The sequence below is a fragment of the Loxodonta africana genome, chromosome 26 (assembly GCF_030014295.1).
Source record: "Loxodonta africana isolate mLoxAfr1 chromosome 26, mLoxAfr1.hap2, whole genome shotgun sequence".
Taxonomy (NCBI): Eukaryota; Metazoa; Chordata; class Mammalia; order Proboscidea; family Elephantidae; genus Loxodonta; species Loxodonta africana.
The window spans coordinates 19,730,883-20,019,240 of record NC_087367.1 but is presented as its reverse complement, the minus strand read 5'-3'; the positions used below and the strand labels follow the sequence as shown (position 1 = coordinate 20,019,240).

Sequence of the window (288,358 nt, the reverse complement as noted above, 5' to 3'; positions counted from 1 at the left end):
AAAAAGAACACCCAAGAGGAAATCACCAAATCAATGCCATTTATAGTGGCCCCCAAGAAGATAAAATATTTAGGAATAAATCTTACCAGAGATGTAAAAGACCTATACATAGAAAACTACAAGAGACTACTGCAAGAAATCCAAAGAGACCTGCGTAAGTGGAAAAACATACCTTGCTCATGGATAGGAAGACTTAACATTGAAAAAATGTCTGTTCTACCAAAAACGATCTATAGATACAATGCAATTCCCATCCAAATTCCAACGACATCTTTTAATGAGGTGGAGAAACAAATCACAAACTTCATATGGAAGGGAAGGAAGTCCCAGATAAGTAAAGCATTACCGAAAAAGCAGAATAAAGTGGGGGGCCTCAGTCTACCTAATTTTAGAACCTTTTATACTGCCACAGTAGTCAAAACAGCCTGGTACTGGTACAATAGATACATGGACCAACAGAACGGAATTGAGAATCCAGAAATAAATCCATCCACATATGAGCAGCTGATATTTGACAAAGGCCCAAAGTCAGTTAAATGGGGAAGACAGTCTATTTAACAAATTGTGCTGCCATAACTGGATATCCATCTGCAAAAAAATGAAACAAGACCCATACCTCGCACTATGCACAAAAATGAACTCGAAATGGATCAAAGACCTAAATATAAAGTCTAAAATGATAAAGATCATGGAAGAAAAAATAGGGACAATGGTAGGAGCCCTAATACATGGCATAAACAGTATACAAATGCAGAACAATGCAGAAGAGAAATCAGATAACTGGGAGCTCCTAAAAATCAAACACATATGCTCATCCAAAGACTTCACCAAAAGAGTAAAAAGATTACCTACAGACTAGGAAAAAGTTTTTAGCTATGACATTTCCCATCAATGTTTGATCTCTAAAATCTAAGTGCTACTGCAAAAACTGAACCACAAAAAGACAAGTAACCCAATTAAAAAATGGGCAAAGGATATGAACAGACACTTCATTAAAGAAGACATTCAGACAGTTAACAGATACATGAGGAAATGCTCACGATCATTAGCCATTAAAAAAAAAAACAAACCCAAAAATGAGGTTCCATCTCATATCAACAAGGCTAACATTAATCCAAAAAACACAAAATAATAAATGTTGGATAGGTTGTGGAGAGATTGGAACACTTCTACACTGCTGGTGGGAATGTAAAATGGTACAACCACTTTGGAAATTCATTTGGCCCTTCCTTAAAAAACTAGAGATAGAACTACCATGCGATCCAGCAATCCCACTCCTTGGAATATATCCTAGAGAAATAAGAGCCTTTACACGAACGGATATATGCACACCCATGTTCATTGGAGCACTGTTTACAATAGCAAAAAGATGGAAGCAACCAATGTGCCCATCAACGGATGAATGGATAAATAAATTATGGTATATTCACACAACAGAAGACTACCCATCGATAAAGAACAGTGATGGATCTGTGAAACATTTCATAACATGGAGAAACGTGGAAGGCATTATGCTGAGTGAAATTAGTCAGTTGCAAAAGGACAAACGTTGTATAAAACAACTATTATACGAACTGGAGAAATAGTTTAAACAGAGAAGAGAATATTCTTTGATGGTTACGAGAAGGGGGAGGGAGGGAGAGGGTTTTCACTAATTAGATAGTAGATAAGGACTATTTTAGGTGAAGCGAAAGACAACACACAACACAGGAGAGATCAGCACAACTGGACGAAACCAAAAAGCAGTTTCCTAAATAAACTGAATGCTTCGAAGGCCAGTGTAGCGGGGGCAGGGGTTTGGGGACCAAGGTTTCAGGGAACATCTAAGTCAATTGGTATCATAAAATCTATTAAGAAAACATTCTGCATCCTCACTTTGGAGGCACCTGGGATCTTAAATGCTAGCAAGCAGCCATCTAAGATGCATCAGTTGGTCTCAACCCACCTGGAGCAAAGGAGAATGAAGAACACCAAAGACACAAGGTAATTACAAGCCCAAGAGGCAGAAATGGCCACATAAACTAGAGACTACATTAGCCTGAGAGCAGAAGAACTAGATGGTGTCTGGCTACAACCGATGACTGCCCTGACAGGGAACACAACAGAGAATCCCTGAGGGAGCAGGAGATCCGTGGGATGCAAACCCCAAATTCTCGTAAAAAGACCAGACTTAATGGTCTGACTGAGACTAGAAGGGCCCCAGAGGTCATGGTCCCCAGACCTTCTGTTAGCCCAAGATAGGAAACATTCCCAAAGCCAACTCTTCAGACAGGGATTGGACTGGACTATGGGATAGCAAATGACACTGGTGAAGAATGAGCTTCTTGGATCAAGTAGACACATGAGACTATGTTGGGATCTCCTGTGTGAAGGGGAGATGAAAGGGTTGACGGGGTAAGAAGCTGGCCGAATTGACCCGAAAATAGAGAGTGGAGGGAAGGAGCATGCTGTCTCATTACGGGAACAGCAATTAGAAGTATATAAACCCAAACCCAGTTCCATCGAGTCAATTCCGACTCATAGCGACCCTATAGGACAGAGTAGAACTGCCCCATAGAGTTTCCAAGGAGCGCCTGGTGGATTCGAACTGCCGACCCTTTGGTTAGCAGCTATAGCACTTAACCACTACGCCACCAGGGTTTTCAGAAGTATATAGCAAGGTGTTTATAAATTTTTGTATGAGAGTCCGACTTGATTTGTAAACTTTCACATAAAGCACAATAAAAAAAATTTTTTTAATGGTGTATGAGAGAGAAATCAACTTTGTCCTGGAAACGATTGAATTTTGTAATGCTCTTTGGAATGGTAGCTTAGAAACACCCATTCCTCCAACAGGAATACAATCACCTCTCCAGAAACAGAGACACTGTGTTGTCATGACCTGAAATGGACATCCTAGGGTACAGCATGTTCACTCAGGGAATGCTGACTTTAGCAAAGGTGACCATGGTTCTAGAATGGAAATGCCTTAAACCATCAAAGACACAAAACAGGTCCTGGATTTTGCAAGCTATTACCCAAGTCTGAGTTCTCTCTCACCAGCACTGCTACTTCGGTTGGCCTCCCGAGAAAAAGCATCATGTTCACCTGGAGTGGTTACAACCATCATTTTGGGAAGTTTAAGACCCTCTTCATCTGTGTCTATCTTCACGTACTATGATTCAAGACTTATGTACATATTAGAGATAAAAGCCAACAAAACCAAACCCATTACCAAGGTCAATTCTGACTCATGGCGACTCCGTGTATGTTAAAGTAGAACTGTGCCTCATAGGGTTTTCAGTGGATGTAATCTTACAGAAGTAGATCACCAGGCCTTTCTTTTGCAGCACTACTGGGTGGATTTGAACCACCAACCTTTTGGTTCATAGCTGCTGTGTGATGGATCACTTCTGTGTGGCTTTTCTAGACATGGTCTTGTAACTCCCACCCAGGTGATCGGGCACTACTGTGTGATAGGGTAATTGTGCCCCACCAAAGAGATTAGTCAGTTTTGCCATTCCACTGGGCTTGAAATGAGCCACCCCAGAGGTGGGAAAGAGAGGATTCTACTACCATCAAGGAAAAACAACCAGGAGCCACATGTTCTCAGGACCTGTGATCCCCGCCCTGAGAAGCTCCTGGAACCAGGAGACAGAGAGAGAACTGTAACACTGAAGGCAGTGAGACGCAGCAGCAGAGACATGACATCAGAGACCTGGCAGCAGGAGACGACATGGTGGGCTTCCCAACCCAAGGAGAAAGAAAGCTGAGTGCATTTGGGCAGAGGCCAAGGGCCAGGGAGAGGCACGCCTGTGAGCACTACCGGGAAAAGGCCGTCCTGATGGAAGAACTGCATCCTGAGTATTCCTGAGCCGGAATTATAACTGTTACTTCCCTAATAAACCCCATAATCATGAGTATTGTCTGTGAGCTCTGTGCAGCCATTGCAATGAATTATTGAACCCAGCAGAGACATAGAGGGTGCCATGAGAGGGACGGTTCGTGTCAGAACTGGTAAAGATGGCGGAGAGAGGAGACATGCCTGACCTCCGCCTTATGGGAATCAGCCTTGGGTTGCTGATCTTGATTCTCCTTCCCCCTTGTTAAGTTAGAGGTGGTCAGACACCACCCCGTGCCGTTTTTATAGTAGCCGAGCACAAATCATTTGGGCCACCCAGGGACCTATATAGAGATACGTGCCTCCAATTTTGCTGTCTTAGTTAACTAGTATTGCTGTAACAGAAATACCACAAGTGGGTGGCTTTAAGAAACAGAAATTTATTTTCTCACAGTTTTGGAGGCTAAAAGTCCTAATTCAGGGTGCCAGCTCTAGGGGAAGGCTAGGGGAACACTTGGGGTACTGCCAGTTTTTCTCAAAATCTGAAAGCGCTAAGGCCCTAAAACCTTGGTGGAACAGAAAAAAAAAAAAAAATCTGGTATCAAAAAAAAAAAAAAAAAAAGTTGTTTACAGCAAGGTTACCTGAGGGACTCAACCTGGCAGGGACCCAATAGCCCATGGCCATCCAAGTGAATTCCCAAAGCCTGAAGCACTTGTGAGTCTCCAGAGGATTGAGTCCTGTTATTTCAACTATTCAATTTCAACATCTCCTTCACCTCAGAGAAATGACGACCATGCCAGTGTTTTCCTAGCAAGCCAGAGTACCTAGGGACACCAAATACCACCTGACAACCCCACTCAGACCTAGAAATCATTACCCAGAATCAACGGTGCTATGGCTTGAACTGTGTCCCCCCCAAATTACGCATTGTAAATCCTAACCTTATTGCCTAGGTTTATAGTCCCATTTAGGAATGGGTTGTCTTTGTTATGCAACAGGATTAGTGTAGGGTATATCTTGAGTTAATCTCTTTTGAGATATAAAAAAAAATTAAAGGCCACAGGGAGATCTCCAAGGAACCAGGAAGCAGAAGCTAAAGAGACAAGGACCTTCTTCCAGAGCTGAGAAATAGAAAATCTTCCCCTCAAGCTGGGACTCCAAATTTGGACTTCTAGGCTCCTAAACTGTGAGAAAATAAACTTCTGTTTTTTTAAAGCCATCCACTTGTGGTATTTCTGTTATAGCAGCACTAGATAACTAAGACAGACTGTAACCCCATAATTATACCCAGGAACTCCACCACCCAGACACAGCTCCAGAGAAAGACAGGTGCAGAGGTGGCTGCCCTCACCCACAGCTGGTTGTCTGCTTTTCTAGGTGAGGCCAAGATTCATGGCCTTCCTGTGTCCCTACACTTCTCTGGAGGCCTCCAGGGACATGCCAAGATGATTAACGTGACTGTTGGAACTTCTCTAGTGGCTTTGCCAACACTCAATGTTCTCTGCCATGTGAGCCCAGACAAATGACAGGCACCCTGAGAGCAGCTGCACTCAACCCCATCCCTGGGCCCCTGGGAGAGGGCCTATGCTAGAATATGTTTCTATGCACCCGTTGTCTTAGCCTGGGTTCTCTAGAAGGCTGAAACCAGTGAAGCGTATATAAATATATGTTGTTGTCAGGTGCTGTCGAGTCGATTTGGACTCATAGCAACTCTAAGTACATAAGAACAAAACACTGCCCTGTCCTGTGCCATCCTCACAATCATTGCTATATTTGAGCCCATTGTTGCAGTCACCATGTCAGTCCCTCTTGTTGAGTCTTTCTCTGTTTTGCTGACCCTCTACCATACCAAGCATGATGTCCTTCTCCAGGGACTGGTCCCTCCCAATAACATGTCCGAACTACTTGAGACTAAGCATCACCATCATTGCTTCTGAGGAACACTCTTCAGTATTGGACATTCTTTAATTCTTCAGAAGAACATTCTGTATTCCAAAACAGATATTCTGTTCTTCTGGCAGTCCATGGTATATTCAATATTCTTTGCCAATGCCATAATTCAAAGGCATCAATTTTCTTTCAGTCTTCCTCATTCGTTGTCCAGCTTTCGCATGCATATGAAGCAATTGAAAACACAATGGCTTGGGTCAGATATACCTTAGTCCTCAACGTGACATCTTTGCTTTTCAACACTTTAAAAAGGTCTTTTTCAGCCTATTTGCCCAATGCAATATGTTGTTTGATTTCTTGACTGCTGCTTCCATGGGTGTTGATTGTGGATTCAAGTAAAATGAAATCCTTGAAAACTTCAATATTTTCTCCATTTAACATGCTGTTGCTTATTGGTCCATTTGTGAAGATTTTTGTTTTCCTTATATTGACGTGCAATCCATACTGAAGGCTGTGGTTTTTGATCTTCATCAGTAAGTGCTTCAAGTTCTCTTTGCTTTCTGCAAACAAGGTTGTGTTATCTGCATATTGCAGGGTGTTAGTGGGTCTTCCTCCAATCCTGATGCCCCATTCTTCTTCACATAGGCCAGCTTCTCAGATTATTTGCACAGCATACAGATTGCATAAATATCGTGAAAAGATACAACCCTGATGCACACCTTTCCTGACTTTAAACCATGTGGTATCCTCTCGTTTTGTTCAAACTGCTGCCTCTTGTTCTATGTACAGGTTCCTCATGAGTACAATTAAGTGTTCCGGAATTCCCATTCTTCGCAATGTTATTCATAATTTGTTAGGATCCACACAGTCTCTATAAATATATAGAGAGACAAGTTTAAGGAAATGGCTTATACTCTTATGAGGAAATGGCTCACACAGTTGTGGGGGCTGGCAAGTCCCAAATCTGAGGGTCAGGCAACAGTCTAAAGATCTCTGCTGCCTCACGTGTTTGCAGGGACTGATGAACCCAACAGTCTGTAGGTCAGGAGGCAGGCTGGAGGCCTCTGTTGGCTCACAGGGTTGTAGGGGTTGGCAAATCCAAAATCTGTAGGTCAAATGTCAGGCCAGAGATTTGTGCAGGCTTATGTCCCAAGAACCAAAGGTCAGGAAATCAGAAGAGTACAGGATTGAGGAAAAAAAGTACGTTTTGCTAGAACATCTGTTTATATATTGGAGGTAGGCCATACCCGCAAGAAAACTCTCCTTTCAACTCTTGGCTGCTCCCATCAAACCACAAAATGGAAGGTGATTCCATAGTGTTGGCCAAACCACTGACAGTCATAGCCTAGCCAAGTTGACACATAACATTAACCATCATTGTCCACCCATTGTCCACTTAGCACCTATATACATCTTCCAAAATTCAATGCCACTGAGTCAATTCCAACTCAGACAGACCCTATGGGACAGAGTAGAACTGCCCCATGTGGTTTCCAGGCTATAAATCTTTACAGAAGCCCTAAATCTTCCAGAAGCTGTAAATCTTCACAGAAGCGGACTGCCACATCTTCCTACATAGCAGCTGGTGGGATCAAATCACAGACCTTTCAGGTGGCAGCCCAGTGCTTAACCACTGCACCACCAGGGTTCTTCACACATCTCCTTAAACCACACATAAACCACACATACATAAGCAGTTATAAAGTCATAGTTGTGCTTAACATGTGTATAACTGAAAACACGCTAGTCCCTTTTACATCTTGTATCTTACAGTAATAGGATAAAAGAGGGAAGAAAGTAATTTGCTATATACAAGTAGTCCTCAGCTTATGACATATTTGAGTTACAACGAGTCGCACTTATGACCATCCTTTTTTTTATCTTATCGCTACCCACTAAACTCACTGCTGTTGAGTCGATTCCGACTCATAGCGACCCTATAGGACAGAGTAGAACTGCCCCTTAGAGTTTCCAAGGAGCGCCTGGCAGATTTGAACTGCCAACCCTTTGCTTAGCAGCCGTATCACTTAACCACTACGTCACCAGGGTTTCATTCTTATCGTTAGTAATATCTATGTATTAAAATGTATCTATGAGTTTACATGTAACGTTTTCAATCCCAAAGCCAAATAAAGAGCAGGTTTATAAAGATATTCATAATAAAAGGTAATAATAATAAAAACAGAACTGACATGACGGAGTTGTCAGAATGTAACCCTATCGTAATTTAGGGACTATTTGTATATATATGTGTGTGTGTATTATATATATATATATATATATATATATATATATATATATATATATATATATACACACACGTATGAAAAAAACAAGGAAGATATGCTTATAACAATTACAGTCCTTGTTTCTGCAACTGATCACGTAGCTGGTATTTAGAACTACCTTCTTCCACTACCCATTTCGTACTCCCTTTGCCCTCAACAAGCAGCTCAGCTGGTTGTGGTTCTCTTTGCCTGGCGGGGTGACCCAAACCTACATTCGTGAAGTGTCTGGGCCATTGGTAGTCATGTCAGAATTCGATTGCTGTAGTTTTCCATTGACTTTAATTACAGGGCATGGTAGTACTAAGAGATGCCCTAAGGGATCTTCTGTATTCCAGACATACTCTTCTTTACCTCCATGGCGCCATGTGGCAAGAGAAAAATGTAAAATATCACCACCATTGGCTCAAATATTTGTGAGAGACAAAGCTCTGGATGATAGTATATTTGATACCTTTCGATATGTTTGTCAAACCGAAAAGTATAAGGAAGCTGGTTGGTTGGTCCTACTTTCCCTAGACAAAATGGAGAAAGGAAAGAATAAGTTCAGGGTTTCAGAGTTTCAGCTCAACCACTGCATAAAAGACCTGAAATTTGTTATTTGTGCCCTAAAAGAAAGCTTTATTTCTTCTAGTATCAGAGCTGATACTGCCAAAAGCCATACCTAGACTTTTATCCTAAGAGTGGTTGAATAACAATGCCAATTGAATTCCCAGCCTCGAATGGTGTCTGAAGTTAAAATGAGGGTGTTGGTTGGGAAGAAATGGGATCCTGAAATTTGGGCATATGGGCAGATAATCTTGAAGCTGAGGACACTGAGCTGCTAAATTCTGTTGACTCACCCCTGCCAGAAGAACCAGCCCTTTTACTCTCCTCTGAAGAGATTTAACCCAGCTTTGTTAACCCAGTTTCCCCAGTAAAACCATTAGCCCCTCCATCCCCATCTGATGAGATTTACCTGGCTGTGTCTGAAGAGCCTTTGTTGGAGTCATCACCTGGGGAGGTGTCTGAGTCATTGTCTGGGGCATTGCCTGAGGCAGATGCTTTGCAAGACATTGCTGAGTGTCCCTAGGACCCACCCCTGCCACCAATTTTTGCTTCTAAACCTATAACTAGACTTAAGTCCCAGCAAGCCGCAAGAGGTGAAGTACAAAGTATGACCCATGAGGAGGCCTCTGCATTAAGCAAGACCTCAAGAAGGAAAGGAGTAAGGCATGAGGACAGGAGGAGGGCAAAGGCCCTGAGGCAGTGACATGCTTAGTGTGTCAGAAGAATACTGAGGAGGCTTGCTTGGTTGGAGTGGAAGGACAATGGGCAGTGGGAGAGTCCCAGGAGAGAGGACTAGAGAGGTAGCCAGGGACAGATCACGTAGGGCTTTTTGTTGGGTGCACTAGCTTCTGTTAGTCCTCTCCTTCCTCCGTTCTCCCTTCTCTCCCTCCTCCCTTTTTTCCTTCCTTTAGAGAGAAAATGTGTTTTGATATTCATTTTGGAAGGAAGAAGGCTGGGTGTGGTCCTGGGACTGTCTTGCAGGTTCAAGCACTTACAGGTGTAAATCTTGTTGAGGATAGATAACACAGATGTGAAGAGTCCAGGGAAGGTATTTTGATTCAGTCTTTGCACGTATTTTGAATGATTTTTCCTTTTCATAAAACTGTGTTGTTTCTCGATAAAATAAAAATGTCAAAATTTTTTGGCGGTCTCCCAAGACTTCCTCTCATTTGTTTGGGCCACACTCCCAGGGTGAGTTCCTTATGCCCAGATACTGCCACTATGGGTGAAGGATTTGTCCTTCCAGGAGATAGCATGGGATCTCTCCTTGATCCTGGCTTTCTATGCACCACATGTCTTTGCAGAGTGTCAAAGAAAGTTTCTATTTCCTTTGTGAAAGAAACAGCTTTAGAAGACAGACCTGGTCATTTGAATTCCGGCTTTATCACTGACTAGCTGTGTGAAGTTAGGAAAACCACCTCCCTTCTCTGATCATCAGTTTCTTCATCTTTTCAGGTGCTTACAGTCTTTGCTTTTGTTCTTTTAAGCGGTGGAATGATTTTTAAAATGAAATTGTCTGTAGAACATTAATATATAAAATAGGTAATAGAGGTTCTGCTTGGGTAGAGGCGGAGCTTGGAGAGCAGAGTTCCACCCACTAAGTCTCCCCTTTGCTCTCCTGCATCCTTTCCCAGGCAGCCCCCAGAGTCTCTCCACAGCTGAACTGCACAGGGCCCAGTGCCAGAGGAACTGGCCCAGCTGTACCACCCCCTGCTCTTGATCACTCATGTTCTGGGTCTTCCTCTGTCCTTAGGTGACAGGGGGCATTTGGAAACCCCCAGCCTTAAAGCAACTGAGAGCCAAGAGAAAGGCCTTCTGCAGCTCACCATGTCATCTACCCCAGTTTTATGTCCAATCTGAGGACTTACCAGTTGCCCAAGTGATTGACACCAAAAAAAAGCCTTACTCTGCAGGTGCTTCTTGCTCCCACTCTTTCTGTTTCCTTTGCAAGATCTTGACCCTTGGCATCTGGGAGGCAGTGGTGTGAGGCAGCCAATGCAACAGCAGAGGTATATTTCAGGAGCACCTGAGGACCTTCACCCATCTGAACTTCCCTCCAGACAACTAGGGTGTTAAGACAGGCACAGAATGGAGTAGGGCTGGTCCATGCCTACCTACATGGGCTAGGAGGCAAAGAAAATCTAAAAGATCTAACAGCATCCAAAAAATGCATCAATCCAAAGGAGTCAGGCAGAGAGGGAAAAACTTCACAATGAGATTACAACCAGGGACAGGAAGATGGAACTGGCCACAGCGGTAGCCATTAGCCACATGTGAAGTCCTCTAGGTGACACAAATGGTTTGCATTTGACTACTAACCTTAAGGTTGTTAGTTCAACTCAACCAAGGGTACCGCAGAAGAAAGTCCTGAGATTGCTTCCATAGAGATTGTTGTTGTATGCTGTCAAGTTGATTCTGATTCATAGTGACTCTATAGGACAGACTGGAACTGCCCCATAGGGTTTCCTAAGCTGTAATCTTTACAGGAGCAGATCACCCGGTGTTTTTTCTCCCACCAAGTGGCTAGTGGGTTTGAACTACTGACCTTTTGGTAAGCAGCTGAGCACTTAACCATTGCACCACCAGAGTTCCTGTCCGTAAAGATTACATCCAAAAAATAATTCTATTATGAAAACATTCTGCATCCCACTTTGAAATGTGGCGTCTGGGGTCTTAAATGCTAACAAGCGGCCAACTAAGATGCATCAATTGGTCTCAACCCACCTGGATCAAAGGAGAATGAAGAACACCAAGGTCACAGGATAACTATGAGCCCAAGAGACAGAAAGGGCCACATGAACCAGAGACTAAATCATCCTGAGACCAGAAGAACTAGTTGGTGCCCGGCCACAACCGATGACTGCCCTGACAGGAAGCACAACAGAGAACCCCTGAGGGAGCAGGCGTTCATTGGGTTGCAGACCCCAAATTCTCATAAAAAGACCGTACTTAATGGTCTGACTGAGACTAGAGGAATCCCAGCGGTCATGGTCCCCAAACCTTCTGTTGGCACAGGACAGGAACCATTCCCAAGACAACTCATCGGACATGGAAGGGACTGGACAATGGGTAGGAGAGAGATGCTGATGAAGAGTGAGCTACTTGTATCAGGTGGACACTTGAGACTGTGTTGGTATCTCCTGTCTGGAGGGGAGATAGGAGGGTAGAGAGGGTTGGAAGCTGGCAAAATTGTCACAAAAGGAGAGACTGGAAGGGCTGACTCATTAGGGGGAGAGTAAGTGGGAGTATGGAGTAATGTGTATATAAGCTTATATGTGACAGACTGACTTGATTTGTAAACGTTCACTTAAAGCTCAATAAAAATTATTAAAAAAAAAAAAAATTACAGCCAAGAAAATCGTATGGAACACAGTTCTACTCTGTAACACATGGGGTTGCCATGAGTCAGAAATTACTCGATGGCAACAGTTGGCCACATGTGACATATGCTATAAATTAAAACATCCACTGCATTTCAAAGATTTGGTACAAAAAAAAAAAGTAAAATATCTCATTAATAATTTTTAGATGGATTGCATGTGAAAATAATAATATTTTGTATATACAGTATTGGGTTAAATAAACTATATTATTCAAATTATCTTTTCCCTTTTTTTGTGTGGTTACCAAAAAAAAAAAAAAAGAAACCAGTTGCCATCAAGTCAATTCTGACTCATGGTGACCCCATGTGTATGAGAGTAAAACTAAGAGCCATAGGATTTTCAATGGCTGATATTTTTGGAAATAGATTGCTAAGCCTTTCTTCTGAGGTGCCTCTGGGTAGAATCAACCCTCCAACTTTCTGGTTAGCAGCTGAGCATGTTAACCGTTTGTACTGCTCAGGGACTCATATGTGGACACTAGAATTTTAAATTGCACGTGTAGCTCATATTATTGGGCAGTGCCAGTCTAGAGTCCATGCCTAGAGAATCCCACTGAGGCAGGAAACAGAGAAGCAGAGATCTTTCCCTGGGGCACCTGAAGCCTTGTCCTTGAATAAAGAGGCAAATATAAGAGCAACACCACTCTCAACCTTCTTCTTCTCAGATGGCGTTTCTCTACCCAGTTTGCTTGGTGGAAGACACCAACAACTTTGGGAGGATTCTGAAGGTGGGGACATATTCCCATGAGTCAGTACCCTCCACTCACAGTGGGCCTGAAACTGACCCTGTCATTTCCTCCAATATACTCCAGTACCCACCCTAGGTTACTGGATGAATGATTAAGTTCAGTTGCATATGATAGGCAAAGCCCGGGATAACAGTTGCATAAGGAACTTAAGGAAAAGAAGTTCTGAGAGAAATAAAATTCTGACTTATTTATATTATGTTATTTTAGGCTTTATCTATTATTTGAAACTGAACCTAAGTAGATGTAATGCATGGAGTTCAAACAGCCAACTTGAACCAGGAGACCATGAGCTAATGTAGGCAGAGCAGCAAGGTAGAAGAAGCCCTGGTCCTGGATGACAATGGAGCCATCTTTGGCTTATTGTGTCATGATGCATGATGGCTGTTAGAACTTCACGTTCAAAGAAAAGGTGAAAAGGAAGGAAGAAGACTCTCTCCTTCCTTTTAAAGAGACTCGCCAGAAGGACCACATAACATTTCTTCCATTTCATTTGGCAGAATTTGGTCACATGGTACACCTAGCTGCAAGGGAGTCTGAGAATAGACATTTAACTAGATGAATTGGTGCTGTGAGTAAACGCAAGGTTCTGCCACTGAGAAGCATCAGGAAAATAAATGTTGCAGTAAGGAACACATTTGTAACCCTTGGGTAGGCATTTGTGGCATCCCTCCCTTACTCTGAAAGGACACAAGATGACCCATAGAGCATTCACCCTCCAATGAGCTCCCCCTGAGCCTTATGCAGGTGGAGGGGGCGTAGATAAAATCAGATCCATGCACAGAGGCAGGTTGAAGACCATATCCAAGGCAATCCTGCCTTAGTGGAGATTGGGTGATTAGGAGTATCTTGCAGTCCCCTGTGCCCTCACACAAGTGTCCCATTTGGTACCTTAGTGTCAGATCACCTGGGTATAAGGAAAATATTCTCTCTAAACGGGGTCACAAAACCCCAAAACCAAACCCACTGCCGTTGAGTAGATTCCGACTCATAGCAACCCTAGAGTAGAACTGCCCCATAGTTTCCAAGGAGCACCTGGCAGTTTCGAACTGCCGACCTCTTGGTTAGCAGCCATAGCACTTGACCACTATGCCACCAGGGTTTCTGAGAGAAGGGGTCACAGGTGGAGTCCAAAGTCCCTGTTGAGTAGATTTAAGGTCTCCAACATACTGTAGCATGTAGCTAGGGCATTATCATGGTGACATGTTCCTAACCCTTGAGTGTAAGCCCTAGGCTATCTCCTGTCCCTTCTGCAGTAGGCCTTCTCCATGTTCTATACCTGCCCAGGCTCTCACCCCAGAGTGACCAGGCACATATGCATATGCTTGTTTCCAGATGTCATTGCTGTCTATGGCTCTGTCTGCTCCAGGTGGCACTGAATGACCAGAAAAATCTGGGGGTAGCAATCTCCCTACATGGGTCTGAATGAGGCACAGGTGATGCTACCAGCCTGGCAATTTGGGATGCCCTTTATTTTTGAACCCTGACTAATATCTGGACTGCTAACCTCATGAGAGACCCTGAGCCGGAATCATCCAGCTAAGGTGCGCACAGACTCCTGACCCCCAGAAACTGTGTGAGGTAATATTTATTGTTACTTTAAGCTGCTAAGTTTTGAGGTAGTTTGTACATATTACCTCATATTCTTTTCACATATGAGTGTCAATACTTGCATAATAATCCACTAATTGAAAGTGTATTCACATCCCTGTTGTTGAATATCTAGGTCACTTTTTTGGGGGGGGGCTCTTATTTAAAAAAAAAAAAAGTCACTGAGAGCATAAAGATGAATAATGACAGGAAGGGACTGTGGCACACGAATGAAAAAGGGAACCCATGAGTCCTTACTAATACTGTTGTTGTTACTGTTGTTAGTGGCCATCAAGTCGACTCTGACTCATGGTGGCCCCATGTATGCACAGTAGAACTGCTCCATAGGGTTTTCAAGGTTTTGGCCTTTTGGAAGCAGTTCACCAGGCCTTACTTCCGAGGTGCCTCTGAGTGGATTTGAACTGCCAGCCTTTCAGATAGTTGTCCTGTGCTTAACCATTTGTGCCACCCAGAGGCTCCTTTTATTGATACAAAAAAATAAGAAGGAGAGCAGGGAGAAGGGGACTCCTTGGGTATGGAAGGAATAATGTCGCCATGTTTCAAGTCACTATTTTTCAAGTATGTATAGTGGTGATTGATTCAGGCAGGTGTTACCAGTGGATATTGGGTCCATTGGCTAAAGCACTGTCGCAAACAGTGGATGTTCATGACTTCTCAGGGTCTCACCCTCACAAGTTACCTTTTGGTTGCAGAGGGGGAAAAGTATTCTTGCAATGGAGGAGTGCTAGGCACCATCTTAACCAGGTCCTCAAACTTAACATCATCTTCAACCATGGGAAAGAGGTGTCTTATGTCACCTGGTATTCTGTACTGTGGGTATATCACCTCTGTGCTGTTCTGCCAAAGGTGTGTGGCCTGAATCTGGTGATGGCAGACAATCAGACAAGTTCAGACTGGGGCAGGAGTGGCCTGGACTCTTCAGGAGTGTCAATGCCATGACATAGAGGGTCGGCTAGGGAGACATGACAACTAAATGCATTGCATAGTCCTTCCTTGATTATAGTTTAAAAAGAAGAAGCCATAGGGAACATTGTTGGGACAATCTTAGTTACCTAGTGCTGCTTAACACAAATATAACAAGTGAGTAGCTTTAAATAAGAGAAATTTATTTTTTCACAGTTCAGAAGGTGGTTGTTGCTGTTGAGTTGATCCCAACCTATAGCGACCCTATAGGACAGAGTAGAACTGCCCCATAGGGCTTCCTAGGGTGAAAATCTTTACAGGAGCATATTACCAGGTCTTTTCTCCCATGTAGCCTCTGGTGAGTTCGAATTTCCAACCTTTCTGTTAGCAACCAAGGGCTTAACCATTGCTCCACCGGGGTTCCTTTCAGAAAGCTAGAAGTCCAAATTGAGGATGTGGCTCTTGGGGAGGAGGGGGGTCCTCCTTTGTCTATTTTGGCTTCTAGTTGCCTACGTTCCTTGGAATTTCTGGGCTTGTAGATTCATCTGCCTCCATCATCAGATACCATCTGTCTCCCTCCCCCTCCCCGTGCCTATATGTGTCTCTGTGTCTAATCTGCTCTTTTTACAACAGGATTACATTCACAAGTGTCATGGGTTGAATCGTATGCCCCCAAAATTTCTAATTTCTGTCAATTTAGCTGGGCCATGATCCTCAGTATTGTATGATTGTCTGCCATCTTATGTGATTGTCCACCATTTTGTGAGATTTTCCTATATGTTGTTAATCCTATCACTATGATGTAATAAAATGGATTAGTGGCAATTATATTGATGAGGTCTACAAGATTAGGTAGTGTCTTAAGCCAATCTCTTTTTAGATATAAAAGACAGAAGCAAGCACAGAGGCGGGGAACCTCACACCACTAAGAAAGCAGCGTTGGAAGAAGAGTATATCCTTTGGACCTGAGGTTCCTACACTGAGATGCTCCCAGACCAAGGGAAGACTGATGACAAGGACCTTCCTCCAGACCTGACAGAGACAGAAAGCCTTCCCCTGGAGCTGGCACTCTGAATTTGGACTTGTAGCCTACTAGACAGCAAAGGAATAAATTTCTCTTTGTGAAAGCCAACCACTGTGCCACTGGTTTCCTCAAAATGCTTCGGGCCTCCCCCACCCCCACCCAGTGCAGTTTCAGCAGATGTAACCCATGTGCCCATCAGTATCCTTGTTTGCTAATGATCCAACCTGAACTACCAACCTGAACTAGCTCAGGCAAAAAGGAGACATTCTTGGACCATGTCAACAAGCTGCAGGAAGGGCAGGGACAGCTGGCCTAAGGCACACGAATGCTGCCTTTCTCCACACTGTCTGTGTCTTCCCTTCCTGCAGAATGGCTTCACTGCTTAGCCAAGAACAGAGCTGCTGAACTGACGGCAGAACCTCACATCTACCACCAATAAGGAACTGCGCCTTCCTCCACGTCTGGCTCCTGGAATTTTAAAATGCCAGGGGAGGCTCTGATTGGCTCGGTGTGCATCAGGTGTCCTGTCCAGACACCTGGACAGGACAAATCCTGCTGTGGATGAACAAAGTAATAGCTGAGCATTACAGCCAATAGTGGGCTTTAACTTTTAGAAATGCTTGCTAAAATGAGAGGTGAAAATGATATAGGTAGAAAAAGTAATTGCCGTTTGTCATGAATATTTTTCCTCCGATTTTTGGTTTGCCTTTTAATTCTAGCCATTCAATAAACACTTGAAAGCATCCATTTTGTACTAGGCTCCTTTGCCTTTCAGTGTTCCTTCTTCAGTCACAGTAACAGTTGATTAGGTTACGGTTTCACTAAATCCACTTCAGTCCTAAGGGTATACTTCAGCCTCTTGATAGGATTTAGGTATTTCCCGAGTCTTCTCAGTAATACCTATTCAAGCTACTTCTCCTGCGGAGGCTCTTACTCAGCAGGCTGAGGTCAATTAGTGAGGGCGCCTAGATTATAAATATCAGAAGTCTGCTCAGGCCAGCTTAAGCAAAAAGGAAAATGCATTACAAAGATACAGAACCCACGGGTCCAAAAAACAGGCCTCAGGAGGGAGGGAATGAAATCTGGAAATGGAAGGCTGTGAGGAATCAAGGCAGCCATTTTCTCAGGTTTTCAGTGTGCTCTGTGCTCTCTCTCTGAGGCTACACCAATTCTCCCCTCTTTGGCTCTGCTGTCTGCTTTCTCTGTGCTCTTGGGGAACATGTTTATGTACCCTTAGTTCAAGTAAGGCGTCCCTGGGTGGTGCAAATGGTTAACACACTCGGCTGCTAACCGAAAGGTTGGTGGTTCTTGTCTACCCAGAGACATCTCAGAAGAAAGGCCTGGCAATCTACTTCCAAGAAATCAGCCACTGAAAACCCTATGGAGCACAGTTCTACTCTCGTAACACATGGGGTTGCCATGAGTCAGAATTGACTTGACAGCAACGGATAGTTCAAGTGCAGAGACTCGCTAGTGTCTGTCCTAAACCTAAATTATTGAGTTAGAGTCTATTAGCTATGGCCAGGGAAGCAGGATCCCAAATCATAAACATGGCCCCTGTACCCACCTCTGCATGGAGTGGGAGTGTGGGTAGGTTCTCAGAGAATGCAGGGCATGGGGCCTTATGCTATGTTACAATCTTCTTGAGAACTTCCTGTTGGAGGACTCTGAATGCAAAGAAGGTGGTACTAGACACCAAAGATGACTGTCCATTCCTTTTTCTTTAAATTTTATTGTGCTTTAGGTGAAAGTTTACAGTGCAGATTAGTTTCTCATTCAAAAATTTATACGCAGATTGCTTTGTGACATTGGTTGCAATCCCTGCAATGTGTCAGCACTCTCCCCCTTTTCCTTTCCACCCTGGGTTCTCCATGTCCATTTATCCAGCTTTCCTGTCCCTTCCTGCCCTCTCGTCTTTGCTTTTGGGCAGGTGTTGCTCATTTGGTCTCATATACTTGATTGAACTAACAAGCAGATTCCTCACTTGTGTTACCGTTTATTTTATAGGTCTGTCTAATCTTTGGCTTAAAGGTGGACTTTGGGAGTGGCTTCAGTTCCGAGTTAACAGGGTGTGTCCATTTCTTGTGCGGCAACTTATCAACAACTGGTAGATGTCAACCAAGTAAATATATCTGCCCTTGAAGTGCCCATTCTTTTAACAACGTGATAGTTTGTTTACATCTTACGGAGAGTGGTAGCCTCCAGGTGACAATAGCAGAAAACAGCTTGGTCATGAGACTACCACGTTTTCCAATCCTAAAGAATACTGTCCTGAACATGCATTTGTGAATTCTGAAGTGGATTAATTCATGGTACTTAATTTATGGAGTTGTGACATTATATTGGTTCGTGTCTCCCTCTACATTTTTTTCCCTCGTCATCCTTTCCTCTCCTATGGCTTTATCATGTCTATAGACAAGATTCATAATCTATACCTTTCCCTCTTCTCTATACTCTGCCAAAACCCAAAAAACCCAACCCATTACCATTGAGTCAATTTCCACTCATAGCAACCCTATAGGACAGAGTAGAACTGCCCTACAGGGTTTCCAAGGCTGTAAATCTTTACAGAAGCCAACTGCCACATCTTTCTCCCTCAGAGTGCCTGGTGAGTTCGAACTGCCCACCTCTCGGTTAGCAGCCGAGTGCTTAATCACTGAACCACCAGGGCTCCTTCCATACTCAGCAATAGATATACATTTCCAACCACACTGGATATTGCTATAAATACTTTAAATTCATTATAACCAGAACAAAACTCGCCATCTTCCCCCACAAACTTGCTCTTACCACACTGAGAAGCCCTCAGTGGTTCTTCTCCCTAAACACTGCAAGCCATAAGCCTCCAGGCATCCTTCCATCCTTCTCTCCATCTGTTCCCTTTCTTCAACACAGCCGCCCCCTTGGGCAAAGCACTCTTATCTCTTGCCTGGACTATTGCAATATTTTCCTCACTAACTTCGCTCCATTCTGTGTCCTCCAATCCATTTTCCACACTGCGGCCAGAACTATCTCATGAAAAACAGAAACCTAGTGTTGCTCCCCTGCATCAGAACAACCCAGTCACCTACGGAATAAAACCTAAAACTGCTTAGCAATCAAGGCTCTTAGGATTTCTGGTTTTTGCTTGTCTAGCTCCATCTCCCATTATGTGCCAGGGAGCACGCCTCACCTCCTCCTTACACTCTATTAATATAGTCAATTTCTCACCCTTCCCTAAACAAGCATTTCTCCACATAGGTGCCAGAACTTATATTCTAGGCAAGGAACAGAAATGTAAAGTGCTGTAATGGAGCCTAAGTGCTAGGCGAGCCCAGAGAAGTGGCCGCTGTCAGCCTACATGGATGGAGAAGAGATACAGTGACCTCTAAACCCCTCGTAGGAATTTCCAGGTTAGTAAAGGGGGAGAGGATCAGCAGGCACAAAGGCTAGGGGATGGAAAGAAAGTACGGGCCGCTTTCAGACCCTTCTGAGCTTGTACTGGGGTGGGGGGAGGCTAGGGACAGGTGGTGGCTCCCTCCAGCTAAATCATAGAGGATGAAATGGAGCATATTAGGTGAGTGGCTTCAAGAGATTTAGAGGACAAAAAGATCTCTCTGGAGTGTAGAAAGAATCTAAGAACATGCAAACCTTTGTCAGTAAGTCAAGAGAGAAACCCTCTGGGGGATGTCTAGGGCAGTTGAAGTCAGTGCTCCAGACACTGAGGGGAGAAATGGGAGGCTCCCAGATAAAATCAATGAGTTGGAGTGGATCAGAAATATAAGGCAATGGGAGGGGATCAAGGAGCAATCTAGTTTCCTTTATGAGAAAAATAATGGTATAACACCCACGCTCCTTCACTAGGTCAAATGTGTAAACCTTCTAGCCTAGTGCTTCGTGCAGGGCTGGTTTTATTATGAGGGTTTAAAGTCTACACATCCTTTCCAATAGATTGCATGATAGAGTCCTCACAAGAAGTTTGGGAAACCAGAGGGCAGACAGCTTAAGGATGTGAAAATTTGAGACTCAGGGGTTTCACCTCACAAAGTCAGCTGGAAGGGGGTTGAGATTCCAGACTAGGCCTTCTGACTTGTGATCTCCACGCATACCTTCCTCTGTGCCATGCTGCAGGTGGAACTGGAAATTCTGGTTATTTGAAATTCTTTTAATCTTGGTACCCTGAGTGGCACAACAGTTAAGCACTGGACTAGCTGAAAAGGTGTCAATTCCCAAACCTACCCAGAGGGGCCTCAGAATACAGGCCTGGCGTTCTGCTTCTGAAAGGTCGTAGCCTTGAAAACCCTACGAGGCAGTTATACTGTGCACACATGGGGTCACCATGAGTCAGAATCAACTCGACAGCAGCTGACAACAGCAAGGACAAAAAAAAAAAAAAAACAGTGACCATATAGGACACAGTAGAACTGCTCCATATGGTTTCCAAGGAGCACCTGGTGGATTCCAACTGCTGACATTTTTGGTTAGAAGCCTTACTTAACTCTTAACCACTACTCAGACCAGTTTCCCTAACAACAACAGGTATCTTGAATTTACCTTCCCAGAAAGATTCCAAGAAATGTCATACAGGCTCTGCACAACACTCAAGGAGCCCTGGTGGCGAAGTGGTTACGCGGTTGATTGCTAGCAGATAAGTCCGCCGTTCAAGTCCACCTGCTGCTTCTCCTGGACAAAGATGTGGCAGTCGGCTTCCATTTACAGCCTTGGAAACCCCATGGGGCAGTTCTACTCTGTCCTATAGGGTTGCAGTGAGTCAGAATACACTTTGAGACAACCGGTGTTCTGCTGTTTTGTTTTTTTTTTTTTTTGTACGAGAATAATCACAATGATAATGTCACTGCTTAAGAGGTGCATTCCTGCGCCACTCCTGAAGGGGGATTGGCTGATCCCAGAATTCATTCTGTAGATAACCTGGCTAGGGAGGAGGGAGGCAGGGAGGATGTTAGAGTTTTAACAAAAAACCATTAACTTCAGCTAATAGTAATTACAATGGAGGCGCCTGGTGGTTGCAGGCACTTAAATTGTAAATGGAAAACAGGAGGGCACCTTGGATTTCTCCATTGTTACATGCTGATGAGGTGGCTCCACTCAAACAAAGAGTGCAGGGGAGATTAGCCACAGGTGTAGCCTGGCCCCACGCTGGGCGAGAAGTCTGTGTGGGATGCTGGCAAACCCGGCCCAGAATTAGGACGCTTTCTTTTCTACTTGGCTTCGTGATCTGGAGCAGTATCTGCTCGTCCCTGGACCTCTGAGTTCCTATTAGTAAAACGTGGATTATCAAATCTAGAGGTGGCCATCACCTACAGTCCAACCTGGCAACAAGATAATTGTTTTTTTTTTTTTCTTGTCAAACCATGGCTGCTAACCAGAAGGTCAGCTGCTAACCAGAAGGTCAGCTGCTAACCAGAAGGTCGGCTGCTGACCAGAAGGTCGGCTGCTGACCAGAAGGTCGGCTGCTGACCAGAAGGTCAGCTGCTAACCAGAAAGATTGGCAGTTCAAATCCACCAGCTGCTCCTTGGAAACCCTATGAGGCCATTCTGCTATAGGGTTACCATGAGTGGAATCAACTGGACAGCAATGGTTTTCAGTCAAACCAAAAAGAACTGAGAAAAATTACTTACAGTTTCCTACCAAACAAACCAAAAACCCAAACCCCTTGCCTTTGAGTTGATATTGACTTATAGTGACCCTATAGGACAGAGTAGGATTGTGGCAGACAGAAGGCAGCATGTGATCAGTGTGGAAGGTAGACAGGTACAAGGTTCCCAATGGTCACACAGATCCTATAAGCAAGAGCTATGCAGAGGGAAACAAAGTGCCCAGGGAGCCAGCTGGGATCAGTATAGGTTGTTTCTTAATGACATGGTCTTTAACCTGCAGAGGTCCCATGCCTAACTGATGAAGACCATCCATCAAAGAAGGAGCTTTGTAAAAATACAGATACCCCAGCCCTTCCCCTAGAAACCATTTTGTAGAAATAGGGTGGAGTCTAAGGAACCACGGTGGTGCAATGGTTAAGCAATGGGCTGCTAAACAAAAGGCCTGCGGTTTGAACCAACCAGTGTCTCCGTGGGAGAAAAGACCTGCTGTGGGCTCCCATAAAGACTGAACCAAAAAACCAGGCCCATTGCCATTGGGTACATTCTGACTCATAGCGACCCTATAGGACAGAGCAGAACTGCCCCATAGGGTTTCCAAGGAGTGGCTGGTGGATTTGAACTGCCAACCTTTTGGTTAGCAGCCTGAGCTCTTAACCACTGCACCCTCAAGGCTTCCCCCATGAAGATTATAGCCTAGGAAATCTACCCTGTCCTATAGGGCAGCTATGAGTTGGATTCAACTCTGAGGGCACACAACAGGATAGAGTCCAGTAGTAAGAAAACTAACCCACATAAAAAACAAAACTCTCATGATTCCTATGATCAGCCGGATTTGGAGCCTACTGGTCCAGTGGAGGGACAAGCCCAAATAGCTGTGGTACTGTTGTACAGTGCTGTGTTGGAAGTGTATAGTACTCTGGGGAGGAGGTTTTGTACAAGCTGAGGCATTTGCCCAGTGAAGTTAGCCAGGCTAATAGGGTGGGTGTAGTGACCTTGGCCACGGAAAGCCCATGAAGTGATTAGGGGTGGCTTGGAGTTGGTGGAGTGCATGGGGAGGACAGCAGACTGGGACAGGGAAGTTGGGAGCAGATTGTAAAGGGCTACTCTTGAATACCTTGCTGAGTCTTGTGGATTTGATTGTGAAGGTACTGGAGAACCAGTCATGGTTTTTTAAGCAGGCGATGTCTTGATAGAATAGTGAATGAGATAGACTTTCTCCCCAAAATAGCATTCAGGCATTGTTCACTCATTCAGGCAATGACTATTTCTTCAGTACCTTCTATCTGCCAGGTGCTATTTTGGACCTTGAGGAGACAGCAGGAAATAAAGCTGACTTACCTGTGCTCACAGAGCTTACATTTCAGTGGGAGGAACAGATGCTAAAATCAATAAGTGAGATATGTGGTATGGCAGGTGGTGATACATGTTATGTAAAAAAAATAAAGCAGGGAAGGGCAATAAGGAGTGCTGGGAAAGGGAGGAGAAGTTATCATTTTAAATAGGATGAGCAGGGAAAGCCTTACTGAAAAGCTGGTAGTTGAGCTCAGATGTTAAGGAAGGGAGAGAGGGAACTTTGGAGCTATGCCGAATTGCAAAGGCCCTGAGGCTGGTGTGTGTCTGGTGGTGGTGTTCTGTGCCATAGAGTCAATTTTGACTCATAGCAAACCTATAGGACAGAGTAGAACTGCTCCACAGGATTTCCTAGGCTGTGATCTTTCCAGGGAAAACTTGCTCCTCGGAAACTGTATGGAGCAGTTCCAATCTGTCCTACAGGATCACTGAGTCTGAATCTACTGAATCTTTACAGCAGCAGATCACCAGGTCTTTCTCCTGTGATGTTGCTGGTGGGTTCGAACTGGTGATCTATCAGTTAGCAGCTAAGCACTTAACCATTCTGCCACCACAGCTCCCTGTATCTGGAATGTCCAGGTAACAAACAGGAAACCAGTGTGGCTTAAACTGGAGGAAAAGAGGTCAAAGACCATAGCAGAGAAGTAAGGGTAAATGTATAGGTCAGATATGCAAGGTCTTAGAGCCATTGGTTAGTCTTTCTTTTTCTCTCATGGTTAAATTAATGAATAATTCAGAATATAACCATCTATCTGTTGGTTTGCCATTACTGTGGTGGCTTGCATGTTACTATGGTGCTGGATACCATGCCACCAGTGTTTCAAATACCAGCAAGGTCATCCATGGTGGACAGGTTTCAGCAGAGCTTCCAGGCTAAGACAGACTAGAAAGAAAGGCTGGTGATCTACTTCTGAAAATTAGCCAATAAAATAATTTTATCCTTGTCTTTCATATGTTTTTTAAAGACAAGGATAAAATTATGCTACAGGGCAAATGAAATATAAACACATAGTGATATCAACAACAAAAGGAGGAGGAGAGGAATGGTATAGGTATAGAGTTTCTTGTATGTTACTGAAGTTAAGTTGGTTCCAACTTACCCTAGAATGTTGTAAATACAAGCTCTTAAATGGTAACCACTAAGAAAATATACAAAAAACATACACAAAAGGAAAGGAGAAGGGAAACAAAAAGGCTCACTACAATAAACCAACAAAACACAAAAGCAAGCAGTACCAAAGGTCAAAGAAAAAGAAGTCTTAATAAAGAAAATGTTCTACATCTACTGTGGTGAAAAGCTTGTGAGTAGCCATCGAAGATATGTCTACTGGCCCCATACTGCCTGGAGCAAAGGAGGATGAAGAAAACCAAAGACACTGGGAAAGATTAGTCTAAAGGAATGATTGACCAAAACTACCACAGCTTCCACCAGGCAGAGGCCAGCACGACTAGATGGTGCCCAGCTACCACCACCAACTGCTCTGACATGGATCACAATAGAGGGTCCTGGACATAGTATGTAAGAGCTTGGCTGCTAACCAAAAGGTCGGCAGTTCAAATCCACCAGCCACTTCTCTGGGGCAGTTCTATTCTGTACAATAGGGTCACTATGAGTCAGAATCAACTCAACAGCAATGGGTTTGGGTTTTTTGTTTTGTTTTGTTTTGGTATGAAACAAGCACTAACACATGTAGTTAAACCACGTATATGAGACTAAATGGGAATACCAGCCCAGGGGGAAGGATGAAAAAGGAGGGGACGGGAAAGCTGGACAAATGGAAATGGGGAACACAGGATTGACAAGGGGAGAGTGTTTATTGACATGTTGCGGGGTTGGCAACCAATGTCACAAAGTAATAAGTGTATTGGTTGTTTAATGAGAAACTAATTCACTTTGTAAACTTCCACAATAAAAAAAAAAGAAGGCTTAAGACGCACAAAAAACATGTAACAAAGTGGCAGAAATAAGTCATTTCCTATCAGTAATTACAGTAAATATAAATGGAACAAATGCTCCAATCAAAAGGCAGAACGTATTAGAAAAGAAAAAAAAAGATCCAACTATAAGCTGTTTACAAGAGACACACTAAACCTAAGGACACAAATTGGTTAAAAGTGAAAGGATGGAAAAAAATATTCCATGCACATAATAACCAAAAGAGAACAGGGATGGCAATCTTAATATCAGACAAAGTAGACTTTAAGACAAAATCTGTCAGAAGAGATACAAATGGACATTATATAGTGATAAAAGGGACATTTAATCAAGAAGATTTAAGGGTCATATATGCATCCAACACCAAGCATCTAAATACATAAAGTAAACAGTGATAGAATTGAAGAAAGAAATAGATAATACTACAGTAATAATTACAGACTTCAATGCACCACTTTGAATATTAGGCAGAACATCTAGAAAGATTAACTGGGAAAAAGAAGACTTGAATGATACTATAAAGCAACTGGACTTCACAAACATATAGAACACTCTACCCAAAAAGAGTACAATATACATTTTACTCCAGGACGCATGGATCATGCTCTAGGATAGACCATATTTTAGGTCACAAAGCAAGTCTTGATAAATTTAAAAAGACTGAAATCATACAAAGTATTTTTTCTGACCACAACAGAGTATAAAACCAACCAAACCAGTTGCCATCGAGTCGGTATCAACTCATAACGACCCTGTAGAACTGAGTATAACTGCCCCATAAGTTTCCAAGGAGCATCTGGTGGATTCAAACTGCCAGCCTTTTGGTTAGCAGCCATAGCACTTAACCACTACACCACTAGGATTTCCCAACAGAGTGTGGCTAGACATCAATAACAACAAAAAAAAACCTAGAAAATTCTAAAACATATGGAAGCCAAACAACACAATATTAATTTACCAGTGGGTCAAGGAAGAAGTCAAAAGAGAAATCACAAATTTCTTAAAGTCAAACGAAAATGAAACCACAACATACTAAGACTTATGGGATGCAACAAAGCCCATTATCAAAGGGAAACTTATAGCAATAAATGCCTACATAAGAAAGAAGAAATATCTCACATTAACAGCCTAACTTGACAACTCAAGGAACTAGAAAGAGAAGAGCAAACTAAGCATAAACCTACCAGAAGAAAGGATACAACAAAGATTGGAACAGAAATAAATAAAATTGAAAACAGGAGAACAATATACAGCCCAACAACTACTTCACTGCAAATACCTTTTTTTGGTAACTTAAATGGTGACTATACACGTGGACCTGGCCAGATGGAATACACAGGACTCAAATCGACTATATTTGTGGAAGGAGACGATGGAAAAGCTCAATATCATCAGCGAGAGCAAGGACAGGGGCTGAGTATGGGGCAGACCATCAATTGCTCATATGCAAGTTCAAATTGAAGCTGAAGAAAATTAGAACAAGTCCACGAGAGCCAAAATACGACCTTGAGTATATGCTACCTGAATTCAGAGGACATTTCAAGAATAGATTTGACACATCGAACACTAATGACCAAACACCAGACAATTTGTGAGATGACATCGAGAACATCATACATGAAGAAAGCAAAAGGTAATTAAAAAGACAGGAAAAAAAGAGAAGACCAAAATGGATGTCAGAAGAGGCTTTGATTTTGTTCTTCAACATCGCATAGCTAAAGTGAAAGGAAGAAATGATGAAGTAAAAGTGCCGGACAGAAGATTTCAAAAGGCAGCTTAAGACAAATTATTATAATAAAATGTGTAAAGACCTGGAGTTGAGAAACCAAAAGGGAAGAACACGCTCAGCATTTCTCATGCTGAAAGAACTGAAGAAAAAATTCAAGCCTTGAGTTGCAATACCAAAAGGAATTGGTTGACATTCAAATATTGCGGGTGGTAGCATATGATCAAGAACCAATGGTACTGAAGAAAGAAGCCTAAGCTGCACTGAAAGAAATGGGGAAAAACAAGGCTCCAGGAATTGATGGAATACTAATCGAGATGTTTCAACAAACAGATGCAATGGTAGAGGTGCTCACTAGCCTATGTCAAGATATTTGAAAGACAGCTTCCTGGCCAATCAACTGGAATAGATCCATATTTGTGCCCATTCCAAAGAAAGGTGATCCAACAGAATGCAGGAATTATCGAATAATATCATTAATATTACACACAAGTAAAATTTTGCTCAAAATCATTCAAAAGTGATTGCAGCAGTACATTGGCAGGTAACTGCCAGAAGTTCAAGCTGGATTCCGAAGAGGATGTGGAATGAGGGATATCATTGCTGATGTCAGATGGATCATGGCTGAAAGCAGAGAATCCAAAAAGATGTTTATCTCTGATTTATTGCCTATGCAAAGGCATTGGACTGTGCGGACTGTGACAAATCATAGATGACATTGCAAAGAATGGGAATTCCAGAGCATTTAATTGTGCTCATGCAAAACCTGTACATAGATTAAGAGGCAGTTATTCAAACAAAACAAGCATATACTGCTTGGTTTAATGTCAAGAAAAGTGTACATCAGGGTTGTATTCTTTCACCATACTTAATCAGTCTGTATGCAGAGCAAATAACCAACAAAGCTGTACTATATGAAGAAGAATTTGTCATTAGGATTGGGGGGAGATTCATTAACAGCCTGTGATATGCAGGTGACACGACCTTGCTTGCAGAAAGCAAAGAGGACTTGAAGCACTTACTGATGAAGATCAAAGACTCTAGCCTTCAATATGGATTGCACCTCAACATAAAACAAAAATCCTCACAACTGGACCAATAAGAAACATCATGATAAATGGAGACAAGATAGATGTTAAGAATTTCATTTTACCTAAATTCACAATCAGTGCCCATGGAAGCAGCAGTCAGGAAATCAAATATGAAAGCTTGACAATGAATAAGGAAGACAGAAGAAGAATTGGCACCATTGAATTACAGTGTCAGTGAAGAATATTGAATATATCATGGATTGCCGGAAGAACAAACAAATCTGTCTTGGAAGAAATATAGCCAGAATGCTCATTAGAAGCAAGAATGATGAGAGTATGTTTCACAAACTTTGGTCAAGTTATCAGGAGGGATCAGTCCCTGGAGAAGGACATCATGCTTGGTAAAGTAGGGGGTCAGAGAGAAAGAGGAAGACCCTCAACAAAATGGATTGACACAGTGGCTACAACAACGGGCTGAAGCATAACGATGATTGTGAGGATGGCACAGGACCGGGCAGTGTTTTGTTCTGTTATACATAGGATCACTATGAGTTGGAACTGACTCTATGGTACCTAACAAGAACAGCCAGAATGCTCCTTAGAAAAAACGATGGCAAAACTTTGTCTCATGTACTTTGGACATGTTACGAGAAGAGACCAGTCCCTGTAGAAGGACATCATGCTTGGTATAGTAGAGATTCAGCGAAGAAGAGGAAGACCTTCAATGAGATGGATTGACACAGTGGCTGTAACAATGGGCTGAAGCATGACGATTGTGAGGATGGAGCAGGTCTGGGCAGCATTTCCTTCTGTTGTACGTAGGGTCACTATGATTCAGAACTGACTCAACAGCACCTAACAACAACCATAACATGACAGAATAATATGAATGACTGTATGGCAATAAACTGCGTCATCTAGAAGAAATGGACAAATTCTTAGAAGCACACAAGCTACTCAAACTGACTCAGAGGAAATAGTTTCCACAGACCCACAACAAGTGAAGAGATCGAGTAAGTGATCAAAAGCCTCCCACAAAAAATAGTCCTGGACCAGATGGCTTCCCTGGGTAATTCTACCAAAAATTTAAAGAATTCACACCAATACTGTTTAAACTCTTTCAAAATATGGAGAAGGAAGGAATACTCCCTAATTCATTTTATGAAGCAAGCATAACCCTGATATCCAAACCAGACAAAGATATCACACACAAAAAAAGAAAACTACATGCCAATATCTCTTATGAATATAGATACAAATATCCTCAACAAAATACTAGCAAACAGAATCCAAAATCTTATTAAAAGAGTCATATACCATGGCTGTTATTGATTGAATTGTAGTCCGCAAAATATGTGTCAACTTGCCTAGCTCATAATTCCCAGTATTATGTAGTTGTCCTCCACTTTGTGACCTGATGTAATATCCTATATGTCATAAATCCTAACCTCTATGATGTTAATGAGGCAGGATTAGAGGCAGTTGTGTCAGTAAGGCAAGACAGTAATCTATAGGATTAGATTGTATCTTGAATCAATTCCTTTTGATATATAAAAAAGAGAATCAAGCAGAGAGGATGGGGCCTCCTGCCACCAAGAAAGATGAACTGGGAATAGAGTGCATTCTTTGGACCCAGAGTCTCGGCACCGAGAAGCTTCTAGACCAGGGGAAGATTGATGATATGGACCTTCTCCCACTGCTGACAGAGAGAGAAAGCCATCCTTGGAGATGGTGTCCCATTTTAGTCATCTAGTGCTGCTATATACAGAAATACCACAAGTGGATGGCTTTAACAAAGAGAAAGTCAATCTCTCACAATTTAGGAGGCTAAAGTCTGAATTCAGGGTGCCTGATGGGGAAGCCTTTCTCTCTCTGTCAGCTCTGGAGGAAGGTCCTCATCATTAATCTTCCCTGGTCGAGGAGCTTCTCAGCACAGGGACCCCTGGACCAAAAGATGTGCTATTGTCCTGGCTCTTGTTTCTGGGTGTTACGAGGTTCCTCTGTCTCTGTGCTCACTTCTCTCTTTTATATCTCATAAGAGATTGATTTAAGACATAACCTAATCTTGTAGATTAAATCCTGCCTCATTAACATATCTGCCGCTAGTCCCACCTTATTAACACCATAGAGGTAGGATTACAACATAGGAAAAATCACATCAGATCACAAAATGATAGACAATCACACAATGCTGGGAATCATCGCCTAGCCAAGTTGGCACAGATTTTGGGGGGAAACAGTTCAATCCATAACATGTCCTGAATTCATACTTCCAGACTCCCAAATTGTAAGGGAATAAATTTCTGCTTGTGAAAGCCATCTACCTGTGGTATTTCTCTTATAGTGGAGCTAGATAACTAAGAGAATAAGCAAGTGGGATTTTTTTCCGGGGATGCAGGAATGATTCAACATTAGACAACCAATGTAATACACCTCATCAATAGAGCAAAGGAAAAGAACCACGTGATCACCTCTACAGATGAAGGAAGAGCATTTGATAAAATCCAACACCCTTTCTTGATGAAAATCCTAAAGAAGATTGGAATAGAAGAGAAGTTCTTCATTATGATTCATGGCACATATGAAAAGCCAACAGCCAATGTTATACTTAGTGGGTAAAGACTGACAGCTTTCCCCTTGAAATCAAGAGCAAGACAAGAGTGCCCACTCTGACCACTTCTATTTAATATTGTGTTAGGAGTCCTAGCCTGAGCAACAAGAGAAGGAAAAAAAAAAAAGGTATCCAGATTGGAAAAGAAGAAGTAAAATTTTCTGTACTCTTGGATGATATGATCCTGTATATAGAAAAATCCCAAGGAGTCCACAAGAAAACTTCGAGAACTAATAGAGGAATTGGCAAAGTTGCAAGGTACAAGGTCAACAAACAAAAATCCGTTGGGTTTCAATGACCAGCAATTAGAAATCTGCAAGGGAAATTAGGGAAACAATTCCATTTACAGTAGCATCTAAGTGACTAAGTGAATAAAATACCTAGGAATAAATCTAACCAGGAGTGTGAAGGACTTATACAATGAAAACCATAAAACACTGCTGAAAGAGATTAAGGAAGACTTAAATAATTGGAAAGATGTTCCATATTCGTGGATTAGAAGACTTAATATGTTTAAGATGCTAATACTACCCAAAGCCATCTGTAGATTCAATGCAATCCTGATCAAAATTCCAACAGCCTTCTTTACAGAAATAGGAAAACCAATCCTTAACTTTATGTAGAAAGACAAGAGACCCCAAATAGCTAAAGCAATGCTGAAAGAGAAGAAAGTAGGAGGACTCATCCTTCCTGATTTTAAAACATAAAATACAGCTGGGGAACCCTGGTGGTGCGGTGGTTAAGAGCTCAGCTGCTAACTAGAAGGTCAGCAGTTCGAATCTACCAGCTGCTCCTTGGAAACCCTATGGGGCAGTTCTACTCTGTCCTATAGAATTGCTATGAGTTGGGATCGATTCGAGGGCAATTTTTGGGTGTGTGGGGGGGAGGTTTATACAGCTACAGCAGTCTAAATGACACTGGTATAAAAACAGACACGTAGATCAATGGAATAGAATTGAGAGTCCATAAATAAACCCACACATCTGTGGTTACCTGATTTTTTAGAAGCTTGCTGAGTCCATTTGATTGGGAAAGAAGAGTCTCTTCAGTTAATGGTGCTGAGAAAATTAGATTTCTGCATACAGAAAAATGAAACAGTGTCCTTGCCTCACTCCATACACAAAAACAAATTCAAAATGGATTAAGGACCTACATGTGCAAAGTAGAACTATAAAATTCTTAGAAGAAAAACCAGGGACAATGCTGTCAGGCCTAGCTTTCAAGAATGGGTTATCTAATATAACAAAAGCATATACAGCAAAAAACAAAATAAACACGTGGGACCTCATAAAAGCTTTTGTTTATCAAAAGACTTTAACCAAAGATGCGAAAAGACAAGCTACCGACTGGGAGAATATGTTTGGAAACCATATATTCGACAAGAATCTAATATCTAAAATATATGTAAAACTTTAACAACGAAAAGACAAATAACCCAATCATAAAATGGGTAAAAGGCTTGAATAGACATTTCACCAAAGAAGACATTCAAATGGCCACCAAACACATGAAAAGATGCTCGGTGTCATTAACCATCAGAGAGATGCAAATCAAAACAATAATGAGGTACCATTATACTCCCAGTAGGATGGCAAAGATTAAAAAGAAAACAACAAATGTTGGCAAGGATGTGGAGAAATTGGAAGTGTGTGCATTGCTGATGGGAATGCAAAATCACAGAGCCACTGTGGCAAACAGTGTGGTGATTCCTGAAAAATTAAAAAATAAAACTACCGTAAAAAACCCATTGCCATCTAGTCAATTTGACTCATAGCGACCCTATTGGACAGAGTAGAACTGCCCCATAGGGTTTCCAAGGAGCAGCTGGTGGATTCGAACTGCTGACCTTTTGTTTAGCAGCCAAGCTGTTGAACACTCTACCACCAGGGATCCAGAACTACCACATGACCCAGCAATTCTACTCCTAAGTATGTATTCAAAAGACGTGAAAGCAGAATCTCAAAAAGAGACTTGTACACCAGTGTTCATTTTAGCATTATTCATGATACCCCAAATGTGGGAACAGCATAAATACCCCCCAACAAATAAATGGATAAACAAAATGTGGTATATGCAAACCACGGAACGCTACACAGCCAGTAGCAGAAATTAAGTCTTGACATGGTACAGTATGGATGGAACGTGAAGACATTATGCTGACTGAAATAAGCCAATCACAAAAGGACAATATTGTATGACCTCACTTAGATGAAAAGACATGGAAAGTCAAATGTATAGAAACCAAAGTTTATTAGTGGTTACCAGGAACAGGAGGAAGAGAGATGAGTGGGGTTAACAGTGATGGAAAAATCACATTGGTTAAGGGTAGGGTTGCACAGCTGATTATTGTAAGTACCCTGGTGGTGTAGTGGTTAAGTGCTACGGCTGCTAACCAAGAGGTCAGCAGTTCAAATCCGCCAGGTGCTCCTTGGAAACTCTATGGTGCAGTTCTACTCTGTTCTATAGGGTCACTATTAGTTGAAATCGACTCAACGGCAGTGGGTTTGGTTTTTTTTTTTTTTTTTGTCAATAAGTTGTACACCTGTAGAAAGTTGAATTGGTGAAAGTTGTATCATAGATATATTTATAACAATGACCAAAAAAAAATAGGTGTTTAGGCTGTTATGTACAACCAAGCACCTCATGGGATTTGGTTCCATGGTTTGGAAGTTTAGGGTCATGATTTCAAAGACCCCAGTTAATTGGCCTAGTAATGTGTTTAGTGTTTCCGTTCTACCTCCTAGTTCCTTGTGTAGTGCCTGGGGTCTTAAAAGCTTGCAAGTTGCCATCCAAGACACAACAATTGGTCTCTATTCACCTGGAACATCACAGAAAGAAGTACGGTCAGGAATATGTGGAATGTGTGGCTCATTGCCTCCATGAACAAGTGTTTCCTTTGCCATGAGTCCAGAACTGGATCGTGCCTGGCTATCATCACTGAACATTTTGATCAAAAATTCGATAGAAGAATCTTGATCAAAAGGGAGAAAATGCAGAATAGAATTTTAAATTCTCATAGACTCTAGACTTTCTGGAGCCATGGAGGGTGGATTAACCCCTGAAACTATTGCCCTGAAATAATCTTTAAACCAAAAATAGCCTCTGAAGTCTTCTTAAAACTGAACAATTGTTTAGCTAACTAGTAAAAAAAGGTCTGCCTTGAGCATTATGCTTTTTTAAAGAACTATAAACATGGGACCAACTGACAACAGCAGCTCAAAAGACTGGTTGTGAAACTTAGGGGCCAGTAAGTTTATTTTAATGAGGGAGGAGAAATTCAGAGAAGGAGGGTGAGAATGGTTATACAATTTGAAGAATGTAATCAATGTCACTAAATTGTACATGTAGAAACTGTTGGGTTGGTGTATGTCTGTTCTGCTGTGTATATTCTCAACAAAAACAACAAAATAAATGAAATTTGAAGGAAAACCCAAAACCCTATGGATCACAACAGAATATTGTCTGATATAGTGTTAGAAGATGAGCCCATAGGTTGGAAGGCACTCAAAATACACATTGGCCTCAACAGTGAACTCAAGAATACCAGCGATTGTACAGATGGAGTAGGACCAGGCAACATTTTGTTCTGTTGTATATGTGGTCACCTTGAGTTGAAGTGAACTTGACATGAACTAACAACACCAACAGTATACAAGTGCATCTAAGCTAACCAGTGAGTTTTGAGCAGAATATAAAGAAGCCTGGGCACTAGAAAGTCATAATACTGTCTCTAACTTGGACTATTAAAAAAGCATTTCTAACTGGACTCCTCATGTCAGCATTGTTCTCAGATTTGTCCTCCTTGGATCTTCTGAGAGACATTTCTGAAATGCTTGTCACATCCTTGCTTAATCCCTTCGTTGCTCCCTGTGGTCTCCACACAATAGAGTTGCATCTTCCAGCGGCCTACATAGGCATTTGTGATCTTCCATCTTCTTAGTGTATTAGTTAGGACTTTTTGGTTTACATAGGCTTACTAGAGTTAACTTAAGGAAATTTGTTAAAAAAAGTGTGTGGGGGGTGGCGTGTGTAGGGCAGTTCAGGCCAGATACCTGAGAGAGTGGCAAATTCTGGACAGAGGAACTTGGCATCAGAAAGTTCTACTCTGTAATTTTGGGTGTATGTCTTTGGCTTTTTTTCCTTTCACTTAATTAAAAAAAAAAAGTTTTTGATAGAAAAAGTAATATACTGTCACTGTAAAAAAAAAAAAAAACCACACCTACACACTTCAAACACTATGGAAGTACACAGAGGAAAATGAGTTCTTTTTCATACATTTCTCCATCCTTACCCACAGAGGTAACCACTGTTGGGAATGGATCTTTCTGGCCAATCTTTATGCATTATGTGTCTATATATGTACACTACAAATATCTAACTTTTGTTTTCTTCCTAAATACAAATGTAGTATATGCATTTTACTCTTGCTTGCTTTTTTCGTTTAGTAGTATGTACATTTTGTAGTTTTGTTGTTTGTTTATTTCGTTTTTGTCAGTATGTTCGTAAATTTCTCAAAGTTCCTTTTGAAAATGTCCATCCTTGTCTTTGTGAATAAATGAATTTTAAATGTGTGTTTCCATAGTTGATTCTATCCGGAGGCAGAAACCTATCCATCTTCAGTGCCCAGAGAGAGCCGACTGAGAGCAGGAACACAGGACAATACCCTCGGTACTTTATAATTTTGGTCAATGCTTACCCCAGCATTTCTTCTCAAACTGCTGGATGTTTATGGATTGATTATTGACTAATTGTTCCATTGAGTCTTTAGCGTCCTGGGATAAGTACTAAATATTGAGTATATGAAAGCTGAGAAAACTAGCTGCAATTTTACCTTTCTTCTCTTATTAGGGTTTGCCAGCTGTTACAACCTCAGTTAATTTGCCAAAGACCTGGGCGACCTCGACCTTCAGATTTCTCAAGTTTGGAGGATCCCAGATTCCTAAAACTGTACATTGCCATCATCTGGAAGCCTCACAAGCCTGAATAACTACCTCTCCCAAGTTCTTAAGCCTAAATAATCACTTCTCTTGGAAGCCCTAAAATCTTCATCTGCCCTCCCCTAACAAGAATTCTCTGGGGCTGAGTGGCCTCATCCTCCAGGATCCATCAGGTATCAGACAGCTAGGATTTCAGACGTACCACACCTTCTGGTGGAAGCCAACACACAGGAGGGAGTCCTCAGATAATAACACCACTTCGGAAACCCAGCTTGGATTCTCAGTAAATGTACCCCAGGAGCAGCCACCACCTATCTGTTAGTGGAGTCTTGGGTGTTGCTGTGATGCTGAGCAGGTTTCAGCAAATCTTCCAGACTAAGATGAACTAGGAAGAAATGCCTGGTGTTCTACTTCTAAAATTCAGCCCATGAAAACCCTGTGGATCTCAATGGCCCTGTCCACAACTGATCATGGGTTTTGTGCAGGACCAGACAACCTTTCGTTCTGTCATATATGAGGTTGCTGTGAGTTGGAGCCTACTCAACAGCAACTAAGAACAACTGTTGTATAAACCAAAATGCCAGTTTACTAAATTTTAGCCATTACTATACTTTTCTTAATTACAAATAAAATCACGTTGGCTCCCCATTGCCTATAGGCCCAATAGGATTAGGTAAAAACTCCTTAGCCTGGCACTCAAGACCTTTGCAGTCTGGCCTAGAAGTACCTTTTCCCTTGGTTCTCATATATCAGGCACACATTTCCTGATATATTCTGTTCCCTGTGGTCTCCACACAATAGAGTGGGGACTGTCCTTACCTGACCCTTTATCAGGTCAAGTCTTTTTCTTAATTGGAGGTTTATATCAAACATTACCTTCTCTCAAAGCTTTCTCTGATCAGCTCTCCCATTACAACAGCCACGTTAGCGGTTTCCAATTCTAGTCTAGTGTGGTCCTTATCTTACTAGATTATAACTACTCATATATTCATGCCTGTCACCTCCATAAAAAAAAAAAGTCACCTCCATGGGATGGTGAAATCCTTGAGGATCAGAAATCTGTTTTATCCATGAAGATAACCCAGAAGGTAGCACAATGACTAAAAAAGTGTCTTTGTTATGTTAATAAGACAGGATTAGTGAATGGTGTATCTTGAGTCAATCTCTTTTGGGATATTAAGGAGATTAAACAAGCAAAGGACCCAGCAGAGATGGATGAGATAGATGTCAAGACAGAAGGAGATCCCCAAGGGACCAGGAAACAGAAGCTGAAGAGACAGGGACCTTCCTCCAGAGCCTACAGCGAAAGGAGCCTTCCCATAGAATTGACACCCTGAATTTGGACTTTTAGCCTCCTGAACTATAAGAAAATAAAGTTGTTTGTTAAAGCCGTCTACTTGTGGTATTTCTGTTATAGCAGCATTAGATAATTAAGAATTTGGTACTGAGACGTGGAGGTGCTATTGTAACAGATACCTAAAATGTGGAAGGGGTTTTAAAATTGGGCAATGGGTAGATTCTGGAAGAGTTTTAAGGTTTTTTAAGAGTAAAACCTAAATAGTAAAAGCTCTGGTGGCACAGTGGTTAAGAGCTTGGCTGCTAACCTAAAGTCGGCAGTTGGGATCCACCAGACGCTCCTTGGAAACCGCATTGGATAGTTCTACTCTGTCCTATAGGGTTACTATGAGCTGGAATCAACTCAACGGCAATGGGTTAATAGTAAGAGCCTAGGCTGACTTGAAGAGACTATTGGTAGAACTATGGATATCAAAGATGATTCTGATGAGGGCTCCGAAGTAAAAGAGAAGGGTTGTAGAGAAAGTCTCTATCCTCTTAGAGAATATATATGGCACCAGCAGCAGAATGTTGCTAGAAATGTGAACGTTAAATGTGCTTCCAGTGAAGCTTTAAAAGAAAATGATGAACATGTAATTGGACAATGGAAGAAAGGTGACGATTTTTATGCAGCTGGCAGAGAACTTGTCTGAATTACGTTCAAATGTTTGGTAGAAGGTAGAACTTGTTAAGTGATGAACTCGAATATCTGGCTGAGGAGATTTCTAAGCAAGATGGTTTCTCCTTTTCACTTGTTATAGACTGAATTGTGTCCTTCAAAAGTGTGTGTCAACTTGGCTAGGCCATGATTCCCAGTGTTGTGCGGTTGTCCACCATTTTATGATCTGATGCTTTATCCTATGTGTTGTAAGTCCTAACCTCTGTGATGTTAACGAGGCACGACTCAATCTATAGGATTAGTTTGAAACTTGAGTCAATCTCTTTTGAGATATAAAGTAGAGAAGCGAGCAGAGAGGAGAGGGACTTCATACCACCAACAAAGAAGCACTGGGAGCAGAGCATATCCTTTGGACCTGGGGTCCCTGTGCTGAGAAGCTTCCAGACCATGGGAACGTTGATGACAAGGACCTTCCCTCTGAATCGACAGAGGCCTAAAGCCTTCCCCTGGAGCTGGCGCCCTTAATTTGGACTTCTAGCCTCCTAGACTGGGACACAACAAATTTCTGTTTGCTAAAGCCATCCACTTGTGGTATTTCTGTTATAGCTGCACAAGGTAACTAAGACATCACTTATAGTAAAACACGAGAGGGAAGCAGTGGACTTAAAAATAAACTGTGCAAAATGAAAACAAAACTTAAAGATTTGGAAAATTCTGTTGTACAAACTAAGGACATGTATCCTAAAATACCCACCAAGGACTTGGCTACACAATCTTTTGTTAAAGAGATTAAGCCTGTAAATGATGGCTCTGACTATCACAGCAGAAAACCCATCAGCTTTGACTGAAAGGAACAGAGAAAGAACAAAAGGAAAGAATGTTGTCTGTCTCTTGGAATTCTACAGGCAGGAAACAGGCCAAAGAAGCTACATTTGTTTTCCTACAAGAAAAGGACCATCCCTGAATCACCTCAGAGATCAGCAGAACTGCTGGTTGGAGCACAGGAAGCAGGGTCTTCTCATTTTCATAGGGTGGGGCCATCGTCTCCTTGATCTCGAAGGGTGAGATCACAACCTCCTAGGTTTCAAAGAATTGGACCTCCCACCAACTCATTTCCAGAGTGTGGGGCTGCTGTTAAGGTGTGCCAGGGGTATAGGGCCACCACCCAATGCTGAGGGGCTGGGGCTGCCACACCCAAGGGGCAGAAGAAGGGGCTAGGGTCACCACTTAGATGGACTGGGAAAATGGGGTGACCCAAAGCTGAGGGAGCAGAGTTGCCATCCCAGTGGGCCTGTAAGGCAGAGGTGAAGCCTAGGGCCTCCACCCAGAATCCAGAGGGAGTGGCTATCACCCAGTCTGAAGGGCAGGGCCATTGCCCAGATGGTCCAGAGAAGAGAGGATTATTTTCAAGCCTAGAGAGCTAATATAATTTGTTCTGCCGGGTTTTGGACTTGCTTGGTGCCTGTTATCCCTTCTTTCCCTCCAATTTTTCCCATTTATAATGGAAATGGCTACCTTGTGCCTGTTGCACCCTTGTACTTTGGAAAAAGATAACTTGTATTCTAGATTTCACAGGTTCACAGATGAAGTGGGATTTTGCCCCAGGATGGAATATGCCTACAGTCTCACCCGTATTTCATTTAGATGATTTAGAAGATGAGATTTTGGACTTGGAGTTGATTTAAGACTTTTAGGATGATGTGATGGGGTGAATGTGTTTTGCATGTGGGAAGGACATGAATTTTGGGGGGCCAAAGGGAGGAATATTATGGATTGAATTTGTCTCTCAAAAATATGTGTTGCAAATCCCAACCTCTATGTGTGTGGTTATAATCTTATTTGGGATTTTGTTGTTTTTGTTATGTTAATGAGACAGAATTGGTATAGGGTATGTCTTAAGTCAATCTCTTTTGAGATATAAAAGAGATTAAACAAGCAAGGGAGTGAACAGAGATGGGGTAAGTTAGACGTCAAGGCACATGGAGTTCTCCAGGGAACCAGGAGGCAGAAGCTGAAGAGACAAGGATCTTCCTCCCGAGTCAACAAAGAGAGAGTGCTTTCTCGTCGAGTCAGCACCCTGAATTTGGACTTTTAGCCTCCTAAACTGTGAGAAAATTAACTTCTGTTTGTCAAAGCCACCCACTTGACACAGAGAAACCACAATATATGTTGCACTGAATTGGACTTAGGCATTTGTATTTTCTGCACTTATTTCTTTTTATTTTCTCAGTTTTTATAAAAGTTAATTTTGAAAATGTCACCATTTCAGCTGTCGTTGGAGGAAAAGGCACATGTTCATCGGGGCTGAGAAAAAGCACATTCTGGCAGGACAGAGATAGTGACTGCTGTAGAAATAACTGTGAAGGACTTGTAAGATCACAGGGGGAAAAGTCAGACCAAATGACAACTGTTTCTTTCTACCTGGAAATTTCTTTTTAAGATCTCTTCTTTCCTCAAATTTGGGGGATATTTTAAATGGAAGCACTGCTCGTAGCCTTTCTGTGTGTGGGGTCTCCGCTGTGTTTGGGGCCTGTCTCCGGGGGAGAAGAATCATGAGAAGAGGGCTGGTCCATGGATGCCAGTTATCCCACCTCCGCCTTCCACCCAATCAAAAGGTAAATATGAAGGCGGACCACAAAGGGCAAAGAAACTTCTAGGGGTGATGCAGTGCTTTGTATCTTGATTGTGGTGATGGTGTTACAGGTGTGCTCATATATCAAAACTCAGTGAATTGTACTCTTTGCTGTCTAGTTGATTCCAACTGATGGTCACCCCATGCATGCAGAGTAGAGCTGTGCCCCCCTCCCAAAAAAAAGAAAAAGTAAATCTGTTAACGTGGGCAAATGCAGTTGGACAGATATTGCAAGGCAACTAGAGGCATGAATTCAGCCTGACTTTGTTCTGGTGTCTTCCAGCCTCATTCGCACAGCAGCATTCCAACGATTTCCCTGCTTCTCCATCTCCCCTGCCCTTTCCCTACTCGTCAGTTCACTGCACACCCTTTAGACCTGCTCCGGGAGGGCATTGAGGGCAGACTATGGAGGGGAACCATAGAGCAAGGGCCCCCAGCCTTTCCTTCTGATTTGGGTGGTGTTTACTGAGTCCCTAGCCTTTAAGTCATTTGTTGTGTTCTCTGCCTTGCTGAAGAAAAATGAATTTTGCCTGAATTCCAATTTCTGTTTAAATATTTAGTTTAATCAGCACAGGCCCAAGTGCCTTTTTCATTTCCCTTGGTGCCTGGGAGCCACACTGACACCAGGGTCATAAATAATGCATCGGATCCCAGCAATATGTCGCTAGCCGGGAGTCACGTCATCCTTCAAGACTCCAGGCCTGCCTTCTGCCACAGATGCTTCAGGTGAAGCTGGGCTATGATGGAGAAGTCAGTCCTCAGCTCTGAAGGCTTAGGCCTCAAAGCTGCTCTGAAGGCTTAGGCCTCAAAGCTACTCTGAACAGAGACATTGTGACAGGCATGTAGTCCCCACCTCAGCCCAGATCTGAAGGGCATTTGCAGGGGTGGATGGACGTTCCGGGGTATGTGTGTGTTGGTTGGGGAGTGCGAGAAAGTAGGAACATCAAGACTACAGACTGTTCAAATTCTGCTCTTGGGGCTTTCGGTCTGGTGGGAAGGCTTCAGCTCTGCCTAGAAATGGTTTGACTTCCCCTCTGTGTGTGTGTGGCACAGAGGACAGGGGCATCAGATAGCAGGAGACCACTGAGTTCAAGGGCAGAGGGACAAGGAGACTCTAGGAACACTGGAACCTTCTCTGGTTGGAAATTCTGGCTCCTGATATGGGCAACACCCTTTGTTCCAAGAACACAGTCCAGATCTCACTCCATTATCCCAGACGCCTCGGGGGCAAGGCCTGGGCCCCTCAGAGGGTGAGCACTTTGTCTCCTTTAACAGAAAGGAACTAGTATCAGGATTTGGCTGGACAGGTCCTAGGCGTCCTTTGGCAAAACCTCAAAGGGTGAAACTGCCTCCAGGTGTCCTCTCTTTGGAGCCAGCTCCTCAGTGCTCAGATCTGTGCAATTAAACATGAAACATTGTGTTAGTTGTCACTAATGATATGGTGCTGGCCTGGCTTTGTAAAAGAAGCTCCTTGGGGCAGGATCTGTAATACTCATGCTATTTTTTCCTGAAACTTTTTGCAGATAAAAGGAGACATAAACAAAGATTTATTTATTTAGGAGTTCGAAGTATAGCTGAACAATTTCAGTCCTTTTTGAAATGAAGAGTGCATATAAACTTCCCTCAGTCTCTTATAGAAAGGACAGCTGCTACAAACCTACAGATAAAGATAAAAGGAACTGATGAAAGGAGCCAATTCTAGTTCCCAGCCCTCAGTCTGGGGGCTTCGTGAGCCTCCCTCCCTGGCCTTGGAGTCATTTTGTTGTTGTTGTTGGGTGCCATGGAGTCCATTCTGACTCATAGGGACCTCGTGCGAGAGAGTACAACTGCCCCATAGGGTTTTCTAGGCTGTAATCTTTTTCCTTTTTTTTTTTAATCTTTATGGGAGCAGATCACCAGGTCTTTATCCCACATAGCCACTGGATGGGTTTGAACTGCCAACCTTTAGATTAACAGCTGAGTGCTAAACCTGGGGTCATTTACACCATAGACTATCTAGGACCAGAATCCCACAAATTTATTTAGAACTGGTCAGGGCCTGCAAAGTTAAGAACCACTGTGGGAAAGATGGCAGGGCATTGGTCTCCGAAGACTGCTACCTTGCTAAATCCAGTGGTTGATTGGTTGCCCTGGTTTGACACAGTTGGACCCCCTTCTTTTCACTCAGCTCCTGCGACCTATACGCCTCTGGCTTCTTCAGATCTCCCTTGTGGTTCCCTCACTCAGTCCTCCTTTTGTGGCTCTTCTTCCTCTTCCTGATCACCAGATGAGTAACTCTCAATCTTGACTGCACATGAGAATCATCTGAGGATTGGTTTTTGTTTTTTATAACTGAAAACCAGTGTCTACTCCAAACTAATTAAATCTGAATCTCTGAGGGTGGCACTCAGCACTGGTACATAATAGCACTGGTGCAGCAGGGCAGGGAACCAACCTCTGCCCTCAGTGTTGGCTTGCCCCAGGGCTCAGTCCTCAGCCTCTTCTCCACCTACATTCCCTGCCCAGGTGACTCATCCAGTCCTCAGTGATGACTTCCAGATTTGCATCTCCAGCCTGGGCCTCCTGCTGAGTTCCACAGCCCAGGTCCTGGTGTCTGTTAACACCTTCGAATGGATGTTGATAACAGGGCTTTTTCATTCTGGGTCAAACCCCTGTTGAGAATTTCCTTTTCAGATATACTGAATCGGAATCTACATTTTAGCAAGATACGTAAGAATCACCCAGGGATCTTGTTAAACTTTAACAAGGTCTTGTTACATGTTGTTAAAATGAAAACTCAGGCTCAGTATACCTGGGGTGAAAATGCAAATTCTCAGCAGGAGTTCGAACTAGAATTAATGGGTTCAAAGCCCTGGCTTATAAGCATATGGCAGTACTAATGTCCATTTGTTTTGCCCTCTCTCTCATCTCTCACATCCAACCCTTCAGCAAGAGCTGTTGACTCTACCTTAAATGTGTATTTTCATTGGCCATGACCACTATCCTATTCCTTGGTCACCTCTCTCTTTCTTGAGCTGTTTAGCTTCCTAACTGTTCTCTTTGCTCCCATTCCCACTCCCCACAGTCCATCCTCTGCCCAAGTGACCTTTTAAAAACATAAATCAGATCTTCGTCACTGCTGTGTTTAAAACCCTCCAAAGGCTTGACATTATCCTTAGAATAAAATCCAAACTCTTTCCCATGGCCTACAAGGTCGTATATAGGGGCAGGGGTGGTTTAGTGGTAGAATTCTTGTCTTCCATGTGGGAGACCTGGGTCTAGTTTTCAGCCAGTACACCTCACGCACAGCTACCACCCATCTGTTGGTGGAGGCTTGAGTATTGGTATGATGCTGAACAAGGTTCAATGGAGCTTCCAGACTTAGATAGACTAGGAAGAAAGGCCTGGTGATCTACCTCAAAAAATCAGCCAATGAAAACCCCATGGATCACAACAGTCTGATCCCCAACCCATCATTGGGATGGCACACAACTGGGAAGTGTTTTGTTCTGTTGTGCATTGGCTCATCATGAGTCGGGGCCGATTCTACAGCAGGTAACAACAACGACACAAGGCCCTACACAATCCAGCCTCTACCTACCTCCCTGACCTCACCTTCTGCCCACACTTGCCTTTCCATGGCATGATCACATTAGGGTACTCCTTGATTTGGGGAATTTGCATTTACTGTTCCCTCTGGGGAAATGGTGGTGGTGTAGTGGTTAAGCGCTATGGCTACTAACCAAAAGGTTGGCAGTTCGAATCCGCCAGGTGCTCCTTGGAAACGCTGTTGGGCAATTCTACTCTCTCCTATAGAGTCTCTATGAGGCAGAATCGACTCAGCGACAACAGGTTTGGTTTTTTTTTTTTTTTGGTTCGCTGTGGTTGGAAAGTGCAACCCAGATGTTTCAGTGGTTCACTCCATGCCATCGCTTAGATCTCTGCTCAGTTCTTACCATGTCCAAGAAGCCTTACTTGGCCACTTCCATCACCTTCTGTTGCCTTACCCTGGTTAACTTTCTCTATAATACTTATTCTATACTAGTCTGTCTGTCTGTCGGTCTAACCATCCATCCATCCATCCATCCGTCCATCTATCTATCTACACATTGTATGCCTTCCCTACTATAATATAAACTCTAGGAGGGCAGAGATTTTGTCTTTCTTCTTCATTGGTATATCCTTAATGCCTTGAAAATTACTCAATACGTATTTGTTGAAAGAAAAGGGGCATTTTTGTAGATGGGGGTCTTATATTCTTGGCAGCCTCCACCGTCACCGTAGAACACTGAGATCTGAAGAGCCAGAGTGCTTTCGGACAAAGGAAGCCAATTAGGGGGTTAATTGGTGCATTGCCACATTGGTGATCCACTACAGCTCTTGGGAATGTGTGGTATCCCTCAGGTGTACTGGGGAAGAAAAATGTTGGGATGTTTCCATTGTCCCTTAGCTGATGGACATAGTGTCCAGGTGTTCTTTTCTCTTAGCACTAAGCCACCCGTTGTTAGTGAAGAGGAAAGACAAACCAAGGAAGGATAAACAAATTGAGCTCTCAAGGGGGTTGAGTGGGGCTTATAAGGAGTTGCATTGGGCCCTTCCTATCTCTTTTACTCACTTATTCTGTTTCTATGTCTCCTAGTCTCTGTGTATTTAGTTTTCTCTCTGAATTTAAGTTTCACTAAAATTGTGTGGCAGATACCGTCAGTATTAGTTTTCTAGGGTTGTAACAAAGTACTGCAAGCTGGGTAGCTTAAAAACGACATAAATTTGTTCTCTCACTGTTATGGAGGCCAGAAGTCTGAAGTCAAGGTGTTGCAGGGTTGGATCCTTCTGGAGGCTCTGAAGAGGAATGTGTTCCATGCCTTTCTCCTAGCTCTGGTGGCTTCCAGCAGTCCTTGGTATTTCTTGGACTGTAGCTGCGTAACTCCAGTCTCTGTTTCTATCTTCACATGACCTTTTCCTCAGTGTGTCTTCTCTCCTTCTCTTCTAAGAACACATGCCATTGAATTTAGGGTCCACACCAATCCAGATGACCTCATCTTGAGATCCTTACCTTAATTACATCTGCCAAGACCCTTTTCCCAAATAAAATCACCTTTGCAGTTTCCCATTAGGCTTATCTTTTGGGAGGGGCAACAATGACCCACTACACCATTTGGAGGCAAGAAGGTGAGGTAGGAAGTAGTCAGATTTGCTTTTTCAGGCTGTATCCCTTTCATTTCCCTCCTCTTCTCTCCTTCTTCCCAACCCTTCTCCACCTCAGCTGTTTTCCAGAGCTGGGAGGAAGGATTGAGGGCTGAAACAGAACTATCCATGTCCCAGATGAGAATTTTGTTCCCAGGCCCCTGTGAAATGGTCATCCCTGGGCATCACCCCTTGTCTTTGTCATTCTCCTTGGTCAGTGATTTGTGGCCCTCTGCCCATGCCCTGCCTACTTGCACATTTGGACCTGGACTCTGATCTCCTGAACACGACCTGCTAAACCTGTTTTCACCCAAGCTGGAGGACTTGGGGAACCTGCTTTTTCCCCTGGGGCCAGGGTTTGGCTTATTCCTTAGACTAGACAGGCCTATGTTCTGGGCTGATGGTGCCACAGAAAAGAATATTTCCAGCTCAGATCTGTCTCCTAAGCTCCAGGCCTGCTCATCCAACTGTTTCCTAAAGAGGAAACATCAACCTGGATGTTTCCAAAGACACCTTGAACACAACAGGTCCAACACTGAACCCATCAACTATCCCCTATCTCCCTACCTGCCTCTCCTCCTTGTTGTCTCTATTCATTGAATCCCACCTCTCTCCACCCAGTTACTCATAAGCTTTTGTACCACTCTGTCACTCCATGTCTCCCAAAATCACCAGATCCTGTAGCTCCTACCTCCTAAATCTCTCTCAAGCCCAGCTACCTTTCTCACACCCTACTGCCTCCACCCTAGGCCAGGCATCATCCTTTCTCACCAACCTCCCACCTGATTTCCTGCCTGGACTCTCTGCCCTTTCTCTGCGCTGCAGTCTGAGTCATCTCTACAAATACTCTTGATTACATTCCTTCGACACTTCCCATTGCTCCTTTTCTTTTTTCTGACCACACACACTATATTGCCCAGCTATCACTCACTGAAATCCACAGCACTATGTAGGCTATGGAAACCCTGATGACATAGTGCTTAAGAGCTACGGCTGCTAACTAAAAGGTCGGCAGTTCGAATCCACCAGCTGCTCCTTGGAAACCCTATGGGGCAGTTCTGCTCTGTCCTTTAGGGTTGCTGTGAGTTGAAATCAACTAGGCAGCAATGTGTTTGGGGTTTTTTTTGGTATGTAGACTAAGGAGCCTTGGTGGCAAAATGGTTAAGCACTTGCTCAGCTGCTAACTGAAGGGTCAGAGGTTCAAACCCACCAGCTGCTCCACAGGAGAAAGATGTGGCAGTCTGCTTCTGTAAAGACTGCTGCCTTGGAAACCCTGTGGGACAGTTCTATTCTGTCCTATACAATCATTATAAGTTGGAATCACCTCCATGACAATGGGTGGTAGTGGATGTAGGCTTAAAAAGGCATGCACAAGGTCAATTAGGTAAACCATCTGGGGGCTCAGCCCTCTTCCCATTGTGATTTCCAGACCCTTTTCCACTACGTTGCAATGTTGTCACTAAGAGAAGGAACTTCCTTTTGGATGCAACCAAATGACTGAACTTTTTGAGGGCATGAGGGTAGGACATACGCTCCCCAAAACCAGGACCTTCCGGGCTTGGTACTGGGTTTCATGTTGTTAACACAGGGGATTAATGGAAGGAGAAGCTTTTGAAGAAGCCACAAAATTCTCAAGTCTATTTTCCTTTTCCTAGAGGCTCCCTTGCTTTGGTTCTTGCTGTTACATGCATACCTTTCTCCCGGGATACATTTGTCCTCTTTTAAACCCTCCTTGGAATAGCTGAGATGGCTGGACTTTCCAAAGGAATTTTACTAAACAATAGAATAAATAGTTAAAAAAAAAAAAAAAAGGAAATATATCATAGAAAATATAGGCAACAAGGTTCAGTCCCTTACCCAAAGCTTGGTCTCCGGTTTCAGATTAATTGCATTCTAGACCCCCAGGCTGGGCTGACTCTTTGTGACTGGCTCCAACTTATTTATTTTTCATGCATAAAAGCAACATCCCTAAGTTGTGACAAGAGCCAACTCTTCATCCCATTTATACATTACTTGCAGCGTCTATTTCTCTTCAGCTAAATGGTGGAAACCTGGAGATTGGCACATGGAACATCTTTACTCTTCAGGCAGTCCCTTACACATGATTTCTTAATCCCAACAGCCATGCAAAGGAAATTTTACCTATGGGAGGGCTGGATTTGCTTTGAGATTTCTGGAACAATCTGAGACACCTTCTTGAGGTGAGGATGGGCCAAAGAGAGAGAAGGGAACTAATAAGCGTGAAGCTCTTTACATCTGCCAAACACTTTATATTTTAATTTTTACCGTAAGCCTCCGAGGCACAAGCTTGAGGTACAAAGGGGTTAAGTAACATGTTCAAGGTCTTCTAGCCAACCCAGGAGTGAAGTTTAGACTGGTTGATGACAAGCATGTGATCTAGACTATGAAGCCTAAGAAGGGAAAGGTGTCTTTGCTTTCTTTGAAGTGCAGCCTTTTCCACCCTTCTTTGACAGTTTAGAGGGTTTCTTTCAGCTTACAAACATTTGCTGCACTCCAAACACTGCAAACTTCTATTACTTCTATTTGGTATTAGGGTACATAATAGTTCCATAGACAAGGTCCTTGCATTCAACACTGTACTTGGTTGTCTAACTCTCCTGAGCCTCACCACTCATTGGCGTATATTCTTTTCATTATTGAGCACCTAACTACAGAGAAGACATTTTGGCAGGTGCTGGAGGGGAAGAGATTAAGTACAGAGAATCTAGAGGAAGGAAAGGGTGCCGAGTCCTACCACCACTGTTACTCTTTATTCTTCTCCACTAAGTCTCTGAGGTCTTTCCTGGGGGGCATGGTGTGGGGGGGGGGCTTCTGCATGAGGCTGTTTCTGAGGGGAGGAGACCTGATCACCGGTATGGCACAGGGCCAGACAGCATTTCCTTCCATGACTTGTGGTGTCCCCATGAGCCCTGGGCAAGTGGACAACATCTAACAGCAACAAGGGGAGGAGGTGTGAGTTGATGTGGAGTTTTCTTGGCACCTTTCACACGTTTACTGTGGTTAATACAGTCATCACAAACACCTGGTAAGGAGCACCAAGCTGAGGAAATGAAACAGGCAGACAAGGAACTAACAAAAATACACACATATTTTGAAGGGGGAGAAATTCCTCATTTATTTAAAAAACAATGGTAAGACACCTTAAAGCTAAGTGGGGGTTGTGATCCAGCTCTCCCCTCTCACCCCCACTCCCCAGTTTATAGTTTCCAGCTGGCCTCTTCGTTTGGCGAAAGATTTGGTGGTTCAGAGAATTCTGGGCCAGAGGAAAGGGCTGAGTTATAATCCCAACACTGCTACCAGTTTAGTATATGACTCCAGGCAAAGTATTCAACCTGTTTATGTGTCAGCTCAGAAATGGAGAGAGCGATGTAATATTCCCAATACGTTTTGGGTAGGATTTCCAGTAAAAGAATTATGATAAACAGTTAAGTGATGTACATAACTGAACACTTTTGCTTTCTTCTCTGGGTCAGAAGAACTGACAGTCTCAGTTTGACACATGGCATAAAACCCTTGGGAATCTGAGACTTTCTGGGGTTAATAAAGAAATGCAACCCACACCTGTTATTTGCATAGTGCTCCTTTTCAGATACCATCAGAGCTGATCCTTACAGCACTCTGCCAAGTGGAACTAGAGTCCCCATTTTATAGATGACAAAACTTAGGTCACCCAATCATGACATTCAGGCAAAGGTGCATTTGTTTTTTTTTTTTTTTAACTGCCTCAGCTATCCAGAAAATAATTTTGTTCACCTCAGTAATTTGTAATGAGTGGCCATCACAAATGCCATCACCAACGCCAGACAAACAAAACACAACCTTCTTTTCTTAGGGACACCTCCTACCATTGCACAGACTTCAAACCCAGAGTCAGCAACACATAGCTATCTATTGCCAGAAGCTCCAAACAACCCACAACAACAGTAAGGGATCATCTACATGTTTGTTTTACAACAATGTCTGGGAATCCTTTGGAATGGATTGCCTTCTCCAAAGAAAGTTGTTTGTGTTGGTTTGGGGGACAGCCAGCTAAGATTCAACTCTATTTGTTTTTTTTTTGTTGTTGTTGTTCCTGTGAAGGTAGGAAGACTGAAAACATGGGTTGTTTAGAAAATCAGCATGGGAAAATAATAACCATTTTAAAGCTGTAGGCACATAACCGGTTACTGTCCATTAACAACAAGCTGACTGACACTATCTCCTGCTCTTGGGGGTGGGGGCAGAGGTAATGGTGAACTGTAGGGTTGTGTTTCCCTATGGACAAAGCCAGCCCCTTCCGCCAAAGGTCTCTTCTCCCAGCAAGGCACACACAGTATCTGGGGCCTCTCTAAGAGGCAGGGCCCCAGGTGCAGGGTAGTGGGTTCGGTTCAGCCCAATTTTGGGGGGTTTGAAGGAATGCTGATAGACTTATCAATGCAATTTGGAAGGATTTGGAATGTAGCTAGTTTTTCCAGCCCCATCTAGTCACAGCTTGGTACCTGTGACTGGGCTAGCTGGAAGCATCTGGGGTCCTCCCGGCCCCAAGGCCTGTGCGGCTCCAGGCCTTGCCACTTATCACCACCACGTGGAAGGCACCCTGCTGGTGCACTTATTTGCATCCAAGTGTTTGCACCTAGACAGGCGTTCACGTGCCTGAGCCACACTCGCAACTGGGCACACATACTGGGACTCCCCAGGGCCAGGAACAGGGAAGGGGGTACCTTTCCGGGGTAGGTGGCAGAGTACCCTGGGTGGAGCTGGGGGCATCGCTGCCTCCAAGCCAATTCCCTAATAGCCCTGGTCCTGGATTTTGAACCCAGGCCTCTGCTCCGGCCAGGACCCTCGCTCTGGGACCCCCGACCTCCCCGCAGCGCTCAGACCTCCCCAGGCCTCCCCCAGCCCGGCCCACTCGGCGTCGCGAGCCCGGCGCTGGGGGCGGCACCTGCCCCCACCCCTCGACGTCCCCTCCCCTTCACTTCCCCCTTCCCTCCTTCTCTCTCTCCCCTCCCTCCTTCCCCTCCCCCCGTGGCGAGGCGGCGGCGGTGGCGGCGGCGGCCGAGGTTGAGGCGGCGGCGGCAGCAGCGGCGGCGGCGGGCGGGGCTCGGCTCGGCTCGGGCTCCGCGGGCGGGCGGGCGGACATGGCGGCCAACATGTACCGGGTCGGAGGTAGGAAGGCTCAGCCCGACCCGGCCCGTCTGGGAGCGGGTTCCGGGAGTGGGGGGTCGGGGCAAGTTCACCCTAATGCCGGGAGTCACCGGCGCCTGGGCTGAGGGCGCAGGGGGCGGGGGGCGCCGGGGTCCGCAGAGGGGGCCGGGGCTCCCCACCCCCACCCTCCCCCCCCGTGGCCTGCTGGGGGCCAGGGCCCACCAACATCCTCACCCCCTCCCCAGTCTTTTGGGGCCTGGAGGCCTCTACTTGGGAGTATGAATTATCAGGCCCCCTCCCGCCATGAAACCCCCATGGAGGTAGGGGCCATCGAGCCCCATAACAGGGTGGCCTCTTCCTCGCGTGGCTTCAAGGCAGTGGGGTTGGAGAGGATGAGGGAGGACATGCCCCGTGTACTCCTCTTCAGTGGGAATGTGGGGTGGGGGTGGGGGGCGATGGGGGCTCAGCCAGAGGCACAGCTGGACAGGCCTGTCCGCAGGGACAGGGCCATGCACCTCCCTTTCCTCACCCCCCCCCTTCTCTTTCTCCTTCAGCCCCCCAAGATTGGGGCTTGGTGGGGCCAGGGAACCGCAGCCAGAGGTGGGGAGTTGATCTCTGGCTGGACGTTTGCTCTGCTGTCTGCCTCCTACCCAGTCTTCTACAGAAGAGAGAAATAAGGTCAAACAAACTTTCTCCCTACTCACGACGCCCTCCTCCCTCTTTCCTGGTAAAATAATAATTCAGATAAGTGGCGTGTTTGTGTATGAGACCTGCTCTTCCTTTTCTGCTCATTAGCGGAGTTCCTGATGGATGGTAGTGAGAATGGCCTGGCTAAATGAGGCCACTTTGCAGAAGAGAGATGAGAGAGAGAGCGACTAAGATAGACAATAACAATGCAGTCCAGCCTCACAGATAAACACACAGTGGGAAATTTCCAGTGAGCCTATTAGAGGAAAAGCCACAATGAAAAAATTTCGATCTTTTCTGTTGAAAGCCTGCAATGATTTCTTTGATACAAGACCTTAAATGGGTCTGGATTGAATATGGTAAAAGGGTAAAAAAGATTCTTATGTCACATCCTGAGTGCTCTGCCTCTCAGAAAGTGACACCTCCCCCCCCTTTTTTCCATCTTCCCAGGTGCAGCGGTGGGAAAGTTTGTCACTGTGTTTCCTCTTAGACCTCCTCTGCCCATCTGATTGGTTTTTTTCGAAGTTGGTGATTGAAATGGAGGTTGGGCTGCTAAGCCTTTCACAACGTTCTGAATTTGTCTTAGGTCAAGAGTTTTATGTGAGAAGCATGCTCCAGGGCAGATTTGACTGGGGGGAAGAGATGTGGAAGCAGTTATAGGACCGGAGACACTTGTTTAGTGATAAGCCGTGTCTCTGTTTATTATTAAAGAAATGAAAAGTGGGACAAAAGTCTAGGAAAACTCAAGAAAACATCAATTGAAAGGAAAACGCCAGGAAAATAAGAGTCTGTAAATAGTAGACACATGAGTGAATATAACACATTTGCCTTACTGTTTGCTTTTACCAGTGAAAGAATTAGATGCCTAATTTTGCACATGAATTGCCTGAGAAAGGAAGTTGTAGATTGACAGATGTGATCTTTCTATTGAAAAGATTAAGCTCTTTATTTCCTTTAATTACAGATTATGTCTACTTTGAGAATTCCTCCAGTAACCCATATCTGATCAGAAGGATAGAAGAACTCAACAAGGTATATATACTGAGTGTTCTTGATTCTAATATTAAAAAATAATTTGATTTCCATTGAAGGGTAATTGGGTAAGGAGCACAAGAGGTGATTTTACTTCTAGCCCCAGACTCTTTGAAAGTAGAAGTTTGAGATTGGAGAGTTATACAGTCTTCCCAGTATTATTTTGCTTTTCTTAACTACCATTTTTCTCTTTAATATTAAATAGAAATGATGTTACTGAGTATGTATTTAAAGTCTGCAGGCTGAGAGCTTCTCAGAAACGCCTGTAACTCCTGTAACTTATATTTAGAGCCATAATTTGTATTTCTCCATTTTTGTGAAATAATTTTTTCCCCCTTCCAGCTTTAGATGGTGGATGCTAGGAAACAATATTCTATTGAAGCGAACTTGTAAAATTCTGGACTAGGCCAACTAATGGAAATAGAATTTTGGTATAATATATGATGACTTCACATTAGGCCCAAAACTTTTACATTGAGTTTTGTCCTTGATTGTGGGATCCCAGGACATCAGAAGTATTGTGACTATTTGCAAAAATGAGCTTTTACAATGGAGGCATTCAAAAGAAGTCATAAACTACCTGGACCATAGATTTTTAATGAAGCTCTGGTTCCTCCAGGCCACTTTGAGGGTCATTCTGTGGCTTGTGAGAATTCATAGTGTTAAAAAATGTTTGAGGCTGTCTAGCTAATATCTCCTCCCATAATGGACCAGTGTGGTCCGTTTCTGAGTCCCAGGAACCAAGGCCTAACCTAACTCTTGCCTGGTTTAAGAGCCTAGAGGTCTTGGTTTGCTTCTGGGGATACCCTGGGGACTTTGCATTTTAAAAAATTCACTGGTATTTGAGGCCACCACTGAATGCATAGAATGGCCTCAATTTAGATAAGTCGGTGGATGGGAACTCTTGGGGTATAATTCTAATCTGCTTCTCATTTATGTTTTTGACACACGGCCTAAGATTTTATGCCTTATCATAACAATTTATTTAGAAAGTTAATTAGGATTCAAATAGAAACGTTGGCCTATGAGACTCTGTACTCCCTGGCTGTGCCCTGCCCTTCACTGACCTCCATTCTTGCTACTCTTTGTGTTGCTCATTCTGTTCCAGACACAGTACACACTTGACTGTTTCTCACATACACTCACCTTAAAGCAGTTGCTGCATGGTTGATCCCGACTCATGGCACCCCTACGTGTTACAGAGTGGACAGAGTAAAACTGCTCCGTAGGGGTTTCTTGGCTGGAATCTTCACAGAAGCCACTCTCTTATGGCATTGCTGGGTGGGTTTGAACTGCCAACCTTTAGATTAGTACCTGAGAACAAAACATTTGTGTCACCCACGGACCTTCTGTGCCCGCCTTAATTGTTACCAGTCCTCTATGCCTTGCTCTTTTTTCCGTGTCACTTTTGAATATATTTATTGTGCTTATTTTCATTGCCTGTTTTTGTGCACTAGAACGTAACTGTGTAGTGATCTTTTCTGTTTTGTTCGTTGTTGTATCCTAAGTGCTTGAGGATAGTGGATACCACATAGTTAAAAAACATACCAGTTGCCATTGAGTTGATCCCGACTCCTGGCAGTGACCCCATGTGTGTCAGAGTAAAACCGAGCTCCGTAGGGTTTTTAATGGCTGCTTTTTCAGAAGTAGATCCCCAGGTTTCTTCCAAGGTGCCTCTGTATAGACTCAAACCTCCAACCTTTTGGTTAGCTTTGCACCATCCAGGGACTCCTGGCCTATCGTTAAGAGTTCAGTGTATATTTGTTAAATGAATGAATTTCACAAACATCTGAAGTTAATACTTGTACATAGCTTTGTTGTTTACAGAGTACTTTGATTCGTTCATTTTACAAATATTTCTTGAAGACCCACTACTTGCCAGATACTTTCAGACACACTGAAGATGCAAGGGTGAGCAAAAACTGTTGTAGTAGAGAAGACAGATATCAGTCAAATAATGCCACACATAAATGTAAAATTGCAGTTTGAAGTTTAAAAGCATCACCGGTGTGGTGCTATGAGAGCATATAATTTGGGGATTCACATTTGTTATCTTTTGAGTCTCGTGGTAATCTTAAACCTTGAAGGTAGATAAATCATGAATCGTTGTCATGAGGCACACAGTGCTTAAATGACTAAGTTACCCTTCTTACTTGAACCCAGTTCATTTCACACTCCTTTTCCACGCAATGGTTAAGGGTTTGGCTGCTAACGAAAAGGTCGGCAGTTTGAATCCACCAGCGGCTCCCACGATGTAGTGATCTACTTCCGTAAAGATTACAGCCTTGTAAACCCTAGAGGGCAGTTCTGCTCTGTCCTATAGGGTCCCTCTGAGTTGGAATCAACTCGACTGCAGCAAGTTTTTTTTTTCCCATTATATTACCATTCATTTACAAAGGTTTCCCCTACACCCTGTCCTCACTCCCCCCCTGCCTGCTTTCAGCAGTCATTACTCTAATAGCAGTCCTTTGAGGGCCTGGGATAAGTGAACTGTTAAGAGATGGGATTATCTGTAGTTTTATAGAATGTCAGTTTGAATGGATGGTGTATTAAGTACGTAAGAACTGAGATTGACTTGTTAAATACCAAACACTTACATAGGGTCTTTATTTCTGAAGGGGTGTGAAAAAGACATCTCATTTTCAAGGAATTAAATATTTATTGAGCACCTGTTGTATACCAGGTACTGTGCTAGGCTCAGAGATATGACAGGGAACAAGATGGCCATGGTGTCTGCTCACAAAGGGTCTATATTCCCATGAGGTAGACACATGAAAAGACAATCTAACAGGCATAAAGAAAATGCTAATAAATGTGTTAATTTCTAAGAAGGAAATAAGCAATAGACTTGACATAGTGAATATCAGACCTTACTTCACTTTAGATAAAGCAGAAGGGAGGCACTTTAAGGACATTGAAGTTGAGGCCTAAAGGGTGAGAAAGAGGTGGCCATGGGAGGACAGGCTGCAAGATCTGAGAAGATCAAGTGAGGCTGGCTAAGTGGGAAAGTTAGTTAACATGATTGGAGAATCCATATAGTTTAAGCCATTTAAGTAAAATATAACTGATGCAACACGTTCTAATTGATGAGCTAGGGGAAGAAGGGATGTTAACCTATTTTTTTTAACTAGCTTCTAAATAGAATGGTTTGTTTTCAACAAAATTCTTGGGCTAAGGTGCAGTCATCATTTTTAGAGAAAATTCACTTATCAGATGGTCTTCTGCTTTAAAAAAATTCTGTTTGAAATGCTACATGCTCACCTTTAGCAGGACTATATATTTTATTTATTTTACAGTAATAGATTTATGTCTCAATTTCTTCTCAAAGTTTTGGGAACTTGTAGATGCAAAACTAAGTATCTGTTGATGAACACAGCTTAGCATTGTTTATCTTATACTCCCTCTCTCCCTCTGTCCTAGTTTGTACTCAGATAAAGTGAAGATGATCTTTGAGAGGAAGAATACAAGGTTAAAATAGAAAATAACTTTCTGGTAAATTTTATCTAGTCATTCTAGGTTGGGTGTTACACTTGCTTCTAAAGATTGAGTCTATATAGGTTGAAAGAAAGCTTTGGGCACATAATAATGAGATTTCCTTAAAATATATAGTCTTAGGAAATATGGAATATATGCTTGTGGGTAAATTAGCATGTAATTTGTTACCGGTTGTGCCTACTAGATGGCGTGTGTGTAAAAGTGTTGTATAATTTACACATATCTTTTTTTTTTTCATGTATATTATCCAAGTCTGTGTGTTTTATTGCTAGCCATCTAACTTGCTGTGAGATTCACTTTTATATTTAGTATCTTATTTTGGCGGGGGGAGCAGGGGACCCTCTGACTTTGAGCATCTGATGAAACCATACATCCTCCCCACACTACAAGCCATCTTTGTACTTACAAGATTCTGCACCTGTTTTCAGGGGAGTGCCTCAGACCCTTTAATGGAACTCAAGTTAAGACTCTTGCTGCCATTTGGGATCTGTTGGGAATATGGACAGAAATTAGGAAAGCAAAGTCCGTCTTCCACTAGTTTTTTAGTCTGGGCAAAGCATGGACTTTCTGAAATGGAAAGTGATTTTTTAAAAATAAAAAACCAAAAACCCATTGCCGTTGAGTTGATTCTGACTCAAAGCGACCCTACGGGATGGAGTAGAACTGCTCCATAGGGTTTCCAAGGAGCACCTGGTGGATTTAAACTGCCAGTGTTTTGGTTAGCAGCGGAGCTCTTAACCAATACGCCATCAGAACTCCTTTTTAAATAAAGTACTTCCTAAGTCTGGAATAGAAACTGAGTTGAGTATAAAGTTGACTGAAATGATCTTAGAGCTTTAAAAAGGCTCCTTGTTGAAAAAGTTTTTGGCTCCGACATATCTGATCAGCGTCTGATCTCTAAAATCTACATGATACTGCAAAAACTCAACTACAAAAAGACAAATAACCCAATTAAAAAATGGGCAAAGGATATGAACAGGCATATCACCAAAGAAGACATTCAGGTGGCTCACAGATATATGAGGAAATGCTCACGATCATTAGCCGTTAGAAAAATGCAGATCAAAACTACAGTGAGATACCATCTCACCCCAACAAGGCTGGCATTAATTCAATTCAAAAAACACAAGATAATAAATGTTGGAGAGTTTGTGGAGAGACTGGGACACTTATACACTGCTGATGGGAATCCACTTTGGAAATCGATTTGATGGTTCCTTAAAAAGCTAGAAATAGATGTATCATACGATCCGGCAATCCTACCCCTTGGAATATATCCTAGAGAAAGCTCACATGAACATATATATATATATATATATATATATACACACCCATGTTTATTGCCATACTGTTTAGAATAGCAAAAAGATGGAAGCAACCAAGGTGCCCATCAAGGGATGAATGGATAAATAAATTATGGTATAGTCACATAATGGAATACTACACAATGATTAAGAACAGTGATGAATCCGGAAACGTCTCATAACATGGAGGAATCTGGAAGGCATTATGCTGAGAGAAATTAGTTGCAAAAGCACAAATATTGTATGAGACCACCATTATAAGAACGCAATAAAAAGTTTAAAACATAGAAGAAAATATTCTCTGATGGTTCCGAGGGTGGGGAGGGAGGGGAAGGTGTATTCACTAATTAGATAGGAGACAAGAACTATTTTAGATGAAGGGAAAGTCAACACACAACACAGGGGAGGTCAGCACAACTGGACTAAACCAAAAGCAAAGAAATTTCCTGAATACAACCAAATGCCTCGAAGGCCAGAGTAGCAGGGATGGGGGTCTGGGGACCATGGTTTCAGGGGACACCTAGTTCAGTTGGCATAAGAGAATATATTAAGAAAACATTCTGCGTCCCAGTTTGGTGAGGGGCGTCTGGGGTCTTAAACACTAGCAAGTGGCTGGCTAAGATGCATCAATTGGTCTCAGCCCACCTGGAGCAAAGGAGAGTGAAGAAGACCAAAGACACAAGGTAAATATGAGCCTAAGAGACAGAAACGGCCACATAAACCAGAGACCATCAGCCTGAGACCAGCAGAACTAGATGGAGCCTGGATACCACCGATGACCGCTGTGACAGGGAACACAACAGAGAATCCTGATGGAGCAGGAGAACAGTGGGATGTAGACCTCAAATTCTTGTAAAAAGACCAGACTTAATGGTCTGGCTGAGTCTAGAGGGACCCCAGAGGTCATGGTCCCCAGGTCCTCTGTTGACCCAAGACTGGAACCATTCCGGAAGCCAACTCTTCAAACGGATTGGACTGGACTATAAGAAAATGATACTGGCGAGGAGTGAGCTTCTTGGCTCAAGTAGACACATGAGACTACGTGGGCAGCTCCCATCTGGAGGGGAGATGAGAAGGCAGATGGTGACAGGAGCCAGTTGAATGGTCACGGGGAATATAGGGTGGAGAGGAGGAGTATACTGTCTCATTAGGGAGAGAGCAGCTAGGAGTGCATAGCAAGGTGTGTATAAGTTTTTATATGACAGACTGACTTGATTTGTAAACTTTCACTTAAAGCACATTAAAAAAAATCCCCTTGTTGCTAGAGGATATTTTAGTAAATGTGTTTGGCACAATAGAGATTTAAGAGGCTACAACCTAAATGGAGAATCCCAGGAAAGAAATTGATGTTCATTAAGGGTTCTTTACACATGTCCCTACTTTTCCTGTCTGTGGGTCTTTGCATATGACCCTCCTTTTTCTTAGAATGCTTTGTCCCCAAGGCTTTTCTTGAAATCCTTGCCTTTTTTCCCACCCTACTACTAGGGACCCTTCAGCTTATTTCCCTCTCCATGAAGCTTTTTTTTTTTTTTTTATCTTTCTCCCAGCAGGCTATACTTTCTCTCTGCTTCCTTGAGTGAGAAATAGAGTCTGGAGGGTAAGAGAAGGAGTAGAGGAAAGTAAGGCTGGAAATACTGTAGGAAGTCAGGACTGCTTGAGTTTTACCTTTAGTTGGGGGGAACTGTTGAAGATTTTTAATCAGGTGACGGACACAATTACAGCTGGGTTCGGTAAGGCAGGCGAGGAGGTGACATGTGAACAGGTACCCCTGGTGGAGGGGAAGCTCCCCAAGGGCACATACTAGTCATCCTCGGTGCATAGCACAGTGCTTGACACATACTAAGGCTCCAAAGAAATGTGCTGAGTTGAAAGAATATCCGGATTTTTATATATACCAAATGTTTAACCTAGGTCTTTAGAACATCGCTTCTCAAACTACGTTGTAGTGAATTTTTAAAAAAATTGTCTATCTGTGAGACTGTTACTTTTGTAAAATACCAAAAAAAAAAAAAAAAAAGCCTCAGAAAAATGAAATTGAAAAATGACTTATAAAACTATAAGCCCCATTTTTTTTAAAATTAGATTCAGTAGATATAAACTTAACTCTGTCAATTACTATAATATGTTTACTCTCAGTCTCTACTTACTTCATTACATACCACTAACAGTTGTGGCTTGGTACTGGGCTTGGGGCCGCGATTTGAGTAGCTGAGCTTTAGGGGAATGCCTGGGGTGGGGGGGAGGCGGGCGGTGTGTGTGTGTGTATTCTAGACAGAAAGAGGCATACTGTAGTTGTAAACTACGTAATAGTCAATAGGTGGACATGTGCATGGCCCAGAAGAGAATATTTGTTTGAATTAAGCCCCCACCCCTACTATAAGCACATTTAAACAAGATTTTAATTAGCTTTGTAGAGCATCCCTATTGGAGGACATCATTGGTGAGGTAGAAAAAATATGCTCTGAAACTCTTACTTTGGATTTTTGACATGCTTTTAACTCAAAAAGACAAAAATAATAAAGAGCTTGTAGCTGAAGCCATTGATAGGTTTTATTTATGTGGAAATATTGGCCTGCTCATTTAGCAGATTGCTGGATCATTACTTCTGGAGGATGTATTTGTTCATAATATTATGAAATATAGAAGCATTTTGGTTAGGATTTAATACGATTTCAGTTTTATGGGGTAATATTTCTGCACAACTATTCATCACCCTAAAATACTGCTGCTGAACTTCATAAAATTGACAAATTTACGGCACCATACGTATATATTCTTACTTCTTTATATTTGAAGATATCTGTGAGCTCAGAGAAATTCTGGAAATTTGTTCTTGAATTTGTTTGAAAATGGAAATAACAATAGCATTTTATTGTGATCTATGTGCTTTTACAAGGAATTTTGTAATGAATGATTGGCCTTCTTGAAAGCTCTCAGAATTCATAGAGATTTGGAAATGAGGAGCCCTGGCCCCAGCTGCAGTAAATTACAACCTAACCGAATATTGATTGCGTTCTAGACTGTAGTCAGAAGGAAGAGCTTCAGTATTCATAGCTCAAAGCCCTTAATACTTTCATCTGTGAAGATAAACTAAATGCTACCAGGAATATCGACTGTTATGGATTCGTAGACTTCCTTGGGCAGGAAGCAAGTCCTCTGATCTCTTCTGCACTATGGTTGCTCCACTCCTACTGGGAAAGTTTCACCATCGGGGATGTGCGGAAGGATGGGGAATCTTACCCTTAGCCTGTGCCTCTGGGAATGGGTGTGGAGGAGATGCGACTGAATAGCTTAAAGAAGTTTTAGTGTGCCTTTACAATTTTTGGGATTAAAGCTAATCAGAGTTAACTGTGGCTGACTTTAGCCATTAAAGCAGTCTAATTGCTTTCATTTAATTGATGCCAGTGAGTTACGTTTGACATTCCAGCTTTATTTGACTTGACCATCCTTATTTGTATTATTTACTTAGCTCTATAAATCAAGGAGCAGTCTTTTAATTGGGCTGTATCTACTTTTGTTTTATAAACTATTTGAATCTAATATTCAGTACAGATGACATGTATTTTTTTTATTTCTTAGACTGCAAGTGGCAACGTGGAAGCAAAAGTAGTGTGCTTTTATAGACGACGAGATATTTCCAACACGCTTATAATGCTTGCAGACAAGCATGCTAGTAAGTTAATTGTCTTTTTCTCAGAATTTAAAAAAATGTGTAAGTCTTTAAAAATGTTTTCCATGAGTTGAGGAAAAATAATTGCTGTTACCTCTAGCTTTTTGCATTCTCATTTGTCTTCCTCATAGTTTAAATGGGAGTAATTTTTTTGGTGCATGATTTTAGCATATATTTTTTTAGGTTGTATCATATTTATTAATTAGTCAAAATGTTGAAATAGAAATATTTGCAAGTAAGCTTTAACAGACAAGCAGGGCAGTGTCTTGCCATTCTCCATTTTTGATGGTGGTTTGTAAAGGGTACAGATTTTGAGGAAATTTGTACTATTTCTTTTAAAAAAACTGGTTAGTATTTAGATTCTTTTCTTCCAACTCTTTATTATGATATGCTTTTTCTATTAGTGTTATATTAGGTATGTGTGAAAGTAAAAGTTTGCCAGAAAAGGAAATGAAAAGTGGTATCTAGATATGGAAAATTTCTGAAGTGCTTTTCTTTCCTTTAATTGCTATTGTGTGGCTTTTTTTTTTTTCCCCCCAGTCAACAGCTTTGACATATTTTTTAACACCTTTGATTTTTGAAATCGACAACAAAGTCATACCGGGAAAAAAAAAAAAAGATTTAGACTTTGAGAAAGAAGGCATACGTGGAATATAAATATTTTATTTGAAATCCATTTTCTTCCTGCAAACCACGTAATGAACAGATACAGGAGCACAAATCTGTGTATTTTTCCGTGATCTGTAGTACTGTGATCTCGAGAATCTTGATACTTACAGAATGTTTTGGTAGTGGAGCAAGGGCATCTACTGTGTGCAGAGGTGTGGTGGTCCGAGCTTGCTTGAGTGTCATTTTTTATCATGTGACCAGTTTAGCCAGGCAAATCAGTTGTCTGTTCTATAAATTGATTTCCTACTGTATTTTTTTCTGTAGTTTGTGGTGTTTTCACTTTTCTGTTTTTGTCTAGAAAGCGATCATTATGATATGGATTGTATAATATTTATAAATTATGTGTTGACAAATTCAGGGCATTAATATTTGCCCTTCATGTATGAGGCCAAAATACTGCTTTTTAAAATGACATAACTAACCAGTCATTTTAGCCATAGCCAAATCTGTAAATTTAATGTGGTGTTAAAATGTTTATGCAAAATTGTTTGGGTTTTATTCACTATTTACAACACAAGCTTAAGAAAGGGAAAATTGCCTCATTTGTATTCATACTCTTTTGATTTAATGTAGCTTCTAACCTGGCTTTTAAAGTTGTTGCTGCAAAGGTAATGAGGTGTAAGGATTACTAGGGGGCCTGCTGATTGTGGAGGCCTTCAGTGTGACAGTATCTTAGTGCTGCTTTAGGCTCATATATATAGAAAATTAGTTTTTTTTAGAATTAATTAGGCTCTTGGTATAGAAAACAAACTTTTTAAGAGACTTAAGCATAAGTCAGATGATTTAGTGGTAATATGTGCTTTTAGAGAAAGATCTGGGTTCAAATTCTGGTCTGCCATTCACTGCTTGACTTGCGAAAATGTCTTAACTTCTCCTAGGTCTTCATTTTCCTCTTGGGAAAAATGGAGATTCTAAAAATTACCTCAGTGTTGAGGTGAGGATTAAATGATATGAGGAACAGCTCATAATGAGTGTGTAATAATACAGGCATTTATAGACCATCTCTTTGAGAGGATTACCCCTATCTACATTTGTCTGTTTTCATCCACTGTCTTGTTACAGGTAACTGTATGTCCACGTATGGTGGGGTAGAGGTGCCTTATTTTATTTCTGTTGGTATTCACTAACACTTTAGGCAGGGGGAACTCAGAATAAAATGCCGGAATGGTACACGCTTTATGAAGAGATTCTAAGGGACGATTAATGGAGAGAAAGTGGTATGTTGGAAAAGTTAAAAACTGCAGCTCTGGGTGTAGGCTGCTTAATCTTCCGGAGCCATTAAAAAAAAGACTCTTTTCATTATGGAGTCTTTTAAAACTTTTTATTACACAAATTTTCAGACATAGCAAAAGTGGAGAGAATAATACAGCAAATTGTATGTCCCAACACTCAGCTTCTATAGTTGTCAATACACAACCAAAGTGATTCATCTATCCTCCTACTCACTTGCCCCGTTATCTTGAAGCACGTCAGAGAAATCTTAAACATTTCATCTGTAAATACTTCAGTATGTATTTCTAAAAGAAATGTTTCATTCAAACTTATAGAAAAGTGGCAAGAATACACAGAGAACTCCCATGTACCATTACCTAGATTAAGCGATAATTAAGATTTTGCCCTGTTGGCTTTATCATTATACATACCTACCGAGTAACATGCATACATACATATATATACACACACATACGTATATAAAATGATATATATACGTATCATTATATTGTTGCTGTTAGGTGCTGTTGAGTTGGCTCCGACTCATAGTGACTCTAGACTCTATGTACAACAGAACAAAACTCTGCCCAGTCCTGAGTCATCCTCACAGTCATTATGCTTGAGCCCATTGTTGCAGCTACTGTGTCAGCCTGTCCTTGTTGGGGGTCTTCCTCTTTTGCACTGACCCTCTACTGTACCAAGGATGATGTCCGTCTCCAGGGATTGGTCCCCCCTAACAACATGTCCAAAGTGTATGAGACAAAGCCTCGCCATCCTCGCCTCTAGTGAGCGTTCTGGCTGTACTTCTTCCAAGATATATTTTTTTGTTCTTCTGGCATCCCATAATACCTTCAATAGTCTTCGCCAGCACCATAATTCAAAGGCCTCAGTTCTTCTTTGGTTTTCCTTATTCCTTGTCCAGCTTTCACATGCGTATGAGGCAGTAGAAAACACCATGGCTTGGGTCAGGTGCATCTTAGTCCTCAAAGTGACATCATTGCTCTTTAACACTTTAAAGAGATGTTTTGCAGCAGGTTTGCCCAGTGCAATGCATCCTTTGATTTCTTGCCTGCTGCTTCAGTGGACGTTGATTGTGGATCCATGTAAAATGAAATCCTTGGCAACTTCAGTCTTTTCTCCATTTATCACGATGTTGCTTATTGGTCCATTTTCTTTATATATATATATGCTTTTTTTTTTTATATATATATTTGGAAACCCTGGTGGCATAGTGGTTAAGTGCTACGGCTGCTAACCAAAGGGTCAGCAGTTCAAATCCACCAGGCGCTCCTTGGAAACTCTATGGGGCAGTTCTACTCTGTTTGGGTTTTATATATATATTTAATATATATATTTATATATATGTCATATATTTGTATATATTAATACATTATATATAAAAAGAACCCATTGCCTTTCAGTCAATTCCAATTCATAGTGATCCTATAGGACAGAGTAGAACTGCCCCATAGAGTTTCCGAGGAGCGGCTGGTGGATTTGAGCTGCCAGCCGTAGCCCACCGTAGCTCTTAACCACTGCGCTACTAGGGCTTCATATTATGTGTAGCTGTATATTATATTTACCGTTATATGTGCTATACATACGTACATCTATATTCATGTTTTTATAAACTTATGCGTTTCTTTTCTCAACTGTTGGAGAATAAATTATAGACTTCAATGTGTTTTTTGTAAGTACAAGGAGATTCTTTTCTATAACTACAATACAGTTAACAAATCAGGAAATCTGGTATTGACACAAAACTATTATCTCGTTCACAGTGCGTATTCAGATTTCTTCAATTGCCCCATCAATGTTCTTTATAGCTATTATGTTTTTTCCTTGGTCTAGCTAGGCTCAAATCCAGGTTCAAGCATTGCATCTAATCGTCGTGTCTCTCTTAATGTTGAACACTTCCTCAGTATTTTTGTGTGTGTGTGTGTGTGTGATTTTGGCCTTGACATTTTTGAAGATTACAGGCCAGTTCTTTAGTAGAATGTCTCTCAATTTGAGTTTGCTATTCTCTCATGATAAGGTTCAGGTCATGGACTTGTGTTAGGAATGTCACAGAAGTGATGTGTTCTCTGTGCCTCAGAGCAGAGGGCACGTGGTGTGGGTTGGTCCTAATGTTTGGTTTGATGGCTTGGTTAAGGTGGCGTCCCTTTGCTTTCAGTGAGTTATTTTGGAAGAGATACTTGGCAGCTATGTAAATACCTTGTCTTTGGTCAAACCACTAGTTTTAACGTTCAGTGATCGTTTAAAAACAGTTGCTGTTGAACCGATTCTGGCTCATGGCAGCCCGGCCTGCGTCAGCATAGAAGGGTGCTCCACGGAATTTTCCAGGGTTGGTTTTTGGGGAGTAGATCTCCACGCCTTTCTTCAGAGGCACCTCTATGTGGACTTGAACCTCCAGTGTTTTGGTTAGCAGCTGAGTGCATTACCTGTTTGCGGCATCTAAGGGAACTCTCGCTGATCCTTTAGGACTCTTTAAACATAGCTACCATATCATTATTATCTCATAAAAAATTAATTTCTTAGTATCATCAAATATCCAGTTAATTTTCACATTTGTCCTATTATTGTACAATATTTGTTCCTTTTTATAATTTCTTTATTTAAATTGGATCCAATCATAGATTGTGATTAGTTGATAAGAGCCTTTTTTGGTCTGTGTTTCTGTTTTAATGAAGATATAATTCGCATAGCATGAAATTCGGCCTTTTAAGGTGTCCAATTTAATGGTTTTTAGTATGTTTACAGAATTGTGTAGCCACCGCCACTAGTTAAGGACTGTTTCATCACCCAAAAAGAAACCCTGTGCGCCTTAGCAGTGACTACCTACTGCCCCTCCCTGCCACTGGCAAGGACTAATGCACTTTCTATCTCTGTGGATTTGCCTGTTCTGGACATTTTATATACATGGAATCATACAATATGTGGCTTTTTGTGCCTGGTTTTCCCTTAGCATGTTTTCAAGGTTCATCAGTGTTGTAGCTCGGGTTAGTACTTCATTACTTTTTTTTTATTGTGATAATACACAGGTAACAAATTGTTTGCCATTTCAGCATCCGTGTACAATTCAGTGACGTTAGTTCTTAGTTATGTTTATCATGTTGCTCAACCATTACCATTATCCATTTACAAATTTCCCCGTTACCCTTACCAGAAGCTCAGTGTCTTCTAAGCATTGAGTTCCTCTTTCCCTTCCCTCCCGCTCCTCCCCCACCATGACCACTAATATGCTTTGGTCTCTATATATTTGCCTGTCCTAGATACTTCATGTCAGTGGGATCATATAGTATTTATCCTTTTGGAACTGCCTTATTTCGCTTACCATAATGTCTTCAAGGTTTATCAATATTTTTGATTGTGTTTTTTTTTTTTTTTTAAATATTGTGTTTTTGGTGAAAGTTTACACAAATTAAGTTCTTATGTAACAGCTTCCATACTTATTGTTCAGTGACATTGGTTACACTTTTCACAATGCGTCAGCATTCTCATTATTTTCATTCTGGCTGTTTGGTTTCCATTAATTCAGCTTCCTTGTCTCCCCTAGGAAACCCTGGTGGCGTAGTGGTTAAGTACTCCGGCTGCTAACAGAGAGGTTGGCAGTTCGAATCTGCCAGGTGCTCCTTGGAAATGCTTTGGGGCAGTTCTGCTCTGTCCTGTAGGGTTGCTATGAGTCAGAATTGATTCGACGGCAGTGGGTGTTTTTTTTTTGGGTCTCCCCTTACCTTCTCATCTTTGGTCTAGGGTAAATATTAACCATTAGGTCTCGTTTATGTGATTGTTTAGAGGAGCACAGTACTCAACGGGTGATATTATTTATTTTATGAACCACTCTTTCATTTGGCTGAAGTTGACTTCTGGGAATGGTTTGGGTTCCAAGTTTAAGGAATATTCCAGAGTGATAGTCTCGGGGATTCCTGTAGTCTTTACTGGTCCAGTATGTCAGGCCTTATTTTAGGAATTTAAGTTTTGTTCTAAAATTTTCTCCTGTTTTGTCTGCAATCATTGTTGTGTCCCTGGTCAGAACCATCAGTAGTGATTGCTGGGCACCATCTATTTCTTCTGGTCTCAAGGTACGTGGGGCCATGTTTCATATAGACTATTAGTCTTACAGACTAGTTTCTTTTTTGAGTCTTTGGTATCCTTTCTCTTTTGCTCCAGATGATTAGATTAGAGACCAATAGCTGTATCTTAGATGACTGCTTGCAAGCTTTTACAACTGCAGATGCTACTCACCAAACTAGGATGTAGAACATTGCCTTTATGAATTATATTGTGCCAGTTGAGTGAGTTGCCCCACGAGACTATGGTCGTAAGCTCTCAAACCCAATAAACCAGTCCCGTGAAGTGTTTGGTTATGTCTGAACCATGGCCCCTGTGTGCTTTATTTTCTGTATGGATATGTATGCGTGTGTATATGTATACCTGCAGATAACAGCTGCACATGCACTCCCATATGTTCATATGCGCCTTCTTGCATACATATTTATCTGTGTAACCACACATCTGTTTTTTAGTAGTTATTACTGTAAGGTTTATCATTGTTGTAGTATAAATCAGCACTTCATTACTTTTTTTATTGTGAAAATATATACAAAACATGTCAATTCAACAATTTCTGTATGTACAATTCAGTGACATTGATTATTATCTTATGCAGTCGTTCTCACTATCCTTTTTCAAATTATTTCAAATTATTCCACCGCCATTAACACAAACTCAGTGCCCCCTAAGCAAAAACGCCTCCCTTGTCCCTCCCTCCCACCCCTGGCAATCACTAATAATCTTTGGTTTCTATAAATTTGCATATTTCATATAAATGAGATCATATAATATTTGTCCATTTGTGACTGACTGATTGCACTCAGTATAATGTTTTCCGGGTTGATCCACGTAGTGGCATGCATCAGGACTTCATTTCTCTTTATGGCTGAGCAATAGTCCGCCATATGTATATACCATGTTTTGTTTATCCCTTCACCTGTTGATAGGAGTTTTGGTTGTTTCCACCTTTGGCTGTTGTGAAAAGTGCTGCAGTGAACATTGGTGTGCAGGTTTCTGTTTGCATTCTTGTACTTCATTACCTTTTATGACTGAATAATTTTCCATCGTATGGATATAACACATTTTATCCATTCATCTGTTGTTAGACATACGTGTTGTTGCTACTTTTTGGCTGTTATGAATCATGGTGCTGTGGAGGTTTAAGTACAAGTTTTGTGTAGACATTCTTAAGTCTGTGAGTCTGTGTATCTACACATACATGTTGTCTCACAATATTTTGTTGAAGACACCAAGTCATTTGTCCTATAGGGTTTCCTTCAGTAAGAATTTTATTGATTGCATCTCTGTGGTCTTCTTTACTGTGGTTTTTTATAGCTTGGTAGTTAAATCCAGATTCTAGAGGCTTTATTAGATTCAGGGTTGTGTGTGGGTGGGTAGGTGGGTGGGTGGGTGGAGGGAGGGAACGGACATAATGTTTTGTTGTTCTTTTTTCAACATTTTGTTTTGAAATAACTTTAGATTTACAGAAGTTACTGAAAATATTCCAAAGAGTTCCCATATACTCTTTACTAAGATTCCCTAGTGTTTATTGTATTTACTCTATTATTCTCTCTACATATTTTCATATTATTACAATTATTTCTTAAACCAATCGAGAGTAAGTTGTAGATGTATTTCCACTAACACCTGCATACTTTAATTTGTATCTCTTGAAAACAAGGACATTCTTATACCTAACCTCATTATGATTATTAAAATCAGAAAATTAATATTGTTGCAGTTTTAATACCTAATCTGTACACTTTTCAGATTAAAAAATTGTTTTTGCTGTCTTTTTGTAATGTTATCAGCATTACTTGATTGATCATTGCCTTAATTGGTTCATTCATTAAAGTTGTAAAAATTGTATTTTTAATTCTATTATTCTTCGTTTATTAGCTGGAATATTTCTGTAAAGAGAATATTCTGTCACATACTTGGTTACCTTCAGGTTCAGATCTCATTAGAAAGACAGGTTAAATGCATCATGTTTTTCTATGGCACTGCTCCCCCCCTTAGTTACTAGTTTTCAAAAATAATGAGTTGGTTTTGTTTGGGGGACACTGAGTTCATGTTTACGGTGGTGGAATGTTTTGGATGAGGGTAGCGGTAAAGGTGACACGACGTGAAAACCGTAGTCCATGTTACTGAGTTGTAAATGTGGAAGTTGTTGTGTTGGCCAATATTTTGGTGTTTATGTTTTCACCACAGTAAAAGAAAGAGAAAAAATAATGAGTTGGTTGCCTGGCATCCTTCAGAGGTCACGGATTCATCTCTTTTTTAGTTTCATTATGAAGTCATAGGTTTAGACATTTTATATGTATTATCGATTATTATTCTATCAATATTCAAATCGTCCTGTCTTCAGTCAGTGTGGCTTAAATTCACGTTGGTTCCCGAGTCATTTTGAAACGACACCAGTTGTTTTTGATGTCCTTCTTGCTTTCTGACACAGCAATATGTTCTAGGCTCCTCTTTTTTGTTTCTTTTCCTGGGAAATGGCCTATGGAGACCGTAGCCTGGGAGCTAGGGGATGTACTCTCTTTTGAGAGAGGAGTGATGCTATACCTAGATCATGGAGCACAGTTAACAGATGGGACTATTTTGTGGTGTATTTTTAAGAATTAAAAAAAGAAATCTGAGTTGAGTACTTGTTACCTATTCTTTTATTCTAAAGTAATTTCTTTGATGTCTTAGGCTGAGTTCTGTAGAGGAGAAGAACCAGTGACGCGGATATGTATCCATAGAGAGAGTTATTTCAGGAAAATAGCTCATGCGGTTGTGGAGGCTGGCAAGTCCCAAATCCGTCAGTCAGGCCTCAGACTGGAGGCTTCTCCTGACTCACGTGGCTGCAGGGGCTGATGAACCCAAAATCGGCAGGTCAGACGGCAGGCTGCTGGCTCTTGTCCCAAGAACCGGCAGTCAGAAGACGATGAGTTGGATGCAGGATCGAGACAGTGTGAGCTTTGCCAGAGCATTCATTTATATTCGATGCAGGCCACACTCCCAAGGAAACTCCCCTTTAAACTAATTGCTCACATCACATCACAAAATGGAGGATGATTACTGTATTTTGACAAATAACATGCCCATGCAAATAATGTGCACGCACATGTAACACACATAGCGTGCATAGGAAAATAATGTGTGAGGAGTTGCGCAGTTGGCAAAAAGAGAAAGTATGACGTACATGTAATTTGTGTAAAAATATAGTACATAATACCTGCCAAACTACAGTGAATCATGGCCTAGCCAAGTGACACATAACTTTAACCATCGCAGTCCACCCCTTGTCAACTTGGCAACTCTGCACATCTCCTTAAACCATACATAATCTCTAATTAAAGAGAATTATAAAGTTACACTTGGGCCTAACATGTATAACCTAGAACGCACTTGGACTGTTTATATCTTATATTTAATAAAAAGTAACTGAATAAAGGAGGAAGTAAAGATGTTTGCTGTATATATGTATGTATAGATATGTGTGTGTTTGTGTGTGTATATATATATATATACACACATATATATATACTAGTCATGTGGTCATAACCTGGTATTTAGAACTACCTTCTTCTACCACCCATTCCATATTCTCTTTGTTCTCAGCAAGCATCCTCAGCTAGTCATGGTTCTTTGTCTGGTGGGGTGACTCAGACCTTCAGTCCTGAAGGGTCTGGGCCATTAGTAGGCATGTCGGACTTGAGTTACTGTAGTTTTCCATTGACTTTAATCACAGGGCATGGTTGTACCAAGATACGTCCTAATGGATTTCGTATATTCCAGACATACTCTTCTTTACCTCCATTATGTAATACCCTGTTTATCTTTAGTAATCAGGATCAATCACACCAGCCAATATGGTAGCTCCCTTCTTTGTTCCTCCAGAGGCTTGAAGAACCCAAAGTAGCCTGGTTGCATTCTTAGCTTCCAGTCCAGTGGACTCAGTGATGTGTCTCTTGGTGGAAGCATTCCTCCCTTTGGAATTAAGACCTCTAGACCTGCAGAGCATAGGGTCATGGGGACAGGAAGCAAAAATGTTGCAAGTGGGCCGCTAGGGGTAATAGGGAGTGGTGTCACTCCCTTTTCTACCCCTTAATTCCTGGACCCATGCATGAATCTTGGCTTTGGGAGAAGTAGCACCATATATTGGACGCTAACATAAAGCATATACAGCTTTCTAGAGAATGTTGCCCCAACCCTGCAAGGTATTGCCACGTAGCTGGTGCTGTAATTGTGTCTTTAGAAGGCCATTCCATTGTTCTGCCGAGCTAGCTGCTTCAGGATGATGGGGAGCGTTGTCGTTATTGTGAGATGCCGTTGAGTCAGTTCTAACTTATAGGAACCTATGTACATAGTAAGACCACTGAATTCCATGAGCATGGGCCCATTGCCGCACTTCAATTGCTGTGAAATTGATCCGAGGCAATGCTGTGTGGGATACCATAAGGCATTCTGCAAATCCTTGGATGGTAGTTTTGGCAGAAGCATTGCATGCAAGGAGGGCAAATACATATCCAGATTAAGTCCGTTGCAGTAAGAGCAAAACGCTGCTCCTTCCACAATGACAGTGGTTCAGTATAATCAACCTGCCACCAGATTGCTGGCTGATCTCCCCTAGGAGTAGTACCATATTGGGGGCTCAGTGTTGGTCTCTTCTGCTGGCAGATTGAGCACTCGGTAGTAGCTGTAGCCTTGTCGGTCTTGGTGAGCGGGAGTCCATGTTGCTGAGCCCATGTATAACCCTCACCCCTCATCCCTGCCACCATGTTCACTGTGTTCATGAGCCCGTCGGGCAATACAGGAGTGGCTGGGGAATGAGGCTGATTGGTATCCACAGAATGTGTCATCCTATCCACTTGGTTTTTAAAAGCCTCCTCTGAGGTCACGTTTTGGTGACCATTCACATGTGATGCAAATATCTTCACTTCTTTGGCCCATGCAGAGAGGTCTGTCCACATTCCTCATCCCCATACCTCCTTTTCACCAATTTTCCAATCATGTTCTTTTCAAGTTTCCTCCAGCCTAACCACTGGCCACAGCCCATGAATCAGTATGCATTCACACGTCTGGCCATCTCTCCTTTCAAGAAAATGAACAACCAAGTGCACTGCTCAACTTTCTGCCCATTAGGAGGATTTCCCTTTACTGTGGCCCTTCAGGGAGGTCCCAGAAAAGGGCTGCAATGCTGCCCCTGTCCACTTCCAAGTGGTGTCTGCATATCGTACAGAAGCATCTGTAAACCAGGCATGCATTTTCTCTTCCTCAGTCAACTGATTGTAAGGAACTCCGCATGAGGCCATAGGTGCAGACTGGGAGAAGGAAGATAATGGGACAGGAGTAGGGAGGACGTTTGGACCACTTCCTCATGTAATTGTGCCTTCAAGTCCTGCTTGAGCCCAGTGTCATAGATACCACTTCCATTTAATGATGGAGTGGTGCTGTACACGTCCGACTTTATGACTCAGTGGGTCAGACAACAAACTCCCAGTTCATAATGGGTAGCTGAGGCCGCATTGTGACTTTGCAGCCCTTGGTTAAGTGTTCAGTCTTTGCTAAGGCCCAGTAACAAGCCAAAAGCTGTTTCTCAAAAGGAGAGTAGTTATCTGCAGAGGATGGCAGAGCTTTGCTTCAAAATCCTAAGGGTCTGCACTGTGATTCACCAATAGGGACCTGCTAAAGGCTCCAGACAGCATCTCTATCTGCCCCTGCCACTTCAGGATCCATTGGATCAGCTGGACCATATGGCCCAAGTTGCAGAGTGGCTTGCATGGCAGCCTGAACCTGTTGCAGAGCCTTCTCTTGTTGTGGGCCCCACTCAAAACCAGCAGCTTTTCAAGTTACTTGATAAGTAGGCTGGAGTAGCACAATCAAATAAAGGATATGTTGCATCCAAAATCCAAAGAGGCCCCCCAGGCATTGTTTATCCTTTTTAGCTGTAGGATGGGCCAGATATAACAGCTTATCTTTCAGTTTAGAAGGAATATCTTGACGTGCCCCACACCACTCGACCCCTAGAAATTTCACTGAGGAGAAAGGTGCCTGAAGTTTTGTCGGATTAATTTCCCACCCTCTAGCATGCAGATGTCTTACCAATAAGTGTAGAGTCATTGATACTTCTTCCTTACTAGGTCTGATCAACATGTTATTAATGTAGTGGACCAGTGTAGCATCTTGTGGAAGGGAAAGTCTCCTTTGTACTAAATTATGCCATAGGACTGGAGTTGGTAAACTTCTTAGATAGGACAGTGAAGGCGTATTGTTGGCCTTGCCAGCTGAAGGCATACGACCTCTGGTGTTCCTTTGACACCAGAACCAAGAAAAAGGCTTTGGCCAGATCAGTAGCTGCGTATAGGTAACAAAAACAAAAAACCCCCGAACTCGTTGCTGTCGAGTCATCTCTGACTCATAGCCACCCTACCAGGTACCAGGAGGTGTATTAATTTGCTCAAGCAATGAAATCACATCTGGAACAGCCACTGCATTTAGAGTCGTCACCTAGTTAAGTTTTCTGTAATCCTCTGTTGTTCTCCAAGATCCGTTTTTTTGCATATTTAAATAGGCAACTTAAATGGGGATATGGTGGAAATCATCACCCCTGCACTCTTCAGGTCCTTGATAGTAGCATTAGTCTCTGCAGTCCCTCCAGGAATGCAGTATTGCTTTTGGTTAATTATTTTCATAGGTAGGGGCAGTTCTAATGGCTTCCACCTGTCTTCCTACCATAATAGCCCTTACTGCACATGTCAGTGATTCATTGTGGGGGTTTTGCCATTGCCGAGTATGTGTATTCCAATTATGCATCCTGGAACTGGGAATGGATTTGGGGACACACTGAACCTACTGTGAGATGGACATGAACTAAGACTCTATTAATAACCTGACCTCCATATGCTCCTATTCTGACAGGTGGGCCACAGTGACATTTTGGGTCTCCTGGAAGTAGTGTCAGTTCAGAGCCAGTGTCCAGTAATCATCAAAAAGTCTGAGATTATTTCCTATTCCCCAGTGAACCGTTACACTCTTAAAAGGCTATAGATCCCCTTAGGGGAAGGCTGGGAGACGATTAGCCGTATAAATTTTCCCAGTGTAGTGGGGTCTTTCTTCGAGGGGACCTGGGCTCCCCTTTATTCAAGGGGTTGTAGATCTGTAAACTGGCTCAAGTCTGGGACTTGATTGAGGGGCTGTGACTCTCTGTTCTGGCAATTCAAGTTAGACTGCCATTCACTTGATCTAGAATTCTCCTGCTTGTACAGATCAAGTAAATATTTAATAGATTTCCCATCTATTTCATACCTGGGGACACCATGCTTAAGTAGCTAATGCTGTAAGCCCATACAGGTCAGACTGTTCTGATTACTCCTTTCACTCTGCTGTCCATTATGGTAACCGCTCCCACCTTGTCTTTGCTGATTAAGTGTCGCCACTTGGCATCTACCATTACTGGGTCCAGTTAGCCCTGTTAGGTGTTTCAATTGAGTTTGGGCCATTCCCACTGTCAAATCTGACATATAAAATAGTAATCACAACAGTCTTCAAGGATGCTGGGGCTCCCTTCACGAATTTATTCCCCACCTTTGTGGTAAAAGGTGTGTCCTCTGGTCACCCTGTGGGTGGGTCTGTGGGTCCAACTGATAAACCTACTCTAACATACCAGTTTCCCTAATTCTTTGAACACCTTTGACAGCATACCAAAGCAGGTCTGGCATTTCAGCTTGATTTAGTGTAGGCTACCGTTTAATCCATGCTTCGGTGAACCAACCAAATAAACTGTTAGGTCCTTCTCTAACACCTTGAGCTGAAACACTGAATGAAGGATCTATGCTTAGTGGGCCCATATCAATAAACCCAGACTGATTCACTTTTATGTTCTCACACCCTTAATAGCCATTCCCACACTTATTTTCCAGGTTTTTGTTTGTATGTATTAGAAAAATCAAGCAGTTCTATTAAAATGCAGCATACCTCCTCCTGGGTCATACTTTGTACTTCTTGGGGCTCACTGGGCCTTAAGTGTAGTTTATAGGTCTAGAAGCAAAAATGGGTGTTGGGGTTGGGCCCTGTGGACATTCAGCAATGTCTTGTAAGGCATCTGCCTCAGGTGATGCCCAGGCAGCACCCCAGGCGCCACCCCAGGGGATATCTCAGACAAAGATTCTTCAGGCATAGCTGGGTTAATCCCATCAGATGGAGGTGGAAGGGATAATGGTTTAACTGGGGAGGGTGACTTAGCAGACAAAGATGGAGTAATCTCTTCAGATGGTAGTGAGAGGGCTGGTTCCATGGCTGGAGTGAGGGCTGAGTGTCCCTAGCTTCCTGATTATCGGCCTGTATGTCCCCACCCCAAGTTTCAGGATCTCATTTCTTCCCAATCAATGCCCTCACTTTAAATTCAGACTATTCGAGGTTGGAAATTCAGTTGGCATTGCAGTTCAGCCACTATTTCAATAAGACTGTGGATTTGGTTTTTGGCAGTATCGACTCTGTTACTACAAGAAATAAGGTTTTCTGTCAGGGCACAGGTGGGCAACTTTAAGGTCTTTTAGGTTGTGCCTGAGCTGTGACTCTGAAGCTTTGAGCTCATCCCTTTATTTCACCACTTGTCTAGCGAAAGTAGGACTGACCAGCCAGCTTTCTTATACTTTCTATTCTGACAAAATTGTAGAAAAGTATCAAATATGCAATCACCCAGAGCCTTGTCTTTCACAAATATTTGATCCATTGGTGGTGATATTTTGTGTATTTCTGTTGCTGCCTCATGCGATGGATTAGCAGTGCCCTCTTTACTATTGGAGGCAGAGTCATCAGTGCCTTTATGACTAGACAGACTTGAGAACTAATTCAGAAAACTCATCCTTACGATTTTGTTCCTGTAGAACCACTCTCAGTACCAAATGTCTTACTCCAGGTTCTCTACCCACTATACCCACTGCTGTTGAGTCGATTTCGACTCATAGCGACCCTATAGGACAGAGTAGAACTGCCTCATAGAGTTTCCAAGGAGCACCCGGTGGATTCGAACTGCTGACCTTTTGGTTAGCATCCATAGCACTTAACCACTATACCACCAGGGTTTCCCCGGGTTCTCTAGAGGAGCAAAACCAGTATAGTGTATATAAATAAATATATATGCAGAGAGATTATTTCAAGCAATTGGCTCATGCAGTTGTGGAGACTGGCAGGTCCCGAATCTGTGGGTCAGGCGTCAGGCTGGAGGCTTCCCCTAACTCACGTGGTTGCAGGAGCTGTTGAGCCCAAAGTTGGCAGGTCAGACAACAGGCTGATAGCTCACATACTAAGAACCAGAGGTCAAGAGATGACACGTCAGAAGCAGGATTGAGAGAAAGCAAGCTTTGCCAGAATATCCATATACACCTACTCCTCACTTATCAGCTGTGCCATTGTCTGACATTTTGTATTTACAACAATAGTAAAAAATCTACTACCCAACTATTTTGTGCATTAATGACGTGTGTCTGGCAGTAACAAAGGCTTAAGTGTGAGGCGAGACTAATGCTGGCTAATGACGTCAGTAGGGTTGGTGTTACCAGTGCAGGGACTCATGGTGTCACCCCCACCTCCCATGGACCTCCTCCCATACCAGCGCCAGCCCACCCAGAGGAAGTACCCTGGGTTCCTGGGACTCATTTCCCAGTGGTGGGTGCCAGTGCCCAACTCCCGACTTAGGGTGGCGTGGAGCAGTGGGGGTGAGCCAGGAGGGCTAGCAGTTTGTCTGGGAATTGGGGGGCAGTGCGGAAATGGCCCTGGGCCTGGCTTGGTGCTCCTGTGCAGTCCTGACCTGGGCGTGAGCCTGATGCACTTGAGTCCCTCCAGCTTGACTGATCCGCCGGGCTGTGTGGAGCTGTGCTCTGGCACTAGCCCCTGTGCTCCAACTAGTCTCTGACCTGGTGCGCTGCAGAGCGAAAGGAGGAGGAGACCTAGTGCGTAGAAGGAAGGAGGGAGAGGTGGCAGGGGAGGAGTTGGGAGCCAGGGGAGAGAAGGAGGGGAATGGGAGTGAAAAGGAGGAGGGGGTTGAAGTGGACCCGCTGCAGTGGGCGCATCACCCGCCAACCCTGAGGAAGAGTATGAGGGGGCGCTTTGCTTCCTTACCTTCCCTGTCATCCTCCATTTTCTCATAACGCTGATTTTCACCCAGTGACCTCGTCTTTGGAACCTAACCATGTCACTGAGTGAGGACTGGGTGTATATTGGATGCAGGCCACACCCCCAAGGAAATTCCCTTTTCAGCTAATTGACTCCTCACATCAGATCACAAAATGGAGGATGATTACACAACATCTACCAAACCACTGAGTGTCATGGCCTAGCCAAGTTGACATAACTTTAGCCGTCACATCTGATAACCAGAGTACATTGTGTTTTAAAAACAATCTTATTTCTCCTGATCTATTAGGAAATGAATTTTAGATTGAAGAAATGATACCAGTTAAAGATGCACTTAGGGTTCTCAGTGCTGATGGTATCTTCTAAAATGAGGAATTTCTTTGCTACTCTTCACGGCCTACCTTTTACATCCTGTAGATATTTTCAGCATACCATATGTACTTTTAGATCATGATTTTTAAATGTAAAGCTTTAGAAAATTAAATTTTGTGTTGCCTTCATCTTTAACCTACCTGATAAAAGGTAGGAGTTTTTACTTTACTTACAACTCCCTTCCTTCCCTGGAGTTTTCTTCCTACCTTTTTGATAGTTGTGTCACTTACTCTTGGCTGAAATTGGGACTTAAGAGAGAAACAGAATGAATGAGAAGAGTTTTTTTTTTTTTTTTAACTACTATTGTCCGTTCTTTTTTCTCCTGTCTCTCATCCCAACACTCACACATATATTTAGAGCTTCATGGAAGGTGGGAAGATTTATTTATACCTATTCAGAATTACAGAACCAGTATTAGCTGTAACAGAGAATTCGGTAGAAACTGATTCTGCCTGCCTTAAGTCCTGTTTGCATAGTTTACCAGTTCATTGATGATTCCAGCATCTCGTGTTATTATTCTAAGTAGAATCAGAAAGTGATACTGACACCGTGTTTCTAAAATTTTAAATAATGAGACATTTCAAGGTGTGGTAATATGATTAAGCAATCAGGTTACGATTTGTTTTAGGTTAAAGATGAGGTGACTTCTATACACAGTTTTTATCATCTTGGTCAGAGTCATTACGCCCTTATAAAATGGCATTTCTATTAAAGTTTTGGTGTCTGAGTTCATATTGGGAACTTTATGTTTTACAATTCAAGCAGAATAATAGTAAGAATTGTTGAGATGACAAAGAATTATCTAAAGAATGTTTAATACACCTTATAGGGTCTTTGGACTCAAAGGGATAGTATAAAATAATTACAACTTCTTTTAAAAAGATTGTTGTTGTTGTTGTTGTTAGGTGCCGTCGAGTCGTGTCCGACTCATAGTGACCCTGTGTACAACAGAACGAAACACTGCACCATCCTTTGCCATCTTCATGGTCATTGTTATGCTTGAGCCCATTGTTGCAGCCACTGTGTCAATCCATCTTGTTGAAGGTCTTCCTCTTTTTTGATGACCCTCTACTTTCTGAAGCATGATGTCCTTCTCCAGGGACTAGTTCGTCCTGATAACATGTCCAAAGTATTTGAGAAAAAGTCTCATCATCCTCCCTTCTAAGGAGCATTCTGGTTGTACTTCTTCCAAGACAGACTTGTTCACTCTTCTCACAGTCCATGGTATGTATTTACAGTATTCTTCACCAGCACCTTAATGTGAAGGCCTCGATTCTTTGGTCTTCCTTATTCATTGCCCAGCTTTTACATGCGTATAAGGCGATTGAAAATAGCGTGGCTTGGCTTAGGGGAACCTTAGTTCTTAAAGTGATATCTTTGCTTTTTAAAACTTTAAAGAGATCCTTTGTTGTAGATATGTCCATTGCAGTGTGTCTTTCAATTTCTTGACTGCTGCTTCCATGGGTGTTGTTTGTGGATCCAAGTAAAATGAAATCCTTGATAACTTCAATATTTGTTCCATTTATCATAATGTTGGTTATAGGTCCAGTTGGGAAAATTTTTGTTTCCTTTATGTTGAGGTGTAACCCATACTGAAGGCTGTGGTCTTTGATCTTCATTAGTAAGTGCTTCAAGTCCTCTTCACTTTCAGCAAGCAAGATTTATCATCTGCATATCGCAGGTTGTTAATGAGTCTTCCTCCAGTCTTCTTCATAATAGTCCAGCTTCTCAGCCCTTGTTCCTTGCTTCGTTGGTGGTCTTTATGTGGTATTGTATCCTGACCATACAAATGCCAGCAAATCTCCATTAGTCCGTAAACGAGCCCAAGCCAGATTTGGCCTGCTCTGTATGTGGGCCAGCTGTGACCACTGTAACGAGCCCAAGCCAGATTTGGCCTGCTCTGTATGTGGGCCAGCTGTGACCACTGTTTGACCTCAACAGAGGACACAACAAGAGGAGGAACGAATCAGAAGGAAAATCATCACCCGGACCCTATTCTGAAGTGAGAGACCCTACAAGAACCACGTCATCTCCTGTTCCCTGGCTGTCTTCTAGAATTTACCCTCCCCAGTACACCAGGTCCACTGCCATCTTGCTGCCTAAATCACATATAAACCTTGCTTCCCTGTAGCTCAGGGAGGTGGATCTGAGGAACTTCCTCCAGGCTCCTTGCTCTGTTCATTGTAGTAAATTTACTTTCTCTTTCGCAAAGGTTGGTGTCCAGATAATTGGTAAGTCTTAACAAGCCAGACAGGGTCCCACCTTCTAGGGTTTGATAACACTGTGTCCTCTATCTTCCCACAGAGCTGTAACACAAGAGATTTGATCTCTGAAAACAAAGAGATTAAGCAAATTTGCTCCCTTGGTTGTTTAATCTCTTTTATATCTCAAAAGAGATTGATTTAAGACATACCTTACACATTTGGGGGAGAGCAGTTGGGAGTATATAGCAAGGTGTATATAAGTTTTTGTGTGAGAGACTGACTTGATTTATAAACTTTCACTTAAAGCACAATAAAAATTAAAAAAAAAAAAAAACTTAAGGAAAAAAAGACACACCCTACATAAATTCTGTCTCATTAACATAACAAAGAAAACCCATTCTCAAATGGAATTATAACCACAGACTTAGAGGTTAGGAATTACAGTACATATTTTTCGGGGGGGGGATACAGTTCAATCCATAACGTTCTTCCCGTTGGCTCGCCAGAATCCATATCCTTCCCACATGCAGAACACATTCACCCCATGACATCATCCCAAAAGTCTTAAATCAACTCCAAGCCCCAAATCTCATCTTCTGAATCATCTAAATCAAATATGGGTGAGACTTAAGGCATATTCCATCTTGGGGCAAAATCCCTCTTCATCTGTGAATCTGTGAAGTCTAGAAATTCAGGTTGTTTCCAAAGTACAGTGGTAGGACAGGCACATTATTAATGGGAGAAATTGATGGGAAAGGAGGGATATCTGGCACCATCAAGTCCTAAACTCAGCAGAGTGATTTACATTAGTACTCAAGTCTTGAACATAATCCTCTCTTCTTTCAGACCATCCAGGCAGTAGCCTTGTCCCTCAGACTCTGGGTGTTTGTTGGTCATCCCAGGCGGAGGCCCCTCAACTTTGGGCTTCAGCCCTGTCTTCTAGGCCCACTATGTTCCTTGGGCTTTGGGCAGCCCCATTCTCCTAGTCCATCTTAGTATGAACCCCACCCCCTAGACCCTGGCCGGTCTTTTGCCCCTCGGGCTTGGGAGCCCCACCCCTTCACCTTTGGGTGTTAACCCCACTCTCTTGGCCATAATGAATGGCAACCCCAAGCCCTGGAACCCAGTTGGTGAAGATCTGACTCTTTGAAACCTAGGAGGTTGTGGCTCCACCCTTTGAAATCCAGCAGTCTGTGGCTCTACCATTTAAAATGTAGGAAATGTGACTCCACTCTCTGAAGTCAAGAGAGCCCTGCTTCCTTGCTCCTTTGAACACTTCTGTTGGTTTCCAAGCTTCTCCAGACATAGTTCTTTACTTTTCTTAGAGGATAGTAAATATAGCTCCTTTGGCCTGTTTTGTGCCTACACAATTCCAAGAGGCAAACAGCTCTCTTTCCTTTCATCCTATCTCTGTCCTCTTCAGTCTAAGATGATAGGTTTTCTGCCCGGTAGTTGGTTAAAACACATTGCCATCAAGTCAGTGCCAACTCTTAGCAACCCTATAGGACAGGGTAGAACTGCCCCATAAGGTTTCCAAGGAGCACCTGGTGGATTCCAACTGCCAATCTTTTGTTTAGCAGCCGTAGCTGTTAACCACTATGACACCAGCGTTTCCAGTAGTTGGTTACATCTTAACAAATGATTGAGCCACCAACTCCTTGGTGAGAGTTTTAGGGCACGTGTCCTTAGTTGTACAGTAGAATTTTCCAAATCCTCAAGTTCTTTTTGCATTTACACAGTTCATTTCCCCCACCCCCTCCCCCTGGCCATCCGATTTATTTACTTAATGTGATTTAGGTGACAGTTTACAGAGCAAATTAGTTTCTTATTAAACAGTTAATACACAAATTATTTTGTGACATCGGCTGCCAACACTGTGATGTGTCAACACTGTCCGCTTCTCCACCCCAGGCTTCCTGTTTCCATTCATCCAGTTTTCCTGTCCCTTCTGCCTTCCTGTCTTTGCTTTTGGGCTGGTGTGCCCATTAGTCTGTATACATGCTTGAACTGTGAAGCATGTCCTTCACATGTGTTATCGTTGGCCCTATAAACCTGTCTAATCTCTGGCTGAAGGGTGAACCTCAGGAGTAACTTCAGTACTGAGTTAAAAGTGTGTCCGGGGGCCACGCTCTTAGGGTTTCCCCAGCAAGCATGGTCTTTCTGTGTGTGTATGAATTTGAATTTTGTTGTACTTTCTTCTCTCTTACTGTGATTTGTTGTTATCCCTGCCAGAGCAGTTGGTGGTGGTAACCGGCACTATCCTGTTGTTCTGGGCTTAGTCTGGTGGAGGTTGTGGTAGTTGTGGTCCATTAGTCCTTTGGACTAACCCTTCCCTTGTGTTTTTGGTCTTCTTCCTTTTCCTTTGCTCCAGTCAGGATGGGACCAGTAGATGTATCTTAGATGGCTGCTGGTAGGCTTTTAAGACCCCAGTTGGTACTCACCACAATCAGATGTAGAACATTTTCTTTGTAGCATATGTTATGTCAGTTGAGCTAGATGTCCCCCAAGATGACAGTTCGTTTTTAAGTCCATCTCTTTCCTGTCTTATTTTGCTATAAGCAGTAAGGAGAAACCATACAGCCCCTTTAAGATCTTGCTTAGAAATTTCCTCAGCGAAATATCCAGGTCCTCCAAACTTGCCACCAAACACTTGAGCATATTTCAGACAAGTTCTTTGACACTGCATAAAAAGCATCACCTTCCCACCAGTGTCCAGTCACATGGTCATCATTTCCTTTTAAGGTCTCACAGGAGCACATTTAACGTCCGCATTTCTAGCAACATTCTGTTCACGATAGAAGCTCTTATCACAGCTCCCAAATCTTCCTGAGCCCTCATCAGAATCATCTTTGACGTCCATAATTATATCAACAGTCTCTCAAGGCAATGTAGGATTTTACTATTAAAACCCACTGCTTTCGAGTTGATCCCGACTCTGTTAGGCACGTTAAATCTCTTCCGGTCTCCACCCACTACCCATTTCCCAAACCACTTCCACGTTGTAGGTATTTGTTAGAGCAGCGCCCCTACTTTTCAGCACCAAATTCTCTCTTAGTATCTAGTGTTGTTTTAACAGAAATAGCACAAATGAGTGGCTTTCACAAACAGTTTTATTCTCTATCAGTTTATGAGGCTAGAAGTCCGAATTCAGGGTGCCTGCTCTAAGGGGAAGTTTTGTCTCTCTCTTGACTCTGGGGGAAGATCCTTGTTCCTTTGCAATCATCATATGGTGTGTCATCTGTATTCTGCATGTTTGCTTGCTTGTTTACTTGCTTGCTTACATAATCCCTCTTATATCTAAAAAGAAATTGACAGAAGACACAACTTACACTGATACTGTCTTGTTAATATAAAAAAGAAACCTATCCCCAGATGGGGTTATAAGCAGTACAGGGCATTTTGGGGGAACACAATTCAGTCCATAACAGACATGGACTCCCATGTCATTGCTGTTGACTAATGCTAGACAAGAAAAAGAAGTGAAGTATAAATGCCGTAAAAGACAAGGTAAAATACACATGATATGATATCCAAGAGAATTAACTCATAAAACCTGAAAAGAATTTTTAGTAAGTTGGCAGAATACTAACTACATCAACATGGAAATCAGGTGGTCCTATGATCAAATTTGAAAATGTGTCAGAAAAAAGATATGTCCCATTCTAGAATCCTTATTATAGTGCATTTAACAAGAAATATATAATACCCATATGAAGAACGGGAAACCCTGGTGGCATAGAGGGTAAGTGCTACGTCTGCTAACCAAAAGGTCGGCAGTCAGATCCATGAGGTGCTGCTTGGAAACTCTATGGGGCAGTTCTACTCTGTCCCGTAGGGTCGCTGTGAGTGGGAATCAACTTGATGGCATCAGGTTTCGTTTTTTTTTGTTGTTGTTATATGAAGAATGTCCAAAACTTAAAGAAGGGTATGCAACAAGGCCTGAATAAGAATGGAGAGCTATGATGTGTTCTTATTCTATATTTTAAATGTTTATATTCATATTGTAAATGTTTGTGTTCTCCCCAAATTAACTTACAAATTTGATGAAGTCCCAATCAAAATCCTAATAGGACTTCCTATGGAACTTAGCAAGGTGATTCTATCATTCACTGCAAGAAAAAGGCAAAAAAAGAAAATTCAGGTTGGTTTATTTTCTTTTTTGTTTAAGGGTAAATGCTTTTAAGATTATGCATAGTTTATCTGAGAACTTGTGGTCACCTTCCTTTATTTTTGCTGTGTAATGCTTTGTCCTTCACTTCTGAACAGTTCAGACCAGCATGATGAACTCCCATATGACCTGGCTTCAGTTATTACCAGCACGAGGCCAATCTTATTTCATCTACACTTTGCTGTTTCCTTTACTCCACACCTCAGCTCACATCTCAGTCAGCACGTACTTTCATCTGTAAATACAGCTTTCTTTTTTAACCTAGTGCTTTTTCTTTTGTTGTCTGTCTTGAGCATTACCCTGTTTTTACACAAATAACTCGTGCCTTCTAGTGCCTTCTACATTTCTTTGCCGACCACTCCCCCCCGCAAACGAGGAATTTTTAAAGTATGCTTTGGTAATTTTTTTTACAGCTACATGTAAAAAATTAGCATAGTGGCACTTATGAAAACTCTTGGGTGGGAGATAAGGGACTGGTTGGCAAACAAACGTAAAAGGTTCGCATTATTTGTGTAAAAACACAGTGTAGTGATTTTTATATTTATTTTTGAATTTCTTTTAATAATTTTTAAAACTTTTACTCCTTATACATTTTAAAGTTGACATCTAAATTTTTTCATCAAAAATTTAAATAGTTTCAAAAAATGTATTATCTAATGTGTTGTAAATAGCGACATTTTAAAATTAATCATTCTATCACACTTTAAGTCTGTCTGGCAGAAAAGAAATATTGTAGCAGCTAGCCCACCGTGACAGGTTTAAAAATGCATGAATAAGCGCTGCTTTAACGGTTTTGAAGTTTTACATGGTCCCGTTTTCTTCTTGAACTCATTTCCATTTTGCCTTCTCCAGAAAATTTTATCGTAATGTATTTTATGCTTGAAAGTTTTATTCATTATCCTATCATTCTCTGCAACAAAAATCTATATTATAAATTAAAATGGAAAAAAGTTTGTATTTCCTGAGTCCATAAAGCTGAGCATCTTAAACATTTCATTTGGGTTTAGTTATTATAATTATAGTACAAGTATTGGACAAATTTTGATAATTCCGAAACAAACACATTTTTACTGAAAATCACCTGACTATGAGATTGGTGGGGTTTCCTCTTACCCCCAATTAGTTCATGAATCGTTGGATTAGTATAATGCATTGCTACAGTGAGACAAGGTTAGGCACTGATTCTGTTCCTGATTTTTGTGTTTATAGATGCAAGTACTGACAAAGTGTTTTCATATAAGTAACTAGAAAACCCTGGTGGCTAGTGGCTAAGAGCTGTGGCTGCTAACCAAAAGGTCGGCAGTTCACATCCACCATACGCTCCTTGTAAACTCCATAGGGCTGTTCTGCTCTGTTCTGGAGGGTCGCTATGAGTTGGAATCTACTCGACGGCAGCGGGTTTGGGCTTTTGAAGTAACTAGATGGGAACGGAGGTGTTTTGTCCACTTATTTCTCAAATATATATCGAGCTCCTACTAAGTACCAGGTTCTATTCTAAACACTGGTTATAAGCAGTGAACAAAGGAGCAGAAAATCCCTGCCCTCAGAATTTATAAGGGTCTCAGTTCTTTCGTCTTCTGAGTTGTATGTGAAAAATAATACAGCCATCATTCATCAAAAATGATTTTTAATGATTTAGCAGCTGAGAATTCAATTAGATCTTCCTTCAGTTCTGCTGAAAGCAGAGAATTTGAAACCAGCAGAGTTAGAAGCTTGTTAACTGGTCGTTAAAATCATTCACTTTTTCATTTTTATTAAAACTTAACCAATGACTGTTAATTATATTTCTTACTCTTTCACCTATGGGGACGATCAGGGTTCTACCAGAGAAACGGAACCAAAAGTGTGTGTGTGTTTTGTTTGATTGTTTTTCCTCAACGAATTGGCTTACATCACGTTTGGAGGCTGGCTAGGCAGGTCTTCAATTTCTATGGCACACAGGTCAGCAGGCAGAATTTCTTGTTCCTTGGAGAAACCTAAGTTCCTATTTTAAGGCCTTTCAGCTGATTGAATGAGGCCCACGCAGATAATGGAGGATAACCACATTTACAAAATACTGTCACAGCAATACCTAGATTAATGTTTGATTATCTAGGTTTTTTTTTTATAGCCTTTTTTTATAGCCTAGCTAAGTTGACATGTAAAACTAATCATTAAAAAAAAAAAATTTTTTTTTTTTCTTTTTTACAGGGACCTTATTTGAACCATTATACTCATGAGGGTTTGGAAATTTTGAGATAATGTTAATTTAAATATACCTTTGCACTTTAAGTAGCCCTGGTGGTGCAGTGGTTAAAGCTCTCATCTGTGAACCAGAAGTTCAGCAGTTTGAACCCACCAGCCACTCTGCCAAAGAAAGATGTGGCAGTCTGCTTCCTAAAGATTTACAGTCTTGGGAACCTATGAGGCAGTTCTTCTCTGTCCTATATTTTCATCAGATTGTTGGAACTGCACATTTTGTTATGGAAAATGGCCACCAGTAACTTAAATGGCAAAGCCAGTTCTCGGTGACACACCAGGCAGCTAAATCACATTGACTTTGTCAGAAAGTGACTCCTTTTTTCCATTTTTAATGAATGAGTATTATTCACCCCCAAGGGGTGAATTCTAAGCCTAAGATTAAAAAAAACCCAAACCTGTTGCTGTTGAGTCCATTCCAACTCATAGAGACCCTATAGGACGGAGTAGGACTACCCCATGGGGCATCCAAGGAGCAGCTGGTGGATTTGAACTGGCAACCTTTTGCTTAGCACCTGTAACTCTTAACCACTACGCCACCAGGGTCCTAGTCTAAGATAAACAAAAAAAAAAGTCTAAGATAGACCCTGCATAATGTGCAGAGCCCTGCTGTGATAGACTAAAAAGCCTTTTGCAGCTGAGTTGATTCCTACTGACGGTGACCTCATGTGTTGCATAGTAGAACCATTCCATAGGATTTCCTTTTTTTTTTTTAATTAATTAATTTATTGTGCTTTAGGTGAAAGTTTACAAATCAAGTCAGTCTCTTGTATGAAAAGTTATGCACACCTTGCTTTGTACTCCTAGCTGCTCTCCTCCTAATGAGATAGCGCATTTCTCCCCTCCACCCTGTATTCCCTGTGTCCGTTCAGCCAGCTTCTGTCCCCCCTTCCTCATCTTGCCACCAGACAGGAGTTGCCCACATAGTCTCATGTGTCTTCTTGAGCCAAGAAGCTCACTCCTCGCCAGTATCATTGTCTATCTTATAGTCCAGTCCAATCTCCATAGGGTTTTCTTGACTGTAATCTTTACATAAGTAGATTGTCAAGTCTTTCTTCCACGGTGTCACTGGGTGAGGTCAAACTGCCAACCTTTAGTTAATAAACCCAACCCACCCCTCCCCCCCCCATAAAACCAAAGCAAAACCTGTTGCCATCGAATTGATTCTGACTCATAATGACAGTTAGTAGTTGATCATAAACTGTTTGTGTCAGCCAGGGACCTCTCCAATGGACTAAAGTCTTCATTAGTCTTTATAGACTCTTTTTTTTTTAAACGTATATTCTTGGGACTGTTTTTCTCAGGAGCTATGTACTTTTTGACCAGTATTCAAGGGTTGGAAAAGGTGAGGTTTATACAGGTAGTCTCCAACTTAAAGCGTGTTTGAGTTACAGCGTACCGCAATTATGACCGTCCCTTTTTTTTTTGTACATTTTATTGTTAGTAATATGTGCTACATACAATGTCATATCACTTAATTTGCTGATGTTATCCCTCTCAGGTGTTCACTCAGAGATGTTCAGTGTTATGATTTAATGATGAAAACATTGCCGTCCAGCAGCTTGCGGATTGGTCTACGATGAAGTCTGTGTTAGTGTCAGTGTAAGGAGTCAGATGGAAAGTTGGGCGTTGTTCAGCTCTAATGACATATGATGATTGAACTGCACATGTGCCTGACAGCCACTATGACTTTGACTTCATCGTTTTGACACTGATGCCGACAAATAAAGGTTGGGGTTATAAAAATACTACTAATAAAAGGCAAAAATAATGAAAACTGAAAAAGAAAAAAGAAAAAAACAGGTATTCGACTCACTTCAGAATCGACTTACATTAGAACGGATGACATGGTCATCATATGGAACCTCGTTATAAGTTGGGGACTACTTCATCTAATTATCTATCTGAAGTCCCTCGGTGAGGCAAATGGCTAAGCATTCTACGACTAGCTGAAAGGTTGGGGGTTTGAGGTGCCTCGGGAGATAGGCCTGGTTATCAGCTTCTGAACGGTCATAGCCTGGAAAACCCTATGGAGCATTTCTGCTCTGCACACATGGGGTTGCCATGAGTCTGAATTGACTTGAAGGCAACTAATAACAACCAAAAAAACATCTGTCACCCTGATTCTGAGACCATAATTCTCTGTAACTGAAGTTTGTCTAAGACACAAAACCCTACTGTGGGTTTCTGACCTCAAGGGAGACTTCTAGGACACCTATACTGTGTCACTGTTTTTGTCACTGATGTTCCCTTTGGTACCATGGAGGTTTTTACTCCTCAGGGCCATGTTCCACGCTAAGATTTAGGTTGATTAAGAGGTATGGCTCTAAGAAAAGTGAAAAGTGGAGATGGGAAAAGAAGGATCAGCCCCTTGCCTTGTGTTACACCTCAGGCAAACCACTGGGAACTCTAGTACATGCATAAGCTGAGAATCTGAAAATTGATGTCTTTAACACTGTGTTTCTGTGTACCCCTTAGAACGTCTTCACGGACCCCCAACGGAGTGCAGGTTCACTGTTTGAAGAATTCTGGTATTCTCTGCCACTTCCCGGGGCCTGGCTTTTTTTCATGTTTATCTTGGAGATCCTTCCATATCAGTACTTTCTTTAATGGCTACGTTGTATTCCATAGTTGGATGCACAACACCGTAATCTGACTGCTTCCTACGGGTGGTGCATTAGGTGGGTTGTTTTTGTTTTTGAAGCATACAATTCAGTGGCATTACCGACCTTCACAGTCTTGTGTAAACATCACCACCATCTATTTCCAAAACTTTTTCATCATCCCAAACAGAAACTCTGTACCCATTAAGCAGCAACTTCTCTTTCTCCTTTTTCCTCCAGCCTCTGGTAACCTCTGGCTCTCTGAATGTGCCTATTCTAGATGATTTCATGGAAGTAGAATCACACAATATTGTTCTTTTTGTCTCGTTTATTTCATTTAGCATAATGTTTTCCAGGTTCATCCATGTTATGAAATGTATTGGAACTACATTGCTGTTTATGATTCAGTGATGTCCCACTGTGTGTATACAGCTCATTTGGAGTATTCATTTTTCTGTCGATAGGCATTTAGGTTGCTCCACCTTTTGACTGTCGTGAATAATGCTGTAGTGAACATTGGTGTACAAGTGTCTGAGTTCCTGCTTTCAAGACTTGGTTGTATCCATAGCAGTGAAATTGCTGGGCCATGTGGTAATTCTGTGTCCAACTTTTTGAGGTACAGCCAGACTTTTCCATGGTGGCTGCAGCATTTTACATTCCCAACTTAGCAGTGCAAGAGGGTTCCAGTTTCTCCACGTCCTCCCCAATACTTTTGTTATTTTCCAATTGTTTTTCATAGCAGTCATCCTAGTGGGTGTGAACGCTAGTGGCTCAGTGGTTAAGGTGCTCAGCAGCTAACCAAAAGGTCCGTGGTTCAAACCTGCCAGCTGCATTGCTGGAGAAAGACGTGGCAGTCTGCTTTTGTAAACATTTATGACCTTGGAAACCCTCTGGGGCCTTTCTGCTCTCATAGGGTCACAGTGAGTTAGAATCAACTCAGTGGCAGTGGGTCTGGTTTTTTGGGTCAGTGGGTGTGAGGTGATATCTCGTGTGGTTTTGATTTGCATTTTCTTAATGTTGAGCATCATTTCATTTGTTTATTGTCACTTGTGTTTCTTCTTTGGAGAAATGTCTGTGCAAGTCCTTATCTGTTTTTGATTGTTTTTTTTGTCTTTTTATTGTTGATTTGTAGGAGTTCCTTATATGTATTCCAGATAATAAGCTTTTACCAGCTACTTAAGAAGGCCTGGTGGCACAGTAGTTAAGCGCACAGCTGCTAACCAGAAGGCTGGTGGTTTGAACCCACCAGGCGTTCTGCTGGAGGAAGATGTGGCAGCCTGCTTCTGTAAAGATTTACAGCCTTAGAAACCCTGTAGGGGCAGTTCTACTCTGTCCTGTAGGCTCACCATGGATCAGAATTGACTCAAAAGCAGTGGGAGTTTGATTTTACCAGATACATGATTTGCAAATGTTTTCTCCCCTTTTGAAGGTTGTCTTTTCGTGTTGATAATGTTCTTTGACACACAGAAGTTTTTAATTTTGGTGAAGTCCAGTGTGTCTTTTTTTTTCTTCTTCTGGTTATTTGGACTTTTGTTGTCACACCCAACAATTCTTTGCCAAATACAAAGTCTTGAAGATTTACCCCTGTGTTTTCTTATAAGAGTCTTAGGGTTTTAGCTGTTACATTTATACTGTTAATCCACTTTGAGTTAAATTTTTTCTTTTTGTAATTATTTTGTTCTTGTTATTTTTGAGCTATACGTTGCAAAATATACAAATATACATAGCAAAACATGCACCAATTCAACAGTTTCTATGTGTACAGTTCACTGACATTATATTCAAGTTGTGCAACCGTTCTCACCCTCCTTTTCTGCGTTGTTCCACCCCCATTAATAAAAACTCACTGTCTGCTAAGGTTCTTATTAATTTTTTCAGTTGCTGTTGTCAATTTGATTCCATATAGATGGTTCTTAAAAGAACATAACGTTCAAGGCAGACATTGGTCGCTAATTAAGCTAAACTACTGTTTGGTTTTAAGACTTCAGAGGATATTTTGGGTTAAAGATTAAAAGATTAACTCAGGGTAGCAGTTTCATGGGTTCATACAGCCTTCATGACTCCAGAAAGTCTAGCCTTTCTACTCTGTCCTATACGGTCACGATGAGTTAGAATCAGTTCGGCAGCAGTGGGTCTTGTAGCTCCCAGGCTATGAGAATTTGAAATTCTATTTTGTGCTTTCCTTTTCTTGATTAGGATTCTTCTATAGAATCTTGACATTTTGAGTTAATTTTTGTATGTGCTGAGAGCTAGGGTTCCAGCTTTATTCTCTTACATGTGGAAACACAGTTGTTCCAGCAGCGTTTGTTAAAGACACTATTCTTTCACCATTGAATGGACTTGACATCCTTGTTAAAAACTCGGCAAAGATGTAAGTTTGTATTTCTGGACTCTGAATTTCACTCCATTGGCCTATACGTCTTCCCTTATACCATTACCACAGTGTTCTGATAAGTATAGCTTTGGTAGTATATTTTTAAATTGGGAAGTATGAGTCCTCTTACTTTGTTCTTTTTCAAGATTATTTTGGCGATCTAGGGCGTGTTGTAATTCTACATGAATTTGAGGATTGGCTTTTCCATTTCTTCAAAAAAGGCTGTTGACTTTTTTCTTTTATTGGACTTTAGATGAAGGTGTACAGAACAAACTGCTTCTCATTGAACAGTTAGTACACATACTTGTTTTATGACATTGGTTAACAACCACATGACATGTCAACACTCTCCCTTCTCAACCTTGGATCCCTATTACCAGTTTTCCTGTCCCCGCCCCCCCCCCGCCCACCCGCCACCTTCTCGTCCTTGCCCCTGGATGGTGTGCCCCATTAGTCTCATTTTGTTTTATGGGCCTGTCTACTCTTTGGCTGAAGGATGAACCTCAGGAATGACTTCAGTACTGAGCTAAAAGGGTGTCCAGGGACCATACTCTTGGGGTTTCTCCAGTCTCTGTCAGACCAGTAAGTCTGGTCTTTTTGTGGTGAGTTAGACTTTTGTTCTACATTTTTCTCCAGCTCGGTCTGGGATCCTCTATCGTGATCCCTGTCAGAGCAGGCAGTGGTGGCAGCTGGGCACCATCTAGTTGTACTGGACTCAGTCTGGTGGAGGCCATGGTAGATGTGGTCCATTAGTTCTTTGCACTAACCTTTCTCTTGTATCTTTAGTTTTCTTCACCCTCCCTTCCTCCTGATGGGGTGAGACCGGTGGAGTATCTTAGATGGCCTCTCACAAGCTTTTAAGACCCCAGATGCTACTCAGAAAAATAGAATTTTGACCATTTTCTTTATAAACTGTTATGCCAATTGAGCTAGCTGTTCCCTGAGACAATTGTCCCCACAGCCCTCAGCCCAGCAATTCAGTCCCTCAGGGAGTTTGGATGTGTCTGTGGAGCTTCCATGACCTTGCCTTGGAAACGTTGTGCTGGCTTACCCAGTATTGTCTACGGTCTTACCCTTCACTACAGTTACACCTTATTTATTGTCTATGTAGTGTTTTTCCATCCCCACCTCTCCCCTCCTTCGTAACCATCAAAGTTGGTTTCTTTTTGTGTGTAAACCTTTTTATGAGTTTTTACAGTGATCTCACGCAATATTTGGCCTTCGGTGATTGACTTATTTCACTCAGCATAATGCCTTCCAGATTCATCCGTGCAATGAGATGCTTCGCAGATTCATCACTGTTCTTTACCATTGCATAGTACTCCATTGTGTGTATGTACCACAGTCTGTTTATCCATTCATCTGTTGATGGGCATCTAGGTTGTTTCCATCTTTTTGCTATTGTGAACGATGCTGCGGTGAACATGGGTGTGCATATGTCTATTCACTTGCCGATTTTATTTCTCTAGGATATATTCCTAGGGGTGGGATTGCTGGATCATATGGTATTTCTATTTCTACCTTTCTAAGGAAGCGCCATATCATTTTCCAAAATGGTTGTATCATTAGCATTCCCACCAGTGGTGCGTAAGAGTTCCAATCTCCCTGAAGCCTCTCCATCATTTGTTATTCACTGTTTTTTGGATTCTTGCCAGTAATGCCTGGGATGAGATGCTATCTCATTGTGGTTTTGATTTGCATTTCTCTAATGGCTAGTGATCTCATTTCCTCATGTGTCTGTTGACCACTTGAATGTCTTTGGTGAAGTGTCAGTTCGTTTCCTTTGCCCATTTTTAAATTGGATTATTTGTCTTTTTGTTGTAGACGTGTTGAATTTTCCTGTAGATTTTAGAGATTAGACATTTGTCTGATTTGTAATAGCCAAATTTTTTCCCCCAGTCTATAGGTTCTCTTTTTACTCTTTTGGTGAAGTCTTTTGATGAGCTTAAGTGTTTAGTTTTTAGAAGATCCGAGTCATCTAGTTTATCTTCTGGAGTTTCTTTGTGGTTGGTTATGGTTTGTATCCTGTTAATGCTGTGTATTAGGGCCTCTAGCATTGATCTTGTTTTTTCTTCTATGAACTTTATAGAAGTTCTATGGCTTTATATTTAGGTCTCGATCCATACTGAATTAGTTTTTGTAATGGTGTTAGATATGGGTCCTGTTTCATTTTTTCTGCAGATGGAAATACAATTTTGCCACCACTGTATTAAAAAAAAAAAAAAAAGTGTTTTCTTCATTTGATGGATTTTGGGCCCTTGTCAAAAATCAGGTGATCATAGGTGGATGGATTTACATCTGGGTTCTCAATTCTGTTCTTTGGTCCATGTATCTGTCTTTGTACCAGTACCAGGCTGTTTTGACTACCTTAGCTTTATAGTGGGTTCTGAGGTCAGGTAGTGCAAGTCCTCCTACTTTATTCTTCTTCAACAGAGCTTTTCTTTTCCGCAGCTTCTTCCCTTTCCATATAAAGTTAATGATTAGTTTTTCCATCTCTTTAAAGAATGTTATTGGTATTTGGATCAAGATTGCATTGTATTTGCAAATTGCCGTGGGTAGAATTGACATTTTCACAATGTTGAGTCTACCTATGCATGAGCATGATATGTTTTTCCATTTATGTAGATCTCTTTTGATTTTTTTTAAATAATATTTATTGTGCTTTAAGTGAAAGTTTACGAATCAAGTCAGTCTCTCACATATAAACTTAAATACACCTTACTACATACTCCCATTTACTCTCCCCCTAATGAGTCAGCCCGCTCCCTCCTTCCAGCCTCTCCTTTCATGACCGTTTTGCCAGTTTCTAACCCTCTCTACCCTCCCATCTTCCCTCCAGACAGGAGATGCCAACCCAGTCTCAAGTGTCCACCTGATACAGGTAGCTCACTCTTCATCAGCATCTCTCTCCAACCCATTGTCCATTCCATTCCATGTCTGATGAGTTGTTGTCTTCGGGAATGGTTCCTGTCCTGGGCCAACAGAAGGTTTGGGGACCATGACCGCCGGGAGTCTTCTAGTCTCAGTCAGACCATTAAGTCTGGTCTTTTTATGAGAATTTGCGGTCTGCATCCCACTGTTCTCCTGCTCCCTCAGGGGTTCTCTGTTGTGTTCCCTGTCAGGGCAGTCATCGGTTGTGGCCGGGCACCATCTAGTTCTTCTGGTCTCAGGATGATGTAAGTCTCTAGTTCATGTGGCCCTTTCTGTCTCCTGGGCTCATAATTATCTTGCGACCTTGGTGTTCTTCATTCTTCTTTGATCCAGGTGGGTTGAGACCAATCAATGCATCTTAGATTTCCAAAGTGGTTGTACCATTTTACATTCCCACCAGCAGTGTACAAGAGTTCCAATCTCTCTGCAGCCTCTCCAACATTTATTATTTTGTGTTTTTTGGATTAGTGCCAGCCTTAATGAGTGAGATGGAATCTCATTGTAGTTTTAATTTGCATTTCTCTAATGGCTAATGATCGAGAGCATTTTCTCATGTATCTGTTAGCTGCCTGAATATCTTCTTTAGTGAAGTGCGTGTTCATATCCTTTGCCCACTTCTTGATCGGGTTGTTTGTCTTTTTGTGGTTGAGTTTTAGCAGAATCATATAGATTTTAGAGATCAGGCGCTGGTTGGAGATGTCATAGCTGAAAATTTTTTCCCAATCTGTAGGTGGTCTTTTTACTCTTTTGGTGAAGTCTTTAGATGAGCATAGGTGTTTGATTTTTAGGAGCTCCCAGTTATTGGGTTTCTCTTCGTCATTTTTGGTAATGTTTTGTATTCTGTTTATGCCTTGTATTAGGGCTCCTAAGGTTGTCCCTATTTTTTCTTCCATGATCTTTATCGTTTTAGTCTTTATGTTTAGGTCTTTGATCCTATTAACTGACACTGGGCCTTTGTCAAATATCAGCTGCTCATATGTGGATGGATTTATTTCTGGATTCTCAATTCCGTTCCATTGGTCTGTGTGCCTGTTGTTGTACCAGTACCAGGCTGTTTTGACTACTGTGGCTGTATAATAGGTTCTAAAATCAGGTAGAGTGAGGCCTCCCACTTTCTTCTTCTTTTTCAGTAATGCTCTACTTATCCGGGGCTTCTTTCCCTTCCATATGAAGTTGGTGATTTGTTTCTCCATCACATTAAAAAATGTCATTGGAATTTGGATCGGAAGTGCATTGTATGTATAGATGGCTTTTGGTAGAATAGACATTTTTACTATGTTAAGTCTTCCTTTCCATGAGCAGGGTATGTTTTTCTACTTATGCGGGTCCCTTTTAATTTCTTGCACTAGTACTTTTCTTTGTATAGGTCTTTTACATCTTTGGTAAGATTTATTCCTAAGTATTTTATCTTCTTGGGGGCTACTTTGAATGGTATTGATTTTGGTGATTTCCTCTTCGATGTTCTTTTTGTTGATGTAGAGGAATCCAAGTGATTTTCGACTCTGCCGAATTCTTCTATTAGTTTCAGCAGTTTTCTGGAGGATTCCTTAGGGTTTTCTGTGTATAATATACCATCTGCAAATAGAGATAATTTTGCTTCTTCCTTGTCAATCCGGATTCCCTTTATTTCTTTGTTTAGCGTAGTTGCTCTGGCTAGGACCTCTAGCACAATGTTGAATAAGAGTGGTGGTAAAGGGCATCCTTGTCTGGTTCCCATTCTCAAGAGAAATGCTTTCAGGCCCTCTCCGTTTAGGATGATGTTGGCTGTTGGCTTTGTATAGATGCCCTTTATTATGTTGAGGAGTTTTCCTTCACTTCCTATTTTGCTGAGAGTTTTTATCATGAATAGGTGTTAGACTTTGTCAAATGCCTTTTCTGCATCAATTGATAAGATCATGTGGTTTTTGTCTTTTGTTTTATTTATATGGTGGATTACATTAATGGTTTTTCTAATATTGAACCAACCTTGCATACCTGGTATAAATCCTCTTTTGATTTCTTGAAGTAATGTTTTGTAGTTTTCCTTGTATAGGTCTTTACATCCCTGGTTAGATTTATTCGTAAGTATTTTATTTTTTTTTTAGGGGCTAGTATAAATGGTATCGTTTCCCTGATTTCCGTTTTCACCATTCTCTTCATTGGTATATAGGAATCCGACTGATTTTTGTATGTTTGTGTTGTATCCTGTTACTCTGCTGAATCTTTCTGTTAGTTCCGGTAGTTTTCCCATGGAGTCTTTTGCGTTTTCTGTGTACAGTATCATATCATTGGCAAATAGGGACAGTTTCACTTCTTTATTACCAATTTGGGTAATAAAGGGCATCCTTGTCTTTTTCCCGTTCTCAGGGGGAGTGTTTTCAGCCTCTCTCCATTAAGAGTGGTGTTGGGTGTTGGTTTTGCATAAAAAAAAAAAAAAACTATAGATGCCCTTTATTATGGTGAGAGATTTCCCTTCCATACCTATTTTATTGACAGTTTTTATCAGGAATGGGTGTTGGACTTTGTCAAATGCCTTTTCTGCCTCAATTGAGATTATCATGTGATTATTTTCTTTTGTTTTATTTATGTGGTAGATTACATTGATTGATTTTCTAATGTTGAACCATCCTTGCATACCTGGTATGAATCCTGCTTTGTTGTGGTGTATCATTTTTTTGATATGATGCTGAATTCTGTTGGCTAGAATTTTGTTCAAAGTTTGTGCGTCTTTATTCTTGAGAGATATTGGTTTGTAATATTTTTTGTGGTGTCTTTGCCTGGTTTTGGTATCAGGGTTATACTGGCTTCATAGAATGAATTTGCAAGTATTACTTCCTCTTTTGTGTCCTGAAATAGTTTGAGTATTACTGGTGTAAGCTTTTCTCTGAGTGTTTGGTAGAGTTCTGCAGTGAAGCCATGTGGGCCAGGGCTTTTTTTTGTTGGGAGTTTTCTTTTTTTTAATATCTTTTCAATCTCTTCTCTTGTTATTGGTCTGTTCAGATTTTCAACATAATTATGTGTTAGTTTGGATAGGTAATGTGTTTCTAGAAATTTGTCCATTTCCTTTAGGCTGTCAAATTTGTTGGTCTGTAGTTTTTCATAACATTTTGTTATGATCCTTTTTATTTCAGTTGAGTCTGTTGTAACAACCCCCATTTCATTTCTTATTTGCGTTATTTGTGTCTTCTCATGTTTTTCTTTTTTCTGTTTGGCCAGTGGTTTGTCAATTTTGTTGATCGTTTTAGAGAAGCACTACTATTCATAAGGTTTTCACTTGCTAATTCTTTTTCAGAAGTAGACTGCTGGGTCCTTCTCCTTAGTCTGTCTTAGCCTGGAAGTTGAGCTAAAATCTGTCCGCCAAGAGTAACCTGCTGGTATCTTGGTACTGGTGGCCTAGCTTCAACAAAAAACCTTTGTCTTGGAAGAAGTATGACCAGAATGCTCCTTAGGAGTAAGGATGGTGAGAATGCATCTTACATACTTTGGACTTGTTGTCAGGAGGGATCAGTCCCTAGAGGACATCATGCTTTGTATAGTACAGGGTCAGCAGACAAGAGGAAGATCCTCAAAGCGATGAATTGACGCAGTGGCTGCAGCAGTGGGCTCAAGCATAACAACAATTGTGAGCATGGCACAGGACCTGGCAGTATTTCATTCTGTGGTACATAGGGTCACTATGAGTCGGAACTGACTCGATGGCACCTAACAATAACCGCTTCAAAGAACTACCTTTTGGTTTTGTTGATTCTTTTGATTGTTTTTCTGTTCTCTATTTCATTTATTTCTGCTCAGATCTTTATTATTTCCTTTCCTCTGGTGGCTGTGGGTTTTTTTTTTTTTTTTTTTTTTGCCTTGCTGTTCTCTTTCTGTTTGCATTGTGGTTTTTTTTTTTTGGGGGGGGGGTGTAGGTAATGTATTGATTTTGTTCCTTTGTTTTTTGATGTGCGCATCTATTGCTATAAATTGACCTCTGAGGACTGCCTTTGCTGTGTTCCAAAGATTTTGATATGATGTGTTTTCATTCTGTTTTGATTCTAGGAATTTTTTATTCCATCTCTGATTTCTTCTGTTTCCCAGTGGTTTTTAAACAGAGCGTTATTCAATTTCCATGTAAATGATTTTTTTCCCTTGCTCTTTCTGTTGTTATTTTCTACTTTGATGGCATTGTGGTCAGGGAAGATACTTTCTATTATCTCAGTATTTTGGGTTTTGTTGAGGGTTGCTCTGTGGTCTATCCTGGAGAAATTCCATGGGCATTAGAAAAGAATGTGTACTTTGCAGCTGTTGTGTGGAGTGTTCCTTAATATGTCTTTGAGGTCAAGTAGGCTGATTGTGCCCTTTAGCTCTTCTGTATCTTTGGTGAGTTTCTTTCTAGATTTTCTGTCCTTTACTGAGAGTGGTGCGTTGAAGTCTCCTACTATTATTGTGGAATTGTCACAATTTTTCTTTTCAGTGCCGTTACAGTTTTATGTATTTTGGAGCCCTGTCGTTGGGTGTGTAGATGTTTATTATGGTTATGTCTACATGATAGATTGTCCCTTTAATCATTATATTGTGTCCTTCTTTGCCTTGTATGTGATTTCTCTTCGAATATATTGTTGCCAAGTGTTTTATCATCAGTCTCATTAATTCTGCCTTCCATTTCCTTAATTCTGCTCCCCTGATTTTCTATTGACTTGTATAATTCTGTAATTTTATTGTTAATCTTCTGAATTTCTGATTGCTGTCTCTCTTTGGGTTCTTGTAGTCTATTAAATTTTTCATTATGATCTTGAATAACCTTTTTAATTTCTTCAACTGTTTTATCTGTACGTTCTTTGGCTTGTTCTCAGTTTTGCCTGATCTCCTTCCTGATGTCTTGAAGAGTTCTGTATATTAATCTTTTGTATTCTACACTTGGTAATTCCAGGAAGGTACCTGCATCCAGAAGATCCATTGAGTCTTTGTTTTGAGAGCTTGTTGAAGAGATCTTGGTCTGCTTCTTTATGTGATTTGATATTGACGGCTGTTTTTTTTTTTTTTTTTTGCTGTCTCTGTGCCATCTATAAGTTACTGTATTAATTATTTTATGTTTGCTTACTGTATCCGGTAGAAACCCTGGTGGCATAGTGGTTAAGTGCTACAGTTGCTAACCAAAGGTTGGCAGTTCGAATCTGCCAAGTGTTCCTTGGAAACTCTATGGGGCAGTTCTACTCTGTCCTGTAGGGTCGCTATGAGTCGGAATTGACTCGACGGCACTGGGTTTGGTCTTGGTTTTTTTTACTGTATCCTAGCTTCTTGCTTTGTTTTGTTTTGATATGCCCAAATAGGCTACTTGGGTGAGCTAGCTTGATTATTTACAGCTTTGATGCTTTAACGTTCTGTCACAAGATGGCTAGAGCTGTTACCAGGTACAGGAGCCTAAGGGTCCATTCATTTCCTTATATGGAATTGGCTCAGGTGTCCAGGTAGTTGGTCATCAAGTGTGTGGTGCAGGCTCTGTCCTACAGTCTTAGAAGGGCAGGGCTGATTTGTGTAGGCACAGGTATCTGATTGCAGTAGGGGGTCACGCTCTGAAGAAGACAGGGACCTGACACCTGTCCCCCTAGTGTCTCTGAGGAAAGCACGTCCCTGGTCCCTGGAACACGCAGGTGAGGGTTCTGCGTTGGACCACGGGCACCCAACGGTTTTGGTTGTAAGGACTGGGAGGCACTGCACCACTTGTCCTTGGACGCCTGTCGTGGGTGGCTGGGTGACTTGGGTGGAGCCACCAGTCCTCAGGCCCCTGATATGGGTAGATGAGGACCCTGTTTAATATGCAAAATGGTGTCAAACATCAAAAACCCACACCTCCACTGGGCAGCTGAAATAGTTGAAGTCAGACCTCAAGCACATTCCCCGTTGCAGTGTGCCTACAAGGCCTAATCCCTTGAAATGCCCCCACACAGGTCCATGCAGAGGTGAAAGGTATTCAAAGTCTGTGGACCATTTGTGCCTACACAGGAGCCATTTCTGTCCTCAGCTCCCCAGCGCAGTGGAGCTGGCAGGTTATCTTTTCCCCCAATCATTAGTTTATTCCTTCTCCAAAGCCAGGAGCATGGTTCAGGGTACACAGTGGGACCTATGTCGGGCCCAGGGAAATTGACAGCCACTGAAGGTGGCATAGTGGTTAAGTGCTACAGCTGCTAACCAAAAGATCGCAGTTCGAATCTGTCAGGTGCTCCTTGGAAACTCTATGGGGCAGTTCTACTCTGTCCTATAGGGTCGCTAGGAGTTGGAATTGACTCGACAGCAGTGGGTTTTGGTTTGGAAGCTGGTTTGGGGGCTGGGGACCCGGTAAAAGAAACACAAGTACTTAGCTTTTGCCAAGAGCGCTTTTTTCCTCTGGCCCTGAAGGTTTTAGTAGACTGTGGCTTGCTGTCTGTCCCTTAGGAAACTGCGTCCGGAATGCTACCTCCAGCTCCACCGCGATCACTCCAGGGGATCGTGCCTGAGGGTCACTATTTCCCCCCGATTCAGGTCCAGCAACTCCTTGCTGCTTCTGAGCCACCTCTGCCTCCCCTGCCTCTGGGTCGGATTTCTTGACTTTGCCTTTGAAGATCAGAGTGCCTAGCTTGTCATGTACATAATTGTTTCAGTTGTTTTTTCGGGTCTTTGTTGTAAGAGAGATCACTGCCATCTTGGCCCAGCCTCCTTCAAGCTGTTTGCTTGATATATTTTGTTCCATCCCTTGGTTTTTAATAAATTTATGTTGTTGTTTCTAAGGTGTGTCTCTTGTAGACAGCATATTGATGGATCCTGTTTTTTTTAAATCCATTTTGTCACTGTCTCTTTATGGGTGCATTTAGGCCATTTGCGTTCAGTGTAGTTATTGATAGGTGTGAGTTTATTGCTGTTATTTTGTAGTGTTTTTTTTTTGTGTGTGTGTGTGCTGATGACATTTTCTTTGTTTCTCTTACTGTCCTGTGCTGAATTCCTTTTGTTGTGAATTGTTTTTTCATTTCTTTTGTTTTTGTATTTTTTTTTTTTTACTGAGAGTTTTTCTTCTTTATTTTCATGAGTAGGTTTGTTAACTTTCTTTGTAGTTAACCTTGAAATTTACGCTTTTCTTCCTGGGTTTGAACCGGTCTATTATTACTTGGTATTGTCTTGTCTTCCTCTCCATTAATAAGTTCTATACCTACATCGTTTATTTCCTCTTTTATTGTTATAACGTTGTCATTTACAGATTAACCTCTCTGGTTCCATGTTGTTATTTTTGGTTTGGATAGTCCTTGAGTGTTCATTTTCTAGGTTGGTATTTGGCTAGTACGATCTTGCGTCCTGGATTCAGACTGTGGTCTGATGTTGTTTGTTCTCAAACAGAAGGACTCCCTTTAATAATTCTTGTAAATTTCGTTTTTTTTTTTTTTTTACATATTCCCTTAATTTCTGTTTATCTGGAAATGTCCTGATTTCACCCTCATATTTGAAGGAGAGTTTTGCAGGATATATTTTTCTTAGTTGGTAATATTTTTCTTTCTAGGTTTTATGTATGTCATCCATTGCCTTCCTGCCAGCATGGTTTCTCCTGAGCAATCAGAGTTTAGTCTTATTATTTCCCCTAGTTTGTGACTTTTCGTTTTTGTCGAACTGCTCTCAGGATTCTTTCTTCGTCTTTGTTTTAGTGAGTGTGATTCTGATATGCACTGGTGAATTTCTTTTGGGGTCTATCCAGATGGGTTTCTTTGAGGTTCTTGGATTTTCAACTTTTCATCTTTCATAATATCATGGGACTTTTCTGTCTGCAATTCTTCAGTGAACCTCTCTGTTTTGCAGTTTCTCCCCTGTTCTGGAACTCCAGTCACTTGCACATTTTTGCTTTTAATTGTATCCCACGTAATTCTCAGAGTTTCTTCACTTTTCTTTGTTCTTTTTTTCTAGGTTTTTTGTAAACGTGTTGTATCCAAGTGTTTGTCTTCAATTTTGCTGATTCTGTCTTTCATTGTTTCAAACCTGCTCCTTAGCCTTTCTATGACACTGTCCATTTCTGGAATCTTGTTTATCTTTTGGATTTCTACCTGTTGTTTTTGTGTCTTTTCTAGTTGTGAATTTATTTTGGCATTTTTTTCTTGTATTATTTTCCTGAATTCTTCCATTTTTTTGGTCTGGATTTTCCGTGAATTTTTCTCACTCTGCATGAATTTGTCTTTTTTGTCTGCTTTTTGCTTCAGCTCTTGATGGTCTGAATATTAGAGATTTTAATTTCCTTTCAGGCAGTGCTAGTGTCTTTTCTTCTACTGGAAAGTCATCTGGTGTTTTATTTTGGATGCCTACTAGAACTATCCTGTCCTTTTTTAAAATATGTTTTGGTATTGCCTGTGGTCTTTGGGACATTTAGTTGGTATTTTCTTCATTTATGGATTGTAGATTTTTTTGTTTCATCATGCTTTTTTGTTTTACTTGGCTGTGTTTGAGCAGGTCCTTGCGTGTTCTTTGTATTTTGCTCGTCTGTGGGCATGATATGTTTTAACCTCCTTGTCCAATGGGCAGGGCCGGTCAGTCAGCTATGGTGTAGGAGGTCAGGTTTTGCTGAAGGGTAGGGGCTGGGATGGTTGTTTGTGGCAATTACTAGGGCCAGCAGGGGCTGGGAGTCAATGCAGGGCAGGTTCCAGTAGGCTGTGCCTTTACTGCTCAGAGACGTAATGTGGACTGCACGATGCAGATAGGCAGGAATGAGCGAGGAGGTTGTGATGTGTCGAGCTAAGATGGGTATGGGAAAAGAGAGAGAGGAAGAGGAGCAGAAAAAAAAAAAGTGCCAAGACACCTTGCCGTTGTAGTGAAGAGAGGAGAAACCAAGAAATGGAGAAAAAGGGAAAATATTAAAACCTGAGAAACCTGTTGGTGTCAAGTCTATTCCAACTCATAGCTACCCTGTAGGACAAAGAAGAACTGCCTCATAGAGTTTCCAAGAAGCACCTGGTAGATTTGAACTGCTGACCTTTTGGTTAGCAGCTGTAGCGCTTAACCACTACGTCGCCAGGGTTTCCAAGGGAAAATGAATAAATACTAAAAAGAAAAAAAAAATTAAAGAGCTGCCAGGGATCCCGGCTACACAGACCGGGGAAGTGGCTTCCAAGCTGCACAGTACAGTTTTGCTAGAAGGGGCTCCCAAGCCAAGAAAAAAAAAGGAAACAAAATGAAACAGAAGAAAACAAAACAAAAAGGCCCCGGGATCCCACCAGCATGGCAGTGCAGACCGGGGTAGCAGTTCCCAAGCCATGCCGCACTTCACATCCTTTCAAGAAGAAGCACAGATGGCACACAGAGCGAGGTGTTTGAGAGAAAGGAGGGGGAAGAGGTGAGAAGCAGGGAAGAAACCAGAAGAAGCAGAAAAAAGCAACATCAACAAAGAAATGGCACTGAGGGAGCCGGCCAGTGTGGGCGGGGCAAATCCAAGTGACACAGATCTGGAGCCAGTACTTCCTGTCCATGAGACCGTGGTTGGTGGGAAGCAGCAGAGGCTAGGTGGGGGGAAAAAGGGTGGGGGGTGTAAAAAATGTATATTGCTGGTTACTGGGTGCTCTGTCTCCTGCTGGGAGCTCCGTGAAGCTGGGTTCCCATGCACCCTGTCTGCTAATCTCTGATGTGGGCGGAGCGAATCCAAGCGGCACGGCAACTGTAGGTCTTGCCTAGTTGAGCAACCACGGCCAGCTAGAAGCAGCGGTGGTTGAGCAGAGGGGAGAAGGATGAGGGGTGGGAAAGCATATAGCACTTGTTACTGGGTGCTGTGTCTCCTGGAAGCTCGGTGAAGCTGCTTACCGGTATTCCCTGTCTGCTGTCCTTGTCACAGGAGTCCAGCAAGGCAAATCCATGGTGCGTTAGCTCATACGGAACCTCCCCTGGTATCTGTCCTTGCTCTCGGTTCATTGTCAGTTTCTTATTATATTTGGTGCTTGGCTGAGTTCTTTATCTCTTCATTTGACGCTTGGGGTTCCAGGATTGTCGTTTGTCTGTGTTTTACTTAGTTTCTCGGGTCTTTGCTGTGGAGGGATGGCATGGTGCTTTTGTCTGTCATGCCATGTTGGCTCTGCCAAGGCTGTTGACATTTTTTAGAGATTATGTTGAATCTGTAGATCACTTTGGGTCGTATTGACACTTAACAATGTAAAGTCTTACAATTCATGAACATGGGATGTCTTTACATTTATTTAGGTTCTTTTAAATATTTGTCAACAGTGTTTTGTAGTTTTCATGTATAAGTCTTTTCTTTCTTGCCTAAATTTATTCCTAGGTATTTTATTATTTTAGATGCTATTGTAAATTTGGTTGTTTTTGAATTGTTCATTACTGGTGTATAGAAAAACAGCTGGCTTTTGTGTGTTGATTTTATACCCTGCAACTTAACTGAATTTGTTTATTATTTCTAGTAGTATTCTTGTGGACTCTTTTTGGGGATTAGATCATTTTCATATTTTGCTGCCAAACAGTTCTGCAGAATATCATTGAGTACATTTAGCACATGTATATCATCTGGTGTTTAAGTTAGATTTCTAAAACTGGAGTTTCTCGGTCAAAAGATTGTGCAGTATAATTTTGATGGGTATTGCCTAATTGCTCACTTCAGATACGATATCGGTTTATACCCACCAGGAATGAATGAATGCCAGTTCACTCCTGCTCTTACCAACATAGTTCACTCTTAGGTTTTTGATGTTTAGTGATCCAGTAGGTGAAAACTGATACCGTGCTATAGGTTTATCTTATATTATCTTGTGAGTGATGTGGAACATCACTTAATGTGTTTATCAGCTACTTATGTTTCATTTTCTGTGAACTGTTTGTTTATATTCTTTGCCCATTTTCTATTGAGTTTAACCTTTGCTAAATTAATTTGCAGGAAAAAAAAACAGAGGAAACCTTTAGTTAACACAATAAAGGAAGAAAAAGCAGATACCTTTAAACAGATGTTTAACCTTTTTTTTTTTTAAACCAGTTATTCTCCCTTTCAGTAAGGAAATAAATCAGCTCACATTTTTTTCCTTTCACTTTCCCATGTTAAAACCATACCTCATTTAGTTCTGTTTTTTTTTCTAAATAATAATGATTTTGTGATAATATTAGCAGCTAACATATAGTGCTAGGCATCATTAACTATTTTTACATATAAATCCATTTTACTTAAATGATCCATCTTATATTACATACTTCCTTTTTTTTTTTTTTTTAAGATTTATGCCTTAGTTTTACTTGTTTGTGCGCCACTGTTTCCTATATCCAAATTATCTTCGGTTTTGAATTACATTCATGTTTTACTTTGCTGAAATATATCTCATGTAATTTTTTTTCCCCCAGAAAACTTCTGTGGGTAGTGAACTTTCTAAATTTTCATATGTCTCAGATGTATCTTACCATCACACCTGAATGCTAGTTTTCCTCTGTATAAAATTCTAGGTTCAAAATAGTTTTGCTCAGAACTTTGAAGAAATTGGTGCATAGTCTTCTGGTTTCCTGTGTTGATAAGAAGACTTATGCAAGCCTGATTCGCATTGTTTTTTATAGGTTACGTTTTTTTCTTCTGAAATCTTAGGATTTTCTCTTTTAAAATTACCATTCTGAAAATTTACCACAGTATATCTATAGGTTGGTCTTATTTCAGTAAAATTTTCTGCCCTTTGGGTGAATACGTTGGGGTGGTGGAGAACCTGTAATTTGTTTCCTTTCAGCTGAGGGATGTTTTCTTCTAAGATATGTATTTCTTTGTTGTCCCTCTAGTTTCTCTGTTCTTTTTGTAGTATTACTAGTAACAAAAGATTGTGACTTCTATTAGCTTGATCCTACTTCTTTCACTTTTTTAAACCTTTTGTGCAGCCTATGGGGAGAATACTTTGGTATGATACTTCAGCTCACTTGCTTCTTCAGCAAATGTATACATTCTGAAATTCATGCAGCCTGTTTGTTGAAATAAAACAACAACAAAACCACCCTGGCATTTGCAAAAGCATTTCTTGTTTCTGCTTTTTGCACTTTGACCCCTGATTTTATTAAAAGGTCTAAAGCTAAACAAGTTTGGTTTCTAGATGTCTGTTGTATTTTCTTGTAAAGTTTTATATTTTTACAGCCTAGCTCATAGGTCTGTCATCACTTAGTCTATAAAGTGTGTAGGGTAACACTCTCCTATCCTGTATTCAGGCTGAGTCCTTACTTTGCCTTAGGGACCCTTCTGAATTATTTTCAGGCAGCTACTACCTGTTGATTGGAGTTGGCATAAAACCTATTTTCTATCACAACATTAAAGTAATAAGCTGTCAGTTAAAAGGGCACTTTTCTTTTGCTATTTTATTTTGTGACATTTTGTAATTAACATTTATGGCAAGTTTTGTGTCTCATTAACCAGATTATTATCAACTGTAAATATTATAGAGGTTTATTATTTGACATGTTAATTATGTTTTATAACACACATTTCCTTATTGATCTGTTCCTTTGAATGTTAATGGATTCTATTATCCTTTTAAATAAAGCAAGTACTATATTAATACTTTATAATTGATGTCACATTGCTTATTGATTATTAAATGAGGCATGCTAGTAATTAGATATTCTTACACTTTTTAATAAAAGACAGTGTGTTAGCTTTACCTCTGTAATTGTATGGCTTAATTTGTGGGTTGGAAAAATACTGATGTTTTATACTCATATGACTGGTTGAATGGAAACCATTTTTATAGTCGGCACCTTATGGTTTTAAAAATCTTTTCATTGCACTATATCATACATACATAATTACATAGCTTCCTACTGTTACATCTGTTTCCTTTTGTGCTATTACCTTTATGTAGTGCCTTTAGTATCTTTTCATTTCGCATGTCAAACTGTAGAATTTTAGACCTGGAAGGACCTTATACATAATCCATTTAAACCCTCTATATTGTACAGCAGAGTCCTTGGCCCATGGTTACCTAGATGGACTAGTATTCTATCCTCTGATTCGTTCTTTTGTATGTTTTATTTGTCTCTTTAAAATTTATTTTGAAGACAATAAATATTACTGTACCACAATTTGACATTGTGAAAAAACAGACGTTTTGGAGGCAATCCTGAATACTAATGCTGGTTCTAACCATTTAGTAACCTATTAGAAAGGTCTTGGTAATACTGTCTACTTTATTACCCTCCCTGTCTTAAGGATTGTTTTAGGGATTAAATGAATAATGTACCTGCCAAATCATGCAAAAAATGGTAGCATTTTCTATCAGCCAGAGTCAGTGCAAGAAACAGAAACCAATTTAGATTTGATTTATTACTGGGAATTAGGTGCTTAAAGAATGCTGAGAAGGTTGAGAGAACAGATCCTAGACTGGGCTCCTGTTTCAGAACAGTACAGAGAATTGACCTGTGTGGGACTGGTACCTTTGAAGCCTTCTCTGGAAAGCTATCCTAGCAGCAGCATACTCCTTCAGCTCCCCTTCACCACTAGGAAGTTGGAAAATGGCCACAAGAAGCCTTAGTCCAAGGTTTTAGAAGTCATGTCAAGAAGCTGCTGTCCCATGCCTCTTTCTTGACACCTTGGAATTTGGAGAATAGACATCACTGCATAAAAGCTTCATCTGTTCAACGTCTTTTGCTAAAGACAACGGCCAAGAGCCCCAGGACGATGGCCCCTGCCTCATAGCCTTACTGTAAATCTCACGGCAGTTCCCATTTACCACTTGGGGAACATGGGAAGTTGGGAACTAGTTTTAAGCTTTCTAATCTCTCCAAATGGAAAGAAGTAGGTCAAGAAGACCCAAATGTCTACCACAGTGAGATGACGATGAGCAATGGTGTAATAGTGATGGTGGAGGGGAGGGATTATTTTTGTTGTGTTTAATATATCTTGTTTAGAATTATACACTGACTTGGTGATATTCTAGAACCAGAATACGGAAACCTCAAAGCCGGTCATGCCCCCCACCCCCACGCAGTGGACCACACTCCCTTCATTCAGCAGATAAGTCACTGAGCATCTCAGTATGGGCAGTACTACAGATTGAATTGTGTCCTCAGAAAATGCGTATCATAAATCCTAACATCTCTGCCGGTGGTTCTGATCCCATTTGGGAATGGGTTGTCTTTATGTTAATGAGAATAGATTAGCGTAGAGTGTGTCTGAGTTAATCTCTTTTGAGATATAAAGAAGATTAAACAAGCAAGGGAGAGAAGCAGAGATGGGAGAAGTGAGATAGATGCCAAACCACATGAAGGCCATCCAGGAGTAGAAGTTCAAAAAGAGACAAGGCCCTTCCTCCAGAGCCAACAGAGAGAGAAAACATTCTCCTAGAGCTGGCTTTGAATTCAGACTTCTAGCCTCCTAAACTGTGAGAAAATAAATTTCTGTTTGTTAAAGCCACCCATTCATGGTATTTCTGTTGTAGCAGCACTAGATAGACAAGCAGGTATCTGTTCTGTGTGTTGGGGGTGTTTACAGTGACCAAGACACTGTTCCTGCTTTTAGAAAACCTGTATTCCGGTGGTTCACAGATACAGGCCCTTTCACTGCAGTATAATCAGTGATGTGGTAGAGGTGACATGATAGTCTTGAAATACCCAGGAAGGACACCTGGGTCTTATCAGAGTCAGGCACCTCAAAATTGATACCAGATGCTTTTAGGAAATAAAGAAAATTGTTGTCATAACAGAATTCTTGATAAGAACGGGACAGCATAAATGGGAGGTTCATCTTGTAAAGAGATGGAGAGAATACTTAAGGGGAGGAAATCTTGTTGGCTCTGTCTAGTTCTGTTGTTGAGCTGAAGCCAGAGGCATCTCTGGCTCCTGGCAACCCCTGTTCATCATCTTCACCTATAGGGCTTCTAAGGGCCATGTTTCTCTTCAAAAGAGCCAACCAAGGCGGCATACATGGCATAAATGAAAATTCCAGGCCTGTGGTCCAGACGTTCTGTATCATATTCCTGCCATCTCCTTTTTCTTTGTCCAAGATACAAGAAGGAGCCTCCTTACTTTTATTCCTTGTGTGCAGTTAACAAGATTTTAAGGCACTGAAAAGGGCCTTATGTTTCAATGGTCCGTTTTTGCTGGCAGCCAGTAGTAGTTGTCTTCATTTCTGGAGGATACAGAAGGAAGAAAAGATCATAACTCCTGTCAAAATTGACTCTGCGTTAGAGAACAAATACAAACCATTCAAAAAAAAAAAAAAAAGATTACTTACAAATAATATCCTGTAAGTATTAATGAATGTACACAGATTTTTGTAAGATTTCACCAGTATGTCATTTGGTTTTAAATTTATGTAGTCTTTAAGCTTAATTCAGATACCCTTGCTCTGTGTCTTGGCTTTAGGTCAGTATTATTTTATCAGGCCTTTTGTTCACAGGCTTTGCATTTCAATTAATGTGATGACAGCTTACGTATATCAAAAGAGAGTTTACTTTTAAGCAGTCTTGAAGAAGGAAAGAAAACTATCATTTTTGAGGTCCCCATCTATGCCACACGCTACACTAGGCACTCAGTTTTCGTTTTGTCCTTTTACTCTTCACTACTAGGATTTGTTCATTTAGATTATTATTGTCTCTGTTTCTACTGTGATGCAAAGAGAAGTCAGTAGTTTACTCAAAATATAGCAATATTATTTGAATTAGAATATGAGTTCCTTGAGAGTAATGCCCCTGGTCGTTTATCACCCTGTGGCCATTGCCTCCTCAGAGTGAACACTTAAATGTTTGGTGATAAATGTCTCAAAAGCCTCTGTTCTGAGGGGCAGTAGGCTGCCCTTGTGCCTTTGGGAAGAAGCAGGACCCCAGTAGCACTAGTTGTTGGCACTGCTTTGTCCTCTTACCGTGTGTCCTCTGTGGACTGTGTTTCTGTTGTACCACCACCATACACCAGCAGCCAGGGCCAGGGCCAGGGATAAAAGTTACAGGTGAGCTGGAAGGTGTTTCACTTCATGCACACAGCAGTTACGGGTAGAAATTGCATATGGCAGCTTCCTGATGAGGATGCTTACATTGAAGTGGAGGTGGTGGTCATTCAGAAGCCCTCCTGGTGCCCTCTTTTCCCGAGGCAGCTCCCCGCTGTACGTAAACCTTCTAAACATAGCTCTGTACTGCTGCGTGAGGGAACTGATACTTGGATTGATGTGTTGGGAGCTCAGTGCCACACTTGTTAAAAAGCCCCTTGTTTTCACTCCTAGCCATAGTATTATTATTTTTTCTTTTTTACTCTTTAGCATTTCTTAGATGTAAACTCATAGGTTGAATCTTTGAGGAGGGGAAGACAGCAGTACTTAAATACTAAAAATGTATATTTTCCCTGTTATAATTGGTAAGAGAATAGGGAATAGTATCATCCTTAGACTCATACTGTTTTGGTAGAATGTTATTTTATGAGCTCTCATTTTCTAATACAGAAATTGTTTTTGTAGTTAGGTGCCGTTGAGTTGGTTCCAACTTGACCCCGTGTACAACGGACAAAGCATTACTCTGCTCCTGCACCATCCTCACAATCATTGCTATGTTTGAGCCCATTGTTGCAGCCACTGTGTCAGCCCATCTCAGTGAGGATCCTCTCTTGTTTGCTCACCCTCTGCCTTACCAAGCATGATGTCCTTCTCCAGGAACTGGTCCTTCCTGATAACATGTCCAGAGTACATGAGGAGAAGTCTCTAGCTGTCCTTTCATCCAAGGGAGCACCCTGGCCGTACTTCCAAGACAGTCTTGCTTGTTCTCCTGGCAGTCCATGGTATATTCTTTTTTCCGTCTTCCTTATTCATTGTCCAGCTTTCACATGAATATGAGGTATTTGAAAATACCATGGCTTGGTTCAGGCACACCTGAGTCCTCATAGTGACATCTTTGCTCTTCAATGCTCTAAAGAGGCCTTTTGCAGCAGATTTGCCCAATGCAGTACATAGTTTGATTCCCGTGGCCTCCCCCCCCGCCCCGTAGTTTGCTGGAATAATGCATTTTCTTCACAGTTACACTAAATCTTTCTGTGGGTCAGTGTTTATAGATGCTGGATTAAATCAGAACTTAAAACACTTCGTTCTATCTAGATCCTTTCCGTAAAGATTTTTATAAACCTTTCTTGAAAGAATTTTTTTCCATGATTTTTTGCCTTGTTTGTCCCCCCACCCCAGGGTTGCGTGTATCACCTTTTATAGTACTTCCATCAGTCTCTAAAGCTGCATGGGTGTTTTCATACTGCAGGGGTCTGTGAGTGTTTGTAGCGAGATTGTGAAAATAGCTAACTAGCCAAGCTTGGTTTACATTTAAGAATATCTTATTTTATGTTTGTGTTGCAGGCTGTGCCCTCCTTCTGCGAGGCAGCCTTACTTAGAAGCACTGCCATGCCAGCCCTTTTCCACAAGTTGCTGCAAAAAAAACAGTCAGCATAGGGTGCTTAAGAAAATACTTCATAGGGGAGGGCGCTTCTGACAAAAAAAAAAAAAAACAAAAAACGCAGAAGGCTTGCGTTATTTGTGTAAAAATGTGGTGGTACTCATTCATGTGGGTTAAACTGTATTTCCTGACAGGAATTAATTATAACCTGGTAATAAAATTTATTCAAGTCTCGATTCTTGGAAAAATAGCAAAACTTCCCATCTTTTAATAATTCTTTTTGTCTTTAAGGTGTAATATGGTTGGCTCCTTTGTTTAGTTTTTGTAATAGAAGCAACAATCCCATTTATTTTGTGTTTGAATGTTTTCAGATTACTTAGTACCCTATGTAGTTAAGTATTTAGCACATTTTTCCATATTTGATTTTCTGACCCTTGATTTCCATACTACTTAAAAAAAAGTTAAGTTCTGTAGTATAATATGGCCCTTGTTTCTTTTAGGGATAATTCATACATCACATAATTTCACAATTTTAAATACAGCCTACCATTGTACAATTTTAGAGTATTTGATAGTTTGAATATAGAAAATAAATGAGTAGAAAATTGCTTCAGTGACTATCCTAGTAAATACCTTGTTTGAATTTGTCGCTCTTAGTTGAACTGATTGTATCATAGGACAGGTGCAGTTTTTAGTAATGTTGCTGAAGAGCGTTCCAGAAAGGCTATACAAATTTCACTTTCATACGTTGGTATCCTTTAGTTTTCTATATTTTCCTTAGTTTTTTATATTTTGTGTAGTTTTTGATTCTTTTTTTAAGTTACAAGCCATTCTGATTTATTTTTTGTATATGTTGCAAGGTATGGATCCAAGTTATTATTGCAAATGTATATTCAGTTTTTCCAGCACCATTTGTTGAAATGGTTGTTATTTCTCCATTGCAGTGCTTTTGTGCCTTTGTCAAATCTGTTGCCATACGTGTGTAAGTTTGTTTCTGGACTTTCTAGTCTGTTCCATTGATCCATTTGTCTCGTTTCGCCAACAACACAGTTTAAATAATTGTAGCTTTCTAGTAATTCTTGAAATCAGGTGACAATAACTGTCATGTATTGTGCCCCAAAATATGTGTCAATTTGGCTAGCCCACGATTCCTAGTATTGCGTGGTTATCCTCCATTTTGTGATGTGTTGTAAAGTCTAGCCTACAGCCTTCAGTATGGATTATACCTCAATATAAAGAAAACAAAAATCCTCACAACCGGACCAATAAGCAACATCATGATAAACGCAGAAAATATTGAAGTTGTCAAGAATTTCATTTTATTTGAATCCACAATCAACTGTCAGAGAAGCCGCAGTCAAGAAATCAAACAACGTATTATATTGGGCAAGTCTGTGGGAAAAGTAGAGCATTGAAAAGCAAAGATGTCACTTTGAGGACTAAGGTGCACCTGACCCAATCCATGGTATTTATAGTCACCTCATATGCATGCAAAGGCTGGACGGTGGATAACGAAGACTGCAGAAGAATTAACGCATTTGAATTATGCTGGTGGTGTAGTGGTTAAGTGCTACGGCTGCTAACCAAGAGGTTGGCAGTTCAAATCCGCCAGGCGCTCCTTGGAAACTCTACGGGGCAGTTTTACTCTGTCCTGTAGGGTTGTTATGAGTTGGAATCAACTCGACGGCAGTGGGTTTGGTTTTTGGTTCGGTTGGTGAAGAATATTGTATATACCATGGACTGCCAGAAGAACAAACAAATTTGTCTTGGAAGAAATACAGCTGGACTGCTCTTTGGAAGCGAGGATGGCGAGACTGTCTCACGTATTTTGGACATGTTATCCGGAGGGACCAATTCCTGGAGAAAGACATCATGCTTGGTAGAGGGTCATCAAAAAAAAAAAAAAAAGGAAGACACAGTGATAAAGAGATTGACACAGTGGCTGCAACAATGGGCTCAAACATAGCAATAATTGTGAGGATGGCACAGGACCAGGCAGTGTTTTGTTCTGTTGCACATAATAGGGTCACTGTGAGTCAGAAGCAACTCGAGGGTATCTAACAACATGTCTGTGGTTATGGTCCAGTTAGGGAGTGAACCCAAAAAACCCCATTGCCATCGAGTCAATTCAGTCCAACCCTGTAGGACAGAGTAGAACTGCCCCTTAGGGTTTCCAGGGAATGCCTGGTGGATTCGAACTACCAACCTTTTGGTTAGCAGCTGTGGCTCTTAGACACTAGGCTACCAGGGTTTCCTGAGCAGTCCGTTATTTCAGTGAGGCAGGATTAGCTCATGTAAATGAGGATTAGGTTGTGTTTGTTCCGTTAATGAGATGGGACTAGTATGTGATGTATCTCTAGTCACTGCATTTCACTGCCCCACAAAGAGATAAAAGCAGAGAGAAAGGAGTAGGGGGAGAGGGACCTTCTACCATCAAGAAAGTAGAGCCAGGAGGGGAGTGTGTTCTTTGGATCTGGGGTCCCTGGTGGGAGAAAATCCTATTCCCAGAGGACGATTGATTGCAAGGACCTTCCCCCAGATCAACAGAGACAGAAAGCCTTCCCCTCCCTGGAAATGGTGCCCTGAATTTGGCTTTCTAGCCTCCTAAACGTGAGAGAATAAATTTCTGTTTGTTAGAGCCATCCACTTGTGGTATTTCTGTTACAGCAACACTAGAAAACTAAGACAATCATTTTTGTTTCTTTTTTTTTCAGAGTTATTTTGGCTATTCTGAGTCCTTTGCATTGCCATATAAATTTTAGGATGAGTTCGTCAATTTTTACCAAAAAAAACTTGCTGTGATTTTGATTGGGACTATGTTGAAATCAAAGATCAATTTGGGGAAAATTGATATCTTAATAATATTAGTAATAAAACCCATGAATATGCTGTATCTCTCAGTGTATTCCTTTATATTGCTGAATAGTAGTTCATTGTATGGATATACGAGAATCTATCCAGTCAGCTCTTGATGGGCCTTTCAGTTCTTTCCACTTTTTGGCTATTACAAATGAAGTTCTGTGTTTATTTGTGTACAAGTCTTTGTATGAGCATGCATTTCCTTTTCTCTTGGGTTGGAGTGCCACGGCCTGACCATAGAGTGGGGTATTTTTAACTTTTAAGAAAAAGCCAAACTTTCAGAGTGATTGTTTCATTTTTACATTCCCATCAGCGGTGTAGGAAAGTTATTCCAGTGTCTTCACATCTTAGCCAGCACTTGGTACGATTACCAAAAAAACCAAACCCATTGCTGTCGAGTCGGCTCCGATGTGTAGCGACCCTATAGGACAGAGTAGAACTGCTCCGTGGAGTTTCCAAGGAGTGCCTGGTGGATTCAGACTGCTGACTTTAAGTGCCATAGCACTTAACCACTACACCATCAGGGTTTCCTAAGTATGATTAGTCTTTTTAACTTTAGCCATTGTAATAGGTACGTAGAAGGTGTTGTAAATTTTACTTTTTGGGTTCTGGATATTTTTGTATTTGTACTCCTATAAATCTTTTTTTTTTAAATTTTGGTGAAAATATACATAACAAAACATACACCATATCAACAATTTCTGCGTGTACAATTCAGTGACATTGATTACATTCTTTAAGTTGTGCACCTGTTCTCACTGTCCTTTTCCAATTTTTTCCAGCACATAACCTCGATACCCCCGAGCAAAAATTCTCCCTTTCCCATTGGTAACTACTAATAATCTTTGGTTTCTAATTATTTGCCTGTTTCATGTAAGTGAGATCATACAACATTTGTCTTTTTGCAACTGAGATATTTTCAGGGTTCATCCAGGTAGTGGCATGCATCAGGACGGCATTTCTCTTTATGGCTGAGTAGTATCCCATTGTGTAATACAGCAAATTTTGTTCATCCGTTCATTTGTTGTTGAACATTTAGGATTGTTTCCTCCTTCGTCTATTGTTTTCACATACTTTATCTGCCCTTTTTTGGGGAAGGGTGGGGGTGTTTCAGAAAGTGTAGATCTGGCTGGAAGCACAAATCCCAGTTTTTTACAAATTTTGAATGGAGGTGTAAAATACAGTGGATGAGTTGTAATAAATTTTTCATAGATGTATTAATTCGTATTATCACCACTCACATTCGAGATACAGAAACTTTCTAACACCCAATTAAGTTCCCAGTAGGTTCCCACATGCCACTTCCTAGTCATTACCACCCTTTTCCTCCGAAGGAAGTCACTGTTCTATTCTGACATCTACTACCACCTTTTAGTTTTGTCTGGTTTTTAATTTCATGTAGGTGGAGTACCTATAGTATGTGTTTTTTTTTTTTTTTTGGCAGGGGAAGGTTGTGTCTGGCTTCTCTCTCTCAGCACCACGGCTATAGGATTCATCTGTGTTGTTGGTGTATATCCGTTATTGTTCTTTTTTATGGTCTAGTAGTACTCATTCTCCTTTGGACACTGGAATTGTTTCCAGTCTGGGCTACTAGGAATGCTGCTATTGTAAACATTTGTGTACAGACTTTTGGTGGACTTAAGCTCTTATTTCTCTTGAGTGAATACTTAAGAGAAGAATTGTTTGCCCACGAGGTGGATATAAGTTTAGTAGATATTGCCAGTTTTCCAAAGTGGTTGAACCATTTTCATTTCCTCCAGCAATGTGTTTCAGTTGGGCTGTGTTCTCAGTGAGACTTGATATTTTCAGTATTTTAAATTTTAGTCTTTTTGGTACCACCAGCTTTCTTCTAGTAGGCCAAAGCATAATACTTTGTTGGGGTAATGTGCTACGGTAACCAGCCATCATGGCTTGTTTGGGATGGGAGGTTTTCTGAACGTTGGGCTTTTTAGTTTTAAAACCAGGACAGTCCCAGTCACCCTAAGCGAGTGCCTCTGCTGGTGTAGTCAGCTGAGTGTGGAGAGAAAAACAAAAAATTCATCAGCACATGGACAAAACAAGCCTGAATACAGATAAAGACCTGGGCCACCCTCACCCAGACATTGCGTTCTCCAGTTAGGGGGAAAAAAAACCCAAGGACCCGCTCCTCTCTCCTCTTCCCCTATCCCCATCTCTAATCATCCTTCATGTCTCAGCTTAACAGTGTTTCTTCAAGGGGCCTCTTCTGGCCACTCAGGCAGCATTGGTTTTCTCTGTGTTACTTCTGGAGTACCTGACATAATTTTATAATACTTACACACTTGAAAGTATATACCCTTTTCTGTAATCCTGGTTAAATTGTAATCTTTATCAGGGTGGAACTGCCAGCCTTGCTCTCAGAATCCCTGATATTTGAGCTGGTAGGCACACAAATACGTTTTCTTCTGGGGAGGTGGTGTGGGGAGGGTTGCAGGTCCTGATGAGACTTATGACAGGGCAGATTGTTGGGAGACTTACAAACCACAGCAGAAGTTTAGCCTTTATCCTAATGGCACTTGGAAGCTATTGAGGGCTTTTTATCAGAGCGGGGGAGAAGCATGAGTTGTGTTTTAGGAGGATGCTGGCTGCTGTGTTGGTAATGAAATGGAAAGGAACAAGACTAGATGCAGGGAAATCAGTCGAGATGATTGTGCTCTGGTGGTGCTGGATAATGAGTTTGCTTCTAATTCTTTGATTTTGCTCTTTCTTAAGTTTTAAAATTAATAGCAAATGGAAAAACGCATGGTAACACGATAAGACTGTATGCAATTCCAGATGGACTCTGAATATATTATGAGACGGGCAGCCTTTACCAGATGCAGTGTTCTCTGAATAAATGTAAAGCAGAAATAGCTTACATCTCTGATGGGATCGTAACTTGCTATAGAGCAACTTATGAGTCATTGTGCCTCATAATGTGAGGATACAAATTTCTTGGACAGATTTCTTAAAGCCAATAAAGTAAAAGACCCTTGCTTAGGCTAGTTTTGCTTTTTTTTTTCGGGTTGGGTTATCAGTTATGATTTCTTTTACATAGGTCAGTCGTCCAAGAAACCCATTTAGGGCTTCTGTGGGGTCAAAGCAATCTTCATAATAACACCAAGCTGTTACTTAACTGTTGCCGATTCTCTCATGAGTTTTCCAGAGGCTGCGTTTCGTGACGTCATGGCACTCTTGGCTAATGGAATGTGTGTTTGCTACTTCTTGTGTTATAAAAATGTCTCCATTTTAAATTCTGATACAGAAATATTGGGAGGTATAACCTACATAAATAAAAGCACTTTAAGGCACTTGATAGGATTTAGGAGTGTAAAGAGGATCTGAGACTTGGGAACTATTGGTATAGATGTCCCAGCAGGAGAAGATGAGTGCTTTTATAACAACGATTCTTATCTGAGGCTGAACTGCCCTAACTCTACCCCAACCCCCTCACCAAAAAAAAAAAAAAAAAAACAGACCTGTTGTCGTTGAGTCAATTCCAACTCATAGCGACCCTATAGGACAGAGTGGAACTGCCTCATAGGGTTTCCAAGGCTGTAAATTTTCATGGAAGTAGACTGCCACATCTTTCTTCTGGGGAGTGGCAGGTGGATTTGAACCAGTGACCTTTCAGTTAGCAGGCAAGCTCTTTAGCCACTGCGCTGCTAGGGCTCCTTAACTACCCCAGAGCTTCTAATCAGGATCTCCAGGGGTGGGGCCTGGGTATCTGTTTGTTGTTGTTTACAAACATTGAAAACAAACCCCTCAGTTACGATTTTAAAATTATTTGTGTTCTTAATTAGGAACCATTATTTTAGAGGCTAGGAATATTATTCCAAAAGTTCAAGCAAATTGTATTTAACATTAATTTTAAAAATAGTAATAGCTGTTGTTGATTTTGCACCATTAGGCACTGTGCTAAGCTATTTACGTGCATTATATTAATTCGTTTTCTCAATAACCTTATGAGGGAAGACTTATGTCCATGTTGTACAAATAAAGAAATTGAGGATTACAAAGAGTAAATAATTTGCCCAAGGGATAAGACCGTAAAACTCCCAATCCTCCACATCAGATCTTGAACGAAGAATAATTTTGGAAAGCACTGGAATGAGATGATGAAAAGTAGAATTCCTTGAACTGTAACTTTGATGGTTACTCCGTGCATTTTTTTATGTCATAACTTTGTAAATCTGTCCTTGGAGCCATGGCCTTTAGCATTACCTGACAATTTTTACCTGGTCCCCTGTGAACATTTCTTGAGGTTCCATCTGTTTTCTCCCAAGAGTAAAATAGAGTGAATGCAAAGATGAGTGAGCTGTCTGTTCTAAAGGGACTTAGTGAATCAGGCAACTATAGTGCAACGGATACTGTGAGAAGCGTCCTCAGCTTGTGTGGATGCCGCTTTGTAGCAAAGAGGAGTCTCCGTATGGAGATTGGCCAAAATCTCATGGATCAGGCACCAAAATCTCAGAGGTTCCTTCCAACTTTAAATTTGATCTCCTCCTTTTTGTTTGTTTTTCATATTCTCCCTGTTTGCCTTACATACTTCTTCAAAGCAGCATTTGACACTTGGTTCTTTTCTTGGGATTGAAGGTCTCTCAGGATGGGCCACTTTCCTATTTTGCTACCCTCCTTTTTAAACCTTCAAAACCAAAATTTATTTGTATAGTTTCAAAAGCTGATTAACGTCACACAGAACGCCACTTGGGTTTTATATTTTGGCAAGACGGTAGAAAGAGATGGAGAGAAGGAAGATACAGGTAAAGAAATGATGATCAACTTTGGTGGTTGTCCCTATTAAGGGAACGAAACAAGAATTTAACATGAATTAGAGTATGGTTACAGATTAAAAAAAGTTTTTCTTTCTGTTGGGTCCTATTTATTTTGGAATATTTTTAAAAAGTAGAAAAATATAGAGAATAATGTCCGATAATTATGTACCTGTCTACCTATGACCCAGCTCTGTTTTCTTTTAATATTTTGACATATTTGCATCACGTTCTTATTAAAGAAGTAAAACCTCTCAGGTACAGCTGTAGTGCCCATATGTAACCCTCCCAACCCATTTCTTTCCTACTTTCCCCACAGGTAAATTGCTATCCTGACTTTGGTGTTTCTCTACCATTCATATTTTTATACTTTTGCTACTTACGTGTGTGTATAGTTTTTATATATATTTCATATAAAACTGTATCTAAATATTATATATTTATTTTTACAATAACTGCTATTGCCCACGTGTACTTCTTCAGACAGCTTTTTTGTTCAGAATCATGTTTTTGAGATCTCTCCATGTCGGTACGTGGAGTCACATTTATTTTTAGCTACTGAATGGAATCCGATTGCATGACTGTACTGGAATTTATTGACCATTTGCCTTTTATTTGCCTCAGAAAATTTTTATTTTTGTGGGCTTAGCTTTTTTTCAGTTTATATAATTCACATAACACATAATTCACTCCTTTGAAATGTATAATTCAGTGCTTTTAGTATATTCACAGAGTTGCTATTTTTGCCATTTATTTAATTTCAGGATATTTTCATCATTCCATAAAGAAACCCCATACACGTTAGCAGTCACTTCCCATCTCTCCCTTCCCATATCCTTTGGCAACCACTGATCTCTCTGTTACGGTGGATTCGTCTGTTCTGAACATTTCACATAAATGTAATCATCCAGTATGTGGCCTTTTGTGTCTCGCTTTGTTCACTTAGCGTACTGTTTTTAATGCCCACCCGTGTTGCTGAATGTCTCAGTACCTGATCCTTTTTTATGGTTGAATAGTATTCTGTGGTTCGGCTACACCACATTTTGTTTATCCATTCCTCAGTAGATGGACATTGGGGTTGTTTCCACTTTTGGCTATTGTGAATCATGCTGTTGTGAACATTTGTGTACAAGTTTTTGTTTTTTTAAATATGTGTAACACAACATTTGTCATTCCAACATTTTTTGGTATTGTGTACAAGTTTTTGTATGGAAATATGTTTTCAGTTCTCTTGAGTATACACTTAGAAGTGGAATTGTAGGTCGCATGTTAACTCTATGTTTAATTCCTTTTTGAGGAATTGCCGAGCAGTTTTTTTCCACAGCAGCTGCACCATGTTACATTCCCAGGAGCAATGTACGAGGGTTTTGATTTCTCCAGATTTTTGTCAACACTTGTTATTGTCAGTCTTTTTGTTTATAGCCATCCCAGTGAGTGCAAAGTGGTATCTCATTGTGGTTTTTTTATTTGCATTTCCCTAACGACTGATGGCCCGGTGTTAAGCAGTTGGCTGCTAATCAAAGGTGGCAGCCACTCCTTGGAACCCCTGTGAGGCAGTTCTACTCTGTCATATAGGGTTGTTATGAGTCAGAATCCACTCTACAGTGGTGGGTTTTTAATGACTAATGATGTTGAGTGTATTTTGAGATGCTTATTAGCCATTTCTGTATCTTTTTTGGAGAAACGTTTATTCAAGTCTGGAAACCCTGGTGGCGTAGTGGTTAAGTGCTATGGCTGCTAACCAAGAGGCCAGTAGTTCGAATCCGCCAGGCGCTCCTTGGAAACTCTATGGGACAGTTGTACTCTGTTCTATAAGGTTGCTATAGGGTTGCTATAAGTTGGGATCGACTCGACGACAGTGGGTTTGGTTTTTTTTTTTTTGGGTTATTCAAGTCTTACCCATTTTTAAATTAGGTTGTTTGGCTTTTTATTGTTGAGTTGTAGGAGTTCTTTGTATACTCTAGATATTAAGCACTCACCAGATACATGATTTGCAAATATTTTCTCCCATTTTGTAGGTTGTCTTTTCATTTTCTTGATAATGTCCTTTGCATAAAAATTTTTAATTTTAACAGTATTCAATTTATATATTTTTTCTTTAGCTGTTTGTACTTTTGATGTCATACCCAAGAGTTCACTGCCAGTTACAAGGTCTTAAAGATTTATCCCTGTTTTCTCCTAAGACTCTTGTAGTTTTAGCTCTTAATTTAGGTTGTTGATCCATTTTAGTAAATTTTTGTACATGATGAGAGGTAGGGGTCCAGCTTCATTCTTTTGCACATGGCTATCCAGTTTTCTGTGCCCATTTGTTGAAAAGACTATTCTTTCCTCCATTGAATTATCTTGACACCATTGTGGAAAATCAGTTGACCATAAATTTAAGTGTTTAGTAATTCTGGACTCTCAAGTCTATTCCATGGAGCTGTGTATTTATTTTTATGCCAGTATCACACAGTCTTGATTGTTATAGCTTTGAGGTAAGCCTTGAAATAGGGAAATGTGTATCTTCCAACTTTGTTCTTCATTTTAAAGAGTGTTTCAGCTCTTCTGGGTCCCTTGCATTCCCAGGGATGAATTTAGGATCAGCTTGTTCATTTTTACAAAAAAAGCCAGCCATAGATTGTGTTGAGTCTGTAGGTCAGTTTGGGGGAGTATTGCCATTTTAATAATAATTGTCCTCCAATCCAGGAACACGGAAGGATGTCTTTCGATTTATTTAGGTCTTCTTTAATTTCTTTCAATGATGCTTTGTAGTTTTCAATATATAAGTCTTGCCTTTTGTTAAATTTATTCGGAAGTATTTTATTCTTTTTGATGCTATTTTAAATGGAATTGTTCTCTTAATTTCATTTGGGGATTTTTCATTGCTAGTATATAGGAATATAATTGATTTTTCTGTACTAATCATTTGCGTTTAGACTACCAAATTGTTTCTTTCTCTATTCCGATAGCTCCTGAAATCTTGTTTGTCATAAAACCTTCCAGTTTTATTTAAATTGCTCATTATGTTTTTGAGGATTTTTTTTTTTTTTTTTTTTTTAAATTCTTACCAGGCAGACTTGAATTACATCAATACTGAGCTATTTTCAGTCTGGTAATATGCCTTCAAACATTTGGGCACTTGTGAAATGGAGCTATGGACAAATTTTTACCACCTGCTTTTCTGTAAGGTCTGTACCAGCGCTAATGTCATTAACGCTGGGCTGTTATTTCATAAAAATGGAAACTAAAGGATGCTTGAGAACAACCTGTGGAGGATCCCCCACCCCACTAACATGTAGGAATCATAATTCTGACCTGTTCTGAAAATGACAAATATCAGATAAGATACTAGAATCAGTAATGGCTCCTCCTCCTCTGAATTTTGTCCCTTCTTGCGCAGATACCATGATTCATCAGTCACCTGCTCTGACCTTGTGCACGTCATGAGCCCATTCTCTTGAAGTTTTGCCTCCGTCCCTGATTCTAACCTGCTGCTGAGACTATTCTACCACATGGCTGGATGCTCAGTGCTCTAGACTACACAGCTAGTTTGATTTCTTCTCTGACCTCTGCCTCCTGGACATTGTTTGTGCTAGCCTGATCTAGCCCTTCTCAGCCTGCACGTGCAACTAGACTTGCTGGGCTTTTTTGGCCTTGGTTTTTTTTTTTTTTTCATCCCGCAGTCTCAAACTCTGAAATGTGTAGAAGCCTTACTAGGGTGCACATTATGCGGCGTGTACAGCTAAAACTGAAGCTGTAAGTATACCCCGTTGTCGTCAAGTCGATTCTGACTCCTAGCGACGCTACAGGACAGAGTAGAACTGCCTTATAGGGTTTCCAAGGAGCCAGCTGGTGGGTTCGAACTGCCAACTTTTTGGTTAGCAGCTGAACTCTTAGCAGAACTTGTATTGCTCCTTAAAACTTCAACAATTCCTTTATACAGTTTCCTTCTGTTCTCTTTCTCCTATTCCTACCTCCAGTACCTTTTTGCTACTAAACTAATGTGTGGTGAAACTTGTCTAACTGTAAGGAAAGTAGAGTCAACACTTTGTTATTAATCTCTGCTATAACAGCTTGCCATTGAATTGACTCCAACTCGTGGAGAACCCATGTGGGTCAGAGTAGAACTATGCTCCACGGGGTTTTCAGTGACTGATTTTTTTTTTTTGGAAGTAGATTGCCAGGCCTTTCTTCCAAGGTACCTCTGGGTGGACTTGAACTGCCTCATAGCACTGGACTTCTACTTCAAAAAATTTTAGAAGGTAGCAAATTTGATGTTCTTTGAAGCTTGGTAAAATGTGTTTTTAAAAATTATGTAACCATTTACATGTTTTTCAAATTTTATTTTTCTGTTGTTGAATATACACAGCAAAACAGACACCAGTTCAACAGTTTCTACACTTATAATTCAGTGACATTGATTACATTCCTTGGGTTGTGCAACGACTGTCACCCTCCTTTTCCAAGTTCTTCCTCCGCCATTAACATAAACTCACTGCCCCCTAAGTTTCCTATCTAATCTTTCGAGTTACGGTTGTCAGCTTGATCCCATGTAGATAGGCCTTAGGAGAGCATAATGCTCACGGCAAACGTTCTTCATTAGCTAAGTTAAACTATTGTTTGATTTTAAGAAGACTTCAGGAGATATTGTTGATTTAAAGGTTTAAAGATTGTCTCAGTGTAATAGTTTTGGGGATTCATATAGCCTCTGGATAGTCTGTAGAGTCCCTGAGAATTTGAAATTCAGTTCTACATTTTCCCTGTTTTGATCAGGATTCTTCTATAGAGTTCTTGATCAAAATGTTCAGTGATGGCAGCTAGGCACCATCCAGTTTTTCTGGTGAAGTAGGCAGTTGTTCATGGAAGCAATTAGCGACACATTCCGTTTTCTCCTGTCCCTGACTCTCTTTCTTAGCCCGTGGCTCCAGATGAGTAGAGACCTGTCGTTGTGCCTTGGATGGCTGCTTGCAAGCTTTTAAGATCCCAAGCACTGCATAGTGAACTAGGAGGCTGAACGGAAGCACTGAACACGTTATTAGGCCAATAAACTGAGATGTCCCATGAAACCAATTTACATGCTTTTTGATAGTGACAATTATATTTGTTCTTTTTAAATTTTCCTTGTCTAAGTTCTAGTTTTTGCCACTGTTGTTGATTGATGTTTTTAGGATGTTAGTGACCTCAGAATCAATCACTCATTCCTATTGAGAAGCAATGTAAATTTAGAGAAATATGTAAATTTAGTATATTTGATGAAATGTTTATTAGTGACCTTTATAACGAAAGATGGCGTTTTGGTGATTTCTGTCTTTCGTTAGATTAGACTTCAGAGATTTTTGTCCTTTTTGCCGTGTGTGAAGGGATAGTATAAGAAAATAAGATTTGCTGTTGTTTCCATTATTTGTAGAGCTTGTTGCTGTTCTAGCTCTGTAGGGTGCGTGTCATAATTCAGTTAAATTTGTTTTACAGAACAACAATTTATCAGATCCTAATCAGGTAAAGTGTATAATTCTGTATGATGTTTGCTGGCTCTAATAGTGCCAGTGCAGCAATAACTTCATCGATCTCCGAAGAAATGTTTCTGAATGTGCTGCTTTAGTCCTGTATTTTTCTGAGTAGTTCATTGAAAAGAACATTCAGAGACTTAAATTGCTTTATTCTTTCTTTGAGCTAGATAAGTCTTTTTATAAATCAGTTTTATTTCAGTTTGGAGTTTTGAAAATTTGAAAGTGGAAAAGATCTGACGCTTAGCTCTTTCTTTGTTGTTTGCTGCTGAGTCGATTTGGACTCATGGCATCCTCGTGCAATTTAAAAGAACTGTAGAAGTTGGTAAAATCTGTTGTGATCGCGGGTCCTGAAACAAGAATTTATAAGAATTGTTAGGAACAAGATTATATTGCCCCTTGTGTGTGAGAGTGTTTGTGTGTGTGTTTGTCCATCCATGTCTGTGTCTGAAAATTAAGGCCTCCTGGCTTATCTAAGGCTTGTCCGGATGTTATCACTTTAACCTTGGGTTCTACTTCCTGTGTGAAGAGCCAGCTCTCCCCACCCTACAGCAGACTCTCCCTCTTCATTCTCAAAGCTCCCACTATCAACCATACAGTCTGGTCCAGATAAGGCTGTAGAGGGCCTGTGAGCCCTTAGAAAAATTATATTATAGAACACTTTATATCTAAAATTAATTGGAAGTATATATGTAAAAGTAATTTGGTTATTTTTTCTAATTAAGAGATTATTATTAAATACAAATTTTTTTTTAAATCTCACATAAAACGTTGTCTCCTATCTTTACGTACCCTTCCTTCCAGCCCTGCTTTCCAAAGGTAAACACTTTAATTGTTGCTTAGTGAGTGTTTTGTTCACTGTTTATCACCAACAGGTAGAATAGTGCCTGATTGGCACCCAATAAATATTGGCTGAATGAATGAAAAGATGCCTTAACTTTGTCCTCAGATTTGATAGATGGTTTGATTACTTTACAATTCTAGGTCGAATATCATTTTTTATCTTGGATAGGATTGTTCTGCCATTTTAGCATACCATTTACTATTCAAAGTGAGTCCATTCAGATTTCAGTGTATATGTTACCTGTTTTTCCTTTCTGTAAAAACTCTTAGGATCTTCTCATATTATTACCTTAAGGGGAAAAAAAAAAAGGGAGTTCATTCAGTAAGGAGAAATTTTCTTGAATTTCTTTGATAGGTCCAAACTCCTCTCTCTCCCCTTTCATTTTGAGTTATTTATCTCTTTGACATCTTCCTCTAATTTCTGGGAGATTTCCTTAGTATTACCTTCCAACCCTTCTATTGATTAGTATTTGTGTGATTATATTTGAAAATGTGTTATCATATGTCTTCTTTTCCGATTCTTCCCTTTTTTTATATAGTATTTTGGGATTCACTTATTCTGTTGTATACAGGCTTCCAACCCCTTCCTCCTGTTTTTAGCTCCTTGCCTTACTTCTCTCTTTCGTAATACTTGGCATCTTCAAGTGCCCAGTCAGTAGAGGTTTTCTGGGCTGCTTGGTGGTACCCTCTTCTGTAGGCATATAGATTGTCACTTCCTTCTCTCTATTGTGTTTACTTTTTTTTTTTTACAACGGATTTCCATCTTCGAAATAATTATTATTATTTTGGTTGAAAACCTTTCCTCTAGCTTCATTTTTCATTGTCGTTAAAATGTTAGTAGATTTTAATTGCTGTTTTGGGTGGTTTTATGGGGGAAGAGGAGATAAGTGCATGTGATCCACCTGCCATGTTTATGTTGGAGGCCTTTCTTTTCCTTTGAGGTCCTGGGTAATTTCATTTTATGAGTGTACTTGAAATGACAAGTTAGATATGTAAATTTCAACTTGATTAATTTGAAGAAAATTTTGACTGAAATGTTGATTTGATATGTTCTAATTTCCAAATGCATCATGTACTTTGTAATAATAAATGCTTCGGCTTTTATTTCTGTAGAAGAAATTGAGGAAGAATCTGAAACAACAGTTGAGGCTGACTTGACTGATAAACAGAAGCATCAGTTGAAACACAGGGAACTCTTCTTGTCGCGCCAGTACGAGTCTCTGCCTGCAACACACATCAGGTGAGAGTGTTTTAGAAATTAATCTGCAGTACTCAGTAATATTGTGACCAAAAACAGAAAAGACAAACAGCCTTATTCAAAGCGTTTTCCAAATTGTCCTGAGGATCTTGCTCAAGTTAGCTTACTCAAGACTTCATAATGGAGTTTTATCTTAGAAATTTTATAGTGTGTATTAGCATTTTAAAGTCCTGCAAACATTCTACAGTAGAGGAATCAGGTTAGCCTCGTTTTAATGTCACTGTTCCCAACTTTTTGAATATCCGTTAGCATCCTGCAGAACAGCATCCAGCAGATACCATTTTCTTAAGTGCTGGTGTTCCCTAGATTCCTAGAAAATCTTAGAGTCATTAGAATTCAAGAGGTAAAACCCAGGATTTGGCTCCCAGACAGGTAACTCTTAACCGTATGGGATATATGACTGTTTGTTTTCTTCAGAGAATCTCTGAAAACTTTCTTCTTTATTAATCATTCAGTTACATCTGCTCTGTGCATTGATGGGGATACAAAAGTGAAAATGGCCAGCCCCTCGTTGGCAGTTGGGGCAGTTCTGGAGGACTGATGGTAGTCTTCTATGGTCTGCTGGTAGTGACAAAGTCTAAGCATAAGTTGAGCTGTTTTTTCAGTATCTTCTTGAATAGGTGCGTCTCAGAAACATAACAAAGTGTTTGAACCTAAAAGACAGGCGGATTCTGACCCTCAGGGCCAGGAATGCTTCAGAAGGAAGTGGTATTTATTCAGTCTTAAAGAGAGTGTGGGGGTGCATTTCATGTAAGAGAGAGCAGGTGAACATGGGGTGTGCTCAAGCAGCAGCGTGTCCAGGATGATGGGTGTATGAGGGACTGCAGTGTTTCAGTTCCCTCAGGTTAAAGAAATTCCCTTCAGTTTTTGTTTAGTCTTTCTTTTATTCTTTTTTCCGATGGTCACCATTGTCATAAAAATCCTTTCCATAGTGAAATAAAATGTTTATGTCAGTAGTTGCCACCACCTATCTAGGCCCCAGTGTCGGATTGAATCTGGGTCTATGTTTATGGGCTCAGACAGGATTGTAGACTTCCTAAAGCTCTGATTTGATCCTTGTACTCCCCACACCCTTCCCCCCTAACTCCAGGGACTTGGTGCTTAACTTCTCCTTGCAGAAATGGGCACAGGGGTCTTCCAAGGCAGGAAATGAATGACAGAGATCCCGGAATTTCAAGTTATTTCAAGAAATACTAACCTGCCTTCCCATTCCTCCATAAAACCCATTGCCGTTGAGCTGATTCTGACTCACAGGGACCCTATAGGACAGAGTAGAACTGCCCCATAGGGTTTTGAAGGAGCAGCTGGTGAATTAGAACTGCCAGCCTTTTGGTTAGCAGTCCTAGATTGCCATAGCTCTTAATCACTGTGCCTCCAGGGCTCCGATTCCCCAATCGTTACCTTCATATTATTGCTTTATTTCAGTGGAATCACCTTTTAAAAGGGCCTGTAGTTAAAGTTATAGTGAACTGGAAAGATAGCTAGAACAGGAAAAATTATGGGTTGAAGATCTGCTAGAAACTTAATCTTCCTATTAGAGAACAAGGGCAGCGTACATGTTGCATGGCAACCAGATCTCTTGCCCTCAGATTTTGAAAACAGTCCGAAGCTGCGCTGCCCCACACAAAGACGGCCGCAGCCCACCACACTGCTTTGACTGTGTGTCGCTCTCCTACAGTCCTGTCAGTAGTCTAGTCTCATGCATCAGGCTCCCAAAAGGGCTCATTGCGCTTCTTCTGAGTCTCTCATTCCAGGGCTTTGACCTGTAATTTTTTCGTTCCGGGTACCGTGTTAAATCTGCCAAATTGTAAAACTTTGGGTCTGTTCCTGTTCTGCTTCGTCCGCCGTGACTGAACCGGTTTGAAGCTTTGGTTCTTAGGGGGTACTATGTTTAAATTTGACGAGAGTTAGTATATTTTGTGTGACTTAAGCCCTTTGCCAGAAAAGATAATCAGGACTGGTAATAAGGGAACAGTCTTTTACCCACCAATAGGAGTATTTTAAGAAAAAAAACAAGGAATAAAGTTAATAACTTTTGCTCAGAGTTGGAACATGGAAACATTGTATTTTGGGATTTCCTTAAAGCTGTGTGTAACTAATAAATGCTAAAGAGCCATGTGCATGCTATTATTTAATTGGAAGAAGCTAGACTATAAAGGTTCATTTTAAACTGAAGAAGTTAATGTGGCCAGTCATAAGAATCTTGCCAGAACAAGAACCTGACAAATGGTTTTTAAAATGTATCTAAAACACGCAAGTATATTTTTAATTTACCCTCCTGATAGCTTGGAATCTGTTTACAAGTGATGTTGGTTTCCTTTAACAGATTGCTTGGAATGAAAAACTAGTGATGTGTTTTTCATTTTCCATACGGGCTGAGAAAGTATACTGGAATATAATTATCAAGACATCCCTATATTGAACATAGACACTACATAGTGTATGTGATCATTCAGTCAGTGTTGAACATTATTTCCAGAGTATATTCTAGGTTAGAGACCTTACTAACTGCTTGGTAAGACAAGGTCTCCAGCTTTGGGGAGTTTAGAGGGTGCCAATTCCTTTGAATTATAGTGGAGGGACATAGACATTTGGGAGTTTTGGTTGTATTTCCTTGTTTTTGAATTTGAGAAGGAGTGGTGCAGAGCCTCATTTTCTCATTAATGGCTCTCATTTTCAAACAGCTGAGTGGGGTTGAGGGCAGAGTCTCTGGCCAAGGCACCAAGCCGAGCTAACCAGCCCACATGCTGATGTAGAACAAGTGCACATTGGAGTGGTCTTGACATTTTGCTAATGTTTAAGTCATGCCTTATCTGTTTCTGCTATAACTGGAGAAAATTACTGAAGTCCCATTGTTCTTTGGCAGCAAAGAGGGCTAATTTGGTGAATACTGGCTTTTTATTATCAGGGACATTATCAGATGCCCAGAATTTCCTTGGTGCTATATGGGAAAGGAGAGAAAACCTGACCGATGCGTTCTTGAGATCCTTTGTTGCTGTAAGCGTCCCAACACATCGGGAGGGCAACTCATTGTTCCTTCTGAGTCCCCTGGGAGAAAGAGAGCAGGAACTGGAACTGTTCTTAATAGGGTTAGCAATTCACCTCTTGTTTGTGAGAGACAGATAGGGCTTAAGCAATGAGAATCCCTTCGGGACTTTTTTTGTGGGCAGGGTGAGAGGCATCATGTTTCATGCATAGTGTCTTAGGTCACTTAATAACAGACTGTATGCCCGGTACATTATAAAGCATTATAAAAGGTATTGTTATGCCAGCTACCAGACCTGTTATATGTACCTGGTGTTCTGTATGGCACAGTCTTATTATATATAGACAGTATGTATTGAACTTGACTTTTAAAAATTCTAGCGTTTATTGAACTTTTCATGATAGGTACTAGTCCATTTGCTTTACGTGTATCTTACTTAATTCTTACTCTATAAAGTAAGTCCTGCTATTATCCTCAAGGAGCTTTGGTGGCAAAATGGTTGTGTTCAGCTGCTAACCGAAAGGTAGGTGGTTTGAACCCACCAGCTGCTCTGCGGGAGAAAAGGCCTGACAATCTCCTCCTGTAAAGATTATAGCCTAGGACACCCTATGAGGCAGTTCTACTCTGTTCTATATGGTTGTTGAGTGGGAATAAACTTGACATCACACAACAACACGCTGAGTATATTCAAAGTTAGAGACCTTACTAAGACCAGAGAAGCCACTCCAGAACCTAAATTTGATTTCCATAGTAGAATAGCTCTTAAAGCCGTATGTGCACATAGTGTTGATGCAGTCTTTTAATGGCAGGGCACTTTTGAGACAGCCTTACATTCTTTTGCCTTTTAAGTAGTTGTTAGGTTAGGGTCTCAAAATATAAACACCATCATCATCACCATCGCTCTGTAGAAGAGTGGCTATGCGCATTAAGCACTCGGCTGCTAACTAAAGGGACAGTGGTTCAAACTCACCAGCCACTCCGCAGGAGAAAGATGTGGCAGTGTGTTCCCGGAAAGATTACAGCATTGGAGACCCTGTGAGGCAGGTCTACCTTATCCTCTAGGGTCACTGTGAGATGGAATCAACTCGACGGCAATGAGTTTTTCTTGGTTTAAGTGATGTCATGTTACTTGTGGAGTTCTTGGGTGGTGCAAATGGTTAAAGGCTTGACTAGTAGCCAGAGGCTGGCTGTTTGAGCCCACTCAGAGGCACCTTAGAAGTAAGGCCTGGCTGGCAACCTACTTCTGAAGGGTCACAGCCTTGAAAACTCTGTGGAGCAGTTCTTCTCTGTACACATGGCGTTGCCATGAGTTGGAATCGAGTTGATAGCAATTAATAACAACACATGTGGCTTCTAAAGATGGTCTGACTTCCAAAATGAGGAGCTGCCTTTCTTTATTCAGTCGAAAAACCGTCTTGAGCCGTTGGTAAGAATATTGTGCCTTGTGTAAGATTTGTCTAGACTGTTCCTTTCGTACTTTGTCTTAGATTTTAGATTATTGAAGGTCCATACATTATTTTTCTTGTCTACTGTGTAACAGTGTCCACACAGCCATTCCGAATTTTAAGCTTGGAAAGAGTTTACATTTAATTTTATTTTTGTTCTTCAAGGAAACAAAACTATCAACAAATGGTAGACTAATCCCTTCTTTTTTATTGTGAAAATATACACACCAAAACATTTGCCAATTCAGCAATTTGTACACGTAAAATTCAGTGACATTGATTACATTCTTCGTTTTGTACAACCATCATCACTGTCCTTTTGAGTTATTCCACCTTTATTAGCATAAACTCAAGTCCCCTCAGCAAAAACTCCTCCTTCATCCCTCTCCCCACCTTTGCTTGGTTGTTTTGTGCCCTCAGTCAACTTAGACTCTGTGTAACAGGTAGAACTACCCCATAGGGCTTCCCAGGCCATAGTCTTAATGGAAGCAGATCGTCAAGCCTTTTCTCTGGTGGGTTCAAACTGCCAACCTTTTGGTTAGCAGCCGAGCACAACCAGTAATAATCTTTGTTTTCTGTTATTTGCTTTTTTCATCTAAGTGAGATCATACAGCATTTGTCCTTTTGCAAGTATCTTATTTCACTCAACATAATGTTTTAAAGGTTCACCTATGTTGTATAGAGTAATCCCTTTTTGATCACAGTTGACCTTAAGTGAAATTTTAGATTATGTGCTTTTCCTTTTTTATGTCCTTTCTCTTTTCATGAAAATTTCAGATTGGATGTATGGAACCACAAGTTACTCAGCTCTGTGGGAGAGCAATTTATTCTGAAACAACATTAACATTTTACAAGGACGACAAGGCAGAGGATAGGAAATTGTTTTGTATATGTATTATTTGTAATTAAACAAAGCGAATTTATGAGCAGTTTACAGCAACTATGAGAAAGGGAGAAATGGAAAAGTTTCTAGTCAACAAGAGTTATTTGGGGCAGGATTATCGTATTATAGTTCTTATAATAATACCCAGTGTTGGGGAGAGTGGGGAAATAGATACTTTTCTACACTTTTAAGGATATAAGTGTGATTAGAAAAATCAGTCTAATTGTAACGTGTGCATGTCCTTTGATCCAGCAATCCCACTTAGAGGATTTTATCTTATTGAAGTTCTCATGCAAGTTTGTAATTGTTCATTGTGTAATTGTTTTAAAAATTTGAAAATGCACTCAAGTTTTATCTTTATACTTTTCTATATGTGCAATTTTTCTGAAGTGAACACATATTTGTTGTAGTTGTTAGGTGCCATTAAGTCAGTTCTGACTCACAGTGACCCCATGTACAGCAGGAAGAAACACTGCCCAGTCCTGCGCCATCCTCACAATCATTGTTATGCTTGAGCCGGTTGTTGCAGCCACTGTGTCAGTCCATCTCATTGAGGGTCTTCCTCTTTTTCTCTCTCTACCACGCATGGAAATCGTGGTGGCATAGTGGTTAAGTGCTACGGCTGCTAACCAAAAGGGTGGCAGTTCGGATCCACCAGGCGCTCCTTGGAAACTCTATGGGACAGTTCTGCTCTGCCCTATAGGGCCGCTATGAGTTGAAATCAACTCGACTGCAGTGGGTTTTTTTGTTTTCTACCAAGTATGATGTCCTTCTCCAGGGACTGATCCCTCCTGATAATATCTCCAAAGTATGTGAAATGAAGTGTCGCCATCCTTGCTTCTAAGGAGCATTTTGGCTGTACTTCATCCAAGACAGATGTGTTCGTTCTTTTGGCAGTCCATGATATAGCCAGTATTCTTTGCCAACATCATAATTCAGAGGTGTCAATTCCTCGGTCTTCCTTATTCCTTGTCCAGCTTTCACATGCATATGAGGGGATTGAAAGCATCATGTTTTGGGGCAGAAGTACCTTAGTTTTCAAAGTGACATCTTTGCTAAAAAGCAACACTTTAAAGAGGTCTTTGGCAGTAGATTTGCCCAGTGCAATGCGTCTTTTGACTACTTGACTGCTGCCTCTGTGGGCGTTGATTGTGGATCCAAGTAAAATGAAATCCTTGACAACTTCAATCTTTGCTTTCTTTATCGTGATGTTGCTTATTGGTCCAGTTGTGAGCATTTTTGCTTTTTTCTTACATTGAGGTGTAATTTGTACTAAAGGCTGTTGTCTTTGATCTTCATCAGTAAGTGCTTCAAGCAGTCTTCACTTTTCATCAAGGAAGGTTGTGTCATCTGCATGGTGCAGGTTGTTAATGAGTCTTCCTCCAGTCCTGATGCCACGTTCTTCATCATATAGTCTGGCTTATTAGGGGTATATATAATGGAAAAGGGTGTTATTTTAAAATTTGTACATTTGGATATCCAATAGAGAGAGGCTAATGCCATTTTTGCGTTCGTTTTTATCCCCTTCCTTGCCTGACAGCATGGCTGGTTCTGCTGAAGAGAACACAGTTGGAAATCTCTTGAAAACTCCTCTTTCTTCTTCCTTCCCAAGAAGTATAATAAAGTGAGAGCATTAACTACCGTTATACTCTGATAGTGACCTTTTTCTTATTTTGGAGTACATATTTAAAATATTTGTTTAAAAAAATGCTAAAGTTCCTTCAAGAGTTACTATCTCAGTTTACATTTCACCACAATATGAGTATGCCCACTTTGCTATTCCCTCAACATTAAAACAAAAACAAAAACAAAAAAACCCCAAACCCATTGCCATAAAGTCGATTCGGACTCATAGCGACCCTGCAGATCAGAGTAGAACTGCCGCTTAGGGTTTCCAAGGAGCGGCTGGTGGATTCGAACTTCTAACCTTATGATTAGCAGCTGTAGCTCTTAACCACTGGGTTACTAGGGCTCCCCCCTCAACATTACTGCATTCGAAATAGTATACATTTATTGTTATTTTCTGATAATGAAAGCGACATAGCTTATTGTCGAAGATATGTAAAATATAGAAAAAGACACACGTAATTACCTGTAATTTTTCTACCCAGAAGTACCATTAACATTTTCTTGTACTGGTAATGCGTTTTTCTTTCCTAACCTTACTGAGCTGAAGAGCTGCATTACTTGTATGTGAAGCTTTCTTCTGAAATAGTGCTTTTTCTTCCGTATGGCTATTGACATTTTTGCTCTTTCTAGGTTGTTTGGTTTGTTTTTACACAGATGAAAAATATAGTTGGAAAATCAGCAATGGAGCAGCAGCAGCAGGAGAGGACAGTTAAATAAAGGCTGGAAAAATTCCATTCTGAGTGGTAGACCAGTATGGCCAATAGGTTTGCTGTAGATAGATTAAAATAAGAATAGTTTATTACTCAGAAAGAGTGCTCATTCTAAAACTAATCCAAGTGTAACCATCTTGGGATAGGCAAAGATTTGTGAAGATAGTAAAGATATTCTCTTGTGTTTGTTTCTACAAGCTATACTATTTCACTTTTTGTAACTAGGTTTATTTTATGTATATGATATGTGGAACGGTCAATTAGAAAATTTAAATTTAAAAGATACCGTTTACTGTATCATCAAAAACTTATGAATAAACCTACAGAAAGATGTGTAAAAGCTCTACATTGAAAACTGAAAATATTGCTGAGGGAATTAAAGAAGACTTAACGTGGGCCCTACCAAGACAATGTCTGGTTTTGCAAAATTGACCCAAAGATTCAACACATTTCCAAACCAAAGCTCAGCATCGTTTTCTCACAGTCTCCTCTTTTCTTCTCTTCTCACTCTCTTTGTGGGTGCAAATTGACAAGTTGATTCCAAAATTTATGGAATTGAGGAGGACTAAGAACAGTGAAAACAAGTACAGTTCATGAACCCCTAGTTGCCCTCCAAGACCTTTTCAGGCACTTTGTGAGATAGAGCTATTTTTATAACAACAGTAAGACATTATTTGCTTTCTTTCTCTCACTTTTGCTGTTTTGTTGTTGTTGAAGAATTGCAGTGGTTTTATTCTACAGGATTTTCCACTGTTTAGATTTTGTTGATTGTATTCCTGTGATACCCTTTTCCGTGTTTCTCTCTTCCTTATGTTTTCTGTAAATTTGTAGTTAGAGCTAGAGACTTCTTTTGGGGAGGGAGATAAAAACTTTTTCATAGGCGGTATATATTTCTACCAGAAGGTATATAATGCTTGGTTGTCGCTTTTCGGCGTGTTATCATTTGGTAATCGTTGCCTAAAGCCAAACTGAATCTGCTGCCATTGAATTGATTCTGACTCATGGCAATCCTGTATGTTACAGAGCAGAACTGCCCAGTAGGGTTTTCTAGGCCGTAATCTTTATTGAAACAGTCCCCCAGGTCTGTCTTATGTGGTTCCACAGGATGGATTTGAACCCTCAACTTTGTTAGCAGCCCTTGCCTAGATATCCATTAATTCATAGGTGTTATAGAGTGGTATGTTCTAATTATACTGTTCCTTCTGTATATACTAGTTGGAATACTTGTGTAGAGAAACTTCTCTTCATGAATTGTTTGTCTTTATTATTATTTTAACAAAACTAAGTTAATGCTTATAATAAGAAAATGAGCTAAAGTAGGCTCTATGTTGTTTTTGTTCTGATTCTTTTTGGTCTCAGTTTTATGCTTTACCTTAAAGCAGAGGTTCTCAACTTTATCAGACTCAATCATTTTACCTGTTTTGTAATACCTCCTGTACTATTCTGGAATGAAATTCGTAGTATAATTGTACAGACTTAATGTTTAGCTTGGCTGGGTATTGAATTTGGGGTTAAAAATGATTTTCCTTCAAAACTTTGAAGGAACTACCCCCCTTGTCCTCTAACATTCATTGTGACTGAACTGTAGCTTCTCCTTACTTTGTATATTACATGTTTTTTTCTCTCCGAAATCATCTTAGAATTTTCTTCTTATCCATTGTATTCTGAAATTACACAATTATACTTCATGGTGAGGCTATTTGGTAGGCCATTTTATTTATTCATTTTCCAAATTAATTCTATTTTCTGTTGAGAATATACACAATAGAACATACACCATTTCAGCAATTTCTACCTGTATAACTCAGTGACATTGATTATATTCTTCAAGTTGTACAGCCATTCTCTTCCTCCTTTTCCAAATTGTTCCTCCCCCATTAACACATACTCACTGCCCCATAGATTTCTTATCTGATCTTTCCAGTTGCATTTGTCAACTTGATCCCATATACATAGATCTTAATAAAGCATAATGCTCAATGCAAACATTTTTACTAGTTAAGCTAAACCGTTGTTTGGTTTTAAGAAGACTTCAGGGGATATTGTTGGTTTGAGGTTTAAAGATGATCTGAGCGCAATAGTTTTGGGGGTGCATATAGCCTTCATGGGTCTAGATGGTCTGTAGAGTCGATGAGAATTTGAAGTTCTATTCTGCATTTTCCTTCTTTTGATCAGGATTGTTCTACAGAATCCTTGATCAAAATGTTCAGTGATGGTAGCTGGGCACTATCCAGTTCTTCTGGTCTCGTGGCAAAGGAGGCAGTTGTTCATGAAGGCAATTAACTACACATTCCATTTCCTCCTCCTATTTGACTTTCCTGCTTCCTCTGTTGCTTCAGGCTAATAGAGACCAATTGTTGTATCTTGGATGGCTATTTGCAAGCTTTTAAGACCCGAGGTACTATGCAGTAAGCTGCAAGGTAGAACAGAAGCACTACACACAGTATTACGCCAATTAACTGCCAAGTCCCATGAAACCATGACCCTAAACTTCCAAACCAAGGATAAGCTTCCAAATCCTTGGTTTGGAAATCTAGGTTCAGCAGCTGCTTTTTTTGTTGCTGTTGTTAAAAATATATCTGTCACACAACATTTTCAAATTCAGCTTTTTACTGGTGTACAACTTATTGACATCAGTTACAGTGTCTGGCTGTATAACACCCTTAATGTGTTTTTTCTATCACTGTTAGCCCCCCCTTTCCCCCTCCCTCCTGTCCTTGGTAACCACTAATAACTTTGGTCTCTATGCATTTGCCTGTACTTGCCTTTTTGTATTTGTAGGCAGGCCATATTAATTTGAAGATTTCTGTCTTCCTTCGTTACTGGGAGATTTATTTTATCTTTCATATTTAATTTCTTTCTTTCAAGTACTTCTATTCCTTATATGTTAGATCTCCTTGATTTTTTTTCTTTCTAGCCTTTTCTCATATTTTTCATTTTTGTTTCTTTGTTTTCGGTTCTAAGCTAAATCTTTCGACCTTTATCTTCCATCCCATTCAGTGTCAATCTTTTAAAAATTCCAAGGACTTTTTTTTGCTTTCCAAGTGTCCCTTTTCAACACATCCTGAATTTGTTTTATAGATGTACTTTCCTCATAAATCTTTGAAAATACTAATTAGAATTAAAAAAAAAAATTGATGGTACTGTCTTCAGCTGGGTTCTGTAGAGAAGCAAAACCAGTGAAGAGTATACACATGGACACAAACACACACAGAGAGGGAGAGAGAGAGAGATTTATCTCAAGGAAATGGCTCCCGAGGTTGTAGAGGCTGGCAAGTCCCGAGTCCATGGGTCAAGCGTTAGGCTGGAGGCTTTTCCTGACTCACTTAGCTGCTGGGGCTGACAAATCTAAGATTAGCAGGTCAGATGGCAGGCCGTTGGCTCAAGGGCTGCAGAGGCTAATGAATCCAAGCTTGGCAGATAAGATGGCAGGCTGCTGGCACACAGGCTGTGGAAACTGACGATTCTAAGATCGGTAGGCAGCATGGCAAACCCCTGGCTCAAATCTCACGAACCGGAGGTCAGAGGACGATGAGCTGGATTAAGGATCCAGAGCAAGTAAGCGAGCTTTTCCATAATGTCTATATATATATTGCATGCATGCCACACCCCTCAAGAAACCTCCCAACAACCGATTGGCTGATCACATCATGGAGGATGACTACATCATTATATAACTGCCAAACTGTATCATTACATAACTGCCAAACCGTTGAGAATCATGGCCCAGCACAGCCTTAACCATCACAGATGTTGCTGTTGTCAGGTGCTGTCTAGTCAATTTTGACTCATAGCAACCCCATATGATGGAGTAGAACTGCCCCAAAGGATTTCCCAGGCTGTAATCTTTACGGAAGTAGACTGCCACGTCTTTCTGTCATGGAGCGGCTGATGGGTTCAAACAGCTATCTTTTTGGTTGGCAACTGAGCATTCAACCATTGTGCCACCAGGGCTCAACCATCACAGGTAACTACCTAGAATTTTTTTTAACATTCTCTTGTTCCCTAAATTATCTCTGTTTGCTCCAGGTTCAGTTGTTATTTTTGAATTTTTACATTCATATTTTTTGCTATAGTCTTTCCTCAAATATTAGACGATCCATAGCTGTTTGTTTATATTCAAAACCAAGGGCACAGGAAAGCTAAGCAGGAGCTTAAGCAGCTACCATTATGTGGGCAGACTCTGTCTACTGGCAGGCTTCTCTTCAGGAAGATTGGACGTGGAGCTGGGTTTTCAGGCTCTGTTCTCTAAGACTGGGTGTTCTTTGGGGCTCTGCCAAGTAGGTTAGTTCCATCTTCCCTAGTATTAACAGCAGCTCCCTTTATGCATATTTTGGGCTTTGTCTCTTAATTATTTTCTCTTGTGTCATTGTAATGGCTAAGACCACCAGTGCCATTTTAAATGGCAATGCACACAGGGGACATTCATGCCTTATTCCTGATCTTAGTGGAAGTGCCCCTGTGCTTCCCTGTTAAATGAAATTCTCGGCCTAGATACTGGTTTGTCTACTTAGCCTCATGTTGCAGTCTGTCCTGTCTTTGCCTACCTGCCTCAGTTTTCTGAAATCTTTAATGTGCTTGTGACCGTCTTTGATTCTCTTTACAGTGATTTTAGGTTCTTTTGTTTCTAATTGTCTTGCTATTACTTATTGAAATGATAGCATCTCAGAAAAGAGGAAATAAACACATGCGCATTGCCTATCCTTGGTCATTCAATTCTTCGTTATTCTGCTGAGACTCCAAAAGTACCACCATCTCCTCATTGGAGCCCTGGCAGCGAAGTTGTTAAAAGCTCAGGGCTGCTAACCAAAAGGCCAGCAGTTTAGCTTCACCAGCCACTGCTTGGAAACTCTGTGGGGCAGCTCTCCTCTGCCCTATAGGGTCACTGTGAGTTGGGGAATTGACTGGACAGCACACAACGACAGTCTCCTGTTGGTATGCTGTGAAACTCCTTTCAGTTAGGTCCCTGAATAGAAATGGTATTTTACAATATTGAAGTTTATCTCTTTGTGTCTATAAAATTGAGTTATCAAAGTGTTTTGGAAATTCATTATGAATCTCCTAAGTTACTCAGCATGACAAAACATTTTTACTGATTTTCACAGGCTATAATTTGAAAAACTTTTTGGTTCATGTTTTGTCCCTAGAGCCAGTAATTTTTGAAGACAGAATACTTTTCCTTAGGTGATCATATCAGAAACTAATAAATGAACAAAAACTGCCTGGCTATAAGCAGAATTATTTTTGTTCTTTTGATGAAATATGGTTCCAAAGACTTTCTGAAGCTTTAGTTATGTAGATAAGACTAGATTGCCAGAGAAAACTGATCAGACCCACCTCCTTTTTTTAATTTTAAAATTTGGAGAATGATAATGTTAAATTGACATGGTTCAGAAATTGTAAGACACAAAAATGGGGGACACAACAAAATGCCTCATTCCCGCACAATCCCCCATCCCCTCAGTGTTTCTAGAATCTTCTGTATACTCCTACAAATATTCCATGGATGTGAAAACGGCTGTGTGTGTGTATGTGTTTATGAAAGTAAACTGTGGAGTATAATACTGTTCTGTCGTGCCTTTTAAATGACTTATCTTGAGGATCATAAATATTTGCCTCACTCTTTTTTATGGCTGTTTTATTTTCCTGATTTATTTAGTTGTAATTGATGGTTGCTGTTAAAAACAATAAATTTGTGCGTAGGTCATTTCATACATGCATGACTGAGTATATCTGCAAAAGAAATTATGCCAAGTAAAATAGTTGAAAATGTCCTAATTCTTTTTTTGTATGTTTCGTATTTTTTTTTCATATTTAAGTTAATTATAAGGTATTTTGTACATTTGATATATAATGTGTCTGTTGAGACATTTTGTCTTAAATAGATGTTCAGAAAAAACAACTTTCTACAGACTGTTATATTTATTGAAAAATAATTGTCAAGCTTACTTTTAAATGTATAAATAATAGAGCTCCACTGTGGATTGACAGTCTCCCTTCAGTTTGGCTCTTATTGTTAAAGAATCTTATATGGAATCTTAAAAACAACTTCTAATAAAGGTAGGTTTCTTCCTGCAGGTTTCATTATGCCAATACTTTTGTTTTGAAGTGTTAGATTTTGGCAGTTTTGTTGGTATCTGTAAACAAACTTTGAATTAGCCAAAAGGGTACTATTGATTCCTATAAGTAGTGCTACTTAAGAAATGAATTTTACATGAGGAAGTTAATCACTTAGCGTGGGTAGGCTCTTAAGATTGCTAGGAGCTAGAGGAGTGGAGGGAAAATACAGTAAACGGAGGAAAATCATATCACAGTTTAATGTTTTAAAATCTATGTATTTAGTACATTTTTTTCTGGGAAGTTGTGTTTATGCTGTATAATCCTCCCTTTCAAATGACTGTCTTAACCCTTTATTGTTGAAGTGTTGCCCTGCACCAAAATCAGAGTGCAGACGAGAGCCCCGGGTTAGATGCAAAGTATATCTCACCTGTCGTCCTGATTGCTGGTGTCCCACATGGTTGTGGAAATGTCTCTGAGATTATCCTGGTAATCAAAATGGCGGTCTGTCATCCTGTCCTGGAGAGGAGGATCTTCCCAACACCTCCTGCCTTCTTTTGAACATTCCACGTTCTCCTAGCTACAAATGGGAATAGTGGCACCTAGAGGAGAATTTTTTCCTTGAATTCTTCTTTGACAGTTTCTCTTGTTATCAAACATGGCCAGTTGTCACCCCGCCTCCTTAGTTCGGAATCTTGGATTAATGTCTCTGAGCTGGCCGTCAGTCCTCTCTACATTCTACAGAGAGAATGAGCTTCCCAAAATACTGCTTTTCAGTTTTCTTCACAAAATTCCAGTGATCTCTGACATTAAGCCCAAACACCTCCACTTGACTTATCAGTTCTTACCTGCCTTACCTGCTATCTTAGTTATCTGGTGCTGCTATAACATTTATTTCTCCCAGTTTAGGAGGCTAGAAGTCTGAATTCAGGGTGCTGTCTCTAGGGGAAGGCTTTCTCTGTTAGCTCCTTGGCGATCTTCATGTAGTGTGGCATCTATGTTCCCCCCTCTGCTTGCTTAACCTGTTCCTTTTATATCTCAGAAGAGATTGACATCAGGAACACACTACGCTAACACTGCCTCATTAACATAACAGAGAATAATATTCCCTAAGGGGATTTTAACCACAGATACTGGGGTTAAGATTTATAACACATAATTTTGGGGGACATAATTCAATCCATAACACCTACCCAAAGAGATTTTCCAGGCTTTTTTTTTTACTTCCTTTCATTTTTATTTGTTAACCTTTGCTGAAGCAGTAAAACAACAGAACATAAATCTTTGAATGGAAAAAAAGAAAGTTTAAAATTATCCAATTTCTTTTGTCTTCTCTTCTTCCCTGTCCTCCTTATTCTAAAAACCTATCAAATCGTGTGTGTGTGTGTATATATATATATATATATATATTTTACATATTTATGTAAAAAAACCAAACCCATTGCAGTTGAGTCGATTCTGACTCATAGCAACCCTATAGGACAGAGTAGAGCTGCCCCATAAGGTTTCCAGGGACTGCCTGGTGAATTTGAACTGCTTACCTTTTGTTCAGCAGCCAGACTCTTAATGACTAAGCCACCAGGGTTTCCTTTCACTTATATAGGCAGTACTTAAATGTTTGTTACCAAGCTATATTTAAGAAAATCTTGCAATATCCATAATATAGAGCAATAGTTCTTAACACTTGGTGATGTTTGGAGACAGTTTTGGTGGTCACAACTGGGTGCTACTGGCATTTAGTAGGTGGTGGTGGTGCTGTTATGTGCCGCCGAGCTGGTTCCGACTCATAGCGACCCTATGCACAACAGAATGAAACACTGCCCGGTCCTGAGCTATCCTTACAATCGTTGTTATGCTTGAGCTCATTGTTGCAGCTACTGTGTCAGTCCACCTCATTGAGGGTCTTCCTCTTTTCCACTGACCCTGTACTCTGTCAAGCATGATGTCCTTCTCCAGGGACTGATCCCTCCTGACAACATGTCCAAAGTATATAAGACACAGTCTCGCCACCCTTGCTTCCAAGGAGCATTCCGGTTGTACTTCTTCCAAGACAGATTTATTCATTTCTTTTGGCAGTCCATGGTGTATTCAATATTCTTCGCCAACACCACAATTCAAAGATGTCAGTTCTTCTTCAGCCTTCCTTATTCATTGTCCAGCTTTCACATGCATATAATGCGATTGAAAATACCATGACTTGGGTCAGGTGCACCTTAGTCTTCAAGGTGACATCTTTGTTCTTCAACACTTTAAAGAGGTCTTTTGCGGCAGATTTACCCAACGCAATGCATCTTTTGATTTCTTGACTGTGGCTTCCATGGCTGTTGATTGTGGATCCAAGTAAAATGAAATCCTTGATGACTTCAATTTTTTTCTCTGTTTATCATGATGTTCCTCATTGGTCCAGTTTGTTTTCTTTATGTTGAGGTGCAATCCATACTGAAGGCTGTGGTCTTTGATCTTCATTAGAAAGTGCTTCAAGTCCTTTTCACTTTCAGCAAGCAAGGTTGTGTCATCTGCATACCGCAGGTTGTTAATGAGTCTTCCTCCAATCCTGATGCCCCGTTCTTCTTCATGTAGTCCAGCTTCTCAGATTATTTGCTCTGCATACAGATTGTATAGGTATAGTGAAAGAATACAACTCTGACACACACCTTTCCTGACTTTAAACCAGTCAGCATCCCCTTGTTCTGTCCAAACAACTGCCTCTTGATCTATGTAAAGGTTCCTCATGAGCACAATTAAGTGTTCTGGAATTCCCATTCTTCGCAATGTTATCCATAGTTTGGTATGATCCACACAGTCGAATGCCTTTGCATAGTCAATAAAACACAGGTAAACATCCTTCTGGTATTCTCTGCTTTCAGCCAGGATCCATCTGACATCAACAATGATATCCCTGGTTCCACGTCCTCTTCTGAAACTGGCCTGAATTTCTGGCAGTTCCCTGTCGAATTACTGCTGCAGCCGTTTTTGAATGATCTTCAGCAAAATTTTGCTTGTGTGTGATATTAATGATATTGTTGTATAATTTCCACATTCGGTTGGATCACCTTTCTTGGGAATAGGCATAAATATGGATCTCTTCCAGTCAGTTGGCCAGGAAGCTGTCTTCCATATTCTTGGCATAGACGAGTGTGCACCTCCAGCGCTGCATCTGTTTGTTGAAACATCTCAATTGATTTTTCCAGCAATTCCTGGAACCTTGTTTTTTGCCAATGCCTTCAGAGCAGCTTGGACTTCTTCCTTCAGTACCATTGGATCCTGATCATATGCCACATTTTGAAATGGTTGAACATCGACTAACTCTTGTTGGTATAATGACTCTGTATATTCCTTCCACCTTCTTTTGATGCTTTCTATGATTTTTTTTTATGATTTAGTAGGTAGAGTTCAAAAATGCTACTAACCATCCTGCAGTGCGTAGGACAGCCCCCCACAAGAAAGATTTATCTAGCCCAGGATGCCATTAATGCTGAATTTGAGAAAATCTGACGTAGATGTTGTTGTTAGGTGCCATCGAGTCGGTTCCGACTCATAGCAACCCTATATAAAACAGAACGAAACACTGGTGGGTCCTGCGCCATCCTCACTATCATTTTTATGCTTGAGCCGCTTGTTGCAGCCACTGTGGCAGTCCATCTCTTTGAGGGTCTTCCTCTTTTTCACTGACACTCTCTCTACTTTACCAAGCATGATGTCCTTCTCTAGGGACTGATCCCTCCTGACAACATGTCCACAGTATGTGAGATGTAGTCTTGCCATCCTTGCTTCCAAGGAGCATTCTGGTTGTACTTCTGATGTAGACTCATCATAAATAACACTTGCTCCCTTGGTATAGTGTTTATACAAAAGTATGCACTTTTTCTAATTAGCATCTCCCCTTTAGTTTTTAAATTTAAAGATTTTTTTTTTTTTAATCAACCGTGTGTACATAGCTGTCTGATTTTATCCGAGGCAGTCATATGCCCTTCTATGATCATGTTAAACTCCTCTGACAGGGGGTTCTGTGTTTGTACCATTCTTATGCTGTTGCCATTAATTTTTCAACTTTAGACATTTCTCTTTATTTTCTTTCTCTTTTCCCATTCCCTTCCCCCTGTATTTCCACTATATCACAGCTTTTGTTTAACATGGTATTTTATGAACATGTGAATATTCCTCACGTATTCTTTCTTGTACAACCTTTTGTTTTCCTTGAAGTTAATACTCATTTTGTCTTTTCCCTTTGATTAGTCTTCCAAAATGTAAAAATGTAGAGTCCTTGTTTGTCTGAAAATGTTTCTCACACTTGAATGATAATTTGCTGAGGCATATAACCCTGGTGTGGAAATCATTTCCCTCAAATGAAGCTTTTATTGTGTTGTAAAGAGTTGCTATTGAGAAATCTCATCTTCTGGAAGCATTTTGGATCTTTGAACTTCATTTCTTTTTTACTTGGTTGTTCAGTGTAGTCTGTGGATTAAGTGCTGTATAAAACTGTAGTTACAGAATCTCCAATCACAGAACCTAGCACGGTTCCTTATATAGAAAATTGTTAAGAATTCAGAGTTTATCTCAAACGTAAGACTTATAAGGCCAATGAGAAATGGCTTTCTGTGAACAAGGAAGGATGTTTAAATTCAGACTGTATCTGTGTAAGTGGCCTTCCAAAGTAGTGCCTAAGGATTACTTGATGGTGCTTGTTAAACATGTCAGTTCCTGCATCCCTCCCCCAGATATTGGAATTCAGGAAGTCTGGGTGGCACTAAGATATCTGCCTTTTTCCAAGCAGGAATGGTGGTCCTGAACCATTCTACAAGCTGCAGTTGTGTCAAATGAAAGACAAGTCTTTAGGCAGTGGGGAAATGACTAGTAATTTAATGTTTCTCTTCTTTCATTTATACAAACATGTGACCTCTCCAGAAAAAAGAAATTTATAACTTGTATGTACGTTTTTACATATGGCTTTTGCATCTCTGGATTATACCGGCTTCCTTTCACATAAGTAGCAGAGTCCAGGCTGGTCAGGACCTACCATTAAACGTGAGGTGGTGTGTTGTAATTATTTATTCACATGCCTCTGTCCCACCACCCAGCATGGTCTGTGGAACAGACACTCTGAATGATGTGTGTGGGCATTATATTATCTCCATAGAAATAGTGTGCTCCCCTGTGCTTCCCTGCAGTGTGAATGATTACCTGGGCCTGGAGCGGTCTTCCTTTCTATTGTTAGGGTCTTTGATAAGCTTTATATCACATTTGAGTGTCTTTATTCCTTTATAATTAAAATATTTTAGAAGAGCCACAATTAGATATATTGCTTGAAGTTCAGCATCAATAATTGGGTTATCTATATTCATTCAGAATTTGGTAACAGTTTCTTTAGTTTGGGCTTAAAGTTTACCATATCTTTATCTGTTAGGCGAGATTTGCTCAGCATAAAGGAAGCCAGTGCTTTAAATCTCCCTTTACACCACTTTTGTCAACAACTCTTGGCATGGTAGTATGTGTGTTAATTACATATTCATATTTACTTCAAAAGATAATTTTGACTCAACCTCTTACTCAGTTAGCTGTTAATGTATGTACATGAAAATTTTAAATGTCAGCTTTTCATTTTTAATTTGAAGGAAAAAAGCACAATATAGCTGTATTAAAGGAAAATCTAAAATGAAAAGATCACCTGTTACTCTTTCATCTTTGCGTAAAACCTACATCCCCAAAAACAATTTGTGTTTGAGATTGGCTGAGGTGTCCTTCTGTTGACCTTGTGATCCTGTTGTACCTGTGACACAGTTTAACCACTGTTTATCTCCTGATAATGGTTATGAAATAAAGGTTTAGTAATTCAGTTTAAATTCCTTTGTCATTTCAGACAGTGTGGAGGAGACTTTATCTATGCTGTATTCTTGGTATGAATTTTAGTGTCTGTTAACCCGTAAAATTCAAGGGACCAGGAAAGATAGTGGCTTCTGTTAAAATAACCTTTAGGAGGTTGTGCTCCCCCCATTTTTAAAACTGATTTTTGTGAACTAAAAGATTTTATTTCTCTTAAGCGATTGAATATTAAATGTTAGAAATACTGTTTTGTCAACTGTTATTGAGGAGGGGAAAATAAAGAAAAAAGATTATTTTTAGAAACCCACTTATTACGTAAGTGTGCCACATGTCTGAGCACGTATTCACAGGCCACGAGGCTGCACTCCCAGCGACAGAACAGTTGCCCTGCTTGTGGTTCTGCCCTTAGGAGCACATCAGGCCCTTCTTGGCTTTGAGTATTATTATGTGCAATGCAGTAATAACATTAATTTTTCTGCTTCACTAATATGCGTGAATAAAATATATTAGCAAACAGAACACCATGATAGCTCTTCTGGTTACCGAATTAGAGTCCTGACAGGATAATATGGAAATACCACGTGCTCTCAGCGGAATCTTTCAACGTGATGTTAATATTAACCTGAGTACCAGAGAAAGAAAGATGTTTTTGAGGGGGACATTTTTAAAAATTGAAAGAGTATACGGTAGCACGGTGTTTAAAAAAAAGTAGTTTTCGACCTATGCATTAGCATTTTACTTTTGCTGTTCTTTTTTGCTTTTGGTAATTTTTTTCTTTGAGTAGTTGTTTTTTTTTTTTTTTTTCACTTTACTAATCCAACAGCAAGCTCCTCTAGCTTCTTGCTTATTTAATGTATATCTGATAACTATTTTTCTGTTGTTATTTTGTGGGTTATGATGAAAAACCAAACTGCATTATGGTTCTTAAAAGATACTTTGTGAGCCCTGTCCCTTATCTGTCTGAATTTCCCTGTCAGATTTGTAGCTATGCTGAATTTTTAAAGCTGGTGAGAAAATTTTGAAAGTGCTTGTAATAGGTCCTTCTACCTGGGTAACCTTAATTTTTCTCAAGTCTAGATACACCTTTTTTTTATAGACACATTCATTGCACACTCATACCCAGGACTCTGATCAAAGGTAAATGCCATCTGGCTCCAAGGTCCACGAATCTGTAGATCTTCATTTTGCCCCTTGCTCTATAGAAGTTACTTACGTTTAAATTTTAACTAGTCTCTCTGGAGAACAATTTCTATAAAGTTAGTTACATCCTCATACAAAGTTGTATAATTTTTAGGTTTTCGTTTGTAGTGGCAACTTTAAAAAAGCTGAGCAAACTTGATTTTAGGCACTAGTTTGTGTGGTGATGCCTTTATTTGAAGATCCCTTTTTATAAATTTTTCTCATGTGAACTATTTGTAGATTCAGAAACTGACTCTTACTCTGAAAGTCTCATTCTTTTGTTTTTCCTTTGAAAATTTGGAAAATACCTATAAAGTGCCCTTGTGCTATTTGGATTCACTGCCTAACACAATTCCTTCCACAGATTAGCTCCTCAATAAATGTCTGCAAAGACAGTCTTATCGGTTTCCCAGCACCAGAATTGTAAAGTGGGTATAAATATATACACTTAAGTATATTCATAACTGCCATCTAGTTTCTTAATACCAATCCCTCTTTTTGAGTATTCATAACTTCGTATATATCATCACTGTAAAAGTGGCCTTTATTACACTTATCTGGTTCTTTCTCTTTCAACAGGGGAAAATGCAGTGTTGCCCTTCTAAATGAGACGGAGTCAGTATTGTCCTATCTTGATAAGGAGGTAACTCATGATTATATTTGTTTGTTTGTTTGTTTGATTTCACATGATGCCCATACCTTTGAATCAATTTATTTTTATACCAAATTACCATGACACCATTATAATAGTATTATAGTAAAAGTTTAATGACTAGAATACATTCTGGCTAATTTGATTTTTCTGGTTAGCTGGGATGCGAGTTGGTAAAAATCTGTCTCCATGACACCCGGGGCTTCCGTTGTTAATGAAAGGCCTTATAAAGTCCAGCCATAATTTACTTGGTAGTATAATAAATATCATTCCCTTTATGAAATAAATGACTTTGGTGCTTGGTTGCCCTCTCTTTATTTTGATGTTGCTTTTCCCTTTTGGCTTTTCTCTTAGACTCTTTCCAGATGAGATTTTACCATTCATGGTCTGTTTTCTTTCCGGGAATCCTAATAAACAGTCTTAGCTAAAAATATTTTTTTCTATAAACTTTAACAAGGAGCATTTTTAACATTTTGACAAGTTGGATTAGAGCATGGACTTCATTGAAAGAAGCAAAATTTTTATAAAGAGACTATTCCATGCTACGCGCATTTTTCTGTGACTTTTGTATATGGAAGAAGTTTTACTGTAAATAATATTCAGTATTTAACATTTATGGTTTTTGTGAAATTTATATACGTGTGTATGTATATATATTGCTTAAAAGACATAATTCCTTTAAAAAAAAAAAAAACTATACCCCTTGTCTCAGAGGAAGAAAACATAACAAAACAAGATCAATAAACACGCAAAACTGATAAACACAGAAAACCTGATAAAGAAAACAAAAAGGAAAATGAACTGTGTAAGGCAGAAAAAACGTTAATAAACTTTATAATTTACACTTGCGAAATTCAGCAGAGAAGGTAGGATTTGTCCTTAGTTTGGCCGACAGAATGTTGCCATTGCTCAGAAATTAGTTTTAGTTCACAGAAGCAGAAATAACAAGAGAGTGGCATTTTTTTTTTTTTAAAAGTAGTATTTTTTTTTTTTTTTTCTTTCTAATTTGTTTTTAACAATTTGTACATGGTAAGGACTTTTGTAGAAGAAAAATAACAAAGGTGTTTAGGATTTTTTTCCCTGGTCATTGATTATTAACTACTCAGTCCTTCATCAATCTTTGGGCTAGGAGCTGATCTCTGGCAGTGTATTTATGATTTTTTTTTAACTTAATGTTTAAAAAAAAATTTTTTCCCCCCAGTTCCATCAAAATAGTTTTCACTATTTAGTGTTGCTACTTTATTTATTCCCATATATCTGTTCGTTTGTTGTACTGTGGTGGCTTCAAGATCTGCCCTGATAGCATAATCCATGCACTTATAAGGAAGACCAGTTAATACGACTGTTATTCAGATTTACACAACAGCCAGTAATGCCAGAGATGAGGAAATTAAAGTTTTTTTTTTTAACCAACTTCTGCAGTCTGAAATTGATCAGACATACAATCAAGATGCATTGATAGATAGACTGGTTTCTGTAGTGTAGTGGTTACCACATTCGCCTCACAAGATGCACTGATAATTACTGGTGATTGGAATACAAAAGTTAGAAACAAAGAAAAAGTCTTGATGATAGAAATGACATCACATGATAGAATTTTGCAAGACCAACTGCTCCTTCACTGCATATACCTTTTTCAACAACATAAATGGCGACTGTACACAAGGCCTCACTAGATGGAATACACAGGAATCAAATCGACCACATCTATGGAAACATGATGGAAAAGCTCAATATCATCAGCCAGAACAAGGCCAGGGGCAGACTATGGAACAGACCATCAATCGCTCCTATGCAAGTTGAAGTTAAAGAAAATTAGAACAAGTTCACAGAGCCCAAAGTGTACGACCTTGAGCGTATCCCATTTGAACTTAGAGATCATCTCAAGAATACATTTGAAGCAGTGAATACTAATGACCACAGACCAGACATAGTGTAGAATGACATAAGGACCTCATACATGAAGAAAGCAGAAGGTCATTAAAAAAAACAGGAAGGAAAGAAAATGCCAAAGTGGATGTCAGAAGAGATTCAAAATGTGTTCTTGAACGTACATAAAGTAGCTAAAGTGAACCAAAGATATGATGAAGTTAAAGAGCTGAACAAAAGACTTCAAAGGGCAGCTCAAAAACAGAATAAAGTATTTTAATGACATGTGCGAAGACCTGGAGTTAGAAAACCAAAAGAGGAGAACATGTTTGGCATTTCTCAAGCTAAAAGAACTGGGGGAAAAAAAAAAACCCAAGCCTCGAGTTGCAGTAGTGAAGGATTCTATGGGGAGAATACTGAACGATGCAGGAAGCATCAAAAGATGATGGAAGGAATACACAGTCACTATACCAAAAAGAATTGGCTGACGCTCAACCATTTCAGGAGGTAGCATACGATCAAGAACAGATGATACTGAAGGAAGAAGCCCAAGCTGCCCTGCAAGCATCGGTGAAAACCAAGGCTACAGGAATTGACAGAATACCAATTGAGATGTTCCAACAAACAAATGCTGTGCTGGAAGCACTCACTTATCTATGTCAAGAAATTTGGCAGACAGCTTCCTGGCCGACCGACTGGGAGGGATCCATCAGTTGTGCCCATTCCAAATTAAGGTGATCCAACAGAATGTGGGAATTATGGAACAATATCATTAGTATTACACACCATTAAAATTTTGCTGAAGATCATTCAAAAGTGATTGCAGCAGCACATTGACAGGGAACTGCCAGAAATTCAACCTGGATTCAGAAGAGGACGTGGAATGAGGGATATCATTGCTGGTGTCAGATGGATCTTGGCTGAAAGCAGAGAATGCCAGAAAGATGTTTACCTGTATTTTATTGACTATGTAAAGGCATTCAACTGTATGGATAAGAAATTATGGATAACATTGCAAAGAATGGGAATTCCAAAACACTTAATTGTGCTCCCGCAGAATCAGTACATAGACCAAGAGGCAGTCCTTTGAATAGAACAAGGGGATAGTGCATGGTTTAAAGTCAGGAAAGGTGTAGGTGGGGGTTGTATCCTTTTACCATACTTATTCAATCTGTATGCTGAGCAGATAATCCGAGAAGCTGGTCTATATGAAGAAAATGGGAGGAAGACTCATTAACATCCTGTGTTACGCAGACGACACAACCTTGCTTGTTGAAAGTGAAGAGGACTTGAAGCACTTATTGTTGAAGATCAAAGACTACAGTCTTCAGTGTGGATTGCACCTCAACATAAAACAGAAATCCTCACCACTGGACCAATAAGCAACATCATGATAAATGGAGAAAAGATTGAAGTTATCGAGGATTTCATTTTACTTGGATCCACAGTCAACACCCATGGAAGCAGCAGTCAAGAAATCAAATGATGCATTACATTGGGCAAATCTGCTGCAGAAGTTCTCTTTCAAGTGTTGAAAAACAAAGATGTCACTTTGAGGACTAAGGTGCGCCTTACCCACACCATGGTGTTTTCAGACACCTCCTATGCATGTGAAAGCTGGACAGTCAGTAAGGAAAACCGAAGAGGATTGATACCTTTGAATTACGGTGCTGGCCAAGAATGTTGAATATATGCCATAGTTTGCCAGAAAAACAAATTTGTCTCGGAAGAGGTAGAGCCAGAATGCTCCTTAAAAGCAAGGATGGTGAGACTTTGTCTCACATAATTTGGACATGTTATCAGGAAGGACCAGTCCCGGGAGAAGGACATCATGCTTGATAAGGCAGAGCGTCAGTGAAAAAGAGGAAGACTCCCAATGAGATGGGTTGACACAGTGGTTGCACCAATGGGCTCAAGCAAAGCAACAATTGTGGGGATGGTGCAGGACTGAGCAGTGTTACATTCGTTTGTACAAAGGGTCGATATGAGTTGGAACTGACTCAGTGGCACCTAACAACAACACTTTATTTATTACAAGACTCTTCTTGAGAAAATCTGTCCTGTTTTTTAGTCACGTTAAAATATTGAGGCCTGACGTATTTCAAAATGGTAATCCAAAGGAGAAATTTCTAACACCACCCTTTAGTTCATAACTCTCTGCATTCTCAAAATTGTCTCATTATCTGAAGAACTCTTGGAATTCTTTTTCCTTTTTTTAGAAATTCCTTTTTAAAGTAAATGTATTTTGAATTTTTTTCATACCAGCACATATAAATCTAAGGATCTTATGCATCTCTGTGGTCCTAAACATTTTATTTTGTTTTACTATAGAGCACAGCAGAGTTCTGTTTTTGTGGAGTACCATGCTAATAAGTTTTACAGATTAAAAGTGACCTGAAATATCTCTACTTTTAAATCAGAGGCTGAGCCAGTGGCAATGGCTTTAGTTCCCAAGTATAGTTAGTCTTCATTTCTCATGTCTGTCTTTAAAAAGAAAAACCTGTGATAACATACTTACTATCCCCTGTAACTATTAAAAAAAAAAAAAAAATTTTTTTTTTTTTTTTGGTAACTATTAGGCCAGGTTGATTTGTATATTTCTGCAGTTTTTTTTTTTTTTTTTCCTTAGATACTATTCTCTTTTATGCATAAGTTGTCACGTAGTGATGTGTCTTTTTAACAGTTCTACGGTTTAATCTTTTCTCCTGGCAGTGGAAAAAAAAAATTTTTTTTTTTTTTTGACCCGTGATTAAAATACTGTGCAGAATTTCTCAGTGGATGGTATCACCTTCTCTGTTTTCTCCTTTTCCTTTATCAAAGTATTTAAGAGCCCCAAGAGGAGAGAGCTTTAGAATATGACACGTTGTCTCTAATTTGCAGCTTGCTTGCCTGGGTTTTGGTAAAGAAAAAAAAAAAAAAACCAACCCCTGGTAGATTTGAACTGCTGACCTTTTGGTTAGCAGCCATAGCACTTAACCACTGCACCACCAGGGTTTTGGTAAAAGGGTGATAATGGGGTTAGATAGGTCTTTCCTATTCACAATACAGGGAGTCACAGTAGAAAGCAGAGAACAGGAAGGTTGGCCCAAATGACCTCTAGTGGTTATGCACATTCAGCAAAAGATGGGAAGCCAGGCCATTTTGTCCATTATGCTTGTAACTGGGGCTTTTCAGCTTTTTAAGGGACTATTGCAAAATGTGTCGGGGCGGTGGTAGTGTTGGGTGTATAGTTACATTGTTACATTTATATACCTATCTATATTCATATGTATGATTCAGAATTGAAAACAACCACAGAATTATAATTAGCAAATATTTAACTGAATATGTACAAAGTGACATTAATTAGTAAACTACATATAAGTTTATTTAATATGAAATGTATATGCATTTTAATATTTTCAATAAACTATGAGCTGGACATTTCAAAACAAGAATACTAGTGTCAGTGAAGGCATCCTTGTTTGGTAAAGGCTTTGGAGGTTTAGATGGTTACTCGATTTCAGGCATCTTACCTTTGACTTAACTTGGCTAGCTTTTCAAAATCCAGCTTCAGAGCAGTTAACAGCTTTCTTTTAGACTGAAACAACAAAACTTTATTGTTTACCTTTACTGTAAGGTATTTCTTTTGGCTTGATTTAATTTCACACTATTTTACGTGATGACAACAGTACGCTTTCCGTAAAGATTTATGAATGTATTTACCGAAATGAAGTTTTATACACACTCTGGATTTTTATGCTTTCGTTATTGTGACATTGGATTTATTGTTTTATAAAAAGTAGGAGGAATTAAGTTTACCTAGATATCTCCTTTTTTTTTTTTTTTTTTAGGATACCTTTTTCTACTCATTGGTCTATGACCCCTCAGTGAAAACATTATTAGCTGACAAAGGTGAAATCAGAGTGGGACCTAGATACCAAGCAGACATTCCAGAAATGCTCCTAGAAGGTATGTTTTTCTTGGGTTTCAAATCCTATGAAAGCAAATATTTTCATACCTTGAAACACAAATATTTCTGCCCTCATATTGTAGGAAGCAGCTTTGAGGGGTGGAGTTTGAAAGTTATGAGCTCTTTGTAATTTGTAACGTTTAGAAATTTAACAAAATGAAAATAATTTACTCAATCATTTATTCACTTGAGATTTCACATTTTTGTGAGTTTTGTGGCTGTGATTTTCTTTTAATATGGCTTTAAGAAGTAATCGATGTATGCTGAAGCATTGCAGTGTGACACGCACTTGCATTGAGGTCCTCGAGTCCCTTAAGCAATCTAGTTGAGGAGTCCATGGAAGCTGTGGAATGGTTACATTGTGGTGGATGTTTGGGCTGATCTGAGTACTTTATGGACCTGAGGGATTCAAAGCTCTGCATTTTAAAAACAGATCTTCCTAATGAGATTTAATTTTCCTATCTTTCTTCTATCATAACTGTATACTTAAAATCTTCCTCCCTTCCTCCCTCCCTCCCTCCCTCCCTCCCCCCCCTTTTTGTCTTTCTCACTCTTTACTGTGATTTAGATGAAAAGTCCACAAAGCAGATTAGTTTCTTCTTAAACAGTTAATACACAAATTGTTTTGTGAAAAAAGGTTTATTTGCTTGATTTCAAAAGTAAAATATATATTTTTTAATTGTATTTTAGGTGAAAGTTTACAGCACAAGTTAATTACTCATTCAGAAATTTACACACAAATTGTTTTGGACATTGGCTGCAATCCCTGCAGTGTGTCAGCACTTTCCTGCTTTCCTTTCCACCCCGGGTTCCCCATGTTCAGTCGTCCAGTTTTCCCATCCCTTTTTGCCTTCTTGTCTTCTCTTTAGGCAGGAGTTCCCTGTTTGGTCTCGTATTCTTGACTGAGCTAAGAAGCATGTTCCTTATGTGTGTTACCATTTATTTTATAGGCCTGTCTAATCTTTGGCTGAAAGGTGGCCTCTGGTAGTAGCTTCAGTTCTGAGTTAGCCAGGGTATCCAGGGGCCCATAGTCTTGGAGATTCTTCCAGTCTCTGTCAGACCTGTAAGTCTAGTCTTTTTTGTGTGTGAATTTGATTTTTGTTCTATATTTTCCTCCCACTTTGTCCAGGACCCTCTATTGTGATCCCTGTCAGAGTGGTTGGTGGTGGTAGCCAGTAACATCTAGTTCTTCTGTGCTCACGCTGATGGGAAGGCTGTGGTTTATAGTGGTCCTTTAGTCTTTTGGGCTAGTATTTTCCTTGTGTCTTTGGTTTTCTTCATTCTCCTTTGCTCCAGATAGGATAGGACCAATGATGTAGCTTTGATGGCTGCTCGTAAGCTTTGAAGACCCCAGATGCTACTCACCAAAGTAGGAAGTAGAGCAGTTTTTTTAATAAACTATGGTATGCCACTTGACCTAGGTGAGACCGTGGTTCCCACAGAAGTAAAATATTCTTACTCTCAATGAACAAAGCACAAAAAATAAATATATAATGTAGAGAATGAATGCCATTTCCTTTCACTCAGCCCATACTTAATTACCATTATAATTCAGGATATGTGTTTTCTGTTCACAAGTTGGTTTATAATCCATCAATGGCCCAGTGAATTGGCAGGTCGCACGTGTTGTTCAGCACCCCGGTCCTTCCTTATACAGTGTACCGTTAGCGTCGTTCCTCATAAGTAAAGGGACTTTATCCTTTTCAGTGACTGTGTAGTTCTTAAGTTTGCATCAGTGTACCATAATGTTCTCCTCTAGTCTATTGGTAGACTTTTAGGTGTTTAACATTTTTTGATGTTACAAATGATGCTCCTGGAAAATCGAAACGTATGTTTATGCTATGTGTGTTTTTAAGCATAGGACCCTGGAAGCGATCTGCTATGTAGATTTTAAGTATTGAAAATGTTCCTTTGCCTTCATTATGGCTGTATTAATTTACGTATGAGAGGACAGATGCCATCAGCAATGCTATGATTTCTTACCTTCATATATACTAAAGATACATATTGATATCTCCTTGTTTTAGTTCTTCAAAATATTTAAAAATTTTAAGTAAGCTTGCCTTAGTTGCCTTTAGTTCTGTAAATTTCTTTTGTATTTTCTATTATGTTGTTTATTTTTTAATAATTTATTTATTGGCAGGAGCACCTCAGATATTAAGGATCTTTGCCCTTTGTATGCATTGCAGCTACCCTGCCTCTAACTTGATTTGATTGGAAAGAAATTTAGCGATTTTAAATTTAAGTGTATTTTGTTTATTTCTTGCCGTACGGAACTTTAGCATTGATTAATCTTTTCTTTTAAGGCCTCTATAATTTATGTTATGCACAGAAAGGTCTCCACTTCTGTTTCTGAAGTCTGGTTGTCAAAGTACTTGAACTCTTCCATTGGTCCCTCTGTCTTCTTGCTTTACTTCTAAAAAATGGATGCTCAGAAGTGAAATCTACAGATACACAGGATTTTGTAAACCAGAGCACGCCTTAACGCCAGCGATGGGTGAGGGCGAGTAACACCAGGCATCAGATTTCCATATTTTCACGAACTTGAGTACCAGGAAGGGTCAGTTAGGAAAGATGGAGCTTAGAGAACAGAATACCAAGTGTGTACTGCACTGTGTTTGGAGATTGTTTTGAATAGATTGTACCCAGTGAATCCATTTTTTATAGGTTGTGAGATTACATTTACTGACCTTCTATTGTGTACAAACAATTTGCCAGAAATAATTTCAGGTGCTTATACTCCTTCTCATTTGACATTAGACTTAGAAATAACACTGTACCTAAGTGTTCACTAAATATTCATTATTTTATTTTAAAAAATGTTATTGTTTAAAATTTTACAAACAGTGCTGTAATGAGCATCCTTTTGTATAATGGCTACTTCTGCACTTTGCAAATATAACTGGAAAATATAGTCCTAGAAGTGGAATTCCTAAATCATGGACCATACATGTTTTAAGTTTTATAGATAATGCTAAATTGTCCTCTAAAATGCTTATGTCAATTTCCATGTGTGTTTTTTTTTTTCATGGTTTTAATTCAGGTGTAATTTACTTGTAGTAAGTTTCATCCGTTTTAGTGTTCTGTGAGTTTTTGAAAAATGCATATGCGCCTGGTGAAAGGTCAGCAAGTCCCTCTGCCGTCAGGCCAAAGGCCAGGAAAGGCTCCAGTGCTGTTCTGAAGGAGTGTGCAAGGGCTGTGACAGAGGGACCCAGCCTTATCCTGCATTCCCCAGGAAGCCTTCTGGCACTCTTCCCTGTACTGTGGTCTTGCCCTTCTGTGAACTGTGCAGACCACACTGTTCACACCATCTTTAAGCTCTTTGCATTGTACTGTTTGACTTTTAAAAATTTTAGACTGCCAACATATTGATGGTGTGATCTTCTCTTGAGCACTGAGCATAAGACTAGGTGTCTAGTAAGTCTAGAAATTTTTGTTTATTGGGATGTAAAAATAAATGCTGAACTAAGTAATGAAGGTAGGCTGTTTTAAGTAGCAGTGGGCAGAAAAATCAGATCGTGGAATTGCTGAGTTCCCATTTATTTTAAATAACTATTTAAATGTGCTGTTTGTTCCTGAAAAGTATAAGGGCTGAGCAGAGTGAGGTAATTTGGAAAGGATATCTACCTAGCTTGTAATTGTTAATATTTATCTTTGGAAAAAAATAACAAGGATCTTTGTATTTAGTGCTGCTATAACAGAAATACCACAAGTGGGTGGCTTTAACAAACATATTAATTTTCTCACAGTTGAGGAGGCTAGAAGTCTAAATTCAGGGTGTCGGCTCTAGGGGAAGGTGTTCCCTCTCTGCTGGCCCTGGGGAAAGGCCCTTGTCTCTTTGAGCTTCTGCTACTGGATGATCTTGTGTGGCTTGCCATCTCTCATCTCTCTTCCCCCATCTCTGCTAGCTCATTTGCTTGTTTAATCTCTTTTATATCTCAAAAGAGATTGACTCAAGACATACTCTACACTAATCCTGCCTCACTAACGTAACAGAGACACCCCATTTCCAAATGGGATGATAACCACAGGCATAAAACCAAACCAAACCTGTTGCCATCGAGTTGATTATGACTCAGAGCGATCCTACAGGTTTCCAAGAAGCCACTGGTGGATTCAGACTGCCCACCTTTTGGTTAGCAGCTGACCTGTTGACCACTGGCACCACCATCAAGGTTAGGAATTACAACACATGTTTTGGGGGGACATAGTTCAATCCATAGCAAGAAGTGAAGTGGAATAATTTATTCTACCAACTTTCTCAAAAAAGAAATTGAGATTTGAAAAAGGTAGCGTGTGAAGTCTTATAATTTCACAAGGGAGAAGTATAATCAGCATCAGCCCAAACCTGATTCCTATGAGGTAAAGGTCTCCATTCTCCAATCTTTTTACCAGTTCTGCCACCAGCTGTCTCAGCCACTGCACTCTCTACTTCTCTACTGGGTTCGATAATTCACAGACCATACTCAGAATTACGGGGTTTATTAGGGAAGTAATAGGTTACAATTTAGGATCAGGATCGACTCGAAAGTAACAGGATACAGTTCTTCGATCAGGATAGTTTCCAGCCAAAATTGCTCTCAGTCTCTTCTCTGCTCTGCCCACAGGCAAGCCTCACTGTCGGGTTCTGCCACTGACCCGTTCTTGAGCCCAATTTCTGCCCCAGCCAGGCAGGTGTTATAGCTCTTTAGCTCTGCCAATAAGTTTCAGGAGGCCTCTTGCCCAAAAGCACTCAGCTCTCGCTCCATAGGTCTGCAAACCCACTGCAGCCATCTGTCAGCCCTGTGCCACTGCCTTTTCATGCTCCAGGAACTGAAATGTTTTGACAAATGGATGCAATGCTAAAAGTGCTCACTCATCTTTGCCAAGCAATTTGGAAGACAGGCACCTCGCACTCGACTGGAAGAGATCCATATTTGTGCCCATTCCAAAGGAAGGTGATCCAGCAGAATGTGGCAGTTACTGAACAGTATCATTAATATCACACATTAGTAAAATTTTGCTGAAGATAATTCAAAAACATTTGCAGCAGTACATTGACAGGGAACTGTCAGAAATTCAGGCCAGATTCAGAAGAGGACATGGAACCAGGGATATCATTGCTGATGTCCTATGGATCCTGGCTGAAAGCAGAGAATACCAGAAGGATGTTTACCAATGTTTTATTGACTGTGCAAAGGCATTGGACCGTGTGGATTGTAACAAATTATGAATAACACTGCAGAGAATGGGAATTCTGGAACACTTGAATTGTGCTCACGAGGAACCTGTACATAGGCCAAGAGGCAGTTGTTCGGACAGAACAAGGGAATACTGCGTGGTTTAAAGTCAGAAAAGGTGTGCAGCAGGGTTGTATCCTTTCACCATGCCTATTCAGTCTGTATGCTGAGCAGATAATCTGAGAAGCTGGACTATATGAAGAAGAACGGGACATCAGGATTGGAGGAAGACTCATTAACAACCTGCGTTACGCAGATGACACAACCTTGCTTGCTGAAAGTGAAGAGGACTTGAAGCACTTACTGATTAAAATCAATGACCACAGCCTTTAGTATGGATTACATCTCAACATAAAGAAAACAAAAATCCTCAAAACTGGACCAATAAGGAACATCGTGATAATGGAGAAAATACTGAATTTGTCAAGGATTTCATTTTACTTGGATCCACAGTCAACATCCATGGAAACAGAAGTCAAATCAAATGATGTATTGCATTGGGCGGATCTGCTGCAAAAGATCTCTTTCACGTGTTAAAAAGCAATGATATCACTTTGAAGACTCCAGTGTGCCACTGAGAAGGTTCTGACTCATGGCGACCCTATGTACAACAGAACAAAAAACTCTGCCATCCTCACAGTCCTTGCTATGTCTGAGCCCACCATTGTAGCCACTATGTAAATCCATCTCATTGAGGGTCTTCCTCTTTTTTGCCATCCCGTTGCTTTACCAAGCATGATGTCCTTCTCCAGGGACTAGTCCCTCCTGATAACACTTTCAAGCCATAGTATTTTCAATTGCCTCATATGCACGGAAAAACAGGATACTGAATAAGGAAGACCAAAGAAGAATCAATGCCATTGAATTATGATGTTGGCTAAGAATATTGAATATACCACAGACTGCCAGAAGAAAAAACAAGTCTATCTTGGAAGAAGTACAGCTCCTTAGAAGGGAGGATGGTGAGACTTTGTCCTAAGTACTTTGGAAATATTATCAGGAGGGACTAGTTCCTGGAGAAGGACATCATGCTTGGTAAAGCATAGAGTCGGCAAAAAAGAGGAAGGCCCTCAGTGAGATGGATTGACATAGTGACTGCAACAGTGGGCTTAGACATAGCAATGATTATGAGGACGGTACAGGATTGGGAAGTTTTTTGTTCTGTTGTACGTAGGGTTGTTGTGAGTCAGAACCTTCTCGGTGGCACCTAAAAACAACAACGTCTGCCCTCTCGAACCACTGCTGTCTCTCATGGGCTTCAGTGTTACAGCTCTCTCTGTGTCCTGGGGTCTAGGAGGTTCTTGGTGTGGGGCCCCCAGGTCCCAAGGATATGGTGTGTTCCTGGCTGTTCTTCTTGATGGTAATGAGGTCCTTCTCAACCTCTCTGGGATTGACCTTTTCAAGCCTAGCAGGATGGCAAAACTGACCAATCCCCTTGGTCAGCCATAGGCACTTTGTTTGTGTAAACCAAAGAAGCCAAACCCAGTACCATCGAGTCGATTCCGACTCATAGTGACCCTATAGGATAGAGTAGAACTGCCACTGGGTTTGGCTTTTTTTTTTCCCCCGGTGGATTCAAACTGCCAACACTTTGGTTAGCAGCCGTAGCACTTACCCACTATGCCACCGGGGTTTCCCTTGTTTGTGTAGTCACTGTCTAATCCCTGGATGAGTTTTACATACTTTAGTGGCATAGTCTTAGCCAATCAATTTGTGTTACAAGACCATGGCTAAAAAGACCATATAAAAAGAGAAACCCATCGCACCTCAAGGTTTTCGAGGTTTATTTTTTGTCAGAGGAGTGACTCTTCACAGCTTGTGGCATTTGCGGAGTTATGCCAGTTTTCTGATAAAGGCATTCTTTGTATTTAGAAATGTTAGTATCCATTAAAATAATTGATCTTATAGTTTATTAACCAGTGTTAATTGACTTTTAACATAATGTTTCTCCTGGTAGTCTTCCGGGTGAGTGGTTTATGAACTTTGTTGAAGCAACAGAACCCTTTTTTAAAAATGAAACATGACACATGACCTTAAATAAAATAAAAGGTTATTATGAGTGTAGTGGGGGAGAAGGCTCCCTTTCAGCCCCTTGAGGCACCCTCACGAGCATCAAGAGTCAGAGAATTACAAGTTAAAAGCCGCTGTTGTGTACTCTACACCTCTTACAAGTCCATCTGTTCATAACACAAAGCTCCCAAATAAGCTCTGCATAGTTAGAAGTGTTTGTGGTGAGTCCTTTTGTAACCCAGCATAATAAAAGGCTCCCGTGTATTCTCTTTCCTTTGTTCTTTTTTTTTTTTTATTGTGTTTTAGGTGAAGGTTTGCAGAGCACATTAGTTTCTCATCAAACAATTAACACACATACTGTTTTGTGACATTGGTTGCCAACCCTGCGATGTATCAGCACTCTCCCCTTCTTGACCATGAGCTCTCCGTTACCAGCTTTCCTGTCCTCCCTGCCTTCTCCTTGCCCCTGGGCTGGTGTGCCTGTTTAGTCTAGTTTTATTTTATGGGCCTGTCTAACCTTTGGCTGAAGGGTGAACCTCAGGAGTGACTTCAGTACTGAGTTAAAAGGGTGTCTGGGGGCCATACTCTCCGGGTTTCTCCAGTCTGTCAGACCAGCAAGTCTGGTCTTTTTTTTATGAATTAGAATATTGTTCTACATTTTTCTCCAGCTCTGTCCAGGACCCTCTGTTGTGATCTCTATTAGAGCAGTCGGTGGTGGTAGCCCGGCATCATGTAGTTGTGCTGGACGTTCTATTTTTTGGATCTTAAAATTTACTTTACTGTAAATAATACAGAATGTGGTAGAAAATGCAGTTATACTAGAGACAAAAAGTATTACCGTATTTTTATGCAAATAATGTACATTTGTTTACCAACTGCTCCCTGTGCTACAAAACAAGGTAGTTTTGTAAGCTCACTATGCTAACTTTTTTTGCAGCAGTATGTAAAAAATAATTGGCATAATGGTGCTTACGAAAATACCTTGTGGGGGGAGGGAGTGGTTAGCAAATAGATATAGAAGGGGTCCATTATTTGCCTAAAAATATTGCAGTTCTTGAGATAACCCTTTACTCACTAAGAATCACTGTTACTAATTTAACACATTTTTCCAGACTCTTACACAACTATATATAGAGGTCCATGAAATATTCTTTTTTTTTTATGATACATCTGCAGTGTTTTGTGATGCTCTATGTTGTAAATCCAAATTTATTTATCTCTTACTACATTTTTTTTTTTAAGTGACAAGACAAGTTTTCCCTCATTATTATTCTTAAAAAATTTGGGGTATGTCCATGAGTAACTGCCTCCAGTTCAGGTCCATGAGACCTGAAGAAATGGATGGTGCCTGGCTGCCATCACTGAACATTTTGATCAAAGATTCTTTAGAACAGTCCCAAACAAAAGGGGGGGGGGATGCAGAATGGAATTTCAAATCTATGGACTCCAGACTTTCTAGAGCCAAGGGGGCTAGTTGAACCCCCAAAACTATTGCCCTGAGATAATCTTTAAACCTTAAATCAAAAAAATCCCCTGATGTCTTCTTAAAACCAAATAATAATTTAGCTTAACTAGTAAAAAAATGTCTTCCTTGAGCATTATGTTCTTTTAAGAACTATCTCTACGGGACAAAATCGATAACAGCAACTGGAAAGATTAGACAGGAACCTTAGGAGGCAGTGAATTTATGTTAGTGGGGGAGGAACAACTCAGAAAAGGAGGGTGAGAATTGTTGCACAACTTGAATGTAATCAGGGTCACTAAATGGTACTTGGAGAAACCGTTGAATTGGCTATGTTTTGCTGTATATATTCTCAACAGCAACAAAATAAAATTAATTAAAAAATATTGGTGTGTGTTTCCCGTTTAAAACTCTATGGGGCGGTTCTACTCTGTCCTATAGGGTCGCAGTGAGTCAGAATTGACTTGACGGCAGTGGGTTTGGTTTGGTTTCCCATTTCGTAGGTTTTTTTCTTCCTGTTGAAGTTTATCATCAATTGGTTGATTTCTTCCATTGCAGATTCCATTAGGATCTTGATTGAAATCATATTTATATAGTAAATCACTCTGGGAGGTGGTCGATAATTTTGTATGATTGAGTTGTACTTGGGTCTCTATCTGAAGTTTCTGTTCTGTTCCTCTGATCTCTGGGTTCCTGCTCCAGTTCCTCACAGTTTTAATTGTAGAGTCTTTGTAGTACATGTTAAAGTCTAGTAAGGCTGGCCACCTCTCATAATTCTTATTTTAAAGTTTTTTACTACCCAGTCCTGCATGTTTATTTTTCAAATGAATTTTATTATTGTTTTGATTAGCACCAGAAAAAAAAATCCTTCTAATTTTTAAATTTTATTATTATTTTTATTATTGTGCTTTAGGTGAAGGTTTACAGAGCAAATTAGTTTCTTATGAAACAATTAATACACATACTGTTTTGACGTCGTTTGCCAACCCCGCAACGTGTCAACACTCTCCCCCTCTCGACCTTGGGTTCCCTATTTCCATTTCCAGCTTTCCTGTCGCCTCCTGCCTTCTTGTCCTTGCCCCTGGGCTGGTATGCTCATTTAGTCTCACTGACCTACGAGTATTATTGTTTTATAGGCCTTTCTAATCTTTGGCTGAAGGGTGAACCTCAGGAGCGACTTCAGTACTCAGTTGAAAGGGTGTTCGGGGGCAATCCTCACTTTTATTGGAGCAGCAGTAAATTTATAATTTAGGGAAAACTGACATTTGATGATGTTGCAACATCCTAACCAGAAACAAAGATGTCCTTCCTTTTGTTCAAGTCTACTTTTGGGTCTTTAGGGAGATTTTTTTCAATTATAAAAACCACTTATAATCGAGTCCATGCTGACGTATGGCAACTCCATGTGTGTCTGAGTAGAACTGTGCTCCATAGGGTTTTCAGCGGCAAATTTTTTGGAAGTAGATTTTTCTGCCAAGGCCTCTCCGGGTGGACTCAAACTAACAGCCCTTGGGTTAGCAGCTGGATGAGTTAACCTTTTGCACCTCCCAGGAACTCCTATTTGAATATAGTTATCTTCATACAGTTTTTGTACATTTCTTTTTAAGTTTTTCTTTTTCAGTAATTTTATTTATTTTGTTGGTGTTGAGAGTATACACAGCAAAATATACACCAATTCAGCAGTTTCTACATGTACCATTTAGTTACAATGATTACATTCTTCAGGTTGTGCAACCACTCTCGGCCTGCTTTTCTGAGTTACTTCAACCCTATTAACATAAATTCACTGCCCCCTAAAGTTTCTATCTTATCTTTCTAGCTGCGGTTAAAGTTTGTTAGCAATTATTTAAGCTTATTTGTCAATATTCATCTTTAACAAAGGAAAACACCATGTTTGTAGGTTTTAGAGAAAAGTACCATATTTTTCATCATAAATGAAGAGTTCGTTTTGGATCCTCATTTTCTCCTAAAGCATTTAATGTATCCTAGATGTTTCTTTTCACTGACAATCAGGCAGCCAACTAGATGAATGGTTTAAAGGGCCCTCTTCTGTCTTTTTTTCTAATTATTTTTATGGAAGGGGGAAAAGAAGGCTAATCGGTATAAAACCAAAAACCAAACCCATTGCCTTCAAGTTGATTCCGACTCATAGTGACCCTATAGGACAGAGTAGAACTGCCCTATAAGGTTTTTGAGGCATGCTAGGTGGATTTGAACTGCCGAGCTTTTGGTTAGCAGCTGTAGCTCTTAACCACTGTGCCACCAGGGTTTCCGCTAATCGGTGTAGGAACAGTTAAACCATACTTGAGAAACACAGGCATTGCCATCACAGAAACTTCCCTAAATAGCTGGTATATGGTTGCAGGGAAATTAAATTTTAGACAACATCATCTTCCAGAACAGATATTTAGGACTTGCTGTAGTCCGTGCTTACTAACCCTTTTGGTAGTCGTCAGTGGGTATTTTCCAGCCAGTGGCCCAGTTCCGGTTTGCACTGGCATGGGATGCAGAAGTCGAGTGAATATCCCCGGTAGGTGGCCGTAGCAGCACTGTGCCAGAATAGGTTGCAGCCTTGCTTTCTTTGTGAGCATGTCCTGATGGGTTCTGAGACATCATTGCGTCACTTGTCTTGCTAGTGAATAAATCTTTTATGTGGCTTTGGAATTTTTAAACTCATTTCTGGCTGCCCCCGACCTAACAAGTTCTTGAAATCTGGAAAAATTAGTATGTAGTACGCAAATGAAAGTAACAGTTTCTTTGAGGTTGTTAACTCTTTCCTTGATTTTTGAAGAAACCACCTAGACAGTTTTCCATAGAAAATGGTATTATATGTGGGAAGTTTTGAGTTGTTATCTAACTGTATTGTAACATTGGAATTTTAAGAAAGAAATCTATTTCACATATTAAATTAAAATTTTAGCTGTTAAGCAATATTAAATCATTACACTAAAATGACTTTGGATTCACAGGCTTGTGTGAAACCATGGCTGTACTATCTTACATCTGAGTAACCTTGGTAAAACTACTTAACCCCTCCAAGTTCCCATCTCTTCCTCTTGAAAAATGGACTATTTCATACTGTTGTGATGATTAACTGAAATAATTCTTGTAAAGCATTTAGCATAGCACCCAGCACAGAGTAAACACTCGTTGTTGGCTGTTACAGCTACTGCTCCCGTTATCACCGCTGCCTGTTGCTACTAAATTAAATGAACCCTTGTCAGTGCATGGGGATTTCAGGAGATGTCTCTGTTTGAGAGTTAAATTAGCATAGTCTTTTCTGCTACGGTACACACTGCTTTTAACTTGCATTAGCTCAGATGCAGTTGGTAAATAGGGAAATGGTATCAGTATAGAATAGAGATTCTGTCGATTCATACGAGGCTTTTCCTAGCAATCGGGGCCAGGTATTCTCATAGATAAGAAGAATTTAAGAATAAAAAGGTGGAAATTCTACAGAAATGCCTTCATTAGTAAAAGTATTGACTAGGTTTTTTTGTTATTGTTGTATGCTGTCGAGTTGATCCCGACTTGTAGTGACGCTATATGACAGAGTAAAACTGCCCCGTAGGGTTTCCTAGGCTGTGATCTTTACTGGAGCCAGGTCCTCTCTCCCAAGGGGCTGCTGGTGGGTTTGAACTGCCCACTTTTCAGTTACAGCACTTAACCATTGTGCTACCAGGGCTCCTGCTGAGTGGTCTCATGGCCTCAAAAATCGTGGCTCTTTCTGCTATGTTTAAACTCTTATGCGGAAGCTCTGAGTTACAGAAGAAGGGGCTATGAAGGTATTCCCTCCAGTGCATACCAAAAACGAGCTGCACTTGGATCCAGTTTTTAATTTTGTTGAAACCTCTCAGTGGAAGAAGCACAAGCTCAGGGTTTAAGGAGATAAAGGATTTTGTTGACCTTTGCGCCAGCTGCAAATGTCAGTAGAGAGTTAACTGTGCTAGTGTTTGTAGTATGGTTGTTCCTTTTTTGTTTTTTTTTTTTTGAGTGCTCTTGTTACCATGTTCCATAGGTTTGTCTTTCCATAAACCTAGTTATTTAAAAAAAAAAAAAAAAAACTGTAATTTTGCAGAATGTGAGCTTTTCAACAATGTGGTGGAAGCTAACCAACTTAAAAACAGCAGCCTGTAACAATTAACTGTAAACAGGTATTGATTGCAACCAGGTAGAACGGTAATTCTTCACCGGGGCGATTTTCCCCAGGGAACACCAGCCCATGTCTGTAGGCATCTTTGGTTGTCACAGCCACAGGGGTGGCTGCTAGTTGCACCTAGTGGATGGAGGCCAGAGATGCCACTAAACACCCTGTGGCGCACAGGACAGGCTCCCACAACAAAGAATTACTCTGCCTGAAGTATCAGTAGTGCCAAGGCTCAGACACCCTGCTCTAAAGTGATGTTTAACTGTGCTGCTTGGAACATAGTAAGCACCCCATGAATGTTAGTTAATATTTACATAATTAGACTAATGCTTAATTTTTTAAATATTAAGGGTTATTTTATGAGCTAGTCTATTCCTGCACTATAACAACATTGTTTTGATTGCTTTATATGGTAATCTCATCCAGCTTAGTTAATCCTTTCTCTTATTATTTTCATAATAAAATTCCTCGATTTGTAAAGATTAATATTCCAGCCATTTTATTGACTTCCAAAACAAAATTCTGATTAACCTATTGGGATATTTATGGAGAAACAATATCCTCAGGATTTTAAATCTCTACTCTGTATTTACCCTCCATCTTATCTTTTTGGAAAGTTTTGTAAGTCCTTTTATAAACATACCATCAGTTTTATTTCTTGGTATTTTATATTTTTGTTGCCTTAATGAATTTTTGTTTTAAAACATTCTATTTGTTTAGAGTGCCATTGAGGGTTTTTTTTTTTTTTGTCATCGTTGTATCTATCCGACAGCTTTTGCCAATTCAGCTTTTTACAAATGGATGGCTTATTTACAGCAATTACATCAATTGTTTGTGCACCCCTACCCTTATTGAGCTTTTTCATCACTGTGAACTGAAATTCAATACTCCTTCCTCCTGCCCCTGGTAACCACTAAGAAACTTTGGTCGCTGTGTATTTGCCTGTTCTTATCTTTGTATGGAAACTTGGGTGGCATAGTGGTTAAGTGCCACGGCTGCTAACCAAACGGTTGGCAGTTCGAATCCGCCAGGCGCTCCTTGGAAACTCTATAGGGCAGTTCTACTCTGCCCTATAGGGTCGCTACGAGTCAGAATTGACTCAACGGCACTGGATTTTATCTTTGTATATTCCATAAGTGAGGTTGCCATTGAGTATTTATTTTTTATTATACTAGTCCAGTAATTTCTTATTCCTTTGAATCATAACTTATTGCATTGGCCAGAACTTTCAGAACACCATTAAAGCAAAAATTGTGATAGATAATATCCTTTTGTATTTCTGAATTAAATATAAAAGTATAGGACTGACATTTGGTGCAAATAAGATGCATCGTATTTGGAACAAAGAGTATTTTCAGTTGTCCAGGAAAGGGCCTCAAGGATGATAGCCTTGGTTCTTAGTCTTTGCACAGATTATTTGCTCTCGTTGTTGCTGCTGTTAGCTGCCACGGAGTCAGCCCCCCACTCCTGGGAACCCCATGCGTACAGTGTAGAACTGTTCCATAGGTTTTCTTGCTTGTAATCTTTACAGAAGCCAGTTACCAGGCTGTGCTTTTAGGGGATAGATGTTTTGAGGAAATACTTCGTCAGTGCTTCCTAGAAATCTTGAATATAGTTGGAGAGTTAAGGCTAATACAGTTAAAATCATTGCTGGACCTTCATTTTTTCGGTTACATGAATTAACAGTAATAAGCTATATACAATCAAATACTGGTTGTAAATACGTATTGCAGGAATTTAGAGGTTAGGAGATTTCATGAGCTGGGCTACTTGATGTGGGATTTCAGCAAATTTGGAATGGGCTAGATTATCATAAATGGAGGAGGGAAGTGAGATAATTGCAAAGACTGAAAAGAACATGACCAGAGCACAGCCTTTGTCTTAGTTCAGTCTCTGGTTCATACCATGACCATTTCAAAGATCGATACTAGTTTCACCGAGAATTTAGTTATACAGATTCTAAATAAGTTAACTTAAGGGCTTCTTAAAAGTTTTTCCGCTATGAAGAAGTGATCAGTCTGTGATATAAATGTAATTATATGTTGAATTCAAAATGGAGGATCCCCATTTAGCCTAGAGTGAGTGACACAGACTGTTTTTGTATTGATTCTTTTTCGTCGTCGTTCCACGGTATTCTCTGTATTTTTAGTGTTAGTATAAATGCAGCCAAGAATGTTTTATTATTGTTTTTAGTGAATTTACTTAGAATTTTATGAGTTCTTTCTGCTGTGTGCTGCAGACTGTGTGCATAGAATTGAAACTTATTAATTTTAACCACCTTGACTTGGAAAAATAAGTATCAGGATTACCCTTACATTCTGGAGTGTAAAGGAGAAGGGGCTTAATACTGAATAACCCCATTTCATCCTGTGTTATTTAAAAATATAGATTCAGTGTAGATTTCAAATGTGGATTTGTTTTTACCATTTTTTTTTTTTTATCTTTCAAAAGTTTTATTTTTAGATGTGGGGGGCAATGGTGGCTCAGCGGTAGAAATTTTCACCTCCCACATGGGAGACCCTTTCTCAAGATTCATGTTGCTGTTGTCGTTAGGTGCCGTTGAGTCGGTTCTGACTCGTAGCAACCCTATGGACAACAGAACGAAACACTGCCCCGTCCTGTGCCATCCTTAAAATTGTTGGATCACACAATTTAGTAATAAACCTAATGTGAAATAACTTGGCTTAGCATGTTAGAATTGTAAATAAAAACAAGGAAAATGAAGTCCTTTCATTTTTAGCCAGTTACTCTCTCTGGTCTGTGCTTCTTTAGGTTGGGATGGGCACTGGCTCTCTGGTTATCTGCTTTTGAACAGAGGCTGGACGGGCAAGTCCTCCCCATGACAGCATGGCTGCCTTGGGAGACTGCAGGGGGGCTGGCTGGTTCTGCCATCCCCCTTTCTCTGTTTGGGCCATTGATATAGGTCTGTTCTTACACAGGGACTGAACGCATTGGAGGCTCATAGCCTGTGTTGCCAGTCATCAGGGGTATTTGACTTCAGAGTATGATTTCAGTCCACGCAGGGCACTTTGCGTGATACTAGAGATGCCATGTCAACAGCAGAAAAAGCCACAACCAGTCTCTGTCACCAAAGAATTCCTAACCTAGTAGAAAATCCAGTCCGTGGCTTGTAAACCAAAATTCCGTTTGACTCTCAAGTCTGTTTTCCAGTCCTTTGCTTTGTCTTGGTATATCTAGTCCTGCCTGATGGCCATATCTCTTTATGAGGTATTCACAAAACAAAACGTCACTATTAACTTCAGTCTTGCCCTTAGCCCTCACCCACCAGTTGTGTTCCTTCTTTCTCTTAATGCCAGCACTTTCCATGTAGCTCTCAAGACTTGAAATCTGCCCTACACATCCACTCCATCACCAACTAACCAAAATATCTCTTTGCTCCCTGTCGACCACTCTTACTGCTGTGTTCTCACCCCTCGTTACTTCTAGCTGAGACTTAGAGGAGTTTGATAATATATCTCTCTGTCTTCAACACATATTTCTGTACAGCAAATTATTACTATTACTAAAAATATGATTTGAAGTATGATTCTGGTCTTACCACCCCCCTACTAAGAAAACAAAGGCTTCTTATTACCTCTGAATAAAATCTATTCAGCTGAACCTGCAGCAGCTTCACTAATATGTTCATAACCCATTTCTCTTAGCTCCTCTCATTCCCCTTAATGTACTTCAGACAAAATGAGCTACTTTTCTCCTTTCACATTTTAATGCCCCCAGACTTGGTTCGTGTTCTCATTTCTCTCTTCAAGTCCTTGCCCCCTGCCAGTGCATTCAGACCCTTCAGATCTCAGCAGAAATGCCACTTCCTTCATGGTGTCATTCCTCGCTGCCCTGAAATGATTTCTCTAATGCTTGGATTCATGTAGCCTTACCTATGTGTGTCTTTTGACACCTGTTTCTTTGCATTTGTATCATAGTTATATACACATAAATTTTCTCATAGTTGAAGCATGAAGTGTCTTGCAGCAGAGGTGCTTTCTTGCTCGTCTTTATTTCCCTTACAGCGTGAGACTCAGTGCCTCATACATGCAGGTACTCAGGAAATACGTGTTAATGACTAAATGAAGTTGTCACATGGTTGGTTTGGTTGCTTTTGTCATTGGTGTTCGCTTTACAAAGTTTTGTACGTCTGCTATCTGAAAAACATATACCAAAACCATAAGCATTTTCCTGACATTTAAACATTTTAAACGGTTGGTGACTGTAGTCATCACCTGTATGTGACAGTGTGCCTTGTGAGTAACGAGACTCCATTTCCCTTGTTCTTGGACAGGAGAATCAGACGACAGGGAACAGTCAAAACTGGAAGTTAAAGTTTGGGATCCAAATAGCCCACTTACGGATCGACAGATTGACCAGTTTTTAGTTGTAGCACGGTGAGTATAGCACTGTTAAATCAAGAAATTTCTCTTTATTGAAGACCTGCAGGTATATGGAAACCCTGGTGGTTAAGAGCTATGGCTGCTAATCAAAAGGTCAGCTGCTCGAATCCATCAGGCACTCCTTGGAAGCTCTGTGGGACAGTTCTACTCTGTCCTATAGGGTCATGATAAGTTGGAATCGACTCAACAGCAGTGGGTTTGGTTTTTTTTTGTTTTTACAGGTGTATGTATTTTCCTTTCTTTATATCCTGCTATTCTTAAATTGGTGGTATTCTTTTTTTTAGTTATATAAGAAAGTCTACTTTTTTACTGTATGATATACCGTTTTCTAAAGAATATGATTTAATATCACTTAATTTCTTTTTATGGAGCCCTGGTGGTGCGGTGGTTAAACCTCTCAGCTGCTAACCAAAAGATAGGTAGTTTGGACCACTCTGTAGGAGAAGGATGTGGCAGTCTGGTCCCGTAACGATTTGCAGCCTTAGAAGCCCTACGGGCAGTTCTACCCTGTCCTCCAGGGTCGCTGTGAGTCAGAATTGACTCAGTAGGAATGGGTTTCATTATAGAGCTTGGGTAATTTCTGTTTATAAAATCAAAACAGGTTTATTAAATTTTACTCATTAAGAATATAGCAAATGCTCCTTGTGAAACATTATGGAAAAATATAAAGAAGAAATTTAACACCAGAAATCCCATGTCTTTAAAGCACCACTGCTAACAGTTTTGATTTGCATTTCTCTAGTGGCTAATGATCGTGAGCATCTTTTCATGTGTTTGCTAGCCAGTTGAATGTCCTCTCTGGTGATGTGCCTGTTCGTGTCTTTTGCCTGTTTCTCAATTGGGTTGTTTGTCTTTTTGTTGTTGAGTTGTTGAAGTCTTCTGTATATTTTGGAAATTAAATCCTTATCAGATATGTCATCCCCAAAGATTTTTTCCCAGTCGGTAGATTGTCTTTTTACTCTTTTGATAGTCTTCTGAGTCACCTAAGTATTTAATTTTTATGTGGTCCCAGTTACCTAATTTGACTTGTTTGTGTATTAATGGTGTGTTTGCTAATTTATTATTTTTTTAATCAGATTCCATAGTTTTGTCCCTATATTTTCATTTACTATTACAATTGAAAAAAAATAAAATTCTGCCTTGTTTTCTCAAGATTGAGGAAGGAAGCAATTCAGCCAGGAAGCCAGCCTGAGTGCTCTCAAAGGAACGCCCAATGCTTAGCGATAGGCCTTAGTATCAACTATGGATGGGAGACCATTGTCACTCATGCACAAATGGAGTAAGAAGAATGCAAGTTACACATTCTTATTGCTGTCTGAATAAGCCACGTCTAGAAAAGGAGATTACCCCTGCTAAAATGACACTTATCAAAAAATAGAAGACAACAAATGCTGGTGAGGATGTGGGAAAATTGGAACCCTTACCCATTGTTGATGAGATTATAAAATGGTACAGTCAGTATGGAAAACAGTATGGTGCTTCCTCAACAAACTAGAAATACCTTCTGATCCAGCAATCGTACTTCTGGGTATAGTCCCTAGAGATCTAATAGTAAAGACACAGGCAGACATACGCACACCTATGTTTATTGCAGCACTACTCACAACAGCAAAAAGATGGAAGCAAGTCGGTGGATGAATGGATGAACAAAATGTGGTACAGACATGTGGTTAAACTGTGCAGCCATAAAGAAAATGATGAGTTCTCAAAATATAATGTGGATGAATCTGGAGGACATTATGCTGAGTGAAATAAGTCAAGCACAAAAGGATAAATAGTGTATGATCTCACTATTATAAAAAGAGAAGAATTAGGTATGCATATTGAAACCAGCAATCACTGGTGTTACCAGGGATGGCGGGGGGAGGAGATTGCTCTCTAGATAGTAGACAGTTGTTATTTTAGGGGACAGGAAATATAACACCAAATGTGGGTTTCTTCTTTTTCCTCGTTGCCAGGGGCCATATGTTTTCTTTTTCCTTGAAGGCAGCATTAGGAGCACCTAGAGGGCGCACCTAGTGTCTTTTTCAATTTTTGTTTAAAAAAAAAAAATCTTGTAAATACATGTTAAGGCTACAACCAGCCACCACTTGACACCCAGCAGACTGGCAAACGTGTAAAAGACTGTGACAGTGTCAGGAATCGGTGATGATGTGTGCAGCCAGCACCTCACACCCTGCGGTGAGAGTGTCATTCAGCACAGCTGCCTTGGAAAACTGTCTGCTGTCACCTAACACATACTTCCCTTAAATTTCGCTTCTAAATGTATACGTAGCAGAAATATGGATTACACTTGTGCACCGAAGATATGTATAGAAATGGCATGAGTGGGACTATTTGTAGAACCCCAAACTGGAAGCAACTTAAATGTCCCTCAACAACAGAGAGTGATTGTATACTCTGGGGTGGGGATTGGTGTAAAGGAATGCTACGTAGCAAGGAACACAGCTACCGCCAGCAACGTGGATGAATCTCAGAAACATAGTATTGAACATAAGAAGCTGTTCATAAAACAAGCACATATTTTGTGAATCTCATTGTTTAAAGTTCAAAAATGAATGAAACCAGCCTACCAAGCTAGAATCCAGGAAGGTGGTTCTCTCTGGGGAAGAGGGAGGAAGTAGTGACTGAAGGGAACCTGAGGAATCTTCTGGAGTGCCGCTCACATTTTATTTTGACCTGGATGGTGGTGACATTAGTGCGTTCATTCGATGATAATTAAGTAGCTGTACATTTTGCAGCTTTCTATATGTATGTTATATTTTAATTAAAATGCTCAGAACATCTTTTCCGCAGCTGACACGTTTAAAATACATGTAGCAAGTATTACCTTCATTTTAGGCTTCATGTCCTGAAGTAAAGGTTGTTTGTATGTAGGAAGACCTTCTGGATCATTAAATGAAAATGAGTATTGTGGTAATTGTTGTGTTTTGAATGGGATTTTAGCAGAAATCTATTATATATTGAGTTCTCACAGGAAGGAGTTGCTACAGTTAATGATGCCTTATTTCAAGGAAAAAAGTGTTTCTGGGATTTCACAATTTCGGCTGAAAAAATGGCCAGAACTTGCTTTGCAGTAATAGTCAAACTCTGCAGCTGACCCACCTTTTCAATTTCTGAGCAGAGTTGAATACTGATTTACTCTGTGGCATTTTATAATAGATCTTCCCCTTCCAAATAGGCTGCTTTCTAAAATTTCATTGTAATGGTCTGGGTATGGCCAATTGGCTTGTCAATTATTAAATCTTATTTTATACAGAGTACTTTTAATTTAATATTTGATTCTCAAAAGCCACCCAAGACCTTGTTTTGATTCTTCTTTTACAATCTTCCATTTACTACCCAAATGTGTTTTTTTAACATAAAAATGTAACAGAGGCTTAATTTTTCCTCATTGTTTCTGTGGTTTATTTAGTGCTGTGGGGACGTTTGCTCGAGCCCTCGACTGCAGCAGTTCCGTGAGGCAGCCTAGTCTGCATATGAGTGCAGCTGCAGCTTCCCGGGACATCACCCTGGTAAGATGCTTTTTTTTCCCCTTCTGCCACGTGCGTAATTATAAAGACAGTATAGCAACATTACAGGTAGACACAAGGGTTTCCTAGCTCTGAGCCCTGCTGACTGCTACGCTGCCTTGGCTTGCTGGTTGGTTAACTGTATTGTCTCATTCCTAAGCCACCTCTTGTGTTTGTGACTTGAGACAAGTAATAATGACTTTTGCATGTACAGGTATGAAATAGTTAAAAAAACAAAACAAACACTTCTAGGGAAACCATTCACCATTCTGACACATCCGTTTTCTCTTCCGTGCATCTTTTTCTATATTATTTCTGTGTACTTACATAGTAGTAGCTGTTAGCTGCGGCTGAATCGGCCCTCAATTCGTGGTGACCCCAGTGTTAGGAAACGCCGCCTGGTCCTGTGCCATCCCCATGATCGGTTGCAGATTGGATGCTTGTGATCCATCGAATTTTCATTGGTTGATTTTTCTAAGTAAATCATCAGGCCTTTCTTCCTACTCTGTCTCAGTCCCAGGCCTCCACTGACAGAAGGTGGAGACTGCACACGAGGCACATTGTCTGAGAATCAAACCCTGATCTCCTGCACGGAAGGCGAGAATTGTGTGACTCACCGCCATTGTCTAGATCATACATAATGTTTTATGTTTTCCTTTTAAGTGAAATTGTTGCTACAGGACTTACTTTCCTCGTGCTGTTATTCAGTTTCAATACAGTAGTACCTGTGAGAGCCAAAACTTGACCAGACTGCCTTGTTTTTCCTGGTCTCACAAGTTTACCACCTTTGACAGGGTGCAGTTTGAGCACTTTTCCATCGTTCACTGTGAGTGGAAAATTTTTTAGTTTCTTTCTCTGTCAGGTTTCCTCCTTACAGGTTCTGGCTTTCATAGATTTTGCTGTATTTCAAGTTCTGGTGCCTGTTCATTAGAAAGGGGTTCTGTTTTCTTACATGATTTCATTACACTGTGATTGCTATCTTCTAAAACGATTTTCTTTTTCCCTTGGTGATCAAGTGAAACTTCCCATATGCGGTCTAATGATACCACGAGTGCCAGTGACGGCCTGGCATTGGCCTCAGTAAAGTAGACTCACCGGTTTCTTCCTGATTAAACTTACTGTGTTTAATTCCCATGGCCGTTTGAGGTGGGCTTGATAGGATGCTCTTTTTACAGATGAGAAAACTGAGATGTCGTAAGGTAATTATTGACCAGTATTTATTATATATAATAAAACCTTCAGTTTTGCTTTCTTTTGGAATGGAGTACAGTACAGGTTTTATTAATTTCTTGATACCAATTTGAAATGTTTTCCACAGTCTTTTTTGTGATAATATAAAAACTTATGCTTGATTACTTATCAGATTTTCTTACTGTGTGTCCCTTGTAGTTTTGCATAGTTATAGATTATGATGAAACTAATAGTAGTTCATAGCCGTTTGGGAACTCCATCTTTTCTCCAGGACTAGAATGTTGTTTATAGAAATGTGTTGTGCTCTCTGCATTGGTACATAAATATTTTATGTGAAAGTTTAGGAAATCCAAAGTTCGTCTATATTTTGGCTGTTTAGAATTTAGGGAGTATTTTACTGCAAAAGCAAGAGTACCGATGCCATGTTTGTGACCATCTTCAGTATCCTGTCATTAGATGCTTATGTGAACCAGAACTACACGGAATCTAATCATCACCTGTGCCTTTTTTTCCTAAGTCTAGAATTAATGTATTCTTATTATAGAAAATCGAAAAATATGGCACCAAAAAAAAAAAGGCTTTGTTCTCATTACCAAGGGTTAGAAGGATATTACCACTTTGTCATGTTTCCTTCCAGCCTCTTCTTGTGCATTATAAACAGTAATAGAGTTGTAAACAATAATAATAAATTGCAGAATGGCACAGAGGATAATGTAATTCCCACATAATGCCACCCAGAGCACATGTTAATATTTTATTTTCTTCAGATTGAAAAGGAAATCCAACCATTATAATGTGAAATTGACAACATTCTCTACCTAGCCCTATTCCCCTTCCTTCATCTGTACCTCCTGCCTCCAAAGCCTGTGTCCAGTCAATAAATCTGCTATGTATTTATTCTCTGTTTTTATATTTTTGCTATGTATTTATGTATCTATACACAACAGAAACATTGTTTTGCATGTGTTTAAATTCACTGTGAACCCCTTGCCATGTGCCCGTTTCCGAGACCTAGTTGCCATGTTAGAAGTACATACCGACTTCACGATTGTTTTGTAGCATTTGTCCTATTCTTTCATAGGAAAACATCATTCTTTTTGCATTCTCTTACTGGTGAACACCTGGATGTTTTGAAAACATTTCTTCTTTTGTTATTACCCATAGTGCTGTACTGAAAATTCTAATACATGTCTCTTTGTGAACATGAGTGAAAACTTTCTAGGCCGTAACTAGAGTTTGAATGCTGATCGACAGAGTGCTGCTTATTTTGAGTTTCACCAACCAAAAACTCACTGCCGTTGAGTTAATTGCAACCCATAGTGACCCTATAAGGTTTCCCAGGCTGTAAATCTTTCCAGGAGCTGACTCCCACATCGTTCTCCCTCAGAGCAGCTGGTGGGTTTGAACTGCCAGTCTTACGGTTAGCAACCGAGCGCTTTAACCACTGTGCCATCAGGGCTCCTTGTATTTCACCAGATGTAGCCAGATTGTCCCGCATACCGTAGTAGTTGATAATCCCACAAGCGGTTATAAGTATTCGTTTTCTTCATCCATTTCCTGACGTTATCCTCTATACCTGGCGTTTTCAGACTTTTAAATTTTTGCCAGCCTGATGCTCTCCCATTTTAATTTGCATTTAACTTTACAAGGTTAAGCATATACTTGTGTTGATTTGCTGCTCAGTTTTAGATTCATATCCTTTGCCGATTTTTTTTCTAATTGTTTTAAAATTTTATTCACATTTAAGCCTGCAATCTATGCGGAATTTATTTTTATTAGTGCAGTGAGGTAGGGATCTAATTTTATTTTTTTCCATATGAAAAATTACTTGTTCCAACACCTATTATTAAATTTGTCATTTCTACATGATTTGTAATTCTCCTTTTATGTTATTTCGAGGTCCTAGATATGCTTAAAGGAGCCCTGGTAGTGCAGTGGTTAAAGTGCTTGGCCGATAACTGAGAGAACAGTTGGCAGTTTGAACCTACCAGCCACTCAGCAGGAGAAGGATGTGGCAGTTGGTTTCTGTAAAGATTATAGTCCTGGAAACCCTCTGGGGCAGTTTCTACTCTGTCCACTGGGGTCACTATGAGTTGGAATTGACTGGATGGCCGTGGGTTGGTTGCTTGGTAATATGTTGAAAACTGCTTCTGAACTCTTAAGCTGTTGTTCTGTTTTGTTTGTCTCTTCGCTAGCACTGCATGATAGCTTTATAATAAAGTAACTGGTAAGACAAGTCCTGTCTTAGCTTCATTTTTAACACACAGTTGAAGAAATTTAAAACCTAGAGTTTCGTATTTGCCTTTTTGTTATCCCATGTTTTCCCCCTAACAACTTAACAGATATTTTTGTTATATCATTGTAAGAGCCTGGGCATTTTTTTTCTAATGTTATGTGACACCACCTTATATAGATATACTGTTTGTTTACATGACCAGCATCTTGTGGTTTAACATCATTCTTATTAGGTAATGCTTCCCAGATTATAACTAAGGATGCTGTCCTTGTTGTAGTCCTGCGTATTCTCTCTACACTGTCTGAGGAGGGAGAGTAGACAAATCTGTTAACTGAGGTGGCTTTTGGGGCTGATCCACCAGGGTAAGGGGTCTGACGGTCAAGAGCACTGGTCGGCAGCTGCAGCAACTCTCTGCCTCCCCCTGCTGGTGCCTTCGTGGAACAGGAAATGAATTTCTTTTGGAAGAGGGCATGGCCTATGTATCTTAAATATTATTTTGGGTGTATTTTCATGAAATACTTGCCTAATATGCTTCTTTCAGGGAGGTGCTTTCACACCATCCAGGGTTTTTATGTCTTCTGTTTTGCTTCCTTTAGTGTTTAGTAATTTTGAGATCACTGGTATATTATATAGTATATGTAATAATGTTATTAGGTTCCATCGAGTTGATTCTGACTCGTAGCGACCCTTTATACAACAGAACGAAACACTGCCTGGTTCTGTGCCATCCTCACAATCATTGCTATGGTTGACCACATTGTCGTAGCCATTGTGTTAATCCATCTCATTGAGGGTCTTCCTCTTTTTCGCTGACCATCTACTTTACCAAGCATGATGTCCTCCTCCAGGGATTGGTTCCTCCCGATAACATGTCCAAAGTGCTCAAAACAAACTCTTGCCATCCTCACTTTGAAAGAGTACTCTCGCTGTCCTTCTTCCAAGACAGACTTGTACTTTCTTCTGGCAGTCCATGGTATATTTAGTATTCTTCACCAACACCGTAATTCAAGGCATCAATTCTTCTTCTGTCTTCCTTATTCATTGTCCAGATTTCACATGCATATGAGGCAACTGAAAATATCATAGCCTGGGTCAGGCACACACACCTTAGCCCTCAAAGTGACATCCTTGCTTTTCAACACTTTATTATTACTTTTATTATTGTACTTTAGATGAAGGTTTACTGAGCAAACTAGTTTCTCATTAAACAGTTAATACACATACTGTTTTGTGACATTGGCTGCCAACCCTGCAGTGTGTCAACACTCTCCCCTTCTCAACCTTGGGTTTCCCATCACCAGTTTTCCTATCCCCTCCTGCCTTCTTGTCCTTGCCCCTGGGCTGGTGTGCCCATTTAGTCTCGTTTTGGTTTTTGGGCCTGTCTACTCTTTGGCTGAAGGGTAAACCTCAGGAGTGACTTCAGTACTGAGTTAAAAGGGTGCCTAGGGTCCATACTCTCGGAGTTTCTCAAGTCTCTGTCAGATCAGTTAAGTATGGTCTTTTTTTTCTTCTTCTTCTTTTGTGAGTTGGAATTTTGCCATACATTTTTCTCCAGCTCTCTCTTGGACCCTCTATTGTGATCGCTGTCAGAGCAGTCGGTGGTAACCATCTAGTTGTGCTGGACTCAGTCTGGTAGAGGCTGTGGTAGTTGTGGTCCATTAGTCCTGTGGACTGATCTTTCCCTTGTGTCTTTGGTTTTCTTCATTCTCCCTTGCACTAGATGGGGTGAGACCAGTGGAGTATCTTAGATGGCCGCTCACAAGCTTTTAAGACCCCAGATGCTATCCACCAAAGTAGAATGTAGAACATTTTCTTTATAAACTGTTATGCCACTTGAGCTGGATATTCCCCAGGCGTTTCAGCACTTTAAAGAGGTTTTTTGTAGCAGATTTGCCCAATGCAATATGTCGTTCGATTTCTTGACTGCTGCTTCCATGGGCGTTGATCGTGAATCCATGTAGAATGACATTCTTGGCAACTTCAGTATTTTCTCCATTTATCATGATGTTGCTTATTGGTCCAGTTGTGAGAATTTTGTTTTCTTTATGTTGAGGTGTAAGCCATACTGAAGTCTGTAGTCTTTGATCTTCATCAGTAAGTACTTCAAATCCTCTATGCTTTTAACAAGCAAGGCCGTGTCATCTGCATGTCACAGGCTGTTAATGAGTCTTCCACCAATCCTGATGCCACGTTCTTCATATAGTCCATATTCTCAGATCATTTGTTGAGCATACAGATTAAATACATACGGTGAGAGGATACAACCCAGATGCACACCTTTCCTGATTTTAAACCACACAGTATCCCCTTGTTTTGTTTAAACAGCTGCCTCTTGGCGTATGTACAGGTTCTGTATGAGCACAACTAAGTGTTCTGCAATTCCCATTCTTCACAATATTATCCATAATTTGTTATGATCCACACAGTCGAATCCCTTTACATAGTCAATAACACATGGGTAAATGCCTTTCTGGTCTTCTCTGCTTTTAGCCAAGATCCACCTGACATCAGCAGTGATACCCTTGTTCCATGTCCTCTTCTGAATCTGGCTTGAATTTCTGGCAGTTCCCTGTCGATGTACTGCTGCAACTGCTTTTGAATGATGTTCAGCAAAATTTTACTTGTGTGTGATATTAATGATACTGTTCGATAATTTCCACATTTGGTGGGATCACCTTTCTTTGGCATAGGTATAAATGTGGATCTCTTCCAGTCAGTTGGCCAGGTAGCTGTCTTCCAAATTTCTTGGCATAGATAAGTGAGCACTCCAGCACTATATCTATTTTTTGAAACATCTCAATTGGTATTCCGTCAATTCCTGGAGCCTTGTTTTTCACCAGTGCCTTCAGTGCAGTTTGCACTTCTTCCCTCAGTACCATTGTTTCTTGGTCACATACTGCCTCCTGAAATGGTTGGACACCTGCCAATTCTTTTTGGTACAATGACTGCATGTATTCCTTCCATCTTCTTCTGATGCTTTTTGTGTTTTTCGATAATTTTGTCCATAGAATCCTTTAAAATTGTAACTCGAGGCCTGAATTTTTCTTCAGTTCTTTCAGCTTGAGAATGCTGAGCATGTTCTTCCCTCTTGGTTTTCTAACACCAGGTCTTTGCACATGTCATTATAATACTTACTTTGTCTTCTCGAGCCGCCCTTTGAAATCTTCTGTTCAGCTCTTTTACGTCATTGTTCTTCCTTTAACTTTAGCTACTGTACGTTCAAGAGCAAGTTTCAGAGTCTCTTCTGACAGCCGTCTTCGTCTTTATTTTCCTTCCTGTCTGTTTATGACCTTTTGCTTTCTTCATATATGATGTCTTTGATGTCATCCCACAGCTCGTCTGGTGTTCAGTCATTATGTGTTCAGTGCATCAAATCTGTTCTTGAGATGGTCTCTAAATTCAGATGGAATGTACACAAGGTCGTGTTTTGGTTCCTGTGGACTTGTTTTAATTTTCTTCAGTTTTAACTTGAACTTGAATAGGAGCAATTGATAGTCTGTTCCACAGCCCCTGACCTTGTTCTGACTGATGATATTGAGATTTTCTGTAGCTTTTTCCACAGATGGTGGTGAATTTGATTCCTGTGTTTTCCATCCAGTGAGGTTTATGTGTATAGTCACCATTTATGTTGTTGACAAAAGGTATTCACAATGAATAAATCATTGGTCTTGCAAAATTGTATCATGTGATCTCCAGTGTCATTTCTGTCATCAAGGCCATATTTTCCAACTCTAATCCTTCTTTTTTGTTTCCAACTTTTGCCTTCCAATGACCAGGTATTATCAGTGCATCTTGATTGCATGTTTTATCAATTTCAGACTGTAGAAGTTGGTAAAAATTTCCTCATCTTTGGCATTAGTGGTTGGTGTGTAAATTTGAATAACAGTCATATTAGCTGGTCTTCTTTGTAAACATATGGATATTATCCTATCATTTGACGGCATTGTACTTAGGGATAGATCTTGAAATGTTCTTTTGGACGATGAATGTGACACCATTCCTCTTCAGTTCGACATTGCCAACATCGTAGACCATCTGACTGTCCGATTCAAAGTGGCCGGTACCAGTCCGTGGTTTTTTTAATGCCTAGGATATCAGTCTTTATGTGGTCCATTTCATTTTCGGTGACATCAGTTTTCCTAGTTCATACTTCGTACGTTACGTGTTCCTATTATTAATGAATGTTTGCAGCCGTTTCTTCTCATTTTGAGTTGTGCCACATCAGCAAATGAAGGTCCTGAAAGCTTGACTCCATCCACGTCATTAAGGTCAGCTCTGCTTTGAGGAGGCAGCTCTTTTACAGTCGTATTTTGAGTGCCTTCCAACCCGAAGGGCTCATCTTCCTTCATTGTACCAGATGATATCCTGCTGCTATTCATAACACTTTCACTGGCCAGTTTTTTCAGAAGTAGACCGCTGAGCCCTTCTTCGTAGTCTGTCTTATTCTGGAAGCTCTGCTAAAACCTGCACACCATGGGTGACCCTGTTGGTATTTTATATACTGGTGACATAGCTGCCAGCATCATAGCAACACACAAGCCACCACAATATGATAAACTGACATTCGCGTCAGGGGTAATAATGTTATATTATATAATATATATTTTGGTGTATATTATCTGCACAGAATCTGTGTAATGGATTGATGAAAAATGTTTAAAATATATTTGTTATTATTTTCTTTTTGAAGCTGGCTCGTAGTCTTAGGAAATTGTCGCATTTGTACAGCTGGTTTCAGAGACAGGATTTGAATCTGTTCTTGACTGCTACTAGATTACCTTTTGTGCTCACCCCTCTGCTTCATTCTCATTTAAATGCCATGGATCTCAGTACCATTATTTTTGTCTTTCTTTGGTTTGGCAGCACTGAATATCTCCTGTGTAGTCTGCAACATTTCAGTGTCTTGGTTTCTTGCTCTAACTTGTCTAGTTTTTACTTCACTTGGACTCTTTCTATGTTATTCTTGTGTTGAGATGATATGATTTGCAGTGCTGTAAATTGACTTCTTTACAAAGTTGTGAAAGCAGGAAGAAACCCCTGCTCTCTGTCACTTCAGATGCTGCGACCTGCACCTTTAATCCTGTTTGCCACTGGTCTCACACCTTCGACTGTGATGTTAAAATAGAAGATCCTGAGATACTTCTATAAAAAGGAGTGGGAATGTTTACAAGTTGATTATTAATATGTTGATAATATGAGTTTTTCAAAATTGTTTTCTGAAAAGAATATATGAAAGGCTGGTAGATTGTTTTGTGCTGTTATGGGAAAATGGATTCACCTTTTAGTTGAATTTGGAAGGTCAAGTTCTTATTATTCTTTAAGTGTTCACAAATCGACACCTATCTGTTCAGCCCCTTTCTCCATTAGGTGGCCAGACCACATATCTGAAGGCCTCCCACGCGGAAAAGGCACAAGAGGCAGGACTGTAGGACTGCAAGCGCCACTCCAGCCCTGCTTGGGAGATTTTGCTTTGTAGCCTCTCCTGTGAAGATCGCAGTAGGCCTTCAGCTTTCCTAATCCAGCATCTGTTTACCCAAGGCAATGCGCGCCACTTGTCAAGTCACCAATAATATTTTGGGAGCCGGTAATTAAGCTCCCTGCAGTGCTGATTCTAACTGCCTTTTTTTGAGATCTGTTACCAATACAGCTGGACAGTGATTTTCAAACACTTGTTAATTTAAGATATATATGATTTATAATTGTTCAAATCACCAAAGCCGTTGGGATTTCATTAAAATGTAAAGTTTACGTTGTGTAACATGCAATGAAAAAAAATCCGTTTATGACAGTTCTGGCGTTGATCTCCTCCCCCGTCCCCTGAATGAACAAAATCCCTTTGAACACAGAGAGACACAAATTGGTTAGCAAGTACTAGTTGGTGGAAGTTCTAGCCTGTTACTTCCTGCTTGGCACTGATGGCCAGAATGAGGTCTGCAGCCTTGCGGGTTGAGGAGCCGCTGTCACCTGCATTGTTCGGGAGCTCTAGCTGGAACGAAGCCCCAGTCCCCAGAAAGTAGGTTATTGTATAAGGCACTGGCTCTTCTCTTTTGGCTGGCTCTGAGGACTAAAGCATTTTGGGTGTAGAATTAGAGAAAAAGAGGTTGTTTGGGGTCTTAGAAATCATCTAGGATAGAATGTTTTACAGTGGAAGTGCCCAAGTACAGAACAATGGAGTAGCTTGCATAAGAAAGTCACATTTAATTAGTGACAGAATCAGGACTAGAAGCCTAGGCTTGCCGACGCAGAGTCTGGTTCTGAGAAAGCTCAGGTTTTTTGATTTAGTTTAGTAGGGAGGAAATCACATCCTGGAACATCTCTAATTCTATATTATCTCTGATCTTGTTACTTCTCACTTTTCATCCTATTAGGGGCATTGGTGGTTCAGTGGAGCCCTGGTGGTGCAGTGGTTAGGAGCTGTGGCTGCCAACCAAAGGGCCGACAGCTCACATCCACCAGCCACTCCCAGGAAATCCTATGGGGCAGTTCTACTCTGTCTTGTAGGGTCGCTTTGAGTCAGAATCAACTCTATGGCAACGGTTTTTTTTTTGTTTGTTTGTTTTGTTTTGTTGTGGGGGTTGGGGAGTTTTGTGGTTCAGTGGTAGAATTCTGACCCTTTATGCAGGAGACCCGTGTTCAGTTCTTGGCCAGTGCACCTCACGTGCAGCCATCGTCCATCTGTCAGGGGAGGCCTGCTGTGATGTTTGAACAGGCTTCGGTACTAACAGCGTCCACACTGAGACGGACTAAGAAGAAAGGACTGTTGACCTACTTTTGGCAATCAGCCAGTGAACCCTGTAAATCACAGTGGTCTGACCCGTGAGTGATCACGGGATGGCGTAGGAAGGGGCAGCATCTCGTTCCCTTCTGCATGGGGGGCCTACTTGATGGCCACTTACAACAGGACATCCTTTTATTGGCTTTCAGTTGGGTTAGGATAAAAATGGAGATGCCTGCAACAGTCAGAAGGCTGTAAGATTTTGTCTGTCCTTCCTCCCTAGGCCCTGCCCACACACACGCCTTTGCATCCTCTGGGCTTTAGCCACGCTATTCCTCCTTTGGTTCCATGCTGTCTTCTGTCACAGGACCTTTGCACATTCAGGTCCTGTTGCCTGGACGTACTCTCACAGCCGTACCTAGTTAGCTCTCGCTCTTTTTTCAAATCTTGGCTAATCCTTCATTCTAGGCACAGCTACTTTGAGATGTGCTCATGCAGAAAAGCTACTCCATCCTTTCCTTTACAACTCTTACTTGAGTTTAAATGAAACATGCATTTTTGTGATTGTCTGATTAATGTATTTCTATCCCACTCCCCACATACCAGCTTGTAACATCTGTGAGTATAATAACTATGTCTGTTTTTCCTCACTGTTGAATCCCCAGCATCTGGGGTTGCCTGGCATATATACTAGGTATTCAGCAAATATTTGGAAATGAATAAGTTAGTGTCAGTTTCTGGAACATAGCTTCTTATTAAGAAAGATCACTAGAGTATATTGTTTCCATTCTGTTGTTTTAGCATTTTAATAAATCCTATCCTTGGAAACTCTATGGGGCAGTTCTCCTCTGTCCTGTAGGGTCACTATGAGTCGGAATTGACTCGACAGCACTGGGTTTGGTTTATAGATGTGGACAGTGTCTTATGAGTACGAGTGGTGCTTGACAGAGAATCCCTGATGGAGCGGGAGAACAGTGGGACGCACATCTCAAATTCTCGTAAAAAGTCTAGACTTAATGCCCTGACTGAGACTAGGGGGACCCTGGAGGTCATGGTCCCTGGACCATTTGTTAGCCCAAGACAGGAACCATTCCCAAAGCCAACTCTTCAGACAGGAATTGGACTAGACTATAAGACAGAAAATGATACTGGTGTGGAGTGAACTTCTTGGCTCAAGCAGACACATGAGACTATGTGGGCAGCTCCTGTCTGGAAGGGAGATGAGAAGGCAGAGGGGGACAGGAGCTGGTTGAATGGACACAGAAAATACAGGGTATAGAGGAGGAGTGTGCTGTCTCATTAGGGGAAGAGCAGCTAGGAGTACATAGCAAAGTGTGTAAGATTTTGTATGAGAGACTGACTTGATTTGTAAACTTTCACTTAAAGTATGATAAATAAATAAAAATATAAGAGAGTGTATGATGAGTCAGATAACCCCCCCCCCCCAAAAAAAAAAAAAAGAGTAGTGTTTGAATTCTAATCTCCTTGAGTCAGGAGAGCTGCGCACATACAATCTGAAGACCAAGCACTGGAGAAGGATAAAGTGCTGGATCTACTTTATGATTCTCTCTCTATTTTTTTTTTCCTGAATCTATAGCTTATGATATGTTAGGGCCCTATTCCTACTTGTCACAGTTTGAAAAAAGCCCTCAAAGGTCATTTGCTAGTCACTTAAAAAAAAAGCCTTGTGTAGTCAGTTTTTCCAAGAGATAGACTTTAAGTCTCAGCATTGTCCTTTTATTCAGTTTGAGTTAATTAACATTAGGTTAATGAGAATATAGTGAGTTAATCATCACAAAAATTCAATAGTTGAGGTAACCTCGTATGACAAACATTTAATTACATTTTAACATGTGTAACTGCATTTTAACAAATGTAATTTCCCATAACAAATTATTAATTACCAATTCTTGGAGCTCTTATCTTCAGTGTCCTAGGAAAGCTTTTTTTGCTGTTCTAAGCAAAGTAACTTAGAAACTTAATTTTAAAAGGATGAGATTAAATCTAAGTAAAATGTAAGTCAGATACCTGGGTAATTGTTATGTGTATATTCACTAATGTTTTCCTTATCTACCTGACATGTTGCAGTGGCCAGGCTAATGCTTTGTCTTTTCAAAGTGTCTGTTTTGTAAGCCTCTTTTTTTTTTTTTTTATTACTATATTAAACTGCTGATTTAGTCTAATAGCTTTTTTTTAAAAAAAGTTTTTGGCCTAGTCTGAATTAAAGATTATTTGCACTTTAAATGTCTTTTTTCCAACCTATTGAAAGTTTGTGGCCAGTTTAATTGTCTTTCCTTTGTCCGTAACTTGTCTTTTCTCTCTGGCTGCTCTTAAGATGTTTCTTTTGTCTTTGGTGTTTGGCGGTTTGAATATTATGGTGAATATGATATGGATTTTATTTTTCCTTTATTCCAGAGTCTGAGGATTTCACGTCTCTCATTGATTCTTTAATATTCTTAGCCTTTATTTCTTCAAATATTGCATTCCCCTAATTTTTCTTTATTCTTTCTTTCTGGAGCTCATGGTAGATTTATGATGAATCTTCTCATTTTATCCTCTATATCCCTTAACCTCTCTTCTTTTCTTATTGATTGCATTTTAATTTAGTGCTTAAAGCTCATTCCTAGGAGCTGTATGGCAAATCTGAGTCTGTCTGGCTTAATTTGGTGGGAAGCAATTGATGTCAGGTTCTGCTTGTCTTCTGACTCCCGTCTAGGCCAGTTGTTCCCTTGCACATTATGTCATTTTAGAATGTGAGCGCCGCCCTCAGTGAGACTCCTTCATAAATCCCTCGGCTTGGGTATTCCTGGACCATGTAACGGTAGCATTCTAAACCCATTTGAGGCTCAGGACAATTTTCAGGCTATAAGCAGATATGCGTAATGGGCTTCTGATGCCCTGTTAAGGAGCTGTGGTCGTGCAGTGGTTAAGCATTCACCTGATAACCAAAGAAAGGTCAGTGGTTCAACCTACCAGTGGCTCTGCGGAAGAAAAGACCTGGTGATCTGCTCCTGTAAAACTTTCAGCCGAGAAAACCCTATGGGGCGGTTCTGCTATGAGTTGTAATCAACTTGACTGCATATAACAACAACAATGTCCTCTTGTCTTCAGATTGTAGCCGGCTCATTGTGAATATTTCCACCTGCTTTCCCTTGCCTTGCGCCTAGAAAACACCTGTCCCTTAGTACTGGCTTTCTGTTTTTCCTTCTTTATTTTTCTCCTGCCATCTTTCTCTACAGTTCTCCTTTGGGTTCCCTCAGCTACAGCTGATCCAAAAGTATATTTACCTTAATAGAACTCTGGAAGCTCTTCACGATAGCAGCCTAGAGTCACAGTCAGGGGGTGAGGACCAGTGGCTCTGCTCATGCTAATTTAGGAAGTGACAGCTAGGACAATGTGGTCCCCAGGACCTCTCGTTCTCTGTTCCTTTCTTGTAATAATAATCAAAAGGAACATGGCTTCGCGTGTCTTGTAGATTGGTTTGATGATGGATGAGGAATTTTGCTTCGAGTACTACACATTGAAGCAAAAATTGGGAGTGCATGACACGGTTTCATATATAAATTTTTTTTGCCTTTATCCTGGTTTGAAGTTTACCCATAAAAGTTTATATTCACCTTCTGCTTGGAAAAAGCACATACTTGTTAATTTTTAAATAGATTGGATGATCTTAATGTTGTAATTTGTGCCAGAGGCATATATTTAAATTTTTGTAAAATTCTGACTGAACAAATCAGTAGTCACTATTAAAACGTATGTGAATCACCTGTTGCCACGGTGATACGTGTTGCAGGTTGGATTCCCCAGGAGGCAGATTCTGGGGTGGTGATTTGCATGCAGGAAATTTGTTAGGGAGTGCTTTTGAGAGTAACACTTACAGAAGAGAAGGGAGAGAGGCAGGGTTGGACAGAGGGAGAAGATGGGCTATAGTACAGTCTGAGTGAAGGCCTCAGCTGACCCCACGGGGAGTTGTGAAGCTGAGGTAGCCCTTCAGCATTATCCCAATTAGGAGCAAAAGACTGGGCCTTTACACTCCTGCATCACTGGATACAGGCTACCCCAGGAAGGGACATGACCTTGGGCAATGAGATTTTCTTAAACTGAAACAATTCCAAAGAGGACCAACAGCTGAGGGTTGTCTGCTTATAGCAGTTCTGGCAGCTGGGTGATTAAGTTCTTTATTCCCAAATGGGGAAACACAGTATCCATTACACTGCCCAAAATTTCAGTGGCTTATACCAACAAGCACTCTTTTCTCACACATGCATGTGGATTGCCTGGGACTCTGCTGAACTAGACTGGGCTGACCGAACTACCAGTTGGATCCAAATCTGTTCTGTGTGTTCCTCATCCTTGGACCAAAGTTAGTAGCCCAAGAGGGCAAGCCCAAATACAGAAGCACATTTCAGAGCTCTGCTCATGTTGTGTATCTTAACACTCTTGTCCAAACAAGTCATGTGGCCGAGCCCAACATCAGTGGCCTGGAATGATACTCCTTTGGAGGTTTAGGGGAGGGAGTGAATATTTGCTGAACGATAACCTACCTGGTATGATCCTGCTTAATGAACAAAAGATGAGATTCCACTGCCAAGATTTTCTTGTCAGTCCTTCTCCTAAAATACTTCTGTTTGACGTCTCCATCTGTTATGAATGAGATGAAATGTGACAACACCTTCACCACTATTTGGCAGAGAGAACAGCTTGTGCTGGCGTCTACTGATTTTTAAAATTTAGATTTGAATGGATCTTCCTGTGCGTATTTGTATCTCTATTGAAAAAATGTAATTATACAAAGTATTTATCTGGAGGGAAGACTTTCAGTCTTTTTATGCCCAGTTTTTTCATTCTTTTTGTCATTTTAAATTGAGATACACATACAGTGTATGATAACCGTCAAATTAGGTGCACAGCCTATATGTTTGTACACGTGTGTTCATCCATGTAACCACCACCCAGATCTAGATGGAGAACATTAGCAGCATCCCAAAATGTTTCCCTCATGCTCCTTCCCAGTTAATAACACCCCTTCCAAGATAATCACCATTTCTGACTTCTTTCACCATCAGTTTTTCCTTTTCTCAGACTTCATGTAAATGGAATCATCCAATCTGTTCTTTGTCTTAGTTCTTCGAGTTTTTGTTATCTTACTGATAAATCAGCCACAAGCTATTGATTTTATGTCAGATTCCCATGTCTGTCTTAGCTTATTTCCATGAGTCTTCAGTGGATGTTGTCTCCTCCATTATGGAAACTATATATTGCCTGTTTTACTTGAAGCTTTTTAGGGTAAGGCTAGAATATATAAAAGTTCATTTAGAAGTTCTAAGTCTTGTCAGAAGGATAGGGCAATATGGACTTCAAATAATAGGATCCTCTGGTTTCCTTTGTGAAGTTGGTCATTGATTGCAGCACAGTTATTCCCGAGTGAATCCACGGTGCACATGCGTAGTGTGCGGTACAGGTAAGGGCGCCCTCTACCCTGATGCATCAGCACTGCACTCTTCTCCGCACTGGTGTAGATGCAGGTTTTGGAGATTTCGTAGCTCCTGGCCAACTATAAAGGAGCCCTGGTAGCGCAGTGGTTCAGTGCTCAGCTGCTAACCAAAAGGTCAGCGGTTTGAACCCACCAGTGGCTCTGCAGGAGAAAGATGCGGCAGTCTTCTACTGTAAAGATTACAGCCTTTGAAACCCTATGGGGCAGTTCTACTCTGTCCTGTAGGGTGGCCATGAGTCAGAATGGACTCAAAGGCAACAGGTTAGGGTTTTCTTTGGCCATCTGTAACTCTGACTCAGTCTTTCCCACTGGTGACAGTGCAGGAGCTCCTCTTCAAAATCAAATGCCTGCTGCAGTGTTAGTCACACAAACACACTTAAGAACCAAGAAAACCAGTCATGGCGTTGACTGCAGCTCATGAGACCACGTGTGTGGAAGAGTAGAGCTGTGCTCCGTAGACTTTCAGTGGCTAATTTTTCAGAAGATCGCCAGACCTTTCTTCCTAGATGCCTCTGGGTGAATTCAAACTTTCAACCTTTCATTTATCATCAGCTGTGTTAACCATTTATACTAGTTGTTGTCAAGTCAATTCTAACTCATGGCGACTCGTGTCAGAGTAGAACTGTGCTCCATAGGGTTTTTCAGTGGCTAATTTCTCAGAAATAGACTGCCAGGCCATTCTTTGGAGGCACCTCTGGGCGGACTCAAACTGGCAACCTTTCTGTTAGCCGCCTAGTGTGTTAACCGTTTGCATGACCCAGGAACACTTCCTTAAAGAACAGAACCTCGAAAACAATCTGTGTAACTGCTTGAGATTTTGGTCATAATCACTTATGAAGGTTATAGGGTCGCTATGAGTCACAGTCGACTCGACGGCATTTTTTTTTTTTTTAAATAAGCAAAAAAAAATTTTTTTTTAAATGTATATAAGATAAGCAATTTCATTATCTACCATGAACAAAAGACAAAAAATTCATTCATGCTTTGAGTGGCCAGTACCATCAGCTAAGAAACACTCACTTAATTCTGTGACTTTTGGTTTCAGGGCACATGTTAATTATAAAAATTACTCTTACGGATTTTCGGCATAACAGTTTGTATAATCTGTACAGTTACATAATTGTAAATTTTGTTTTATTACTGATTTTCAATATCTCATCTTTTAGTTTATTATCCATTTTAAGTTTAGGAAGTTTTAAATTTATGTTAATATATTACTAAATGAAACAAACAACACGAAGTGTTGCCTTCTAGTTGATTCCAACTCATAGTGACCCCATATGTTACAGAGTCATACTGAGCTCCATAGGGTTTTCTTGGTTGTAACCTTTACGAAAGCAGGTTGGTAGACATTTCTTTCGCGTTGCCGCTGGGTGGGTTCACACCGCCAACCTTTTGGTTGGTAGTTGAGCGTAAACCATTTGTGCCACCTTTAATTGAAGGAATTCCCAAATGCTACTGGAATGCCTTTTCATATTCAGAGACCAGTTATCCAGAAACAATAATTATTAAGTTTCAGAGAGAACGTAAAAGTCAGTGTACACTGCAGCTAAACCTCCAGGTCTGTCTGGAGGGAAGATTAGCCAGAGGAGCGGAGCTTAGTCGATTCTTGACATTTGCAGAGCGGAAGCAGAGAGTCGCAATCGACTCCAACGTTACGGCAGCCCTTGCTGCAGAAGGGTGAGAGGACATTCACTTGAAAGCTGAAGTTGTTACTCCAGGGTTGTGACACACAGTGGAAGATCACACATAGTCAGTTGTGAATGTAAATGGGAAATGGATAATGAAAGCCCTGTTTGCTTTTGTTTTGTGGAACCCAGTGATTTAGGTGAGCTGTTTACTTTGTTAAAGTAGTTGTTATTGTGTCTATACACGTCTGCGTGTCCTAAATCTTGCATTTGGATCTATCAACAAGTTCATGTCCTATACCCTTAATGTCTTAATTTATCACAGTGTAAATATATATTCATAATGCATGCTTTTGGTAACGATTTTTCTCCTTCATAGATGTTACTTGGTATTTGCTCTTATTTTATGCTCTGATCCCAGTAGGAAACTTTCCCCTGCCCCCTACCAGATGTTTAGGAATCATTTAAAAGCTACCTTTTAAAGAGGCCTGTTGAGGTATAGGATCCTTGGTGGTGCAGTGGTTAAAGCGATCGACTGCTAAATGGAAAATGAGTGGTTCAAAACCACCAGCGGCTCCTTGGGAGAACGATGTGGCAGTCTTCCTCTGTAGAGATTTTACAGCCTTGGAAACCCTATGGGGTCGCTAGGAGTCAGAATCGACCCCATGGCAGTGGGTTTGGTTTGGGTGGGTTGACGCATAGAACGGACACACATTTGTGAAATTTTTAATGACAGCAGAAGATACTTCGTGTAAATGTTGTTGGATGTGGCTTTTATATGTTAGGAAGATGGGGCGGGGGGTGGGTGGAGGGGCGCTCAGGTCACTTCGCCAGCCAAACCCGCAGGGCACCTACCTGCTTGTCCCTCAGCGGCGGAGCTGAATGTCCTGTGATGGGATTTTCCTGCTACACCTACAAGTTGCATATGTGTTATGAAACCTCTTTCTCTCCGGTAGAAAAAAAAATCAAAGGTTTAAAAAAAAAAAAAAAAGTTTTGGAACCTGGTTTATTCGCTGCTTCTGCTGGGGGAAAAGATAGACCTCAGGTGCTTTTGCTAAACATGTCCTAGTGTATCCTTCCGCCTTTCAAATTACTCCTCGGATCACTCTCCCTTGAAATGTATGTGAAACTCACCCACCGCCGAGCAGTTCCAAGCAAGCCTGGTCACCGGTTCTTGGTCTTAAAGATCTCAACCAAATTACTAAAATATCTTTATTTTAACATATATACGCAATTTTGTTTTGTCTTGCCACCTTTCTCAGTTATAGTTTTTTCTTTTCATCTCTTTCCTACCACATCCTTCTCTTAATCCAGTTGAGAATATTATTTTTTTCTCACTCCTTGATAGTTAATCTACAAATTTTTTTCATGATCAAGGAAGGCCATGCCAACCTGGAGTGAGTTTGGCATTTTTCACCGTAAGGGTGGTGAAATTTACTGGGTTCTCAATTTTATACCTGGAGATTCTGGGTCTCTTTGTGGTTATGTGAGGTTGCCTTAACAAATTAATGCATTTTATTAATACATACTTTAACAGATGGAATTAAACATTTTCATAAAGCAAGAAATGATATTTTAATTAATTAGTTTGACATTTAAAAATAAATGCTATCTAAGAATATTATTGTTAATCATATGTCATACTATTACTTTCTATTTCTAAATAGTCTGCATTTCTGGCTGATCTTTTCTCTCGGTTTTGTTTGTTTTCTTTAGTTTCATGCCATGGATACACTGTACAGACACAGCTATGACCTGAGCAGTGCAATTAGTGTCTTGGTACCGCTTGGAGGACCTGTTTTATGCAGAGATGAAATGGAGGAATGGTCAGCCTCTGAAGCGAGTTTATTTGAAGAGGCACTGGAAAAATACGGCAAAGACTTCAACGACATACGTCAAGACTTTGTAAGTAGAAAATTGTGAATAAAATAAAATGGTAGTTTGAAATGATTTTTTTTTGGTCTTAGAAATCTGGTAAACCTTAAAGTATTCATTTAACAAGCCTGTGATTGAGTAATTTTTACCTGCTCAGCATAGAATGGAGGTTACTCTTCTGAGGGAGAAGTTTTGCTGGGGAGTAATTGTGAGCTCACAATTACTCAGGAGGCCCTGAGCTTGCCTTAAACCTTGAGTGGTGTGAATTTATCCTCTTCACCTCCCTCCAAGTTTTCCCACTTGTCACATAGATGCCGCTCCTGTAAGGATTTGCACTAAACATTCCTGAGCTCCGATTTTTGGGCTTGTTGTTTTCCTTTAAACCTGTAGTGTTTTTCTGGCTGTCTTGTTGATTGTTGAGCCTGGATTTGGTGCAGACCTTCCACGTGGAAGTAACCTCAGTCACGCAGACTAGGAGAATTTGTCAGGGGATTTCAGTATTTGACTCTTAATGATATGCAGTCTCCTACTTAATTTTAGATCCTAGCTCAGTCTTGTTTACTATTCTGTACTTCCTTTTTTTCTCTTTGTATTTATGGACTTGCGGTCTTTAGTGAAACTTAAAATCTCTTTGAAATTGGGAAATTCCTGTTGAAGTCCAGAAATAGCTTTCTACAGCACACATCCTTATTATTATTAGGAAATTAGAGTCCTTATTGACTGTCAAGTATTTGACGTGAACTAATATCCTGCCTTTGGTGCTCTTGCAGCTTTTCCGAATTATTTTTGAAGCAAAATTATCACTTATGAATATGGGTTGATACACTAAATCTAAAAGATAGTAATTTAAGCTGTTAGCGTCACTGACATTTGTTCTTCTGACAAAGCTTCACTCATACCCGTATTGTTATATGTCATGATTTAAATTGATAGGTTGTGCAGCTGAGGACTGGAAAGCATGGTTGGTTGACATTTAGCTTCAGATGGTCAGGATAACATAGCATTCCAGTATTATTAACATAGCAGTTATTAATATAATATACCTATACAACTAAATAGAAACTGCAAAACAAAATTTTCTCAGGAACAGAGGTTGCAGGTCTGATAAAGAAGTAGAAAAAGAGAAACATTAAAGGAAAGCTACTTTTCCCTGCAGTTTGTGTGATGTGCTCACTTTATGTTCTCTGTGTTTTCTATCTGAACTCAGTTCAGTTCAACATGTTTATTGAGCATCGCAACATGCCAGGCCTTTGGGTAGCCACAGGGCACCCAAAAGGGATTTATTTTGGTCCTTACGTCAGGGAACTAACCAATTCATAATCAAGATCAAGAGATAGAAAGGTATACACCCAAATAAAATACAGTGTAATTATTGCTGTCAGTGGTATGAGCAGGTGCTATGGAAATACAGGGAAGGAAACTATGAGTTGAACCAATCAAATTGGAAGAGGCTTCACAGAGGCATTTCACCTGGGTTTCTGCTGGTCAAGGGAGAGAACCGCAGAAATAGAAGTAGAAACTGAGGTATGAGACTGTCAGCACCCTAGGTGCTTAAGGCAGGACTAGGGGGTAACTGAACCGTGGGTTGGTACAGTATGCTTGGACATAGGAAGATACAATGACAGTTTCAAAATGACTGTGAGAGTGATGGTGCTGTTAGATGGATTTTTGTTAATTTCATGATCTAACAAAATTCTTGTAAGTTTATGATACAGTGCATATTAGTTTTACTTCTGTTCTACTCCAGCTTGTTTAAATAGAAAGCTTATTAAAGCATTAAGTACTAGAGGAGGCTGAAGAAATAGACTGGGTTTCCAAAAATGACTCTGAAAGTAATACTTCAGAACTGGGCAACCAGGGGTGCTGCTGCCCCTGCTAAGATCAGAAACCTAACTGCAGAATTAGGAAGCTACCATTGTACCTCTGGCTCCAGAATGCACGGTTTCTATGGTAGTCTCCACCAGCTTGGTGGTTTCAGTTCCAAATCCAACTCTCTTACCTAATGGTGGTCCAGGCCAAGGGGGCCAAAGGTGCCCAAGCCAGGGCTGGGGCATCTGGGATGCGTACCATCCTATGGGTCCTTTATAAAACTACACTGGGTAAAATGTCAGGGCTAGACCCGCAGGCTCGCGGGAGCTGGGGGGGGACCAGGCTTGGGGGAGTTTGGGCCTGGGCCTGGGCCTCCACTGCCGCAGACTAGGTGACTTCAGGGTGGGGCCACACACAGCAGCCGCGCAGAAGTGGGGCTCTGACCTCAAGATGGAGGTCTGGCATCCTGGCACTCAGAAGTCTGGGTGTCCTGCCCACGGGCATATATGCAGTTGAACTTTGGCCGGAAAGATGTTAAGTGACACATACCTGTACGTAAACCTAGCAGAAAACAGAAAGAAAGAAAAATACAAGAATTACCTATAACACCATCACAAGTACATATCGTTGTGGGGCACCGTATTGCTTCAGATATTTTACATTAATTTTTTAAAAGAATTCCATTTTAGATACTCGTGAAAAGTGTGCTTAGTTCAAGTAGACACACGAGACTAAATGGGCGAGATGAGAAGGCAGAAACGGACAGGAGCTGGTTAAATGGACACAGGAAATCCAGGTGGAAAGGAGGAGTGTGCTGTCCATTCTAGGGAGAGCAACTAGGATCACATAACAATGTGTATATAAATTTTTGTATGAGAAATTAACTTGAGCTGTAAACTTTCACTAAAAGCACAATTAAAAAAAAAATCCATTTTAGAAATTAACAGGTAGTATACGCAACAGAAACTTTCCTGGGCCTCCTCCCATCCTTGAGCTTCACTTGGACATGAACAGCTGTGTCATAATGTTAATTTTCAAAGTTCTGTTTTGCCCCACTACCCAGAAGTAAATTATTTTCTACTTCCAGTCTCATTGTTCTCCCTTGTGAATGTATATTGTGAGTTTGTACATTTGAAAAATGATTTGAGTAGAAAGTATACAGTTACAGTTTTATACTTGGCCCTTAATAATTGCTTTATTCCTTAAGTTTATTTTTAAAATTTATACACAGTAAAATTCACTCATTTTATTGTACAGTTTGGTGAGTTTTGACAAATGTGTGCTTGTATAACCATCATCACAGTGAAAAGACAGTGTACAGTTCCAGTGTGTCCATACACACACACACACACACACACACACACACACACACACACCACCCCCCACTCCCCCCGGTCTTCACCTCCCACCCCAACCCCTGGGAACCACTGATCTGTCCTCCTCCTGTAGCTCTGTCTTTTTCAGTACACTGTATGAACGGAACCACACATCACGTAGCCGTTTAGTTCAGGCTTCTTTCATGTAGCGTAGTGCACTAGGCTCCATCAGTGTCGTTGCGCTTATCGGTAGTTTATCTGTTGTTATTGCTGAGTAGTATTGTGTGATATGAGTGTGGGGCAGTTGATTTATTCACTCGCTTGGTGAAGAACATTTGAGTTGTTTCCAGTTTTTGATGGTTGTCAGCAAAGCTGCTGTAAACATTCACCTTCTGGTTTTAGTGTCAGCGTAAGTTTTCGTTCTTCTTGGGTATACTAGCAGTGGGCTTGCTGGGTCTTAGGGTAACTATATGTTTAACTTTATAAAAAACTGCCTGTGGTGGCTCTGTAATGTGTCACTTTAGCTAGTCTGAACTACATTTCCCAGAGTTCCCTGTGCGGCACGTTTCCTGTTAGGGGAACACGAGAGAGATTCTTGGGTGAGTTTGAACAGTGGACATAAACCAGCAGCTGTTTTTCCAATTCATGGCAACTCCATGTGTGTCATAGTGGAACTGTGCTTCACAGGGTTTTCAGTGACCGGCTTTTCAGAAGTAGATCTCCAGGCCTCGTCTTCGAGGAACCTCAGCCACTATCTCTTCAGATATTTTTCTTCCCATTCTCTTTTCCCTGCCTGTAGAACTCCAGTTACCCATTTACTTCTTCATTTAATGTTGTCCCACGGTTCTTGCTCTGTTCTGTTTTTACCCCCACTTGTTTTTCTGTGTTTCAGCTTGTGTAAGTTGCACTGACCTATCTTCCAATGAAAGGAAACCTGGTGGTGCTATGGTTAAGCACTGGGCTGCTAACCAAAACGTCAGCGGTTCAAACCCAGATAGCAGCTCCAAATGGAGAAAGACCTGGGAATATGCTCCTGCAAAGATTACAGTTTACAACAACAACAACAACAACAAATAATTTTGTAAAAAAAAAAGATTACAACCTAGAACGCCCTATGAGGCAGTTGTGCACTATAACCTGGGGTTGCTATGACACAAAATCGACCAGACGGCACCTGACAACATCTTCAGGTGTGCTAATTCTTTTCTCTGCTGTGTCCAGGATACTGATAAGCTCATTAAAGGATTTCCTCAAGTGTAATAGCATGTTTTTCATATCCTTTTAAAATTACCCATCTGATCATGCGTGTTGTTCCTCTTATAAACTAAATCCTTTAATATATTAATCATGGTTATTTTAGAATCTCTGATATTTCCAACATTCTGGCCATATTGGTGCCTGAATCTGTTGACTGTTTTCTTTTTCCTTTTTAAATAAAGTTTATTCTTTAAGGAGAGTTTCACATTTACAGAAAAATTGCCAAGATTGCAAGGAGAGTTCCCAGTTTTTCCTATTATTAACACCTTTCATTAGTATAGTGGATTTGTTATAATTAATGACAAATGTTGATTTATTCTTATTAGCTAAAGTCCATAATTTATTCAAGCTGCCTTTGTTGTTGTTAGTTGCCGTTGAGTTGATTCCGACTCATGGTGACCTTGTCGTTGTTAGTTGCCATTGAGCTGATTCCGACTCATGGTGACCTTGTTGTTGTTAGTTGCTGTTGAATTGATTCCAACTCATGGTGACCTTGTTGTTTTTAGTTGCTGTTGAGTTGATTCCAACTCATGGTGACCTTAGTTGTTACTTGCCATTGAGCTGATTCCGACTCATGGTGACCTTGTCGTTGTTAGTTGCCATTGAGCTGATTCCGACTCATGGTGACCTTGTCGTTGTTAGTTGCCATTGAGCTGATTCTGAATCATGGTGACCTTGTCGTTGTTAGTTGCCGTTGAGCTGATTCCGACTCATGGTGACCTTGTCGTTGTTAGTTGCCGTTGAGCTGATTCCGACTCATGGTGACCTTGTCGTTGTTAGTTGCCGTTGAGCTGATTCCGACTCATGGTGACCTTGTCGTTGTTAGTTGCCGTTGAGCTGATTCCGACTCATGGTGACCTTGTCGTTGTTAGTTGCCGTTGAGCTGATTCCGACTCATGGTGACCTTGTCGTTGTTAGTTGCCGTTGAGTTGATTCTGCCTCATAGCAACGATATGTACAAGGGAACAAAATACTACCCAGTCCTGTGCCATCCTCACAGTCGTTGCTATGTTTGAGCGCATTGTTGTAGCCACTGTGTCAGTCCATCTTGTTGAGGGTCTTCTTTTTTTTTCACTAACCCTCTACTTTACCAAGCATGATGTCTTTCACCAGGGACCGGTCCCTCCTGATAACATGTCCAAAGTATGTGAGACGAAGTTCCGCCATCCTTGTCTCTAAGGAACATTCTTGGCTGTAGCTCTTCCAAGATAGACTTGTTCATTCTGGCAGTCCATGTTATAGTCAGTATTCTGCGCCAGCATCATAATTCAAAGACATCGGTTCTTTTTCGGTTTCCTTATTCGTTGTCCAGCTTATGCATGCATATGATGCGATTGAAAACACCACGCCTTGGGTCAGGCTCACCTTAGCCCTCAAAGTGACATCTTTGCTTTTTAACACTTTAAAGAGGTCTTTGGCAGATTTACCAAATGCAATACATTGTTTGATTTTTGTTGTTGTTGTTAAGAATATACACAGCAAAACATACACCAATTCAGTAGTTTCTACTTGTACAATTAGACTGCTTTATTTCTTGGCAATGGGACATTTAACTTTTTGGAGTTATATTTTTTGATTAATTGTGGAACATCTTGTGTAAACAACAGTAGAGGCTGAATTAGGTAGTATTTGTACTCTGAAATGTGCATGGCCTCTTCTTTTTAGGCCATTAGGGTAGTCAGTGGTTGTACCAGGTTTGGGTTTTGTTGTTGCTCTAGTTACCTTCGGTACACTGCAGGCTTCAGATTCTTAATTTGAAAATTAATTGGGTTAATGTGAGGCCTGGAATGCTGAAGAGTTTTACCTGGTGCTCTCACTCTCACCTTAGCTCTACAGTCAGTCATTCTCCATGTTCTTGGCCTTCCATCAGTGGTAAATGCTGTCGCTGGCTGCTGGCTGCTCGGTGCAAGTTTCTTGGTGAGGGCACGGCTACGCTCTGGTGGTCCTGTTCCCCTGGCTTAGGCAGGCTTTGTGTGCCTGCGTCTCAGGGGTGCAGCTTACTAGCATTCCTACTTCACTCCCTCTAACGTGAGGTAGCCAAACTCTTCCTTGTATTGGCTGGTACTTGGATGTGCGTGAGTTTCCTGCTCCTCCCCCAGGGGCAGGTGGATTTTGCTAAATTGGGGAGTTTTGTACCTCTCCTCCAGTGGCCACTGACTTCTACCTGGGACCTGGGGAGGGTGGGATAGAAGGATGGTTTCCAGTCCTTCCCCTGTGACAGATGGCTTTTCCTTTGTATGAGATAAAGACTTGGGAAACTGGGAGTTTTCGTGTCTGGTCCCCAGTGGTAGCTGGGATCCCTGTTTTGCCTACCCACATCACGCCCAGTGGACGCTCTCTCACGCCTCCTGCCCTGCTCTAGCTCTTTCTGTTGGACACCTGACAGAGGCCTGTAGAAGAGGGTGTGTGGACTCCCTTTGTGCACTGCTTTAGTGGCCCCTCACAAAGTTTGATAAGTTGTATTCTCATTTTTATTCACTTCAAAATATTTTTCATTTTTCGTATATCTTTTTTGACTCACGGATTTAGAAGTATGTTGCTTAAGTTTCACGTATTTGGGGGATTTTTCCCCCCCATGTATCTTTTTATTATTGAATTCTAGTTTAATTCTGTTGTGATTTGAAAATATTTTGTTTAAAAAAAACCCAAGTTTTGTATTTGTTGAAATTTGATTGCTCATGACCCAGGATATGGGCCGTTATAGTCAATGTTCTATTTGAGATTGAAAAGAATGAATATTTTGCTGTTAGGTGGAACGTTCTAGAAATGCTGCTTAGGTCAGGTTTATCGATAGTGTTGTTCAAGTCTTCTGTAAAGTTACTGATTTTCTGTCCACTTCTTCCGTTAATGTTGACAGAGGAGTATTAATAATCTGCGGCCCTAACTGAATTTTTCCTTCTCGTGGTATTAGTTTTTTGTTTTATTTATGTTGAAACTCTGTTATTAGGTACATGCACGTTTAGGGTTGTTAAGTCCTCTGGATGAATTGATCCTTTTATCCTTATGCCACGTCCTTGGTAACCATCTACTTTGTCTGCTATGAATGTAGCCACTCCAGCTTTATTCTGTTGTTTATATAGTGTATGTTTTTTCTGTCCTGTTACTTTTATCCTATCTATGTCTAAAGTAGGTCTTGTGTAGACAGCATACTGTTGAGCTTACATTTTTTTTTTACTAATCTGACAATCTCTGCCTTTTAATTAGTGTGTTTCAATTACTTACCTTTAATATCATCATTGATATGATCCAGTTTAAATCCATCATCTTACTATTAGTTTTCTGTTTGTCCCATCTGTTCTTGTTGTTTTTGCATTAAAAAAATCATTTTGAGTATTTATTATTCCATTGTATCTCCACTATTGACTTTTCAGCTATACTTGCTTCATTTGTTTAGTGGTTTTTCCAGGGTTTGCAATATGCATCTTTAACTTATCACAGCCCACCTTTAAATAAAATAGCAATTCACACAGAATATAAGAACCATATAAAGAATTAATGATACTTTAAAGAGATTAAAGAAAAAAAGTCTTTTATTTTTACCCACATTTGATTATCATATATATATATATATTTTAAGTTTTTATCATTTCTTCTTCATTTCATTTCCTTGTGTAGATTCAAATGTCCATAACCACCCCAGGGGCCTTCTCAGGCCTGCTGTTGCCCCAGTTCCTTCTGGAGAGACCTGTGGGGCCTGTAATGAGTGTGCATGGCCCCCTTGTGCCTAGAGCTTGCCTGTATACAGAGCAGCCATCTTAGCCTACCTGTAACCTTTAAAAATATGGTGAATTTTTGGTTGTTTTCCTCTTACGAGCATTTATGGTGGCCACCTATTTCATATGTGCTCTGCCAAAGTCAAAACAGTCGTGTGTTTCCTCTGAGTGGCTTCTCATCTTTAGGAGTCAGTTCGGTTTATTGCCTTGTGGCCTTAGCTCTCTGATGGGCTCAAGAAAAATTATGATTTCCCGTGTTATCCGGCCTTCTCTCACTTTTGGAGTAGGGGTGACATCCTCTAGTCAATTTCTGCATCCTGAGCAGGAACCTGACCTGAAACATGCAAAGGAACCTGTGAAGTTCAGAGCACAAACCAACGAAGCCTTTCTTCTTCCGTGTAATTAGGTCTCTTACCATAGAGACTCCTTTCAGCAGAGGGTGATTCGTAGCTACTATGTCATTTAGACTTCAGTTGCAGATAACAGAGATTACATGAGCTATTTTAAATAGAGATTTAATTTTGGAAATTGGGTGCCTAGAATCACTGCAAGGCTTGGAGAAGTGAGCTGTAGGTTGGCTATCAGAACAAGTCTACCTATATGGCCCAGCAGGTCAACTCCTGCAGCTGCCCCATAAGGGACCTGGGAAGTGGCAGGGATAATGTCTGCACCAGGATCGTACTACTACTATAATCACCATCTTGGGATCGGGAAGCCTCTAGCAGAACTGTTGGCTCCACAGCCACTTCGTGCTTGCCGGCTCTACCACAGTGGAACGGGTGTCTGTGCATCACCCTCTCCATCCCACTCTGGATTTAGGCCTTGAACACTTACGTCTGACTGGCAGAGATAAATCACAAGGCAGGCTGGGAAAATACAGCATTTGTCTTTCTAGCCTATGCAGCATAGGACAGTGAACTAGAAGGAAGTTAAAAAGGGTACTGAGCAATTCACTCTACTATATCTGCCATAACTGGAAACAATGGAATCTACTTGAGTGAGCTAGTTTCAGCAGAATGAAATTTATTACAGGGTGTGGGAAGGCTAACAGAGCCTCCAGTAGGGCCAGGGGCCCAGGTTTAGATGCTTCATAGCCAGGAGCTGTATAGCCAAGAGCAATACCTGACCCTGCAATGGTACCATTCTAGCAGAAACCCCATCGTAACCTCTGCTGCCTACCCTCATTGCTGCCTGAAGACCTGATTTCCCTGCCACATCGCCCAGCTCATCAATGTGACATATCTCAAATCTGTCCTTAGAATACTCCATTTCATGTCGCCAATTTTATATCAGTTAAAATGCTTTTGATCGTAACTGGGAGAAACTCAACCTAAACTAGCTTAGAATAAAGAGTAAATATATTGGTTACATTAGTCAGGGTTCTTAGTTGAAACGGGCATAATTCCCTATATCTAATTTAAGCAGAAAACACCGTAATATAGTATATTAGCTTCTCACGGAATCCCTGGGAAGGCCAGAGAATTGTGCCTGGAGGCTACACTTCCAGAAGCAGTACAGCCAGCAAAAATGAATGTTCATGTGCTCTGAGGGACTGTCGTAATGGGAACACCCAGGCCCTCGCTGCTTGCCAGTCCATCCAGCCTCCCTGTGGACAGGCTCATCCTGATGTTCACATCTGTATCTAAATGTCATTCAGGTTTGTCAGCTTGACTAGAGCTGGCCCACCCATATGTCTACATCTTTGTTCAAGAACATCTGGGAAATGTATTTTAGAGCTTCCAGCCTATAGCACAGGAAGGAAAGAAGTTGGCTGAAATGGGTGTACAGTATCTGCCGCCATCTAATTCTTTGGCTACTGTATTCATTCTTTACCTTCTGTACGTGCTTCCTTTCCACACTTCAACTTTTAAACAATAGCAGTTATTTCTAAAACATTGAAAAACGTGGCACCATTTCCCCAAATGTTGTTAGGTGCTATCAAGTCGATTCTAACTCAGAGTGACCCTTTGTGCAACAAAATGAAACACTGCCTGGTTCTGTGCCATCCTCACAGTTGTTGTTATGCTTGAGCCCATTGTTGGAGCCACTGTGTTGGTTGCTCACTGAGGGTCTTCCTCTTTTTTGCTGGCCCAGTACTTTACCAGGTATGATGTCCTTCTCCAGGGACTGGTCCCTTTTAATAACATGTCCAAAGTATGTGAGACAAAGTCTCACCACCCTTGCTTCTAAGGAGCATCCTGGCTGTACTTCTTCCAGGACAGATTTGTGTGTTATTCTGACAGTCCATGATATATTCAGTGTTCTTTGCCAACACTGTAACTCAGTGGTGTCAGTTCTTCTCCTGTCTTCCTTATTCATTGTCCAGTTTCACATGCATGTAAGGTGATTGAAATCACCATGACTTGGGTCGGGCACACCTTAGTCCTTAAAATGACATCTTTGCTTTTTAACGCTTGAAAGAGGTCTTTTGCAGCAGATTTGCCTGATGCAGTGTTTCTCTTGATTTCTTGAGGGCTGCTCCCATGGGTGTTGGTTGTGGGATGATCCTAGTAAAATGAAATCCTTGACAACTTCAATCTTTTCTCCATTTATCATGATGTTGCTCATTGGTCTCGTTGTGAGGATTTTTGTTTTCTTTATGTTGAGGTATAATCCATACTGATGGCTGTGGTCTCTGATCTTCGTTAGTAAGTGCTTCAAGTCCTGTTCACTTGCAGCAAGCAAGGTTGTGTCATCTGCATAACGCAGGTTGTTAATGAGTTTTTCTCCAGTCCTGATGCCCCATTCTTCCTCATATAGTCCAGCTTCTTGGATTATTTGCTCAGCATACAGACTGAATAGGTATAGTGAAAGAATACAACCCTGACACACACTTTTCCTGACTTTAAACCAATCAGTATCCCCTTGTTCTGTTCCAATGACTGACTGCCTTTTGGTCTAAGTACAGGTTCTTCATGAGCACAATTAAATGTTCTGGAATTCCCATTCTTTGCGATGTTATCCGTAATTTGTTACGATCCCCATAGTGGAGTGCCTTGGTATAGTCTGTAAAACACAGGTAAACATCTTTCTGGTATTCTCTGTTTTCAGCCAAGATCCATCTGACATCAGTAGTGATATCCTTGGTTCCATGTCCTTTTCTGAACCCAGCTTGAATTTCCGGCAGTTCCCTGTCGATGTACTGCTGCAACCGCTTTTAATCAATCTTCAGCAAAATTTTACTTGTATGTGATGTTAATGATATTATTCAATAATTTCTACATTCTGTAGGATCACAGCATACGTCCCTGGGTGATGTTCACCCCTTCTCCAGTTCTAGTCACAACCCTGTTTTTATAGCTTGTGACTCCTGTAAGCTTATAAACACGCTTGTACAGTTTGTAACCCCCATACCAGTAGACCTTATGGAAAAACAAAAAGGGAACAGGGTTGTCTCCCTTTCTTCATTTCTGAAATTCATCCTAAGACATTGATTGGCATTCAAAGCCGAATCTCTCCACTATTCCCTTGCCCTCAGTGTTTTACACAATCGGAGTTCTTTACCTGGTAGGGTGACCCAAACCTAAACCTTCATCGCTATGTAAGAAGCAGTGTTATGTGGGAATAAGTCCCATGGATGGTATTATTAGCCAGTGCACGACAGGCGGAAAGGCAAATCCATATCTAAAATAAGTTTCTGTTCAATGAGAACACACACAGAGAGTCTAATGAGACTTGCTACCAGAAATGGTGCCATATTGGGGGCCCAGTATTCTCGGCTCCCTGCAGATTGGACACTTGGAGGAATCAGATTTGGTGAGAGGACATCCATGTGGTGCTATCCATTTGTAACCTCTGTTTCCTTGCCTCTGTGTCTGGTTTGTTAATATCTCCTTTGAGCAATCATTGGTGTAGCTAGAGAAAGAGACTGATAGCACTGAGCAGGTCACCTTGTCCACCTGATTAATGGGAAGCTCCTCTGTAGAGGCAGCCTTTGGTGAACATGGAGACGTAAATATTTTCACACTCAGGCCCATCCTGAGGTGTTTGTCCCATAAACTTTTTTCCTTAACCTCATTGTTACCAACCTTCCAATCTGATTCTTTCCAAGTTCCTGACCATTGGGGCAAGGAGATAACCACTGTCCATGGATGGGTACGGATTGGTACGTCTGGCCCTCTCTCATTCCACTCAGAAGAAAACTAGATGTGCAGTTTAGTGCCCTGCCCTTTAAAAAGGATTACTCTTCCTCAACGTCCTTAAGGGCTACTCCTGCATAGGGGTAAGGTCCCTAGGTGGTGCAAATGCCTTGCGCTTGGCTACTAACCTAAAGGTTGGTGGTTCAAGCCCAGCGGTGCCACAGAAGAAAGGCCTGGTGATCTGCTTCTGTAAAGATTAAAAAATTTACAGCTTAAAAACTCTAAAGGAGCAGTTCTACTCTCTAACACATGGGGTCACCATGAGCTGGAATCGACTTGATGACAGTGGATATGCTTCTGGCTGGTCCCAGTGTATCATGCCAAGCCATCTGCCACATTCACATTTTTTCTTCCTCCATTGATGCCTCATAGAAAACATCCATGAAGCCATGGTGAGAGTTGAGGGAGAAATGATGCTGCGTCGTGTGTGGACAGAGTGTGGGAGTGTCAGCCCCCTACTCCCGTGACTCATGCCTTCAAGACCTACTACTTCTCCTGGATAGGAGAGGGATGGTACTGGGCATAGCCAATTAGGACTTTATGGATTAGATAAAACCTGGTTCATGATGGGAAGCTCAGGTAACATGGTCACTTGGTTTCCTTTTCATATACATGTAGACTCAATTGCATGCCAGGGACTATTTCTCAAGAGAAGAATAGTTAGGAAATGAAGAGGTTTTAGTGTGCCTAAAAACCTGGGGGGACTGTGCTGTCATTCCCCTATAAGGACTTACCACAGGCTCCTTACAGCATCCCTCAGACATTTTGAACTACGTTACGTCTGTTGGATCATAAGAGCTAAGTAAATGTGGCGTCTGGGGTCTTAAATGCTAACAAGCGGCCATCTAAGATGCATCAGTTGGTCTCAACCCACCTGGAGCAAAGGAGAATGAAGAACACCAAGGTCACACGACAACTAAGAGCCCAAGAGACAGAAAGGGCCACATGAACCAGAGACCTACATCATCCTGAGACCAGAAGAACTAGTTGGTGCCCGGCCACAACCGATGACTGCCCTGACAGAGAGCACAACAGAGAACCCCTGAGGGAGCAGGAGGTCAGTGGGATGCAGACCCCAAATTCTCACAAAAAGACCATACTTAATGGTCTGACTGAGACTAGAGGAATCCCAGCGGTCATGGTCCCCAAACCTTCTGTTGGTCCAGGACAGGAACCATTCCCGAAGTCAACTCAGCAGACATGAAAGGGACTGGACAGTGGGTAGGAGAGAGATGCTGATGAAGAGTGAGCTAATGATATCAGGTGGACACTTGAGACTGTGTTGGCATCTCCTGTCTGGAGGAGGGATGGGAGGACAGAGAGAGTTGGAAACTGGCAAAATTGTCATGAAAGGAGAGACTGGAAGGGCTGACTCATTAGGGGGAGAGCAAGTGGGAGAACGGAGTAAGGTGTATATAAACTTATATGTGACAGTCTGACTTGATTTGTAAACGTTCACTTGAAGCTCAATAAAAGGTAATAAAAAAAATAATAAAATAAGAGCTAAGTAGCAGTTGCCTTCTTTCACTTGTGGCTCATTGGACTCGAGAAAATGGTATTTGTTTTAACTGCAGTCCAAATGCCAATGGCTGTGCTGATTTGATCCTGGAGGAGACCACGTTTGTAACGAGTGTCAGAGCTGCCACCCCGTTAAGGTTAAAATAATTTCTATTCTCTAAAATCCATCTCTTTGCTCTTAGATCAAATAAGTGAGTTAGAAGTGGAAGTGATAGGAACAGCGCCGGTGTTGTGCATGTGGGTTACAAGTAGACCCCTCACTGCAACCGAGTCTGGGAAATGCCCTTTAACTCTCTTACCCCTCTGGTACCTCGGGGCAAGCTGGATGGAAATCGGCAGGAGTGCTTAGTCATCTATCTGTAAGATCCTTTACAGCAGCTAAAAATCGTGAGAGTTAAGAGTTATTTTCTTTGCAAGTTTGTTCTGTCCTGATTTGCATCTTGAATGGCTAATGGATCCCCCATTACTTGAGGGACATGAAGAATATATTCTTTGATTGTGGTTCTCATGGATAGGAGCTCATTTGGCCATTTTTGAATTTTTGTGGTAAATAGCAAAGGCAGCCTTCCTATTTTTATAAAAGGAACTACATGAGGCGATGTTCTTTTTCAGAGATTTAAACTTTTATTTAGAACAAAGCAGGTCAAAATAGAGTGGTTTAGAAAAGGATGAGGAATGCCAGTGCCCAAATAAAACCCAGTTGTAGCTAGAATCTTTGAAAGCTGAAGTAACTCGGGCTGTTAGCTGCTGCCGAGTTGACTCTGACTTCTGGCAGCCTTATGTTCAGCAGAGTGCCATCCTCACAGTCGCCTCCATGTTCAGGTCCATCGTTTGGGCTGTTGTGCCAATGCCAGTCTCTGTCACTGTTGATGTCCTTCACCAGACGTGATACGTCCTCCTCTGGCAGTTGATCCCTCCTGATGACATGTCCAAAGCCAGCCAGCCAGCCGGTGTTCTATTAATGATCCATAAGTTTTCATTGGCTCATTTTCTAAAGTGGGTCATCAGGCTTTTTCTTCCTAGTCTGTCCTAGTTTGGAAGCTGTGCTGAACCTGTCCACCATGGGTGACCCTGCTAGTATTTGAAATACCGGTGGGTTAGCTTCAGCATCATAGCAACACACAGGACGCCACAGTATGCTGGACTGACCAAAAGTTTATTCTAAAATGAATCTTCCATATGGATATTTGCCTAATAATTTTAAAGAAGTGATTTTAAAGGAAAGCAGTTTCTACGGTAGCTTGTTTTCATTATTGTGTTAAATACTTTTCAGCTCCCGTGGAAATCATTGACTAGCATCATTGAATATTATTACATGTGGAAAACTACTGACAGATATGTGCAACAGGTAATTTTTCCATATTGTTACTAAATACTAGTATCAAAGTGAAATTTCTGTTTTTATTTCTCAGTGGTATACTTAATTTTAAATGTTTTATTTACTTTATTTTTTTCTATTTTAAACTACGTGATTTCATATCTTTAAGATGTTTTAAAAATTTTAGTCTTAAACATTTTTTTCTCATAACTTCAGAATTCATTTCGATAAATATTTTGGAGGCTTGCCTTATATTCTGGTTTATCTTTGTCTTATTTCCTTCCCTATTTGCATTTGTTGTTGTGGTGATCAGTCCCTAGACTTGGTCATACAATTTCTTTCCCATTCCTTTCCCTACATTTGGCTCCTAATTGTTCCCAGTAAAACTGGACATAAGTTCAGCCTAGTTTTAAAGTTTAGTACGTACCTGCCAACGTTTATCTAATTCTTCTTAGAACAATTATTGTCTGTTTCTTGTACATAGGCCTTAGAAACTAGTCATCTCTGAACATTTTTCTAAAGGCAGTGTTTTTTGTTTTAATCCGAGAAAAAGCAAGTAAGGAATAAAATGGAGACTCAATTTGCAAAGCAAAAATGATTACTCTAAAATCCGGTTTATTCACTTGTGGAGGAATGAGAAATGGAGTTGTTCGTTGCTTTATTTGTAAAATCTTTCTCAAAATTATTATCAGTGCTTAGAGTTCTGCACCTCAGAATCTAGTGACTTTTTGTGTCAGTTACTATAGTTTAAGAATCCGTATATGATGGAAAAATGACAATTTTTGAATTACTATGCTTTCATATTTAATTTCTTGTTATTTTCTAAGAGGACAAAGTGGTAATAATTACCAGACATTGTTTGTAAAATGTTTTATCTGTTTTTGCTTTAGAAACGTCTAAAAGCAGCAGAAGCAGAGAGTAAACTGAAACAAGTCTACATCCCGACTTAGTAAGTGATGGAAAGCTTTTTTCATATTTGTCACGGTTTTAATTCCATCAATGCAAAATATGTCATTTGGTTCCATTTCAGCCGAATGTGTGAATTTCTCTGTGTTACTTTCTTCTTCTACAAAGCAGGAGACTCGCTTTCCATTACACTACTACAGGGTTCTGTAGAAAGAAAATCAGCTGGCGAGAGAGCCCAGAGTAGACTAGCGTAAGGACTAGAGGAAGGATGCGTATACTGCACTTCTATCAAGTCCGCCAGGGAAAGTATCAGAAACTTTCCTGGGAAACTATATATTATCTGATGCAAGCAACTTCTGAAATGTCTGCATTATGGAATGGATTTTGTTTGGGTAATGCACATTCCCCTTTTAAGATGTGTTAATTTAGTTGAGGGTTTTGCATTGTTTGGTACGGGTCAGGGGAAATTAATTAGAACCATACTTTTTAAATGTTAGATAAAATAACGGATAGGTTTCTGTTGTTTCAGGTATCTAGCATTCTAGCATATTATCCTCTGTATTTTCTTAACTTTTTATTTGGTTTGTTTAAAACTGAAGTATGCCCTTTTGTTGATGTCTTTCAGGTTTGATTTTTTTTTTTTTTTTTAATTTTTGTTCTTGTTGCTGTTGATGGCGGAGCCCTGGTGGCACAGCGGTTAAGAGCTCAGCTGCTAACCACCAGCTTTGAATCCATCAGCTGTTCCTCGAAAACCCTATGGGGCAGTTCTACTCTGTCCTGTAGGGTCTCTCTGTCCTGTAGGGTCACTATGACTTGAGGGCAACAGGTTTTTGTTGTTGTTGAGAATATACACAGCAAAACACATGCCAGTTCAACAGTTTCTACATGTGCCATTTAGTGACATTGATTATATTCTTCAAGTTGTGCAGCCATCCTCACCCTCCGTTTTTTCTAAGTTGTTCTTCCCCTATTAACGTAAATGCACTGCTCCCTAAGGTTTCCTATATAATCTTTCAAGTTGCTGTTATTGATTTAATCCTATATAGATATTTCTTATAAGAGCATAATGCTCAAGGCAGACATTTTTCACTAGTTAAGCTAAACTGTCGTTTGGTTATAAGAAGACATCAGGGGGTATTTTTTGGTTTAAAATTTAAAGATTATCTCAGGGCAGTAGCTTCACGGGTTCATTTCAACCTTCATGGCTCCAGGAAGTCTGGATTCCATGAGAATTTTAAATTCTGTTCAGCATTTTCCAGGTTTGATCAAGATTCTTCTATAGAATGTTTCATCAGAATGTTCACAGTGGTAGCCAGGCACCATCTGGTCTCATGGCAAAGGAGGCAGTTGTTCATGGAGGCAATTAGCGTCACATTCCATTTCCTCCTGTTCCTGACTCCCTTTCTGTTGCTCCAGGCAAATATAGACCAATTGTTGTGCCTTGGATGGCCACTTGCCACGTGGAAGCTTTTAAGACCCCAGGTACTATGCAACAAACTAGGAGGTAGAACAGAAGCACTAAACATGTTATTAGGCCAATTAACTGGGATGCCTCGTGAAACCATGACCCTAAACCTCCAAACCAAGGAACCAAATCCCATGAAGTGTTTGACTGTACATAAGCAGCCTCAGCAGCCACTCTTTTTTTTTTTTTTTGGTCGTTGTAAATATATCACACGAGTTTTGCCAGTTCAACTTTTTACAGGTGTACAACTTAAATTGACAGCAATTACAGTAATCAGCAATGCAGCCCTACCTTTACCGGTGCAATCTTTCCATCGCTGTTCACCACCCCTTTCCACCTCCCTGCCGCCCCAGTAACCACTAATAAACTTTGTTTTCTATACGTTTGCCTTTTCTTGACTTTTTATGTAAGTGTAGTTATACGGTATTTGTCCTTTTGCTATCGACTTATTTCACTGAGCATAATGTCTTCCAGCTCCACCCATATTTTAGTATGTATCAAGACTTCATTTCTCCTACTGGCTGAGTAGTATTCCATTGTATGTATCTACCACATTTTGTTTATTTATTAATCTGTCGATGGGCATTTAGATTGTTTCCACCTTTTGGCTATTATAAATAGTGTTGCGATGCATATTGGTGTACACGTTTCTGAGTTTCTGCATTCAAGTCTGTTGGGTATATACATAGAAGTGGAAGTGCTGGGTCCTATGGTGGTTCTAGTGTAGATTTTTGAGGAACTGCCACACTGTCTCCCTTAAGGGTTGGATCATTTGTTATGGAAAAATTAGCTATTCAGTGAGCACTATATATGTTTGTGTGTGTGTGTGTATATATATATATATATATATAATGTTATCCTAGGTTGTTTTGGGATTTAAAATGAAATTCATTACAAAGTTTTATGTACTGCTCCAAGATTATTCTCTTTTTGAGCTAAATACAATTGTTTTATACCTAGTCTTTTGATTACTGAGTTTAGATATATTACTTAATGCATGTTGTTTTGTAGGAGGCCTCACGGACAATAATAAAGTGTGACCATTTTGACTGTTCATATTAGTCTTTAATCTCAAGGCAGACATCTGTGGTTTACTTTTTAAAATGTATAATTTACAGGGTTCATAACTTTTATTTTGAACTGTAATATCTGCTCTGTAGAGTTGTTTCTAATTCTTTTTTTGATTTTTAAAGTTTATTTGACAAATATCTGTGGAATGCTGACATCATCCAGGACATTGTGTTGGTTTCTGTGAGGGATAATAAGTGAATGAAATATGAACCATGCCCTCCTCAAAAGGCATAAAGACCTGTAATAAGCATAATACATAAAGAATGATGTGTACATCCTTTTGGGGAGGGGGGACTCTCGTTTCACCTCTCCCCAACTCTAGAAACTCTTCTGTCCTGCTCTCTGGAATTCATGGTCACTCATGGAAATACATTCCCCACATCCTCAGTGGAAACCCTGGTGGCCTAGTGGTTAAGTGCTATAGCTGCTAACCGAAAGGTTAGCACTTTGAATGGGGAACTCTATGGGACAATTCTACTCTGTCCTATAGGGTCGCTATGAGTCGAAATTGACTCCATGGCAACGGGTTTGGTTTTTTGGTTTTTATATCCTCAGTGTTTTCTCTAACTGAAACGGGGCTCTTGTCTCATACTATTTCCATCACCAGCTTCTTCAGAGCTGGCCCTTTTTTCTCTATAGGCATAGTCCACTGAGCCTGAAAGCTAAGGTAGATGTCCTCTTTGCTCCTCATTGTGGGTCTGTCTAATATATTAGCCACTGGCCACATGTGGCTAGTTAAATTTATATTTTGATTAATTAAGATTAAATAAAACTTAGTTATTCATTTTCATTTTTTATAAATTATGTATTTTATTTGAGTAATTTATAAAAATGGCCCTTACCCCCCAACATATGTTGTGATTCATGAGTCTTAGCTTTTCCAGAGCAAGCATACCAGCTGTGTTATGCTTCACAATGCTGCCACCGTCAAAAGGAAAGTGCAGCTAACCAATTTTGACCAAGTAACTCAGATAATTGTTTCCGTTCTGCTTTACATTGACGTTAGAGTCTTAATCTAAGTCGGGGGTCAGCGCGTGACAGTCTCTCAGCCAAATCTGACCCACCACCCGTTTTTGTGAATAAAGTTTTATTCATCTATATATTGTCTGTCTGCTTTCACTCTACAACAGCAAAGTTGAATGACTGCAAAAGAAATTATATTACCCACAAAGACTGAAATACTTATTATCTGGCACTGTACAGAAAAAGTTTGCCAGTGCCTGATTTAAGTGAATAATTTATGGAACACAAGACAGAATTTCTAATTAGACTTTTTTAAAAAGTAACCTACATCATATACATAAATAGTAAATATACAGCTACATTATTGGGTTGAATAAGGATCTGAGTCCTTTGATGAATTTCTCGGTTAACTCTGAAATAGAATACTTTAAAATAAATAATAGATTAAGAGTTATTTTATTCAGTCATTCTGTGGAGCCCTTTAGCCTGTCTGTAAAGCTCTGTGTTCAATACTAGAGATAGAAAGTTTAAGAAGACAGGCTATCCTCTGGAGCTTACATCCCAGTGTGGGGGAAACAGACTTCAGTCAGCTGATCACCTACTGTAATGAGTACTGTGATAGAGAAGAATAGGTTCTATTGAGAGTTTATACTAAGTGACTGGAACTCAGTCAACACCATCAGGAAAGCTTCCTCAAAAAAATGAGTTTGAGTGAACTCTAGAAGATGAAGAGTAATTAACTAGGCAGTAGAGTCCTCCCAGGCCAATGGAATCATGAGATTGTCAACGACAGGGCATAGCTGACAGGTGGAGAGAAAGGTCTGACTGGGATAAAAGAGAGAGTAGTGAGCCACAGGGGGCTGGTATGGTAGGCAAGGGCCAGGAACCTGATCCATCCGAAGAACAGTGGAAATGGATTTTAAACAGGGACATGTTGTATCAGATTTGTACTTTAAAAGGATGACTGGCTGTATTTTGGAAAATGATTGGGGGGATGAGATTAAGAGTGGATGCAGAGAGACCAGTTATGAGGTTCTTAGAGAAGAAAGGTGATGATAGCTTGATCTACAGTAGTGGCCCTGGAAGTGGCAGGATTCGGAGGTGATTGACTGTGGCAGTGGAAGAGGAAGGATGAGTCCCATGTTTCTGGCTAACACAACTAGGTAGACTGACATGAATTCATCAAGCTATGAAATGGTGGAACCAGTTTAGGACATGTTGAGTTTGTTCCATCCAAAAAGAGGTATTGAGTAGGCTGTCAGATACAGTAATCTTAAATTCTGAGGAAAAGTCAGGACTAGAGATACAAATTTGAGCTTCATCAGCAAATAATACTATATTTGAAGCCATGGATGAGATTTCCTAGAAAGAGCACTAAGAGAAAAGGAACTTGGACAAACCTTGAGTAAATCCAATATTTATAGGTCAGATAGTGTAGGATAGTGAGATGGAATGGCCAGACAGCTAAAATGAAACAAAATAAGCATACTATCACAGAAGCTGAGGGAGAAGTATGTTTCCAGGAAGGATAGCAATCAACAGTGACAAATGCTGGTGAAAAATAGCCAGTGAATTTAGCCACATGGAGGTCATTGGTGATCTTTAATGGAGTGGTGAGGACAGCAGTATGAGCTGAGGGAATGTAGACTGAATATTGGCCACTCTCAAGAACTGGCTAGAAAGGGCAGTTGAGAGAAAGAACTCTTGGCTTTGAGGATAACAGAAGAGTTTTTTAAATGAGAAAAATATGTTTCCATGGTAACGTGGAGGGTCCAGGGGAGTTCGATTCAAGCAGACGACATTCCCAGGAAGGCAGGAGGGTAAAGTCTGGAGCACAGATGAGGGAAGGAGTGGATTGGGCATTAGATAAAAGGGTAATTTCATGTAATGTATCTTTAAGACCTTTTTTTATGCGTTTGTCTTTCAGTAGAGGTTTATTCAGACCATTACAATGGCATTAGTCATTTGTCCCCTGAGAATTAATCTGTAGGTACCTGGGTTTTCGCAGAACATGATTTAAGTGAGTCACCTGCCTGTGTTCAGTCTTTGCATTCTCGTTTTTCTTTTGTGATTATTGTAATAAAGGCCACTGATTTATTCAGTCAAATGACATTCTAGATTCAGCTGAACCACTGAATTTATATTTACTGTCACTCTTTTTTAAATGCTGCTCAGCTGTAAATTTATATTCACTCTTTTTAAACACATATATTTAGCCCTGGGTGAAATGTCAAGATTTTTTATTTTTCTGGCTTCTAGGGATGATCATTTTATAGAAGGGTTTTTTGTTGTTGTTGTTTGTTTTAAGTCAGAAATATTACTATATATCCTTGGAAGTTTTGGTCATTCAAAATCACCACTTTCTATTTTGTATGTTTTCAACTGAAAAATGTAAGAAGGGAAATACACTCTGCCTGGTTTAAAATATGTGTTTTGAAACCAGTTTTTCTTAAAAATACATTGTTGACACAGATTGCAAGTGTAAATAATAGCCCTGTTTATAGAATAGGGAGCTCAGTGCACCAGAGGTGAAATGATTTCTTGTAGGGCAGGAGGGAACGTGTCACCCAAGAGTTATAGTGAAAATGCCAAAAAAGAAATCTTAAGTAGGGTCTCTGCTGTCAGCCCAGCCTTCGTCCTTCACAGGCCAGATTTACAGCTAGGTGTGAGTGGTCAATGGAATTTAGGGATGGTAAGCAGAGCAAGGAGGAGACCTCTGTTGAGATTGCAAGTCTCTTTGTGGTTGTGAACTCTTGTCACTACAGTTGCCATGACGATGGAATATAGTCTGCATTTATTCATTCAGCATTTACTTCTGATAAATAATGTGAGCATTTATTTTGCATATTTTCTGTCTTCTTCCTTTAGAATGAAGGCTCCTTAAGGTCAGAGAGTATTGTTGCCTAGGCACTGAATACATGTATGTTAAATGAATGATGAGTTTATTGAGAACATACTGTGTGTACCCAGCATCTGTGCAGCGTTCTTTAACATAGCTTATAAGCATGGAGAGTAGGTAGCCTGTTCTGGAAGGTTCCTGCCTTTGGCTTAGTTTATTTGATCAAAAAATTGCTTCCTTTTCTCAGGAGAATTTATGATAGTAAGTTTTAAAGTTTAATAACTTCTATCAAAAGCACCAGAGGGTATCCTCAGGAATTTGTATTTGGGTGGAGAAGATATATAGGTGCGTCTGTTTTGTGAGTATCAGGCTTAAGAGTTCAGTTTTTGCATTCCCTTGTGTTATGAGAGGAGCCCTGGTTGCGCAGTGGTTAGGCACTTGGCTGCAAATTGAAAGGTCTGCTGCTAACTAGAAGGTTGGTGGTTTGAACCCACCAGCTGCTCCACAGGAGAAAGATGTGGCAATTTGCTTCCATAAAGATTTACAGCCTTGTGAAACCCTGTGGGGCAGTTCTGCTCTGTTGTATGGGGTTGCCACTCGAGGGCAAGGGGTTGTGTTGTGAAGGTTAGTGGTTTGGACTCATTTTAGCACCTTGATTTTACCGGTTTATTTCTTCTTCCGCAAATGTTTTAAAATGTTTGTTTATGTGTAGTTAAGTCAGCAATGAGATCTAGAGCTTTTTGCCTTGTTACACAAATCGTTTTTATTACCTCCCTTTACATTTTATTGAAAGCAGCAAACCAAATCCCAACCAAATATCCACCAGCAATGGCAAGCCTGGCACTGTGAATGGAGCTGTGGGGACCACATTCCAGCCCCAGAATCCCCTCTTAGGCCGAGCCTGTGAGAGCTGCTATGGTAAGTCTTCTCCAGCCCTGGCTTGATTTTCACGGTAGAGGCCTGTCCATGGAACTTGGCTGGTGGCACTGTGGGGCAGGAGTGTTGAGCAGCTGAGTGGTACGTATGGTCAGTCCTGGACAGAGGACAGAATAACATAGCCTCAGAAATGAATAGGTGTCCATCATTACTTCTGCCTGGAGCAAAGGGTATTCACTGAACAAGTATTATGTACCAGACAGTAAATTTAGGCTTTCAGTTTTCTTTTATTTGCTTCTGTGGACTCGTGTTTGTTGACTGTTCCACAGCAGTATTTCCTAAAATTCGTTCAGAGTTATTAGCTTTGCACAAACCATAGTCCAGTGGTACATACCAAATCCCCTCAGTAGGCTTTGGCAAATTAAAGGTTCCAAATAATTCTGTAGGAAAGACTCCTACCTGTAATCCTCAGACCAGCCTCCCTCTGAGCACAGTTTGGGAGATGCTGTTCTACAACATTTGCTTTTGGCCTCAGGGCCCCACTTTGTGTATCCTTGTCAAAAACCTACTGAAGTCTGGCAGTATGACATTCTGTTTGCCTTGGATGTTAAATGGGGTTGGTGAGTTGGACTGTTAGGTTTTTGATACACTTTATATGTTTATTTGAAATCTCAAGCAGTAGTCTCTTAATGAGGCATTGGTGACATTATCATCTATTTTTTGCTTTGACCAAAGTGACCTGGGTTGGGAGAGGAAAGGAAGCAAATGTCGATTGAACGTCTACTTGGTGCCAGGTTTTTGCTTCCCAGCAGCGATTTGAGGGGTAGATGTAGCCTGCTGCCTTAAGGACATAGGAGTGGGGGACATTTGCCATTCTTCTCCATGCTCCATACCAGGCTTCAGCATCAGAAAAGGCTTTTAAAACCAAATAGTATAATTATCCCCCCTGATCTCAGGGAGGGTGTGTGAGCCAGACAAATTACTGGCTTCCTAGAAACGGTACACACCGTGTGTCTGACCACTTCCTGCACCTTGGGAGCACAAAGGGAAACAGTGTGTGGATAATTACGGTTCTGTTGGTCAAGGTTGTACATGGGTAGCATCATAAATGGCTTTGAATTGGGAATTCTTAGATTTCCAAGCCCATTTCTATTTAAATGAAAATAACAAGGATGCTTCAGACAAATGGTCACCAGCGCTTAATCTGCCTTGCTTTTGATTTGTAAATGTCTTTCACACTCATATGTAGTCTCACAAATCCCTTTAAATATTTTGTGACTTTTATCTGCATGATGAACAAGCCATTTTAATTTTACGATATTTTGGATCCATATCTTATTAGATAGTCTCGATCAAGATACATTTTAATACAATGTAAATATAACATTTACTTTTATAGAAAGATAAAATTTGGTGTTTTCTGTTTTTCAAATTATACTCATTTTTTAATTGAATTTGAGTTGGCTATGTAAGACGAAAGACGTTTGTTGACAAATATTAAAATTATGTCATGATAAGCTTGGGTAAAAATGTATATTAAAATATGAGTGACATTTTGTATTCAGGCTTTTAAGTAGAGCCCTGGCCTAACATTTAGAATTCTTCCAATTTGTTCTTAAATAAATCAAATTACTATTTGTTGTTAAGTTATAAGAGGAAAGGATTTTAGGCTGCTATTTGCAAGGACTCCTCCAAACATGACACGGGGGGTGCAGAATATTACTCCCGATAAATAAGAGGCAGTTGGAATGCAAGGGTCACTGCCTTTTCTCTCGCTGACACTGGCTTGTGAAGCATTGGGCCACACCGTGATGCGCTGTGTGAGCGTTTTGATCTGGTGGAGGTAACTTACAGATCTGGGGAGGAATATTCTGAGGCAGGTAATGATTTGTATGCACCTTATTAATTTATGTTTCCACATCAGTGTTTCAACCTTAAGCTTCCGATCCATCGTGGGAATAGTTTGAATGTTATAAGGCAGTATTTAAACTACAAAACAAAGCCAACACAGGCTTGCAGTGTTCAGCTAAGTGATAAATTGGTGGAGTTATGAGGTCCTAAGCATGCTGTAACCTCAGCTGCACTTGCTCACTAGGTGTGGAGTTACAGGCTTGAGAGGAATCCTGCTTTTAAGGGAGAAATATTTAAATAGTTATCTGGCCTGTTGGTTAAAATAGAGGAATGGAAAGTGGATTTCCTTGCCTGCCTTTATCAGTAGAGCCCCTCTGAGCACCTTCCTGAACCAAGGTTTGAAAACCTTGATGTAAATTTTAAAAACTAATAAAAATAGCTTTCTGGGGACTTATTTCCAGAGATGTACACAGTGAAAAATATTTTTAATTAACAAAACAAACAAAAACTTCCTCTGCAGCATAGCATATAATAGAAGGTGCTTCACCTAATAGCCTCTCTAATAGGTGCCACGAGCACTTGATATATAACAGAAATAAAATAGAAGTAAGTAAATAGATATAAAGTTGAAACATATATGTATATACTATACTTTCATATTTGGCTGGTAAGGCAGTGAAAGAAAAATAATGTTGTAAACTAAAGATGGCTTTGAAATATTTTTTGAAACATTTCATTATGTTTGTATTGATATGGGAGCAGGCCTGGTGGTGCAGTGGTTAAGCAGTTGGCTGCTAACTGAAAGGTTAATGGTTCAAACCCACCAGTCATTCCGCAGTAGAAAGATGTGGCAGCCTGCTTCCATAAATTTTTACAGCCTTGAAAACTGCGTGAGGCAGTTCTACTCTGTCCTGTAAAGTCGCTTTGAGTCAGAATCTACCCAGTGGCAACGGGTTTGGTTTTGTTATTGATGTTACAAATGAGCAATAAAACAGTCTTTGTTTTTTCCTGTTTCTCCTCCATGTTTAGCTACACAGTCTCACCAGTGGTATTCTTGGGGCCCACCTAATATGCAATGTCGATTATGTGCAACTTGTTGGCTATATTGGAAAAAATATGGAGGCCTGAAAATGCCCACTCAGTCAGAAGAAGAGAAGTTATCCCCCAGCCCAACTACAGAGGTACACGAACAATAGTCTTTTCGTGTTGTGCATTTAATGTCATACTTTTTAATGACTGGATCACTCCTGAGAAGCAGAGTACAAAAAAAAGAAAAAAAATTTTTTTTTAACAGTATACAGTAATTTAAAAACAAACTAAGCTATTTTCATGGCTAAACATAGTGACCACAGTATTCAGGGTGGGTATGGAGAGAGGGACAGGGACAAAATTAAAAATTTTCAGGCATTTAAAGTATTGGTCTTGTGAGATTACTCAAAGGAAGAACAATGTGTATGGGAGGCGTTAGCGTAAGTAAGGAACTTACCAATTAGATATTTGTCTTAATTGATTTTTTGAAAATAGTTTGCAACCTTTAGATAAACTGTTGAAAATGTGGCTTATTACATAAAATAATAAATACAAATTGAGCACTTTTTCCCTGGGTTATTGTAGGAGGGACAAGAAGGTATGGACTCAATCTTGAGGTGACCGACAGTTGAAATGTGATTTTGGTGAAATTCTCATCGATTGAAGAAGTCAACCACCTATGTCTACCAGAGAGAGACTTTTTTCTTTCAGGGCTATCAGTATCTCAAGACTCCTTTCATATTAAAAAATTAAAATAAAATAATCTAATTAACCCCCTTGGCATCTTTTTTTAAAAAACTATTGTGAATATGATTTTGGATTGTTAGTCTATTAAAAATTAAGTATAGGCCTACACCCCCACCCCCACCCAGTTCCCTCTCTGTTCCCACCTTCTTCCCAAAAGGTACACACTTTTTAATTCTCTCTGGTGGGGGTAGGGTACTAAGTCTTCAATGGAAGATTTTTAAATTGCCCGTTTCTCTGAGCATGATGCCAGTAGTACTGCGTTTTAACAAGTTCTAGTTTTAAACGCTTGTTGGGTTCTGATTTTGCAGGATCCCCGTGTTAGAAGTCACATGTCCCGCCAGGCCATGCAGGGGATGCCGGTCCGAAACACTGGGAGTCCAAAGTCTGCAGTGAAGACTCGCCAAGCTTTCTTTCTTCACACTACATATTTCACAAAATTTGCTCGTCAGGTCTGCAAAAATACCCTCCGGCTGCGGCAGGCAGCAAGACGACCGTTTGTTCCTATTAATTATGCTGCCATTAGGGCAGAATGTAAGATGCTTTTAAATTCTTAACCTTATATGTTGTGCTTCTGACCATTTCTGTCTTTCCCTTTCTTTCTCTCTCTCTTTTTTTTTTTTTTTTGTTTGTTTGTTTGCAATAAACATAAGTTCTTGTGTACAGCCTTTTATTTGGTTTATTTTTTTTTTAACATTATTTTTGTCTGCTACCCATTATATCATGCCAACCTGGAAAAAAGACAAAAAACACTGAAACCTCTAATCTCTGTTTGAGAGTAGTGCTCCCCAAAAGATAGGTCGGTGATCCTATCCAGTGAGGTTTTGTGACGGACTTGGCTAAAGGGCCCATATTGAGACACTTTTACCTATAAGGTAAATGCATTGCGATGCAGTTGATTCTGACTTATAGTAACCCTATAGGACAGAGTAGAGCTGCCCCATAGAGTTTCCAAGGAGCACCTGGTAGATTCAAACTGCCGACCGTTTGGTTACCAGCCACAGCACTTAACCCCTGAGCCACCAGGGTTTCTACCTCTAAGGTGGCACCCGCAGTGTAATCCCTAAGGATGGTGGTATAGGGAGACTCCATTACTGAGAGAGCGCAGTCCAGTCTCACATAGATTCATTAGGCTTGAATAAAATTTGCCAATTTACACTACTTAGAAATTGTGTGTCTTTATAAACCTCTCAATTTCCCATGAACCTTTTACCATTGCCATCCAACATTATGAAACTTCATAGTGCTTCATAACAAATGCAATATTTATTTGATATGGCAAACTATAAAGAATTTTAAAGTGATTCGGGGTGAATTTTATGAAAATACATATTTAGTTTTGCAAGCTAGGGTCTGAATTTGTGGTTGAGCATTCTTTGTCCAATTTGGTTTCCATTTCATAATCATGTATCATACATATTTCCACATAACATTTACATGACGTTATTACTGTCAATTTCAACACATTCAGCCTGGCTTATCTTTCATTTTTTGTTAAAACAAAGGTCATAGGTGCCAATGAAATGCGATTGTTCTCTTATTACCAGTACATCCAGAAATGTGTCCATAATGTATGTTTGCTCTGATGCTAGTCTCCACCACTTGTAGTCACATTCCTGGCTAGCATGTTAGATCCAGGCAACTTTTTTCCCTAAGGAATGTGAAAACTTGCTTTAGGGCTTAACAGGAAATCTTAAGCATATTCAGTTAGATGCTTTTTCTTTCTCTGTAAGATGAGAAATCGCTTATTATGAGATGTTCTACTTTGATTTCAAGAGAATATCTGTAAAAGGAGTGATGGTTGAAAAAAGATTCTGTTCCTAAAGAGAATTTTTATTCAGCAGAAGAGCTGGAAGGCTCTAACACTTAACAGGTAGAAGCTGTGTAAGAAGAAGAAGAAGAAGAAAAGTGCTTGGTCAAGAGGGTAGAAATTGGTAGCCATCTTAGAGGCCCAGGGAGGGGAAATAAGCCACACCATTAGACTCGTGTGTAATTGGGCACTGGCTCTTCTGTGGCTTCGAGCTGTCATTTCTGAGTTCGTGGGCTTGTGTCATTTATCACCTCCTTACCCATTTTAAGGAATTGGAAAACCAAATATTTATATTTACCTCAACTGTTCAGCTGATTTAAAACACATTCATTTAATACATACTTTCTTCAAATAAAAAAGATCAATAAAACATTTGAGAAAGAAAATGAATGAAATTCTTCCATTAAAACTGACTGGGACCCAGCATCATCTTTGTTTCTATGAATGAATAAAAAAGAAACCATCACCAACTACATAAATTGGCTGCTGAGGAAGCTTCTGTTTCCTGTTGCTCTTCTGTTAATTTTCAGTTAATTTGCATATTGTCGTTGGTTATTCTTCAGTAAAGTATGTTTTTTCTGTCGCCTCATTTTTTTTTTTTTTTTTCTAATTGAAGGGGCATGCTGCTTAAAAAAAAAAAAAGATTAAATTACCTGTGTTAGATTTCTATGAACACAATTTTTTTTTTAAAGAATTATTTGTTGCGATGAGATTGAAAGAGCATATTTTATTTTGTGTTTAGCTTCATTGGTCATCAAGTTACATACAGAATCAGATTCTTTGAATATTAATTTTATTCTTGAGATTTAAAATTGTAAGGTTTCAGCAGCCATCTACTCAGTTTTTCAAACAAGCACTAATGAACCCTTTTTCTAGCACCTAATTGATTCTTTCATCAGCTTCTCCCTTTTACATATAATTTGTAACAACCTCTTCAGCAGATCCCTTGTTCTTAATCTTGGCTTGTTGGTGAGAAGATTAGGTGTTAATAACCTGTTGTTCATAGAAAATCATGTCTACAATGCACCGAGAATATATAGGTGCATTTTTTGTTTGTGTTTTTCCTCAGTAAGGGGTCTATAAGCTTTCATTGGTTTCCCAATGACCAACCTTCACTCCCCCTTCGCACCCCTTCCCCCCTCCAGAAAAGTTAAGAGTCACTGTCATGCAATATGAATGTGTTTTCCCATCAGGTGGAAGTTCATAATTCTAAGAACACTGGTGGATCAAGGACTCCAATACATTTTAGAATAATTGAGCATAATGTCGGGGAAGGAAGTTGAGGCTTTCTCTTCTGTGCGCCATAGAAGTGGGCCCCTGCTCTGGCTTCTGGCGTTGGCAACACCTTTGCAATCTGTCATAGCCAGAAGCTCTAGGGGACAACAGACAGTGCAAGAGTGAAGAGGTGGGGAGCCAGGGAGATGAGCCCTCAGTTCCATGGGGGAAGTGCAGAATCATGAGTTCTTGACTTAAACAAATTAATCAATCCCTGTTTAGAAGGGTTGGTTACAGTAACAGTCTTTGGCCTTTATTTTCATTAAAAACTTCTATTAAGGATATATATAGGGTTGCTATGAGTCGGAATCAACTCGATGGCAGTGGAACAACATGAACAAAAGTGGCTGCTAACCATGAGGAAACTCTGGTGCAGTTCTACTCTGTCCTTTAGGGTCGCTACGAGTCGGAATCGACTCAATGGCAGTGGGTTTGGTTTTTAAGGAGTACAGTATAGTACAAGGGGAAGATTCTGCTTCCATATGCCAAGCATACATAAGAAGTAATAGCATCTGTGGAAGGAGAGTTGGAAGGCTGAGGGAAAGAGGCTGGAAGGAGACTTACCACTGTTTATTCATCCTTTTAAACTTCCATTTTGAACCAAAAGAATATATTTCCTGTTTAAAAAATAATTTACAAATGGAAATAAGGATGACCACCAAATGCTTCAGAATATATACATTTGAGGTATGTATAGGAAAAGTTTTTGAAACACATTTCCCCAAATATCTAAATATTTTAGTAATATATTACACCTTTATGTGTGAATATGTAAGTCTATGACAAAAATGACTAACATTTAGAATGTCCAAGACAGTCCTACCACCTAGATTTATCAAAAATGGTTTGTAGACCAAAAACTAGAACATTGCATAAAGAGAAGTGCCACGTCCTTGACCAGGTTTGCAGACTGACAACATGGTTCTAACACTACATCAAGCTTCAGACACCCTGTCTCTTCTCACTCTAGATATCCCCCCTCCAGTGAAAAAGCTACAAGGTGATAATGGTGTCCTCCCATTGTTATTGCCACATTACATTTGTTATCAGATATTACCATTAAGTTACCACATGATAAAATCATACAACTGTAGAGAACAGGATTATTACTGTTTGAGATTCAGGATCCTCAAAGTGAGCAAGATTAAGTAGATACATTGGCAGCATTCCATAGATGAAGCTAAACTGCCTAGAGAAGTGGATCCAGATGATTCACCTGCCTGCCACCTTTGAACTTTGCAGTTTGGTGATTTTTGAGTGGATAACACACTAGGCCTACATGGTAACAGTATTCCCCCTGTGAAGTTCAGAAGGCACTCGGAAGCCATTTTTTCTGTTCAAAGATGCTAATTCGACTTGGGAAGTTTCCGAGGCTCCATCTTCATGAGAAATTTGTTAGGAGTTACTGATTTCTCAGCAGAAGTTACTATCAGTAATTGTATATGCTTTTGTGAAATTTTCAGCTTTAAACAAGAGAATATATGAGAATATATTTTGGGTTCGTTTAGTATTTTTGATTTAATAAAAGTTTGTTTTTGAATGGATACTTTAAATTTTTCTGAAGGTACATAAATAGTTACAAATTTCATTCCCATTCCTATTCTTGGTATACCCTCTTCAGAAATAACCACTGTCATCCATGTCTTATGTGTCTGTCCAGAGGTATTCTATGCTTCTATAAGAATCCAAAAAAAATTTTATTGCTGTCAAGTCAATTCCAACTCATAGTGACAATAAGGGACAGAATAGAACTGCCCCATAGAGCTTCCAAGGAACAGCTGGTGAATTTGAACTGCCTGCCTTTTGGTTAGCAGCCAAGCTCTTAACCACTGTGCCACCAGGGCTCCATAGGATCTAGGTGTATCTTTTTTTTTTTAAATTTTATATGGATGTTAGCACACTTTCTACATTGTCCTGCACTTGGCTTTTTTTTTACTTAACATATCTTGGGGGCCATTCAGTATCAGTACATGGAGAGCTACCTCCTTTTTATCAGCTGCCTAATGTGCATAAAATCCATAATTTAAGCACTTCCCTATTAAACATTTTTAGGTCATTTTTCAAACATTTTCTGTTAAAAGTAATGTTGCAACAAATACCCCTAACAGCTGCCATTTCACCTGGATGTGTGGAATGTGAATGTGTGTTATAGATCCTGAGAAGTAAAATGACTGGTCAAGGAATATGGGTTTTGAGTTTTGATAGTCATTATCCAGTCGCCCTCCAGAAATACTACAATTTACCCTCCCAGTCACAATGTCTGGAGAACAAACAGCTGTTCTCCAGAGCTTGTCAGCAGTGTTCTCCATCGAAGCCCTTGACTAGCTGACAAGTGACACACACATTAATCTGTGTTTCTCATTATGAGTAAGATGAAAATCTTTGCAGATATCTGAAAGCCATTTGGATTTCCTTTTCTGTCAACTATTTTTGCCCCTGGCCTGTTTCCTATGAGATGGATAGACTTTTTCTTATTGCCTTGGGGGAACTTTTTGTTTTAAGGAGATGAGCTGTTGATCTGTGATATATGCTACAAATATTTTTCCCAGTTTGTCTTTTGACTTTATAATGTATTTTCCAAGCAGATTTTTTGTTAATGTAGTTGAATTTATCCATCTTGTTTTATGGTACCTGGCTTTTGTGTCTTGCTTACAAATGCTTTTACAATTGCTATCAGAAATTTATACTGATGGTTTTATTCTGACCAAGATCTTCAAAGCTAATGTGAGGTGTTTGTGAATTTTTATTCATTGGGTTCTTCTTGCAGCTTTTCTATTCCAGCCCCTTCCTCCAATATTTCCAAAACATTGGAGAAAAATACCTTTGAGTTGCAATAAAAGTAACAGCATTTTTCAAGGTTTACGTCAAAGAGACATAGGTCATCCTCTAGGAGACCAAAGAAATGTGCCTTTGTGTTTAGTCAGGTGATTCGAATGAGATGTAGATGTGCTCCGCCCTCTGGGCAGGTACGGATCCTTCTGGGCTCTTTGGGTGTTTCTAGTGTGTGCTGGCTTTATCTGTGCACCTTTAAGGCATCCAAATGAATCGTCTCTGTTTGGAGTTAGGTGAGTCATTTGCAAGCTAAGACTGACAAGTGGCACACATGCTTGGTCTTCAGTGTAGACTAGGATTCTTTTTAATTAGCTCAAGTATGGACCTGATAATCCATGTTTATGATAATTCCCTTAGGGCAGAATGTATTTTTCCCATTCCTATTCAGTGTATACCACTGAATGGGTGTAATTTTTCTTCTTTTAAACAGTGACTAGGTAGGCTTTGCATCTTTCATCCCAAATTCTTCATAGTTGACACTGTAACTCTTGCCACTATTTTCTTCACAGTGAAACCTGTGAAAACCAGAACTCGACAGGACTGCCTTGTTTTTCCAGGCCTTGTCTTAAGTTTTCTTCCTTTGACAGGGTATACAGTCTTGTCACTTTTCTATCACTCTCTATTAGTGGAAAATATTTGAATTTTCTTTCTCTGACAGGTTTTCGCCTTACACAGGTTCTGGCTTTTGAAGGTTTTGCTGTGTAATAATGAGGAGTGGTGAAATGTGGATCCTTCTAAAGAGCTTTGATCACACACTCAGAGATGTTCTGTAATGTAAATAGTCACTTGGAACATCACGTAATTAATCTTGCTAATATAATAGGAAATTAGTATAACTTAAAATGAGGTATCTTTGGGGAAATGAATGGAATGTCTTTGGGTATTGTGTTGGCCCTTTCATGGATTTGTTGATTTTGTCATCAATGAAAGCCTATCAGTTGTTGCCACATTGGTGGTTTTCCTTTGGGCCACATAGACTGTGGAATAAAGAGCAAAGTTGATAGTGTTACTAGTAATACAGCATAGCCTTTGTCCAAGATACTGAAGAAATAACCGAGATGATTCATCCAAGCTTTATTTTAATAATAGAGAAGAAAGAAATTTTTCTCTTGTCTTCATCCCAAATATAACTTGAATTTTAGGTGAGTTAGTAAAAATATTAGGAAGGAATTATTTAGTATTAACTCAGTGATTTGATAGATGTTTGATCCTTGCAGGATTTGGGTTGCTTCTAAATGTTTATTTTGATTACTCCTCCAAAAAATACTTATTAGATTTCTGCCTGTTACTCAACAACAGGAGAAAGCTTCATAGCTTAGTAATTTTTTTCTGAAGGGAATCAGTGGAATGGGAGGAAAAGAAATTGGATCATTTATAGTTGTCAGTGGTTGCATAATAATTAGCCAGTGTTTCTGCTACCTGTTCACGTTCCTATTACTTGAGGCTCTCTGCAGTGTGTGCTTTTGTCTATTCCATGTTTTTAAAAATGCTGTTTTCCCACCTTCTAATTAATAGTTATTAGAAAAACCTTTCTTCTGTTTAAGAGATGGCCAGAGCTCATTAAAAAGTTAAATTTTATTTTACATTATTTGAAGGTCCAGATTGAATTGTACGTTTTAACACTAACAGCTCAGAGTTTCTGTAGACATCAAAGGAAAATACCTGACTGCGTGCCTAGAAACGTGGTCTCAGCTGGCAAAGGGAAAAATTGGGTGCCTAGGACTCTTCTCTGGTAGAGTTAGAAAACCTGTAGGACATTTTTGTCAAATGTTTGAAGGCGGGGAAAAGGCATAAGCATAGTAGAATCGTATCTGCTGAAGCTACTCTCTTGAGCTTTATGACAATATCTGCAAATTTAAGAAAAGTTTCAATACACGTTTTGTCCCTGCAAACTATTCTTTTGATGTAGCTCTTTGATTTGAGAAGTAGCTGTGTCCCACATCTTCTCTCTTCCATCCCAATGACAGCTAATTAAAGCACGGGTAGTGTTTGTGCTGTGCACTTCATTTTCCTGTCTGAGATGTCTTATGATAGTGTATGAGCAGTGTGATGACAACTTTTATGAGCTAATATCCATCCTTACAGAATCTTCCTATTCTGACTGATGGATCAAAAACTGTCTGGAAACAGGTAACCATTTAAATCTCAGCACTAATGATTCCAGAGTAGAATATGAGGGATAGAAATCAGTAACACGAAGCAGCCCCTTATTTCCTTCACGAGGCTCTCATCTAACGGAATTGGGTTTTGCCAAGATGAGATGAGACTTCTTAATGGTGACGCACTCCATCTCAGTCAAGGATGGCCTCGTGTGTTGCCTTTGTCAACTGCCATCCTTATCTCTCATGCCTGATTGATCATATACTAGGACAGATTCCACTTAGTATTTTATGGAAAATGTCCTATTACGTAGAAATTCAGTGGCTCCAAAGAAGCATACTTCCGTTGTTCTTCAGATGGGCATGCACAGTAAAAAAGCATGTGTGTGTCAATTGTATATTAGCTACACCCATATGGGGCTGTAAAATGAGTGTCCTCCAGGTAAATCCCTCATTCCGTAATTTGGAACCAGAGCTAGCAATGGTTTCTTCAAACCCAAAGGGAAATTATGCAGGAATCTTGTGGCCATTACGCTGTTTTCCACTTGCAGCTTGTATTTTTGCAGTGTGTATGGTGTAGGTGGAGAAATCAGCCTCACGGGTTGTCTTCATGTTTCTTTCTCTCCTCAGATGCAGACAGACATGCCGAACTATCTGGAAGTCCACTGAAAAGCAAAAGTACTAGGAAACCTTTGGCATGTATCATTGGGTATTTAGGTGGGTATTTAGGTGGGTATTTCCTAAAAGAAGAACAACTCAAGGAATGATTTCTGTATTTTGTGGATATTTGACCTAAGCCCCAGCCTTCCATATGGTTGAAATCATATACCTTCATATGTATACTCAGTTTGTTTTGGAAACTTTTATTTTTATTATCAAAACACACACATTCAGTATACACAGAGTCTTAAATATATTTACCTTTTCCCAAAAAAATCATTGAATTAAAATAATATATGTAATGTGTATTTATGGAAATAAATGCAGCTTAACCAAAAAGAGGAAGAATCACTCAGTTATTACTTAAAGGATGAATATTTTTAGAGGGCGCTTATTTTGATTTAGATTCTTCCACCGTTTCAAGCCCTTTTTACTCCCCTTCAGTAGAGAAGGATTGGTTTATTTGCTTACTTTTACAAAAATGAGGTTGGGCTGATTTTTTTTTAACTGTTGAAATATGTAGGTAACAAAACATTTGCCTTCTCAGCAGTCTTCACGTGTACACTTCAGTGGCAGTAAATGTGCTCATCGTGTTGAGATCGAGCTAATTTTTAACCTGCCTTGAAAAAAATATTTCTAGTTTTGATGTGCCAATTCAGGTCACTTTGAAAGAGGAGGATTTGTGTCACTGCCTGGTTTTTTCTCATACTATTTAACTCAAAGTCTCCAAGGATGAGGCTTCCATTTACATGTTGAAATACCACAATTAAGGTTAGTATACAAAAATAACTTTTTTTCTTTGCAGTTTTAAGACAAATAATTTACAAAATAATGGTTCCTAATATACCCAGAGGCAAGAATGACATGTTTTTATGCTTCTAATATTTCTCACTTTTTCGTTTTTTCTGTAAAAGTGAAATATGTACTCAGAGTTGCATTGAGCTTTATTGCTGTCAGAGAGATTTGTAGTTATGAAGTGTTCAGACTTTAGACATCCAGTCTTTGAAAAATCTAAGTGTAGCCTTGAACTTAGTATACTACCTGGTCCTCATCAGAGCATCCCACGGGTCAAAAGCTCACAGCTCCTTCTTTGTTGTTACTCTGCCACCTAATTTCGTGTTTTATTCCTCAGGGGCTAAAGCTGCTTTGCTATCCCCTGAAAATGTCACACGATTATTGTACGTGTGACCTAGATCATGATGGTAAAATCCTTGAAGATTGTAGTCTGTCTATTCCCTTGCAGAACCTAATCCAAGAAGCCCCTTCCCACCTTAAAAGGGAAAGGTTTTGATTATGAAAAGATAGAATATGCACGTTAGTCAGCCTTTCCGTGGGTAATTATGTGTGTGTTCCTCCTGTGGGCAAATTGATCTGGGCCCCTACCAGATAAGCCCAATGCTGTGCTGGCCTGACTCGCTGAACCACACCCATGCATAACATGTTCCTGAGTAGCTGCTGTGTACAAGACACTACTCAGTGATTTGGGGACACCAAGATAAATAAACCTGGCCCTCAAACATCTTACAGTCTAGACTGAATTACTGGGCTGAGGGCTGTGGGGACCATGATCTTGGGGAACATCGAGCTCAATTGGCATAACATGGTTTATAAAGAATATGTTCTACATTCTACTTTGGTGAGTAGCATCTGGGGTCTTAAAAGCCTCTGAGTGGCCAGCTAAGATACTGTACCGGTCTCAACCCTTAGGGAGCAAGGGAAAATGAAAACTAAAGACACAAGGGAAAGATTAGTCCAAACGACTAATGGACCACAACTACCACAGCCTCTGCCAGTACAACTAGGTGGCACCTGCCTACCACCATTGAGTGCTCTGACAGGGATCACGATAGAGGGTCCCAGACAGAGCTGGAGAAAAATGTAGAATAAAATTCTAACTCACGAAAAAAGGCCAGACTTACTGGCCTGACAGAGACTGTTAGAAACCCCGAGAGTATGGCCCCCAGACACCCTTTTAGCTCAGTAATGAAGTCACTCCTGAGGTTCACCCTTCATCCAAAGATTAGACAGGCCCATAAAACAAAAGGAGACCAAAGGGGCACACCAGCCCAGGGGCAAGGACTAGAAGGTAGGAGGGAACAGGAAAGCTGGTAATAGGGAACCCAAGGTCGAGAAGGGAGAGTGTTGACTTGTCATGGGGTTGTTAACCGTTGTCATCTAACAGTATATGTACTAACTGTTTAATGAGAAGCTAGTTTGTTCTGTAAACCTTCATCTGAAGTACAATTAAAAAAAAAAACAATAAAAAAGATCCTTGACTTGAAAAAAAAAATCTTACTGTCTGGTGGGGAAAGAGCACAGGTAAGAACTATAAAGCAACAAACTAAATCCTATAAAAGAATTAAAGTTAATATGCATTGGACACTTAGAGCAAGGAATAGTTATTTCTGATGAGTACATTAGATCAGCTTACCTGAAGAAGGTAGTATTTGAGCTCATCCCTGAAAGATGAGTAGGATTTGAATAAATGGAAAAATAAGTAAAGAGTATTCTCTCCCTACGAGAGGCCAAGAGAACCAAATGAACAAAAGTTCCATTGAGTCCAAGGACCTGAAAAGTTTAAGGAGAGTAGGTTGTCATGCTTTAGATGGAGCCTAGGGTGTGGAGGTTGTAATGAATGATAAGATTGGCAAACCTTCCATACCATGTTAAAATAAATCAGGACTAATTTTGGGGTAGTACTTGAGCCATTTCTAAATATTGGCAAGCATAGGGTATTGACCAGACCAAGATGTAGTTATTCTAACAATCCAAACAGCCTTGTCTAAAGTTTAGGAAATTTGGATGATATCCTGGCCCTCACCTTGGATGGGAGGGTGAGGAGACAGACAGGGTGGCTTGCGCTCAGTTGGGGTGCTGGGCAATAACGCAGAGAAGCAGTGAGCAGGGTGATCTTTAGAGAAGAGTTGCCCAGTGCTATTAAGACGGTAAGTCCTTAAATAATCCAGTTCCTACAGTATTGCAATTTCTGTCCTTCTACTCTATTCAAAAGGTGCAGGTAGTTCTTGGGCCACGTGCCTGACAACAATATACTTCTCTTTAAAGACGCGCACACACCAAGTGCACGTTACAGTTTTGTGACGTGTCCTTAGTTAAAGCTTTTCTTCCGCTACTTCTTGACTATTGTTTTTAGATTTTGGTTTCAGATTTCCTCTCTACCAAAGTGTTCTGGGCTGGGAATGATTGACCCTGGTCCCATACCCTGGTTGCGGAGCCAGAGAAGGAATCCTGTTTTCCAGAAAGCTTTCACCCATGACATGACGTGACATGACATGACATGGCAGGATATGACATGACATGACATATTACATGGCAGAGCAGAGAGGTGTTTTTTCCTAAGACTGCTTCTCCAGATAACCCCTTGATTTCTAACGTGTTGAAGAGTCAGACCCCCTATTGCCTTAATAAAACTTGTGTTTTAAGTGACCTTCTGAAGTGGGTTTTTTTTTTTTTTTTTTTTTTTTTCCTTGTACCCACAACACAAGGCTCTGAGCTCCAGCCAGCAGGAGAAGAATTAGCTTGCTTTTTGATAAGTAAAGCCATGGTAACAACACTTGAAGCTGATTCATTATGCAGGTCCTTGGGAAAACATGCCAGCTCCTAAGGAATTGACTCAGCTCATTAAGAAATAAGATGTGTGTCTATTAGCAAATGTAAGTACACACAGAGTTTTTTAATACCATGTTCTGAGCTGAGAAACTTTTTCCCCCCGTCAGAGATCCATCCTGCGAAGAAACCTAATGTAATTCGATCTACACCAAGCCTGCAAACCCCAACTACCAAGCGAATGCTAACCACCCCGAATCACATGGCTCTGAGCATTCTGGGGAAAAGAAACTACAGTCATCACAATGGTCTGGATGGTATGTAAGCCCAGGGTTTGGGAACTGTCCTGATGGGCCAGGGCCTCTCTGCTCTCACCAGCTCTGGCATGTGGTCTCCCAAATCAAATGATATACTGATATATTACAAATTGGCTCTTCTACTCCCTGATTGATCTCAAGGTGTGGCAAGGGGAACGAGGGGGAGTACTGCCGTGTGCCACACTTAAGACGTTTTGCCAAGTGGTGTTTCTCCAGTTCATCTGAAGATCCCTTTTTGCTCACATCTCCTATTAGGAGGCTTGTTTGGAAATGAAGCCTGTGTTTAGCAGGTGGCCTCTGCAGGATAATAATAGTCTTGCTGTGATGCAGGCTCACTGCTCATTTAAATTTTCTTGAGCAGAAGGGATCACTTTCACCTTATGTCTGAGACATCAGTGCGCTCCGGGGCTCTTCAGTGTTCCTTGGATCATTTTGAGTTTGGCATTTGTCCACTTCTTCAGTCTTCTATATATTTTTTTAATTGCTCCAGAGTGCTACAAGTCATGAACGGAATTGCCAGGGTGATGTCCTAAATACGGAAATAATAATTTGTCTGAAATGGAAAAACTGAGAAATATCACCACTTATCAGAAGTACTTCCCTTGGGCTTGGCCATAGAATGACTTTTAAGGTGGAATTGAATTATCTTCCCGTTGGGACTATAAACACAACCATAATAAATCATCCAGGCAGTGAGTATTGTTCGTTTCAATAGCTCTGGAGTTTGAAGCTGTCTGGATTGTTGAAGCGTTGGCATTTATTTATGAATAAAACTCTGTCTAGGCTTTTCATGCCTATGGAAGTCTAGATTCCTTCAGTGACAGTAAGTTATAACGAGGCCCTAGAGCAAGGATGTGGGATAGGCCTTCTAATGATAATTCCCCAGGTGGTTTTCTTTCAGTGTGAGTTTTGAGGGTCATAGTGATCTCAAAATGATGAATAAAAAACGGAGGGCGAGGAGTTCAGTTTGCATTTATAGGGGATCAATGTGTTGTGGAAATGGTTCTGGAGAATTTATCTACACAAGAGTCTTGCAGAAATACTTCCATGCTGATGAGAACATTGACCATCCTGCCACATAGGCCTGATGTCTGTATAGCCGAAGACCAAGGAAAGAGCACGTCAGAATGTGGAGACTGAAACTCTTTCCAGCTTTTCCTTGCCCACAGCCTGGGGCCTTTGAATTCAGGCTTAAGTCAAATCTTGACTCTTTCTTTTGCATCTCGTCACCTCCTTGGTCTCTCTAGGTATACAGTCCTGCTGCAGAAAGCATAAAGTAAGTTCAGGTTCATTTGAGATTTTTATATATATATACACACATACACACGCACACACCTGCAAAAGCTGGAGCCTATGTAAGGCGGAAACCTGTCAGAGAAGGAAAACTCAAATATTTTCCACTTAAACAATTACTTCAGCCTAATAGACATTCTCTGAAAGCCGGAACCTGCGAGATGTGGACGGGATCAGGAAATCGTTGGTATTGCAACCCAAATAGGAATTGCAAATGTGAAAGCCAGCAATAGTTCCAAGAAATGCAAGAGTCAGAGATGAAGGCTCAGCTTTCCACTTCCTTTTGCGTTGTTAGCGTGTGTGGGTGCGTACTGTGCATCGCTGCTGTACTCTGAGTACGTTTGTTCTTTACATTTTTGCCTTTTTTGTTTGTTTCTGTGTGGGTTTTTTTTTTTTTTTTTGCCTGTAAATTTTTTCCAGCAAAGAACAACATCCATGTGTTTGGAGGAAGGTAAGAGATAGTACAGTAAAACCTGTGAAAGCCAGAACCTGTGTAAGGTGGAAATCTGTCAGAGAAGGAAAACTCAAATATTTTCCACTAAAATGAATGCTAGAGAAGTGGTAAGACTACATGCACCTTGTCGAAGGTGGAAAACTCGCAAGACCCAGAAAAATAAGGCAGTCCCGTCGAGTTCCGGCTCTCACAGGTTTCACTGTAATAAATTTCTTTATTTTCGTTAAAATCTAGCAAAGCACACTTTTTTCCATTGCCTTGAGAGGCTTTACTCTTCTCCTTCTCCTTAATTTTAGTTTTTGCTTTAGCTATTTATAATTTTGATACACATTACTAAGTTTTCAAAATCCACTTCTCATTTCCTTTAAATTCTTTCCTTCAACATTTCTTGTTTTGCCCCAAAAATAGAGAAGCATTTCCTCACTTAACACATTCAGTGTGTGTACAAAAGCAAAAACATTCTTCTCACCTGGTTTTTTTTCCTTAAATATTTTACTGAAGTGTACTAACTTTACTATATAATGATGTTGATAGTTTTCATTTTTTTCTTTCTGAGATATTCACATTTTCAAGAAGATCATAAATTCCTTAATTTTTATAAGAACTTATGTCCTTTTTTGTTTCCTTTTTTTTAAAAAAAGCTTATTCCTTCACAGCCATGGACAAAAGAGTGAGAAATTTATCTCTGAAAGAAAAGTTCGATGTTGTCAAAATGATAACCGAAGAGAAGAAGACCGTCAAGGACGCTGTAATTAAGTTCAAGTGTGGCAAGACACAAATTTACTCGATTATGAAAGAAAAGGATAAAATAATTGAAAAATACATGAGCAGCACCAATGTAAATGTCAAAAAAGGAAGGGATGGAAATTATGCAGAAATCAACAAATCTGTTTTTGAGTGGTTTCTTCAAGCCTCTGCCAAAAATGTTCCGATTTCAGGACCCATCCTGCAAGCAAAGGCGAAGGAGACAGCGAAACTTTTAAAAGTTGATGGGTTCTCAGCATCCAACGGGTGGCTTCAGAGCTTCAAAAAAAACCATGGAATCACTTGCAGTGTAGCTTCTGGGGAGTCAAATGAGGTTGACGAAGACATTGTTCAAAACTGGTTCACAAAATTAAAAGAGATCATAAAGGGATATGATCCTAAAGACATTGCCAATGCCGATGAGACTGCTCTGTTCTACAGAGCGATGCCTAACAGGACGCTGAAGATGAAGGGGGAGAAATGCTCCAGGGGTAGGTTTTCAAAAGAGCGGCTTACCGTCCTCTTGACCACATTTGCAGATGGGACATTTGAGAAGCCATGGGTAATTGGAAAGAGTGAGAAACCACGGTGCTTCAAGAACATCAAAATTAATCAGCTTTCAGTAGAATGGAAATGGAACAAAAAAGCGTGGATGACAGGAGCAATTTATGAAGAGTTTTTAAATAAACTCAACAATAGCATGAAAACACAAAATCGAAGCATTCTTTTGTTTGTTGACAATGCTATTTGTCATCGGTCACTGCCCCTGTCCAATATTAAATTAATTTTTTTCCCACCATCCACGACATCGGTCCTACAACCTCTGGATAATGGCATTATCCAAAATATTAAAGTAAACTACAGGAAGCTCTTGCTTCAAAAAGTGATTGCCAACATCGAGATGTGCAAGATGGCATCGGAAATTTCAGGGAAAATCGATGTCCTTGATGCAATTTCATTTCTTAAGCGGTCGATCAAAATGATTAAGGAAGAAACCATAAGAAAATGCTTTAAGAACTGTGGTTTCTTATTTGGCAGCGGTGACAGTATACAGAGTGAAACAGTTATTGAGCCAGATAACATCATGCAGATTCAGGATGCAATAAATGACATTTACAGCGGTGTTTCAGAAAATAGGGTCAGTGCCGCGTCTTACATTGACATTGACAAAGAAATTGCCACAGAAATGGATGAGATAAACCTGCAAGAAATTGTGGACTCACAATCTAAAGATGATGATGATGAAGATGAAGAAGACCTACCATTAGAAGAGCCTGAGCCTTTAAGTCAAACTCAAGTTCTTAGCTATGTGAAGGCTTTGAAGGAATTTGGAAAAGTTAAAGGAGACCAAGAGTTTGTGGATAAGGCCACAGACTTAGAAATTTGTTTCAATAATTTCATCAAAAAGCCAAAACAGACTAAACAGTTGACATTAGATGTTTTCATTAAAAAGTGACTTTTACCCATACCTTTGTTGGAATAGTATATGCACATATCTGTATATAATTTTTGAATAAACATACAAATCATAAAATATGGTGTAGTTTCTTTTCCAGTCCTATAAAATCAAAAAGAAACACTTCCTGGGTGTTTATGAGGTAGGATTCTTAAAGACTGCGCCCTGTCAAAGGCAGAAAACTTGCGAGACCTGGAAAAACAAGGCAGTCCCATTGCGTTCCGGCTCTCACAGGTTTCACTGTGTGTGTATGTGTATGTATATATACATATATAGAGATTATATATTTATTCTTTATGGTAAAAAAACTGTCGTGATTGATATCGTTGGAATAGCAGGTTCTTCCACTCATGCCCCACCCAGGCCCCAGTCCTAGCCCTGATTTGCAGCTCCTGTTGCTCTTTTGTCAGTATCAGGTACCTGTTCCCTTGGGATTTCTAAAAACTGCCACCTTGTGGTGTTCCCTCTCTAGAGCTGCTTTGTCTCATTTCCCTCTGAATGAATGCTACTGCAGAAGTCATTTCTTCTCTGCTCTGAACAGGAGGAATCCCCAGGGTTATGTTGACTGAGACCTTCAGCCTTGTTGGGGAAAAAATGCTTGTCTCATTTTCTGAAGAGACCTAGCTGTTACAACCCTTTTTTTTTCTTTAATACCCACTCATCTTTGTTCTCCTGTCATGGTATGGGCGGGAAGGCTGGTGACATTCCAGGCACTATACCAACTCCCATAGGCATTATCTTATCTAATTCTAACAATAGCCAGTCCTGGGAGATCAGAGAATTGAGCTGTTTTGCATACCATTGTATCTCTGTTGCTGATCACAGGGCCTGGCACTTAGCAGGTACTCAGTAAGTGTCAATTGGGTAAATGAAAGTGAGAAAAATGAGACCTAGAGAGGTGAAATATTTTTCCAAAATTACTAGATATGAAGTAGCAGAATTGGGACTGCAACGCAGGTGCGATCAATGTCTTTTAATCACAATTATAAATGAAACTGTAGCTTTCAAACATGCTGTATTAGTAAGGTTCTAGTCAGCAAAAAAAGGAGTCCTGGCTGCTAACAGAAAGGTCAGCAATGTGAACCCACCAGCTGTTCCACCGGAGAAAGATGTGGCAGTGTGCTTCTGTAAAGATTTACAGCCTTGGAAACCCTGTGGGTTCTACTCTGTCCTATAGATAGCTATGAGTCAGAATCAACTCGACGGCAGTGGGTTTGGTTTGGTTAGTCAGCAAAATAGATATTACAGGAATTATCTTAACAGAATTTGATATAAGAAATTAATATGACAGATATTGGATAGAATAGGTAAATGGCAAATATGGGGCTTGAGTGGGGGGCACAGGAAGCAGCCCCATCCCTGGGATTGAGAGAGCAAAAGGAAGACATTGGGGCTATTACGACCTAGAAGCTCAAGGAGGACCCTGAGAAGCTGGAATTACTGTGGAGAAAGTGTTACCTTCCTCTTGGTGCTGGCATCTGTCAGGAGGTGTGATGAGGCTGGTCTGGGAATATGAAATAAAGCTGGCCACTGGAACCAACTGCAGCTGCTACTTGGGGTAACCCTGACAGGAACAGGAAGGACCAAGTCCTTTCTCCTGCCTCCATGCTGCCTCTGTCGCCCCCTCCTGGTCAATTCCAACAGGAAGTCAGATAGCAAAGGAGAAGTGTATCTGCAGAGCCCCAGCTCTAGAATTGGGAAACTGAGTTTAGAAGGATGGGTGTGGAGGTGAAAGGCAAGAGTGTAATGGAAACACACTTTTTTTTTAGAAAAGGTCCCCCACTTTTATTGCTGGTAAACCTTTTCCATGGGATAGTGGTTTTGTGTCTTACTTCCTCAGGAAATAGGATCCTAACTAACCTGAATTTCCAAAATGAGCAGAAGGTACTGGGGAAAAAATGTTAGGCTAAGAGTGGGGTATTCATGGGATAGTTAATACCATCCTATACTGAAATTGATAGATACAAACTCATGGGAAAGCGCTGCCCTGAGTGATCCAATAATCAATTAGCACTGCTACTTAATTATCAGCGTGTCAGACAGATGAGCACACCAAACAGGATATTGATGGATGGAACTAATTGAACTGGAAATAAAACCTGGCTCTACTGAAATATTCAGGTCTCTCAGTGTTAGGACTTGTGGTACTTTTTCAGTGGCTTCCTTCATTTACCCTCCACCTTTGCATTTCAGGTTCTAGACGAAGGAAAAAGAGTCTGGGTTTCTCCTGGCAGAAGGAGTTTTGGGTGGTTGATCTGATGAATAACTTCTTACTGCCATCCTGAATGTCACTATCATTCACCTGGCCCTGGGCCCCTGGCTTCTGCAGGCCCTTTAAAGGTACCCTGTGGACTGGTGACAGGGGTTAGCACTCTGTATGTGTGCTCTGGTAAACTAGCCACTGCACTGGGCCACACACAGCCCTCTGGGACCACCCCAGTTGAATTAAACCCAGAAGACCAAATCTGCATAGCTGTGAATCCTCAGTGAAAGGAGTTGGTAATGATGGGAACCACAAAGGTTCAAAATTGTGCAGTGCGTTATCAGTCTCCTTATACTTTTGTCTTTCCCCTCAGGCTGTTTGTTGGTTCAGTGGTGTGCCAGGCATGGTGGTTTCCAAACCCTGTCTTCTCCATTTGTGACTTACGGATGCATTGGTGACATTTTTATTGCCAGCAGACTATCACGTCTGGCCTACTTGGTTAACTCCAGGGGCTGTGAGTAGGGAAGGCCCTGGAGCCCGCAGAGATAGAAGGACCATGACTAGAAAACCTTTCCGTGTCTGAAAGCCCATAAGAGAGGCAGCAGGGGAGATGGGATTTATCTCTGCTATGGAAAAAAGAACATTAGTGTTCCAGTCAGATGGATGCATTGCTGGCTTCTCCCGTTACTGCCTGTCTGGCTTCGGATGAAATCACTCGGCTTCTGTGATTTCATTCGCCTTCCAGAGTTGTTACAATGATTAAGTTTTTGTCATGTACCTTATATCACTTGATTTTCCAAATTCTTTATGAGGTAGGTGTTATCTTCTGCATTTTAGTAATGAGAAACCTAAAGCTAGCAAGTAGCAGCGGTGGGTTTTAAACTCCAAATCAAGTGTTTCTTCCAGCAGATGAAAAGACCCGGATTTCTGTGTTGAGTGCAGCCTGTACATAGGAGGTGCTTGTATTTTCTGTGTATAGGAGATGGGTGTGTGTTTGTAAGTGTAGAGAGGAATGTAGTGGGTGTTTTTGTTTGCTCAGACTCCAGAGTATAAGCCATCATTGTCTAATATAAGTTTAATGAGCTCACCCTTCTCCTCCATTTTCTGCCTCTGTGGAGCTCCCCTGCCTGTATCATAAATCAAATCAAACCAAACCCATTGTCGTTGAGTCGATTCCGACTCATAGCAACCCTAGAGGGCAGAGTAGAACTGCCCCATAGGGTTTCCAAGGCTATAATTTTTAATGGAAGCAGACTGCCACATCTTTCTCCCGTGGAGTGCCTGTGGGTATGGAGTAGCTGTGGGTTCGAACTGCCAACCTTTTGGTTAGCAGCCGAGTGCTTAACTGCTGCACCATCAGGGATCCTTGCCAATATCATACTCTCCCCCCCCGCCCTTCTCTGAATCTTGGGGCACAGAAGCTGTACTAGTGTCAGGGAGAAGGGAGAGACAAGAAAGAAGAGAAAATTCACAGAATGATCTAGAGGTGAAATGTGTTTTAAATTATATTATTATTCCCAGCATAGTCTCTGACTTGTAGTAGGTTCCATTCCCTCCTTAAAGAATAAACCAGTTGCCGTTGAGTTGACTCTGACCCGTGGTGACCCCCATAGGATTTCAGTGGCTGATTTTTCAGAAGTAGATCACCAGTCTTTTCTTCCAAGGCACCTCTGGGTGGTCTCGAACCTCCAACCTTTTGATTAGCAGCCAACCTTTTGATTAAAAAAGTTCTGTTTTGAAAATTAAGATATCAACCAAAGTCTTTTTAGTCATATGTGAATTGTATATAAATTAAATGCTAGTAGCTTCCTTATAACTACATTTATTTCTCAAGAACAATTCTTAAAAAGTAACTCATGGGTTTCCTTGAAGGTAAACAGTTGTGTTCCAGTGTACGTTTGCACAGTATCAGGGCCCGGCGTCTATAAAGACGGGAAATAGGTTTGTAGAGAGGGCTGGCGTAGCTTCCTGTCGGCTCCTGTAATTAAGACCCTATAGCAAGAGAGGATGGACTATCATATAATCGTGAGCGAGCGGAATCTTTATTTCAGAGTGAATGCTATGTCAAAAGGAACTCCCAAGAGAAGAGGAGAGATAGGCTGTACAGCCGCTTATCCTCCCACAGCCCCCTCAGAAGACGCCGGTGGTTCCCCCCTCAGTGTTAGATACTCATGATTTGTCAGCCAGCAGATCTTCCATCCGCTGTACAGGGACGGGGGTTGCCTGCTATGCCTCAGTCTTCATCAGACGGGGACCTTGATAAAAGCTTCTGTTGTATAATAATACAGACTGAGGGAGCATCAAGGTGCTCTTAACCATTTTCCAAGATGACACAGCTTTTGTCCCCAGGGTACTAAAACAGGACTTGGTAAGTCAGGGAAACCAGCTCAACAGACCCCGAAGAGGTGAGTTTTCAGGGGGACAGAGTCAGAGCATCTGAGCCAAGGAAACTGATGAATCATACAATAAACCCCTTTGTAATCTACTCTGCTCTGGTTTATTTCCCCTGGGGTATGTGAATACACTGTAGATCTGGTTATTTTTCTTATTCGTTTGAGTAGAATCTCATTCATTGGGTAGGATCATTTCTCTGACTTTTATCTAATGTGGATGCCTCTGTATGTACACGGTCATGATCTGGGGTGTGAAGACTGTCCTTCTGATGACTTGTTTTTGAAATCAACAACTTCAATTGTTGGCATTCCGACCCTGGGAAGTGGGTGGTTGGTTAATTGTATCGTATCAGTGAGCAGGCTCTGGGCCTGCATCTGCTGTCCCCACAAATCCCAATAAAAATAGACTGCCGGGAACAGCTGAGGGTAGTCCTAGGGATGCTTAGGCCCAGGCTGCCTTCTGTTGAAATTTTGATGCCATTTCAAAAGAGTAGGATTTTTTTGTTTTTTGACTCTTCTTAAACATTGCTATGGAAGAACATCACATAGCCCTAGACACACCTCTGGTCTCCTTGTCTCAAGGTGTAGTGTTATAACTTGGTTAAATATATAAAAGCACCTTCTATTTTTTTATTACTTTATAATGGGCCGTTACGGCTCCGAGCTTTATTGAATGTGAAGCAATATACCAGAGTACCTAACATGTCTAGGGGGTTTCAGAACTATTGAAACATTATCTGAAGGCATTGGGTATTATTTCTGAGCCCATGACGCCATGGAGGTGGAGGTTGTAGACAAATACAAACCCAAATGCCTTAGGTGTAAATAATCAACAACTTGGTGTTTTGGAATATTCTGGAAGGACGACAAATTGACCACCCCTGGGACCATTCCTGGGTTTACTAATACTACAGGTGTTTTTTGTTTTTTTGTTTTTTCTTCCCCAGAGAATACTGCTGTTCTTTCCCCCAAGGGAAGTACTAATGTGTAAGCCTGTAAGAGGTCTAGACTTGATAACCCTCTCAGCAATATGGAAGTCCTAGAAGAGTGACAAAAATCCATGGTAATTACTCCAGGGTCCTCAGCTGTGAGGGCCAGCTCAGGCCTCCTCAGTACATGGCTAAGTTTACCTGCAGGAGTCATTGCAGGAACCCTTTTAACTATCCTGTCCCCTACTTCAGTGACATGGTGGTGGGGAGAGCTGGATCTCTGAGAAAGAAAGTGGGTCTGTCACTTGAGAGCTGGGTTCTAAGTGTTTTTTTGTTTGTTTGTTTGTTTCCTTTGGTGGGGGGTGAAGGAGGGTAGATGTTTGGGAAAGGGAAGGGAAAAAGACAGCAGAGGGAGGGGTTAGGTCCCTGAGAAACAACTCTTTCTTGGAAGACGTTTGACTCATTTATCAAAAAAGCAGGCACAAATGTCAGAAAGCCCCTGGGACATCAGTTTTGGATCTTGATGTTCTGGGAAAGTAAAGACCCACCCCAGAAATCAATTGTTTTGTGCATCTCCCAAGCAATCTCTTTGGGTCCCAGTGAGGAAATGAGGAGAAGCCTTCTCAATCTACAGAGCCCTCAGGCCAATGGAAATAAAAAGATTTGTCAGTCTGGTTGATTTTAGGACCCCCAATGGGTTCATTTTAAGCTTCCCAACCTTGCTCATTGCTATTTTCTTTCCTGTTTCCCTTCCAGATGGCGGAACACTAAGCTCAGAAAGCATCTGAGTTATAATTTATGCATTTTCTTCCCTCCACCAAATATTTATTTTTATCAGCAACAATTTACATATAAATATGAAAAATGATTAATAGAAAATTGAGGGTAGAGAAGATATCTAAGAAGACTCTTTTCATGATAGCCTGATTTCAGTTTCCCTGAGTGTTTACAGGAACCCTCTCTGGGATGGTCAGTGAGCAAGACCAACCTTGAGTCCTGGGGAGCATGGGGCTAACCACACTGACAGCTTCTGACTTTGGGTATTCGGCAAGTAGAATAATCGTCGAGATATTGAATACTGGACTTCCTGGACTGGTCCTCTGATTTTCTTTTTCTCCAGTGTCATAATTGTGCCTTTTTGTTCAATTTCTGGGAGATTGTCTCAGCTTTATCTTCCAACCTTTTGTGACTGTGGATTTGTCTATTTCTCTCTTTAGTTCTGTTAATTTTAGCTTCATTTTGAAATTTTGTTATCATTATGAGATGGTGCTCCCTATCTCTGCAAATACTGCTTGTCTTTAAGTCCACTTTGTCTTATATTAATATGGCCATACAAGTTTTCTTTTTTATTGTTGTTGTTCTTATAGCGTTTTTAATATATACAGGATTTTTTCGCCTAGTTTTGTTAAGCTTGAAATAGGATGATTCTTACAGTGTTTCTAAAGTCAGCATGTTTTGTTCCATCACCAATTTTAAAAACCCTATAAAGCCTTTTTGATTATCATTTCTTTTTTTTATTATTATCATTTCTTTTTTTTATTATTATCATTTCTTTTTTTTTTATTAATAGCTTTAGTAAAGTGTAATTGGCATTTAGTAGGAGCTCTGCTGGCACAGTGGTTAAGACTTCAGGCTGCTAACCAAAAGGTCAGCAGTTCAAATCCACCAGCTGCTCCTTAGAAATCGTGTGAGGCAGTTCTGCTCTGTCCTATAGGGTTGCTATGAGTTGGAGTCAACTCAATGGCAATGGATTTAGGGTTTGTACATACTGAAAATGTATGACTGGTCAGCTTTGTACGTGTATATATCCAGGAAACCATCACCACAGTCAAGATAATAAATGTATTCATCACCCCCAAAGTTTTCTTGTACCCCTTTATAGTCCCTCCCATACTTTTCCTTGTCTCCCCCACCTCATTCCTAGGCAACCACTGATCTGTTTTCCATCACCATAGATTAGTTTACATTTTCTATAACTTTATATAAATGGAGTCATAGAGTGTATACTCTCTGCCATTCGAATGATTTCTAGAGGTCAATCTTCAAGTTTACTGAGTCTTTCGTAGTATCTAATCTATTTGCTCTTTGGTGGTGCAGTGGTTAACAGCTCGACTGCTAACCAAAAGGTCAGCAGCTCAAGTCACTAAAAGCCACTCCATAAAAACCATATGGGGCAGTTGTACTCTGCCTTATAAGGCTCCTGTGAGTCTGAATCGACTCGACAGAAAGAAGTAATCTGCTATTGATCCCATTCAACAAATTTATTTAAAGATTTCATATTTTGCAGTTTTAGGATTCCATTTGGTTCTTCCATGTTTCTTCTAAAATACAACATATTATCACTCACTGTATCCATCTTTTCCTGTATCTTTAACGTATTTATAGTAATTCTTTTAAGTCTGTATCTGCTGCTTCTAACATCTGGGTCTTCAATCTTCTTTTACTGTCTGTTTTTGCTCTTGATTACGGGTCACATTTCCCTGTTTCCTCTGTCTAATAATTTTTTGTTGAGTACTAGTCACTGTTGATAATAAGTTATAGAGACCCTGAGTTTTATCACTTTTCTTTGAAGAGTGTTTTTTGTTCTAAAGGCAGTTAAATTACTGGCAGATTACCTCAATTCTGTGGAGACTTGGTTTAAGGGTTTATAAGGACTGGTCTGTTTCAGTTTGTTCTTAGTCCCAAGGCATAGCACTTAGTCCTGGGACATGGTCCTTACTCCTAAGGCATAGTGCTTCTGGAATTCCAGTGGAAAGATAAGGTGTTTATACTAAGGCTCTGTAACTTGGCAGAACTTGAACTTTGAATTCTGCCTTCCCAGCGTTGGACAGCCACTGAAGTCTCTGCCCTGTTCTTTCAGCCTTCCAGGAACTAACGTTTTCCACTGGGCTCCTTGGAGTCTTACACTGCATGTGGAGTTCAGAAATCAGCTGATGATTTGAGGGGGAATTTGTATGTAGATTTGGGGCCTCTCTCCCTTTTGTGTCTTCTTCCTTTGCAGGATCTTCCCTCTGAATTTCCAGGTGCTCTGGCAGCCTCTAACTCTGACCTGTGCCTCCTCAGCCCAATTGGACACCAGCTTTCTGCTTGAGCTCTATTCCCCTTGCCCTGAATGGAGTGTTGTGGTGGATTAATTACTTTTGTGTGTGGCATTTATAGCCGTGGTCTTGTAACTCCCACCCAAGTGATTGTGTGATAGGATCATTGTGGCTTACCACAGTAACAACCTACCTACTTGAGCAGGTAAGTTTCAAACAAGTCAAGGAAAGCACATATTAACATGGCTGGTCAGAAACTTGGGGAACTAACTACTATAAATGGCTTTCTGGAGGGCAGTTTAATTCCATAGGAGTTAGGACAAACAGGTGAGTGACATAGCCCCTCTTGCCTCCAACCAAGAAAAGAGAGAGAGAGATACTTATGAGAGGTTTTGACACATCCCCAACACCAAGCCCATCGCTGCCAAGTCGATTCCAACTCACAGTGACCCCATGGGACAGAGTAGAGCTGCCCCATAGGGTTTCCAGGGAGTGGCTGGTGGATTCAAACTGCCAAGCTTTTGATTAGCAGCCAAATACTTAACCACCGCACCACCAGGGCCCTTTTGACGCATAGGCATCCCTTAATTCAGACACTGAAGAGTATGCTCTCTTTGGTGGCTTCCTGGGCCACTGTTGTCCGCAGAACACTGGGTTGGGTGTTGAATGGTCCTGACGGTGGCAGCTTGGTGTAGTAGGAACAATTCCACCAAAATTAAGAAGATCTGGGTTCAAATCCCGACTTCTCAACTTAGCCTTTTACCTTAAGCAAGTTCCTAGCCTTTCTGGACCATAAGGTTCTGGTGAAGGTTAAATGACGTGTAACCCGCAGTAGGTTCAGTAAAGCAGAGGTTAGCTGGATCACAGGTAGTCCCGACATACAATGAGGTTCCGTTCTGATGACTCCGTCGTAAGTGGGTTCTGACGTAAGTCGAATACCTGTTTGTCTTTTTTTTGGTTTTCATTATTATTGTGTTTTATTGTCAGTATCTTTATAAATTCGATCTTTATTTGCCTTTGAACATCTGCTAGTGAACCTCTGAGAATGATAACGTCGGCAAATTACGTGCTGTAACATTATATATTGTACACATTACTAAAGATAATTTTAAAAAAGACAATCGTAAGTGTGGTTCGTCATTAACTCAAATATGTCGTAAATTGGGGGCTACCTGTACTAAATTGAATTTATCTCAGTTTCTCTCTAACACATTTGTTGAGCATCTGCAGGTATCAGGCTATGTGCGTTATATATCCGATATTCATTAAATGAAGGCACAGCCCTACTCCATCTGCAGGACTGTCTTCAGGGTGGGTGGAGGCTGCGGGGGCGAGTGTCACTGTTTCCTCTTCCGGTTACAGAGTGGCCTGCGTGGCAAAGAGTGGGAGGGCAGATCTGAGTGGCAGTCCTGCCTCTCTGGGCACCAGCCTTGGCCAGGGTATCTTGTCCCATCCCAGGAAACAGCCCCCGCTGCCCACCTAGCCACTTCCTAATAACCAAGTAAAAGGCTTCACAACCTACTGAGTAATACAAGATGGAAGTGATACGGCTTGCAGGCCACTTCTGCTTTTCATTTGCTCATTTCTGTTTAGAGTCTCTACGTGCCCAGTTCTAGGGCAGGAGAGTTGAAGGTCTTTGAGGAAGTGGAGGAGGTAGAGATGAGGGGCATAGGAACGGTTCTCACTGATGTGAGTGGCTGATATTGTGGGCATTTGAGTTTGGGAGGTTCAGCCCTCCACTACAGAAAAATGTGTTCATAGCAGGGCTTCGAACCGCTTTGTTGCGGTTAGAACCCCTGCTGAGAATTCGCATTTCTAACGCTGCTGGTTAGGGACCAATGCTGAGAACCACCAGTAGAGCAGTGGTTCTCAAACTTTATGAGACATAAGAATCACCCAGGGACCTTGTTAAACTGTAGCTTCTGGTTCAATGTATCTGGGGTGGAGATGCAAATTCTTAGCAGGGGTTCTAACCAGAGCGAACTGGTTCGAAGCCCTGGCTCACAGCCTCTGTGTGCCCACATCCTTATGAGTAACTGTGATTATCACAGACAAGGTCATGCCTTCTCGGCGCTCATCGTGTTCCCGGTCCCTTAGTACCCGGTGGAAGAAGTTCCCTGATACCTGCTTAACAAGCCTGCGGGCACTTAATGTGAGAAGCCTGCTTTCTCATACACAGCTTTTAAGATACTTCAGTATCATTCATATATTTTCTTGGCCTCAGTTAAACTTTCCCTTTAGCCTAGCCTTAAGTTGCATCCTGTGCTTTTTTACTTGAGATAATGCCCTACCTTCTTTCCCTGAAGGTTGTGATATTGGTGGGAGGGCCAATCCCATCCTTCCTCTCATCTTCCCTCCAACGTGTTGTTGTTAGTTGCTGTTGGGCCAGCTGCAGCTTGTCATGACCCCCACGTACAACAGAATGAAACAGTGCCCAGCTCTGCTCCATCTTCCCGAGTGTTGGCATGCACAAATCGATGGTTGGCACCACTGTGTATTTTGAGTGCCTTTCAGCCTGGAGGACTTGTCTTCCAGTACTACATGGAACAGTGTTCTGTCATGATCATAGGGTTTTCACTGGCCGATTTTCAGGAGCAGATCACTAGGCCTTTCTTCCTAGTCTTAGTGTGGAAGCTCTACTGAAACTTGTCCACGATGGGGGACCCTGCTGGTATTTGAAATACTGATGGCCTAGCTTCCAGTATCACAGCAACACGCAAGCCACCACAGTGCGGCAGACTGACAGACAGGTGGTAGCCCCTCCAACTTAGGAACTCTTTTAACCTTGACCCTGTTTCTTCCCTTTTCCAGAACTCACGTGCTGTGTGTCAGACTGAGCTGTCCCTGTTCTATCCTATAATCCAAGACTTGCTACACTGTCCTGCTGACGTTCACAGCTGTGCCTGGGAAGGAGGCAGCCCCATTCCTGGTATATTTCGGTGGGAGACCTCCACGTGCACCCCATGGAGACTCGATGGGGCAGGGGAAGAAACTGTAGGATGCACGTTCCAAAAGCCGCGCCTCCACGTGTGAATCAGTGTCCCCTTGCTTTCCTCTCAGAGACCTCACTGTCCCAGAGTGGGACATGCTTGAGAACTGAGGGGAGGAGGGAGCCGCTCACCTCCTCCCTCCTCCAGCACCCCACCCTCCGGGAACAGCTGCTCCTGGGGCAGTGTGGGCTCAGAGCGCTGCTGCCCTGCATGCGTCAGCTCCGCTCTGTTTTAAGCTGTATAATTGTGTACAGGAGGGACATGGCGTCTTCTGAGTGGGTTTTTCTTAAGAAATGTGCCAGTGTTCATGCAGTTCATGGTATCATCCCTGTCCTTGGTATGTCCGTCACCTGGCCGTTCCTCAATAGGCTTCATCATTTTTTTGTGTTTTAAGGGGGAGATTTGGCTCTGCACCCCCAGCCTCATCTTTGATCTCCCTCCCCCACCACTCCAAGGTGTCTGAGCCTGAGGTTCTGACAAAAGATAAGAAGGTGGTCTTTGGTAAGCCTGCAGACCCTTTCTATTCATCTGTATTTTGTCGCTGGAGACCCTAGAGTTCTGCTCGGTCCCAGACAGCTCCAGCAAGAGCAGGTGTGCGAACTTTGCCAAGCGTGTGTATCACTGTGACAAGCCGTTTGCTTATCGCTCTACTCTTTACAGCCAAACCAGCTGACCGGAACTGCAGCCGGATGGGGCCTACCTCAGGTCACAGATCACCTGGTTTTATTTTAAGCAGATAGAACCTGTTTGGCTGAGGAGGGGTGGGGCGAGGGAACTGTGAGTGCAGGTGTAAGTCTGTGTTTGTGACACTGTGAGACCCCACTTCTCCAGCCCAAACCCTTCTGTGAGCATGTGCTCCGGGGTCCCAGGAGACCTGCCTGCTCCTGTGTCCACTGGCTTGGGCTCTCCCATCTGCCCTTGGCTCCAGCACTGGGTGGTATCACAGCTGGCTGCTCGGCTGCTCCGTGCACACAGCTGCAAGGGTAGGAATAACTCAGTGCCTGATTAGCTACCAAGCAAATAGGTGTCTGGCCACTCCTCGCCCCTCCCCGTGGGCTGGATCCGACTGCAGGGCACAGGGTCACAGCACCATGAACACAACTGGAGTCAGGCCTCCAAGCCGTCTTAGGGGTCTGTAGCCGGAGGCAGCTGGGTGGCTGATATCAGGTGCCACATACACAGCCAGGAGTTGCAAGACAGGGTGGCTACAGTTGAACTAAACCCCTAGGGAGAGAGAGCTATCACTGAAGTGACAATGACACTCCAGGTGTCCATGTCCTCTGAGGCTGGAATGTGATGTGTGTTGGCTTAGGGCGATGCTCAGAACTTGAGCTGTCTTTCTCTCTTACCATTTTGCAGTCATCAAGGCTTCTCTTCTGAGGAGGAGTCAGTTCCCATCTTAGGATTCTGTGGGGGTGGCTGGGGGCATTCCCACCACTGCCAACTCTTCAAGCTATACTGGGTCTTGGCTTGGGCCCCTGAGGGTGGGGCCTGGCTGAGGCACTCAGTGAGATGGGTAGATGGGGCAGGCATCCCCACAGGGTTCCCATGGAAAGACCCCTCAGCAAAGACACCAGGAGAGGAAGCATCTTGCCCTCTGCATCGTATGTCACACGGTGTGCTTCTCCTCTAAAAAAAAGGGCTCAGAAAGCTTTCTCTGGTGGCCCTGTCCTGGGTTTATTGTCTTGGGTTTATTCCCTTGCCTTTTCCTCTCCTAACCCCATTAAATGGTGACTGCTGATGATTGAAACAGTTAGCTGCCAGGGATGCTGCTGCCAGCTCATTGTCTCTGCCTTTTGGTAGAGGCCCCCTCCCCCAGGCCTAGGAGACTTGGAGATCGGGGCCGGGCCAGGCCTTCAGGAAGAATAGGGAGGCTGGCCCAGGCACACTTCACAATTAGTTCTGAGAAAAGTCCAGCTCGTTTTGAGCCACATGTGTCAAGAAGACTCGTCCTTCACCTTGTGAGTGAAAGCTTCTGGTTCCGCAGTCCCATCCTCCTACGAAGATGATGTTGACTAAGATTTTATGCTCTCACTTCATCTCTGAAAAGCCCCCTCACATTCTGACTGAATAGCGGTTGGAGAAAAGATGCCAAGAGCCTCTGTTACTTGCCTTTGCTGTTCTGAGCAGTTGGTGCTGAGAGGGTTTTCCAGCACCCTCTTTCTGAGACCGCAATGCCACCATTGCGTGTCAGTGGTAGGTCACTACCGTTCATGAGCATTTGGGGTACATAGGCAGAGACACTGCACATCCCACAGCAGACCCGGGTGCTCTGGGAGGCACTGGCCTCCCTTGGGTGAGGACACATGTTCTCCAAGGCCCCTCCCTCTCCTGGGTCAGTGCCGGCCAGCCTGCTTTCCCACCGGTGGTACCAGGGAGGACAGGCGGGAAGGTGCTACTCAAACGTCTGAGTGTGCCTCTCACAATCTCGCCTTGTCCACAGCCCAGTTTCTTTTAGCCTTTGCATCAGTCCGGGTCCAACCAGGAAGAAACCACTCTTAAGAATTTAACACAGAGGGATCTTAATCCAGAGAATCACATAACTCAGGTGATGGAAGAGCTGAGAGGCCAACCAGGGAAGCAAGGGGCAACCCAGAGATGGGAAAGAACAGAAAGCAGCCACTGTGCCAGGGCTGGTGGGACCCAGGGAGGAGGCCGTGTTAGCAGAGCCCAGGGACCTCTGGGCAGAACCTGGAACCACAGAGGGCGTATCTGGTGGGAGCTGGGGCCCTGGAGGAGACATGGTCATTGTTGGAAACATTACCCGAGGCAGAGACAGGAGAAATAACCTGGTTTCTCCCTCCCTCTTGTCCTCCAGATTCCTGCTGGTGCCTCAAGTTAGCTAAACCCTGCTGGAAGCAGCTAACCTGGGGGTCTGGGTCAGGCAACCTATAGGGATCACCCCGCACTGCTGACTCAGAGCAGAGCAGGGGAGAGGTGAGGAGCCTGTCAGAGGGCAAGCGGGCCCAGGGTCAGTGTGGCCTTGATTTGCTCTATATCCATCTGATCTTGGGGTTTATGCCCCATGGCTGTCCTGCGGCTCCGGTGAGGGGAGACAGGAGCTGCCTCCTTGGGTTTTGTGTATTGTTTTGCTCTTGTCTAGAGGTGAAAGCGCTTTGGGGAGGGAAGGGAAAGCCTTTATTCTTAACAGTTTCCTTTGGGGGAGTTTACCCATTTAGAGCCCCACCCCTGCCATTCCCCACAGGAAAGCCATGTCCCAGTTTTCTGTCCACCCCACCCCCACCGCCACCACATGCTCTCTGGTTTCCCTGCCAGAGACACCAGCCCAGACCACACATCAGTGGTGATGAGTGTCTCCCCGGGGGAACTACTTCTGAGCGTGATACTGCAGTATAGACTGTCGTCTGTCAGTAGATGCTATCTACTAATCACTTTGTATCGTGTTTCCAATAAATTTCTGGAAGTTATGCCTGTTTTCTTGCTGTCCTTACTGGGTGCTGTGGCTGAACTGTGAGACCCACTGCCTGCACACCCCACCCTCAGCAACAGGTGGTCCACCCCTCCTGCATGTCTCTGAGGGACTTCAGGAGGTAATAGGCCAGGCCAGTGTTAGTCTGATGGTCTCTTCAGCTTTCTTCCCTTGTATCCCAAGACCTACTGTACCATTTTCCTAGTTTAAGGAGGTGACAGACCCTCTCGCCACCCAAGCACTGGATCCTTCCCTTGCTCCACCTCAGAGCCTTGGAGTAGTGTGTCCTGACCTGGGCCAGTACCTCAGTTTCCTCATCTGTAAAATGAGGTTGATGATATTATCTACCCCATAGAACTAAATAAGTTAGTATGTGTAAAAATGCTTAGAACGGGGCCAGGCATAGCTCTATCATTGTCATCTTTCTCTCTCTCCTCTCCCTTCTCTTCCTACCACTATGTTTAAATCTCTCCATCCAGTCAACAAAACTACAGGACAATCAAACTACCAAAACAACTCCCCTATTACTTTGACCTGAAGCTATCGTCTTACCTCCCTTTACTGGCAAACTTGTTGAAAGAGGGGAGAGTTTTCTCCATTAGTTCAAATCTCATTAATAGTTCTCAATGCATTCTGCTACTCTGTGGCTTCCGTTCTGCCCCTGCCCTCACCCACTCACTGAAATCACTGTCGATAAAGTCACTAATGACCTCTTAATTGCCATAGCCAATACTCTATTTTTAGTCATCCTGGCTGAACTTCCTTGAGCACTTGATGCTGTGAGCATCACATTACTTTTCTTTTTTTCATTACGCTGACCCCGTAAGTCTCTACAAGAGCAATGCTGAGTGGCACTCAGGTATTACATGTATTTCTTCAGATCTTTTTACGAAGGTATGTTCAGATATAGCGGTAGCCACCTGTGTACTTCTTTCCATTTTCCTCCGTCCCAGAGGTAAGTACTCACTTTCATTTGGTGGTTTAGCATCCCAAGGCACGCTTTTATACAGTGAATATATATGTAGGACTCCATAACCAATATAGAACATGTTTTGCAGATTATTAGATTTTATACAAATGACAACCTACCCCTTCTTGAAAACCTCTTTTTTTTTTTGGTAGTACCAGACAAATACCGTGTTAATTCAGGGTCTCTCTCGGAGGTGCCTGGCCAGATGGTGTCGGATACGCACCCTGCTTTTCAGATCAGCTTTCCTCAGCACGCAGTTAGGAAGCTCTGCTGAAGATGCTCTGTTCTTGCACAGTGTACTTTGCAGCCTGTCTTGGTGTTTTGTGTTTGGCTTTTACCTTGATGAAAGATGGCTTTATTCTATCTTGTTGTTATTGTTGTTTTGTTTTTAATGAGCAATCTCTTTACTTGGGCAAAGAGATTGCCATGACTTTTTTTTTTTTTTTTAATGTTCTATCTTTTTTCTTGATCCATTTCTGATTTTCTTCCTACTTAAAGGGTTCTTCTGATCATTTCCCTGGCTCTTGCCTCTTACTTGCATGGCCTTTTAAAGACAGTTCCTGGGCCTCTTCACTCTCTCCGTGATGAGCATCCATTCCCATAACTGCAGCTGCCATTCATAAGGGGAAGATTCTCAACTCCTATCTCCAGCCCTAAATGTGCAATAGTACATATTTGCCTGGAGGCCCTCCAGCCTCCCCTACCCTGTCTAACACAGAAAGAGCTTTTTATCTTCTCCTCCAAACCTGTTCCAACCCCTGTATCCTCAGTGTGTCACCATCCACCCCACCATTCACAGTCACCCCGTGCTTCTCCTTCTGACCCTTCGTGCTCTCTGCTGCTGCCTTTATTTAGGCCCTTGCTTGTAATATGGACAGTCTCCTAACCAGGTCATCTCCCACATCCCCTCCTCTCACCAATCCTTCATCCACACTATTGCCCGACTAAAATCAAAATGCAAAGCTGAGTGTCTTAATCAACTTCCTAGACACCTTGTCTTAAGGCTCCTTGGCTTAGCATGGTGGCCCTTCACAGCCTGGGCCCAGCCTGCTTCTCCTGCCCTCTCTTAACTCTGCACCTCAGCGCCCTCTCTTGCCTTATTGAACTAGCCGTTCCCTGTACACCGAGTCTTCTCACAGCTCTGTGCTCTTATCCCTGCCCTTCCCTGTGCCAGGCATGTGTCTCCTCTGCTCCCCTCATCCTTCCAGACTCATCTGATCACCTCCCAGGCACCCCAGGCAGAGTTAACCCTTCTGACCCTCTGTCCCCTCTGTGGTGCAATACCAGCTCAAGTAACTTGTAACACTGGGGTACATGTGACCCCTTTGCAGGTCTGTCTCTCCCAGGCTTGTCTGGGAGTGGCTTAAGAGCAGGGTAGTAGCTACTGCCTTTGTAGCTCAGTGTCTAACACATGGTGGGTGCCCAGGAAACACTGGATACATCACCGACCACTGGTTCTTCAGCCCAGCCTGCCTGCTCGTCACCCTACACGGGAGTCTCTGGGAGTAACGTAAGGACGCCATTTCATCTTCCCTCACGGTGGCAGGGGTTCTATTAGGAGAAAGAAGAGAGAAAACGGTAGGCACCGCCCAAAATTTGCACTGAATAGGTGCAGCCCGTCCCAGGGACTAAATGCTGTTTTGATCCAGAAGGTAGGAAATGGGGTCTTTACTCACCCTGCCTCCAACTTGCCTTAGACCACCAGGAGTGCTGTTCTCCCATCTGCAGAAAAAACTAGTTACTGTGGGGTTGCTCCTGGGCTTTTGCCTCCATTCTTGAGGGTTTTTACCATGTGGGTAAGCATCCCGAGAGGGCTGGACTAAGTGGATTAAACTCCAAAGGGGTTGGGGAGAGGGGATTTGCTTCCCTTCATCAGACCCTGTACTGGATGCCAAGAACCAGTCCCAGCACCTTCTGTCTTCCCCAGCTGGGAGGGGTGGGTGTCGAGGGAGTGTTCATTCTTCTGAGGCTGCCCAGGCTAGGAACACAAAGGGCTTAAGGCGGTACATGTTTGGGGTTTTATGATATCTCAGTAGCTCTTTGGAAGTCTTGACAGCTATGCCCCTGTCTTCCCCGCACCTCCAAATTAAAGAAAGTTCTTTTTTTCCCAGAGTTGGGGTAGGAGAGGAAACCCTGGTGGTTAAGAGTTGGTCGTCTGGTAACCAAAAGGTCGGCAGTTTGAATCTCCCAGGCACTCCTTGGAAACCGTATGGGGCAGTTCTACTCTGTCCTGTAGGGTCGCTATGAGTTGGAATCGATGGCAGTGGGTTTGGCTTATCTTTTTGGTTTAGGGGTAGGAGATGGGAGTAAAAAATTCAGACTGAGTCTGCACAGATTTTTTTAGAAATTTGTCTTAAGAGGAGTTACCAGCCAAAGAGTGACTTCTCCTATGGACAATAGGGCCACCCCTCCTATCCCAAAATGGACACATGCCAGATACACACCTTGTGCATGGGGGACCCAGGCCAGGAGATGGGTCAGCCCTATGGTCTCTAACACTGAAGAGAACAGAAGAGGGTTGAGGCAGGCAAGGTGGCTTTGATGCTGAGGGGGACTGTAGACCAGCTCTGGTGACTCCAGGGCCCCCGCCTTCACATGGGTCTGTTCTAGTGGGGCAGCACCACCGTGGCCACCACTACTACCATAGTTCGGGTTGGTACTTGGGGCTGATGAGGGCCATGGAAGGGAGCCCGAGCCAAACCAGGAACCTGGCTGGATGGAGGAGATAGCCTCCAAGGCTGAAGATCCCCAAGTCTTCCCCTGGCACCTTGGGCAGGACCTCAGGGATTACAGAGTGGGGCCAGAGAGGAGCAGGGGCATCCCCAGGAAGGCAGCTCTGCGTTTAAGGGCACTCCAGGGCTTCCCAAGGGCTCCATGGAAGGACAGTGCCCTATGGGGAGGAGGCTGCTAAACAGTTCCCACTCCGTCCCCAAAGGTCCCCTTTGCCTTGGGGTGCTCACCTGGAATCCTGCTGACACCAGTCCCAGGCTGGACCAAGAGACATTGATTTCCTTTTCCTTACAACAGCTGAGACAGGATTGCATTTTCAAAAGGACATTTATTAGGACAAACTGGAGATCATCACAGAAAATACAGCTGTCCAATTTCTAAAGGCTGTTGCAGCTCTCACAGTAATCACGCCCTAGCTCCCAGGACTGGGCAGCTGTGCAGGCCTTTGATGAGTCCCCACAGCTCCCTGCCTGTCTCCTCTGGCATCACTCCTTCCTACCCCCTGGGAATCCTGGACACGCTGACCCCTTTGCAAGGCCAAGACCTTTTCTCTTCTGCCACCTTCCTGCTTCCTGCCACTGCTTCAGCCTGGCTCCTGGTCTGCAGATGCCCCTTTTCCAGTTAGTTGAGACACACGACACTGGCCACAGTCCAGGGAGTGACCTTCCCCTTCGCTGTCACATCTGCCTTTTTAGGGGCCGCTGGTGCCGGGTGGAGGGCAGGTAGGTGGTCTCGTCGCTGGAGGAGCCTTCCCAGCCACTGGTGAGGCCCAGCAGGGCACGCATCTGGCGGAGGAAGTTGGGGCTGGAGAAGCAGTAGAGCACGGGGTCCAGAACGCTGTTGAGGTAGGTGAAGGCCAAGGAGCCGTGGAAGAGCTGCGTGCAGATGTTGAGGGCATGGCAGGCATGCAGCCGGAAGGCCGCTATGGACATGATGCCAAAGAGGATGCTGGGCAGGAAGCAGATGGTGTAGACTGCCACCACCGTGGCCAGCACGCGCATGGCCCTCTGTGGGCCTGCCTGCCCCCCCAGGTTGCGGCGCCAAATGGTCTGCCAGATGCTCACAATGGTGAAGAGGATGAGCACCAGTGGCAGGAAGAACTCCAGCACAAACAGTGACTGGTGCCAGCGGAGTGAGGCCGAGGAGTTCTTGCCCAGCCGGTAGCTGAGGCAGGTGGTGTTGGAATTCATGGCCAGCAACATGTGCCCATTGAGGAGCAGGATGCCCCCCCAAAGCCCCCCGCACACCCAGGCGGCTGTCCCCACTGAGGCCCTGCTCAGCACGTGGTGGGGCCACACCACCTTCATATAGCGGTTGAGCGCGATGGCCGTGAGGAAGACGATGCTGGCCGTGCGGTTGGTGGACATCATGAAGAGGTTGATTTGACAGGCAGTGGCCCCGAAGCGCCACATCTCTTGAAGCAAATAGTAGTCCACACGAAGGGGCAGGTTGACGATCAGGAGAAAGTCAGCAATGACCAGGCAGAGAAGCAACACCGTGTTGGATGTCCAGGGCCGTGTGTGGAAGCAGAAGATGAATAACGCCAGGCTGTTCCCCACCAGGCCCAGGATGAACTCCATGCTCAGGATGGGAGCCAGGAAGGCAGACACAGTGGGGGAAGGGGTCAGGGTGCAGCCCTCTACTTGTGACTCCAACTCAGTGGTGAAGGCGGAGGGAGAGAGGGAGGGAGGGAGAGAAGAGAAGGAAGACAGAGAGGGAGGGGGAACAGGCGAGCTCAGGTTATGCAAGCCCATGGGCTTCTCCTGTCAGGGCCTGAAGGAAGAAGTCTCCGGAGCCCTCCTACCCCTGTCTGAGTGCCCAGGGCAGAATGGAGGGCAGAGTGGACGAGCTCTCACTATCAACTGACCAGCCACAGTGACGCAACATCCTGGAGTTTTCATCAGCATCAAGCGTTCCTGTTTGCAGGCAAAGGGGAAGCCTGTGGTCCTCCTCCTCTGCCCTCCCCACCCTGGTGCTGAGGTGACCTCCACATGGGTCTCTGAGGCCAGCCTGGGGGTTGGGTCTGCACTGCTCTGACAGAGGGGAAGCAAGGCTGAGATAGAGGCCCTGACTGGGGAGGAAAGCTCCCTGGGGTGGGGGTGGGGGGCAGAGTATTTGTAGGCCTGAGTGCTCCCGCACTTAGACATGCCGGCCTGGAGGCAGGAGCTGCTCCTGGCAGTCGGTGGCTCTCTGGATTATGCAGACCTCCCTGGACACCCCTGCCCCCCCCATCATATATGCAGACCATTGGCCATCTCCCTGCTCCCACCAGCTCATGCAGCAGACTAAGGATTCAGAGCCAACAGGACCTCAGGGCTTCGAGGGAACCAGGCCTATTTCTGCTCAACCACTGGGACCTAAGGATCCCTAGTGGTGCAATGGTTAAGCACTCTGCCACTAACCAAAAGTTGGGAGTTTGAACCCACCCAGTGGCTCTGAGGGAGAAAAGAGCTGGCAATCTGACCCCATAAAGATTACAGCCTAGGAAACCCTATGGGGTAGTTCTATTCTGTCTTGCAGGGTCACTATGAGTTGGAATCGACTGCACCCAACAAGGGGCCTATGTTCACAAGCCTGCTGTGTACTTCAGCCTTCACTCATTCCCAGATTACAGATGATTCCGAAGTCTGTGGTGGTCCCCAAGTCCATGTACATGAAGAAGTCCGTCCCACAGGCAGAGAACTTCCCTGTCAGGTTTTTATTGTTACTTCCCAGGGGACTGGAGGCTTCTCCCCCGGAAAACACCCCTAAGAGTCCTCGTGTTTCCCCGCCCACACCCTCTCCATGGCTCCTTGTCCACCCCAGTCCATACCCACCCAGCATGCATTGCAGAGCGGGGATGAAAGCCTGGAAGGGGCTCCAGACAAGTCACTAGTCCTGGTCTACCACTGGGTGGCGCTGTCATGAGCCCGTGCAGCCAGGCCTGTGGGCATAAATGAGGTTCCAGAGCTTTAGCCCCTCATGACCCGGGACAGCACAGCTGTGGTTCCAGTCTGGGCCTGATGTCGTCCCCCCCTTCCATCACCAGTTGGTTGTGGTCTGCAGTGCCATGTGCTGCCAACTCTGCCCAGGCCTCCACGCTGCGGGCCCAGTGGCCCCTGGCCTCTCTCGCCCAGATCCTCCAGGCCCCTTCCCTGTCTTGGACTTCCAACTGGACAAAGCTGAGGGTACACAGGCAGCCTCCCCAGGAGAAGCAGGGTGGGGAGACCACCAGCGTGAGCTGTCAGCAAAGACAGGTGAGGGTTGGAAACAGCTACCCGCTTTCCAAACCTCTCAAGTCTCAGCTGTAAAGTGGGGCAGTTCCACCTTCTGGAGAGTTGTATTAAATAAATTATGTTAAAGCTTCTAGTGGATTATGGGGCACAGAGCAGATGTTCAGAAAAATTCAAGGACTAGTTTTCATTATTTTCTGTCTGGGATTAGGCCTGCCTTTGGCTATAGGGACAAGCTCTCTTCTTACAGCCACCTGAGCCCCGACCAGGGGATTTCCTGACACTCCTGTGTTCTCTTCTTGGTTCCTGCCCAGAACAATACCTCGTACAGCCCATGCCCTGCCCTCAGCTGCCCTGGGCTGCTTGTGAGTCTGGGAAAGCCTGGGGGTGTTTTTTGCTTGTCTGTGGGAGAGGAAAGCCCTTAGGGGCAGAAAGTCCCGGCATTTCTCTCTCATGGCTGGAAGCCCTTTTCACAACATCAGGCTCTCATCTGCCCATTGGTGGAGCCTATCAAAGCAGGGAGCTGCCTGAGTGGGGCAGAGTGAAAGGAAGAAGCCTCAGACCTCAAGTTTTCTTTTCCTGAGGAAGCTTCGGCTCCAAGTGGGGTCCGGCTCCAAGTGGGGTCCGGCTCCATCTTATCCAGTTTCAGTTACTCTTACAACGCCTCACTGAATTCTCACCACAGCCCGAGGAAACCTGGCCCAGACCACCCAGTGCAGGCTCCATTTGCCCTGCCGCTGCTGGGGCTCCCAGTGTTCCACCCCCGGGCACCCACCCCAGGCCTGAGGAGCCCTCCTGAGTCTTAGGACATTATGCATGGCAGAGGACAACAGGGAGGGGATGAGGCCAGTCCCCCAACTGCCAGGTCCTCAGTACAGCCTGTGCTCACTTTAGCTGATTACGGCCTTTAGACATTCACAGTGGTTAACTCTGGGCGGGGGGATTTTGTGTTTTTCTGCATTTCTGCATTTTCTACAATTAGCACATCACTTCTGTTATTGGAAAAAACTCAAAATAGATGCTATTTTTAAAAAGTTATGTAAAAAAGAAGACATGGGAACAGAGAAAGCAGCAGAGATGATGTCAGCTGTGCTTCCAAGACACACAAGGCTCAGGGTTCACACACGATGGTGTGTGTCCCCATCCACAAGCAGGGACACCCAGCAACAGGCCCCCAACACCCTCGGCACACAAACACGGTCCCAGGAGAGCACACGGGGCCTACCAGCAATGGCAGCCTGTGCTCAGCAGACCGTGAGCGTTTATTCCCCAGGAAGCCTCTATTGCAGTCTTTCTCGGTGGTCGGTGAGCGCTGTGCAGAGCCGGTGGAGCCAAGGGGTGTTGGCAGCCTGGCCCAGGGAGCAGAGCATCCAACTGGGCAGAGAGATTGTGCAGACCCATGCGGGGCATCATGCTGAGGGCTGATAGAGGAGAAGGGGGTACGGGCCGCCCAAGAGCCTGGCATCCCGGCCAGGAGGACAGCAGGAAGGTGAGTGGCAGTGGTGCCCAGGGCTTGCGTGGGGCACGTGGAAACAGTGGGGCCAGAAGGGTTACTCAGCAGGGGTGGGGCGCACACCAGTCACGTGGGGGTGGCACTCATGCAGCCCAGGGCTGCTTCAGGCTCCCAGCAAGGGGGCTACCCCAGGGGCTTCTTGCGCGCAGGGTCCTGGGTCACGGACAGGGCCACAGAACCTTGTGCACGCTCCCACGTGTACCTGTGGAGACACAGACGGCCAAGGCTTAGGTGAGCCTGGACCCTGAGGGCCCCACAGTTGGGCAATGTCCACTCCCTGTGCAGAGGGCGGGCCCCAAGGGTTGCTCACGACATCCCAGCCAGCACCAGGAGGCTGTCATCGGGGGTCAAGCTTAAGCATTGTTCTCCCGTGGTCACCACCGAGGAGCCCTCCTGGGAAAGAGGGGCAGGAGAATCGAATGGATACCGTGGGCCTCCACACCTGTCTGAGTGTGTCTGCGTCTGCCTCGGCAAAGAGGCCCTGGGAGCCCAAGCCCCAGGAGCAGCCCGACTCCGGTGGACAGGAGGTCCTGGGACCCCTGCCCGCCCTCCCCCCGGGCCACACTCACCAGCTGCCACAGCCACACATCCACATCCTGTCGCAGGCCTTTGCTGCTTCCTTGTCCGTGGGCGACCACCTGGTGGGAAGTGACAAGTGACACAGATCTTTATGGTGCTTCCTGTCCTGCACAGGAGATAGCCTTGAACCTGGCCGCACATGCCAGGCCTGTGTGGGAGGGGTGGGGCTTAGCGCAGCCCCATTGTCCTCTGCAGGCCTCCTGCCCTTCCCATCACCATAGGTGCTGCCCACGTGTGGCTATTCGGGGACACACACGCATGCCCTCCATCTGCACCTGCAGGTGTGGGCCTCTGATGCCGACCCGTGGGGGGAGGGCCAGAAGTGCACACACATGTGTGCCTGTCATACGTGCAGACACATGAAATACACAGTGGCTCCCCAGAGGCTCCCGCCACCCTTCCTCTGCAAGTCTGATCTGAGGAAGACGAAGGGGGTGGGGGTGACTGAGAATGAGACTGCGGCCATCTGACCTGTCCAGGCCCCTAAGACTACAGTGACTGTGCAAGGGCCCTGCTCCTGCTGGCCCAGAGCAGGAATCCATGGATATGTGTTGGCATGAACCGAAGCAGGAGGGTCAGGAGGCCAGCTGAGGGCTGAATGATGTTGCCACGTGCGGTGGGAAGGCCTTTGGGTACCCGTCCGCTCTCACAGCCCTGAATGTGTCAGCCCAGGGTGTCTGGTGGTGCCTGTAAAAAGCAGGCTGGGCCTCTAGGGGCAGGTCTTTAGTCACTGAGCTTCCACAGGGGCCGGGAACTCAAACTGTAAGGGGCTTGGCTGATGGCAAATTTTCAAGTACAAGCACACAACAGCCTCCTAGCAAGTCTCCTAGCCTCCTCGCTTGCTCTCCTGTTCCGTCCCCATGTGCTACAGAAGGACCTTCTGAAACACCACTCTGGCCTAGTCACTCTCCTACTTCAATACTTAGATGAAGCCCTGATGTCTCCAGGATAAGTCCTTATGCCTTGCCCAGCCCATGAGACCTGCCGGAACCTGGGCCCTGCCTGCTGCTCCACAGTCTGCCTGCCGCATGCTGCCCCTCCCATAGCCCGGCTCTCGCCAACCTCAGCTGCTAGCGGGGCCAGGCCTCCACGCTTCCATGTCTTTGCTTAGGCTTTTCTCTCACCTAGAATGCACTCTCTGCCTCCTCTTCTTTTGTTCTTTTTTTTTGCAAAATCCCATACTAGCTTTAAAACTCAAATGACACACAACCTTCTCCAGGAAGTCTGCCCTGACTCCTCTCCCAGGCTGGTTACTCCTTTTTCCTCCTTTATCGCATGACTGTGACAATTTTGAGTAACTCGTACCAGACCATACACTCTTTGAGGCAGTGACCATTGAATTCTCCTACCAAAGCCTGAAACAATAGGCACTTGGCAAGTGTTTGTTAAAGGAAAGAAGGCCAGCTTATTTGGGTCTCTCTCTCCCCATGCACCCTTCCACCCAACCCTCACCTCCAAACACCTCTCTCCCTTCCTGCTCCCAAGGCTGTGACTGGCTAAAGGCTCCAGAATTCCTGGCGGGGGGATAAGTGCAGACCCTCAGGAGCCTGTCAGGGGATTGGGGCAGACCCTACTCCACAGGCTTCCACTCATTGCAAGCCATTCCTTATCCCCTGAGTCAGGGAAGAGAGACAGGAAGGCCTTATACGCATGTCCACAGCCTCCAAACCTGGTATGTGTGTGTATGCATGTATGTTGTGTATTGGTATGTGTATGTAAGTATGTGTATGTTTGTTTGTGTGTTTATGATTGGTTCCCATTTCCCAGGCTGCTAAGTGACGCCTAGGGCTGCATTACCTGGGTCTCATACGTGTCCCCGAATAGGCTGAGGGGCGTGCCAGTCTGCAGCTCCCCGCGGTGGCCATCCAGCCAAGCCTCCAGGGACATGGGCTCCATAACGGTCCGTGTGCTCAGGGGGAACGGTGGCTCCTTGAGCAGCTGGTCTGCACCAATGACAGGGCTGTGGTCAGTGTCCTCTGGGCACAGCCTACTCAGTAGGCTGAGTCCCTGGGGACCCCAGCTCTCAATCAATGCAATGCACTCTGGATTCAGCTAAATGACCAAGCAGCCATGTAGGGAGTACTATTTGGGGCCATTTTGTCAGTACTTAAGAGTACTGGGCAGAATGCTCAAAAAGAGACTCTCTGATACCCTTGGCCAAGACATATCCCACTCTGGGAGAGGAGGGAGGAGAGAAAAAAGGGGATTCCCAGAAACCTCACCAGGGATGGGCTTTCCCGTTCTGTACTGCTCAGAACTGAAGAACCTGCAGAGACAGATGGGGAGGACAGGCGGCCGGCATTCCTAGTTGAGTAGCCAGTGGGACACATATACGCACACACTTATTCTCACACTCTCAGACCCGGGAGACAACTTCTCATATATCCATCATCCTTTCCCTTCCGGTCCCATAGGGCAGCCCCTCTCCCCTCCCCACTGGTGTCTCCAGCCTGGCTCCTCCCACCTTGGGATGGCAGACATTCTCCCTAATTCCCAAGTGTGGTGACTCCAGGCCTGCAGATGCTGAAGGGAGCACTAGGGCGAGGAGTTTGCTCTCCCCATCCAGAGCTTGGGGCCACAGGGAGCAGGGGGAAGGGTTGGGTGCAAGCTCACTGCTGGATGATGGGAGCCAACTGCGTGCCAAGGTCCTTGCAGTAGAACCACTTCTCAAACAGGACATCCACGGTGTCTCCCACATAGTACCTGCCACAGCAGAGGGCAGACAACCCAGCTCCCTCAGGCCTGGCTCGGCTCGTGGACGTCTGGTGTGGTCCTGCAGAGCGGCGCTGCCTGCTTTACCCCTACCAGCTGCACCTAGTGGTCAATGCCTGCTCACCTTTAGTCAGTTCTTCCAGAAGGACTGTGTACCCCCAACACGTGTGGAGGGGTATTATTGACAACATCTGCACGACTCCCATTTACAAAGCAGATAGGACTCTGAGGCTTAGTGAAACTGGGCAACTTGGTAGGGATTACACAGCCTGAAGGGGTAAAACCAGGTCAGATTCGAGCCTGTCTTAGGACCTTGTTGTTGTTAGCTGCCATTGAATTGGTCCCCGGACTCATGGTGACTCCAAGTGCAATAGAACAAAATGCTACCCAGTCCTGTGCCATCAGCTCGTTGTGATCCATACAGTTTTCACTGGCTGCTTTTAGAAGTAGATATCCAGGCTTTCTTTCTAGTCCGTCATAGTCTGGAAGCTATGCTGAAACATATTCAGCATCATAGCAACACCCAAGTCCCCACTGACAGAAGAGTGGTAGCTGCACTGAGGTGCCTTGGCTGGGAATCAAACCTGGGTCTCCTTCATGGAGGGCAAGAATTGTACCACTGAACAACCACTGCTGGGAGCATCAAATCCAAGTGTCTTCATTTTTCCCAGAGAAGAAACTGAGGCTGAGCCTGAACCCTAGCCTTGTGAATCCAGGGCCAGTGGCTGGATGCCCCACCTGCAGCTGGTCCCAGGGCAGAACTGTAAGGGACCAACATGCAAAGACTTCCCCCAGAAGACAGGTTCTCTTTCAGAGTCACGGATGCCTTTGAGAACTAGAACAAGGCTCAGGGCCTCTTCTCTGGAGGAAAGCTCATATGCGAACACACACAGCCTGTTGCAGACCTTCTGAAGCCTCTTCTGCACTTTGTATGGGTCAGAGAGCTCCTCCAGTGACCTGAACAGTGCCTGGCAGGCAGGGGATGTGTCTCAGGCCCTATGTGTGCAGCACAAGGCAGGTGCCCGGATCTTCTGTTGGCTGAATGCCAAATCCCCCGCCGGCTCGGTCTGTTGGTCAACTCCCACCACAAAAGAGAAGTGGTCCTGCTTACAGGAGATGGTTGAAGACACACCATGCACTCCCCTGTCTGGCACCCTAAATGCTATCCAGACAGACTTCATAACTGGACTGCAGTGCCCTCTGGGAATTGCCTTTGGAGTAGCATTTTAATGTTGAGTCCCTGGCTTTTATTAAAGGTCAAAAGCAGCCAGATGAAATCTGTTATTGAATTTGCTGTAAACTGATATTGAGGACATGGCCCTCTCCACCACCAAAGACTCCCTATATAAATCCCCATGGGAAAAAATGTAGAATTTATGGTGGGTGTCTGCCTCTACAATAGAGTACTAGGCAGTAGATTATTAGGCAGCCATTACAATTGTATTTTTTGAAATGCAATTAATAGTATGAGAAATACTCATGAGATTTTTGTACGTAAACAAGCAAAATTCCACAATGGGATACCACTCCACCCCCCATTAGGATGGCCATTACCGGAAAACAGGAAATAGCTAGTGTCGGAGAGGATGTAGAGGAATTGAAACCCTTGCCCATGGCTGGTGGAAATGCAAATTGGTGCAGCCACTGGGAAACCAACATGGTGACTCCTCAAAAAGTTAAGCATACAATTATCATATGACCCAGCAATTCTACTCCAAAGCCTATACTCCCAAAGAATTGAAAACAGGGACTCAGACAAATACTCGTACACCAATGTCCACTGCAGCATTATTCACTATAGCCAAAAGGTGGAAACAACCCAAGTGGCCAACAACAGATGAAAAGATAAACAAACTGTGTTGTATCCATACAATGGAGTATTACACAGCCATAAAGAAAAGTAGGGTTCTCTGATATGCTATAGCATGGATGAACCTTGAAAACGTTATGCTGAGTGAAGTCAGTTAGGAAAGGACAAATATTGCATGGTCCCACTTATATGAAATACCTAGAATAAGCAAATCATAGAAACAACAGTAGATTAGGGCTACCAGGAGCTGGGGGAGGGTGACCGGGAGTTATTGCGTAATGAGTACAGACTCTGTTTGGGACGATGAGAATGTTCTGGAAACAAATAATGCCAAAGGTTGTATGACACTGTGGATATCATTAATGCCACTGAATTGTACACTTAAAAATAGTTACAGTGACCAATTTTATGTTATACATATTTTACCACAAAAAAAAGCACAAGGCAAACCCACGCATGCAATAAGACCACAATGCTATAAATATAGATATGCACAGAAAAAGAGACAAGATGGAGGTGCTTTGTTAGGTTTAGTTGGTGGGACAACAAATAATTTTTTTTGTTTTTCCTTTTTTTTATTGTTGCTTATTTTTGTTGTATTGAGATATAATTCCCATACTACAAAATGCACCCTTTTAGTGACAAGCAATTTCAACTGTGTTCATTTTGCTTTCCTATGTTATATGTATTTACTTGTCATTTGGCTTAGTCGTTCTTTTATGTATGTATACTTTTCCAGATTTCTGGAATGAATGCGTCTGATTTCAGCAATTTAAATAAAGAAGCATTAAGAAAACATCTATTGGAACAGAGGAACTGGACCAAAGTCTCCTGATGAGACAACTTATTGGCAAACTTAAATTTCTAAGTTAAAAAAAATGGCTAAAAACAATTTAGTTTTCAGAAAACTTAGTTCCCCGAAGCTACACTACTTCCTCCTTTCTGAGAATAATAATCAGATAACTGCTCAGGACCACACTGAGGCGTCAGTCACAGCAACAAAAGTGTCTGTCGCTGCGGGTGTGGTCCTGGTGCTTAATTTCTTATTTCCCTATAATTCTGGCTCTGCCACTTGCTAGCAAACTTAACCTCCACACACCCAGTTTCTTCATCTGTAAAATACGGGTGGTAATAGTACCTACCCCACAGGATTGCTGTTGAGGATTAAGCAAATAAAGTGCTTACCATGGTGCCTGGCACATAGTAAGTGCTATACAAGTGTCAGCAGTGCCTAAGTGGTGCTAACGGTTAAGCTCTCATTTACTAACTGAAAGGTTGGAGGTTCAAATCCACCCAGAGGCACCTCGGAAGAAAGGCCTGGCAATCTACATCCAAAAAATCAGCCATTGAAAACCCTACAGAGCACAGTTCTACTGTGACACACATGGGGTCCCCATGAGTCAGAATCAACTCGACAGCAACTGGTTTGGTTATAAAAATGGCAGCTCTTGTGCAGTGAGCTGGGTAGAGAGACATGTGGAGGGATCCCCTGGGTGCCTCTGTAACTCTGGGGCAAGGCTGGGAGAAGCAGCAACATTTCAGGCTGTGCTGGAGTATGTGGGTCTGACTCTGGCATCCCCCTCCTGGCTTTCTGCATCCTGTCCCTCCAAGCCAACCTCAATGTGGAAAGCACGACTTCTGATCATAGCCAGAAGGTCATCAGGCTGAGATGGCTCCCAGGGAGTCACAGAGAACATCCCTCCCCTCACCCCACCACTGGAGGCACCCCACTACCCCACTGCATCAGGCAGTGAGTGCAGGAGCTCTATTTTCTTGGCCGTGCAGCCCTCCAGCCCTCTCAGTGGTCAGGAGGTGGTTTTTGGAGTCCATCTAGGATCCTTTTTGCTGCAGTCTTCAGCTATATCCCCTTCCTCTGCTGCTTGACCACTCTCTCTCCACCCTGGCCCCTAGACAGGGTCCACTTACCTGAGCCCATCTAGCTCGGTTTGCAGCCGCCTCCGCTCAATCACCAGCCCCATGGTGTTGGCAAACCTCTGTGGTGAGTGGGGGACCCCCGCAGGGAGAAGGAATATCTGCAGTGGGAGGGGACAAGGTGCCTAGCAAGGCTGTGATCCCTCCTCCCAGAGACCTCAGCACCCACAGCACCTGGGCACCCCCGGTTGACCCACAGGACAGCGGGGAAGCTGCTGCTCGTCCCCAGGGACCCACCTCTCCCACTGCACTGAGGATGGGGCACCCTAGAGGAGGGGGTGCTGGAGGACGGGGGCATGGGCAGGTCAGGAGAACAGGAAAAGGCAGGGGGACAGAACCTCAGCCAGGGTGGGACAAGTGGACAAGATGGGTTCCAGGCCATCCCTTGACCCTAGCCTCACCTCTCCCTGCCGAATGACCACGTCTCGGTGTTTCCCTTGCTCCAGGACTTTGAGAACCATGTCGCCTTCCAGCTGGTAAAACACCTGTGGGACAGCAGAGAGACTCGGACCCTCCCCACTCCTTCTGCCGAGTCCTTGACCACTGCCCAGGCCCTGAGCTTTGACCAGGTAGCTTGAGAAACTCCCTGATGGCTTGGGGTTTATAAGCAGCTCTGGTACTCCTGACTTGGGGCCCCGTCTCCCGATACATACCACAGCAATGACAGCTGGGGACACACAGGGATCATGACTCCAACACACAAGTGATGATCAAAGCACCCGATGCAATAGTTGGTGTTGGAGAACCACGCATTTACCGAGGTCCTACTGGGTGCTAGACCTATTAGGTGCCACGGTCTTGCCAAGCACTTTATCAGTAATCTTTACAACAACCTCCAAAGTAGTATTAGCCCCATTCTGCAGACAAGAAAAAAAGGCAACTGAGGCTCAGAGAGTAGAGCAACTTGCCCAAGGTCACACAGCTAATTAGTACTGGAACTGCAGTTGGGACCTGAGTCCTTGTGTCTCTAGAGTCTGTGATCGTTCCTGGCATGGGCTGGGGCTGAGCTCTGCAAATCCTTTAGGAGCTCAGCCGGGTATACATGGTTGACTGGATGATGCTGGAGGCCTGGGGTGGGTTGGGAGCTGTGGGGATGGAAGCACTCCCCTCCTGCTATCTCCAGGAGGACTCTTACTGCATTTTCCCTGATAAGTCTTAAGTCCCTCATTAACAGTGTTGACTGAGATCACCCCATGGAGCTGGGAGGAGGTGGCAGACAGATTTTTTCTCCATGTTACAGACTGCGTGGGTGTGAAAAGCCCCAAACAGTTGAAGGGCATTAGAGTTATTCATTATTGTTGTTATGTAACAAGTTAGAGGACATAGAGGTTCTTGTCACAGCATCTACTGAGAAATCAGCCCAAGCTCAAGGAAACAGATGTGGATTTTATTACAACCCTTTTGGCAAGAGGCAGTATGGTGGTTAAGGTTATGTATCAGCTTGGCTATGCTGTGATTCTCAGTGGTTTGGCCGGTATTATGTAATCATCCGCCATTTTTTGATCTGATGGGAGCAGCCAATCAGTTGAAAGGGGAGTTTCTTTGGGGGTTTGGCCTGCATCCAATATATATGGATGTTCTGGCAAAGCTCGCCCTCTCTGCATCCTGCATCTGACTGGTCATCCTCAGACCTCCGGTTCATGGGACCTGAGCCTGCAGCCTGCCTGCCGTCTGACCTGAGGATTTTGGGATTCACCAGTCCCTGCAAGCATATGAGTCAGGAGAAGCCTCCAGCCTGACATCTGACACACGAATTTGGGACTTGCTAGCCTCCCAAGTGTGTGAATCATTTCCTTGGAATAAACTTCTTTCTACATACACACATACACACACACATATGCTTCACTGGTTTCGCGTCTCTAGAAAACCCAGCCTCAGACAGGCAGAAAGAGCCTTCATGGTTCACACCCTTGTAGGTGACCACATACAGGACTGAGGCGTTTCCTGAGACAGGAAACTTTCAGTGCTAAAACCAGGAAAGTCCTGCACCCTTGGTCTAGAAATTCTTTTCTGGAATGTGGGCCTCAGATAATCCGAGATTTACATAGTGGTGAACATACAAGGCTGTCTGCTGTAGTACATGGTAGTTAAAAGCATAGATTCCAGTGTCAGCAGACCTGGCCCTAATCTTTGCCAAGTAGCTGTGTGACCTTCGTCAATTCACTTAGCCTCTCTGTGCCTCAGCTTGCTTATCCATAATACCACAGCACCTACTTCAGAAACTTGCTGTGCGGACGGCCTGGGATGCTGCATGGTGCCTAGCACATAGCACATAGTAAGCACTGAGTAAAACCTTAGCTATTTATATTAATGATAGTAAAGAAGTTGCTAATAGAATAATTGGGAAAGTGTAAATATTTTATGGTAGATTCAAAATATGGAACCTTACCCAGCCATTAAAAACTACGTTTTTGAATAATTGTTAATAAAATAGGAAAAACTGAAGTTACAATGTTAAAGATTCAAAGCTACGCCCAGCTGGATTCCAATCACGTAGCCATACACATAAAAACTAGGCTAAGTGTTAACAATGGCTGCCCTCCCCAGCAGTGGTGGGATTAGGGGTGAGGTACAGCGTATTTTTGTTCTTTTCTATATTTCCCATCTTTTCTACTCTGAACAATATTTACTTTTATTATTAAAAGCAACTCATAAATGTTATTTAAAACAAGTTAGAAAAAACCTACCAGGCTTCCTTACAGAGCAATTCAGCTGGAAGCAAGCCCCTGTATTGTGTGTATTGCGGGGGGAGAGGCTCCAGGGTAGGGAAGGGAAGGAGGGGCCCGCAGAGTCCTGGAGAGGGGGCTGCATCCTCAGGCCCTGCAAGTATTAGGCAAAGTGGGTGGGGGAGTCTGGAGTAATGTCTGAGCCAGCTTCAAGCCCTTTTTGGGCAGCCTACAAGGTCTTAGTAGGTTTCTGTCAAACACAAACAGAAGGAAGCAGAATTTTCCCCAATCTTGTCTCCCTGTCCAGGGCCTCCCTGTGATGAGGGGCAGGCCTGGCCTGGAGCAGAGACACAGATCACCAAACAGCACAGAATCCGGAACAGCCGTGGGCAATCCAAAAGGAATTAAGCTCTGTTTGGAAGTAAATGATGTCTGGGGGCCCGGGGCTGGCTGGAAGATTAACTGTACTGGCTCAGGCAGATATTGGAATGGAGTCTGGCTTCACTGGCCTTGCAAGGCCTCAGAGGTGGGAGCGGCCAGGGAGGGGGTGGGGTAGAGAGAACTAGTGTATCAAGCCCAGCACACAGGCGCTGCACATACACTCCACACACAGCTGAACCTTTCCACCAAGCCGGCCACTGTCCCCAAGTGCCACAAGGAAACACGCTCAGAGAGGTGACAGGACGTGACTCGCCCAAGATCACACAGCTAGTAAGAGGCACAGACTCCAGCCCCAGTCTGACTCCCAGCCCAAGGGAAGGAGTGGGGTAAGTGGGGTAAGCGTGGATGGTGCTGAGGAGTCAGGGGCCTGGGAAGGGGCCAGGGGCACCCAAAGGGCTGCTGCAGAAGCCAGAGTTCAGCAAGGAGAGAAATTTGGCTCAATCAGTAAAAGCCAGAGGTGTGACTGGAACCCAGGTCTGAGTAATTCACTTTACAGGAGGAGTGTAGGCTCTGGCTGGGTGAGGACAGGCAGGCAAGCTGGCCTGTCGTGGGTGCTGTCCTTCTCTTCCTCAGCCCTGCAGGGTGGGCTGATGCTGCCTGGTCACCTGGATGTTCCTCCAGAGTAGGGACACCTGTCAGGCCCAGACCCTCTCATCCCTCAGCCACCCAGAGCTTGACTGTGCCTCCCGGTGGACACCCACCCCCCAGAGCATCTTGAAAAGACCACAAGATGGGGTTTGCGGGCAGGCGGCAGGAGGTGGGGACTGGGGGAGTACGGGGTGGGGGCATGGGGGGAAGGACACGAAGGGAAGGAGGCCAGGAGAGGTGGACACCAAGGCCAGGGCTAACTGAGAGAGTGGAAGCCTCTGGCCTGAGGCTGACAGAGACATGCTGGAAGGACCAAGCAGACAACTGCGTCTCCCCACTGTCTCCCCCGCTGTGGCCTCTCCCAATCTAGTCCTTTCTTCTCTCAGTAATTTTGGATTTTCCTGCTGAGTTTTTCCACAGGAGTCAGTGGTCTCCTGTGAGGTGGGTCTGTGGGAAGGGGGTGACCCGGGAGAGGTGCAGGGTTCCTCGAGGCAGCAGCCCCAGGAGCAACCATGTGAGAAGTGAGGGGATGGCTGGCTCTGCTCTGCTGACCCTGCTCCCTGCTGGCCCCGGCCCCTTACCGCCTCCCCCTACTCTGTCTGGGGGCTCCCAGCACACACAGTTGGTGCTCAGTGAACATGTGTTGAATGCCCAGTGCTCGCTCCAGCCCTCTGCTAGGGCTGAGAGGCCCGCAGTGGGGGTGGAGGCTGGTTACCAAGCCAGACTCTGGACCTCAAACCTCGGAATCAGGGGCCTCCTCAGGACAAGGGGAACCTCCTACAACGTTTCTTTTAACCACAGATTCTGATAGCTCGGAACCCCTCTGTGTCCCTCCTTAAAAGGGTCCTTTTTTTTTTTTTTTGTAATTCTACATTGGTTTATTTCCTTTTGGGTAGTAATAAAGAAACACAGTTCAAAATTCAAGGTACAAAAGGGTGTTCAGTGCAAATTCCCCTTCCCACCTGCCTCTCCTAGCCACACAGCTCCTAAACTGAAGTGTCATGGATGTTAAAGCCTTCTTGACAAGGAAGGGGCCACCCAACCCCAGCCCCAGACCCCTTTCCCATCCCCACCCCCTTCTCTTGTTCACGACCAGCCCACCCCCTCCCTGCCTCCCTGGACTTCACCACCTGCCTGAAGGAGAGGAAATTGTCTAGAGAACCTGGGGCCTAAGGGGGACACTCCAAAGTGAAAGGTTGGGTCTCACTTTGAAGGCCAACCTTCTACATTCAAGGGTATGATGAAAACAGAGGCCAGGGTGTCCCGCCTGGAGCGTGGACAACCCATGACCCTGGGGGTCAGGCAACAGCCAAAGCCTCCCACACCCACAACAGCCAGGCCACTTCATGGGCACCCCCCCAGCACAGCTCGCTGGCTCAGACTCCTTTGAGGATGGGGCAGTAGAAGATGTCCCTGTGCCCCCTCCCACCTACTTCCAGGCAGCAGTTCCCCCGCCCCCATGATTTCAGCTGCGCCCCTTCACCCATTCCCCATACCAGCTGCCTGTCCATCCCTCTCCATCCATAAGCTCTGGCCCTGGTGCACTGGCTTAGGAAGCACCCTGCCTCCAGAGAGGCAGTCCCAGCCCGGGGTTAAGTCAGGGGAGAGGCAGTTCATAGACCTACCTCCTCACCCTCCTCAATGTGGTAGTCCTTCCTCGTGTTGGGGCCCCCGACAAACATGATTTTGAGCTGCTCCTGGTGCCTGCAATGGATGGAGGTGGGGGGTGAGATCCTGAAGTGGCTCCTGGGAGTGAGGACAGGAGCGGGGCAGAGGCCTGTGGGGGGCAGGGAGGGAGCCGGGGGACACCTGGGGGAAGGTAGCAGGGCTGTGTGTGCACCACTGTCCCTGTTAGTCTCCCAACATGCTTGTCCCTCCTCAGCTCCCATCCTCAGCGTGTGACCGTGTGCATCTAAGGTCTGTCTGTCCATTCGTCTGTGACTGTGTGTGTCTGAGTCGCTCTGTGTGTATCTATGTGTGCATGTCTGTGTGTGTCTGCCTGGGTGTGTCTCAGTGTATTTGTGCGTGTCTGTGTCTTTGTGTATGTCCATCTGTGTGCATCTCAGGTCCCACATCGTCAGCACAGCCCCTGACCTCTGACCTAGTAGGGGGAACATCTTGGTGGGGAGCTCTCTCTTCATCAACCAGGATCCCTGGGCAGAGGCGTATCTTGGGTATGGCAGGTACGGTGCATGCCCTGGGCGCCGCTTGAGGGGAGAGGAGAGGACGTCAATGAGCAGTTTCTATTGGCCATGGTGGCTTCCTTGACCAGCTGTGAGAGATCATTCAGCAATTTAAAACTAACGGCATACCTGGGTACTCCGCTGCTGGACTATGCTCAAGATCTCCAATTACAGGAGAGCAAGCTGGGGGCCCCACTTCCCAGGGCTGGGGGCCGTCTAGGGTGAGGTGGCCTTTCTCATCCTCCAGAGCTGTCTGACTATGAGAACCTCCACTCTCCAAAAACCCGCCAGGCCTGGCTCCATGGACTCAGAGTTGTGGTACGGTAGGTAAAACACACAGCTCTGGAATGAGTCTCCTGGGATCAAATTTGGCTCTCCCACGGACCTCGGGTACATTACTTAACCTTGCTGTGCCTCAGTTTCCTCATCTGTAAAATGGAGAGTTCTTCCTGAAGTTTATATGAGCTACATGAATTCGTATGTCTAAGCGCCCAGAACAGTGCCCAGCACAGAGTAAGCACCACTTAAGTGTTTGATAAAATAAATAAACCTAGTGCAACCCTCTCATTTTACAGACGCTGAAAGGGGCTCAGAGAAGGTCACAGGGCCAGGAAATTCTTTGCTTTTCCTTCTCTTTCAGGAGACAGGGCTCAATAAACAAGAAACATGCACACCTAGAGTCATGCCCAACGTGTGAAAGGTCAGAGGTCACTTGGCAGGAGGAGGCTGGACTGGAGTGGTCCTGAGCTGGGCTTAAAGTTGTGGGGGGCTTTGAGGAGTGAACAGAAGCTGGGAAGCATTTGGGGAAGGGAGTGGAGGGGAAAACTGGGTACAGATGCCCTCACAGTGAAGGTGCTGGGTCCTGATGATGTGAGGAGTAGTGGCGGGGAAGGCTGGATCAGGAGGTGGGACCAAGTCTTCCAGCCTTGAGTTTGGTTTTGATCTGAGAGATACCAGGGAGGCTTGGAAATTTCTCTTTTCTTTCCTCCCTCTCTCCCTTCCTCCTTCCTTTCTTCTTTTTTAAATGAACTTCACTGAGCTATGATTTAGAAATACACAGAAAGTTCTTGAACAAGCCCACTCAAGAACTATTTCAACCCACCACCAGTCAGATCATGCCTGTCCTCTGCTCTGGATCCTCCAGCAGCTTCTCATTTTGCTGAGAGGAAAGCCACAGTCTCTACTCTGCCTTTTGGGGCCCTGCCACATCTATGGTCCTGCCATGTCTAGGCCTCTCATATCCACCTGCCTTACTTGTTTATACTGATTAGCTGCCTCCTCCCACTAAACATCAGCTTCCTCAGGAAGGGATTTTTGTCAGTTTCGTCCCCTGTTGTATTCTCAGTGTCCACAACAGTGGCTGGCCCACAGTAGGTGCTCAGCAGATATCTGTTCACTGAGTAAAGGGAGGGGCCTGTGGTTTTGTGGTTTTTAATACTGGGGCAGGGCTGGAGAGCGTCCTGGGGGTAGAGGCGGTCAGTACTGCCTGGCTGGAGGGAGGAGCCAGGGCAGTGACCATAGTGCTGGAGGACAGCAGACCAATGTGAGATACACCCAAGGCGGGAAGGTGGAGAACTGAGAACACGTGGCTGTGGAGGGAGATAGGAGTGGAGGAAAGAGAAAAAGACAACCATAAAGCTTTGAGTTGGGGGTGACAGCAGTGATACAAGAGACAAGGTTGTTGAGGAGAGGTTGACTATTAGCCATGGTGATGTTGCATAGTGATCAAGAGTGTGGACTTTAGAGTCAAAGTGTTCCATGGACTTGCCCCATCCTACCTCTGTGACACTGGGCAGGTTACTTATTAAAATCCCACCTCATAGGGCTACTATGAGAATTACATAAGATGATGAAAAGACAGTTGGCACAGTCTGGCCTGTAGATGTGGGTGGAAATTGTTAACTGTACTGTTTGAGGTTTGAGCTATCCTGCAGGCACGTGAGCATGAGCTGAGAGCTCACCAGGCCCCCCAGGGAATTGTGGGAAGAAGAGGGAGGAGATGGATACAGGCGAGGGCCTAAGAGGTCTGCCTGAGAAAGGTAGACTGAGGTCAGCCCTGTCAGGAGCTGCAGGTAGAGGTGGCTTTAGGGAGGCCTGGTGTGAGTGTGTATGGGGAAGGAGCTGGTCCTCTGACTTCACCCTTTGCGTGCAGACCTGGGTTCTACTGCAACTTGGGGTCATTTAAAACCACCTTGAGGAGCCGTGGTGGGACAGTGGTTATGCACTCTGCTGCTAACCGAAGGGTCAACGATTCAAACCCACCCACCAGCCACTCCGTGGGAGGATAATGTGGCAGTTTACTTCAGTGAAGACTAACCGCCAAAGCCACTGCTGTTGAGTTGATTTCCACTTATAGCCACTCTATAGGACAGGGTAGAACTGCCCCATAGGGTTTCCAAGGCTGTAAATCTTTATGGAAGCAGACTGTTACATCTTTCTCCCTCAGAGAGGCTGATGGGTTCGAACCACCAAGCTTTCAGTTAGCAGCTGAACCCTTTAACCACTGTGCTACCCGGGCTGCTTTTGGTAAAGATTACAGCCTTGGAAACCCTGTGGGGCAGTTCTACTCTGTCCTATAAACCACCTGTCCTATAGGGTCGCTATAAATCGGAATTGACTGGTGGGCAACTAGTTTGGTTTGGTTTGGAAAATCACCCTCCTCAAACTTTCCAGTTTTCTCTAAGTGCTGGGGGGTCACTTACGGTTGGACAGCTGTTCCTCAGCCCTAAGGGGAGGAGGTGGGACTACTTCAGCCATCCGCAGAGGACAGGTCACAGTTCTTACCAAAACTATGCAGAGTCACCAGAAAGAGGAACAGATGGAGGGTGGTGGGACCCGGAACAGCGCGTCCTCACTCCCTGAAGGCACCCTGAGAATGACAGTCCCCTTCCTGCAGGCTTCGGGTGAGGGGTCAGGGTGCAGACAGAGAAGGAGGGAGAACACAAGGGTGGAAGTAGGGGTGTAGGGTGCCTGGGACTCACAGGAGCTTGTTGCAGACTGGGGGCAGGAAGGACGCCCGGTTCTCTTCCACCCAAGTCTTCACTCTCACCGGACGCTCCATGGCCTCCCCGGGAACCCCGGTCTTCTCAGAGCAGTGTCCTCCCAGGCCGACGGAGGAGCGCTGCGCCACCCAGCCGCCTATTGGCCGCCCGGTTAATCAGTATCTCCAGGGTCAAAGGGCGAAGCAGTCCCCCGCAAGACACCGCGATGCCGAGGGCTAGGGTCCCGGCTTTGGCCTGAAGCATCCCTACCCTCGGCGCTGCCCTGAGGCCTGTCCTTGCTGAGCACTGGGGACTCAGCGCCGGTGGGGAGCCGGCGGGCAGGGTCCGGAGCGTGTACGGGTCCCGCTTCACGCAGAGGCACGCCCTTCGCCCCCTACTTCTCCGCTGACTGGGGCTCCGCTCCCGGGCGGACCCCTCCCAGACCCCGCCTCACATCCTGGGGGCGCCCCCACACCCGTGCGCGAGTTAGGAGCCTGATATCAGGCGCAAGACACGGGCTCGATACCCTTCCTGGTCGCTTATCTCCAGATTTTCCATCTGGGCTCCAGAGAGGCCCCGCAAAAACACTGTGACGGGGAGCGCCTGAGTACCTGTGTGTTTGCACTGGGTTTAAGCTTCAGTTTTCCCATCTGAAAAATGGGAATGGCTGCACAACCATCTCATAGGATAGTAGCGCGCACGGAGTGGAAAGAGAATGCAAAGGGTGGCCACAGTCCCCAGTCAGTGCCCTGGTGGCTCAGTGGTCAAAAAGTTCGGCTGGTAACCAAAAGGTCAGCAGTTTAAACCACCGGCCGCTCCCTGAAAACCCTATGGGGCAGTTCCGCTCTGTCCTGTAGTGTCGACTGTGAGTCAGAATCTACTGGACGGCAGCGGGTTCGGGTTTGGTTTGGGTTTTCCTCTCCCGGGGAGGGAGGTCAGACCAGAGTCCGGATTTATTGAGTGCCTCGCGCTCTGCTCTGCCTTCCGGACGCCAGGAGAGGCTGGCGGGAGCCCGGCTGCGGGAGTCGGGGGCGCCGGGCTGCGGGGGTCGGCCGCGGGCGCCCAGGGCGCAACGCGGGCACCGCGGCTTCGGGCTGGAGGGCGCAGTCTTCTCGGCTGGCCTGGTAGTGAGCACGCACGCTGTGCCCGGCGCTGAGCCCCTTACAAAACACAAAACAGTCCTAGGAGGGAGGGTTCGCCGCCGTATCTTACAGACGAAGAAACGGGCCACTCTGTGTCCTCACCCTCAGGAATCTCCGAGTGTGTGTGTAAGTGCTGGGGGGGAGGGGAGGTGGCAGACAAACCTGTGAAGATGATTCCAGTCCCGAGTGGGGAACCCTAACGCCGTTATCCTGGGGGAGGGAGAGATCTGGGGGTGTGGGTGAGGGTGTGTGGGTGTGCTGTGGAGGAAACGGGCGGGGGGTGTGGAGGAAGGCGAAAGATAATATGCCCTTCTCCCCTTTCTTCAGGACTTCAGATTCTTAGGAAAATTGCGTTTGTATGTTAGAGAGGGATGGAGTGGGGAGCTGGTGGGTGGGGAAGAAGGAAAATAGCTCAGGACCCAGACCGCAGGGTCCAGACTATATAGAGTTTAAAGCATTTTAAACTCCCCCCAACGCTTGCTCTCTCAGCCCACCTTGCCTCCTCTGTGCTGCCTGGGGTGGGCTGGTTTTGAGAGCACCCTCAGACATAGACTCCCCTGGTGGAAGAGAAAACCCAAACAGATGCCAAACAGGATTCCTCCCACCTCCTCGGGGGACCCCCGTGTCTGTTTCCTCTTCTCTCCCTTTTTCTTTTTCCTTATTTATCTAGAACATTTTAGTTGGTGTATTTCTTTCTAGAATATTGTTTGGCAGCAGAGTTAACCCCAGCCACATTCTTCATCTTTCTCATCTACCAGGAATCAGAGGCGATGTAAACAGTGACACACAAAACACCGAGGATCTATGAGGTGTTATGTTGGTTTGGATGCTCGTTAAGTGGATGGATGGGTGAGTGGGTGGATGAAGGCATGAATGAATTCACACTAAAAGGGGGAAAATTTGATTTCAGCCCAACAGATGTTCAGTTACGTAGTACAAAGGAAAGAATGATAGTTAGCCTGTATTTTAATCGATGTAGTAAAATATTGTGAATAATTGAGTCCACAGTGGAATTGGGGGGGGGGTCTGAATAATCCAAATTAACCTTCTACACAGTTTAAACTACTATCAGTGTCAAATATGCCCTCTGGCTTGTGCTGTGTAGACAAAACCCTGTATCTACTCAACTGGCAAGCCACCTAGTTTGAGTGCTGGGAACCATTCAAATGCAACGTTCAGAAAACTAACAGTCCCCGTTTTATCTAGGTGTTTTGGCATCATTCAGAAGAAAGCTGTTTAAAAAATTCTAGATGTATGGGTTTTTTTTTTTTTTTCTGTTACCATTTTGTCTTTCATTTCAAATTTTATTGCCATTGTGGTGAATGAACATGGCCTATATATTACTTTTTGGGTGGAGAAATATACTAAGATCTTCTTTGCAGCTTAGTGTTATGGTCAATTTTTATGAATGTTTCAGGTTTTTATGAAAAGAATATTCTCTGCTTATATAGTTTGCTTATGTAGGGTATTTGTCTTAGTTATCTAGTGCTTCTATAGCAGAAATATCACAAATGGCTGGCTTTAATGAACAGATATTTTCTCACTGTTTAGGAGGCTAGAAGTCCGAATTCAAGGTGCCAGTTCTAGGGGAAGGCTCACTCTCTCACTGTCTGCTCTGAGGGAAGGTCCTTGTTTCTTTTCAGCTCCTATTCTTAGGTTCCTCCGCCAACAAGTGGTGTGTACCTTCCCCTCTGTGTTTGCTTGCTTGTTTAATCTGTTCTTTTATGTCTCAAAAGAGGTTGATTTAAGACACACTCTACACTAATACTACCTCATTAACATAACAAGGAAAATCCTATTCACAAACAGAATTATAACCACAGGTGTAACCCATGGCTGTCGAGTGGATTCCGACTCAGCGACCTGAGAGTAGAACTGCTCCATAGGGTTTCCAAGTGGTTTCAATCCAACAACTGGTAAATTCGAACTGCCAGCCTTTTTGGTTAGCAACTGAACTCTTAACTACTGAGCCACCAGGGCTCCAACCACAGGTATAGGGGTTAGGATTTACAACACGTATTTTTGGAGAAACAATTCAATTCGTAACATTCCTCCCTTACCCTCCCCCTTTAGCTTCCTAAAATTCACATCCTTCCCACATGCAAAACACATTCACTCCATCATATCATCCCAAAAGTCTTAAATGAACTCTAAGACCCAAATCTCATCTTCTGAACCATCTAAATGGGTAAGACTTAAGGCATATTCCATCCCGGGGCAAAATCCCTCTTCATCTGTGAACCTGTGAAATCTAGAATACAAATTATCTGTTTCCAAAATACAGTGGTAGAACAGGCACAAGATAGACATTTATTTCCATTACAAATGGGAGAAATGAGAGGAAAAGAAGCGATGGGCAATAAAAAAGCCCCAAACCCAACAAAACCAATTACATTGGCTCTCAAGGCTTGAAAATAATCCTCTGTTCTCTGGGACCATCTGGGCAATGGCCCCAAACTTCAGACTCAGGGTGTTGCCCAAACTGTCTACATTCTGAATGGAGGCCCCTCGGCCCTGGGCTTCAGCTCCACCTTACAGGCCCAGTGAGAGGGCAACTCTGCTCCCTTAGCTTTGGGTGGCCCTCTAGCACCTTCTACTGACAAGGTCTACCAATGGCACCAGCTGGCAGAGCAGAAACATTTTCAGGGTCCAGCTCTAGTATCACAAAGCAGTGCAAAGAAGGGCATATTTGGAGCAGAAAAGCAATAAAATTGATATCTGGCACACATCCCATTTATATTCCTACAATTAGAAAAATTTTACAAGGATGTTTCCCTGCTTATGTTTTATGTATTCATAGCAGTACAAAAGGGAGCTATGATTGGGATGACCATATGTTCCAGATTGTCTGGGACAGTCAACAATTTGCACCCTATTGATCCAGTATTATTAATAGTGCGTCGTTTTGCTCTCAGAAATTGCCCTGCTTGGAGGATAAATTACATGGTCACACAAGCTATTGACGTACCAGCTTTATCAAACTAATCCTCCCACTGATTTCTCTTGTTGTTGTTAGGTGCCGTCCAGTCAGTTCCGACTCATAGTGATCCTACGCACAACAGAAAGAAACACTGCCCGGTCCTGCGCCATCCTCACAATCGTTGTTATGCTTGAGCTCATTGTTGCAGCCACTGTGTCAATCCACCTCGTTGAGGGTCTTCCTCTTTTCTGCTGACCCTGTACTCTGCCGAGCATGATGTCCTTCCCCAGAGATTGATCCCTCCTCACAACATGTCCAAAGTATGTAAGACGCAGTCTCGCCATCCTTGCTTCTAAGGAGCATTCTGGTTATACTTCTTCCAAGACAGATTTATTCGTTCTTCTGACAGTCCCTGGTATATTCAATATTCTTCGCCAGGACCACAATTCAAAGGCATCAATTCTTCTTCAGTCTTTCTTATTCATTGTCCAGCTTTCACATGCATATGATGTGATTGAAAATACCATGGCTTGGGTCAGGCACACCTTAGTCTTCAGGGTGACATCTTTGCTCTTCAACACTTTAAAAAGACCCTTTGCAGCAGATTTATCCAATGCAATGTGTCTTTTGATTTCTTGACTGCTGCTTCCATGGCTGTTGATTGTGGATCTAAGTAAAATGAAATCCTTGACAACTTCAATCTTTTCTCCATTTATCATGATGTTGCTCATTGGTCCAGTTGTGAGGATTTTTGTTTTCTTTATGTTGAGGTGCAATCCATACTGAAGGCTTTGGTCTTTGATTTTCATTAGTAAGTGCTTCAAGTGCTCTTCACTTTCAGCAAGCAAGGCTGTATCATCTGCATAAAGCAGGTTGTTAATGAGTCTTCCTCCAATCCTGATGCCCTGTTCTTCTTCATGTAGTCAGTCCAGCTTCTCGGGTTATTTGTTCAGCATACAGATTGAATAGGTATGGTGAAAAAATACAACCCTGGCACACACCTTTCCTGACTTTAAACCAATCAGTATCCCCTTGTTCTGTCCGAACAACTGCTTCTTGACCTATGTAAAGGTTCCATATGAGCACAATTAAGTGTTCTGGAATTCCCATTCTTCGCAATGTTGTCCATAATTTGTTAGGATCCACACAGTAGAATGCCTTTGCATAGTCAATAAAACACAGGTAAACATCCTTCTGGTATTCTCTGCTTTCAGCCAGGATCCATCTGACATCAGCAATGATATCTGTGGTTCCGCGTCCTCTTCTGAAACCGGCCTGAATTTCTGGCAGTTCCCTGTCGATATACTGCTGCAGCCATTTTTGAATGCTCTTCAGCAAAATTTTGCTTGCGTGTGATATTAATGATATTGTTCTATAATTTCCACATTCGGTTGGATCACCTTTCTTGGGAATAGGCATAAATACAGATCTCTTCCAGTCAGTTGGCCAGGAAGCTGTCTTCCATATTTCTTGGCATAGACGAGTGAGCACCTCCAGTGCTGCATCCGTTTGTTGAAACATCTCAAATGATATTCCATCAATTCCTGGAGCCTTGTTTTTTTGCCAATGCCTTCAGAGCAGCTTGGGCTTCTTCCTTCAGTACCATCGGTTCCTGATCATATGCCACCTCTTGAAATGATTGAACATTGACTAATTCTTTTTGGTATAACTCTGTGTATCCCCTCCATCTTCTTTTGATGCTTCCTGCATCATTTAATATTTTCCCCATAGAATCGTTCACTATTGCAACTCGAGGCTTAAATTTTTTCTTCAGTTCTTTCAGCTTGAGAAACATCGAGTGTGTTCTTCCCTTTTGGTTTTCCATTTCCAGCTCTTTGCACATGTCATTATAATACTTTGTCTTCTCGAGCCGCCCTTTGAAATCTTCTGTTTGGTTCTTCTTCATCAATTCTTCCTTTTGCTTTAGGTGCTCGATGTTTGAGAGCAAGTTTCAGAGCCTCCTCCGACATCCATCTGGGTCTTTTCTTTCTTTCCTGTCTTTTCAATGACCTCTTGCTTTCTTCATGGATGATGTCCTTGATGTCATTCCACAACTCTTCTGGTCTTTGGTCACCAGTGTTCAATGCGTCAAACCTATTCTTCAGATGGTCTCTAAATTCAGGTGGGATATACTCAAGGTCATATTTTGGCTCTTATAGACTTGCTCTGATTTTCTTCAGTTTCAGCTTGAACTTGCATATGAACAACTGATGGTCTGTTCCAGGTCGGCCCCTGGCCTTGTTCTGACTGATGATATTGAGCTTTTCCATTGTCTCTTTCCACAAATGTAGTCAATTTGATTTCTGTGTGCTCTATCTGGCGAGGTCCATGTGTATAGTTGCCCCACATGTCTGTCAGTTTGTCGTACTGTGGGGGCTTGCATGTTGCTGTGATGCTCAAGCTATGCCACTGGTATTCAGATACCAGCAGGGTCACCCATGGAGGACAGGTTTCAGCTGAGCTTCCAGACTAAGACAGACTAGGAAGAAGGACCTGGCAGTCTACTTCTGAGAAGTATTAGCCAGTGAAAACCTTATGAATAGCAACGGAACACTTCTGATATAGTGCTGGAAGATGAGCCCCCCAGGTTGGAAGGCACTCAAAAGATGACTGGGGAAGAGCTGCCTCCTCAAAGTAGAGTCAATCTTAATGACGTGGATGGAGTAAAGCTTTCGGGACCTTCATTTGCTGATGTGGCATGACTCAAAATGAGAAGAAACAGCTGCAAACATCCATTAATAATCAGAACCTGGAATGTACGAAGTATGAGTCTAGGAAAATTAGAAATCATCAAAAATGAAATGGAATGCATAAACATCGATATCCTAGGCATCAGTGAACTGAAATGGACTGGTATTGGCCATTTTGAATCAGGCAATCTTTTAGTCTACTATGCTGGGAATGACAACTTGAAGAGGAATGGTGGTGTATTCATCGTCAAAAAGAACATTTCAAGATCTATCCTGAAGTACAATGCTGTCAGTGATAGGATAATATCTATACTCCTACAAGGAAGACCAGTTAATACGACTATTATTCAAATTTACACATCAACCACTAGGGACAAAGATGAAGAAACAGAAGATTTTTATCAGCTGCTGCAGTCTGAAATTGATCGAACATGCAATCAAGATGCATTGATAATTACTGGTGATTTTAACGCGAAAGTTGGAAACAAAGAAGGATCTCCCACTGACAGTAGCCAGAAATTCTGTAAATATATATATATATATATATATAATTTTTTTATAGGAAACCCTGGTGGCGTAGTGGTTAAGAGCTACATCTGCCAACCAAAATGTCAGCAGTTCGAATCCACCAGGTGCTCCCTGGAAACTCTATGGGGCAGTTCTACTCTGTTCTATAGGATCACTATGAGTTGGAATCAAATCGATGGCAACGGGTGCGTGTATATACATAAAATCTATTTGAAGCCAAAAGCAAAGAAGTTTCCTGAATAAACTGAATGCTTCGAAGGCCAGCATAGGAGGGGTGGGGGTTTGGGGACCATGGTTTCAGGGGACATCTAAGTCAATTGGCATAATAAAATCTATTAAGAAAACATTCTGCAACCCACTTTGAAGAGTGGCATCTGGAGTCTTAAATGCTAGCATGCGGCCATCTAAGATGCATCAATTGGTCTCAACCCACCTGGAACAAAGGAGAATGAAGAACACCAAGGACACAACATAATTATGAGCCCAAGAGACAGAAAGGGCCACATAAACCAGAGGCTACATCAGCCTGAGACCAGAAAAGCTAGATGGTGCCCAGCTATAACCGATGACTGCCCTGACAGGGAACACAACAGAGAACCCCTGAGGGAGCAGGAGAGCAGTGGGATGCAGACCCCAAATTCTCATAAAAAGACCATACTTAATGGTCTGAGACTAGAAGGACCCCCAGACCTTCTGTTGGCCCAGGACAGGAACCATTCCCGAAGCCAACTCTTCAGACAGGGATTTTACTGGACAATGGGTTGGAGAGGGATGCTGGTGAGGAGTGAGCTTCTTGGATCAGGTGGACACTTGAGACTATATTGGCATCTCCTCCCTGAAGGGGAGGTGAGAGGGTAGAGGGGGTTAGAAGCTGGCGAAAAGGACACGAAAAGAGAGAGTGGAGGGAGAGAGCAGGCTGTCTCATTAGGGGCTGAGCAACTGGGAGTTTTTTAGCAAGGTGTGTATTAGTTTTTGTGGAGAGACAGACCTGATTTCTAAACTTTCACTTAAAGCACAATTAAAAAAAAAATCTTCTTGAAGAAAACAAAGAGCTACCAAAGCAGTTCAGGAGCTGAGGGGCCGAGATTTCAAGGAGAAAAGAAATGCACTGAGGTGAGCTTGACCCCCTGAGCTGTTTTTCTACTTGAAGGGCTTGCTGGTTTCTAAGTAGAAGAGTCCAAGAGGCTGAAAGCCTGAGCAGAATGAAGTAGCTCTCAACAGTGATACATAATAAAAAAAAAACAAAAAACACATATGCTCAAGTCAGTCTAAGAGAGCTCTTTCAATAAGTATAAAATCAAAGTTCTAAGTGGTATGAGCCCTGCATCGTAGTTAATACGGCAGCCTTTTTTTCTTCCTTCATGGCACATAAAATAGTGTACATTTTATAATTTACTGCTTCTTAGACTTGAGGAAGTCTGGTACATTTGTTTACACTTAACGGGTGCTTTACAGGAGGGTCCTAGAAGCGGAACTGCTGGGTCCAATGACATACGTACTTAAGACCGACAGATGCTGCTGAACTGTCTTAAATATAAAATGAAGCTGTACAGTGTCCACTTCCCACATTCTTACCAACACTGGATGTTACTGGTCTTTTAAATTTTTGCTCTTCTGACAGGCTCTCACTGTTTCTTCATTTGAGCTTTAATCCAGGATGGAGGCATCTGTGAATCCCAAAGTATTATCATGCTTCCCTCTTGTGTGTCATTGATTCAAAGCTGCACTGCACTTCCTTAGAGCTTGGGCCTTGGGACCCATGCATCTTTCACCTCCTATGGGAAAATAAAGGGTCATTTTCCACCTGGTGCTGGTGAGGACCACGGACTATTAGGCCAAGAAGGGACCTTAGACACTGTCAAACCCTACCAGGTTCTGAATGGCCTTCAAGATGGTCCGCATGGCTAAAGGTGGCAGTGGCATCTTTTAAAATTCTAGTTAGCAAAAGAATAATTAAAATAATCCTTTAGACATGCCCTCCCCCCATTAAAATGGAATCACCTGGGGAGTCTCTGAAGTGTTGAGCCAGCCCATGCAGCAGTCCCTGACACCAGGGAGTGTACCTATGACCATGACTCAGCTACCCAGGTGGTTCATCGTACGGGCTGTGACTGCCCTACAGTTACATTTTTTTTTCAGCTATGTACTGCTTAAAATATACCCACAATGGAATGCTGGCTAAAGACAGGAAATGTAAAGACGGTTTGCTGAAATAAAGTAAACGAGGACCGTAAGATGATAGTTCTATAAACATGAATTAAGACGACCTTCATTCGCCAGACTTATAGATTGCATTCAGCTGATCAAAATGTTTACATGGCTCACCACGATGTCTCCTGTATGTCAGAACCAAAGTCATAAGGAGAAAATACAGTGACCATCACATCCAATTTGGCCCTTCATTTTTACAAACAAAGACCAGCCATACCCACTTCATGTTATTTGCAGAACGGTACTTGCATATAGTAATCTGAGCCCTTCAGTTTTATCTTATCGTTTAGATGCAGAAACATGAAAATAAGAAAAATAAACCAGCTTTGTAAAAAAAGTGCAAAAGCATAAATTCCAAACATTCATTTAGGAAGCAGTTTTTATTTTTGATGCTATAATGAGTTTTATACTTTCAAACACATTTGTCCCAATACCAAATATGATATATATTATGTTCTTTGTTAACAAAGCATGCTTTTTTCTTACATAATTAATTTAGAGTAAATCAAAAACATTTTGCATTACTTAGTAAGTGAAAAATAGTTGAGACTAGTCTTATTTACTATGGGTATTACTCAAGGTTGTTTTAAAATTATATACTGATCTAAAATAGGGCTTAGTTTATTTAATATTCACTTCTTTATTACACATCGCACACAAAAGGATTAAAATAATTCCAAGGTGTTGGCAGGAGTATGTGTGGTGAAGGGGATTCTCCAGTCAAAATAGGCTGGAAAGCTCCAACCTGGTTTTGAGTCCTCGATTTAGGTATAGGGAAACTGAGGGCCAGAGAGGGTAAAAGATTTAACTTGAGGTCACTCAGCCAGTGAGGGCCAGAGCTCAGCCTCCTGCTTCACTGCTCTTCAGAGTTCATGTATGTGAGATGAGGTGATCTGAAAGTCTCTAGGAGATTTCTCCTTGCTGGAAAATACCCTGGCAGCGGAGCTTCTGACACACCCCACTAGGGTCAGCAGTGCCCTTACCAGGTTCTTCCTGTGGAACCATGATTTCCTTGGGAAGCTATTTAAGTTCCCAGTAGCTACTGTAAAAATGACTTTATGAGTTACTGCCTTCCCTTTGTGAATAGCGAGGGGTCAGTTAGTACCTGCTGAACCAGTAAAGGAGTGGATCCATGCATGGGGGTAGTAGAAAGGGAAGCTGCTCACGGTTCACCAGGTGGGGCTTCCCTGAGACTCTGGAGGGAGGAAGGGCAGATTTTGCAATGCAACTGGATTGAAGAGGATATGGACCCACAACTTAGTTTATCGTTTACCTGGAAATGAACCGCTTTCAATTTAAGAGGAAAAAAAGTATATCCCTAACTCCTTGGCAAGCCATGCATTTACCTTCTCACTTTGTTCCAACTTTTGGAAGGAATTTACTTCAAGGGGTCACTCTGCTGCCCTTGACTTATCCTGGACTTGCCTACACATGTCAAGGAGCCCTAGCCCTGGCAAATTGTGAGCACTGTACCCCACCACCTCCCGGTGCCTGATGGGATCTAGCAGGGGTATTGACCATCCCCTTTCTGAGCTTTGGGTTCTAGAAGCGTGTCTCTCACTGTTTACAAAACCATCTGGAGAGAGCATCACCTACCTCCTTTCTCTGGGTGGATAATCTGGTCTGCATGTGACACTGAGCTTCCTAAAAACACTGCCTCACACAGACTCTATTGCTGTCTCCTTATTGTCTACCTGATGGCTCTAACCTCTTGTGCTTGATTTTCAAGGCTTTTTACAGCTGGTACAATTCTACTGCTCCACATTTGTCACCCTAACACAACCCATTACTGTGGCCAAGTTGCCAACAAGGTGACCACACACGCGACTTTCATTTTGCCCCACTGCTTGCTCATGCTGGTTCCCTCAACTGGGTGCTATACTCATTTTAATGTTTGCTCTTCTGGCTCTCTCAAGAGAGCAGAAGTCACCAGACAAGGTGACCAGCAGGGGCCCAGGAGACGAGTAAGGTGAGTGAAGCAAGCAGGAAGGAAGAGACAGACGGGATGGTGGGCACTTTGTGGAGGTGGCTACTGCTACTCACATCCTGGGGGGAGGGAGGGCACGCAGGGTCAAGGAGGATGCAGGTTCCAGTAGACAATTAGGTACAGTAAGCACAATACCTGTTGTCCTTAGGTGCTGCAAAGTCCACTCTGACTCATGGCAACCCGTGTTCAACAGAGTAAGTTGCCTGGTTCTTCATCATTGGTATGCTGGAGTCCATTGTGTAGTCACTTATTATGAGTGCCTTCCCATCTAGGGGGCTTAGCCCATGAAAACGTTCACATTTTAATTTCTTTTGAAATCAGAAGAAAAAAAAGAAACATAATAATAAATACATAATAGCGAATCCACTCTGGATTCATATTCGTCTTTTATACCAACATAATAGTAAAATAAAATATTTTTAAAATTGTTTTTATGGAGGAAGTGGCCCATGGAGGCAAAAGTGCCTAGGACCTAAGAAAGCTATAATGTGGCCCTGGGTCGTGTTCAGGTTTTCTGGTTTTTAAAAAAGAAGTGGATACCCAGATATTTGTATGAGATATCTTGATTTTAAATATTGGAAATTAGCCCACTAAAACCTGCAATCTCTCGAAGGGGCCGGGTTGCTTTGTGTCCTCGGGATGCCCATGGCATGACATGATTTTGATGACACACTTTCGGCCTGCAGTGTCCCGAGCGTCTGGCTCCTAATGGAACAAGGAGCGGTGGAAACCTGACCGGTTACGGGCAGTCTGGTCTGGAAGAGCCGCTCGCCCCCGTCCACGCTTCGCCGCTAGAGGGCGCGCTCGGTCCCACCCCCGCCCGGCCGCTCCCTGCCGCTCGCTTCCCATTTGGAAGCAGAAGATACGCTCGAAGATTTTCCGGGTCCTGCAGATGGCGCGACCCCCAGAAGTAAAGACCCTGCTTTACTTCCCATGGCGGGGCGCGCGGCAGGGAGCCGCAGACCTCGGGGGTCTGCAGCCCGGTGAGCCGCGGCCGCCCGGCTCGGTCCCGTCCTTCGGTCGCCGTCGCCACAGCAGCAAGCCCCGCCTCCCGCCAAATCCGGCTTTTGGGGGGTAGGCCGTGCCCCCCGCTCGGCCCACTCCGGGGAGGGAAGCCCCACAGAGCGAGCGTCGGTGGTTTCCGACGGCAGGAGCTGGGGCCTCTCCTGTGTCTCTGCCCCGGGCTGCCGGCCGCACTCCTATCAAGTCTCTGCTAGCTCGCCCGTCACGGCCACGCTAATTGGCACCTCTCTCTCCCCCCCGAGG

General features: G+C 42.0%; 3 protein-coding genes across 11 annotated transcripts; 1 reads left to right on the top strand and 2 right to left on the bottom strand.

The window, feature by feature from the left end:
• The first annotated feature begins 50,250 nt into the window (after window positions 1–50,250).
• MTA3 (metastasis associated 1 family member 3) lies at window positions 50,251–240,257 on the top strand. 6 transcript variants are annotated; one of them, XM_064277155.1, is made up of 17 exons: window positions 50,251–50,315; window positions 51,946–52,013; window positions 60,392–60,485; window positions 125,778–125,904; window positions 147,211–147,274; window positions 152,986–153,103; window positions 170,237–170,339; window positions 173,761–173,860; window positions 192,838–193,026; window positions 208,022–208,096; window positions 208,957–209,015; window positions 216,107–216,228; window positions 219,067–219,218; window positions 220,122–220,344; window positions 228,457–228,555; window positions 232,221–232,367; window positions 234,756–240,256. In XM_064277155.1, the coding sequence occupies exons 1-17, from the start codon at window positions 50,288–50,290 to the stop codon at window positions 236,312–236,314; spliced, it is 3,327 nt and encodes a 1,108-aa protein (XP_064133225.1). In that variant the 5' UTR covers window positions 50,251–50,287; the 3' UTR covers window positions 236,315–240,256. The 6 variants fall into 6 exon arrangements, with proteins under 6 accessions (XP_064133225.1, XP_064133226.1, XP_064133228.1 ...); XM_064277156.1 differs by having other exon boundaries at window positions 216,104–216,228; window positions 228,457–228,543; XM_064277158.1 differs by having other exon boundaries at window positions 216,104–216,228; window positions 234,771–240,256.
• A 5,220-nt stretch (window positions 240,258–245,477) lies between these two features.
• Window positions 245,478–259,654, bottom strand: OXER1 (oxoeicosanoid receptor 1). The gene is made up of 2 exons (XM_064277160.1): window positions 259,435–259,654; window positions 245,478–257,920 (listed from the first exon to the last, which is right to left on the bottom strand). The coding sequence occupies exon 2, from the start codon at window positions 256,749–256,751 to the stop codon at window positions 255,675–255,677; it is 1,077 nt and encodes a 358-aa protein (XP_064133230.1). The 5' UTR covers window positions 256,752–257,920; window positions 259,435–259,654; the 3' UTR covers window positions 245,478–255,674.
• A 124-nt stretch (window positions 259,655–259,778) lies between these two features.
• HAAO (3-hydroxyanthranilate 3,4-dioxygenase) lies at window positions 259,779–276,553 on the bottom strand. Of its 4 annotated transcripts, none has more exons than XM_003416097.3 (10): window positions 275,615–276,551; window positions 272,076–272,154; window positions 267,157–267,240; window positions 266,750–266,856; window positions 262,915–263,004; window positions 262,524–262,567; window positions 262,099–262,244; window positions 260,292–260,360; window positions 260,033–260,115; window positions 259,779–259,924 (listed from the first exon to the last, which is right to left on the bottom strand). In XM_003416097.3, the coding sequence occupies exons 1-10, from the start codon at window positions 275,692–275,694 to the stop codon at window positions 259,846–259,848; spliced, it is 861 nt and encodes a 286-aa protein (XP_003416145.1). In that variant the 5' UTR covers window positions 275,695–276,551; the 3' UTR covers window positions 259,779–259,845. The 4 variants fall into 4 exon arrangements, with proteins under 4 accessions (XP_003416145.1, XP_023411084.1, XP_023411083.1 ...); XM_023555316.2 differs by lacking the exon at window positions 275,615–276,551 and adding an exon at window positions 272,552–272,769; XM_023555315.2 differs by lacking the exon at window positions 262,915–263,004 and having other exon boundaries at window positions 275,615–276,553.
• Between the last annotated feature and the right edge of the window lie 11,805 nt (window positions 276,554–288,358).

What these genes read in the sequence shown, in the direction of transcription:
- OXER1 (XM_064277160.1), bottom strand. Translation starts at nt 256,751, where the DNA reads ATGGGCTTGCATAACCTGAGCTCGCCTGTTCCCCCTCCCTCTCTGTCT.
- HAAO (XM_003416097.3), bottom strand. Translation starts at nt 275,694, where the DNA reads ATGGAGCGTCCGGTGAGAGTGAAGACTTGGGTGGAAGAGAACCGGGCG. An exon ending in GGGACACGTATGAGACCCAG is followed by an intron (nt 260,361 to 262,098) that starts GTAATGCAGCCC and finishes ACTTCCCACCAG; the next exon opens with GTGGTCGCCCACGGACAAGG. An exon ending in ATGTGTGGCTGTGGCAGCTG is followed by an intron (nt 260,116 to 260,291) that starts GTGAGTGTGGCC and finishes CCTCTTTCCCAG; the next exon opens with GAGGGCTCCTCGGTGGTGAC.
- MTA3 (XM_064277154.1), top strand. Translation starts at nt 50,288, where the DNA reads ATGGCGGCCAACATGTACCGGGTCGGAG. An exon ending in CTTCCCGGGACATCACCCTG is followed by an intron (nt 173,861 to 192,837) that starts GTAAGATGCTTT and finishes TGTTTTCTTTAG; the next exon opens with TTTCATGCCATGGATACACT. An exon ending in AGCCTGTGAGAGCTGCTATG is followed by an intron (nt 216,229 to 219,066) that starts GTAAGTCTTCTC and finishes CTCCATGTTTAG; the next exon opens with CTACACAGTCTCACCAGTGG.